This window comes from Schistocerca serialis, chromosome 4 (genome assembly GCF_023864345.2).
Source record: "Schistocerca serialis cubense isolate TAMUIC-IGC-003099 chromosome 4, iqSchSeri2.2, whole genome shotgun sequence".
Classification (NCBI taxonomy): Eukaryota; Metazoa; Arthropoda; class Insecta; order Orthoptera; family Acrididae; genus Schistocerca; species Schistocerca serialis.
This window is the reverse complement of record NC_064641.1, coordinates 633,572,674-633,861,031: the sequence shown is the minus strand read 5'-3', so window position 1 is coordinate 633,861,031 and position 288,358 is coordinate 633,572,674. Positions and strand designations below refer to the sequence as shown.

The following is a 288,358-nucleotide window of genomic DNA, read 5'->3' as shown; positions in this document are numbered from 1 at the left end:
TCACCTGACTGTCGACTTCTAATAGAAGACACTTGGATCACATGTAATAGACGCCGACCCACGTATCCGTCTACCATATCCTGGTGGATCCAGTGTGCAAAACCTGCTCTTCGAAAAACTTTGATCCGGTATGGCAAAGATGTTGTCGCCTGGAGGAAGAGCACTATGGACTTTTATTACAGGATCCTACGAGAATGCTCCACGATGCCAGCCTCCCCTGAGCGCCATACAAGGATGAACCATGCTAAGGCCCAAATCTCCAATCTCATGCGAAGGCATTTGGAAGGAGCGATAGTACGATCTCGTACTGCTGATCGCATGCCTCATGAACATCCGTTGATGTACCATATCATCCAAGAACGCCAAAATCGACGCCGAAATTTGATTCACGTCCTAACACATCAAGAAGGGCGTCGCTACGTAACCCAATCTGCAATAGGGACCGAGCGAGGGGGCGCAGTGGTTAGCACACTGGACTCGCATTCGGGAGGACGACGGTTCAATCCCGTCTCCGACCATCCTGATTTAGGTTTTCCGTGATTTCCCTAAATCGCTTTAGGCAAATGCCAAGATGGTTCCTTTGAAAGGGCACGGCCAATATCCTTCCCCATCCTTCCCTCACCTCGTTGTCGACGGGACGTTAAACACTAATATCCTCCTCCTCTGCAATAGGGAATGTGCTTCACGCCCACTACCAGCAGCTATACACCGCAATTCCACATTCCCCAGAGTTGATCGAGGAAGTCACACAGCTCAACTTCGGTGGTATCCCAGGAGATGCGGCAATTGACTTGATGTCAGAGGTGACTGATGAGGAAGTCCGCGATGTGATCCGGGTAGGAACCATCAATCGCTCCCCAGGACCCGACGGTCTTCCTCTCGAATTTTATCGCACCTTCCGTGATTTGTTAGAGTCCACCTTCACCTCCATCTGTCGCGAACTGATGTCCCCAGAAGTACCTGTGCCGGACGCTTTCATGGAAGGAATTATTATTCCTGTACATAAACCGCATGGTGGCAACAATATCAGTGATTATCGGCCCCTCACCCTCCTTAACAGTGATATGAAAATCTTCACTCGCCTTTTGGCGGCACGACTTAAAAACGTTGCCCGATATGTTGTGTCGCCAGACCAAGCAACTTTGAGAGGGGATAATAATATCTGCACGGCTTTATGCCGCTACAGGGATATGATCGCCGTTACCCAGGCACAACGCCTCTCTGGGGCACTTGCGTCTTTGGACTTTAGTCAAGCTTTTGATAGGGTTGACCATTCGTTCCTTACGGCCGTTCTCCACCATATGGGTTTCCCAGTCGCCGTTGTCACGGTAGTGATGCGCCTTCTGCAGGGTGCCTCGTCCAGGATTATGTACAATGGCAGACTCACTCCACCGATAAAAATAGGTCGATCCGTACGTCAAGGTTGCCCTCTACCAGCAATTTTGTACGCCTTTTCCTTGGAATCCTTGCTATGTGGACTAAGACAACGTTTGGTAGGGTTGTCCATAGATCGCTACCGATTCTGTTGCTTGGCCTATGCTGACGATGAAGTTATCTGTTTACGTAATGCCGACGAGGTTCGAGCTGTTTTGACGTGGGTAGCGACTTATGGTCAGGCGTCGGGTAGCTCTTTAAACGTACGTAAGTCACAAGTTATGTTCATTGGCACGGGACTTCCCGTGGAGTGCGTTACACCTCTCACCACCGTTGATACCATTCGCTGTTTGGGAATAGATTTGTCATCTGATCTCCGGCGTTCAGCCACCATCAACTGCCGACGCCTCCTTTTAATGATCAGAGCAGGTATTATGGACCATCGCCTTCGATCCCTAGATATTCTCCAACGAGCTCGATATGTCAATATATATATCGCCTCCCGAGTTCCCCATGTAGCACAAGTTCTACCTTTCCTGCTTACTGTGGCACGTCGCATGTTGGCAGTGATGGCATCTTTCGTCAGCTCTGGGCTGTTGTTCAAAGTTAACTATGCAACCCTTACTCTTCCCCGTGAACGAGGTGGGATAGGTCTGTTTCACGTGCCGGATAGAGCTCGCGCCCTATTTGTCAGCTCCCAGATGACGGTGTGGAGACGTTGCCCAACGAGCCTCGCTGGTCTCCTCCTGTCGGCATATTCGCCTGTCTCACTGTCAGCCCCAGTGATGATCTCGGATGTTCCGGCCCAGTTCCATTATATACGGTACTTCTTTCTTGAACTCAGTTATCTACGCCTCACCTTACCAAGACCGCTTTTACTCAAGACAAAGGAAGTATACAATGTCCTCCAATTAGGTCGTCCACCTAACCCGATTGAACAAAAGTTCCCCCAGGTTGACTGGCGTCATGTATGGCGCGCGGTGTTCGCCTGTTACCTTGACACGAGTGTTCAATCAGTCTGGTACCTAACTGTCAATGGTAAGCAAATCAACCAATTTCGCCTTCATCGTATCCGCCTCGCCCAATCACCTCTATGTTCCACGTGTGGAGTGCCAGACAACGATGAACATCGGTTTGTTCGCGGACCGGCGGCGGAGGTTTGGCACTTGGTTCGACGTATTGTGGCTTTTCTAACGCGGGACATTCCGGATTGGATTACTCCCCTTTCATTATTATTTCCGGAACGTGACTATTTTCCTCGGACAAAGACCAATGCTGTGAATTGGATTCGCAGACATGCAATTCACTACCTATTTGGACAAACTGTAGACTCTGTACTCGATTTTTGGACATACCTCAATGACCGTCATTATGTCGTTGTCCGTCACCCAAAATACAGACAATTTTCCTCGAACGTCCTTGGGAGTGCTTTCCACGAGCCGCCACGCAGCTGGAATGTGTTAAGCCAAGAGAGAAGAAGGTTTCCTGTTTTAACCAATGAACATTTCTGAACAATTCAATGGAACACATCAATTTCGAGAAGACGTGACTCAACATATTACCAGCGGGGCACAGAAGGCCTCTGATCAAATACGCAACAAAACTACGCAAAACAAAATAAAAAAAAATAATAAAAATAAAATTCAAAAAAAGGAAGATTTTGTTGTTTGTAAGGATAGCCCTAACCTTGATTTCCCATATTTCCCCTGGTATATAGGCAGCTCTCTGGAGTAGGTTTAGCCAGGAGGCAACGCCTGAAGTGAACCAGATTTTTTTGTTATAGGATGAAAAGTGGCGGTGGCACTTAGGTTTTTTTTACTTTTTTTTAAGTTCCATTTTATTAAGGGGCTTTCAAAAAAAAGTTGGTAGAAAAAAGAAACAAAACAATAAAAAAATTAAAAAATAAAAAAATAAATTAAAAACAAATGAAAAAGAAACAAAAAATAAAAAAAATAAAAAACAAAAAAATAAAAAAAGACGGTAGAGCACTTTCCAGTGGAAGACAAAGGTCCCGAGTTCGAGCCTCGGTCTGGCATACAATTTTAATCTGCCATTCTGTGCGGCAGAGCGAAAATTTCATTCTAGATTACAGAGGTTCGACTTTTTTTAAATGTGCAAATCTACATGTAATTGCACATGGTTGGCACCAAAATCGACACATCACCAAACTGATCTCCTTCCTACTTCAATTACACCGAAAAATATAAATCTTGTAATTATTAGTGACAAGTGGTAGCAACTACGCTCTTAAAGTGAAGTGTAGAGAAAGGTATGGATTTCAGTTATAATTATTCGGCTCTGGGTGCTTGCATGTTAAGCTGCTGTGAGTAAGAAGACTAACCAAGAAGAAGTGATGACAAGAGATATATGGCAAATCATGCCTCAATTATTTACAAAAGAATGCCGTATTTCTCATCAGCGATTTCTGTATAAGTATATGACAATATCTGTGTTTGACATTGAAGTAATTATTTACAGATGCTACCTACAATCCACTGAAGGTATATTGGAGAGTAACGTTACTGTTTCAAAATTTCTGCTTTGTTTTTATCTTTAGAGTTATTCAGAATTCTGGTAGGTCACAAGTTCTGTAAATATTACGTTTCCTTGCCGAATAGAGTACTTAATTTTGTAATCAAACTTTGTACTGCTGTGTAAAACATTCATAAAGGCCAGTCCACACTGGTGCTCACATCACGTCATGTCAAAGCATTCTACAGTGGATTTAAAATGGTGGCATTCACACAACTACACGTACATGGATACTCTGCAAGCCACCATACGGAGCGTGGCAGAGGGTATCCTGCACCACTACTATTCATTTCCTTTCTTGTTCCACTTGCAAATACAAAAAACCAACATGTGTGAACAGTCCTTGAAGGTCCAAGGTACTGATAGCGGGGCATGTAGTTAGCATACCACTCTCCTGGCCATTGTCAGATTTCGTGACTGTTGCCACAACTTCTCAGTCAAGAAGATCCTCAGCTGGCCTCACTAGTGCTCCACTCGAAAATGGAGCGAGGGAAAAACGACTATCTATATGCCTCTGTATGAGCTCTAATTTCTGTGATCTTATCTTAGCGGTCCTTACGCTCAATGTATGTTGATGGCAGTAGAATCGTTCGTCAGTCAGCTTCAGATGCCTTTTTTCTGAATTTTCTCCATTGTTTTTCTCGGAAAGAACGTCGCCTTCCTTCCAGATATTCCCATTTGAATTCTAGCAGCGCACCTCTGAATTCCTTCGATGTCTTCCTTCAAACTGACCTGGTATGGATCCCAAACACTAGAGCAGTACTGAAGAATAGGTCGCACCAGCCTTCTATATGCTGTCTCCTTTACAGGTGGCTCTTTCCTACAAATCTCACAATAAATCGAAGTAGACCATTCGCCTTCTCTACCACTGTTCTCACATGTTCGTTCCATTGCACATCACCTTAGAACGTTACACACAGGTATTAAAACAACTTGAATGTGTAAAGCAGGACACTAGTAATTCTGTAACCGAACATTCAGATTTGTTCTTCGTAGTCATCTGCATTAAGTTACATTTTTCCACATTTAGAGCTATCTGCCATTCACCACACCAACTGGAAATTTTGTCTAAGTCGTCTTGTAGATTCCTACAGTCACTCAACTTCGACACCCTACTGTACACCACAGTATTATCAGCAAAAAATCACAGATTGCTATCCACCAAATCATTTATGTCTCTAAGCAACAACAGCGGTCCTATCACATTGCCCTGGCGCGCTTCTGACGATACCTTTGTCTCTGATGATCGCACACTATCGAGAACAACATACTTGGTCCTATTACTTAACAAGTCTTCTAGCCACTTACATTCGGTGAACTCATTTCATATGCTCGTACGATCGTTAACAGCCTGAAGTGGGGCACTACCTCAAATGCTTTCCGGAAATCTAGAAATATGGGACTGCTTGTTGCCCTTCATCCATACTTCGCAATATATTACGTGAGATAGACCCTCAGCGGACCAGCACATCACGTCACGTCACATGAAGGTTCTCGGAAGGAAAGATTAGACGGTGTCGTCGCTTGCTAGAAATGGAAGTTAACATATTTTCGTCATGCACTCTAAGTTTATAGTTGTGGATGTCGTGTATTTGTTTCTTTGTAATCTTTATTTCATTATTGTACTTTGCTTTCGTGGTAAATCGCATATTTTCCTATGGCGACTTCATTTGGTTTATTTATTTATTTATTTATTTCCCCCTTGAGTGTTCTGCCACAAGCTAGGTCAGATATCTGAAAGCGAAAAATTATTTACATTTTGCGATAACAGAATGGAGTTGATAACCACATTGCATATAAATAAGAAAATAAGATGATGATGCAATCAGCTGCAATTATGAAGAAAAGTAGAGTTATTTATGGTGTTATTAGTTACGTAATGGAAAAAAACATAATGGATAAAATAAAGAGGCTCTATTTATTCTCATATAAATATTGTCTGAAATGTTTTCATGTATATATTTTCACTAGCAGATAATGTCGATGTTCGGAAATGATATTTAACTTCTCAACATTTTACCACATAAAATTCATCAAGAACATACGCTATGAAGCTTGCTTTGGCCATTAATTAACTTTATCATAGTTAGTTCCTCATTTACAATACCACACTCCAACTTTTTTATCCCAAATGGTTACTCATAACCTCACATTCACTGTTAGGTACTGGGCTAAGTGGATTGACGTGACGTGACATGATGGACAGCATGAATACACTATGAAGTGGTGGTGCCATGATGTGATGTGAAAACCAGTGTGAATTATCCTTTACTCAGTGATATCAGCAGTACCAACACTGATTTACTTATGTAGGGTTTTAATGAGGGTCAAGAATAGCTTTAAATTTCTAAAACCAGAAATAAGTTTCCATTTCACCATAACATTAACATTCAGTGACTTAAGCAAAAAATTATTATCACTATATTAAAAAAAGCTACCTGTACAATACCTACTGTTCTGCAGTACTGGTAATATGACCATCAGCAAGGATGCACTGTAAGTTGCAATACTTTTAGAATCCGTTTACTCACTTCAAGTGAGTCACTTTATCACATATGTCGGAAGTTCCATGCGGCTTTTCGCAGATGATGCTGTAGTATACAGAGAAGTTGCAGCATTAGAGAATTGTAGCGAAATGCAGGAAGATCTGGAGTGGATAGGCACTTGGTGCAGGGAGTGGCAACTGACCCTTAACATAGACAAATGTAATGTATTACGAATACAAAGAAAGAAGGATCCTTTATTGTATGATTATATGATAGTGGAACAAACACTGGTAGCAGTTACTTCTGTAAAATATCTGGGAGTATGCGTGCGGAACGATTTGAAGTGGAATGATCATATGAAATTAATTGTTGGTAAGGCGTGTACCAGGTTGAGATTCATTGGGAGAGTCCTTAGAAAATTTAGTCCATCAACAAAGGAGGTAGCTTACAAAACACTCGTTCGACCTATACTTGAGTATTGCTCATCAGTGTGGGATCCATACCAGATCGGGTTGACGGAGGAGATAGAGAAGATCCAAAGAAGAGTGGTGCATTTCGTCACAGGGTTATTTGGTAAGCGTGATAGCGTTACGGAGATGTTTAGCAAACTCAAGTGGCAGACTCTGCAAGAGAGGCGCTCTGCATCGCGGTGTAACTTGATGTCCAGGTTTCGAGAGGGTGCGTTTCTGGATGAGGTATCGAATATATTGCTTCCCCCTACTTATACCTCCCAAGGAGATCACGAATGTAAAATTAGACAGATTCGAGCCCGCACTGAGGCCTTCCGGCAGTCGTTCTTCCCGCGAATCATACGCTACTGGAACAGGAAAGGGAGGTAATGATAGTGGCACGTAAAGTGCCCTCCACCACACACCATTGGGTGGCTTGCGGAGTATAAATGTAATGTAGATGTAGATGCTGAAGAACTGCTGACTGCTTGTGTGAGATTCCTATCACTGGGTTTAAGAACATTTTGCCATTTTACAAACACAATACTATCGCCATCTGCACATGTAGGTATCACTGTCCGATTACTTTTTTCGTTTCAGTGTATTGTGAATGTTTATTAAAAATATTTCTGGTACTCAAATGTCTCCTCTTTTAGAGATGTGATGAGACTCCATTATAATCAGATACACTGCTAATAACGAAGTAAAGAGGGTCCATCTTCTAGCAGGAACACAATACGTGCTTATTGTTCACATATATATGTTCTTGAGATCTTCTTCCCTGTCCATGATAAAGCTCGTTCGGTTATTTATGTTCACTTATGCTTATAGTTATGTCTTCATTTGTACTCAGAAAGCCACTGTGATGTGCATGAAAAGGGGCACTTCCCATGGTACCAGTTATAAGGGCTTTTCCCATTCCATTCATATTTACACCCACATTCATACTCTGCAAACCACTGTGAAGTGCATGGCAGAGGATGCGTCCAGTTGTACAACTTATTATGGCTTTTTCCGTTTCTATTCACATATGGAATGAAGGAGGAATGAGTCCCTATGGTAGTGACGTATGCAGGGTTGTAGAATATTCCTAGAGTCATCGTTTGAAGCCAGTTCTTGTAACTTTGTAATTGGGTTTTCTCAGGATAGTTTGCATTTATCTTCAAGAGTTATAATAAATTAATAAAACAGTTTTAGATGTCCTTACAAGGAAAAATTTATGTGTAAATTGAAATTATTAATTGAAATTTTATTTTATATAATATTATGAGGCTATGGTGAGCCATCTATCTTGAGAAGCTTTCTATATTAGTTTATTGGTAAACTCACATAGTCCATTGTCTGTAAATATTTTAGACCTAGATTTTTTTACCTCTTAGTTTTTTGTTATCTGTGTGAGGTCTATTACTTTGCCACTCCTTTCAGTAGTTATTCCCATGTTAGCTGTAATGGAGACGAATCAGACGTTAATGTCGCTAAGTCTACTTGGTTCAGAACTGGCTTGGATCGAAATGTAAGACAGTTAAGTAACTCAAAAACACTTGTACATACATCAAAAAAAGTTTTGCATCACCTCAGTTCCCAGAACTTCTGAAGATATACGTTGACTGTGGGTATTGTATCACAGACACAGTCTCTTTGACTGTTCAGAGATGCCATTAAACCCGCCCAAAGATGTAAACAATCATGCATGAGCAGCGCCTATTAGACGGAGAGGGTCCGACAGCCGACCAGTTCCAGTCATTCCACCAGGAAGGAGGTACACAGTTAGTGTTGGCAGTAGTTCAACCATGCCTAGATGGTCAACACCGCGGTTCGATCGCGTCCGCATTGTTACTTTGTGCCAGGAAGGGCTCTCAATGAGGAATGTGCCCAGGCGTCTAGGAGTGAACCAAAGCGATGTTGTGCGGACATGGTGGAGATACAGAGAGACAGGAACTGTCGATGACATGCCTCGCTCAGGCCGCTCAAGGGCTGCTACTGCAGTGGATCACCGCCACCTACGGATTATGGCTGGGGGAACCCTGACAGCAACGCCACCATGTTGAATAATGCTTCTCGTGCAGCCACAGGACGTCGTGTTACGACTCAAACTGTGCGCAATAGGCTGCATGATGCGCATCTTCACTTACAACGTCAATGGTGAGGCCCATATTTGCGACCATGCAGCGTGGTACAGATGGGCCCAACAATATGCCGAATGGACCGTTCAGGATTGACATCCAATTCTCTTCACTGATGAGTGTCGCATATGCCTTCAACCAGACAATCGTTGGAGACATATTTAGAGGCAACCCAGTCAGGCTGAACGCCTTAAACACACTGTCCAGCGAGTGCATGAAGGTGGAGGTTCCCAGCTGTTTTGGGGTGGCATTTTGTGGGGCCAATGTACGCTGATGGTGGTCATGGAAGGCGCCATAACGGCTGTACGATACGCCAATGCCATCATCCGACCGATAGTGCAACCATATCGGCTGCATATTGGCGAGGCGTTCGTTTCATGGACAACAATTCGCGCCCCCATCGTGCAAATCTTGTGAATGACTTCCTTCAGGATAATGACATTGCTCGACTAGAGTGGCCAGTATGCTCTCCAGACAGGAACCCTATCGGACATGCCTGGGATAGATTGAAAAGGGCTGTTTATGGACGACGTGACCCACCAACCACTCTGAGGGATCTACATCGAATCGCCGTTGAAAAGTGGAACAATCTGGACCAACAGTGCCTTCATGAACTTGTGGATAGTATGCCACGACGAATACAGGCATGCATCAATGCAAGAGGACGTGCTGCTAGGTATTAGAGGTACCGTTGTGTACAGCAATCTGGACAACCACCTCTGAAGGGCTCGCTGTGGGGTTCTATTTACTCATACAAGTGAAGAGTATTATAAGGCTCACACCTGTTTCATCAGAACATGAGAAAAGACCATCTCGAAAAGGTAACATAAATGATCATATAGATTCAATTTTCCTTTTGATTTTATGACATTTTTCAGTGATTATACTTTGTTTGTTATATAAAATCGTTATTATGTTTTCTAATAAATACGAACTTCTTATTACAAATTTTTAGAATGACCTGTTTTCATAAGACCATAAGAAGAGACAATCTCGAAAAGGTAATAAAAATCGTATTGATTCACTGTTCCTTTTCCAGTAGTGATTCTCTGACACATTTCAGTGATTATACTGTGTTTGTTGTATAAAATGGTAGTTGAGTTTCTCTAATAAGTACATGCTTCTTCTTGCAAATTTTTAGGATAACCTTTCTTCACAGAATTATTATCACCTACTAAGTAATATCACAGAGTCTGTCCATTCAGCTCTTTCAACATCTCTGTGGCATTCTCTGAGAGGTCAAAGAACCTGTGACCGTTTGTGCTGCCCTTCTCTGCTTTGTCCAATGCCCCAGTGAGTCCCATCTGGAACATGTTTCACATGCTTGAGGAATCTTTTAGGATGGGTCGCATGAGTGATTTGTAACCAATCTTCTTTACAGACAGATTGTATTTCGCAAGTATTCTGCCAATAAACTGAAGGCTGCTACCAGTTTTACCAATGACTGAGCCTACATGATCGTTCCACTTCATGTCCTACACAGTGATACATTCAGGCATGAGAATTAAATCGGGGAAATACTCCTCGGTTTTCCTTTTTAAAGGAACATTTGAAAACAAAGTCAAGTATATTAGTTTTTGTCTTGTTAACCACAGTTTGAGTTCCTGTCTCATCTAGGTTTGTCTGGACACTAACTTCGGTGGCACTAACAGTCATTACATACAGCCAGAATTTCTTTGGTTTGTTAAGACAATTCGATAGTGTTTACAACTGTAGTCACTGAAGGTTTCAGGCATTGCTCTTTAGGCAGCCAAACACATTTCATTCAGCATCTTTCTATCGTCCTGTGCTTTGTTGTATAACTATTATGATGTAGCCTCTGCTTCTTTAGAAAATTCTTTACAAGTGCAGAGACATCATACAATGGAGGGCCTGAGGGGCAGCGGGTGGAATAATTGTTAATGTTCCTATTATTTATTTAATGCTGTTGTTTGCCATTCTCAACACTGGCTCTCTAACTACAATATTGGCAACCAGAAAGTGATTAGCAGAACATGAAGCCTGTAATTAGAATTCCTAGTGCCCACATCATCTGAGAAATACATTTATAGCTACAGCTTATAGCTCTGAGGAATTAGGAAATTGTCTGGGATTCATAATCAAAAACCATTCTCTCTAAAATGTTCACTATATTCTGAAAGTCACAGACGAAAAAGAATCCACACAATCCAACTACCAGAGCAGTTCAGAGTCTAATGCGCTGATGCAACTATAACTGTTCAAATTAAATGTTTAAGTCAATGCTCGCCATAATTTGATGATAATGTTCATCGAACGCCACGCTAATAATGGTAGAATGTCTGTCCTGCGGCGGCACGTGAAAATACGACATACGCAAACTAAAGATAGATCATTAACGTCATCCCAAAATTACACTTCACTCGAAAACGATTTCATGATTATGCGTATCCCGAGTAACTTATTACTGCATCCGAGGCTGTTTATATCAACGATACCGACGCAACGCGACTCCCGGCACAGGTGGTGCGCTAATCAGCGTCTGGAGAGAACTGGGGCCTTCCTTTACTCGCGCAGCGTTCTTACATATAAAGCCGCGGTGCGGACGGATAAGGGAACGCCTGATCAAATCTGCTGTCCCGACTAGCCGCTGGGCTAGTAATGTACCACTTTAAGTTATCAAATAAATCATTACTTCCTTTGCTGTTGGCCGATGAAGCTTTCAATTTAATTGTGCAATCAGCACACAAGTAAGTAATCATAATAAAAGTATGACGTGGCTAAGTCAAATATTTTGGCCGAGAGAATTAATTAAATTACACTACATGCAGTAGACGAGCTCTTTGGAGATACACTATAGCTATAGTTTTATAGTTATTCTGTTGAAACTTCTCACGTTTTTATGATTATAGCGGATCTCCCTTCTACTTAAATTTAAACATCCTAGCTTTATTTATTCGCCTACTTAATCTATCTTGCTTCCTTAATTTTTAAGACAAAAACCAGAAAATCATGAATTTCAACTAAAATTTAAATTTGTGAGATCCAGAATACTATTTCTACTAAATTATTACGCAAAAGGAATCTAAATATAAATTTTTAAGTTTCCAGCTCTTTTCTGTTGCGCCACTGATTTTTACAGAAAAATGTCCAAATTTCGAAAATGGTTAAAGTTATTGAACTGATATTCAACACATATTGATTTAGTATTACTCCTGACGTCCTAGAAATGTTTCAGGTTATTTTCTTGATTTTTAAAGTATTGTGCAACATTTATGACGTCAGAGCTAGTTACAGCGAACTGGCTGGCACACAATGGAAAGACTGTTGTGAATGTAGGCTGCTTCCCTACAGGCCCTCCCATCATGAACTGTTCTACTAGGTACATATCTATCCAGATCATGGACAACCATTTTTTTTAAGCTTAAGCCACAGATCTTCTACATGCTCCTTTCCTGAGCTAAAAGTTTCAAGTTCCTCGTTGAGATATGATGCTACTGCTCCTTTGTCTAGTCTATTGAATTTGCAGCTACTTTTACTTGTTTTAGCTGCTCTTTGTACTTTGGTGTCCATTATTGCTATAACTTTCTCTTGGTCACTGATACCAGTTTACATGTGGACCTCCTCAAAGAGGTCAAGAATTTTATTGCTGTTAGAAGTAGTATATTTCCATCTTCAGTAGGGTTCCAAAGTATTTGTTCTAAATAATTTTCAGAGAGGGTATTTAGTAATATTTCACAGGATACCTTGTTACACTCAACACTAACAAAAGTGTAATTTTCCCATTTGACTGCTAGATGATTAAAGTCTCCACAGAAGATTACAGTATGACTGGGGAACTGACATACAAATGAACTGAGGTTTTCTCTAAAGTTTTTTGTTACATCAGGAGATGAATCTGGTGATGATAGAAGGCTCCAATCGCCATTTTATGCCCATCCCTGATACTGAGTCTTGCCTAAACAATCTCAAATGCAGTTTCCATTTCTATCTCGGTGGATTTGAGTTTCTTGTCTATGTGACAAATATACCATCTTCGTTCCCCATTAGCCTATCCTTTCGATATACACTTAAATTTTTCCCAAAAATCTCTCTGCTATCAATTTGAGGTTTCAACCATCTTTCAGTGCCTTGTATTATGTGACCTTCACTGTCTTTCATGAGCACTTTGAACTCTGGTTCTTCATTGCAAATGCTTCGTCAGTTAAACGCTAAGATTTTGTACTGTCACCTGTGTAAGGCATTGTTTTTTCAATCTTAAACTGATATTGCTGTGTTTCATACAGCTACCGCTATCTAGAATGGATGCAGATCCGCCTAATCTAAAAAACCTGCGTAGCAGTGTCTGATATGTAGTGCACACCTGATCCATTTAGTGGCACCCTTCAATTCTCAACCCTATGGCGCAAGTCAAGAAAGTCACAGCCTGTCTTGTCACAGAACCCTCGAAGTCTCTGGTTCAAGTCCTCCACTCGACTCAGAACCAGCAGGCCCAAATCTGTTCTGGGGATGATGCTGCAGATTGTGAGCTTCAATGAAATTCCATGAGGACTGCTGGTATTCTGAACTTTCTATGCCAGTCACTAGAATAATTCGAGTATGATCTCATAGCTGTGACAACTGGCATTGTTTGTTACAGCATGCACCAGTGTCTGTAGTTGGTTGCATCTTGTTTCCCCAGTGGCTACTGGAATAACCTCTTCAACATGATGAACGAAACTTCTAGACACACACACTGAGTGCACTTGTTGTTTCTTCCTATTCCTTGCTACCATTTCCGTAATGGTACCACTACTCGCTGTATGTTTGAACTGCCTTTTGTTTTTACCTTCCCTTGAAATGGGACTCAGCATGTTTCCCAACAGGTGAAATTAGCCTCACTGGCTCTGTTTCGTTTTCTGTGGCACACAGCTCCTGGAACTTGTTGTTTAGTGTGATGGGTATAAGATTCTGATCTCCCTTTGGTCCCTGTCTCCCGTGTGCCGGACGTCTAGACATCCCACTGGCTTGCCACTCACAATCAAGTGGTCGAGTAGTGACAGATTCTGTATTTCCTGTAGAAGACACAGTATCCATGTGAGAAGAGAGTACTTAAGGTGCTTTTGGTAACTCTGGTGCCTGACTCTTGGTACCTTCCCAATATACTGATCCGCAGCAGATTCCAATTGCATCAGGGCGATTTCTGTCTACTTACCAACAGCAACTAGCTCATCCCGTGTCCGAGAAAAGCATACACAGTGCCTGATGCAATATTTTACAGGACAGTAAACTAATGACTTTAAACTAAGCTTAATGACACCCTTTTTTATTTAATTTATAGGAATATTATGCTACAAGTATTCTCAAAAAACTTTTAGAAGTGAAGCCAAAAGCAAGATACCTATTACAACGGAAAAACGTGGTAAGTACAAAATTTAATGTTTCTCTGAAACGTTTTTGACGTTATGGCCACTAAAAAATTAGACAACAGCGTTAATTTACAATAATAATAGGCACCATAAGAGAAAACTAATGTGACACGATATGTGCGTCATTTACAGTAACTGTAAATCACAGACGCAAATTTATGTGGCACAACACTAGTAACTTACGAAAATTCTCGAAATGTACGTTGGCAAGCTTAGGAAAATTCTCAAAGACATACGTTTTTTCACCTAAGTGTATAATGAAGTAGTAAAGGAGTCTTGCTATTTTGGGAGCAAAATAACTGATGATGGTCGAAGTAGAGAGGATATAAAATGTAGACTGGCAATGACAAGGAAAGCGTTTCTGAAGAAGAGAAATTTGTTAACATCGAGTATAGATTTAAGTGTCAGGAAGTCGTTTCTGAAAGCAATTGTATGGAGTGTAGCCATGTATGGAAGTGAAACGTGGACGATAAATAATTTGGACAAGAAGAGAATAGAAGCTTTCGAAATGTGGTGCTACAGAAGAATGCTGAAGATTAGATGTGTAGATCACATAACTAAAGAGGACGTATTGAAAAGAATTGGGGAGAAGAAGAGTTTGTGGCACAACTTGACAAGAAGAAGGTACCGGTTGGTAGGACATGTTCTGAGGCATCAGGGGATCACAAATTTACCGCTACGGTCGCAGGTTCGAATCCTGCCTCGGGCATGGATGAGTGTGATGTTCGTAGGTTAGTTAGGTTTAAGTAGTTCTAAGATCTAGGGGACTGGTGACCTTAGAAGTTAAGTCCCATAGTGCTCAGAGCCATTTGAACCATCTGATCACAAATTTAGCATTGGAGGGCAGCGTGGAGGGTAAAAACCGTAGAGGGAGACCAAGAGATGAATACACAAAGCAGATTCAGAAGGATGTAGGTTGCAGTAAGTACTGGGAGATGAAGAAGCTTGCACAGGATAGAGTAGCATGGAGAACTGCATCAAACCAGTCTCAGGACTGAAGACCACAACAACAACAAAACAACATATAATGAAATTAGAGAACGATTGGTCTTGAATAAGGATAGAGTAGACAAACCGTCTCAAATGCTTAAGTTCAGTTTACAATTGACTGTAAGATATGAGTTTTGTGTGGCACTCACAAATGTAGGAAAATACACAACATATCACAATACGCACAAGTATTGACATAATAAATGTAAAATTAGGTGAAAATAACATGAATGATAGACTGCTAGATTCTAGAATTTCGAATCAGACCTAATGCGCTCTCGTACAAAAGAAAATTCATAAATCGGCTTATGTGTGTCAATAATGGTGTGAACCACAGAGATTTTTTCACTTGGCTGAATATGTGACAACTTCTACCCTGGTATGCTAAAGATGAACACTGCAGCATCAATTTATTTCAGTCAAAACTAGGAAAACAATGATGGCAGCTAATCCTGTTAACTCAGTAGAGACAGCATTTCGGATTGGTAAAGGTGGAGTAATTTTAATTTCCTGGTATGCTATATGTATTAATGTATTACCCTCTCGTGAAAAATACAAGTTTTAGACCGCTAAGAAACGGCACTTATTCTGTTTTCCCTCAGTAAGTCGCTTGCAGTCCATTTTAAGCAAATAATTGACATTATCAGTTTTAAAGAGTGTTAAATTTCCTGCAAACTTCATACATAACATGTTGGGGAAATTTGTAACAGCTACCGAAGTACGAGGCTGTGAAAATCTGCAAAAAGTCAAGAAATCACACAACGTTAGAGATGTCTGTGGTTTCGCCTTAATAACTGTTTTAGTACACAATACCTAATAATCATTGTTACAGAGGATTTAATTTCCTTCGAGATTTACATAAAATATTTGTAATTACTCCTCATACACGCCTAAAAATGTACACTAACAAGTCTGTGAAAGTGGACTCGAAACTGAAAATATCATCTGCAGTCAAAACTAGCATTCCTGAATGAAGTATCATCTGTATATACATGAAATTCATGAGATTCATGTAATTTCTAGAAAATAAGCATCTTCGAAAAAGAAAAACAAGAATTTCATACACTTTTACATACTCTTATATTTCGAATTGTGAATTCGAATTTTTTAAAATTCTAATGGATCAGTTATATCTTCAAGGTCAGCATATCTTGCACATATAGATGAGCATATTTAGAGTAGTGGAAGCATGCACTAGGGTAAAAATATGGAATCATTTCTGAATAGCATAAAGATTAAGCTTAATGATGCTACTACATTCAGGAATACTATTTTTGACAGAGGATAGTATTTTCAGTTTTGAGTCAACTTTCACTATAATTGTTATTATAACATTTCTCGACGTGTATAGGGAGTAATTTCAAATATTTTATTTAAATCTTGAATGAAAGTAAATCCTTTACAACACTGGTTATTATGCATTGTACCTAAAACTGTGCTAAAAAGTTATTAAGGCGAAACTAGTGACACATCTAACGTTTTGTGATTTATTGATTTTTTGCAAATTTTCACGGCGTCAGTAGCCACTCCAATTTTTCCAACATGTTATATATGCAGCTTACAGGAAATTTAATGCTTTTTAACACTGATGACTGCATATTTTCGCCTAAAATGCACTGGAAGCGAGTTATCGAGGAAAAACTAAAAAGCGCCATTTCTTAGAGGTTTCTCAAGATGGCGGGTAACGCAAAAGGAGGAGAAGGTCAAAAACTTGGATTTTTCACGAGGTATTACATACTACATACCCAAAATTCAAAATTACTCCAGCTTCTGCAAGCCTTTCTCGGCGCTATCTCTACTGGTTTATGTGGGGTTAATGATTGGTTAAACATCTGTGAGTGTGCTGTTATTAATCTAATCTTGTCTTTGCGATCCCTTTGGGGGGGGGATATGTAGGGGGTTGTAGTATATTTCTAGATTACTTAGTGAAAGCTGGTTTTAGAAATTTTGTAAATAGTTTTCTTTTGTAATGAAACGTTTGCCAGTTCAATTCTTTCAGCATCTCCATGAAACTCTCCCATAGGCCAAAGAATTCCGTCACCCACAGTGCTAATCTTCTATATAAACGTCCAGTAAAGTATCTATTTCACTCATCTATCCAGTGGCATGGAAATGAAACTGAGGCAGTACTACTGAGTTTTCCTTTGTAAAGGAGCATTTGAAATCGGAGTTAAGCATTTCTGCTTTTGCTTTGCTGCCCTCAATTCCAGTTCCTGTCTCGATGACAAGTGTTTGTGCACTAACTTAAGTGGCATTAACAGCCTCTAAATAAGGCCAGATTTTTTCTCGTTTTATGATAGAGCTTGCGATAATATTCTGTTACAGTAGTTGTTGAAGTCATCATACATCGTTCTCTTGACAGCCAACCGTGTTTCTTTCGGCGTCTCTCTATCTATACATTTATTATGCGGTAATCCCTTCTTTTTAGTAGTTTCTTTATAGTGATTGTGTACCATGAAGGATCGCTCCCATCACAAACTGTTCTACTAGGTATATATCAATCCAGTGCATGGTCAACTATACTTTTAAACTTGAGTCATAATGCCTAAACACTCTCCTATCCTGAGCTAAAGGTTTCTAGTTCCTAATTGAGATATGACACTACTGCTTCCTTATGTAGTTTAGTGAACCCATTATTATTTATACTTGTTTTATTTCCCCTTTGTACTTTGGTAATCATTCTTGCTACAACTGCCTCGTGATCACTAATACTACTTTCAATACATACATCCTGAAGAGAGTTCAGATTTATTTGTTAAAATTAGATGCGATACATTTCCATGATGAAAGGGGTTCATATCTATTCGTCCTAGATAGTTTCAAGAGAAGGCATTTAGTTGTGTTTTACTGGATGTCTTGTCAAGCCGACTACTAACAAAACTATAACTAGCCCAACTGTTGGGTTGGGTTGTTTTGGGGGAAAAGACCAAACTACAAGGTCATCGGTGTCATCGTGTTAGGGAAGGACAGAGAAGGAATTCGGCCGTGTCCTTTCAAAGGAACGATCTCGACCTTTGCCTGGAGCGATTTAGGGAAATCATGGAAAACCTAAATCAGGATGGCTGGACGCGGGATTGAACCGTCGTCCACCCGAATACGAGTCCAGTGTGCTAACCACTGCTAGCCCAACTGTTGCTGGATAGTTAAATAACATCTGATGACTGCAGTATGACAGGGGAACTTAACAGGCGGTAGCAGTAGTGGTAGTTTCATTTGCCCATGGGATTATGTTCATCCCTTTATTTCGCAAAGATAAAATTCAGAAAGAGACATATGGTTGTTTATTATATAGACTTAGAATAATGGTAGTAAAGTCTTTAGATTTTAGCCTATATTTATTAATTAAATAATGAAAACAGAAAGTTGCTTAGGAGCAACACTTCCAAACAGCAACACTCATATACTGCAGTTTAGCAGGTAATCTGCTGTCTGGTTCGCTTTAATTCATGTATGATAAATTTTTTCACTTCTAACTTTAATTTTTCAGCTATAATGCGCTCGGTTTTGTGGTCGTTAATAATGTTTGTAGAGCACTGGATAATTTTTGTGACACATTAAATACCACTGAAGCTTTAATAACTTCATATATGAACAATGGATTGTTGGCAGTATCACCTGCATTTGGTCACTCACTTCTACCTCGCCACACACAAACGATTTACCGAGCAATTTGATCCAGTATTTCGAATTTCTCTCCCATGAAATTCTGATATGTAAAATTAAATGCTAAACTAGTACTAAAAACTGGAAACTGTACTTACTAAACTTGTTTTGAAAAGTTTTTCTTGAGGATTAAAGACTGTATTACAGATTACAATACATGTCCTTTGACATCAAGTGTGCTGTGTACAGTTTTCTGTTCGTATTTCGCGAACACTTCTTAAATTCATCAGCTCTTTTGCATGTGTTAGGTTCTAAGGTTAAATGTAATTATTTACAGAGTGTCTGTAATTAAAGTTCCTGTTTCAAAGTGCTGTAGAATGAGAACCACTGCTCAGGATATATCATTTCCATCTGCAAGTACATGACAGCACGCAGAATTACGTATCATGGGAACGGGAAATCTGCAGGCACATCAACCGATACCCTGATTCTCCAAAGTTAACTGTTTAGTACGGGTTGATGGCATTGTTTATAATAGGGTCGTATTTATTTAGGAGGTGAGTCCTGCAGGTCCAGTTACCCGCACCATCACTGTAAACATTATGACAGACTTCTGCACACCAATGTCATTCCAACCATTAAACAGTGTGGATCTGCAGTACTATCATTTTTATGCAAGATGGCGCTCTTCCACAGATTGCACTGCCAGTGAAGCAGCTGCTGCCGAGGCAACTCGGAAATGCTAGATTATCAGCTGTCGTTTCCCTAAAGCCTGGCCGTTTAGATCACCTGATCTTAATCCGTGTGACTTCTGGCTGTGGGGTTATCTGAAAGATGAGTTCAGTGCTCCAATTACGAATGGAGCTGAACTGAAGGCACGCAGTTCGAAACGCACTCTCAACATGACCCCCGTCACTCTCCGCTCTGTTGTGGAACATGCTGTTTCTCGATTTCAACTTGTGGCAGAAAACGGTGGTCAGCATACTGAACACGTCTTACGCCAGTCTCGTGACAGTTAGAAATCGACCGGTTTTTAGCGTCAAGACAATTAAAATACGATTTTTCCCATCCGATGTGATACGACTCGGCACTAGTCGACAGTGCCACAGCTGTTCACGGAAAACTTGATCGGTCGTGTACACTGAACAGTGCGGATGGTATAATGTGCAAATCAAACCTTAGCCGTCGTACTGCGAGTCATCTGTCAGCCCCAATTAGCCGGCCCCAATTACGCTAAGACGCTTACAGCATCATATATCGTTAAAATTATCCTTAAAGCTTTTTGTTACATGCTACAATAACAATAAATTTTCGTTAATTTTTGTTTTATTCCATGACGTTTTCCCCTTCATCAATAATATGCATTTCAAATATGACATCATTCTGAGCATTCTACAGTGTTTTGAAACTGGAACTTTAATCACTGATACATTGCACATAGTAGTGCCTGTGGAACTGCAATCAAATAGGGTATGGCTAATGTCCATAACTCATGTTGAAAATTTGCAAGGGAACACTACCCATATACGTTTGAATGTAATATCGCTGATGCTGACTACGTGCAATCATGAAGCTTATGGTACACTGTATCGCTAAATAATGTTTAATTTGAAATGTATTTGTGGTGGAAAGTTGTTTGACATTAATAAATAGTGTTCAGTGTCTATTAAGTGAAATATTTTCGTAACTGAAGGAAACTTATTCATCATAGTCAATGTTTATTAGTCAAGAAAGCTCATCAGTATATTCAGCAGGAGTATTGTCATGTCATCTTAGATGTAATGAAGGCCATAATGTATGCATGCGATTATTGGTGCTTGTGGTCATATTAGTTAGACATGTTGTGATGAGCAGCTCCAGGGCCTGAAACCAATGCCGTCTTTGAAGGCCTCTGAGAAAACAAGAACTGGGTGCAATGCTGCTTACGAGAGGATAGAACAGAAACTGTGAAATGAGTTTGTACTTTTTAATTTCGCAAAGGAGCTATTAAATTGCATATAGATTTCAGTTACTGTTATGAACATTATTAAAATGACTGACTCAGAGCAAATCAGTCTGACGATTGAGTTAATGTAGAACAGAATTTTGAAGTTCATAATTCTGTGAACTGTGTAAGACAGTGATGTTTGTTTTACAAAACAAACAATTCCATACAAAAGCACATCCCAAAAACTGAAATCAAACCCAGACAGATACCAACAATGTGGTATATATCAGCTCAGTTGCAGAGATTGTGAGAAGATATACATTCGAATGACTGGCAGGACATTTGACACAAGATATAAAAACACACCAGACCATTTAAATATGGTACAAATCATTCAACATTTGCAGATCATCTAAAAGAAGAACACCATAGACTGAGCAATATTGAAAACGATATGAATATCATAAAAATCAGTGAAGACAGACACCTCCTCCGTTTCACAGAAAATTTCCACATATAAAAAGCATTAACACAAAATAAACAGTTACTCAATGACCAGTTAAATAATGGAAACCATATCACTTCTCGCTTCTCACTTTCTCCTCTAACTCACACACCATCACAATGCTATATACTTATATCCATTCATCATGGTTTCACCCACCCCTTCAAAAAAAATCCCTCAATCGCTATTCCTTCTCTACTCTTACACAGTACATAAATTCACAGAAACATAAGTAATTAGAATTACACACATACAATAATCTAATTTTAAAAAAATGTTGTAGGTCAAAGACAAAGTAGTGGAGAGGTTATGTTGGCAACACTTCAAAACAACAACACATAATTGGAGTACAAAAACAGACAGAATACAATGCTGTGCATAAAAGAGTGTTGTGGAAAACATAACAACTGTGTAGTGCCGCAGAACATCTAAAAATTAGACCAAAGTTATCAGTGTCTAACACAGAAAAACAACGATGTGTTAGCAGACGGCATTTCCCGATCTAAGCGAGAAATCAGCCGAAAAATCACCGTAAGTACAAATCAACCTATTCTTAACGAACTGTTTTTTGCTCTAGAAGCTAATCAGAATGCAAATAACTTAATTACAGACCACTGATGATGCTTTACCTCAATAAAGCGAAACGCGTCTGGTGAAAAAAAAGTCACACATTTTTGTAGTTGCAACGACAGAACAAAAAAATTCTCAAGAGTGATGTTTGTTATTTAGGTTTGACAATGCCTAGTTCAACACCAGTAGCCACTTAGGAAAATGGGTATAGTTACCAATGATTTACTCTTGCAGATAATACAAAAAATGGAAAATTTGCATCAGGAAATGAGTCAATAAATTTTAAAAAATTGGAAAATGGCTCAAGTAATTAAACAGGAAATTACGAAATCTCAGCAGAAAATTGAAAAATTTCGTCGAGAAATAAAGATAGAAATGAAGGACGATTACAACAAATTGTGTGATGCACTTGATAATGCGTGAACTAAGCTTATGGATACATTCAATTAAAAACCTGATAAAATAAATCTCATGAAATATGACGATCTCAAAACTAACACTGAATATTGGAACACAGAGATTGCTCAACGAAATCAACAAAGCACTGTGACGAATGTAAAAAATGTTAAGACACCAAACGTAATTAATAGCAATGGAATGATTCCATGCAATAACTGTACAGAAACGGACATATTTCGCGATGCAGATGATATTGAATGCTAGAAATAGGATATTGGATATTAATGTGTACCTAGGCGCAGATATAGACCCAGATCACAACTAAGTACTCATGAAGCGTAGATGGACACCCAAGTGAATCGTCTGAAAGAATTAGTGTGGAAGGACACGGAATATGAAATACCGAGGAACGACGAGACGTACTTGAAGTTTGCTAAGGTTATTGGTACTGCGATAAGTAACACCAGAGTGGGCAGCTCAGTTGAAGAAGAGTGGACATCTATAAAAAGGCCACGCAAAGATGTTTTGCAGACAAACATAGGTGCAAGGAAGGTAACTTTGGGTGAACCTTGGCTAACATCTAAAATACTTCAATCGATCGACGAAAGAGAAAGTACAACAATGTTCATGGAAAGACAAGAAAACAGCAACGTAAATCCCTTAGGAATGAAATAAATAGCAAATTCAGAGCAGCCAAGGCGAAATAGCTGCAGGAAGAATCGAAAAAGAAATGAATGTCAGGACGACTGATTCAGATATAGAAAACTCAAAAAAAAAAAAAAAAAACAAAGCCCTCCAAGAATTGAGATCAAATAAGGCAGAAGGGATAGATAACATTCAATCGGAATTCCTAAAATCATTGGGAGAACGGCTGCCAAATGACCATTGAAGTGAGATTTTCAGAAAAGTATCTTTCACACAATTCCAAAGATAGCAAGGGCAGATAAGTGCGAAAAATATCGCATAGTCAGCATCATCTAATGTAAGCATCCAATGTAAGCTGCTGACAAGAATAATGTACAGAAGAACGGAAAAGAAACTAGAGGAAAAGTTAAATGACAATCAGTTTGTTTTTAGGAAAGGTAAAGTCACCAGAAAGGCTGTTCTCACTTTGCATTTTATAATGGAAGGAAGGCTGAAGAAAAGTCAGGATACCCTCATAGCAACGTCGACCTAGAAAAAACGTTCGAGAATGTAAAATGGTGTAACACGAAAAACAGGAGTAAGCATTAGGGAAAGATGGGTAATATACAATACATACAAGAACCAAGAGAGAACAATAAGATTGGAAGACCAAGAACAAAGTGCTCAGATTAAGAAGGGTGTAAGACAGGGATTCAGTCGTCCACCCCTGCTGCTCAGTCTACACACCGAAGAAGCAATAAAGGAAATAAAAGAAAGGTTCAAGAATGGTATTAAATTTCAGAGCGAAAGGATATCAATGATTAGATTCGCTGATTATATTGCTGTCCTCAATGAAAGTGAACAGGAAGTACAGGATGAGTTGGGTAGAAGGAATAGCCTAATGAGTATAGAACTTGGACGGAGACTAAACTGTAAAAAGACAAAGGCAATGAGATGTAGCAGCAATGAGAATAGCGAGAAACTCAGTATCAAAATTGAGGATCACGAAGTGAAGGAATTCTGCTACCGTGGAAGCAAAATTGCGAATGATTGACGCAGCAGTGAGGGACATCGAAAGCAGACTATCACAGGCAAAGCGAGCATTCCTGGTCAAGAGAAGTCTACTGGTATCAAACATTGGCCTTAATTTCAGGAAGAAATTTCTGAGAATGTACGTTTGGAGCACAGCATTGTATGGTAGTGAAATATGGACTGCAGAAAAACCGTGACAGAAGAGAACCGACGCTTGCGAGATGTGGCACTACAGAAGAATGTTGGAAATTATGGGAACTGGTAAGATAAGGAATGAGGAGATTCTCCGCAGTACCGGCGAAGGAAGGAACGTATGGAGGACACTGACAAGAAGGAGGAACAGAATTAATGTGACATGTGTTAAGGCAATAGGGAATAACTTCCATGGTACTAGAGAAAGCTGTAGAGGGTAAAAACTGTATGAGAAGACAGAGATTGGAATACATCCAACAAATAACGGAGGACATACTCTGAGATGAGGAGTTTACCACAGGAGAGTAAATTGTGGCGGGCCGCTTCAAACCAGTCAGGAAACTGATGACTGAAAAGAATGGTGGCACAGTTTAACATTAGCTCCAGACTACAGAGCAAAATCATCAGGTGAATTTATGTGAAGGGGGAGAAGTGTGCAATGAATATTTATTATTAAATATGTAACAGCCTCAATATTATCCACCCCTTTTCTGAGACTGAGGCAGGAAGGCTTTGACCCATGTGACTTTCTGCTAGTGCTGATGCTGCAGTGTCAGAGCCGACGGCGCTGCGCTTCCCAGATGACCAATGAGCTTTTCTCAATCAGATTGTGCGAGTTTTATCTAGAGCAGATCTGTGAGCCAGCTCACTCTCTGAGTTACCGGCCTTGGTACACGGAGACGATCCTGGAGAGATTGCAGTTTCCCATAATACCTCCCATAATATCCTCCCTGGCACAAAATTATAAAATAATCCCACTGTTGCAACCTGATGACCATTGACGATGATAAAAGCACAGCACTGAGACAGGTAACAGTGGAGTAGTCAAAGCATTCAACTTACCGAGATGAACAATAGTATTGATATCGCGCCTGGCATAAGCTTTATGCATTGACTGACGTCGTCTAAATCTGTGTAAGTTGTCAGAAACCAAAATATACTTTGCAACACCAAGCAAATGCATTTCCTATTCGACTTCAATTGCCGAGACATTATTGACTTAATAAGCACAAAAAGAAAGCTTAGTATTTCCTGTGGAGCCGACGTACACTGCATGCATGATCACTCCAGCCACTATCCACATTCTCCTAAGAATGGCGCTTCACTCCCCACTGCTGCCCGTCCCAGGTGATGTCATACCATCCACTTTGAGAAATGTTAAAGCTTTTAAGATCATTGCTCCATGGGATACCCCCGCAAAATGATAACAGAATTTCCCCTACTATATAATTACAACAATGAGTAACTTCACCCTGCCCTATTTTTCTTTTCTCTTTTTATGCCGCCTTGGAGTCTTCCACTTGGTCGTTCCAAAGGGGAGTCCGCTTCCGCAATCAATGCAGTATTTTTGCTTAGGGCACTGTCAGTATAACTTGGCCAGCATTTGAGCCTTCCTGACGGTGTGGGCTGCCCAAATGACTGCTCACTCAAGTTTTTGTGACCAACACTGCCTTGCTGCTCAACAATGGCGGGCACTGGTGGCCTTTGGCGGTCGTGAAGTTAGATTAATAAGCGGGATTAAAATTCAAATAAATCGTGATTCTCCACTAAGATAAAATGCTGTTTTAACCAAAAGTATTATACGAAAATTTTCTATACATCTAGATACGATTACAACTCAATATTTCTCTCCTTCATTGTTTTAATTTATTGATAAAATGGGCAGTAAGTGTGCACAGTACACAGATATACCACTGCCACGTCTCACCTCATCCCACTGTTTTTAAAACTTCCCTGAATTTTCAAGAACAATATGAGAAATTAAGTTTTTTGTTATTTCGCATTCATCCATAATCTTCCAACACCCAATATGTTAGTGTATTTTTCAAACCTTTTAGTCTGACATTTTCATTTCGTTTATAAGCACTACGAACTTCTGAGAAGTTCCCCCGATACTTAAAACTGTTGCTTTTAAGAAAACATCGAGTGATAGTTAATACTACCAATTTCCTTACCATCTTAACATAATTCTAATACGCCTTGAAACAGAAAAAAGACGCACCATAAAGAAATTATACGAATGGGATCGAGAGTTTCACAAACTGAGGAAGTAAATAACATACTGATCCATCTATGGCCTTTATGCAAGCAATTATTCGACTTGGCATTGATTGACAGGGTTGTTCAATGTCCTCCTGAAGGATATTGTGCCAAATTCTGTTTAATTGGCGCGTCAGATCGTCAAAATATTGAGCTGGTTGGAGAGCGTTGCCTATAATGCTCCAAAACGTTCTGAATTGGGAAAGGATCTGGCGACTTTGATGGCCAGGGTAGGGTTTGGGAAGCACGAGTACAAGCAGCAGAAACTCTGGCCATGTGCAAGTGGACATTATCTTGCTGAAATATAAGTCCAGCGTGTCTTGCAATCAACGGTAACCAAACTGGGCAAAGAATATCGACGACGTACCACTGCGCTGCAAGGGTGCCATGGATGACAACCAAAGGGGTGCTGCTATGAAATGAAATAGCACCCCAGACCATCAGTGCTGGTTTCAGGCCTTATGGCGGGCGACAGTCAGCATGATATCCCATCGCTGTCCTGGACGTCTCCAGATACATCTTCGTTGGTCATCAGGGCTCAGTTCGAAGTGGGACTCATCACTGAAGACAATACTATCCCAGTTAATGAGACTATAGGCCGAAGACTTGACTGGAGATACTACAGATAGCAGTGGGATACATTATTACATTACATTACATTTATCGTTTTCCATGGACCACTTGGAGAGGAGTCTCTGAGATGTAGAAGGAGTCAAAGTTTTTTTTATTTATTCAGATACATGGATATTTTACAACGCTAATGCAGGCAGAGTTATGAGCTATAATCCTTGTGAAGATATTCATCGATACAGTAGGAGGAGTTGGTCAACGGAAGGTTTCTAAAATTCACTCTGAACCCGAACTTTATCACTTACAAGACCTTTGATATGCTGTAGTAAGTTATTGAATATATGAATATCCATGTGTTTAACTCCTTTTTGTAGTAATGTTAAGCTTTTATACTCCTTGCACAGATTGTTTTTGGTTCTGGTATTATAACCATGTTTTGCACTATTTTGTATAAAAAGAGACATGTTGGAAATGACAAAGGACAGCAATGAGTATACGTACTGAGAAGTAGTAGCTAGAATACCAGGTTTCTTAAAGAGGTCTCTACATGATGATCTAGGACTGACAACAGATATAATTCTAAGGACTCGTTTCTGAATTTTGAAAATTTTCTCTTTGTGAGAGGAGTTTCCTCAAAAGATGATTCCATAACTCATTAGTGAATGGAAGTAGGCCGAATAAACTCACTTCTTCATTTTTAAATCACCTATTTCCGCTATCATGCGTACTGCAAATGTAGCTGAACTAAGGCATTCGATTAAGTCTAGGTTATGGTCAATTTCTAGCCCTAAAAATTTGAAAGTGTCTACAGCTTTAATTTCATTGTTTGAATACATTGTACTTATAGGGTCAGGTATTCTTTGTGAGGTACTGAACTGTATGTACTGGGTCTTGCAAAATTCAGTGACAATCCAATTGCTGTGAACCACCCACTCATACTTAGAAATATTTCATTAGCTGATTGCTCAGTGAGATCACGGGTTTTGTTTTTTATACCAATCATCTGCAAATAAGACAAAATTTGCATTTTGTCACTGTATATGGAAGGTCATTGATATATAATAGGAACAACAAGGGACCTAAAATATAACCCTGGGGCACCCCTTGTCTGATGGTTTCATATTTTGAATGACTATTGTTATGTGGTAAGCCTGAAACAGACACACACTGTTTTCTATTAAAAGGATAGGATGAGAACCATGAGCCTGCTACTCCCATAATATTTTAACTTTTCTATAACGATATCTGCTTAGCACAATCAAAAGCTTTAGCCAGATTACAGAATACTCCAAGTGGTAATAACTTTTGATTTATCGATTCTAGTATATGTTCTGTAACAGTGAATGAGAATGTTTTTCTGTACTAAATGTTTATAAAGTCTATTGTGCATAACCCTTTCAAACACCTTTGAAAATATTGCCAATAATGAAATGCGACAGAAGTTTTCCACCGATGATTTGTCTCCTTTTTTGTGTAATGGTTTGACAATAGCATATTTAAGCTTATCTGGAAAAGTAGCGCTGTGGAAGGTTTCATTACATAAGTAGCTCAGTATGTCACAAAGTTCTGAGGAACAACATTTAATTATGATAGTGCTGATTTCATCATAACCACTGGAACATTTGTTTTTAAGAGAGCTAATAATATTAGAAATCTCTTTGGTGATGTAGGAAATAATTGAATTTTGTGAAACTTCTGCAAAAATGCATTTTTAAAAATATTTTAAGCTGTCTTCTGAGGAACTGTGCAAACCTAAGTTGTCTGCTATTGAAGGGAAAAAGTTCTTGAAAGTGTCTGTAATTCTGGATGTATCTCTAATCAACTCATTATTTACATTTAACATAATTTCCTCATTTGCCTGATTAGTTTTTCCTGTTTTACTTTTTACTATGCTCCATATAGTTTTTATCCTGTTGTTAGAGGCATTTATTTTTTCTTGAAAATAAATACATTTTGAGGTTCTGATTACTTTGTTTGGAATTTTATAATATAATTTGTAATGTGATTTAGCTCTGTAGTCATCGTTTTCCCTTGACATTAAGTACAGTCTTCATTTTGTTTTGCAAGATACTTTCATTCCATTGTAATCGAAGGTTTTGAAAACTTTAATCTATTTGCTTTGATTACTTTCTTAGGGGAGCAGTTTTCAATGTGAACTATGACTGTATTAGAGAAACGGTTATATTTTTCATTTATTCTGGGTTAACTGCGTACATCTTTCCAGTCTGTATTCCTCAAACGGTTTTTTATACCTTAATTCCTGTTTCATTTATTATTCATACAGTTTCCCACTTCCTGTTATTAGTTGAATCAGACCCCACTATGTTAAATGTAAGCAACTGGCAATCATGACCTGAAGGGTCACTAAATATTGGATTTATACTATGATTTGCTAGTGTCGTAATATCTGTGAAAATGTTATCAATAGCAGTGCTGCTGGTACCCATGACCCTAGTTGGGAACTTTACCAATGGAATGAGATTATAAGAAGTGGTAAGAGACTCTAGTATGGATCTTGAGTAACTATCCTCTGGAAAATTTAAATTAAAATTTGCACTTAGTATGAGTTCATTATTTTTAGAAGTTAAGAAATTTAATACTGCATCAAGCTGTTTAGCGAATAGCTGGAAATTACCAGGTGGAGCCCTGTAGATTGTGAGTACAATTATTTTTCTTTTGTGTGTTTCTACTTGTGAGGCACGTGCTTCAAAATGCTGATCATTACGGTATTTAAGAATGTCAATATTTTTATAATTGTGACCCTTTCTGATGTAAGTGGCAAGTCGTCCTTTCTCCATCTCTTTTCTACAATACTTTGAAGTTAAGGTATACCCTTCCATATTAAGCATTTCAATTTCACTACCTAAATGATGTTCAGAAATACAAATAATATCAACAGGATTTGTAGATTGTAGCTTATCTAAACAGATTTGAAATTCATTAATTTTGTTTTTTAAACCTTTTTGTTTTTTAAACATGTGATATTTTGATGTAGTAAATTTCCTGTTGCTTTTTTTGTCTTCAAAAGTGTTAGCTTAACATTTTCAGATACATCTTGTTTCAACATTGAATGTGTAGATAATGAGCTTATCCTAAAAAAGAGCTACTTCCATGAGTTGCAGGTTCCCTCCTTAAAGAATTTGCTATCAACCTAGCCAGTATATTCTTCCCATTTCTATTGAGATGCAGGCCATGAGAAGTAAAGCCCCACCTACCAATAGTGTCAACAGGAACCAAACCAATACCTGACCCAGCACCAGGCCGAAGCAGTCAATCCAACTCCATAGTGGCCCTCTTCACAGAGCTGTTCAACTGGCGTCGATCGTACCCCTTGAAAACAGGAACAAACTCAACAACCAACAACCAACCTGACTTCGCCAGCCATACAGCCTGACGACCAGGAGTGATGATCTGGGGTGTCATTTCTTTTTATAGCAAGACCCCTTTTGGTTGTCATACACAAAACTCTCACAGCACAGCGATATCTCGATGATATTCTACTCCTCGTTTGTTGCCCTTTGTGCCAAGCAATCGTGGGCTTACATTTCAGCAGGCCAATGGCTGTCTGCACGCGGCGAGAGTTTCTACTGATTGTCTCTGTGCTTGCCAAACCCCACCTTGGCCAGCAAAGTTACCAGATCTCTCCCCAATCGAGAACATTTGGAGCATTATGGGCAGGGCCCTCCATCCACATCGGGATTTTGACGATGTAACACACCAATTGGACATAATTTGGCACAGTATCCCTCAGGACGACATACAACAACTCTATCAATCAATGCCAAGCCAAATAACTGATCGCATAAGGGCCAGAGGTGGGCCTATGCATTATTGACTTGTTCAATTCGTTGAGCACTCTCTCTTGAATAAATCATTTAATTTTTTTGAAACTGTAATCAATTGTTTGAGCATCGATTTGAGTTCCATTCGGATAATTCCTTCGTGGTGCATCCTTTAGAGGTGGCACTGGCCCTATACCATGAGGTCTAGCAACACACATGGAACAAAAGATAGTACTCCTGCAGGCCACATGTTTGATGACACTGCCTCCTTCCTCGTGGCTACCGTCGTCCATTCCAACCCGTACCTGTGCACTCTCTTTCTCAGCTAGGGTCTAAGTTCAAAAATCTTAGAATTTTGACCTCACAAAGGTCTCTGATGACCATCAACCTTTAATTTATCAGATAGTTTTAGAATGCCTTTACTCGTGGTGGAAAGCTACAATTGCTTTTCGTTACAGTATACCAATGGCCAACGACTACCACACATGACTCCATCGACTTTTCTCTTAATATCACATTTTATTGGTTGTTTTTGCTATGTTTACTTAATCCCTGGACTCTCATGTCTGTATACCACTTAATCCATATTTTCTGTTGCTTATTGCTGCTCAGTCTTTAATTCACTTTTGTGGTATTCTGGTCCTATGAGTTTGAAGGCTCACCAGAAAGTATGAAACTCGACGACTGCCACTGGACAGTGCTCTACATCTGTGGGCCCTAGTGTCGCTGCCGTGAGTGCCGCTGCAAGGGAATGCCCACTCTGCCAGCCTATCAGCGCCTGTGGTTGCCCTTTAGAGTCAGCAGTGCAGTAGTTCTGCAGTCAGTCGTGGTTTCTCTGCGCTGTTGTACTGATCTCACTGCACATCATTGTCTTGTTTCTGAGTTCGCTACATCTTAGGTTTTCAACCTTGGTTTACTTGCTGGGTTTGTTATTTTGCCGTATCATCTCCATTGTTTCCTTTCTTTTGGTTGTTGTACACCTGTTTACTCTCATGTGGTTTCCTGTGACGCCCTCTGCCGATCGATCTGTTCCATTGATTATCCAGCCGTTTCCAGTCTAGCCCCCTTCTGGTCACTATAATTGGCGACGAGGTAAAAGGTTAGCGGCGTCCGATAGACGCAAAGCTCATGCATCTCGCGAAACTGCAGCAGCAGATGTTGCTCCTGAAGCAGCAGTTGCAACAGCAGTTCCAACAGTAGTTACAAAAACAAATTCAATACAGCAACAGCAACAGCACAACATACGGAACTGTTCCATCGGGAAATTCAGCGTTTAAAGTATCAACTGCAGGTTCAGGGTACCCAACACCTCCAGGCTGCCGTCAGTTCCCAAGCAGAAAGCCCCCTACCCACGTTTATTCTGTTTAACGATTCCAAACAGGATTGGGACATGCACTTTCCGTGGTAAAAACAGTACTTCGCAGCTTTTCGGTTTCTGATGACGCGCTCCAACGGTCGTTTCCTTTCTTGGGCTTCAATAGAGACATTTTTTTCCAAAAGATTGGTTCCACTCTCGAATCCTGTCGCGCTCACGTTCCAGCAGTGTTCGTTGTTGTTGAATTATTATGTACAACGATTCCATGTGGTCTCATCGTGCCTGAAGTTCCATCACACGTGCCATCTGGTCAGTCAGATCACTCGTGGGTGATAAACATGCAAGGCCTGCGTCGACATTGCAGTTTCACTTCCACAAATGTGACTTCAAAACATATGCAGATTCTTTGATATGAAGTGGTTAAATTATCTCGCGATCGGGAAGAACACCCCTCAAACTGGACAACCATTCGTTGGACGAAATGTTGAAGACCGTGCACTTTTTCGAGAACATGCAGGCAGCAAATGAAAACCTTACAAATCGCTCACAGGTAGTTGTGGTCCAGGTGGCACCTCAGGGGACGGAATTCTCGTAAGTCTTTTTCCCGACGGCGGCGTCGTGATTCATCGATTTCGGACGCGTCAGTGGTCTCCGAAAATTCAGTCAACCCTCAGCATAAGCTACAGGGGCCTCCCATCATGTCCTGACTACTTCACAGCACACTCACGTGTGGGCTGTTTGGACCACTTGGCGCACTGCACCCATTGTGGGAAAGATGGGCACTTCCGAACTCTATCATAAACCGTCAGGACAGTCGGATCCCACACTCCACATGGACCAAGGGATGGTGCATGAACTTCAGGTGGTTATTCCCAATGGCACTCTCCTGCTACTAAGTTACTTATCAATCTCGTGACTGTGAACCAGGATGTCCATTTTCCAGGCGGACACAGGAGATTCTGTTTCCTTAATAAACCTGTAAACCTAATAAAATAAATGTATGTTCGTCTGTATTCCCCTGGTTTTGCCCCTGCCTCCTGTTAGTTGGTCGGATATAGTGACATCTTGATTCCTCTCTGTGGTAAATTCACAATCACCACAGCTTGCAAAGAGGTCACACACCTGATAACGCTCTTTGTGGTCAACTGTCACTCGGCTTGCAATATTTTCGGTCTGAATGCCTTCTCGCTGTTTGGATTTTCCATCACTGATGAAGTTCAGGTCGTGTTTGACACAGTTCCCTCCCAGGAAGTCGACGACCCTTATGCTGTGTTCGCAACTGTATTAGAACCTGGTCTGAGATGAGCCACAGATTTCAAGGCCTATGTCTTCTTATGTCCAAGTCTTTCTTGTGGATGACCGTTAAGCAAGAGCTAAGTCATCTTCACGGAGTTGGGGTCTTAAAACCAATGACTGAGCCTTGGTTGTGTTTAAGAAGCCCCAGTTGCTTCCTCCAGGTATGTGGAGATTTTAAATGGGCAATCAATGCCCAGTCACAAGTGGAAACTTATCCTTTACCAGGTCCAGAGGACCTCCTCAAGAAGCTTGTCAGAGGTGAATATTTTTCTTGGATAGCTCTTACTGATGTATATTTGCAGATCTGAATGGATGAGGAATGGTAAGGCATTATCGCCTTCAACACGGGTTTATATAAATACAAGTCCTCGCCCTTTGGGATCTCTTCCACTCCGGCAATCTTTCATAGATACCTTGAACAGTTAACAACTTCCATCCTTGCATGTACTAACTGCCTCATCGACTTACCTGGCACGGGCACTATGCGTCAAGACTACCTGCGTAACCTCTGCACTCTCTTTACTACATTGCGTGATGCAGGGCTCAGGTCTTGCTTTTAGAAATTCAGTTTTTTCTGGAGTGGAATATTTCGGACACTTGTTCAACAAAAAAGGAATCCAACCCACTGACTGCAACGTTTCTGCTACTGATTCTTTGCCACAACCACAAAACTTTCAGGAGCTGCCGGTGTTTTTGAGAAAGGTGAATTATTATTCCAAGCTCCTCCCAAAGCTGATCCACATTATGCATCTGCTCAACCAGTTGCGGAAGGATGATGTTCATTACTGACATGTGAGCATGCTTTCACACAGCTGAAGTGTGTGCTGCACTCAGTATCCTGCTGTAATACCTTTTCCCCATCACGTCTCCTGGTTTTGACCGCTGATGCTTCCCTTAATGACACTGGTACAGTGCTGATGGTTAGGAACGATGACAGGATGACAGTAGTGAGCAACCAATTGCCTTTGTATCAAAGATGCTGACAACCGCTCAAAAGAACTACCTGTAAATCGAAAAGCAAGGTTTTGGAATTATCTTTGCCATTAAGAACTTCCTTGTTTACCTATTTGGGACCAAGTTTACCCCCGTTACAGACCACAAACCACTGGTAGCACACTTTGGGCGACATTCCTGGCTTCTGGAGCGGATAGCATAATAGTTCCTGCACTGGCCACTTTTCCTCAACTCCTACAATTATGTGTAGGCGCACAGCACAACACGCAAATTCTGGTACTCTCTCTTGTCTGCCGTTAGGAGCTGATCTGGCATGTGACTGACAGAAAATCTCCTGTTTCCAGATCGACATGGAATGACAACACAAATTGGACAAGTTTCCCATTACAGCTAAACACATTTCTACCAACAAACGCCAGTGTCACTATGTGCTCCATGGTTGGCCCACTTATTTTTCCAAGTCCAGCAGTCCAGAACTCCCGGTCTAGGCTCGCCTTTCCAATTGTCTGTCAGTCATCTCTGATGTTCTCTTGCTTGACATGCAGGCAGATAATTGAAGTCTCGTCATCCTATCCACCCTGCACCCTCCTACTTTAAACTCCTCCACCATGAGCATTAGGGTATGCTATGGATGAAAGCCCTTGCAAGACGATATGTCTATCGGCCATGGCTAAACAAAGACATGGAGGCTTTGGTGCACAGCTGCTCTGCTTGGATCCAGCAGTAGACTGCTCCACCAGTTTTCGCGCTCTGGCCACCCTCAATCGCTCCTGTGATTGCATTCATCTGAATTTTGCTGGCCCTTTTCTGGACTGTATGTGACTCACTGCTGTGGACGCTTATTCTAACTACTCCTATGTGATTAGCGTCCACTCCACTGACGCTACTGTCAATGCACTTGTTCAGATTGTAGCCACCATAGGGTTTCCCTGTATCATTGTGTCAGACAATGGACCCCAATTCACGGCGATTGCTTTCTAGTAGATCTGCATGCCCAATGGCGTCAAACACCTGTTTCATCCATCGTCCAATGGTAAAGTGGAGTGTATGATGGAAACATTTAAAGAAAAATTGATAAAAGTGGCGACAGTCTTTGGCTTTCCAATTTGATTGCTCGTTTCTGTTCTCTTGCTTACATTTCGGAAGTACTTGTATCCTGAAGTTCTTTAATATGCTGTTTTGAGGCCCAAAGTTGCCACACTTGCCAGCTCAATGAATTGTTATACCTTACCGTTTCTGGTACAGTCGGTTCCTCCTTGTGCAATCCTGCACTTTTCCGCTGTGCCAGATTCGTCAAGAATCTCATGATGGTTTGAGCTACTGCTGTGAAGGTCACCCAGTACTGTAGACGAATCTCTCCAACGGCTACCAAACTTGTTAGAACACCCCCAGCCACTGGCTGGACGAGCGAGTCTGGACATCTGCTACCGCCACCGATTGCTTCTCCGTGCCACCTAGGTCACTGGAGACGTCCACTGTGGGCACTTCGTTAAAACATTATCTAACAGTTTTCGAATTAAAACCTGGGACATCAGATCTCATTGTCTCTGGCCGATTCTGAGCCGAACCACTGTCTAGGGGTCATGTGGAATATGCTCATTGTCATATTCCGCACTGTCGTTAAAAAAGCTGCTAGTGTGTCACCTGTTGTGCGTCAGAAGCGCGGCTCCAAATGCGCATAAGACACATCTACCCTACACCTTCCAGCGGCCTCGTTTGTTCATTCAGAAGTCCGCCATGATTACCATTTAAGCCTTCGATTCTTTCGAGGAAACTTACATAATTCTCGCAACTATCTCACAGCGCTGCAACCAATTCTAGTTGAATATTAAATGACAACATACGTTCAATATCCATGGAAAACAGTTCTATTGTCATGCCCACATCAGGAAACTTGATGCATTTTCACAGCAGTCACAGAATCCTTTCACTATTCCTCTATCTGGTTTGTACTTACTCCCACACCAGAAATCTATGAGCAATGCGCACTTAATCTATGCAACCCAATACACTTTTAAAATTTTTTCCCTGAACTTCTGTAAATCATTACAATCGTTAGCCATCTAATTCGCCGTTCTAACGACATAACCCCTGAAAATGTCCTGCTACAAAAGAAATTTGTTCGTGCAGAGACCAGTATCTCAGTAACATGTCCATAAATGCCTGTATGAATAGTTTGGGATGCACTTTTCCATACAGATCGAACTAATTAAATTTTAGACAATGAATAAAGGCAGCTTCCGTTGAAGTAGCGGGCGAATACTGTAATACAATTCGTAACAACTTTGAAATCTCATCGGTTTGGAGAAGTTTCTCTTCCAGCAATTTATTATGCACCAGCTGTGTGCCATTTCCCCAGTGACCAGCATGTGACCAGTTTCTATTGCATGCTCCCTAAAATTCTTCCGTAATTCTTGGACTACCGACCGTTCATGTTCTAAACACTGATGCAAGATTTTCTCATTAAAAGTGGAACAGACAGTTTCGTTAGCTCCCAACCTTATCACAATCTTCCCCTCAGAATCCTCAGCTCACGCACAGCAAGTTTTGTGGACCTCACTAAGATGTGAATTTACTTTTGAAACCATGGTTTTCAACTTAGCATCAGCTTGCTTCTCCTATTTTACTCGGTATTTGGCAAACTATTTTTCAATACAATGTTTTAAGTCTGCTTTTAACTTCGTCATTTCGGTTGACATATGAGAATTAATCTTGTGCATCTCTGCTTTTACACAGTGAAGGTTTCTTACATATATTCAAACTCCTGTTCGTAAGTTTCAAGTTGATATCTGAGAAATGTGTGAGATTTATTTTTGGTATAGCAGTATGCAAATCTCAGTGCATGGCAAGAGAACTATGTGAAAATATATTTTTGAACGGGCATATGTGGAGCTCATGCTACACGATACGAAATCCAAACTAGCTGGTACATGAAAGAATTGTCTGCGAGAAAACAATCCTTTTTCAATTAAATGTATATACGCCATTTGATTGCAAAACCAAATGACTCAGTTGGCCCTGAATATTCCTAATCTTTATCTTTAGTCTTGTAAACATTCACTTTGCCAGAGCATTTTCAAATGAACATAAAAATTTACACACCTGACTTTCTGATAAGCTACTTGAAAATTCACAGGATAGCACTTTACTGAAACCTTTTACTGGTATTAGACCTTTTAACTGATATTGATATTATTTTCACTAATACACTCCACCAATCATGGTGTCTTACAGTGAACATAACATTTATTGTAATTAAATGTATTGGTCTACCTCTGTGCACGGAACACTCATCTTCTCTGCAACTCATTGCTATTAGAAATTGTAATTCGTCTTCTCCGTTGTTTTTAATCTTTCTGATTATTGCGCCAGGTGGTGCAATAGTTTGGAAAATGGGTTTAATTATGAAGTCGCGTAATAATTCTCGCCATGAAGCAGCGTTGCGACAATAGCAGTATACACAAGTGGAAACTATGCCACCGAATATTAATAAAATATTAGTGATATTCAACACCAGAAAAGTTGCAACAACGAGAAAAGGCGTGTATATTCGTGAGTGAGTGGGCTGTCTAACGACAACTCCATCTGTAGAGGATGTTAAGAAATTGTAGTGGAAAGTGGCCCAAAACGACATACAAAAAAGTTAATTGCCTTTCACGACTCATATTTGCCAATTAAAATTAAATAAATGTAATTTTAAATTTCACTGGGATTTCTACAGTAGCATATGCATGAAGAATTCAGTATAAAATAATTAGTTTTGCTATGAACTCACAATTTCAAAAATAGTGCCAATGTGTCATTTTGGGCTACCTGGTGTGACAAAATGACACACCTTTTCTCTTTGCAGGATAATTCCTTTATTTTTACTAATAAATTGCTAGTATAAGCACAAATTATAGCATAAACATATATTGTAGATTAATTAAGTCTTAGAACTTTAATCCTACCAAATTAAGGATGTGCTTTAGTAAAATATACCAAAATGTATTGCAAATTATTTCCAGGAACTTAGAATCTTACAAATCACATTTAAAATTTGAACAGTATTCAATTGATGGATGATATTTTCAGTTAAATTAGTTAGAAAAAAATATGTTATTGGCACAAATCACATACAAACTTTTTTGTACGATTGGAAAGTCCAACACAGTGAGTATGGCTCCATTTTGAGCAGCTCATACACTTCAGCCACACTTCCCTTCTTTTGATCAGCTGTATTAATCACAACAGTAAATACAAGGAACCATGGTCAAATGTCGCTTTGCAGTAGCCCGGTTTGATTTTCTCAGCTCCTTTTCACTTTTCTGGAGCTCCTTTTCCTTTAGAACTTGCAGATTTGGTGTTGCAGTGAGCCCCTGGCAGCATTTAGCAGCTTTGCGTTTATCAGACATACCAGAACTGGAAGGAGTTGGAGAAATCTCCTAGAGGATTGTCTCTGCACTTTCTGTGGCTGGCTCATTGATGCCATGAGTGCAAGAAAGCTCAGATGTTGATAGGGTAGATTGATCTGTTATAGGAGATGGCTGATCTGTTGTTCTGCTATGTGCATACAAATGCTCTGAAAATATATTTGGGTTAAACGGAAATATTCCAGAAACTTGGAAGATGTCTGTGGCATTTTTTGGAGTTGCTGCTAACAAATAGGCTTCCCAGAAAAGCTTGGTAATTTGGTAAACTGAAACTACTCTTCCTGGGTTGTTCTTCATCCACTTCCTCACTTCCTGGTTATAGTATGTGTCAAATGGTCCAAAGAATGACAAGTCTAGAGGCTGAAACAGGTGGGTGCAATGTGGCGGAAGACACTACAAAACAGCCCCATTTTCTTTGGCCAGTTCAATGGCATGTATGCTCGTATGGCTACTATGGTTGGATTCAGCTTCTTTCGAGGAAATATTAATGCAGGTAGAAGTACTATCCACTGGAACTGCAACATGCTACGACAGTCACATGAATTCCAGGCTCAGAACTCGTTATAACACCAACCTGTTTTTTTCCTTTTTCAGCAAAAATTCTTGGAGTTTTCTGAACTGTTGTGAATAGTGATTCGTCCTTATTGTAAATATGTGTTGTAAAAATATTATAGTCCTTGACTACTCTTTGAAGCAGACAGAAACATTGCAAGACTTGTGGCTTATTAAAAGCCTGTGCGCGTGCTGCAGAGGTTTGTTCTGGCTGCCATAGACTTATCTCAGGGTTAAGCTCTTCAACACAAGCGTATGTTTGGCCATAACCTCGAAAATTAGCAAACACACCATCAAAATATCGCCACAGATTTAAAGACTTACCTTTATAAGATGTCCTCCTGACAGTAAATTTTCCACACAAATAATCAACACTGCACAAATTTGAAAGTTTGCTAATAGAAATGTTGGTTTCGTTGACTTCAAAAATGGCTTCCCGCGTTTCAAGTCACCAAACGGAAGCAGGCAAAGATTAATGGCTTGTGGCCAAAGTGTAGCCACCACAAGCTATCAAGCAAACTAAAAATTATGATCCTGTCAGCTGCCAAATTTAAAGAAAAGCCACTATGTCGTTTTGCCCTACTATGTCATTTTGGGCCACTTTCCCCTAATTGTTATAAAAGTCACTCACATATGACGAATATACAGAAGAGATAGACGCTCGTATTTTCTTAGATTTACCTTTCCTTGTGGCCTGGTTGCAAAGAATATCAGTTATGGTGGAAATAAGAATTATATAAAAATTATAACAAAAGGAATCGGATTTCGCTGGGAAAAGAGAATGATGAAGATTGCAAGCATTAGCGTCGTGACAAATGACCAAATTAAAAAAATGAAAATGGCGGCCACAAAGGAAGAAAAGGGCATGTTCACCTAACTCCATTTTCGTACTGTGCTGTCGTGATGATCACTGCTGCTATTTGCATCCATCTCGTATAAGTAATAACAATATTGTTCCAGAAGAATGTTTTATTAGGCTTCCATAAATAATGACAAATATGGAGATTTCGTTTTGACTTAAACAGGTGATTAGTCAATTAAACTTTCATAAATATAGTACCAGGTTTCACGAATACATCTACACTTTAGATGACCAGACAGACCAGAAGATTACTACTAAAGCTAATAATTGACGAGCGTAATTACGTCATTGTTCTCAGGGTCTATCAGTGCTTTTACTTATCTTTGATTGGACGATCGGTATCTGGCAATATTTTACTTTTTGGTTTATCAAGGAATATTAGAAAAGTATCTCCACATAACCCTCTTGGACGAATCGTGCGTGAAATTAGTTCATTTATGGCGAATGAGCCCGATCGCTTTGCCCAAAGAGGTAGTTCTATCACTTTGCTTTCACAAGTTCTGTTTACACTGCGCTTGTCTCTTTTACACTTTCCATTTCACATGTCACAAGGTGCAGTATCTTTGTCAATTCAGGGACTTCATAATACACTTATTTACATAATTCTGTTTAAATACAAGGTGTGCAACTTTGCTTCTGCCATTTGCCGATAGGTGGCGACAACGGTAACTAGTGGTCGAAAGAAACAGATCGCAGACATCAAGCAGTTAGCTTGGACCTCGGTCAACATAACCTCATTCAAACATTAGTCGATTTGTGTCTGCATCATAAAGTTGTTCTTGATTGAAAATGTCAGCTTACAAACCTAATTCTCGTCATTTGCGAGAGATGTTATGTTTTGTTTCAATAGGAAGAAAACAGAGGCTGAGTCTCATCGAATGTTCTCAAGGACGTATGGTAAGGACGCTGTTAGTGAAGGAACGTGTCGTGAGTGGTTTCAACGCTTCAAGAATGGTGGTTTTAACGACGTAGACCGGCACAGTGGTGGAAGAGAGAATGTTTTCGAAGATGCAGAATTGGAGACATTGCTGAGTGAAGACTCGCGTAAAACTCAAGAAGAATTGGCACAATTAGTGGGAATAACACAGCAAGCCATTTCAAAACGTCTCAAGGCTATGGGCATGATTCAGAAAGAAGGAACTTGAGTCCCATGTGAGCTGAAACCAAGAGACGTTGAAGAGTGTTTGCGTGTTCGTGAACAGTTGCTTCAGAGGCAAAAACGGAAGGGATTTCTGCATTGCATTGTGACCGGGGATGAAAAATGGGTTCATTACGATAACCCTAAACGCAAAATATCATGGGAATATCCCGGCCATGCTTCCACGACGACGGCCAAGCCGAATATTCACGACTCCAAGATCATGCTCTGCATTTGGCTTGACCCGCTCGGCTTCATGTACTGTGAGGTGTTAAAACCAAGTGAATCAATCACAAGTGTTCGTTATCGAACGCAATTAATGCGTTTGAGCAGAGCATTAAAAGACAAAGTCCAGCGATAGGCACGATAAAGTGAATTTGCAGCACGACAACGCTCGATCCCATGTTGCGAAAGATGTCAAAACGTACCTGGAAACGTTAAAATGGGAAGTCCTACCCCACCCGCCGTATTCTCCAGACATTGCTTCCTCTGACTATGATCTGTTTAGATCAATGGCGCATGGCCTGGCTAACCAATACTTCCGATCTCATGAAGATGTCACAAATTGGATTGATTTATGGATCGCTTCAAAAGATGAACAATTTTTTCGATGCAGGATTCGTACACTGCCAGAAAGATGGGAGAAAGTAGTGGCCAGCGATTGAAAATACTTTGAACGATACATGTGAAACCAATTTGTTTCATTAAAGCCTCAAATGCTGGGGAAAAAACGGCGGAAGCAAAGTTCTACACGTTGTGCATAAAAAAAATCTGTACATTTAATTCATATAGTAACACTCTACCTTACAAACCACTTACAATATAAATATTACTAGGTCATGGCATTCTCCCTCTTTCCTTTCTCTTTTACATGTTAGCCTTTCATTATTTTTCCATTTACTTTTCGTGGTTCATACAAATACATTTCTTACATCAGTTTTTGCCTAAACAAAATTACACATTACAATATTACATTTTACAGATACATATGTATCCAGGGTAACATAAAAATATAATTTGTCAAGGACGTCGCTTCTCTTTGTCTGGGAATTCCAAGTTATCTCTTTAATCTGGGAAGACACCTGGCTTGGCAGTAGTGGTACCTTCCTCCATCATGGTGCTGCCTTTTCCACGCATTCCTCCTTACTTCTTGGGTCTGTTCGCATATATCCCAGTATATTCCCCTCCATTTGGATTCTAGGTGTGTCATCAAGAACAAATGGTAAGTATTTAACGAAACAAAATTTACAAGGGTTAATACTTAGTGAAGCTTAATTCTACTACATAAAATAAACATAGGTGCTGTTTAGTTTTTTGTTCAGAGAACTCGGGTGTAGCTTTTTATTTGTTCATTGGGCCTGGATCATGAGCGACAGTGGTATGTCCTATTGTTGAACAGGTCGTGGCGTTTGTCGCTTTACATCTTGTCGCTGTGGTAAGCGTGCGTAAGAAGTTATGTTTTGCTGGCGATTCAAAGCGTCCACTAGTAGCACTCGATACTCCGATAATGCGTCGATTGTAGGTAAGCACACGCAACATTAAGTCTGGGCGCACGCTACGTGCCGTTACAGCGTCCAGTAGTCGCGCCGCACTAAGGCAGACGGGTCGCGCATGTAAACTGTGCTTGCGAGAGAAGTGCTTTGTGCAGTGTCTGCAGCATTTATGGATTAATTACACTGACTTCATCGATTACATTGGGCGTCGAGGAGGACCACAGTGCACCATCTACGTTCACTGCACCAAAGGTAAGAACCATAAATTGAATATTTAGCATGCCTACGGTCAAGGCCCGCTCTAGAGCCGGACATTCCAGACTTTTGCTCGGGACAGCAAGTTTGAGGGGCGGCATTTTTTACTAGTTCTATCAGACTGAATCGATACGCAAATTGATGTCAATTTTAGTTTTCAAGCGTAAGGTATCCATAGTAGAATGTCGTGATAAAACACAGAGGCGTTTTCTTAACATATGTAATCATTTAGCGAGTATCTTTCCCTTTGTTCGTATTTAACTGGAAGGCTACACCACAGAAAAAAATCAGTTAACTTGTTGGGCATTATATCCGGATTGAACGTCTGATTAAATATTCTATGCATAAACTGTAAGGAAACTACGAAATCACGATTATTAAGCCTTCACACTGGTCATCGTTGTGAGATAAACAATACTGGCGTTCTATAATAGTTCAGCTCACAGTACAGACCCCTAAAACTTAAATGGGTCACTTAGATAATTTGAATGTGATAAATTCTGTCTATATCCCTACATTAGCAATACCAAGCCAGAAAGATGTTTGTAACATCATAAGTGGGGAATAATGTTGAATCATTTCACCAAAAATGGTTCAAATGGCTCTGAGCACTATGGAACTTAACATTGGAGGTCATCAGTCTCCTAGAACCTAGACCTACTTAAACCTAACTAACCTAAGGACATCACACAGATCCACGCCTGAGGCAGGATTCGAACCTACGGCCGCAGCAGTCACGCGGTTCCGGACTGAAGCTCCTAGAACCGCTCGGCCACCACGGCCGGCTTTCACGAAAATATTCGATGTCTTTTATGCTAAGAGCAATGTAGACCAGCGTTCTTCAAACTTATTTCCATGTTTTGCAGAAACTAGGCCAAATTTTTAGAGGACTGGCTAAGACGAAAACAGAAGCGAAAGCGAATGCAGGTAGTACTTTATCTAGTGCATCCAGTGGTATAACTTTTTCGGGGCATATATTTGATATCATCATTACTTTTCTCCAGATTTCCTTCTGTACATAGAACTGTCGCACCGTTTTTTAACGGCTGTAACAATCACAACGATTTAAGTCTTCGTTCTTGACAGAAAACAACGCTACTGTCGTGATTTTGGTCGTACCAGCGACCAAAGAAAGATGTAAAGTGAACGTCGTGTCGTGCCGCGATCGGTCTCTGTTAAAGCTCTCATACTCTTTTTCATACCACTAAAAAGTTTGGTCATACAACTCCAGAATCGATGTACATAGTATCGGCAAAAAAGAGAAACACAATTTTAGAAAATAATGTAAGTGTAGTTGTAGTCACCAAGAGAAAAGTTCTTGGTGGACTGGCACGAATTTTTCGTGGATTGGAACCGGTCCGCAGATGACAGTTATAAGAATGTTGGTCTATTTTACACAATACATTTTCTTTTGTCCACCACTGCTGTTACTGAAGAGTGGATGGGTTTGGATACTTCTCAAATAATAAAAGAACCTCTCTGGTCCTTTTTAGTTGGCATTTCCTTAGTGGTAAATATGTAGAACAGCTTTATATTTCTTGCATCATCACGCAAAAAACAAGAAATATATATATATATATATATATATATATATATATATATATATATATACACTCCTGGAAATGGAAAAAAGAACACATTGACACCGGTGTGTCAGGCCCACCATACTTGCTCCGGACACTGCGAGAGGGCTGTACAAGCAATGATCACACGCATGGCACAGCGGACACACCAGGAACCGCGGTGTTGGCCGTCGAATGGCGCTAGCTGCGCAGCATTTGTGCACCGCCGCCGTCAGTGTCAGCCAGTTTGCTGTGGCATACGGAGCTCCATCGCAGTCTTCAACACTGGTAGCATGCCGCGACAGCGTGGACGTGAACCGTATGTGCAGTTGACGGACTTTGAGCGAGGGCGTATAGTGGGCATGCGGGAGGCCGGGTGGACGTACCGCCGAATTGCTCAACACGTGGGGCGTGAGGTCTCCACAGTACATCGATGTTGTCGCCAGTGGTCGGCGGAAGGTGCACGTGCCCGTCGACCTGGGACCGGACCGCAGCGACGCACGGATGCACGTCAAGACCGTAGGATCCTACGCAGTGCCGTAGGGGACCACACCGCCACTTCCCAGCAAATTAGGGACACTGTTGCTCCTGGGGTATCGGCGAGGACCATTCGCAACCGTCTCCATGAAGCTGGGCTACGGTCCCGCACACCGTTAGGCCGTCTTCCGCTCACGCCCCAACATCGTGCAGCCCGCCTCCAGTAGTGTCGCGACAGGCGTGAATGGAGGGACGAATGGAGACGTGTCGTCTTCAGCGATGAGAGTCGCTTCTGCCTTGGTGCCAATGATGGTCGTATGCGTGTTTGGCGCCGTGCAGGTGAGCGCCACAATCAGGACTGCATACGACCAAGGCACACAGGGCCAACACCCGGCATCATGGTGTGGGGAGCGATCTCCTACACTGGCCGTACACCACTGGTGATCGTCGAGGGGACACTGAATAGTGCACGGTACATCCAAACTGTCATCGAACCCATCGTTCTACCATTCCTAGACCGGCAAGGGAACTTGCTGTTCCAACAGGACAATGCACGTCCGCATGTATCCCGTGCCACCCAACGTGCTCTAGAAGGTGTAAGTCAACTACCCTGGCCAGCAAGATCTCCGGATCTGTCCCCCATTGAGCATGTTTGGGACTGGATGAAGCGTCGTCTCACGCGGTCTGCACGTCCAGCACGAACGCTGGTCCAACTGAGGCGCCAGGTGGAAATGGCATGGCAAGCCGTTCCACAGGACTACATCCAGCATCTCTACGATCGTCTCCATGGGAGAATAGCAGCCTGCATTGCTGCGAAAGGTGGATATACACTGTACTAGTGCCGACATTGTGCATGCTCTGTTGCCTGTGTCTATGTGCCTGTGGTTCTGTCAGTGTGATCATGTGATGTATCTGACCCCAGGAATGTGTCAATAAAGTTTCCCCTTCCTGGGACAATGAATTCACGGTGTTCTTATTTCAATTTCCAGGAGTGTATATATAGGTATATGTTAATCTACAATAACTTTTGACAGTGATATGTTAATAATGAAACTAAAAGGTAGCGAAAGCACATTACTACTTATAGTTTACACATACTGCACCAATAACTCCCTCTTCAACGCCTTTACATAAATATTTACTACTTTTTCAGATTTCCTGATTTCCAACTCTGCAACTGCGGGCCACTTTTCAGGATCTGTTACTTCAGGAGATTTCATTTGAAGCTGAACACAAACGCACACAAATTTCTTAGTGTATGAATAGTTGATTACAACGAATTTGGCAAAAATATCCCATTTACCCTTTTAACAAAAGCACATTCAGTTATTAGTTTATAGAATTACAAAGGTACGAAGTTATTTTTGTTTCCTCGTCTGTTACTTTATTAGTACACAATTTTACTAGGATATTATTATTTCAGAATGCCTGACGGGCGTAAAAGGCTGTCTGGCTGTCAGTACAAAAGGATAAGGATGGAAAAACAAGCCAATACAAAGAAACAAGCTGGAGCTTTAGCCAGAATTTTGCAAGGTGGCTCGGGGGACCGAAAACAACGAAGTGTGAAGCTCAAGCATCGAATCTGGATGGACAGAAAGGAAATGAAGGTATATTACTTTCTGATAGTGGTGGTGATCAACTAAAGAAGCGTATTTCCAAACCAACTGTCAGCACATTGTCACCGACTGAAAGCACTTTATAAAACAATCCTGTTGGTAGAACATCCACAACTGAGCATTATAGCAGAGGTTGAAAATACCACTTTAGTTGTAATTTACAACTGAAGCAGTATTTTAAATCTCTGCTGAAAGCTCTTTGCCATCCTTGAGCTCGGTTCCTGCACTGTGGCCTAGAATTTTAGGAGATGTAGACATGAGTTTTTTGGTGACACTTGGTCAACCTAAACCTTTCTATTATTAGAGATTTCAGTATGATGTCACTGGTCGTAAATTTAGCTCAAAGTATTATTTTCGTCTTTTAAGAAATGTAGAGCAAGTCATAAGAGGCGGTTAGTTTATTCTATTTCAAAATACTGCATATATTGTTTCTGTTGCTAACTTCTTGGCTGCATGTATAGTCCTCTTTCAAAAGAAGGTTTTATGAGTTTGAAGCACATCACTGAAATTTTGAAAGAACATGAAATTTCTAAAAATCATATTCAGGCTCTAAAATCTTGGTTGCAATTCAGTTAAAGGTTGAAAAACCAGTCAGACTACAGATTCAATTGCTCAAAGAATCACTAATGCAGAAATAAATCACTGGTACCAAGTGCTGCTACGCAAAGTATCAATCATTAAGATACTTGGTAAAAGTTGTTAAGCTATTCAAGGCACAAGCGACAAGCTCTTTGAGTACAATAATGGAAAATTTTAAAAAATTGTCAAGTAACTGTCTGAATTTGAGCCCATTATGGAGGAAGAGGTTCACAGAGTACTTACCAAGGAGAAAAACAAAGCTCATTATCTTGGAGAAAATATACAAAATGAAATAGATCTAGATATGCAGCTGGATATTTCATCTTCTGTTATTCATACTCATAAAAATTTCCTTTTATTTTTTCTCTGGCCAACGCTTTTAATTTATATGTGATTGGATTAGAATGAATAACATCATGAATTTCAGAAATTTCTGTTGACCTATTAGCTGTACATCCTTTTTAAAAAATTTGTTTAAGTTTACGAAGTCTAACTTTATTGACAGTTTCATATTTAGGTTTAGCATTAGCTACTAAGACAGGTGGATTATAATTTTTTTTTAACTTCTATTGGCTTCAGTTTTGTTGTTGAATGATTTGTATCATTGTATTCATCAACCAATTTTTCAACTTGTTCAGTGGCAGGCCTCGAACTGCATCCAATACATTTGTAATTAACTTCTTTTCTTGAGGTGTTCTATTAAATCGTCATACAACTGATGCCTTTAAATCTGTAAAAGTCGAATAATGATGGATATTATACTTTTTTGTAAGTTCTAGAAGATCTTTATCATACAATTCTTTACCATTATATGTTTGTACATTTCTTGGGGTTCTCTCTCTAAAGGTTTATTCCAAAGCATCAATTACATTTTTAATAGTTTTATCCTTAACTGGATTAGATCAAGCGTAATTTGAAAAAAACATGGATTACAGTTAATAATTATTTACATCCTTTATTTATTTTGAAATTCCTTTCAATTTACCAGAAACTATTTCAACTATGTCAGTGTTCCATACATCATCTATATCTAGAGAAATTAAATTTCTTCTTTCAAAATTTTTCTCACTGGTTTATGAATTTCATTAATAATTTCGTCACAAATGTTCAGACCATCACCAATAAAAAAATTTAACGAATTTACTTGTTTTAGTTTTACATATTGCACAAATTCCTTAAATTCTTTGTCTTCTATTTTTTGCTGTTGTTCTGTTTGGATGATGTATGTCAGTAAATTTTTTTACGTTTTAGGCATCAAATGTGTTTGTGTGGAAGGTTATTTACTTATGGAAGATTAAATTTACTAAAATTAAATTTTAATTCTTTGATTCTAAAGACTTCAGTAGTTCTAGATCTTTACGAATTCTTATGTCTGTATTTATGTTTTAATTTATTTATTTTACAGTTAATTAAATTTTGATTCAAAAGACTTCAGTAGTTATAGATCTTTACCACCTCTTACATCAAAATTCATATTAATTGACGAATATAATGATGTAAGTCAACTTTCTAATAAATATATCTTTTCTTAGTGGTGATGGAAGCTTTTTTTTATGTTATCTGTTTCTTTATTTTGATGTTCCATGAACCTATCATAAATCTCATTTCTTTGCTTAAAACCTATGAGAGTGCTGGTGTAACAAGATTAGTGAATTCTTTTTCTAAATAGTGTTTGGTAAATGCATCACGATCTTTTATCTCTACCAGTCTTCTACCTTTAATCTAAATACAACTTTTAGATGCTTTAAAATGATACCAAATTCATTTTGAAATTGCTAAATTACACTCTCTATTTTCCCATCTACTAATTATTTTAATCCTGCACAAGTATTATGAACATCACTTAGATTATTGTTGAAGTTTTTAATTAAATTTCTTGTTTCAAAATTTATTTCCATTTTAACATTTTATTGAAAATTTTCGGTTTCTGATTCAAATTCATGTTTGATTTTTTCTAAGTTTATTTGCTCATTGGTATTGCAGCTGTCCTTAGGCCATGCTTTAGTTCCAAAAATGTTTGTTTATTAGATTTAAAATATAATTATGCTAATAATTATCTGACAACAGTTTTAAAACAAATATACATAAATTGCCACAAATTATTTCTGTAAAATTTCGTAATCAAGATATTTAACCCCTTTTTCAGGAATATTTCTTCCAAACAAATTAAATACAATTTTTTTATCTTTATTTTCATGATAACAGATCTAGTGTGAGCCAGTATGATCATATGTATCTAAATTAACTATTCGAGTTTCATATTCTCTAGGATTATTAGCGACAGCTGAAGCAGTCTTAGGGCTCCATCTAGATGATTCAATAATCTTAAAAACAACATGAATGTATTTCATTTTTGATTGTTTAGCAAGTTTTAATATATCAAAATGGCTGAATGCATTTGTGAGCACATATTTTTTTTGTAATTCTTTTTATTCCAGCGCTAACTTTCTTCATCTTCACTAAATTATGTCTTATTTGTTCTTCTAATACTGCATTACCTTTTCTCTTGTCCATTACTGCTTTTGCAATACCAACTGGTCCACCAGTTAGTGAACCAATAGTTGCTAGATATGATAATGCTGCCAATAATAAAGGAAAAAATTCTGCTTCTTGTTTTGTTAATAATTTACCTCCTTTCTTTTTTGTTAGGTATCCGAGAATTTTTTCACAACAGGTATATTTAATGTTATGAGAAAATTACCGGCAGATTTATTATCACCCTGATAGGCTCTTGAAACTGTGTTTCTGTCTCTCGTACTTTGTTTTTCATCAGTTAAAAATTTTTAATAATACATAATTGATCATTATTGAGTTTAATTTTAACTGATTTTGTTTAATTTTGCCACAACATAGTAATGTACAAAGACGTTTTTCATTCACACAGATAAAAATTTTTTGCACTGGTATATAAAAACTCCATTCTCAGCTTTTGATAGGGATTCATTGTCTTTATGAAAAGTTTTAATGTCATGGCTGTGAACTGTATAGTTTACCTTTAATTCAGCCTTGTTGTGTACTAATATTCCATTATGACTGGGTATCCCAAAATGTGTTCTGCAGAACACTGCTGTTCTGCATGAAGTGAATAAGTCCTCTGTGAAAAAGTATTAATAACATAACGTTTTTCCGACATTTAGACGATATTAATTCAATGGATACAGATTTTATAAGCAACCATGGTTGGCACCACGAATCATGTGTGCATTTTTTCCAGTAATATTAGGCACCTCTTCCAGTTTACATTCTCTATAAAATAGCTTGCACTGTGATGTCAGCATTAACTTAGTCCAATCTTCGTATTAATAATGGCCAGCAGAATTCGTAATTGTTGGAGCAACTGGCTACCTTCGCAATCTAAGAGTGTGGTTACAAGCTAACTGCCTGCATGCACTTTAGACAGTTGTTGAAAATATCATCCCTCTTCTACCCCTAGAGTAATTTACGACAGCCTCTGTATTACTCATTTCATAAACATTACTACAAATAAACACCACATTTCAACAAGAAAGTCACTGTAACGCAGTTTCATACAACCCAACTGATCTGTATGACGAGATTTTGCTGTTGGTACAGAATAAAGATGACGGAAAGTCGTTCCAGCTCCAAACCACTCAACAATTGGGATCACTTTGTTTCTAATTCCTCTGTTGCTAGGATTCTATGCAACATAGGGCTAGTTATCGCTACAGCACAATACTGTTGGCAGTATTGCTGACACATTCATCATCAATCTGATCAAAATACATCAGTGAAATACTTGTTAAATATTCAGCTTGCAGACCTCTAAATTCTGGAGGAAACTAATCAGCAGGAATAATATGTAATTCACAAATAAATATATGTTGTTTTATTGATTAAAATTAATCAAATCTCTGTATTCATTTTCCTGAGTTGAACTTCGATGCCCAGCTTGTGATCAGTACACGTGAAAAGAGTGGGCTAATAAACTTATCAAAACTAAAATAAGTTAATGTTGGGTGGTAGTAATAATTTTCCTTTGATATTTTATTTCTCTTTTGTCCATGGAGTAGGATGAGCAGGAGACATGTATGTTCACTATATAAATTTTTGATTTAATTCATATGGGTCATTATTAGACCTCCGACTTTAGGTAGAAACCTATTCTGTTCCTCATAAAATACATGCAATAAAAGTTGTACCTACATGAATTACGCCAATTTACTATTGAAAACGTTAGTTTTATAGCACCTAAAATACTTAATTTCAGGTTGGTACCTGATTGTATGTAATTTTAAAAAGCCAACTAAATAAAATTTTTTGTCACTAACATTATTTCATGGTTTTCCCAGCTAAGAATTTCGCAAATTCTTTATATAAAATTGTAATTTTCCAGTACCTAAAATACCTTATCTCATGTTACAACCTTATTGTACCTTATTTTTAAAAATCCTAAGAATACCTAATTTCATGTTAAAACCTGACTATATTAATTTTTAAAAATTCAGTCAAATAAAATTTGTATGACTAATACTACTCTTTTGGTCTTCCCAGCTACTTAGAAAACAGTAAATGAGTCAGGTGATGACAGCATATGCTAGGCTGTTCAAGCCTGCCCTGTTCCACAGAGTGTTGTAGCTCGCTGTGAACAGTGAAATGGGCTGGCAGGGCACAGAGGAGCCTTGTGATCTGCCTCTGGTGCCTTCCTGCCCTGTCAGAACAGCCTGTTTGAAACACCTTCACTGTCTTCATTCAGTCGGTCAGTGTGTTGCTTGGATGTGGTGAAATGTTTCATAGTGTCAGTGTATTTGCAGAAAGTCAAGCACGTCGAAAGTAGCCAGCTCCAAATCATCTCTCTTTCGTCAGTGGTTACAAGAATTTCCTGATTTCTCTACAGACAGAAGAGTTATTCACTGAAACATGTGCAACAAAGATGTAAGTAAAATGTTAACCTTTTATCTGCTAGGCCACTTGGAGGACAGTCACGCCACTGTTTTTCTCAAGTTAACTTGGACCAGACACACGCGAATGCAAAAATATTGTTTCTAAACCCTTAATGTAGGTTAATTTTGCTAAACATCCTAGATCTCGTATGTAAATTCTGCCACAAAGAATTTTTCATTTCTTTTTGTTTTTAGGTACGTTCTGAACAGAGGTTGCATTTGAGTCAGCATGTTGCAGGGATTAAAGACCAGACAAATTTAAAAAAATAAATCAAACTTGAAACAAACGGTAGTAACTAAACCAAATGTAACAAACAAAAATGAGTTTCATCTTGACCTGTGTCGAGCCATTGTTGCAGCAAACATACCATTTAATGCAACTGAATACAGAGAGTTCATAAGGTTTCTACAGAAGTACTGTCACCGCAGCATTCCGTCAGAATCCACACTGAGAAAGAACTACTTACATACTTTATATGAAAATACATTGAGTGGGATAAGGGAAGATATAGGCGATTCATAAATGTGGATCTCTGTCGATGAGACAACTGACAGACAAGGTCGAAATGTGGCTAATTTGAAAGTTGGAAAGTTAGATCCTAACATTCACTCTGTACCTCATCTTACCTGCAGCAAGGAGATAAAAAAGACTCACCAGGAAACAACCGCTCACTTTGTTAATAAAGCACTCAAATTAATTTTCCTCAACAATCTAGATGAAAATAAAGTACTTGTGATACACACTGATGCAGTTGCATATGTGATTGATGCTGTTAAATTGTTGAAAGTATTTTACCCAGCCTGGCTCCATTTCACGTCTTGCCCATGCCATGAATAGTGTAGCTGAGACGATACGACTCAAATTTCCACATGTAAATAACCTAGTTTCAATCATCAAAAAGGTTTTTATTAAGGCACCTACAAGAATCCAGTTATTTCGAGAGGAGCTTCCAAACATACCACTTCCACCAGAACCCCTACTTACTCGCTGGAGAAAGTGTCTAGAGGCCATGGAATATTACAGCGAGCGTTTGGAAGACATTAAGAACATTGTTCTTAAATTACCGCAGTAAGCAGTGAACATTAATTCAGCTAAAGATCTTGTAAAGAACCAAACAATTTCCAACGACACTGCATAGATAAACTCTCATTATGCATTTTTGTTCCCTATTATTATGGATACCAGTCTACAATCAACTGCGATTGATAGAAGAGGTGACAGAAAAAATCAACTTAGTCCCAGGTTCTATTGGTATGAAAGTTATTGACAAACTAAAGACAGTGCTACACACAAAAAAAACCTGGACTGACCACCCTCTCCACAGTAGCACATCTGTTGATGTGGAACGCTCATTCTCGATATATAAGATGCTATTAACAGACAAGAGATGCAGTTTCTCAACAGAAAATCTAGAGTAAGTGTTAGTTATCTACTGTGACTGTAATTATGGAAATGGACAATAATATAGTGTGGATTTTTGTGCATTCTATTTGTCTGTCTAGACAATAAAATGTCAGATTTTGGTCACCTATTTTTGTAAGTGATAGAACCTATTTTAGGTACCTAATTTAAGATTTTTAGAACCTAAATGTATAAGGTCTACTCATTAGGAGCCATTCCCTATTCTTTAGTGATGTCTATTACAACAATGACATAAGACAGCGATTGAGTATAGAAGATGTATGTTCATTTGTTATAATTGGCAAACTATACAATTAAAATATGGCACTCCACAACTATATCACTGTGAATAAATACTATGAAATAATTATATTAACTGTTGGTAAGTCTGAAAGTGCAGAGAAACATATGTTCCATTTCCCAGTGCCAATTAAGCTCCCTATGCTTGTATCTGTATGCCATAAGTCAGCATAATATGTCTCAACATGCTACAACCAGAGTTTGCAACAGGTATTATACCCACTTAGGCTCAGATCTGATACAATATTCAGTACTTTAAGACAGCTTAGTGATCTACTTTAAATAATGTAATTGGGAATAAAATTGACACCCATAGGTCTAAACTCATGAGAAAACAGAAGTGAATTATAGATAACTAAAAGACAGAAAAATCAAGCACCAAATACTTTACAGAAATCTCATGCAAAACCTACTAAGCAATTTATTGTTTGGAGCAGGACATGGTAAATAACACATTTATATGCAACATTTTATGGCTGTCCATTGCTGAGCTTCTGATATGAACGTAGCCGAATATGCAGGGTGTATCAAAGAGAATCACACAATGAATTTCGTTTTTTGATGAACAAGAAAATCAAAAAGATTTTTTTCATAGCTTTTCAAAGGTATCCAATATGCCTCCCTTGAGATGCATGCACCCATCAGTGCTGTATTCAAACTGATCCAACACTGCAGCGAGCATGTCTTCAGTTACAGCTTCCACAGCTGCCGTTATGCGATGTTTCAGTTCATTCATTGTTGTTGATAATGGAGGCACATAAACAGAATCTTTTATAAACCCTCACAAGAAATAATTACACACAGTCAGGAGGCCAACAATGCAAGGCTGAATCATTTGGTCCAGTGTGAGCGATCCATCATTCAGGAATCCTTTGATTTAAAAATTCCTGAACTTCCAGATGCCAATGTGCCCCATCCTGTTGGTAAATGAAGTCGTTCGACTTAGTCTGCAACTGTGGGAAAAGAAAGTTCTCAAGCTATCGAAATAAGTGCTTCCTGTAACAGTGTTCTCGGGACAGAAAAATGGACTATACACCTTTTCCCGTGGAACTGCACAAACCACATTAAATTTTGGAGACTCCTTCTCACATTGTATTCCATAACTTATGTTCTCACATTATAACGGTTTACCTTTCCATGTAAATGGAATGCTGCCCCATCACTAAACACTAAGTGTGCAAGAAAACTGTCATCCTCTATCTTGCCAAGTACGAAATTACAGAACTCCACATGTTGCTGTTGATCACCTTCATGAAGAGCTTGCAGCAGCCGAATTTTGCATGCTTTCTTGTGTAAACGTCACCGTAACACACGCTAGATGGACGTTGGGGCCATGTCGAGCTGCACAATGAATGGATTTCTGTGAACTCCATGTCAGACTACGGCGGATGATTCGACGTCTGTGACAGATATTCGAGAATGGCCAGGCGATTTGCCTTTGCACAAACAACCTGTTCCCCAAAATTGTTCATGCCGCCATCTAAAGCTCTGTACTGTAGGAGGTTCTGCACAATACCTAGTGCAAAAGTCACGCTGAACAATTATTACTGACCTGCACTCCACAAAATGTAGAACACAAAACGCTTTCTGATGTACCACACTATTTTTACTAGAACTGAAGTGGGTGTACACTACTGCTACCTAGCGGATAGCATGTAAAACTCGAGAGTTTGCTCTTTCTAACAGTACATTGTTCACACATATATCTCAAATAACATAATTGTTACCATTTAAAAAAATCGGGTCATTCTTTTTGATACATCCTGTATTATTCAGGCTGAACCAAGTCAGTGGTGAGTGACAAAGTGGATTAGCTGATCCACATTTTGATTCTCCAGTGACAATTTTATATATATTTAATTAAAATGTAGCACCATGTTCAGTATTGTGTGATAGGATACAAAACCAGTGATTCAGTGTTGGAACAGTGCTGAGACCATCAGCATTCACTTTGTTCATAATCAACTAAGGGTATACAGAATGAGTTTTTCGATGAAAAAATCGATTTTTGGGTAAATGCATTTTCGAAAAATTTAGACTCTCCCGTTTAATACCATGTATAAAATATTTGGGTGACGTGAATAGAACTATTTTAAATAATTTTTTAAAATAATTTCGACACACGATGTTCCGCACCTTGTATATGAGACGCGAAATATACCTGACGTAGACATCCTTGCCAGAGATATAATTGAGCACAAGAGAGTTAGCTTTTCTGTTGGCTACACTGCTAGACAGTTGACAATAGATTCTGCACCATTTGTATTGTTTCTTTTGTGAGTACATCCATGCCATTGTTGTGAAAGTCGTATGTGGAGAAGTCATTGAGTTTTCTTTTCTTCAACATGCCAAGACCTAGACTGAAGGTATTTAGAAAGCTTGTACATTGGCGCAAGAAAGTAAAGTGTACTAAAAATTCGTCTGATTCATCTTCATCAGTATCTGATGTCCCAGTAGCGACTAACCTCAACACTGGTAGTGATACATTGAGTGATGCTGCTGCCACTATACTGGAAAGTGCTTCAAGAAGAAAACTAGCTGGAGTTGAAGAAGAATACAAGAAACTAAATGCTGGGACTACAAAATATGAGGTAATTAACGTCTCTTTATTATCAGACGTTTTGGAGAACAATGTGTGCTGCAAACAATGTGGAAAATGTGGTGTTTCATTGAAAACAAACTTACATGTAGGAATTGCTTGTGAATTAGAGTTGATGTGCAGTTATTGCAAACACAGTGTTACTTTCTTCAATTCCTCACATGTTACTGCAGATACAGGTAAACTATACGATATAAACATTAGACTGGTTTATGGATTATGGTGTATAGGAAAGGGCAGGGCTGCAGGTGCCATGTTGTGTGGTGTGATGAACCTCCCTCCTCCACCTTCAAAATTTAACAAACACATAGTTGCAATAGGCTCTGCTGTAGAAGATGTGGCACAGGAAAACATGAAAGATGCTGTTGAGGAAGCACTTGTTGAAAATAATAATAGCAGAGATTTGTCCACAGCTGTTGATGGTAGCTGGCAGAAGAGAGGCCACACATCGCTGAATGGTGTAGTAACAGGTACAAGTGTGGACACTGGTAAGGTAGTTGATGTGGCAATGCTTTCCAAGAATTGCAGATGCAAGGAGAAAATGAAAAATAAACATGAAGAGGAGTGCATGGCAAATTACTATGGGTCAAGTGGTGGTATGGAAGTTGCTGGTGTAAGAAGTATTTATCAACGCTCAGTAAAATGGTACAACGATAGATACATAAATTATCTTGGAGATGGTGACTCAAAGGCTTTCAAAGAAATTGAGGAACTGAGACCCTATGGTAACGATGTGAAAATTTCCAAACTGGAGTGTGTTGGCCATGTTCAGAAAAGAATGGGATCAAGACTTTGACAGCTCAAGGCTAGCATGAAAGGCAAGAAATTGAGCAATGGAAAAACTTTAGATGGGAAAAATAGACTGACAGATGCTACAATAGATCATATTCAGAAGTGCTATGGTCTAGCAATAAGACAGCAGATGCAGAATTAATGAGAAGAGCAGTCTGGGCTCTGTTTTTTCATAGAGCTTCAAACGATGAGAATCCCCAACATGGACTATGTCCAAAAGGAGACGATAGTTGGTGCAAGTACTACAGAGGCAAGGTAACTAAGAAACAATACAATCACCCTCATCACCTGCCACCTGCCATAATGGATGAAATAAAACCAATATTCCGAGACCTCGCAGATATTAGTCTACTAAAGAAATGTCTTCATGGCCGGACTCAAAATCCAAATGAGTGTGTGAACAATGTGATATGGAATAGACTACCTAAAACTGTGTTTGTGGGTATAAACACACTTCACTTTGGCGTTTATGATGCTGTTTTATCATTCAATCAGGGCAATATAACAAAGTGCAAAGTTCTGCAGAAGTTGGGGCTCTGTGTAGGACTACGAACTGCCACAGCTATGCTTTATTTGGACAAGGAACAGCTCAGGTCTTCAGATAATGCCATAAAAGTATATTCAAAGATGGCTAGACAGCATAGCAGAGCCATCAAGAGGAAGCTGTTGGATGATTCTAATGATACCTGTACAAGCTATGGAGCAGGCTTGTACTGAAGTAAAAACTTTGAAGCTAATTTCCCGTAACTTTAGTTTTTTTGTGTATAAGGTACATTTTCTCAGGGCCCATTTATAGTAGAAAGATGAAATTTTCTGTAGTTGTTTCTTAAGACCTTCTGATATATCTGAATTAAAAATATGTGGAATTATTTTGTATTAATGGATGTAAATTTTAAAATACTTGTTAAAATGTATAACTTTTTTAACATTTACAAAAAATAAAATATCTGAAAAACTATAAATTATTTTTTTCAAAATTAATAATTCAGCATAAAAGCAGAACATATCTCTGCGTTCTGTGAAAAAATCAAGACTATTGTCCAAATAACAAATGAGAAAATGTTCCTAACTTTTAGCTCAAATTAACATTGTAAGGATAGGGCGTTCCGTATACCCTTAATGAAGAAGAATATTAACCAGTTAAGGATAATAATTACAATAAAGGCAATAATTAGGAATTATGCTTGATGTGGCAGGAGCCCACATATTTCCAATCAGAATAGTGTTGTCACATAGATCTTGGTATTGTAACATCAATCTGCCAGTAAATACACATGTAAGTAAAAGTCACAGTCTACCCTGAAACAAGTGGGTATTAACAAGAGGAAACTACAAATTCTTGGCATGGCCAGACTGTGTAGCACACTTCATACAGAGTTAACAAGCCAACTGCACACCAACCACATTCCATCCTATGTGACTACAGCAATAGAACAATTATTGAACAGTTAAAGAACTACATCTTACCATCTAATAAACGCATTCACTTCAATATCTGAGTTGCTACCAGCGCTATAAACATTAACCAAAGCAAAACATACAAGCCACTCAACACTAACTATTGCCAAAAACCGTGTTTCGATATGCTTAACCATCACTAAATGAAAGGGGTGTTACGTCTTATGCCACTCACTCTGTATATATATCTTTGAACCAAGAGCTAACAAAAATTTCTAGTCTCATATTCTTGTTCTTCAACCTTAGTTTGGTGGATTTTTGTAAAGAATAGGGACAACTTTAATTTTTTTGTATACCTGTCTTGTCACTATGACAAGCTATCATGACCCACTTAAGATTTATATTAATGTGTTCAACTTATGACAGGTTTGAATAATAATGTGTTGTAATGACTTACTGCACTACCCTACCAAAGCAGAATTGCTTAAATTTATGTGCGGAGGGTGCTGACACAAATCCAGTAACTTGCTTGACATTGTGCAGTTGTGGGAATTGATCTGTGGCTTCTACTCTCTCTGAGTCAATACAGATTCCCTCCCCTGAAGCTATGTGTCCTAGAAACTTCATAGAAGAACGTGGAAACTCCACTTTCTGAGGATTGACTGTCAGCCCTGCTTTTGGTAACTGCCTGGACACCTCATGCAAGTGCTGTAAATGTTCATGAATTGAGCTACAGTAAATCACAAGATCATCTAGATAATGGAAAACTTAATTAAATTTTGTATCGGACAACACAATATCCATCACCTGCCATCTATGTAGCCAATCCAAAAGGTACAGGACTACCTTCGAATAAGTTCCAATCCATGATGTACATGGTAACTGTCTTTGAAGCCTCCTCCAAAGGTATTTGATTATAAGCCCTCACTCCCTTAAACTATTTAAAACATCAATGCAAATCTGCTAGCTGACTGATTTCAGTATCACCTTTCTGTTCAGTTTTCGTAGTCTGCTACAGAATGCTGCCCAGCATTAGATTTAGGAACCAAGAAAATGGAAGCACTATGGGGATTTAAATAGTTGAATTACAAATTTTCTTAGAATTTCTCATCTTCATCCTTGGTTGTGACAATCTCTAGGTTGGTTCCTTGACTGGAACGTGATGCATTAATTCGATCCAATATTCTAATAATCTGATAACCACCAATTAGTCAGTTAATACACTCGAAAATTCTCTACAGACTTCCTTGATTTTACCTTTCAGAAATTCATCTAAATGAGCTAACTGATCATCTAATGAATCTGACTTCCCCACATAACTCACACACATCTTAACTCTGGGTTCTTCATAAGCCACCACCATTGTACCTCTTTGCCTGTGCTGAAAAAACTGAAAAATTCTTTATAGCCTAAATTTAAAATGAAACTTCTGGCTCAACCAAATGGGAATCATGTCCATCTTTCCAATCAAGCCAGACCCAAAAATACAGTCGGTGGTTAAATTATCAATAACTTTCATCCTGGCCTTCCAAGAGAACTTTCCAAAAGTCATTTTGATTTATAAGTAACCTTAGATGATTATTTTCGACTTATTAGTTATCAAATATCGTCTGCTAGCAACATCCCCCACTTACAGATTCCCTTACGCTCCAAAACACTTTTTATAATTAACTCTCAAGGTCGTACTGCATACATCCAAAAGGCACACTATTCAGCACTGTGGATACAAATGGCAACGTGGAATCCCTTCATCCTGAGTCGCACTAATTAATTTGTCTTCCCTGAATTCACTTCTTTCATGTTTCCGCTTACCACAGATCCAACAAATTATCTTACGTGAGCTCCTAGCTATCTACTTTGTGAATCACAGATTCCGTGATGTGCCTTTCCATGGAAGCCTTACTCTTTCTGTTTCCCCTCTAACTCATTACTCCCCCAAGTTCGATCTTTTTCGTATTGGATACCTCTGTACAACTTCACAAATTCCGCTGGTTGCGTGTGACTCACACTTCACCTAACTGAGCCTGTTATGTGGGGATTTGATAAAATACCATGTGCTGTCTACTCCTGGGATTCAATCCTCCAAACATATGACTCATTATCTGCTCTTCACTATGAGTCAGTTCCAAGATTACCCACTTTTCTTTTAACTGTTTACATATACTTTATTACTGGCTTATGAGTCACCTGTTCACGCCCATACTGCCGATAGATCAACTCTTGCAAGGCTCTGTGCAGAATAAACTAGCAAATTCTAGTTCTAAACTGTTTCCATATACTACTTTCTTGTATTGTTTGCAGAACTTCATTATGCCAGTTATCCTTTACTTTATCAGCAATCAGTCTCAAGGCATCTAAATCACTCATTTCCATGGCTCTTGCTCTGTTTTGAAACTCCACCGTAAATTATAAAAATCAGCTGAATCCAATGAAACGTGAGACATGCATTTAGAATTTCCTCTAGTGGGTTATCCAGCACAAGCAATATCTCAAGCATTCTTTGCCTCACATCACTATTTCGATTTCACTAAAGAACCCACCGTCAAGGACACTTACTCTTGTATTACTGGTCTGGAACCATTCTTGAATAGTATAACTGTATCTTACTAAACCCTGTGCCTGTTCCTTGTCCACACCCACGAGTTCATTCTATCCAGATAATGGTTAAAATCTGCTTGCAACCGTTGTATTTGATTCAGAAAGCAACTATACTCACTTTTCAGTGCCTGTATTATTTCCTCAAATGCAGTACTAATTCTAGTAAGTTTTCCACACCATCACTATTTTGGCATACCTGTTCAACCAACTCTCACACAGGGCCTTTTGCCTCTAAATTTTGTTATTGTACTTCACACAGTAATTCTCTATGTCTTAAATACGCCTAATCATTTACATCACCAAGCATTCTTAAAATAACAAGGGCATATATAACAAGAAAATGTTCAAATGTGTGTGAATTCCTAAAGGACCAAACTGCTGAGGTCACTGGTCCCTAGAGTTACACACTACTTAAACTAACATAAAATAACTTATGCTAAGAACAACACACACACCGATGCCTGAGGGAGGACTCAAACCTCTGACAGGAGGGGCCACACAGTCTGTGGGATGGTGCCTCAAGCTGCGAAGCCACTCCATGCGGCAAAGTAACGAGAAAAACATAATCAATCAAGCTCGCTTTGCTACCAAATGTGGTGGTAGACTGACTCATAGGAAAAACAAAAGGGTGGAATCGATTGGTTGAGTTAACAGTAAAACGATATTCATTTATTGGTAACACATAAGCCTGATTTGTTTTACAGTGTATTACATTCCTTAATCTCATGAAAATATATCCCTACAAGAAAGAATGACAATGACAAAGACTAGTTAATTAAAAATGTGCAGTTAATTAAGAATATGTTCAATATTATAGCATTAAACAACAAGTTGCTGCAGGAGACTCAAAACAGCAGTTACATTCATACATAGCATTACTCCAAAATTAAAGATGTAACAAGACACTTGCTATGATGTTTCAAAATTTAGCATCATATTCAATATTATATCATAGGAGACAAACCAGTGCCTCAGTAGCAGAACAGGATAGAACTGACAGCATCAATTTTTGCTTTGTGCATAATCAAACAATGAAGAAAAATATTAACTGACTAAGGAGAATAATTACAATAAAGACAATAATTAGGAATTATGCTTGTCTCGACAGGAGCGCAGATGTTTCCCATCAGAAAAGAGTTTTCACGTAGGTCTTTGTACTGGAACGTCAGTCCACCAGTAAATACACATGTAAGAAATGGTCACAGGCTACCCTGAAACAGCTGCGGGTTAACAACAGGGCACTAGAAATTTTTGGCATGGCCAGACAGTATAGCACAGCTTGTACAAATTTAACAAGCTACTTGCACACTAACCACACTCTATCCTACGAGACCACAGTTACGGAACAAGTATCTAACATTTAAAGAACTACATCAAAATATCTGTCCGATTCATAGAAGGTAAAGGTAGCCATGCAACTATCCACCATGTGATGTCTGTTATTTTATAGTACCACAGGACAAAATGTGTAGTCAAATCCATGAACACTGTTTAAATCGCTCGTTCGGTGCAGAGTCTGTAAATGGTAACTAGAAAATCGCTATATGTCCATACCGAGACACAGTACCTGTTTCAATCAGAAGCAGATATGGATTAATTTCATGACTGAAACTTGAGTAGACACACTCTAGTTACTGGCACAAGTTCAGGGTGCACCGCTTCAAGACTTCACACTACTGCAGTTCCGAGATCGCTTAGTATCAGTGGCCAGTCTGTAGACAAACCTCATTGGTGGCTTGTGGAAGAGTTCTTCCTGAGTGAGCAAAACAACTGCCTTTCCTCTTGTGGCTCTGGTCAGTGACCAGCTGATCCCTTCTGTGTTTGGTCCAGTCCCAGATAAACACTCCCACCACCACAGAAGGAAGAGCACAAACCACTACTGAGCAAGGTGGCGCAGTGGTTAGCACACTGGACTCACATTCGGGAGGACGACGGTTAAATCCCGCGTCTGGCCATCCTGATTTAGGTTTTCTGCCATTTTCCTAAATCACTCCAGGCAAATGCCAGGATGGTTCCTTTGAAAGGCACCGTTGACTTCCTTCCCCGTCCTTCCCTAATCCGATGAGACCCGTAACCTTGCAGTTTGGTCTCTTCCCCCAAACAAACCAAGCCCAACAAACCACTAGGAAGTATAGACTATTTATAAATTAATTGTATAAAAGTAACCTTTAATTACCAAAAGGGTAAATAACGTACAGATATGTTTGATACAATACTAAATGTGTTATATCTTCAAGTCTTATTCCGCCTAACACTATTAGTTCCCGACGTCCCCAGTAGGTGGCATGCCTGTATGTGTAGTTCCAACAGTCATCATGGAATTGTGTAATGGAAAAGAGTGTATGCAGTGTTATTTATAATTTCATGAATCCAAATCCACAACTACAGGTCAGAGACAAAACATACCTAACTATCGCAAGCTACCACATCAAGAAAACTATTATCATTTGGTAGAATCGTTTCACCAAAATTGGCTGTGTATCACGTAGGAAGCCGGCTCAGGGTCGGCCAGCAGTTTCTCATTTAGCAGTTGAACAACCTTAGCAGTCTTACATTTGTAGTCTGGGTAAATTACGAGGTGTGCCAACTTCGAACTGAATATGCCTAGTATTGCAGTGTGGAAGGTATTACGAACTGCCTGTCATTCAAACCCTACAAACTGGAACAGTTACAAGTGTTAAGAGGAAGTGACAAAGAAAACGAGCTGAATTTTGTTTAACAAAATGGAGACTGAAGATGATTTTCTTAATTAAATTAGGGTCCAGTGACTAAACCACCTTCCATACCTGCGATAAAGTGAATCGGCATAGTGTTCGGATTTTAGACGACCAGAAACGACTTCACATCATCAAGCACATATGAGATTCACCGAAGGTAAATGTTTTTTGCACTGTAAGCTTTTACAAGATTTAAGGTCCTTCCTTTTTTGTCAGGTCAAATGTAACTTGTATATCGTACCTGGATGTGCTTGAACATTATGTAATGGTTCAGTTACAACAGAATATTGGCACAGAATTTATTTTGCAGCAAAATGCCGTGCCATTACACTATCATCGTGAAGCTGTTGGGTATCTCAGTAGGAACTTGGATTGGACATAGTGAACAAAATCCTGACCATTACAATCACCTGATTTAAACCGAAGGACATCTGTGCATTGAAGATATTCAAGACAGAGTGTTTATTCCTCCACATCCAAGAAACGTCGACAACATAAGCAGTTGCCACTATACACCAAGAGGTGCTTCATGGGATTTGGCAGGAAACTGATTACAGATGGAACATGTCCTGCGCTACAAGAGGTAGCTATATGTTCAATTTAGATACTAGAAGACGTTCTGGATTCAATGTTACGTCTGACTTTTCTGTAAGTTATTTACCTTTTTCATAATTAAAGGTTACATATGTATAACTAATTTATAAACACACTTTACAGCCAACAAATATTTGCTAATATCAAAATAGGCAGTTGTATCGCATACAGCACAATTTGTAATTTGTATTGTTGAGGTGCTCACTACTGAAAGTAAAACATAGCTATGGCTTCCTATCATATCCATTCACCACACGGTGGCCTTGTTTTTCCTCCACTTCTGACATGCTGAACCTCAGCTTAGCACTGAAAAGTAATAGGGCCTGTATACTTATTGAAATATATTATTCAAAGTGTACAGAAGGCATTTCAACGAAACTGTTTTTCTTTTTACAGAATTTATGTATCTCTAAAAAGTATCTGTGGACTCATGGTTAAAGAGAGGCACTTTTTGGGAAGGAAGTTACGGTAATTAAACTGGTACAAATACTGCTAAAGAAGAAATATATACACAAACCAGGATTTCTTCAAATAATAATATTAAAGAACATGTGTCCCGTACAAATAGACTTAAACTGAAGCAAGATGAAAGGTATTTAAAATTTGTATTCCCATGTATGGGCGAGTCAGATGGTTCTACTTCGGTGTGTCTTTTATGTCAAACGAAAACTCGCAAACAGTTCTTTGTCCTCAGCCAGACATCTTAGGCACTTAGAAAAAATGTGTCCTGATCACAAAGGAAAAAATATTGTCTTGTTTAAAAGACAGTGTGGCTCAATAGTAAAGTCTAAACATCAAATAATTACTTTTGCAAAAAGTGAAAAAGAAAATGTAACTGAAGCTATTACTGTGTAAGTTACCATATGGTAACTAACGGTGAAGCTCATGCAACTGGAGAAAAATTGATTGAGCCATGTGTAAATATTGTACATATTATAATGTCTTATTAACGAACTGGCTGCCAAAAGGTCTATGTGTTACAATTATCTAGTAATACATTCCAAGACATATCAAAATTATTTCTGCTTTAATTTATCAACTTATTGTTAATTTGCAACTCAGGCTTTGCAGTCAGTATGTAAATGTATGAAGCCACTGATGTCACAAGACTAGATGTACTACTAATATTTATTCGTTATACATTTGCTGGAACTACTGCAGAAGCTTTATTCATGAGAACATATATACACGAAAAAGAAGCCAGAGAAGACATATTTAATTGTATTAGCGATTACATTATGAAGCATGAGATCGCTTGGGAGAAGTGTATTGATATTTGCAGACATGGAGTGACATTTATGGTCGGAAAAACGAAGAGAACTCTATCATGTACACTGCGGGAAGCTACAAGGGCCACCAGCCGTCGCTGTATTTTGTATAGGCAAGCTCTAGCAACAAAGAAAATACCAAATGGTTTAAAGTGTGTTGTGGATGAAGTAGTAAAACTAGTGGACTATGTATAATCTCGAACACTGCAGTCCAAATTGTTTAAAATTTTGTGGACAAAGTAGATAGCTAACACAACACACTTTTATTGTATACAGAAGTGAGATCGCTATCCAGAAGCAAACTACTGTTGAAGCTTTATGAACTTTGTAGTAAGTTATTGGCATTATTTAATGTGCAAAATAATTTATTACAAAATTTTATTGAATTCTTTAACAATCTTTTATAGTTGATAAAACTTACATATCTGGCACACATTTTACAAAAAGCAACGAAATTAACTTTTCATTTCGAGAAAAGAGTGTCACAATTTCTAATACAAGAGATAAAATTGCGTCTTTTGATAAAAATTTGGAAGTTTGTATTTTTTCAGTTTAAGAAAACATTGTTGTTTTCCCACTTTACATAAATGGTCAACTAGAACAATTTTAAAGTGGATGAGGAAGATTCTAAGCTATTTATAGAGTGCTACATAACTGAAAACATCTGTTCAAAATATTTTCCAAAGATTAATCAGGATAATTCCTGGGTTCGAAACTCTTTTTTTGTAGCAGCTAAGCCAGCAAACTTAAATACAAAGGAATACGAAAAACTCTGATTTAAACCAAAAGCATGAAGATTAGGCATTATGTATTCTCAGGGCGAATTTATCCAAAGAATATGTGAGTGTATGCAAACAAACCATTATTTTTTATAATTATTTACCATTACATATTTAAGTGAATCAAGATTTTTGTATTATCCTGGAAAGAAGATAAAGTTCAGGAACAGGCTTGATTGTGCACCAGATATTAGAATTCAACTTCCTACCATTGTACCTGATAACAAGAAGATTTAAAATTTAAGAACAAAATCATTGAAGTCATGGAAAAGCTTATTCCACTTTGTTGTTATGTGTTAAGGACAAAAGAAACTAAATAGATTTGAAATAAATAATTAATTTTTCTTATTTTTTAAATTTCATTTTTATTCCTGCGTAATTTGTTATGATTTAAAATTGAAGAAATCATTGAATAAAACAAGTTTTTCTCATTTTTAGAATTTTACTCATTTTATTAATCTTCAAAATAAATAAGATTTTCCATCAATGTACCAGTATTCTTAGAGTGTTCCATCAGAGGAAAAGTTTGAAACCCCTGTCTTAGAGATTAAATGTATTGACATGCAAGTATAAATTTCTTTGAATCCCTGAAGTCAGAGCTGCAAGATGTTCCTTTACAACTTATCACAATATTTTCTCTATACTCACCTGTATAACAAAACTTTTAATTTTAATTTTATGAACATTGCAACAAAAAATTATAGCACAGGACAGCAGTAAGTGAAAGTATGCTGGCAGCTCTGTGTTCAGGAAACGAGGGAGATTTGCAGGTGAAAAGCAGGCAGACTAATAATTTTGGTTATGTCTGCAACGATTTTTTTTTTTGGAATTGCATTTTCCTTGTTTGCCACTGGGTCAACTGATACTTTTGTCTCTATTAAAGAATCATAAGCAGCTGTCTTCTGAGCTCAGTCACAGTAATTCTTGGTTATAACATTCTACAAACATACATGACTCCTGTACAAATTAATAAATTCTACAATGAAATCCATAAAGAACTGAAGCATACCAACTATTTTAGTAATCACTGTGTATGCAAAAACGAGACACACTATACGGGAAAAAAACAACTGGTTTAAACATGTTTTAGGGTGGGAGACTTGGGCCAATGTCTTGTTCATGCATTCTGATTTGATTGCACAGATTTGATTTGCACCCACAGATTTGAACAATTTTCCTCAAACCTTCAACTCACTATTTTGCACATATCTTAAAATTTCGAAAATCACCTGTCGACATGCTACAATATGTTTGCACAGATGAATGTGTGCAGACATTTGCACAGATGGATCATTGCGTGTGGATCATCTTTGAAGCCATCATCATATGGAACAATTTAGGTAGCATTGATGTGGCATTGTATGAGTTTTGCGATGTCACTGCTATTTCATGTTGAGGAGCCAGTTCGCCATGTGAAACACATAAAAGTTCTGTGATATTTCAAAAATGTACCATCTATAGTAGAAACAATAAGAAGCAAGAACGCTCTCCATGTCACAAACAGAAATTAAGACATGCCGTTTTGTACCTGATGTGTTCAACTGAAGCCCATGGTTGGTTTTATGTTTAACTTACATCCTATGGGTACAAATATACGATGTTTCTAACCACCAGCACATTGGATCTCTAGAGTATACGTCCTTACTGGCATGATTTGTTGAAATAAAATGACGAGAAACCTCATATTGGTGGTTAAAGAATTTTTGCATTAACTTATTTTCGTGTTATTGCTCGCAACTTATGGAAGAAAGCTGATTTAAGGCAATGGTACATTGAAAATTCACCAAAAATGTATTGTGCTTGGTTGGATTTGTTATAAAAAAAAGTCAGTTAATAACACATTGGCGATGAAAACCTTCAGAAGACACCAACCTAACATGCAAGGTTACTCATTGTAGAACTTCAGCGTTGCAGAGTTTTTTAGTGACACCACACTACAAAACTATGGGTAGCGGGTTTCTTTCAAACCACTCACGGCACTTCTGTTTCAGCTAATGAAAACTTAAATGGGTGGCTTATACATTGTTGTGATTGGTTGGAGTCATCCCTTGTTATTGCATCTGAGTGTCTTGATTTATGATAAACAGAGGATTTCAACTCATTTTCTGTCCTCAATTTTCATTTCACACTGTTTCTCTAAAGTGAACTTAATACTATGGTACAGCTGCTTAAAAATTATGACAGGACTTATTACAATAAATATATCGTTTACTTAGTGTTTTGTCGATAAAATAGTACCTTCTAATGTAGGTAATAGCTTGAGAATGACGAGAATGTTCGAAACTAGTCACTAATAAAAATATTTTATGCAACTCTGACAGAAACTTTAGTTAATAAATTACAAATAATTATTCAGTCACTGTGCCAAAATATCACAATTTCAATTTGGATCAAGAGTATCTTTATATTTCTAAAGGCAGAAATGAATTTTGTGTGTCTACTTTATTGTCACATTTACACTTGTGTGGGCATCCACTGCGATATACATCGCTGTTGTAATGTGAGTGCAATATCTGTGCCTTGAACAGCTAGATGATTTTTGTCTTCAGTGTTGCATATGATGTGTCTTTTACCTGTGTACACATTCTTCCAATGAACTGTATATTGTACTCACAGTATAATTGACTTCCACTCACTCAATGTCTAACGTAAACATTTATTTTAAGTATAATAAAATTAAAACACCTTCAATATACTGACTGTTCTGCAGTTATATGAACTTGAGCAAGTTCATATTCTCAGAAATCGATTTCATCACTTCGAAAGATGCTACACTACTTTGTAACAAATAAGTGATCATAAGAAATTACTGAAGGCTAGGATGAGGTTCCTATCACAAAATTTAAGAAAAGTTTTGCTAGTTTACAACATATTTATGACAGTAGCAATTCAAGTGCCTAAACAAACCTTTCAAGAATTTTTCTGTCACATGAACGACAGCAAGATGAAAGTAGATCAACCTAGCGGCAGTTGCAGAAGCTCTAGGACGGTGGTGAGGGAGATGCAGTTGGCCAGTACACTTTCGATCTTCAATTTTCTGACTGGCAGGCCAGCTGGCATGACAGTTAAGTCGGTAGGACTGTTCGCAGGGCACTTGACTATTCAATGCTATGGTGAGGGGATGCACGTACAAGTTTCCATTGCCTGTGGATACAGGGCTTAAACGCCAATTCATACTAGCCATCACGCCACATCACATTAATTCACTTAGCCCAGTGCTGAATGGCGAGAGTGAGATTGTGAGCTCCCATTTGTGATACAAAAAGTCAGAGTATAAGGAACTAACAATGACAGAGTTTATGAACAGCCAAAGTAAACTTCATAACGTTTGTTCTTGGTCATTTTTTGGGGTAAAGTCGAATATTCATGTCGAATTCATCCATGCATACAGGATCAGCACATGCAGAAAGGAGATTATGTCAAGAGGTAATTTCTGATGTTCAAATTCATAAACAGAGTATGATTCATCAATTGATAAATATCTTTCGTGAAACAGGAAGAGTTCTCTTGACAGGAAACATAGAAAACCCCATACAATACTCACAGAAGAAGCAGTGTATAACACTGGGCATCCTCTGGAAAGGTCTCCTAGAAAATCAGTTCGACTTCTTTCTCAGTAAACGGTAATTTTCTATAGCTGTGTCCAAACAGCTACAGAGTTGCTGAAGTTACAGTTCTATAAAGTAAATGCACTGCAAGAACTTAAACCAGGTGACCTTGCAAAAAGGTTGCAGTTTTATGAATGAATTTTGAGTAGGGTGCATAATGGAGAAATTGATCCTCACCTAACTTTCTTCTTGGATGAACCATACTTCCACTAAAGCATATATGTTAATTCACAAATTAACCGTTATTGGAATTCTGCAAAGCCTAATATAATACACAAGCACCCCTGCATGATCAAAAAATAGGAGCCTAGTGCACTATTAGCAATGAGGGAATTATAGGCCCAATTTTTTCGGCAAATAGTTAATTGTGATAAATGTGTGGAAAACATATTGTGGCCTGTTTCAGCCAATTAATGAAGAGAGAACGTTCTTTCCTGATCTTTCAGCAGAACTCTGTAGCAGCATATACAGCCAACTTCTCATTACAGGAAATTCCTTATGTGTTTCAATATTGAGTTTTCACTAACAACAATTGGCCTGCTCATTCCCACAATTTAACTCCCTGTGGTTTTCATCTCTGGCTAACATTAAAAGAGAATCTTTACAAATCACATCCACACACTTTAGATGAACTTAAAACTAATATTCGTCAATAAATTGCTTCCACTCCTCAGAGGGAACAGCAGAGTGTACTATGCAATTTCCTAAACAGGTGTTAGAAATTTTTGACCAACAAAGGGAGGCAGATCCAGCATCTTCTTGCTTAATATACATTAGTAATTTACTTTTACTTTTAGATCTTTGTGTTGTGTGTGTTAGGAATAACTTATACCACAAACTATACTATGCTGCTGACTTCCTGTCACCCACATCATGGGCAAAGCATGTAGTCTTGCCAGCTAGTTGCATGCTGTTCAAGTGGCAACATTAACAGTTGACCACTCTGCATTTATAAGGAAATAAATAGAGCCTTTATCTCATTCATTATAATTTTTTCTTAGGTAACTAATAACACTTCATGAAAAAAATATCCAAATCCTCATGGAACATTTGCAATTTGGCAGAAAAATAAAGCACAATAATAAAATAAAGATCAATACGACACAAAAGCTCAAACTCCACTACCACAAAATGTGTGAGCGTGGCGAAAATAGATTAACTTCCAATGTTAGCAGACGATGAGTCAACAAAACTTTCTTCCTGAGAAACCTTGACATGATTGTCAGCGCGAATGCCATCATTTGAAATGCACTGTGGAATGACATGTCGTGATGTGACATGTCATGATGTGATGGTATAAAACTCTATTACATAGGAGCTCTATGATGGCCATTGTGAACTAGTCTTATCAATGTGCCCGGACAAACCGTTGCATATGGACTAAGGAGATTTGGTATGTCTCTACCCTAATGTTGAGGAGTGTCTCATGCTAGTAAAACACCTGGCTGCATTGACGTTTTGGAAACGTCAGAAACTGGCATCACGTCACTAGCTATTGCACACTCCTGGCTGCAACGACAGATGAACAGTTAGTGCAGAACTCTATACTCGAGTGGAATCTGACTGTATATTCGTATCTATAAGATTCTTTCTCTTTTCCTCATTTTGATTCCGGAATTGTTAATGGACACTAAACAAATTAGTGAGCTACTGAAGAGAAAAGTATGGTGCTAATTACATCTCAGTTGTGCTTAAGAACTTTAGCCTGACAGAAAGAAAGCATATAATTGCTATATTTGTAACATATGAATGACTCTTTTGTGAAAGTACACTCAAGATGAAAAAGCAGTCAACGTTTGTCATAACATGCACGGTCAAGTTAATTATCATTGTACATTAAATACTGAGAAATGTGTTAGTACTGAAGCTTTTCTCACAAAATTAATACAACAAGATAATACTACCACATTGGGGATTACTTTAAGTACATTAATCAGATATTTTAAATGTAATTATTACTGTATGCCCAGAAATTACTTTAATGTTGTATAATTGTTTGTCTAAACCAAGTAGAAAAACCTTCAGATTTAACAAACTCTTCTGTGTTAGCACTTTGTTATGACACGAAACTTTCGTATTTTTTTAGGCATCTGTATCACTGGTAAAAGTTCATTGACATCATCTCAGCGATGTTAGAACTACCGTATTACGATTTATTCAATCTAAAAGCAAAATCTAGATTAATGCCATATAGTAGCTGCTATCAGTAGCTCTAATGGAATGTTGTCTATTCCTGGAGCCTTTTTTTTTGCTTAGGTCTTTCAGTGATCTGTCAAATTCTTCATACGGTATCATATCTCCCATCTCATCTTCATCTACGTCCTCTTCCATTTCCATGATATTACCTTCAAGTACATCGCCTTTGTATAGACCTTCTATATTCTCCATCTATCTTTCTGATTGGTTGGTTTGGGTAAGGAGACCAGACAGCGAGGTCATCGGTCTCATCGGATTAGGGAAGGACGGAGAAGGAAGTCGGCCGTGCCCTTTGAAAGGAACCATCCCGGCATTTGCCTGGAGCGATTTAGGGAAATCACGGAAAACCTAAATCAGGATGGCCGGACGCGGGGTCTATCTTTCTGATTTCCCGTCTTTGCTTAGGACTGGTTTTCCATCTGAGATTCTGATATTTATACAGGTGGGTCTGTTTTCTACAAAGGTATTTTTAATTTTTCTGTAGGCAGTATGTATCTCACTCCTAGTTATATACACCTCTACATCCTTACATTTGTCCTCTAGCCATCCTTGTGTAGCCATTCTGCACTTTCTGACAGTCTCATTTTTGAGTCATTTGTATTCCTTTTTGCCTGCTTCATTCACTGCATTTTTATATTTTCTTCTTTCATCAATTAAATTAAATATTTTTTTCTGTTACCCAAGGATTTCTACTAGGCCTCGGCTTTTTACCTACTTGATCATCTGCTGCCTTCACTATTGCATCCCTCTAAGCTACCCATTCTTCATCTACAATATTTCTTTCACCTGTTCTTGTCAATAATTCCCTAATGCTTTGTTTAAAACTCTCTACAATCTCTGGTTCTTTCAGTTTATCCAGGTTCCATACCCTTAAATGCCTACCTTTCTTCAATTTTTTCAGCTTCGATCTATAGTTCATAACCGATAATTGAGAGTCCACATCTGCCCCTGGAAATGTCTTACATTTTAAAACCTGGTCCCTAAATCTCTGTCTTACCATTATATAATCTATCTGAGACCTTCCAGTGTCTCCAGGTCTCTTCCACGTATACAGTCTTCTTTCATGATTCTTAAACCAAGTGTTACCAATTATTAAGTTATGCTCTGCGCGAAATTCTACCAGGTGGCTTCATCTTTCATTCCTTACCCCCATTCCATATTCACCTTCTCTCGTCTGTTGGCCGTCGTAATTCACTTTAAGGCACTGACAAATCTTTAACTCTGGTACACACACGAATAATAATCCCCTCCAAAAATTAACATATAAATGCACAAATAAACACAATTTAATTTGCACTTTACATACTATTTTTTCCCTGAAGGTATCTCAGGTGCATATGGGTTCGATATTCCACACAGAGCTACACAGGATGCTCGCACAATGGGCCTTACCTTTGTTATTTCTCTTTCACGTAATTCTTTTTCTTTTCTACACTTTTTCTTCTCTAGATCTCCTCAAGGTGTGGTTTTGTTGTTGTACATGTAAACGAATTCATATAGGCATTAATATTTTACAACAATTAGGCACATACATAATTACATTCACTACAGTAGAATGTATCGTATTGATCGGCCCCCAAAGTTGCGGTGCCAATCCCGCGTCCGTCGGCCGTCGTAATTTAATATATTATTTATTGGTAACGTTAATTGTTGCCGACTTACGTGGTGGGCCTTAATCGAAATATTTCATTTAATTTTGATGTACAAAATTAAATGCTATTTTGAAGTATTCCTTTTTAACAATATTAATCTTAAATTATTTTTTAAGTTAATGAATGTTGGACTTGCGGAATCTTAAAACATGAGCATATAATTTGAACAATGGAATAAACTTTTAATATTAATTTCCTCGGCTAGTTAGTTCACTTTAAAGCAAAAAATTTTTAGTTATTAATTACAATTGCGGCCCACACACCCGCGAGAGTATTTTTTCTTACCTCCATTAACCATTGCATTGTAGTCGGAGTCCTGGCTCTGGCTCTCGGATGTTGTACTGAAAATAAGAATCTTAAAGCTGCGTATTTTCTGCAGTGTCGGGCGGCTGTGGAGAAAAATGTGTATTATGTTAATAGCGGGCGAGTTTTTCGCTTCCGCTAAATTTTATAAGTTAATATCGCCACGTAATGGCGTCGTTGGCTGCATCGGCCGCTGCGATTGTTGAACTGTAAATTACTCGAATGCAGGTTAATTCAAAGGAAGGCGGACATGAAATCGGGATCACCTCTTAAAATTAAAAGTGAACAATGATATTAAATCAATATATTATCTGCTTAATTAGTACAAATATGCTTACATTTGCCAGCACTTGCAAGATGTCCATCTACACGCAACCAAGATAAGAGAAGAAGTGAAGACGACTAAAAAATTAACAAAAGAGCATATCTCGTCGTCTCTTTACATCATTTTGTTATATTTCTTTGCCCTCGAAACTTACACAGAGAAATTATTATAATACAGATATACGAGAAAAATGTATATTATTCAATTTTTAAATGTGTCTTCTTTATAAATACTGTTTTTTAAGTCTTTTCTTATTATTTCGCTGGGGACACTATATTGCCCCCCAAAATGTTTATGTAATAAAAAATGTTCGTGTTTTTTGACATAAATATTTCCTATTTCATGTCCACAGTGTCCACACGCAGAGTTTTTCCTTTACAGTCTACACATGTCACATCCTATGTTTTAGTCATTGTACTTAATGATGTTTGTTGCACACAAAGTAATACAGAGGAAGTTATTTACATAACAATATAATACACAATTGGTTACGAATATAGTCACGTACAAAAGAAAAGGACATATAATACAATTAGTTTGACAGTTACATTATGACCTGTTACATTGGTAAATTCATTTTGGTTGCTTCTTTTTTTTGGGTTGCAGCTTATGCAGTGTTCAAAAGTATACAATTACGAGTTAGTCTATAAATCTTGAAGTCCCAGGGGTGTCAACTGTTCGCTCCCCATTTGGCGCAGCCGTAGGGAAACTGTGGGGAAAACCTCGGCGGAGCGACAGACTAATTGCTTTGGTTACTTTCACTTAATTCTTTCTGGGATGACATTGGAGGAAAGGATGTGCATACATTACGAACAATTTTTCGTTGCACTATGCAAAGAAATGAGGTCATTATAACAATTAATATATAGTCGTTATTGATTGCAGTGTCGTTGACGATCGACGCCGCGGCGTTTAGCTCGCGACGGCGCCGATTGGTGTGTTCGGTGCTCGGCGTTCGCGGCTGCTGCGGAGAGGTCAACGCCCGCTCGATGCCAGCATGTCTCTCGCCGTCGCGGAACGTCGGAATCAGCTGATCGGCTGCACCGTTGGTGATGCGTTTCTGTTCGTGGACTCCATTTGAACTTTACATGTGATGTACAGGCTGTTTTTGGAGGTAGTACATGGCTTACTCTTGCTGTAGTATGGGGCAACCATGCAGACTATGGTGGCCTTGAAGCCTTTCCAGATGGAAATATTTTAACATGGAAGACATGGAGTATAGCAGAGACAACAGGACTTTTGGCTAAGCAGCCTTATGGTACAGTTGTTCCTAGTATGCCATTTACTTTGAGTAGCCGAAGGAAGAAGAAATTGAATGCCGATGAGTATATGGTTGTCATCTGTGAATCTGCCCTCACTACACAATCCTGCAGCCAACAACGGAGAGCATATTGTGGCTGTCTTTGGTTCAATGGATGGGCATTAGTGGGTTGACAGTGGTCTGTCACTTCCACTAATCTCACATTGTGGTTCTGGTTGTTGTTGTTGCTACTGTTGGGTTGGCCGTCCTGGTGTGGCGGAGTGGGATGATATCCGCCCCCCGCGCTTGTTGGCAGGAGTCAGCTCTGCTACGCATCTCCGATGTAGTACATGAAACATACAGGTAACCAACGTAATATTTCCCTCTCGCTGCAGATGGTTACGCTAGTGGGAAAGAAGCATTTATTAGTGCGGCAGTTGTTAAGTTTTCGCCAGTTTCCGAGTGTCAAGCCGGCATTGTCCTGCAGAATACATGACATGGATCTTTTCCCATGAATGCAGTTCTGATGCGATATTGTTACTATTACACGTCCGTTTTTTTATAAAATTGTTTGTTTTCGCCGCACTCGCAGGTACTTGTGAGTGTCCCAATACGAGCTTAGCTCAAACATTCGCCGTTTCTGCAGTCGCTGTTTTGCAACAGTCCATGCATCGCATCCAAATCTCGCATTATTGTACTCACTGAAATTACAGTCTGTCCCAAAAATATTGACTGTGGGTTCACTTCACGTTAACAGTTCACATTTATAAGCAAATTCACAGTTTTTCGTGCGTAATATTGGCGTTTGGCGTCTTCACCACTGTTGAACGTTCAATATTAGCACTTCACTGTCTGTATCACAGTTTCACCTTCACAGTTTTTCACGCTCCTTAAAGTAACTGTTTTGATTAGTTCACAAACATTAATGTATTTTAATCAGTGTGAACTGGATTTTGGCTCGTGCTGGATTTTACCAGTCTCTCGCACTAATTACCTTTTTCCATTTTCCACCAGAGTCGTACTTGCCTTCAGACTTTTGACTATACAGTTGTATTTCCGTCTCATCTGAGGTAAGTCCCCATGTCATATCTGCCCACTCATTGCGTATTTGCCCTCCAGAGCCAGGCTCGACTTTACAAAACTTTGCCGCTCGCATTATTTCACACATTTTGTAATCTAAGCCTAGCGTCAAGTTCCTAGATTAGTGTTAGATTTGAGACTTTTGTTTACACGATAAATTCGTGCAAATCTCTCCGTTACCAGATGGCAATATATTTTAAGAGTGCTTAGCATTAGTCACGTTTACCAATTTGCTTTGTACCAATCCTATAACACATGAGGTACCTTAGGTGATGTACACCCTGCACTCATGTTGTATAGTAAATTATGATTGAGCATATTTCAGGATCGGTATAGACATAAATACATGGAATAACATATACACTATAATATTGAATTTCATAAGTTTCATTACTACTACAGTTCAAAAATATTCATGACAGACTAATGAAAAATTCTTTCATTATTACATGCTGTTGAATTCTTTTTAAAAATATTTTTAAAGCATTTTTTAAAAATGAAATTTGTAAAATGTTCTTAAACCTACGTTCATTTTTCTTTCAAAATGCAATTGATCAAAAATAATGTTATTCCTTAACATCTACAAAATTGAATAGCACTAATCTTGTGTGCCTCATTGTCTTTACCTGTTACATTAAAATCTAAACATTTACACACAGAAAAAAATACGCTCTAAACTTAACATACTACTCACATATGTAGACGTTGCTCTACTGAGCGAACGCCTTTAAGTCTTCATAAGTATTTTTTCTTATTTGCTTCGTAACTGCCTCCTTCTTTGACCAGAGGATGGTGTAGTTTGCGTGACAGAAAGTATCGTGAGGTACCACTTCGATGTTATAGGTGTAGCCCTCGATAACACCGTTTTTTTTCCGAAAACACATTCTCTTAATCTGTAAGTAGCTGAGTCAATTCGTTTTGTTGTGCTTCAGTCAAATGTTCTGACTCTATGACTTTCATGGCTATCAGTTTCCTTTTTTCCTCTTTGTCTTGAGTAATAAGCTCTTTATAATATGCTTGTCTCGTACTTCAGTCAGAAAATAAATTCATTACCTGTATTCCTTCGAATCTAGACCGAAAGCTCCGGCAATATTTGCCGTACACTTCCCGTGTCCTCAACAATGGCACAATTACACGTCTACCCGCATTCATAAGGCTTACTTCCTCGCACAAGAGGTCAATCCCTTAACTACTAGGAACGAGCTTTTCATTGCTTCATTTCCTACCGTAAACTCGACTTGCACCTGGTGCTTTATGATATGAGATTGTGCACCTATTGCACCTGTTACACGACAATTCTTCACTGGCAATACTGGCATTCTATTATTTTGACTCAAGTACTTGTAAAAATTTGCACTCATGACATTGGTTGATGCACTGGTATTGACTATTATCTGTATTGGTGCTCTGTACATATCTGCTTGCAATATAGCCTGCACAACACTTTTGTCAGTTCAGTTACATTTCTGCGGTATGTCTACAAGTTGCTTTTCTATTTTTATTCCCTCATTGTATCTCAGCATACAGAGTTTATGGCTGTCATCTGTGAATCTGCCCTCACTACACAATCCTGCAGCCAACAACGGAGAGCATATTGTGGCTGTCTTTGGTTCAACGGATGGGCATTAGTGGGTTGACAGTGGTCTGTCACTTTCACTAATCTCACATTGTGGTTCTGGTTGTTGTTGTTGCTACTGTTGGGTTGGCCGTCCTGCTTTCCCCATGGTGTATTTTGATACTGAGTATGGCTCTGGTTTTGTGGTGGTCGGTTGTAACTTCCTGACATGTTCTGTGATGGACCTGGTTTGGCATTCCATTGTGATGCTGTGTTTTGTTGCCACTGTGGTGTCGATTCATTACAACCACGCCACTGGTTTCGGTTGTTCCGTCATTGCGGATTGCCATTACCATTATATCCATCAGTCATGCGTCCATCATGATGTCTCTTCCGATTTTGACGATTATAACCATTGCCGTTATAACCATTCCCATTGTTTGTGCCTCGATTCTGTTGCCAGTGCTCTTGCCTACTCCCGTTACCATTTGGTACTAAGTTACTACCGTTACTGTTGCTGCCATTGTATTCGGCTTTTTGTTGATTACAGCTTGCGAGGTTCCACTTGTTTTCGGTTTTCATGTCTTCGATCAATAAGTCAACAGAATCAACTATTTCCATGAATTATTCTATATCATATTCTGGCACATTGATGAAATATCTTTTAATTTCACTGGGCAACTTCATTTTTATTAATCTGATTATGTCACGATCGGACATGGGCTCATCCCAGTAGCTGGTTTTGTTTATATACTTTTCAAAATATTTGGGTAACGTTCCCACCTTAGGATTGTACATTTCTGGACTGTACAACACCTTGCGTAGTCTTTCATGGACGATATCGGACCAGAATTTTTGCAAGAAAGCACCTTCAAACTGTTGCATCGTTAGACATTTTTCGGACACGTCGGTGGCCCACAGTGCCGCATCACCTTGAATAAAGAAGACCATGAACTGTATTTTTTGTCTTTCCGTCCATGTCCTGGGAAACACATTCCTGAAGCTCTTAGTGAATACCACAGGGTGAACATTTTGGTTTTTGCTATTGAAGGCTTGGAATGTCCTGTGTTTTATCACATTGTCCTCCATTTTGCACATCTGATTGCTACCTTCTGTGGCATTCATTACTTCGTGATGTGCGCTGCATGGTATCACATATTGTCTGTGCCCGTAATTCACATTAGGTTGCAAATTGCGCACTCGCACCCTGCATACCGTCTGCGTTATTATAGTAATCAGTACGCGGAGTCGGATTCATTATCTGTCCGCCACTATTTACATTGCTTTCCAACACAGACAGTCTCCACACGACCTCCTGTTGCCAATTCGGCAACTCCACTGTCACACAGGATTTGATCTGTGTTAATTCGGCATGTAGTGCGGCAGCGCTAGCGTCAATATTTACACTCGCGGCCGCAGTCGCTTGTTCTACAGCTGTTTTTACATCACTTTCAATCTTTGCAGATATCTCGCGATCCTTTACTTCTATCCTTAAATTCTTTTTCGACTTTTTGAGCTTGCACCTCCAAATATGTATCAATACTTTTCCATGCATCTATCTCCACATTATCGACGATGTTGGTTATAGTCTGGACATTGTCTTCAAGCCTAGCGGCTAAGCTTTGCACAAGTTCGGGTATTTCTTTGCAAGCATCCTGCTCTCGGCAAGTTTGCTTTGGATACTGTCTAGTTTATCTTCACTTCGCTGCTCTTGCTCAATGAGCTTTTGCGTTAATTTTTTTTTCTGCTCATGTAGCATCTGAGCCAGGTTTTTGTCTCTTTCTTTTTTCCTCTGTTCTGACATTCTTTCTTTTTCCCTTTATTTCTGTTCTCTTTGTTGCTCTTCCTAATAGAGCATCTGAGCAAATTTCTGATCTCTCTCCCTATCTCTTTCTCCAACCTGAGCAGAAATTCTGCAAATGGGTCTACAATCGGTGAGCATATCGGTGAACGGCTTAATCTAGCACTCGATTGGCCCCCACTGCCCAGGCAGTGGAGTTGTTGTTATTCTATTCCGTTTTGCTGTGGAGCATCACTCATTGTCCACAGATCCTCGCCCCCCAGTCCGGAAATTATTTTATCCAAGGCAGTGGCTTGGGATTCGTTTACATATTGCAATTGATCGTCACTTTCCATGTTAACAGAAATCTGTTCATCTGGTACGGATGCTTTCGCTTGTCCTATCTTACCCATAATAAATTCATTTTAAGCCACTGACAAATCTTTAACACTGATACACACACGAATAATTATCCCCTCCAAAAATTAACTTATAAGTACACAAATAAACACAATTTAATTTGCATTTTACTCACTACTTTTTCACCGAAGGTATCTCATGTGCATATGGGTTCGATACTCTGCACAGAGCTACGCAGGATGCTTGCCTTACCTTTGTTATTTCTCTTTCACGTAATCCTTTTTCTTTTCTACACTTTTTCCTCTCCAGATCTCCTCAAGGTGTGGTTTTGTTGTACATGTAAAAGAATTCATATAGGCATTAATACTTTACAACAGTTAGGCACATACATAATTACATTCATTACAGTAGAAAGTATCATATTGATCGGCCCCCAAAGTTGCGGCACCAATCCCGCGTCCGTCGGCTATCGTAATTTAATATATTATTTATTGGTAATGTTAATTGTTGCCGACTTACGTGTTGGGCCTTAATCAAAATATTTCATTTAATTTTGATTTACAATTAAATGCTATTGTGAAGTTCTCCTTTTTAACAATATTAATCTTAAATTATTTGTTACGTTAATGAATGTTAGACTCGCTGAATCTTAAAACATGAGCAGATAAGTTGAACAATGGAATAAACTTTCCATATTAATTTCCTCGGCTAGTCAGTTCACTTTAAAGCAAAAAATTTTTAGTTATTAATTACAATTGCGGCCCACACACCCGCGAGAGTATTTTTTCTTACCTCCGTTAACCATTGCCTTGTAGTCGGAGTCCTGACTCTGGCTCTCGGATGTTGTACTGAAAATAAGAATCTTAAAGATGCGTATTTTCTGCAGCGTTGGGCGGCTGTGGAGAAAAATGTATATTATGTTAATAGCGGGCGAGTTTTTCGCTTCCACTAAATTTTATAAGTTAATATCGCCACGTAATGGCGTCGTTGGCTGCATCGGCCGCTGCGATTGTTGAACCGTAAATTACTCGAATGCAGGTTAATTCAAAGGAAGGCGGACATGAAATCGGGATCACCTCTTAAAATTAAAAGTGAACAATGATAATAAATCAATATATTATCTGCTTAATTAGTACAAATACTAATGAGGAAGTATTGAATAGGATTGGGGAGAAGAGAAGTTTGTGGCACAACTTGACCAGAAGAAGGGATCGGTTGGTAGGACATGTTCTGAGGCATCAAGGGATCACCAATTTAGTATTGGAGGGCAGCGTGGAGGGTAAAAATCGTAGAGAGAGACCAAGAGATGAATACACTAAGCAGATTCAGAAGGATGTGGGTTGCAGTAGGTACTGGGAGATGAAAAAGCTTGCACAGGATAGAGTAGCATGGAGAGCTGCATCAAACCAGTCTCAGGACTGAAGACCACAACAACAACAACATGCTTACATTTGCCAGAACTCGCAAGATGTCCGTCTACACGCAACGAAGATAAGAGAAGAAGAGAAGACGACTAAAAAATTAACAAAAGAGCGTATCTTGCCGTCTCTTTAGATCATTTTGTTATATTTCTTTGCCCTCGAAACTTACACACAGAGAGATTATTATAATACAGATACATGAGAAAAATGTATATTATTCAATTTTTAAATTTGTCTTCTTTATAAATACTGTTTTTTAAGTCTTTTCTTTTTATTTCGCTGGGGACTCTATAACCTACTACTTTTTCTTCCCTTTCTTTTCCTACTATCGGATTCCAGACCCCTATGACTATTAAATTTTCGTCTCCCTTCACTATCTGAATAATTTCTTTTATCTCATCATACATTTCCTCAAACTCTTCATCATCTGCGCACCTAGTTGGCATGTTAACTTCTGCTACCGTGTTAAGAGAGGGCTTCACGTCTATCCTGGCTACAATAATGCGTTCACTGTGCAGTTGGTAGTAGCTTACCCGCGCTTCTCGTAAACAATGTAAACCCAGAAACTCATGTAAGTCCCCAGTTAAGAGTTTAGGCATTCTACCTTTACCATGTGTTTACATTGTGGAGGTTCTCATTTTCTTTTTAAATTAACGCAATGAGCAAGGAAAAGCATTGTTTAAACAGTGACAGTCGTCACCACAACAATGTTGTTGAGCTACTTTCAGAATGACAGAACACGCGCAGTCAAGTGTTCTCTGCCGCCGGATGAGTATGTTCACGTGATGTCAATTTCCTGTCCGAAATGTCAGCTCAGCCAGGCGTTTCACTGGCGCGGAATACTCCCCTTAATGTTGGCAGTTCTGAAACTTTATTAATGTCGTTGACTTGTTTGAAGTTCTTGAACTAAAGGCGGGAAGTGTGTCTATGGAAGTCTTTGACGAACGTTGTTGTATGTAGAAAAATTGTATTTTCGTACTGTCATCTGTATACGTTTTGTTTACGATATGGGACCGAGGACTACTGTAGTGGACTTATCGGTCCGCGAAGTTTTCAATAATGCTCAGTTTAGCACGAGAAATCATCAAACTTTGGCGAAGACACTTATACAGAAGTACAATGATGTAAGTTTGCGTTTTCCGTCATCACTGTAGTTAAAATTCACACTTCTGAATACTAAAAGCTTGAACTTTCTGAAACAGGAAGGGGAGACCTTCTGTCAAGAATTTCTTCAGTGTCTGAAGATAATACTAGTCCAGGATGAGAAGTCACCAGTTGTTGAACGTTCAGTGGATTTCGTTGCAACGTTTTGTGCAGCAATGAATGATGATGGCGAAGAAGAAATGAACGATTTACTGAAAATTGTATTCAACTTCATGCTAGAGGTAAAAATAAATCCCTTAATATACAGTCGCATAGCTTGGTCCGAGGAGGAACTTAATCCTACTATGTCCTTGAACTTTTGTGAGCATTCACAAGGAATGATCAAAGAAACAACTGTAGATTTGCGAGTGTAGCCAGACTTGTATTCTCGCTCCATGACTTGAAAAAGAAATGTTTAAGCACGATATCACTTAGCTCACTGCTCTTGTTTCAGGAAAAGCGATGAGTGGTGTATCATGTGACAAGCAGTAGTCTAATTTCGAGGTCGTCATTTGTAATAGGTCTACGTGATTCAGAGATTTATTGCAAGTAAACCGACGATTATGCCTGAAGTGTTTTGCAGATGGTGTCAGCATAGGTGTTTCTCCCCGTGGTACATAGATTGGTGACACTGCTTTTCACATAGCCATGGCAAACTGGTAGTGAACTATGAAAAGAGACAGCCTATTATCTTGAATGAGAGGTGAAATTGAATCTTTTGAACTTCTTTGCTGATTAGTAATGGATCAGATGTAGTGAATATTGGATAGTTTGAATTTTGCTCATGAAAACACACAGTTGGGTAGTGCACTGGGACGACACTGAACTTGTATTTGATTGAGCAGTTCAAATTCTTGTCTTGCCATAAAGATTAAGTTTCCATAATTTTCTTAAATCACTCAAGGCGAAACCTTGGCTTTACAAATCGGATGACCTTCACCATCCTTTACTACATAATTGGATCTTTTACTGTTTCTGATGACCCTTTTGTCAACAAGGTGTTAAACCTTAGTCCAGCAGTACACCAGTGAGATAGTCTGTCACAGTAATCACATTCATGATTAAAAACACTACTTATTAGACCAGTAGAACTCGCATGCATGTGACAACTACGCCAAATCATCTAATGGAGCTGAAGTGTAGTAATAAAATACTTCTGTTAAGTGAAAGCCATAGGTGTGGCTGTGCACGAGTCATTAATGAGATTTTATACTTGGACTACAGAGCATCAGCAATAGTCTAAAAAATGCACATTTTGAAGATGTAGTGAAGGAAGCATAAGATCTCGTTGGTGACTTCGTAGTGAATGACTTACTGATAGTTGTTGCAGGTGCTAATGATATTAACTAACGAAGAAGAAATTTCAATGCTACAGTTATGGGTGATGAACCATACAGTGCTAATATTATGTACAATACCATATTGATATGACAAGCCAAGTTGTACCAAATCTGTATTTAATCTCGGTAACATTTTAATGGTTGGTATGAGTGATAAAGTCCATGTAATAAATACCAACCATCCACAACAAAGTTATCATTACAAAAAACTTGGGTTACATCTCAATGCAAGAGGAAAACGTAATCTGTGTAAAAGCCTTGCTAACTCAGTTAAATATACTTAAAAATAATTATATGTAATAAATGTTGTTGCAGTTCAGAAAAAGGCTTGAAATGAGGTCTAGCCATAGTGATCAGACCATGGAATGCACTGAGGCTGTTACCCATCCTCTAGCCCCTCACAAAATTCCTAGCAGAAAAGGAAGAATGCAGAAACTAACACATCAACTGAAAATGTAAACTGACACCTCTTTGGTTTTTGCTAAGATGATGCAAAAAACAAGCAGCCAGACCCTGTGTGTCAGCAAACAAGCTTCAGTTTGCGTGTCCTCGGGGGCAAGAAAACCGTCAAAATGGAGTAATGGTTTCTTACAGTTAGCCCCCAGGGAACTTCCTTTGTTACCAGCACCGTCAACAAGTTAGCAGTGTGTCTGAGAAAGCCAGCTTCAAGGAACTTCACAAGGGAAGTTCTCAAAATGATACACAACTGCTGAACAGTTCACTGCAACCATTATGTAACAATTAATCACTTTTATTCATGCGTATAAAAATCATGTCCTTAACAAATAAAATTGATGATCTAGGTATTCTTTTTGGAAAGAATGAAAACATCATATTATGTGTTAATGAACATTGTGTAGGCCTAAGTGAAGATCAGTCAGATTTGTATATATCACTTGGCTTTGATTTAGTCACTGGTTTCTGTAGAAGAACACAACAGCATAGTGGAGTTTTGATATATTGTAGTAATGACCTAGATGTGCAATATAGTGTCTTTAACAGTGCTGATTACTGTACAAAAATGTACCTGAAGCAGCTGCAGTGCTATCTCCCATGTGAAAACTCGTATCAGTGCAATGTACTTCAGATAGTGACAGTGAATTATTCATAGAGGTTCTAGAAAAAATGATCTTATACTTTGAAAAACTGTGCACGCGTATAATGTTAGTGTTTGGAGGCATAAACATTGATATAAGGCTAGAGACATGAAGCATCTTACCTATTGAATATGTTAAAAAGATCGCATGATCTATGTTGTTTTAACAACAATTCAACAAGGCTGACATCCTGTCTTGATGATCAGCAATTTTGAAAAACACCTATGTGACATTGGGTTGTTCAATACTTATTCTTTTAGACCATGAAGGTATATGGTTAAAACAAAAAATTAACATGCCTATATTTGACTGCATCAAAGAAAAGTATGTTGGGCCAATATGTGATCAAAATATTGACAGCTGCAGTGACACAGTTGTGGATGATTAGATGGAATGACGTTCTGCTTGAAAGTGAATGTTGGGGATGCATTTGCAGTTTTTATCAGTGTGCACCCAGATATTTTTAAGATCTGATGTCCAAAGGCTCTGAAAAGAAATAAGGCAGCAGCCCAAAAATATGGCTCTACTTCCATCTGTAAGTGGTTCACACTCACTCTCCCAAGGTAAAACATAAATTATGATTTATTATGATAAAGATAAAGAGTGTGCTGCATACAAAGCCACTTACATAAAGTTAAAGAGTAAATACAGAAAAGAAATCTGGTTTGCGAAGTGTAAGCTAATGATAGACTAATAAGTCCCACAACAAGTGTAAAGCTGCTTGGCATGTTGTAAAGACTGAATTGGGAGAAGCAAAGAAAATAAAAACGATGATTATAGTGTTAACATCACACGAAATGAATACAGTGCCTAGTTCATTAATTTTTCTGTCATCAGGTCCTCGACAGCAACTGAGTCGAACTACAAATATTAAAAGAATCCAAAGGAGGCTTTCTTTTTCCTACGTGAACACATTTCTTCTACATATGTGAATGGAGAGGGGACCAGTTAAATTATATCAAGCAATCAGTTGCAAAATTATGTGATCCACAGAACTACTGTCCAGTATCATTGACATAGATTTGTTGTAGAATCATAGAAAATATTCTGAGCTCTGACGTAATGAGGTATCTTGAACAGAATGACCTCCACAATGCCAACGAGCATAGATTCCGAAAACATTGATCCTGTGTAGTTCAACTCTTACTTCTCTCCCATCATTTACTGTAAGCTTTAAATCAAGAAAAGCAGTATTTCTTGATTACTAAAAAGCATTTGACTCAGTACCACACTTATACTTATTGTAAAAAATTTGATCTTATGGTATATAAAGTGAAATTTGTGTCTGAATTGAAGAGTTTTTGGTAGGGAGGTTGCAGCATGTTATCTTGGATGGAGAGTTGGCATCAGATGTAGAAGTAACTTCGGATGTGCTTCAGGGAAGTGTGTTGAGACCCTTGATGTTGATGTTGTATAATAATGACCTTGGGTCAATGTTAATAGTAACCTCGGGCTATTAAAGATGATGCAGTTATCAATTATGAAAGGAATCTGGAAGGGGCTGGAAGTATTCAGTGAGATCTTGATAAGATTTCAGTTTGAAGCAAATATTGGCAACTTGATTTAAATGTTCAGAAATGTAAAAGTGTGCTCTTCACAATAAAAAAACGTAGTATTCTTATGACTATGATATCGGTGAGCACTGTTGATACTGGCCAACTGTGTGTGTAACACTTTGTAGGGATTTGAAATGAAATAATCACATAGGATCAGTTGTGGGTAAAGCAGGTGGTGGACTTCAGTTTATTGGTAGAATACTGGGGAAGTGCAATCAGTCCACAATGGAGTTTGCTTACAAATCACTTGTGCAAACTGTTCTAGAATATTGCTCAAGTATGTGGAACTTGTACCAAATAAGATTAACATGGACTATTCAAAGTATACAGATGAAGGCGGCATGAACACTCACAGGTTCATTTGACCCACGAGAAAGTGTTAGAGATGCTAAAGAAACTGAACTGGTAGGCCCTTGAAGATAGATGTAAACTATCCCAAGAAGTCTACTAACAAAATTCAAGTACTGGCTTTAAATGACGATTCTATGAATATTCTGCAGCCCCCTACATATTGCTCACATAAGGACCGTGAGGACGAGGTTAGAATGATTACAGCACACACACACAGAGGCATTCAAACTGTCATTTTTCTGGTGCTTCACACATGAACAGAATGGGAAGAAGCCCTGATAACTGGTGCAGTGGAACATACCCTCTGCATGCACTTCACGGTGGTTTGCAGAGTGTGGATGAAAATGTAGACCTTTCTGCTAACAAGACTCTTAGTGATTCTCAATATGGTTTCGGACCTGGTTTATCAAATCTAAAAACAGCAGAAAATATCATTTCTTTCACTTTGTCTGCATTTGAAGCCAGACTTCTTGTAAATGCCACACTCATAGACCTTAGTAAAGCTTTATATTTTGTCAGCCACAGAATTATACTAAAAAAGCTTTACTTTTGTGGTTTTAAAGGCAAAGTACTACCTATAATTACAACTTACCTTAGTGAGAGAAAACACTGTATATTTTAACAAAAACAAATCACGCACACTTTGTGTCACATGAGGTGTCCCAGAACTTTCCGTGCTAGGACCTTTCTTTTCATAATTTTTGTAAATGATTTGCCCAGTATGATGCTATGTAAATCCGTATTATATGCAGATAACACCACCTCTGTTATAGCTGATAGGCTGTTGGATACACTTGAGCAGAAAGGTGTACAATAACTCTGAATATCCTATATACGATTCAGAGTAAATGATTTACAAATCAACCTTCCTAAAAGTGTAAATATTCCTTTTGCCCTTTGTAACAATTACAATGGTAAAACCACAGTTAAACTTCTTGGCATTCATCTTGGTTCAGAATTAACTTGGGAAGCTCACTATGTACGCACAAAGTAAGCCTGGGTCACCTATTGGCTAACTAAACTTAGGACTTGTATGACTGACAAGATACTGCTGAACTCTTTGTTACACATTGTTTCACAACCACCTCATGTAAGCAATGCTTTTATGGGGCAATTCATCTGGAGTGAAAAGAACTTTCATCTGATAGAAAAAGGCCAATAGGTGGATTGTTGAAGTAAGAAACACCGTATCATGTAGGAAATACTTTAAAAAAGCTCAAAATACAGACAATTGGATCCCTGTCCATGCTCTGCTGCTTTGTGCATATTAAGGAGAACCAAGACAGCCATGGACTGTGAGTGTCTGTACATAAGTATGATACACATTAAAGGCAGTTGATTGACATCCAGTTACTAGACCTAAAAAAAGAAAAGAAAAGTTATATATACATAAGGATACAATTATCTGATATGTTACCAAATAATATAAAGACTGTATCACTGAATGTCTTCAGAAATATTACAAGAAAGTGTTTTGAACAAAAAGCCTTCTATAGCATAGAAGCATTTAAAATTTGTGATAAAAATTATCCAATTTTCTGAAACTGCTGAATGTTCCGACCACTGTATTATTTGAGCTTTTCTTAAAATGTTTGTGTCTTACTCTTATGCTTTATTTTTGCAACGCATTGATACTTAATGATTCACGCATTCAAACACATCTGATGTATATTTGTTAAACTATTGTTCTCAGCATGTGTATGTGTTACATGTGCTGTTTCTCCTTTTCCCATTCTGGGTGATGAATTTGTATTTAATGATTATTACATGTGTCTAGTATCAACCACATGTATTCCGTTAACATGTTCAAAACATATGACTTATTCTACAGCTGTATTATGTGTGTAAAAAATACATCAGTTGCATGGAAAATGCTTGAAGATGGATCAATAAGTCAGTCTTGAATCCTGAAAAAGAATTGATTATTGTATGTATGTACAGTTTTTGTAATCTGGAAGTCACATGGAACAGAGCCGATAAGTGTATTGAGGCATAAAATTACTTTTGCTTTGTACTGGAAGTAACTTACAAATTTTTGAATTACAACAATGCAGCATAAGTTGAAAGTGAAAGAAGATTATTACTCTTTGCAGGTTTTTTTCATTTGGTGTTTATGAATTAATGTGTTATACTTCTTAATGCTTAATCTGCCAGGTACCTAAATCATTCAATATTGTGTAACTAATTGATAGAAATACTGCTTTTTGAAAAATTGATACTGATTGTGGTGCATCATAAAAATGTGCTGTGTAAAGGCAACTGACACATGATTGAGATATGAATGTGTAGTGTAGTTGGTATGAGTGCAAGGTTTCTTATCTTGGAATTAATGTGAGCTGGGCATGGGTGACAGTCAAGTCACCTTCATCCACATTTTCCAGGGCTTTGCTTTAATTATTGCAGAAAATACCAGTATTGTTTTATGGATGTTGAATGTTTTGCATTCTGTGATATTTGTTGTTTACATTGAAAAAAGTGCAGGATAATCTTTCCAATTTTTCTTTATTACACTGGTCTCAGAGAAAACAGTATACAATTTCAGTGGATCATAGAATAATTGTACACCAGAGGGGCTATTGATTTTGAGCTGCTGAAGATTGGCTTGTCACATAAAACCAGTTTAACATAGTTTGGAAAGTAGCTGTTGTAGGCTCTGCTTCAGTATTGGACCTTTTCTTGAACAGTAATGCTACAGATTCCCAATAAGGACAGTCATTGTTCACCTCTTATTGCATCATTGCGTAATGAGACCGTAAGTTAATTTTACATTAAGAGTAGGAGGGAGACAAGAAAAATTTACAATATTGGAGGAAGGGTGAGGAAAGCAACAAAGGAGAAATGAAATAATGTCAGCAGTCTTGCTGAAAGCTCATACATTAAGTGCCTTCCTATTTGTAGTGCATACCTCGCAAATGTACATTATGGTGCAGACATTACAAAATCCATGTGCTGTTGAGATTTGTAGTATGTAATATTAGGTGATGAACAAGTATTTTAATTGCATCTTCTGCACTAATTTATGCCACAGTTTTCACATCTCTGTGCTGTTACAGCATCATGAGGCAAAGAACCAAGCTGTACGTTACAGAATCTGTCAGATGATTGACAAGATTATGAATCGATTAGGCCAAGCTGAGCTGGATGTCAATATTTGTGAGAAAATAACGGAGTGCATGCTGCAGCGCTTACTGGTGAGTTTAACTGAAAGTTGTAACATCTCATCAAATTAAGCTAAGCTGTGCAAAATTTATGCTCGAGGTACAAAAAATTCAGTTTTTATTGGTGTTTTCAGTAGGGGACTGTAGAATGTCATGAGAATTGTACTGCAGTTATAATTAAATTTAAAATGAAACTAGCAGTGCCATCAGCTGAAGTAACATTGGTCCAGAGGGGGAAAAAATCTCATATAAACGTCAGTGAACATCCTTAGGTGGCAGCACTATCTACTTTACTTGTGCACTGTTCCTGTAGTTCATGCATCTGCCACTGCAGCAGCACTTGTCACATGAGAGGTGTTAATCAAAGGAGAATACTAGTGTTCGATCTTGCATCTGTTCATCTGTTACAGAAGTCATTTTAATGTTGATAATGAGATTCTTTTTTGGATTGAGGTGCAAAACAAGAAATTTCTAAGACTTGATTTCGGTACAAAATAGACTATATTTCACAGTGAGGTAATATTGGTCCATGTTTTGGGGTAACTTTGACTCAAAAAAATTTTAGTCTGAGTTTTTATTTATTTTGCTACTTACTATTAATTATATTAAAAAGTCTTGCTCTTTTAAATAGAATTCTATTCTGTCAAGGTAACAAGTATTTCCTGTACTAGTAAATGAACTGATAAAGGGTTTAAAATGGTCAGTGATCCAAAACTTGATCTTTGGGTTTGAAAAGTGTGGAATTGTCCCAGTAAACAGGTGAAAGCCAATGAACAAAAATGAAGTTGACATGGTAGGAGAAGTGTTCAGTTTGCCAGTACCCTGTTAAGTAGGCTCAGCTTAGTGGATAAAATGGGACAATGTCATGCCAGCTTGACAGTCATTCAAAGGAAATATTTGGTTCAAGTACACTTTTTGTGCTCGGCACACTTAAAATTTGAAGGCTGTGCAATTCCCCATTTTTGTACTATGTGAGTAGAAGGTTGAGGAACAAAAAGTCAGCCATGACAACTATTTGTCTGCAGTGTATATCTCCCTCCAGATGGTGCGGTACCCCTGAACGTATTGGCTGCACTGATTGATCAACTCCCTAAACCTTTCCTACTTTTGGGATATTTGACCACCCACAACCTTTTGTGGGGTAGCTTACTGGCCTTGGCAGAAATGTCGTAAATTTACTGTCCCAAGTCGACCTCTGCCTCTTAAATACTGGGGCTGCCACTCATTTCAGTGTGGCTCATGGTAGTTACTTGGCCATTGATTTATCAATTTGCAGCCCAGGACTCCTCCTATCTATCCACTGGTTAGCACATGACAACCTGTGTGGTAATGACCAGTTCCCCATCTTTCTGTCACTCCCCCGGAGTCATGCCCGTGGACATCTACACAGATAGGCTTTAAACAAGGCAGACTGGGAAACTTTCACCTCTGCTGTCACTGTTGAATCTCCTCCACACGGTAACATCGATGTGATGGTTGAGCAGGTGACTACGACAATTGTTTCTGCGGCAGAAAACGCGGTCCCTCATTCTTTAGGGTGCCCCCAGGATAAGGCAGTCCCTTGGTGGTCGCTGGAAGTTGCTGAAGCAATTAAAGAGTGTCGGTGAACTCTACAGCGGCATAAGTGGCATCCTTCCCTGGAGCACCTCATAGCCTTTAAACGGCTCCATGCCCGCGTTTGCCAACTTATCAAACGACAGAAGCAGGAGTGTTGGGAGAGATAAGTCTCAACTGTTGGGTGCCGTAAATCACCTTCCCAAGCCTAGGCAAAGATCAAACGTCTTTTCGGGTATCAGAGCCGGTATTGCCGTAAACGATGTGTTATCTACCAACGCAAACGCGATTGCCAAGCACATTCCTCGAGCCTCTGCGTCAGAGAATGACCCTCCAGCCTTTCACACACACAAATAGCGCCTGGAAGGGAAAGTCCTCTCTTTCACTTTATGCCCCAGTGAATCCTATAACACCCCGTTTACAGAGTGGGAGCTCCCCAGTGCCCTGGCACATTGCCCTGACACAGCTCCTGGACCTGATCAGATCCACAGCCAGATGATTAAACACGTCTCATCTGACTACAAGTGACATGTCCTTGTCATCTTCAACAGGAGCTGGTGCGATGGCATCTTTCCATTGCAATGGCGGGAGAGTACCATCATTCCGGTGCTCAAATCCGGTAAAAAACTGCTTGATGTGGATAGCTATCAGCCTCACCAATGTTCTTTGTAAGCTGCTGGAACATATGGTGTGTCAGCAGTTGGGTTAGGTTCTGGAGTCACGTAGCCTACTGGCTCCATGTCAGGGCAGCTTTCGTCAGGTTTGCTCTACCACTGATAACCTTGTGTCCCTCGAGTCTGCCATCTGAACAGCCTTTTCCAGACACCAACACGTGGTTGCTATCTTTTTTGACTTATGTAAAGCATAAGACATGACCTGGCAACATAATATCATTGCCACATTGTGTGAGTGGGGTCTTCGGGGCCCACTGCTTTTGATTTTTATCCAAAACTTCCTATTGCTCCGTACTTCCCGTGTCCAAGTCGGTGCCTCCCACAGCTCCCCCTGTATTCAGGAGAATGGCATTTCGCAGGGCTCTGTATTGTGTGTGTCACTATTTTTAGTAGCCATTAACGGTCCAGCAGCAGCTGTCAGGCCCTCCATCTCACCTTCTCTGTATGCAGACAAATTTTGCATTTCGTAGGGCTGCTCCAGTACTGGTGTTGCTGAGTGATGCCTACGGGGAGCTGTCCACAATTCTCTGTCATGGGTTCTAGCCCATGGCTTCCAGTTTTCCGCCATGAAGACGTGTGTCATGCATTTCTGTCGGCATCGTACCATTCATCCGGAACGAGCACTTTACCTTAATGACGATCCACTCACTGTAGTGGAGACATATTGATTCTTAGGACTGATTTTCGATGCTAGTTTGACTTGGCTTCTTCATCTTCGTCAGCTTAAATTGAAGTGTTGGCAGCATCTCAATTCCCTCTGCTGCCTGAGCAACACCAACTGGGGTGCATATTGCTCAATGCTGCTGCAGCTCTACAGAGCACTTGTCCAATCCCGCCTTGACTGTGAGAGTGTTACTTATGGTTCGGTGTCGCCTTCAGCTTTGCGTTTGCTCGACCCATTCCAACATTGAGGAGTTAGACTAGCGACAGGAGCTTTTAGGGTGAGTGACAAGCGTCCTGGTGGAGGCTGGAGTCCCTCCATTGAAGATCAGACGTGCACAACTGCTCGCCAGTTACGTTGCACACATTCACAGCTGTGGTTGCATACATAGCTGTCGTGAACATCCTAATTACTGTCGTCTTTTCCCAACCACGGCAGTTCTACTCCCCCATCGGCGGCCCAGGTCAGGGCTAACGATTGCAGTTCATGTGCGATCGCTTCTGTCTGAACTGGAGTCCTTGCCTGTACCACCTCTCCTCGAGGTCCATTCACATACACCTCCATGGTGTAGCTGTAGGCTGAAGCTTCGCTTGGACCTTTTGTGTGGCCCTAAGGACTTCGTTAACCCTACGGCTCTCCGCTGTTGCTTCCTCTCGATTCCTGAAGTGTTCCGTGGCTCTGAAGTGATTTACACTGACAGCTCGATGGCTGACAGTAGTGTTGGCTCGCCTTTGTCCACAGAGGCCTTATTGAACAGCATTCCTTGCCCGATGGCTGCAGTGTATTCAGTGTAGAGCTGATGGTCATATCTCGTGCACTTGAGTATGTCTGTTCATGCCCCGAGGAGTCGTTTCTTCTGTGTACTGACTCCTTGAGCAGCCTACAAGCTGTCGACCAGTGCTACCCTCGCCATCCTTGGTAGCGTCCATTCAGGAGTCCATCTATGCCCTGGACAGGTCTCGTCTTTCAGTGGTGTTTGTGTGGACCCCAGGACACATCGGATTCCCATTCAGCAAACTTGCTGACGGGTTGGCCAAACAGGCTACACGGAAACCACTGCAGGAGATGGGCATCTCTGAAACCGACCTGCGTTCTGTCTTATGCCACAAGGTTTTTCGGCTTTGGGAGACGAAGTTGCATAACAGTATGCACACCAAACTGCATGTCATTACGGAGACTGTGGGCTTCTCGCAGGATCAGTTGTCCTTTTTTGACTCTGCATTGGCCATATGTGGCCCACACGTGGTTACCTCCTCTGTTGCAAGGACCCACCTCAGTGTCACTGTGGCTCCCAAATGACAGTCGTCCACCTCTTGCTGGACTGCCCACTTTTAGTTGCTCTGCGGTGGACTTTTAACTTTCCCAGCACCCTACCTTCAGTGTTAGGTGACAATGTCTAAACAGCAGCTTTAGTTTTACGTTTTATTCATGAGGATCGGTTTTATCATTTGATCTGAGTTTTAGCGCATGTCCTTTGTCCCTCTGTGTCCTCCACCCTAAGGCTTTTAATGTGGATGTTTTAATGTGTTGCAGAGTGGCTGACTTTTGTTGTCCTGTTTTGTCCATTGTAGTGTTTGTTGTCCTTCTGTTGTTCTTCTGGTTCTTCCTTTTTCCTGTTATTGTTTTCTTCTTTCCATTGGGTAATTATTCTACTTGGAACAAGGGACCGATAACCTCGCAGTTTGGTCCCTCCCTCCCCCCCCCCCCCTCCCCCACTCCCTTTTTAAACCAACCACTCCCCAATTTCCGGCCTGACAGTTGCTAATGATGTCATCGTGAACCTTCTTGTTATTTCCAACACCTTGGGCCACCATTTCCGGAAGAGTCTTGAGCTCTTTCCACTATCACCTTGTCTTCCTCCATCAGAAAAGAGCGAAGGAGGCTCGGGCGATACCTTTCTCTTCTCTGAAACGTGAGTGCTACAATGCTGTGTTTACTATGAGGGAGCTAGATCATGCTCTCAGTTCATCCCGATCCTCCGCCCCAGGGCAGAGGGCACATTTCCTGGACACTGGCGTGAAACCACCATCATACCCATACCTAAGCCTGGTAAGGACAAAAACCTTCCTTCGAGCTACTGCCCCATTCTCTTACCAGCTGTGTTTGCAAGGTGATGGAACGTATGATTCATACCTGGCTGGTGTGGTTGCTCAAGTCTCGACATTTACTAACGAATGCACAGTGTGGATTTCGAGCCCAGCGTTCTGCAGTTCACCATCTCATTACTTTGTCTACCCATGTCGTGAATGGTTTTCTGTGGAAATCCCAGACTGTGGCCATGTTTTTCGATTAGGAGAGGATCCACGACACCCGCTGAAGAACTGGTACCCTCCGTACTCTTTAGACAAGGGGCTTCTGTGGGCGCCCGCCTTGTTTTCTTCGGGCATTTTTACAAGACCAAGTTTTCAAGAGTGCGTGTGGGTTCTGCCTTGTCAGACACCTTTATCAAGGAAAATGGTGTGCCTCAGGGTACCGTCCTGAACGTCATCCTCTTTGCTATCGCCATTAACCCTGTAATGGAGTGTCTCCCACTGGGCATTTCTGGCTCTCATTCTGTATATGATTTTGCCATCTATTGCAGTTCTCCATGGACCTGTCTCACTGAGTGGCGCCTTCAGTGCTGTCTTGATCAACTTTACTCCTGGAACATCGACAATGGCTTCTGCTTTTCCCCTGACAAAACTGTCGTTACGAATTTCTGGTGGTGCAAATGGTTTCTTCCACCATCTCTACATCTTGGGGCTGTTGCCCTTCCGTTTGTTGAAACTACGGAATTCTTGGGGTTAATGCTCGATAGGATACTATCTTGGTCCTCCCATGTGTCTTACCTGGCAGCCTGCTTTACGCGGCCCTCAATTTCCTACATGTCCTCAGTGGTACTTTCTGGGGTGCCTATCGAACCACCGTCCTCGATTTCTACCGGTCCTTTGTCCGTTCGAAACTCGACTATGGGTGCTTTGTTTATGCATCTACAATCCCATCCCTCTTACGCCGTCTCAACGATATGCACCATCATGGCATCCGTTTGGCCACTGGCGCCTTTTACACCAGACCAGTTTAGAGTCTGTATGCTGAAGTTGCTGAACTACTACTGTCCTACCGCCGTGACTGTCACCTCAGCAGATATGCATGCTGTTTGTCTGCCATGCATGGCCACCCCTCCTATGCCTCCTTCTTTGATGATTCCTTTGATCATCAGTATGGGGCTTGTCCCTCTTCTCTGTTACCTCTTGGAGTCTGCTTTCACTACTTGCTACGACGGCTTACCTTCACACTACCTGCAACTTTGTCAGTGGGTGTGAACCCTTCACCACCTTGGCTTCGCGAAGCAGCCCATGTTAACCTTGGCCTCCATTTGTTTCCTAAGGACACTGCTCCAGCCTTTGTCTATCGCCTCCAGTTTCACAACCTTCGCATGGAACTTGGCGATAGTATCTTTGTCTACACTGATGACTCTCGGGCTGACCATGGGGTCGGGTGTGCCTTTGTCATTGGCACCCGTGTCTTTCAATATCGACTTCCAGCACACTCCTCAGTATTTTCAACCGAGCTCTTCACTTTGTATCACGCCACAGAGTACATCCGGTGACACAGCCTTTCCAGTTGTGTGCTGTGCTCAGAATTTTAGTGCAGCAGGTCCAGGAAAATTGTCACTTGCTCACTCTTCATGGAGCCAGTGTCATGTTTCTGTGGGTCCCTGGTCATGTTGGTCTGCCAGGCAATGTGGCTGCTAACGCTGCTGCCAAGGCTGGAGTCCTCATAGCGCAGCCCACGAGTACCTATATTCCCTCCGATGATCTCTGCGTTGCCGTCTGTCAAGAGGTGGTGTCCCTTTGGCATCTCCATTGGTCATCCCTTCACAGGAATAAGCTTTGGCTTATTAAGCCTCTCCCAGCACTTTGGACGACCTCCTCTCGGTCCTCCCACTGGGAGGAGATTATTTTAACTCGGCTGCATGTAGGTCTCTGCCTTTTTAGCCATCGTCATTTGCTAAGTGGCACTACCCCAACACTTTGTACACACTGCACCTAAATTTTAGCTGTCCGCCACTTCCTGCTGGAATGCCCCTTTTTGTTTAACAATATATGCTCCAGCTTGGGTTTGCCATCTGATTTATCAGCCATTTTAGTGAATGATTCATGGGCTGTCGACCGCATTTTACTTTTTATCTGCCGAAGCAATATGGTGAAGGCCATTTAATTTTTAGTTTAGTTTTCAACCTCCATTTCTGTATGGTGTTTTTTAGCCCTTTTTCTGTTTGCCTGTGTCTCCTATTCTATCCATTGGGACTGACGTATAGTCATTTAACTCCTCTCTGTTTTTGTGTTCTGTAGTTTTGACTTGGGTGCGTATGACCCCAGTTGTTTTTTGTGCCCTAAAGTAAAACAAACAATAAAGGTAACAGCTTTCGATGTTCCAGAGCAACAGAAAAGTATTCAACAGGAATACTGTGACTTTGTGTCCATAAAGAGTAGAAATTGTCTGATGCAGTAATTGCCTCCCCTGTAAACTTGTCTGCAAATAGCAGTGCTGAGCACAAGTGCCTGCATTGCATGCGGCTGGAGAGTTAACGGAGTAAGGTTGAAAATGTTGGGGAGCTCTGACAGTTGTTCTTCAGAGCTAATCAATATGAGTGTATGTGCTCTAGACAGACAGATAGATAGACGAGAGAAGAAGGGGAGGGTTGAAGATTGGAGAGTAGCTGAAGGCTGGAAGGGAGAGGCAGTGAGGTAATGGGGTGTGGATATGTTACTGAAGAACTTGGCCTGGTCCATGCAGTAGGTTGGGAGGGGGAAGGGGCATAGATAGAAAAGTAGATAGAGGCTCTAGAGGGGAAAGTGTGAATATTACAGATGAAATTTAATTTCTGCAAGAACTCATATACATCTCCCTGAAAATAACTCTTCAAAACTTCTATCTGAAGTACACCTCTTCGACACAGGAGAGGGAGATTGGGTCAATAATTAAATTGCTGGAGACTAAGGACTCTTGTGGATATTATGAGGTACCTAGCAGGATATTAACATACTGTGCTGCATATGTTAGGCCAGTATTTAGCAACATTTGTAATTTTTCTGTTAGGAATGGTCAGTTTCCTGAATGACTAAAGTACTCAGTAGTGAAACCATTTTATAAAAAGAGGAGGGAGGGATAATGTAGGCAATTTTAGGCCTGTTTCTGTGCCACCAGAGTTTAAAAAAATTATTGGAGTTTAGGGGTAATGAATTGTCTCAGTTTGCATATTTGCTGTCAAATGTACAGTTTGGTTTCGAAAGAGGTTTAACGACCGGATACACTTGTAGCAGAATTGAAGCAGATAGTTCCTGTGAGTTAGTATGGGCAAGAGATCATTCTTGGCAGCTGGAGTAAAATAATAATTGGGTCTTTTTACCGACCTCCCAACTCAGATGATACAATTGCTGAAAGATTCAAAGAAAACTTGAGTTTAATTTCAAACACGTACCAGACTCATACAATTATAGTTGGCGGTGGCTGTAATTTACCCTTGAAATGTTGGTTAAAATACACATTTAAATCCGGAGGCACGCATAAAACATCATTCGAAATAGTGCGAAACGCATTCTCTGAAAATTATTTTGAGCAGTTAGTTCATGAGCCCACATAAATAGTAAATGGTTTTGAAAACACACTTGACTTCGTAGCAACAAATAATCATGAGGGAATAACGAGCATCAAACTGAATACAGAGATTAGTGAACACAGGGTTGTTGTAACAGGATTGAATATTGTAACCCCAAACCCTTAAAAAATAAACTAAAAGTATACCTATTCAAAAAAGCAGATTAAAATTAACTTGATGCCTACCTCAGAGACACTCCAGTCCTTCCAAATGAACAATTTAAGTATAGATCAGATGTGGCTTGAATTCAAAGAAATAGTATCAACATAAATTGAGACATTTCCACCAAATAAATTAACAAATGATGGAACTGATCCCCCTTAGTACACAAAACGGGTTAGAACACTACACCAACTTCCCCCTTGGAATGCAGAAACATTTTGTTGATGCTGACCTACCTAGAGAGAAACAATCTCAATAATGAAATAAGGGAAATTAGAGTTTAAATGAATGCAAAATCTCAAAGATTGGTGATCATTTACGGAAACTCAAAATTGAGTGTGGACTTCAATGTGAGGTGCTTATAACTGTTCCACAATGAAACCTTTTCTCAATACGTGGCTGAAAATGCAAAGAGATTGTGCTTGTATGTAAAGTATGCTAGCGGCAAGACACAGTCAGTGCCTTCTCTGCACAATAGCAATGGAAATACTATTGATGACAGTGCTGCGAAAGTAGGTTTACTTAACACAGCCTTTTGAAATTTCTTCACCAATGATGAAGAAGTAAATATTACAGAATTCTAATCTAGAACAGCTGCCAACATGAGTAACTTAGAAGTAGATATCCGTGGAGTACTGAAGCAACTTAAATCACTTAATAAATGCAAGTATTTTGGTCCAGACTGTATACCAATTGGTTACTTTCAGAGTATGCTGATGCAATAGCTCCATACTTAACAATCACATGCAACCCCTTGCTAGGTGAAAGATCTGTACCCAAAGACAGGAAAATTGCACAGGTCACATCAATATTCAAGAAAGTTATTAGGAGTAATCCATTAAACTGCTGGCCTGGATCATTAATGTCGAGATGCAGCAGGATTTTGGAACATATATTTTGTTTGAACATTATGAATTACCTTGAAGAGTACAGTCTGTTGACACACAGTCAACACAAATTTAGAAAACATCGTTCTTCTGAGACACAACTAGCTCTTTACACACATGAAGTGTTGAGTGCTACAGACAAGGGCTTTCAAATTGATTCCATATTTCTAGATTTCAAAAAGCTTTGGACACTGTTCTACAGAATTGGCTTGAAGTCAAATTGCGTGCTTATGGACTATCATCTCAGTTATGTGGCTGGATTCATGATTTCCTTCCAGAGAGGTCACAGTTTGTAGTAATTGATGGAAAGTCATTGAGTATAACAGAAGTGATTTCTGGCATTCACCAGGGTAGTGTAATAGGTACTCTGCTGTTCCTCGTCTATATAAATGATTTAGGAGACAATCTGACTATCTGTCTTCGGTTGTTTGCAGATGATGCTGTCATTTATCGTCTGGTAAAGTCATCAGAAGATCAAAACAAATTACAAAATGATTTGGGAAAGATATCTGAAGGGTGCAAAAATTGGCAATTGACCATAAATAATGAAAAGTGAGAGGTAATCCATATGAGAGCTAAAAGGAATCTGTTAAACTTAGATTACATGATTAATCAGTCATATCTAAAGGCCGTAAATTCTACTAAGTACCTAGGAATTACTATTACAAACAATTGAAACTGGAAAGAACACACAGAAAATGTTGTTGGGAAGGCAAACCAAAGACTGTGCTTTACTGGCAGAACAATTAGAAAATGTGACATATCTCCTAGAGAGATTGTCTACACCATGCTTGTTCATCCTGTTTTGGAGGACTGCTGCACAGTCTGGGATCTGTACTGGATAGGATTAACAGAGTACATCAAGAAAGTTCAAAGGAGAGCAGCAGGTTTTGTATTATCGCAAAATAGGTGAGAGAGTATCTCTGGCATGATACAGGATTTGGGATGGGCACCATTAAAACAAAGGCAATTTTTGTTGTGGTGGAATCTTCTCACGAAATTTCGGTCACCAACTTCCCCCTTGGAATACAGAAACATTTTGTTGATGCTGACCTACCTAGAGAGAAACAATCTCAATAATGAAATAAGGGAAATTAGAGTTTGCACGGAAAGATATAGGTGTTTTTTTCCGCACGGTGTTAGAGATTGGAATAATAGAGAATTTTTGCGAAGGTGGTTCGATGCACCCTCTGCCAGGTACTTTCGTGATTTGCAGAGTATCCATGTAAATGTAGATGTAGACACTAGGTACATCCTCTTTTCTTCATGAGGCACTGTACAGTTTAAAAAGAAAGTTGCAAACACTAGGTGTCTTCTTTGATTGGATCACAAAATATTACTGCAGAAGTTGGGATCTTGTGGAATAATAGTAGTAGTAGAAATTGGTCCCTCTCATACTTCAAGAATGGACATCAAAAGGTCATTCTCCACTGACTGGGGCATGATTAAGTGGGGGGTGCCTTTGGAGTCTGTGCTGGGACCTTCTAATATGACAGGTAATTCTAAAAATATGTTTTTTGATGACATTAGTTTGGTAGTGAAGCTGTTGAGTGCATCAAAGGCAATCTATGAAATAGTGCAGTTAAAGAGATAAATTCATGGTTTGAGGAAAATAAATTTCAACTAAAACTGTCATTTTGATTGTACAGAATGGGAATATGATTGGAGAGTCGTGAACAGTCAAAATCCATAGGTGCTCAGTTAGATGGTAAGCTGTCACAGAAAGCCCATGCTCAGGATTGACAGTTGAAACTTTTCCACTGTGATGATTGAGACTTCAGTTCTGACTCAAAATCTCGAATCCCATTTTCAGGAAATGCAAAAATACCTTTCAGAAACTGTTCTCCTTCTCTTAGATAATGCTGAAGGAATTCCTCTGTGAGACTTTTGTGACCTGCTTTGTGCTCTTCTCTCAGTTCATGTGAAAGCCATCTTCCAGCAACTTTTCCCATCTTTAATTTTTCAATTATGCTTCTGTAAACTGAAGTGACGGATATTCTGGCCTCCTATGCAATTTCTTCATGTGTTTTTCTTTGATAATCTCTGAAAATATCATTAACAGTAAAGTGAGAGGTGTACTCTGTTGCATTTGATGGTTTTCCATGTCTTTGGTTGTCCTCGGCACTTACTCGACTTTCATGGAAATGAGCAGACAACCTTGATACAGTGCTATGATCTACTACACTATTCTCACACACCTCTGTGTGTTATAAATTTCTGTTGGGTTGTTTCCACATAAGGATTAAATTTTGGTGTAGGAATGCTGGTCACTATATGTAATCCGACCTAACTCGGTTTCAGCATCCAGTTTAAAACTGAATTACTCATGACTCAGCCACACAAACCAGCAAACACACATATGATCATCATGTCTAATGTCTGACTCACAACTGACATGAATTTCATCTTAATAACACCACCGCAATGGCTCATTAGAATAGTATCTGCAGTAAGTGATGGTCCTACATGAAAATAAGTCTACTTTGCTTACTTTAATTTGCTTTTGAAATAGGGCTTTATATTCTGTGGTAGTTCTTTCCATTTACAAAAAGTATTTTTGGTTCAGAAATGGATTGTTCGAGCAATATGTGGTGCAAGTTTGTGAACATGTTGTCGATCCCTGTTCCAGAGTTTGGGAATTCTGACATTGGCTTCTCAGTATGTTGTTACCAATATGAGTGTATTCCCAAGAATTAGCAGCTTGCACTCAGTGAGTACTAGGCAGAAAACCAAATCACGCCTTCTTGACTCTTGTGCAACATCCATCTTCAGTAAGTAACCACAGACATTAAAAAATCTTAGGAGTGATCCTTGTTTGTCAACTCTAAACAGAAGAATTTCCTCATGGTCCACTTCCTCTGTTCTGCCAGAGTTCTTGGAAAAATTTAAACTAATCTCTTTTGTCGCTTGCAGGGGATTTGTGTAAATTTTATTTAGTCTGTTGTTAACTTTTTGGGTATTGATTTCATGTACTGGCTTATTCTATGACTGTGGAGATTTGGCCCTAAGTTCAGTTCTACAGAACTAGGCATGTAAAATTAAAAAAATGATAGTATGAAGTGAAAGTCAAGATATAGGAGGGGGTGTAGTTGTGGGAGTATGTGGCAATGACGAGTGTGGGCTCGAAAGATGTGTGTTTTAAGAACAATTTCCACCTACGTAAATCATAAATGTTGGTCTTAAGAGTAGGATCTAAATGGCATGAGTTGTAGCAATGTTTGAAGTTGAGACTGTTGTCCTCTGCAGCTTGTTCAGCTTCTGGATGGTCATCTGTGTTTTTGGTCAAAGTTTGCTGGTTGCCCTTTGTTTGGGTGAACAGCATGTTTGACATTGTGCCCACAGAAATGGTTGCGCAGAGGGCACGATTGCTCTTGCAAGTGCTCTTTCCTCTGATAGCATAGGATGTGTTTGTGACAGGACTGAAATATTATGGTACTGGGCAGGCTTTGGAATCTGGATTGCACCAAGAAGGTCGGTTACCTTTCAAACGAGCTGTCACCGTGTTACTACCCACGATACTTCTTATCTTAATTATTTTCTTGTACTGCCACCATACTTGAAGTTCCTGATGTAGTGGATCTGCTATGCAGTGCCACCAATTCTTGCCATTCGACTTTGTCAACTTTGCAGAGAGTTGAGGACTGGAAGAGAGTTTTGAACTATTCAAGCTACTAAATAACATAAACACTTTTCAATAACTCTTCTATGTCTCGTCTCCTATGTATATTAACATTTACAACAGTGGGTGTACAGATCTCTTGTGAATTCATGGACCAGTACGTCATCTCTAAGTTCACTCTTAGAACAGAACAGAACAGAACAGACATTTCTCTTAAGGAAACTTGCCAGTGAACGGCTGGAAAAACAGTAAGAATTTTCATGAAGTTTATGAGGGTCTAACTACATAATATGAACTCTGAATACAAAGAAATTTTAGGACAGTGAAAGTATTTTAAGGATGAAGATTTTGGCATAAGAATAATCAGCACATGCTTTTGATAGAGTGGTTCTTCCGTCAGAGATCAAAGCAGGCTATGAAGTTATCACAGTATAACCATACATTCCAAACCCGATGTGCTGCTACCAGTGTCATCTTAACAACCACACTAGTGTCCTTTCGACACCCGGCCAAATATGTAACCTGTGATAGGAATGTGCAGGAGGGCTATTGTCTGCCTCCTCCTCCCCCCTATATCAGTTGCAGTGGTGACCGTGCCACCTTCCTCCATGATTGTGCAGTGTTTCTCGATGAACGAGCTGTCCGGGAGATCTGGGTGAAGGAAAAAGTGCCTTACCTGTCACTTAAAAAGTTGTTGGCTTGTCAGAAACCCTGAGTTCTACCACCTGGCACCTACATTATTGTTCTCACTACACCTGGGACCTGAAGGACACGGTCACACAGACATGCGACCTCAAATTTAGCACCGCGGTTGTGAAATTGGCTAGCGTCGTGGTAGTGTCCCTGTCTCCTCCTCCAGCTGTGCAAAGAGTCATCAGACTTTTGCCTCATGGGGCGAAGTCACCTGCTACGCAACCGGCTGGCTGGAAAAGACAGAAGACTTCCAATGTCCCTCCAACCAACCAGCATCTGAGTCTTCCTCTGCCAAATGGAAAGGCTCCAAGAAGTCAAACAAACGGAAACGGTATTCTCCTTCGCCGACTTGGAGGTCCTCTTAGACAGTGTCGCTATGTGGCACCCTAGCCCGGGGTACCTCCGTGTTGTTGGCGGGCGACAGCAAACGTTTTTCTGCCCTGGACTCCATAGACTGACAGGAGGATGCTGATGTCTCTGTAGATCTCGTGGAGTGGAATCCTCCCGAGTCTATGCCCTGTAGCACCGAGTCTTCGAAGGCTGGCACTCAGCAGTTGCCGAAGTGACACATGTTCATTTTTTCCTCACCGTGACTCCTCCAATGAAGCATTCGTGGCCTACTCTGACTTGCAGCCTCCGCTTGTACTCTGCCTCCAGGAAACAAAATTGCCGCCTCACAACTGCATTGAACTCTCACATTTCTTCCTTGTCCGCATTGACCTTCCACCTGAGGATGGCATTCCATCTCGTGAGGGAGTTGTGCGGCTCATCTGGGATGATGATCATTGTCAACCCATCTCCCTGACTATCTGGCTCCAAGCTGTTGCAGTCCACGTTTTCCTTCCTCACTTGACCTTTTCCCATTCTACCATTTACATCCCTCTGTCATTTGGTGTCACCAGGACAGACTTCCTTCCTTATTGGGCAACTCCCTCACCCCTTTGGCTGCTCAGTGACTTTAATGTGCACCACCCTCTTGGATTCTACCAGAACCTGTCAGAGGTGTCCTCTTTGCTGACCTTCTCAATCACCTTAACCTCGTCTGTCTTAACACGGGAGCACTGCATTACTTTCAGAATCCACTCACTCCTATTTGCATTTGGACCTGTCCTTCTGCACTGCCCATCTTGCCCATCATCTCTAATGGTCTGTTCTCTTTGACAGGTACTCGAGTGACCATTCCCCGTGTGCTATCTGTTTGCTGACTCCTACTCCACCTACGTGCAAACACAAATGGCAGATTTCTAAGGCCGACTGGAGGCTTTACTTCTCCCTGCCGACCTACGATGAACATTATTTCCCCACGCTTTGTTTTTACCGTAATGCAGAGACGTGCTCTGCACATTTTTAACTGTCATTTGTGATGGCAAACTGCATTCATTACAAACGGTTGTGTGCACAGTGTCATTGCGTTCTTCAGGATAGCAAAACATTTAGTTGGATTTCATTTACTAGGTCTTTTAACAGTTCCACTCCCTCTTCTGTCATATTGGCCAAACTCCAACGGCTCTCTGGGACCGAGATCCATTCCCCAATTTCCGGCCTGATTGTCGCAGACGATGTAATAGTGTACCCTATTGCTATCTCCAACATCTTGGGCCACAGTTTTGTGGATGTTTGAAGCTCCTCCCACTATCACCCTGCCTTCCTCCATCAGAAATAAACGGAGGTGGCTCGGGCGATACCCTTCTCTTCTCACAATAGTGAGTGCTACAATGCCACTTTTACTATGAAGGAGCTAGATCATGCTCTCACTTCATCCCCATCATCCACCCAGGGCCAGACGATGTTAACATTCAGATGTTGCAGTACCTTTCTCTTGTGGGCAATCATTTTCTCCTTCGTATGTACAACTGCATCTGGGCAGAGGGCATATTTCCCAGACACTGGTGCAAAGCCACTGTCATACCCATACCTAAGCCCAGTAAGGACAACACCTTCCTTCTAGATACGGCCCCATTTCTCTCAGCAGCTGTGTTTGCAAGGTGATGGAATGTATAATACACGTCTGGCTGGTATGGTGGCTGGAGTCTCACAATTTACTGATCACCGTAAAGTGTGGATTTCGAGTGCGCCATTCTGCAGTTGATCATCTTGTCACTTTGTACACCCATGTCGTGAATGGTATTCTGCAGAAATCAAAGACTGTGGCCATGCTTTTTGATTTGGGGAAAGCCTATTGAAAGGTATCTTTACAATTATGGGGTATCTTTACAATTAATCTGAATACAGGGGTAAAGTGTGACCTCAATACAACTGTTGCGCAAATGGGATGCAGTAAAATGTGCCACATGTCCCAGCTGGATGAAGCATGGAGTGGAATTTTAGCAGTGAGAGTGTAAACAAAAATTTTGGCAAAAGAACATTCACTAGATCGGTAAATTGCACACATGAACGAGTAATGTGAGTAATATGATGGTTGCTGTTGCCTGCAATCTATTACGTCGCATATTAATTAACCTTAGAACTTTACTTCGGAGCCCCTTGCAAGGTCTATGATCTATGGAAGAGGAATGTTCGAAGGATGGTTTAATTATGAACACTTACATTCACAGTTACGAACACTTACATTCACACACACTTGAGAGACTAAAAGGAAGGAAAAGAACTGAAAACCTTCACCACAGTACACGTGGGTAGCAAGAGGGACTTTTCGCTTGATTTCAACATGTGGGGTACATGAATAAAATTTCTATTTGAAGTGAATTGCTATAAAAATGAAGCATAATTAAGAATCATAATTAATTCAAATACTCTCCAGCGGAAGATCACTATGGCCTTGGCACCATAAAATTTCTCATTAAATCATGACCACGTGGTCCTCACAAACAAGTGTGCACAAAGAAAGTTATCAAGTGAGATGAATTGCACAAAATTCAGTCATAAAATCATGGAAATCATATGCAATTTACCGATCACTTCACAGGGATACTAAACAAAAAGAACTGAATCACAGTAAACTCAACACAGGTCCACATGTTTAACAGTTGAACTGAATAATAGCCTACACCGTCCCTGGATTTTAACGCATTTAACACTCACAAATTAGCAAATAAAATTTGTCACATTTGATAATAAATTATGAACAATGAAAGGAAGCATCTACTTTGACTAGCTTTGAAAAACTTACATGAAACTCAACATTAGCTTCTCATCAAAAAGGCACACTTACCTCCAGTAGGTCTCACCCGTCTCGCATTTGCTCTTCAACCAAAGCCACTCCTTGTACCTACGGAAATGGCCAGAGGAACCCGTATTGTGGTACCAAACTATACAAAAGGTTCGTCCAAGGCAAACAGAAACCTCTTTGCTACCTGGTACGTGTTTCCTACAGTTGGCTGTTGTGACACAGTGGCAGACTACTATACTCCCATGAATCTACACACTGAAATTCTGACACACTGTTATTCGTACATTCAACTGATCAGACAAGAAGAGGAAAGAGTAGATACTTTGAAATATACCACTTAAATGTATCAAACGTGTGTGTGTGTGTGTGGGGGGGGGGGGGGGGGGTGCAGGCGGGGGGGGGGGGGGGGGGGGGGTGCTCCGACAAGTACAAATTACCTAATGAAATGTTAAAACGAAATATGGATAATATACTGTGGTCACCACAAACACCTCAGCTGCTCAGTCATTTCCCTTTCCTTCTTTACATTGAGGATAATAGACCATTTGCATCAACAATTGAGGTGCCAGAGGCAAACAAACGAAGATCTGTGGTATGTCAGAATCATGAAGAAGCTCAGGCAGAGACCCTTCACTATGACCCTGTAATGGTCTGTCTCCTGCTGAGCATCTCCAGTACCCTTTCTGTAGACAATTTTGCCATCTATTGCAGTACTGCACAGATGTGGGTATTTGAGCGGTGTCTTCAGCGATGTCTGGATCGTTTCTAATCCTGCAGCATTGACAATCACTTTCGTTTTTCCACCGACAAAACTGTTTGTATGAATTTCTGGCAGTTCAGTTGGTTTCTTCCACTGTCTTTACATCTTGGGCCTGTTGCTCTTCCATTTGTTGAAACTACAAAATTACTGAGGCTCTTGCTCAATAGGAACCTTTATTGGTCCTCCCATGTGTCTTACCCGGTGGGCAGCTGTATGTGGTTCCTCAGTATCCTACGTGTCCTCAGTGGTACTTCTTGGGGAGCAGATCAAACCACCCTCTCCGTTTGTACCCCCTTTCAGCACCAAACTAGGCTATAGATGTTTCGTCCATGCATTTGCACATCTGTGCCTTTTACACCGTCTCAGTACTATACACCTTCATGACACCCGTTTGCCCACTGGTGCCATTTACACTAGCCTGGTTGAGAGTCTGTACGCAGAAGATGGGAAATTACTCCTGTGCTACTGTTGTGACTTTCTCCTCAGCAGATATGCATGCCGTTTGTCTACCATGCGTGACCACCCATCCTACGCCTCCTTTTTTGATGATTCCTTTGGTCACCAGTATGGGGCACATATCTCTTCTGTCATCTCCTTGAGTTTGCTTTCGGCTCTTGCCACTATGTGTAACTTTCGCAGTGGGTGTAAACCCTTCCCCACCTTGGCTTCATTTGCTTCCTAAGGACTCTATACCAACCTTGCTCATTGCCTTCAGTTTCACAACCTTCACATGGAACTTCACAATAGTACTTTTGTGTACACTGATGGCTCTCGGACTGACCATAGTGTTGGGTGTGCCTTTGTGATTGGCACCGGTGTTTTTCAGTATTTGCTTCCGGAACCCTGCTCAGTATTTATAGCAGAGTTCTTTGCCCTGTATCAGGCCACACAGTAATCTGGCCAGTGTTCTAACAATAAAAACAAATTTTCCAAATGTTATTATGATTAAGTTGTCTGCGTATCCTTGGGAAAAATAGTATGTAGTATTTAATTCATCACCAGGTTCCGCAATAATGGGAACAAATCCCCACCTTGTGAACACCCTCTGGTAATCTTGATAACTATTTTCTGATTTATCATGGTGACTTTTACCTTTCTTCTGCTTAACAAGGCGTTAATCCATATACATATGGTGTCTCAGTATCACGCACTTCTGCAGCTCTGCGCCATTAAATATCAGGAATGCAGCCATGCAGAATCCATTTCTTTCTCTAATATTTCAGCCACATATCTCCTGGCCATCTTTGGAATGAGCCAAAAGACTGTTGACACAATGCAGAGACTGGCCATATATGTTCCACCACAGCGGCACTATGCATGAGTCAGTGCCACAAATACTGTAGGGCAGGAAAGATAGCCGTATTCGCAGATGCATGCTCACTGCAGTAGATGGGGAAAGCACTCATGTGATTGAGTCATCACATTTGATGATGGCTGTAATAGTCACATTTTTTGAGTATTACTTTAGAATTTAATAACTATACAGGTGTACTTCTTGACTTATACTTCAGACTACATTTCCTAATTAAACTTACTTAATGCCTTTATTCTGGAACCTCGTTCATTTACTTTATCTTCAATTGAAATCAAATTAAATATTTCTTTTTAATGGAAGGAAACATTCCACGTGGGAAAAATTATATATAAAATTATATATATAAATTATATATAAATAAATAAATTATATATAAATATTTCTTTTGATGTACAAATGATTACAAAGGCAAAATTGATAAATAACATTCACATAATCATCATTATTAGTATCAACAACAACAACAACAACATTAAACTTGGATGTGCTCTGCTATGTAGTGAGCTCTTGCATAACGATAGCTGAAAAATTGTTATGTTAAATTTGCTTTCCATCAGCCATTGTTAAATCATCACACTTGAAATCTTTTTTTGTTTAACCTCTGACTATATATGCCTATGACCGTTCAAAAATGTCATGGCTCTGGAGATGAAGACATGATTCACTTTTTTGTGTGTTGGAAACACTGTCTTGCACCCTTACCCAGCAACACAGTGGCAGCTTCTCTGCAGTTTAATTTTAGCAGGGGCCAGATTCCATGCTTTGTCTATATTAAAACAACTATCACAATTTATTTCATGTTTTGCTAATGAAATTTCCACAGCTTCCTTGAAGACTGCATCACAAAATGGAGCTAAGCAATCCATAATGAATGTGATTGACAGACCTGGCAGTTTTTAATTTTGACAAACTATGGAACTTGGTCTTTGCGAAAGTCCTAGAGAATTGAGTACAGTGTTCCTGCCACTGAATGTCTGTTGGTTAAAACTTAACTACATGAGGACTTTCAACATATGCTACATAGGATGAATGTCTGTCAGATGACGGAAGGTACTTGACCAAAATATTAATAGAAGAGATAAAATTGTGTGACTGGATACCTGAAATGTAATTATCTGTATATTACTACTCTGGCCGAGCAGCAGAACAATTCAGGTAGAATCAAAACTATGTTTAAAAAATGTGAGCTCAAAGCTCTGTCGTGATGTCACATTTCTCAGACCTGGAAAATTTTGTCGAATTTGGCATACTGCTGATTTAGCATTATCTGCATGTATTATTTTCACCACTAGACTTATTCTGATGTTTCTGAATGTATGGGCTCTTTGGAAACAGCTGCTGTAGCGATTGTAAATCTCTGTTGTCAGATGGTACTTGAACACAACAGCAGTTATAGTGCTCTTAGTGAACCACTTTATTTGTGGCAGTGTGTAATTAAGTGTGGATTATTCTTATGCTAAGCTCTCCTATTTTTCATGTAGACCTTGAGATAGAGAAGCCAATTACTTCAGCAGCATGAACAGTATGTTTTTATTGGTAAATGTTGTCCATATATTCCCTTTTTTTTAAAGACCCAGAGAGCTGGAAGTCTGAACATTCTGAGTCTAAACTGTGTTGTGGAGCAACCTAGTTTCATTAGGCAACATTTAGTGTGTTTTTTTATTACAACAAAAGGAAATTTTTTTCCTAGTTTCTAGCCAGCTTCTCGAATTTTCCTTCCTGTTTAGTCTTGTTATCAAACATCCTGAATTTATAATGTTTCAAAGATCTAAGACATTGAAGTAAACTGTTTGGCCTCACCCCATAGGTTTGTCCATCACTTTTCCTGTTGATTGATGTGTCTTGCACATTTTGTTTGGGAAATTTATATGTTAAACCTCAGTGGATTTTCATTTGGGTTGCAGCTACTGATGCAAACACAAGATTCATCCCAGATGACAATGTTGCTTAGGAAATAGTCACTTTCATTGTAGTGTTGGTCAGATAATCTATAATTGTTGATCAGTCTGCTGCTGTTTATGCACCTGCAGGACTCACCTTATACAAAATTTGTGATAATCCAGCATTCTGTCTATTCAATTGTCTTTGTGGATGAACCTTCATTGCAAGTTTAGTTTGGTTTGGTTTAGTTATGTCATGTTCCGTAGATCATTTTCACGATTATTTTATCGATATGATGTGGATTAAGTTAGATTACAAGACACACACACACACACACACACACACACACACACACACACACACACACACACGAATAGTGCTAATATTAATATTACTGAAATTTTTAGTTCTACACATCCAACTACATTTAGAAGTACAATTTTTTTCCAAGTTCTGAAACAGAAACTTGTCCATGGAATAGGAGGAGTTGTCCAAAAGAAATTATTTTAAGCTAGTTGATATGCTACCTGCCAGACAACGGCTGAAAGCAAGGGGAAACTACAGCCGTAATTTTTCTCGAGGGCATGCAGCTTTACTGTATAGTTAAATGATGATGGCGTCCTCTTGGGTAAAATATTCCGGAGGTAAAATAGTCCCCCATTCGCATCTCCAGGCGGGGACTACTCAGGAGGACGTTATCAGGAGAAAGAAAACTGGCGTTCTACGGATCGGAGCGTGGAATGTCAGATCCCTTAATCGAGCAGGTAGGTTAGAAAATTTAAAAAGGGAAATGGATAGGTTAAAGTTAGATATAGTGGGAATTAGTGAAGTTCGGTGGCAGGAGGAACAAGACTTCTGGTCAGGTGACTACAGAGTTATAAATACAAAATCAAATAGGGGTAATGCAGGAGTAATTTTAATGAATAAAAAAATAGGAGTGGGGATAAGCTACTACAAACAGCACAGTGAACGCATTATTGTGGCCAAGATAGATACGAAGTCCACACCTACTACAGTAGTACAAGTTTATATGCCAACTAGCTCTGCAGATGCCGAAGAAATTGAAGAAATGTATGATGAAATAAAAGAAATTATTCAGATAGTGAAGGGAGATGAAAATTTAATAGTCATGGGTGACTGGAATTCGGTAGTAGGAAATGGGAGAGAAGGAAATGTAGTAGTTGAATGTGGATTGGGGCTAAGAAATGAAAGAGGAAACCGCCTGATAGAATTTTGCACAGAGCACAACTTAATCATAGCTAACACTTGGTTCAAGATTCATAAAAGAAGGTTGTATAGATGGAAGAAGCCTGGAGATACTGACAGGTTTCAGATAGATTACATAATGGTAAGACAGAGATTTAGGAACCAGGTTTTAAATTGTAAGACATTTCTAGGGGCAGATGTGGACTCTGACCACAATCTATTGGTTATGAACTGCAGATTGAAACTGAAGAAACTGAAAAAAGATGGGAATTTAAGGAGATGGGACCTGGATAAACTGACTAAACCTGAGGTTGTACAGAGTTTCAGGGAGAGCATAAGTGAACAATTGACAGGAATGGGGGAAAGAAGTACAGTAGAAGAAGAATGGGTAGATTTGAGAGATGAAGTTGTGAAGGCAGCAGAGGACCTAGTAGGTAAAAAGACGAGGGCTAGTAGAAATCCTTGGGATACAGAAGAAATATTGAATGTAATTGACGAAAGGAGAAAATATAAAAATTCAGTAAATGAAGCAGGCAAAAAGGAATTCAAATGTCTGAAAAATGAGATCGACAGGAAGTGCAAAATGGCTAAGCAGGGATGGCTAGAGTACAAATGTAAGGATGTTGAGGCTTATCTCACTAGGGGTAAGATAGATACTGCCTACAGGAAAATTAAAGAGACCTATGGAGAAAAGAGAATCACTTGTATGAATATCAAGAGCTCAGATGGAAACACAGTTCTGAGCAAAGGAGGGAAAGCAGAAAGGTGGAAGTAGTATATAGAGGGTCTATACAAGGGTGATGTACTGGAGGACAATATTATGGAAATGGAAGAGGATGTATATGAAGATGAAATGGGAGATACGATACTGCGTGAAGAGTTTGACAGAGCACTGAAAGACCTGAGTCGAAACAAGGCCCTGGGAGTAGACAAGATTCCATTAGAACTACTGACGGCCTTGGGAGAGCCAGTCCTGACAAAACTCTACCATCTGGTGAGCAAGATGTATGAGACAGGCGAAACATCCTCAGACTTCAAGAAGAATATAATAATTCCAATCCCAAAGAAAGTAGGTGCTGACAGATGTGAAAATTACCGAACAATCAGTTTAATAGGTCACGGATGCAAAATACTAACTCGAGTTCTTTACAGACGAATGGAAAAACTGGTAGAAGCCGACCTCAGGGAAGATCAGTTTGGATTCCGTAGAAATATTGAAACACGCGGGGCAATACTGACCTTACGACTTATCTCAGAACCTAGATTAAGGAAAGGCAAACCTACGTTTCTAGCATTTGTAGACTTAGAAAAAGCTTTTGACAATGTTGACTGGAATACTGTCTTTCAAATTCTGAAGGTGGCAGGGGTAAAATACAGGGAGTGAAAGGCTATTTACAATTTGTACAGAAACCAGATGGCAGTTGTAAGAGGTGAGGGACATGAAAGGGATGCAGTGGTTGGGAAGGGAGTGAGACAGGGTTGTAGCCACTCCTCAACGTTATTCAATCTGTATATTGAGCAAGCAGTGAATGAAACAAAAGAAAAATTTGGAGTAGGTATTAAAATCCATGGAGAAGAAATAAAAACTTTGAGGTTCGCCAATGACATTGTAATTCTGTCAGAGACAGCAAAGGACTTGGAAGAGCAGTTGAACGGAATGGATAGTGTCTTGAAAAGAGGATATAAAATAAACATCAACAAAAGCAAAAAGAGGATAATGGAATGTAGTCGAATTAAGTCGGGTGTTGCTGAGGGAATTAGATTAGGAAATGAGACACTTAAAGTAGCAAAGGAGTTTTGCTATTTGGGGAGCAAAATAACTGATGATGGTCGAAGTAGAGAGGATATAAAATGTGGACTGGCAATGGCAAGGAAAGTGTTTCCGAAGAAGAGAAATTTGTTAACATCGAATATAGATTTAAGTGTCAGAAAGCCGTTTCTGAAACTATTTGTATGGAGTGTAGCCATGTATGGAAGTGAAACATGCTCGATAAATAGCTTGGACAAGAAGAGAATAGAAGCTTTCGAAATGTGGTGCTACAGAAGAATGCTGAAGATTAGATGGGTAGATCACATAACTAATGAGGAGGTATTGAATAGAATTTGGAAGAAGAGGAGTTTGTGTCACAACTTGACAAGAAGAAGGGACCGGTTGGTAGGACATGTTCTTAGGCATCAAGGGATCACATATTTAGCATTGGAGGGCAGCGTGGAGGGTAAAAATTGTAGAGGGAGACCAAGAGATGAATACACTATACAGATTCAGAAGGATGTAGGTTGGAGTAGATACTGGGAGATGATGAAGCTTGCACAGGATAGAGTAGCATGGAAAGCTGCATCAAACCAGTCTCAGGACTGAAGACCACAACAGCAACAACAACAACAACAACAACAACAACACCTGCCAGACACATTGTTGTTAGGCCAATGGTCAAAGTATTTTGTTGCTGACTAATGCACTCCTTTTTGAGCAACTGACATCTCCAATAACTTATAGGAAAGGTCATTTTTTCCTCTATTGTTGTACGTATGAACATCACTGTTCCTGAATTGAGATGGATTATTTATAATGAATTTCATTAGCGAATATATGTATTCTGATGGTGCAGTTAAAATACCTAACTCCTTGAATAGGTGCCTACATGATGTGCTTGGGTGAACACCACTAATTTTCTCACTGCTCTCTTTTGTGCAATCAATACTTTATGTCTAAGTGGTGAGTTACCCCAGAAAACTATTCCTTAAGACACTATTGAGTGGAAATATGCAAAGTACGTTAGGAGGCTGATCTGTTTATTACCAAGACGCGATTATACGAAGAGCGAAAGGAGCTGAACTTGATTGTTTGATAAGCTCAGTAATATGCTCCTTCCAGTTGTCATCAATATGAACATCCAGAAATTTGGAGAAATCTACCCTGTTAACTGAGCCTTGTTCATATGCTACATCAATTGTCAGTATGACTCTGTTCGATGTACAGAACTGGATATAGTGAGTTTCTTCAAACTTAAGGGAGAGTCTATTTTCTGAGAACCACTTAATAATTCTTTGAAAGACATCCTTAACAATATCTCACCTGCTTTTTCTGGAATGGGATTTATTATAACACTCGTCTCATCTGCAAAAAGTACTGGTTCTGCTTTCTGAACGTTAAGTGGGAGGTCAATCACATGAATAAGGAGCAGCAGAGGACCTAAAATTGAGCTCAGTGGGACTCCCTTTGTGACAACTCCCCATTCACTACAATTTACGACCCTCCCAACATTATTTGTGTTATTCAGCACTACTTTTTGCTTTCTGTTCGTTAAGTGTGATTCAAACCAGCTGTGTGTATAACCCTCAGTTCCATAAAACCTGAGTTTTTCTAAGAGTGTGACATCATCCTCACAGTCATATGCCTTGGAAAGATCACAAAAATACCAACTGGCGATTATTTGTTATTTAGGGTTTCTACTATTTGATGGGTAAATGTGTAGATAGCATTCTCAGTCAAGTAACCCTTCCGGAATCCAAACTGTGACATGCTGAGTAAATTATTTTCACTTCAGTGTGAGACTACTCTTGAATACATAACTTTTTTGAATATTTTAGAAAATGAAGTTAGCAATGAGATTGGTCTATAATTATTTAAGTCACTCGTGTCCCCTTTCTTATGAAGAGGTTTGACAATTGCGTATTTCAATCTGTCTGGAAAAATTCGCTATACTAGAGAAGCATTACATATATCGCTAAGGACTCCACTTATTAAATTAGAACAACACTTCAAAATTCTGTTAGAGACTCGATCAAAATCACATGAGCTCTTGTTTTTCAGTATATTTTTAATTCCCTTAATTTCAGTGGGGGATGTTGGTGCTATTTCCAAAGGCCTAAAGTTCTGGGGTATGACATTTTTAAAATATTTTTTTGCATCTTCAGCTGAACCCTTTAACCCTATTTTTGCTGCTACATTCAGAAAGTGATTGTTAAAAATACTTGCAACTTGTGAATTATCACTCACATCATCATTATTTAGCTTTATTGCTATGGTATGCTGTGCACTGTTAATCTGCCCCGTCTCTCGTTTGACAATATTCCATATAGTTTTAATCTTATTATCTGCATTATTAAGTTCCATCAGAACACACAAGCTTCTTGACTTCTTAATGACATTCCTTAAAATATTACAGTATCTTTTGTACTAAGCAAGTAATGCCGGATCCTGACTTATTCTGGCCTGTACATATATTTCCCTCTTCCTCTTTCACAATATCTTAATTCCTTTAGTAATCCATGACTTTTTTGGATAACCTTTCAGGAAAGCAACTCTCAAATATTGAGACAAATTTGCAGTGTAATAAATTGAATTTGGCATCAGCATAATTTTCTGTGTATAATTCATCCCATTCTGCCTCTTTTAGGCTGCTCTTAAAACTCTGTATCCTGTTCGCATTAGTAAGCCTCCCTGCCTAGTATGAACCTGCCTGGAGCCTGTAAGGTGCTGTGTGTGTTATTTTCATTAACTGTGCATCATGATCAGATAGCCCATTAACAACTGGATACACATTGTTTCTGCCTGAGCACTGTCTATGAAAATGAAAATGTTATTGATAAGTGACCTCCTATCCTGCTGCACACGAGTTGGAAAATTCACTACAGATACTAGATTGAAACAACCAAACAATGATTCTAGCTCTTTTTTTTCCTATCCATTTCTTGTAAAAAATCTACATTAAAATCTGACAGGTAGCTCAATAATGACATGTGAGAATGGACAGAATGTGGTTTCTTGTTCAAACCCTGTTTTTGAAATGCACTTTTCATCAGCTTAATGTACTTGCGTCCAATGTATGGTCTATTTCCATTTTTGTGAAATGACTGGATTATGAAGGGTGCAATTAACTGTGCAATGAGGAATCAGTGACATATTTGTTTTGGAGGTTACTGATAGTTTGTAACAGGTTTTGTTACTCTTTCACATTTTTTAAAATCAGATTTGGCAAATAAGAACAGCAGGCATAAATCAAAAGTGATGGAAGGGTTCCTCCCCTAGAGACAAGGGTTATCTTTCTCTGTAAAAATGTATTAATAAAGTAATGCAGTAAGAGCAAATCTACATTGTTCTATTTTATGATAATATGCGTTCACTTTATACACTGAAGTCCAGTATTTTTAAATTATGCATTAAAAAACTGACAGTTTTATTCATGTGTTAACAGTAATAATTTTTTCACTGTTTGGCTAGTTAAATTACATTCTTATGTTGCATTACTTCTTGCTTGATATTACACAGGATAAAGTATCATCAGTGAGAGCAGAAGCAGTTAAAGCACTTTATCGCCTGCAGGAACCTGAAGATCAAGACTGTCCAATAATAAGAGGTAAGTTCCATGTAAAGAAAAAAATAGAAATTTTAAAATGAGAAAAATGCGATGACATCCAAATCAAATTAAAGTTTATTCTCTAAGTATTGTTGCTGTTTAGGATATGTTTTTTCTGTAATGGCCAGTGGATGTTTTTATAGTGTTTGTGGACAAATTTTCCCTCTCATTTTTGATTATAAGATTGTAGGAAAAATATATATTTTAATGAAAATCTGCCAAAATTATTTTTGATAGTTGTGTAAAAAGTTTTGTTTTTATGTGGGAAAAGATTTGTCTTTTGAGCGGGTATTTTAATTTTTCGTGAAGGGGACAAGAACACACACAAAGTGGAAGCAACTGCATATATTTATTGGTTCCAGTTTTATGACAAGTTTAGTTCAAGCTAGTTTAGGTGGGTGTTAGATCAGTACAGGAGCCAGTGGTGACTCTACGGCTTATCCTGACAACATTGATCCATTGGTCATATCATGGTGATGAGTTAAGGCATTGTAAAACTATCTCATTATATCCCCAAGGTGAGCCAGAAGTTACACAATCTGAAATTCAAAAAAATTCCGATTTTTATTAATGTACTTGTAAAGTATACATTCACATTATACATTTTCTCATAGTAGATGCTGGGAATGTCCTCCATGTGCTGCAACATATGCTTAAACATGTTTCTCCGTGTTAGCTGGTACTTTTTGGTTGGGCAGTACACTTGTGTGGTATATTTCGTCTTCAGTGTTGCACTTCAGTTGGTTGATTGTGTAAGAATTATTCTTATAGGTATTGCCTATCAGATGTCTTAAAGGAAAAAGTTGCGGGAGAGGGTCTAGGTGGCCACAGGTCACATGAAATGATGTGTTCCCAAAAGAACTTGTGTAACATGTGCTATTCACTGTGTGTGCTATTGCACCATTGCGCTTCAGCAAGCAGTGTCTTTTATTAGTTTCTAACATTGCTACAACATAGTGGTGTCTTGGTGACGTTCAGTTGTTATTGTTTTTGAGAAAAAAATTGGGCCTGTTATTATGTTGCATGCAATTGTACACCAAATTCTAATTTTCTGTGACTATAATGGGGTCTTGTAGAAAACATTAGGATTTTCTAAGCTCCAGTATCTATTGTTTTGGCTGTTTACATAACCGCTTAAAAGGGAAGCTCTCCACTGCACCCCCCTCAGATTTAGTGGTAAGAGGGCCCAGTGGTCAGCCCATCTTAAACTGAATCAGATTAAGCTTGAAAACAGGAAGAAGGTGTACTGGACTGTAAGGCAAAATATAAACAGTGAATGGTCCAGGAACAAGAAGTGCAGTATAGAGAAGCTGGGAAGAGAAATGACACCATGGTAAAGTGGTTATGGTCTTGGACTGCCAAGCGGGCGAGCTATGTTCTAACCTCCCTCACGCCAATTTTTTTTTCTTTTATCTCCCCCCTCCTTCCCCCTCTTCCATCATTCGCTGATTGATTTATTCAAATTTATCTGTGTTGTGGTGTAAGGTCTGTTTGCGACAGCAAGGTGAAAGGTCGGGATCTTTGTCAGTTGATTTTGCACAATTACTCTTTTAGCAGCCAAAAGAAAATAGCTTTTGAATGGGAATTGCAAATGTTTGGTGGCAAGTGACCTGAATCCTCCGCTGGAAAACATGTCTGGTGTCATGCATGGCATTAGTAACAGTACGTGTGTCGTATCATAGGAATCTCTTATCAACACACCTATTTCGTACGACTGGAAAGTGAGCAAGATATGCATCCTTCCCCCCCCCCCCCCTCTCCACACACAAACACACACACACACACACACACACACACACACACACACACACACACACACAAAGCTAGCACACCTCATGCACGCAACTGCTACCACCAACAGCTCCATTCGGAAAGCAAGTGTCATGTGAATAAAAATCTGGACTGGGGTGACGAAGGGGAGGCATAGCAGGGCGTGGGTGGGAGAGACAAGAGAGCTGCCTGGCGTTACCGTAAGTTGAGGCTGGGATAGTTCCGGAAGTGGAGAATATATTGTGAGGATGCCTCCCACCTGCAGTGTTGTAAGGATAACTTCCATCTGCGCAGTTAAAAAAAAGCCAGTGGAGAAGGAGAGGATCCTGATAGCTTGGATAGTGAAGCAGCCACTGAAATCGAGCACGTTATTTCCAGCTGCTCACTGTACTGCAGAGTAGTCTATTTTGCCCTTGGCCAGTTTGGTGGTGGCCATTAATTCATTCTGGTGGACAGCTGGTTGATGGTCATACCAGTATAAAAAGCTATGTATTGATGGGGACAAAATAAATCTGCTAGGTGGACTGGATTGGGCAGGTCTTACACCTGGGCCCTATGGAAAGGGGGTGGGGGTTGGGAGTGGCATAGGTATAGAATGGGCTGTTTCGGGGGTTGGGTGAGCAATGAAACACCACGTCACGAGGGTTTCAGAGCATGATGATAGATAATCAAGGCCCCGACGAAGAATGTTGTCCAGTTTTCCCAGTCTGGGGTGGGTCTGTGTGATTTTTTGGGGGGGGGGGGGGGGGGGGGGGAGCACTCTCTTGTAGCGGGTTCTTGGAGCCCACCCCCACCCCTGTCACCCTGTTGGTCCACGGGTTTGAATAGGCCCGAGGTATTCCTGCCTGTTGTAAGAGGCGACTAAAAGGAGTCTCACATGTTTCGGCCTTTGTTATGGTCCCCTGTAGGGTTTGACCTCCATTTTTCAAAATTTTCCTGAAGAGCGGAAGGGTGCCTTACACGGTGCCCCATGTGCTGCGACCTCTTGCATCCTTCGTCGACATGGATCTGCACTTCCACTCATTCTCCAGCTGTTGGGTGTAGTCACCCTCCAGGGTGCGTTTTCCTCCATCCTATGTGCATTATCACTTTCTGCGCTGTCGACGAGAATGGACTTCTTAGGTCGTTTGTGCCTGATATCCAGCACGGTAGACAGTCCGTTGCGGTGGGGCTGCCATGTACCGTGTTGGTTGTAGCCCCCTGACCACACAGGGATCGCTCTGCTGATGCCTGCGCCATGACCTCCCCACATATGCCAAGGAGTAGATGTGTGTCACCCTGGGGCATCGGGACTTGCAGCAATGGCCATCCTGCCAGGTGGCCTTTGGCAATCGTGGGGAGGGCCCCTGGTCGGAGTAGGTGGCATCAGGGTGGATGACACGCCATGAAGCATAGTACGTAATCTCTTGCTGGTGGTCAACACCAGCAGTCTCTAAGTGATCGAGGTCTAACTTCAATGCTAAGAAATAGGACCCCAAATCGTCCCCCCACCCACCACCCCCGGCCACACCATGGGAGGAACACCAGGCTAAGGATGGCAGCAAAGCTTATTCACCTCGGTACCTCGTATGTATGAGAGTTGATGGGGAATATTTCTTGTCAGTGAAACCTCAGTTTTTTGTGGAGCATTTAGAGAACAAGTTTGTGGAGGTGGAGGGCTTGTCCAAAATGTGATCAGGGTCAGTCTTGATAAAAACAGCATCCTCTGCCCAGTCATGGGCACTAATCGCCTGTGACAAACTGGGGGATGTTTGTTTCCATCACACCCCATAAGAGCTTAAATATGATCCAGCATATCATATTTCACAGGGACCTTCTTTTGCAGTCTGGCGATGAGCTGCGTGCCAATTTAGAGCAACGAGTTGTCATTTTGTCCAGGGCATCCACCGGAGGGATAATCAGGTTGCCATCGGTGCCTTCATCTTGGCCTTCGAGGGTGACACATTACCCGATAAGGTCAAGGTGGTGGTCACTGCTGTGATGTAAAGCCTTATATCCCTCCCCCGATGCGGTGCTTTAAGTGCTGGAAGTTCAGCCATATTTCTTCCCGCTGTACTTCCAGCGTCACCTGTCGGGATTGTGGACGTCCTTCACATCCCAATATTCCATGTGTCACGCCTCCCATCTGCGTCAACTGTGGAGAGCACCATTGACCTTGCTCACCAGACTGCAGGATTCTCCAGAAACCACACGACGACCATGAGAACCACAGTCTGTGGGCCCCCAGGTTGCCCGCTCTCTTTCTGTTCCAGACCTTGCTTCAGCTGGCTCCTTTTTGCAGCACAGCCCTCTTCAATCTCAAACAGAAAAGAAGAAGAAACATAAGTCCTGGAACAAGGAGGTCCCGTCACCACCTGGATTCTGGGGTCACAGTTTGCAATCTGTATCTCCTTTCTGACAGGGCTCTTACACCTAATGCCTTAACTGCCCTTCTTCAGCAACTTCCTCCTCCCTTCCTCCTCCTCGGTGATTTTAATGCTCATCATCCCTTGTGGGACAGTGCATTTCCTTCTAGCCAGGGTCTTCTCATAGACCAGTTTCTTGCAGACCACGACTTGTGCCTTCTTAATGATGGCTCCCCTACCCATTTCAGTGCCGGTCATGGTACCTTTCCTGCCATTGATCTTTCTTTATCTTCTCCCTCCCTCCTCCCTTCATTCCACTGGTTGCCATATGACTACCTTTGCGATAGTGACCACTTCCCACTTCCCGTTGATTCTCTCGCTCCCTTCCTGATCCCCAATGGACAGGTTACCTCGTTGGTCTTTCCAACGCGCCGATTTGCCTCTATATACTGCACAGGTCGTTTTTTCTCCCTCTTTGTCGGGTTGTATTGATGACGTCATACGTGACATGTCTGATGCGATTGTCCGTGCTGCTAGCCTTGCTATCCCACGCTCATCTGGGCCATTTCGCCTCTGGAAACTCCTGTGGTGGAGTACAGCAATTGTCTTTGCCATCCATAATTGCCGTCGAGCTTTGCAACACCTTAAGAGGCACCCATCTGGTGCCGATCTTATTATCTCGAAACACCTTTGCGCCAAGGCCTATTACTTAATCAAATGGAGCAAACGGATGTGTTGGGAACACTTCATTTCTTCCCTCAGTTCTACTGTCCCTATGTCACAGGTATGGGCTACATTTCGCCCTCTCCGAGGTTGCCTTCAGCTGTCTACCCTCTCGGGCCTTGCCCTCCTGTATGGCCGTGGAACATCTTGTGACCCATTTTGCAACAGCATCAGCATCAACCTCTTATCCGGCTGCTTTCCTTCGCCAGAAACAGCAGGCCAAAGCTTCCGCCTTATGTTTTAACCCTTGTCAGTCAGAATCTTACAACGAGCCATTTACTGAATGAGAACTTCTTTCCGCACTTTATTCTTCTCATGATAAGGCACCTGGCTCAGATTCCATTCATAACCAGTTGCTTCAACTTCTCAGTGCTCCACGACGACATCATCTTCTCCGGGTGCTTAACCGTATTTGGCTCCAGGGTGACTTCCCTTCTCAATGGAGGGATAGGGATAGCATTGTGGTTCCCGTCGTTAAGCCTGGTAAGAACCCCCTATTTGTCGAAAGCTATCGGCCAGTTAGTCTGACAAACGTTGTTTGCAAGTTACTTGAACGGATGGTAGTCCATTGGCTCAATTGGGTCCTTGAATCTCAGGATCTATTATCCCCTTACCAGTGTGGGTTCAAAGAGGGACGGTCTCCGATCGGTCATTTACTTCACTTGGAATCCACAGTTCGGCAGGCTTTTTACCAGCGCCACCATTTGGTTGCAGTATTTTTCGACCTTAGCAAGGCCTATGACACAGCTTGGTGCCATCATATCTTTCTTACACTTCATGAGTGGGGTCTTCGGGGTGGTTGCCTATAAAAAATATTTTGTTGCTACACATTACGGGATAGCCAATTTCATGATAAACTTAAGACAGACTGTTTCGCCCTTGGTTGTGGGCTATCACATTCAGTTCACTTTGTTCACCCCGTTACACCAATATGATTCTGTATACATTCTTTAAGAGGGGATACCTAGCTGAGCGTCCAATGTCCTGCACAGTTTGTAACCCCACGGAGTTCGTCTTTGATCTTGTTGGTGTGAACCTTTGTGATCACTGTGGTGTGCCATTTTTCATTCAGTGTTCATGGTGCAAGTTAATGGTTTGTTTTGAACATTTCTTGAATGTTGACGATGTCCATTTTGTGAAGTGTGATACATGCATCTCAAAGAAGGTTGATACCTGCACCTACCAGACACTCATTTTCTATCGCCCTCCTGACCTATGTGGCAAACCATTAGCAACTAGTATCTTCATGTCATAATTGTTAACACAACACTTTCAAATGAAGCTCACTAAAGATTGAACTTGTGACCTCGCACTCAAGGAATTCCTTGTTAGTTGAAGTATTCAGACTGCTTTAAGTTTGGTCCTTTCTTTAAAAAAAAAAGCTGTACACAGATGTTCTTTCAGGTCATAGTGACCCGATTAGTATTAAGGACACAACGCTCGTAAATTATTAAAAGTGCCTAGAATTATAAATTTTAGTTCCACTTATTTATGTGTATTTGTGAGGATTATACGAGGGCAGTTCAATAAGTAATGCAACACATTTTTTTTCTCGGCCAATTTTGGTAGAAAAAACCGGAAATTTCTTGTGGAATATTTTCAAACATTCCCGCTTCGTCTTGTATAGTTTCGTTGACTTCCAACTGGTGGCAGCGCTGTACAGAGCTGTTAAAATGGCGTCTGTAACGGATGTGCGTTGCAAACAACGGGCAGTGATCGAGTTTCTTTTGGCGGAAAACCAGGGCATCTCAGATATTCATAGGCGCTTGCAGAATGTCTACGGTGATCTGGCAGTGGACAAAAACACGGTGAGTCGTTGGGCAAAGTGTGTGTCATCATCGCCGCAAGGTCAAGCAAGACTGTCTGATCTCCCGCGTGCGGGCCGGCCGTGCACAGCTGTGACTCCTGCAATGGCGGAATGTGCGAACACACTCGTTCGAGATGATCGATGTATACCATCAAACAACTCAGTGCTCAACTTGACATCTCTGTTGGTAGTGCTGTCACAATTGTTCACCAGTTGGGATATTCAAAGGTTTGTTCCCGCTGGGTCCCTCGTTGTCTAACCGAACACCATAAAGAGCAAAGGAGAACCATCTGTGCGGAATTGCTTGCTCGTCATGTGGCTGAGGGTGACAATTTCTTGTCAATGATTGTTACAGGCGATGAAACATGGGTTCATCACTTCGAACCTGAAACGAAACGGCAATCAATGGAGTGGCGCCACACCCACTCCCCTACCAAGAAAAAGTTTAAAGCCATACCCTCAGCCGGTAAAGTCATGGTTACAGTCTTCTGGGACGCTGAAGGGGTTATTCTGTTCGATGTCCTTCCCCATGGTCAAACGATCAACTCTGAAGTGTATTGTGCTACTCTTCAGAAATTGAAGAAACGACTTCAGCGTGTTCGTAGGCACAAAAATCTGAACGAACTTCTTCTTCATGACAACGCAAGACCTCACACAAGTCTTCGCACCCGAGAGGAGCTCACAAAACTTCAGTGGACTGTTCTTCCTCATGCACCCTACAGCCCCGATCTCGCACCGTCGGATTTCCATATGTTTGGCCCAATGAAGGACGCAATCCGTGGGAGGCACTACGCGGATGATGAAGAAATTATTGATGCAGTACGACGTTGGCTCCGACATCGACCAGTGGAATGGTACCGTGCAGGCATACAGCCCTCATTTCAAGGTGGCGTAAGGCCGTAGCATTGAATGGAGATTACATTGAAAAATAGTGTTGTGTAGCTAAAAGATTGGGGAATAACCTGGTGTATTTCAATGCTGAATAAAACAACCCCTGTGTCAGAAAAAAAATGTGTTACATTACTTATTGAACTGCCCTCGTACCATTGCGAAAGTGTTTGCACCACTATTCCCACAGAATTCCTGTACGTGCTAACTTATTTGCTCTTCTTTGCTTCTCGGTCAGACCTGCCATCAAAGGGTAACACTTGTGAGATATAAGAGAGTAGTTTGTTCCATTATAGCTGGAAATATGGCTACATGTTTCTGGATCCTCTGGGCTCTTTCTTGATTCATCATAAGATTTATTGTTACCAGCTAGTAATTATAGCAGTTTAAAATAGGCTCCATGTTTAATTTTATGTAATTTTTCCAACTCTCCCCATAAACTCCTTGATTCTCATTGGCAGTCATTTTCAGCACAATTCTTTGAATATTGGTGTTAAGAAGAGTTTGAACATATTTTATATCATTTACTCTGGATATAGCATATTTTGTTGGACTAGGAGTCAGATTTGTAATGTTTGAATTGGATGATCTTCCAGGTTGTGGAAAGATTCTAAGCTCCACATGATATTTTCGTCTTTTGACTGCACCACTTGCACTGCTTGCTTGTTGCCATGCTAGGTGTCAATGTCAGAAGTGTCCTCTGAATAAGTTGTAGGGTGAATGCTGTTATCAGTGGTGTGATTTTCCTGTTCAGAAATATTCTCCTCACTTTGAGAAGCATTTACTAATGCTTCCACTTGCTCATCAGAAAGAAATCATTTCATCATGGAAATTATGTAAGATATGTGAACAGCTTCCACACTAAACAGTTGGTGACACGTTACTGGTGGTTATATTGCTGTATGAACATAGTGACTTGCACTGCTGTAACTTCACTTACTTCAACAATAAGCAAAGACCTCCATTGTAATAAAAATCCATTAAGCATGTATTCCAGGTCTGTGAAAACAACCTTACTGCCGATTTTTTGTGCCTGTTGTGAATTTTTAAATACATAGATCATAAAGATCCCAGGGATACCAGTGAGGCAAGTAACAAATTAAGCTATGTAGAATGTACAGAAAAAATGTTTTTAAAGCACAAGCATTTAAATACCAAATGTACTGGAAGAACAAATTCAGTTCTGTTTCTCACTGACCAGAACAGAACAGCAGGGTGAATTGAACCCCTGGTAATGCACCATTCACTAAACACCTGATAGCCTTATTTTTTATAATGTCACACAAATTTGTATATATGACAATGTTTATATAGATTGCTACTTACTGTAAAGAAGACACGTCAAGTTGGAGACAGGTGCAATTAAGACACTTACATAAAGCCTTTGGCCACCACCTTCACCAGAAAAAAGGGGGGGGGGCAAGGACACCCCCCCCCCCCCACACTCGCACACGCACATACAAAACTGCGAACTCCAGCATCTCGGGCCAGAATGTGCATTGTGTGTGTGTGTGTGTGTGTGTGTGTGTGTGTGTGTGTGTGTGTGTGTGTGTGTGTGAGAGAGACTGATGAACGCTGTGCTGAAAGCTTTAGGTAAGTGTCTTTTAATTGATCTTTCCTGCTACTTGACGTATCTTCTCTATGGTAAGTAGCAATCTCTTCTCCTACATTGTTGATATTTCTACCAGGAGTTTTCCTTGTTAAATTTGTATATACTTTACTGCAACTTTCACAGTTCAGCTTATTCAAGTGGAGTCCATTCCGTGCCAGGAAATCATTGCTAATGAAGTTATTTAGGTCTAAAAATATTGGATTGTACTTCATAATCAGATGTTTTTAATAAATTTATTTTGTTACTTACAAGATGTGTATGAAAACCTTTGGTTTGTAGTTCTATTTACCTGTATATGGTAATTAGAATATTGGTGTTAAAACCTGAACCAGTATCATAATTTTTTTACAGCGTAGCAACAGAGCGCATACCTGTTCATAGAGTATCAAATGAAAGTAGAGTAAAAGATTTAATCAATTACTTTCGTCAGCAATAAAATGCCATTCTTTTGAAATGGCTGTATACTGTCTTGTAATGCTGCATTCTTTCTGTGTAATTTGGCTTAAGCCTTTCCCAGATGATTTCAATTTTTATTTTGTATTCATCTCAGGTTTCCATGGATGTTGCCTAAAAATGATAAAATGAAGTTCATCAAGCTGTTAGAATAGTGTTAGTCTTTCTGACACCCCACTGGTTATTCCTTTTACAGTTTGAGTCTGTAATGTTTAAAATTTGTCTGTATTGGAATGTCTCTGGGATTTACTTCCAACTGTTATTTCTTTAAGTATACCATTTTTTCCAGTCATGTAGATTAATAAAAATGTTAGTGTTTCAGTGGCATTCAAATTCTTGAAATTAATCTTTTTTATTTTTTCTAGCCTTCTTGTTCCACATGGGGAGGGATCCAAGTGCTGATGTACGGACAAATGTGGTTCGAATTATTGCACTGAACCAGGTCACAGTCCCTCACATTATTAAAAGAATACTTGATATACGTGAGACTGTGCGTTGTGCTGCTTATAAAACATTGTCTCGTATAAATCTTCGATCATTTAGTATTGGTCAGCGTGAACTACTGTTAAACCAAGGCCTTCGTGACCGTTTTGGTAAGTAAGGTGGAATTTTGTTTGTTCAATATTTAATTAGATTTGCCAAGTGAGGTGACCACTGGATTTGTACTTGTGAAGGATATTGATGTTCTGACACACTGAGTGAGAGGATCGATTTGAATTACTTTCGTTGGAGGTAAGACTTCCTGATTCCACATCGTTTTACATATTGTAATGATTACCTTGTAATAATGTTACTGTCTGTTTTAAAACTCTGTTATCGTAGTGGTGACTTGCCTGGAAAACCAGGAAAATTGGGAATTCCTCGAAAAATTGAATTTACTGTAAAAGCCAGGAAAGCCTACAGAATTCTAAGAGATTATAGGAGAAGTGGAACTGTTTGTTGACAGAGTGATATGGTGAGAATCGTGGAATTACAGAGATTTTGCTTGAGAAACAATCTGTTGTGGATTCACATAAGGAAAGACAAAAAAGTACACTGAATTGTTGTAATGTTTGTTGCTTGATCGTGGGTGCCATGGGCGTGCTTGCGAACCTTGGGAATGTCCATTGGTTCTTGGGTTCCAGTTCTGCTTCCCATTGCATGATTGAGTGTGCAGTGGAGTTTAATGTGTGAGTGAGAATTTATCATGTTAAAATGGCCCTACCTTCTTCTTTTCTTTGATCCCAATTACCATTACTGTCAGTTAAGACTGTTTATAAAAGTTGAAGGGCTTCCACAGTGGCCTACAAGTACACAGCTGATACTTTTCCCCACCTTGTCAGTTAGCTTCTAAAATCCGAAAGTGCCTTACTGCATGTAACACGTAAAAGTTCTGTAGAAAAATGTTCACCAAAACACCTTATAAACTGTTATTCACTATGCACCTGTTCATTTAATCCAATCCTAAGCAGACCGTTTCTATCCTGAACTAATATGTCTGGGATATTATCAGGTAGATGTTGTCTATCTGAAGACACGGATTTGAACCATCACCCTCCTGAATGCGAACTGCTGCACCAGCTCGCTCAGTGAAGACGGAGAAAAATTTGAACATGTAGTTGGCAGTAAGTTACTATATGGCACATTACAAGAAAGAAATGTTGAATGAATTAAATTCAAAGCAAGCATTGTTGGAACTCCAGTAGATGTTTATGGTAATACCAGCTGCAAAATAAAGATAAAAAGAAACCGTTACATGGAACGATAGGGTGGATTTGCTGTGAAAGAGGAAAGATTGAAGCCCAGAAAGCTAGAGATAAAGAAATGCAAACAGTTCCAGGGTAAATAAATTACAGCAGAAATACAAAGATCAGAAACCAAAAGTGGAAAGAATTGTGGTTGAAGAAAAATAGTAAGCTAGGACTGATTTCACACACAAACTAGAACATGACAGTAAAGTTACTCATATGCTACTGTACCAAGCATAATAAGATGCAATGAGTACTTAACAGCAACAGAAAAACCAGATGGCAAAATGGTTGGGGAAGAGACAGATATGAGCAAAATCATGAAATCCTATTTTGAAACCATGTACAGCAGAACAGGAAAATACCCCAATGACGTAACCACACAGGTTAGTTTCAGTTGTAATGACGAGCCTGCTCAAAAGGATCCAACAACATTAAAGGAAGTAGAAACCGCATTTAATAGAATAGTATTCTTGAAGAAAAGCAGAGAGACAGATTTTGATGAAGTCCATTCAGACACGATTGAAGCAGCTGAGCCACTAGGAATACAGTGGCTTCATAGAGTTATAGCTACAACATGGAAGGATGGGAAAATTGCAATTGATTAGTTCTCTCTCTCTCTCTCTCTCTCTCTCTCTCTCTCTCTCTCTCTCTCTCTCTCTCCCCCCCCCCCCCCCCCCCAAAAAAAAAAAATAAGGGGGGGGGCGGGCGGTGGGGAAGAGGAATTACCTTATTCTGTTTTGGTTTCTCAATACTTGAAAAAGTACTTGAGGGAAAGCTAAGGAAAATAATAGAACTGCAACCACAGGAAGTGCAGTATGGATTCCAAGAACACCGTATGACTATACGTCTCAAAATGCTGGCTAGAAGAGTACAGGAAGAAGGGCAAGACTTGACACTTACCTTTTTTAGATTGAAAAAACTGGATAATGTCATGAGGAGGAACATGTGTGAAAGCCCCAGAAAGAAAAAGGTACCTACTAGGCCTATTCAGCCCCCCTGCGGGTCCGGGGTAAGAATAGGCCCGAGGTATTCCTGCCTGTCGTAAGAGGCGACTAAAAGGAGTTTCAACCGTTTCAGCCTTCCATGTGATGGTCCCCCTTGGGGTTTGACCTTCATTTTTCAAAATTCTACAGAAGTACGAGCCTTTTGGGGAAGGACGCCTTATGTGGTGTATCACTGGTCCTCCGTGCACTAAGACCTTGGCACTCAGCATTGTAATGGCGTTGTAGCCATACCCACTATTCCTCAAATTGGGCCTAAACGCCTGATGGGTTGTACAAGTTACGCCCATAGTGCGCCCCCCATCTGCGTCTACGATCACGATGGACTTTCCATGGCACCCGAAATCCAGCACGGTAGCCAGCCCGTTGTGGTGGGGTCGTCATGTACCCTCTAGGTTGTAGCCCCCTGACAACACAGGGATCGTACTGCCGATACCTGAGCTGCACCCTCCCCACGTCGGCCAAGGAGTAGATGCCCGTCTCCTTGGGGCATCAGGACTCCTGGTAACGGTCATCCTGCCAGGTGGCCCTTGCTGAGGCTGGGTGGCGCCCGTGGGGAGAGCCCCTGGTCGGAATGGGTGGTATCGGGGCGGACGTTTCGCAGATGAAAAGTCAACATGTATCAGGTCGCTCTGCGGCAGTCTTTTAAAAAGAAAGGTACTGTCTCTGGTTCTGGTTCTCCTGCCCTTTCCCCCTTGGCCACTCCCTGGGAGGAAGGACAGGCCCGCCGGATTGGGGCGAAGTACTTCCCCCGCTATTTGGTCTGTTCTCAGACCGATGGGGGGACGTTCGCCACCTCCAAGCCCATGTTCTTTGTTCAGCACATCGAGGACATCTTCGGGGAAATCGAGGCTCTCAGTAAAATGCGTTCGGGGTCCATTCTTATAAAGACCACCTCCGCCACACAGTCAGCGGCGCTCCAGGCGTGCGACCGACTAGGGGACATCCCAGTGTCCATTGTCCCGCGTCTGGCACTGAATAGGACGCAGGGGGTTATTTTTCATCGGGACCTCCTGCTACAATCTGATGAGGAGCTCAGGGCCAACCTGGGGCGCCAAGGCGTGCATTTCGTCCGGCGAGTCCAGCGCGGCCCCAAAGACTGTCGCATCGACACCGGGGCCTTTATCCTTGCCTTCGAGGGGGACGTTCTCTCGGAGAAGGTAAAGGTGATGTGCTACCGGTGCGACGTGTGTCCTTACGTCCCGCCTCCTATGCGCTGCTTTCGGTGTTTGCGCTTTGGGCACATGTCATCACGGTGTGAGGCTGAGCCCCTTTGTGGCGATTGTGGACGTCCTCTTCGTGAGGAACAGACATGCACTCCTCCACCTCGGTGCATTAATTGTCCTGGCATCCACTCGCCTAGATCTTTAGACTGCCCTGCGTATCAGAAGGAGAAGAAGATTCAAGAACTCAAAACTTTGGATCGTCTCTCTTATTCTGAGGCCAGGAAGAAGTATGACCGCCTCCATCCCGTGACGTTGACAACTTCGTTTGCCTCAGTCGTGTCCACTCCTTCCACAGTATCCTCACCCCTATCCTGTCCCCCCTCCACCTCCTCTTCCCATTCGGGGTCTATGCCTCCGCCTCCCAAATCCCTCCCTTCCAAATCCTCCTCCCCCGTGGCCCCCGACCCCTCTGCCCCAGGGGCCACCATTCCCCCCCCCCCCCCCCCCCCCCATCCCCCGCCCCCTGAGAAGCGATCCTCTTCTCAGGCGTCCATCGGGGAAACGTTCCGGACCCCGGCTTCCGAGGTCCGGCGTTCCAAAATGGACCCCGCGCGTGAGGACCTTCTTCGGGTCCAGCCCACCATCCCTGTGCCTCCTCGGACTTCCAAGAAGGCCTCCAAGAAGAAGTCTCTATCCCCCTCTCCACCCCGGCGTGTTTCGTCTGACGCTCCATCCGTGAGTCACTGCTCCTGGCCGCCCTCAGTTTCGCCGGGACGCTCTGCTGCCAGGCGCTCAGCTGGCCTCTCGTCGGCAAATGATGCTGCCCCTCCTACGCAACCTGGGACAGCGGCCGCAGCTGGCGATGACTCGATGGAACAGGATCCGCCTCCCGCCGGTTGTAGCGTTGTTCCCTCGAAACCTGGCCCTCCGCGGCCGTCGAGGTGACCAGCTCTTCCCCCGTCTCGTTCCTCCCTTTTTTCTGACTAGCGATGGCCTTGTTACATTGGAACATAAGAGGTATTCGATCTAATCGGGAGGAATTACAACTGCTCCTCCGCCTGCACTGTCCGCTCGTCCTTGGTCTCCAGGAAACCAAGTTGCGCCCAACTGACCGTATTGCCTTTACCCACTATATCTTGAAGCGGTATGACCTCACACCTGTGGACGGTATTCCAGCTCATGGTGGGGTCATGTTGCTCGTTCGGGACGATGTCCATTACCATCCCATCCCATTGACCACCCCACTCCAAGCAATAGCTGTCCGTATTACTCTTTCTGCCTCTACTTTTTCAGTTAGTACCGTCTACACTCCATCGTCATCCGCAGTTAGTCGGGCTGACATGATGCACCTGATTGTTCAGCTTCCTCCGCCGTTTTTATTGTTTGGCGACTTCAATGCCCATCATCCCCTTTGGGGCTCTCCTGCATCCTGTCAAAGGGGCTCCCTCTTGGCGGATGTCTTCAACCATCTCAATCTTGTCTGCCTCAATACTGGCACGCCGACTTTCCTCTCGGACTCTACTCATACCTACTCCCACTTGGACCTTTTGATCTGTTCTACCACTCTTGCCCTTCGGTTCGAGTGGTATGTCCTTTCTGACACCTATTCGAGCGACCACTTCCCCTGTGTCGTTCGTCTCCTGCACCACACCCCATCCCCACGTCCTTCGAGCTGGAACATACCGAAAGCTGACTGGGGACTTTACTCCTCCCTGGCGACCTTTCCGGACCACGATTTTCTCAGTTGTGACAGTCAGGTCGAATACCTCACGGCTGTTATCATCAATGCTGCCGAACGTTCCATTCCTCATACTACCTCTACTTCACGTCGCGTTTCCGTCCCCTGGTGGAATGAGGCTTGTAGAGACGCTATCCGTGCTCGACGACGTGCTTTACGCACCTTTCGCCGCCATCCTACGTTGGCGAATTGTATTGGATACAAACGACTCCGAGCGCAATGCCGTAGAGTCATCAAAGACAGCAAAAAAACTTGTTGGGCCTCTTTCACCAACTCCTTTAACAGTTTTACTCCCTCTTCTGTCGTTTGGGGTGGCCTGCGCCGGCTGTCGGGCATTAAGGCCCACTCCTCTGTACCTGGCCTGACCTCAGGTAATGAGGTCCTTGTTGATCCTGTGGCTGTCTCCAACACCTTCAGCCGCTTTTTCGCGGAGGTTTCAAGCTCCGCCCATTACCACCCTGCCTTCCTTCCCAGGAAAGAGGCAGAAGAGGCTCGGCGACCTTCCTTCCACTCGCTGAATCTGGAAACTTATAATGCCCCCTTTACTATGCAGGAACTGGAACGTGCGCTTGCACTGTCCCGGTCCTCTGCTCCGGGGCCAGATGCCATTCACGTTCAGATGCTGGCACACCTTTCTCCGGCGGGCAAAAGCTTCCTTCTTCGTACCTACAATCGCGTCTGGACCGAAGGTCAGGTCCCCATGCGTTGGCGTGACGCCGTCGTTGTTCCTATACCCAAACCTGGGAAGGATAGACACCTTCCTTCTAGTTACCGCCCCATTTCTCTTACAAGCTGTGTCTGTAAGGTGATGGAGTGCATGGTTAACGCTCGGTTAGTCTGGATTCTTGAATCTCGACGGCTACTTACCAATGTTCAATGCGGCTTTTGTCGCCGCCGCTCCGCTGTTGACCACCTTGTGACCTTGTCGACATTCATCATGAACAACCCCCCCAGGGGGTCCACAACTCTTTTGTGGACACGTGCGTAGCGAGCACGGGACCCCGAGCTAATGTGGCCCTCCTTCCTTTCCGGGCTGCATACCTTCCCTTCCCTTTCCGCATCCCTCCCCGTCCCCCATCTTCGCCCCCCCCCCCCCCCCTCACCTCTGGCTCTTTCCTTCCCTTTCTCCCCCTCTGGGAGTATGGTTTGTGCTTACGTCCGGAGACGGACGCTCGAAACTGTTCCAAATTCCTTGCTTTTACACTTGCAAGTCCTCGTCCTTCCTCTGTCCTTCTCTTTTCCTTCCCTCTTCTCCTTGCCCTTTTCTCCGCTGCGGCGTTTGAGACCCCCTTTTCTTTCCTTTCCCTTTCTCTTTTTTCCTCCCTGTGCGTGTCTGAAGGTCGACCCACGCACTTCCATGCGTAGCCGGTGACGGGGTAATGCGTAATTCCCCGCCCCGGGTAGACAGGTAGGACACGTACGTACCCCCTGGTAACGGCCAGGCCCAGGGAGGGGTGATTACCCGAGCTGATACCTTCCGTAAGTGCCGATTGGTCCCTCCGTCCGTTTGTCGGGAGGTGTGACCTGAGGTGTGAACAATCACCTAAGGCGGGTGTGCCCTCAGTGAGGGCCCCCACAAGGGAGGAGCGCGCCATCGGAGACGCCGGTAATCATGGGGGATTCTTCCACAATGGTTTCCTCACCTTCCACTATGTCTGCTCACAAACGTAAGTTCACTGAGTCTCAGCCACAGACGGTTCTTCCATCGTTGCCACAGTTCCTTGTTGTTTCTCGGTCTGACGAAGGTCACGACTTTTCCACGGTCAACCCTTTCATTATTCAGAAAGGTGTCGACGCAATTGCGGGTCCTGTGAAGTCTTGTTCCAGATTACGGAATGGCACCCTGTTGTTAGAAACACACAGTGCCCTCCAGGCTCAAAAATTGCTGCGTACTTCTCTGCTCCACACCTTCCCTGTCCGGGTGGAACCGCACCTTACCTTAAATTCCTCGCGTGGAGTCGTTTATACACGCTCCCTCGATGGATTGTCTGACGAAGAAATTCAGCACTATCTGTCTGACCAGGGCGTCACGGCTGTTCATCGGGTTATGAAAAGGGTTGACTCGAACATCATTCCAACCCGCACTGTCTTCTTGACATTTGACAAAGTTCAACTCCCATCAAAAATCAAAGCAGGCTATGAGATAATTTCCGTTCGCCCTTATGTCCCAAACCCTACGCGTTGCTATCGATGTCAGCGGTTCAATCACACCAGCCAGTCCTGTTGCAATCCGGCCAAATGTGTTACGTGTGGCAAGGATGCCCATGAGGGTGCTTGTCCACCTCCATCCCCTCGCTGCATCAACTGTATGGGTGACCACGCTGCTTCCTCTCGAGATTGCCCCGTTTTTAAGGACGAAAAGCTGATCCAGGAAATAAGAGTGAAGGAAAAGGTGTCGACCTTTGCTGCTCGAAAATTATTCGCCAGTCGACAGCCCACCGTGCCTCAGAAAGGAAAATACAGCTCTGTCCTTGCTTCTCCTCGGCCAACAAAGGAGGCGGCCACGAAGACTTGCGACCTCACCTTTAGTACCACGGTCGTCAGATCGGCCAGCGCAAAGATCGCCCGTTCAACCTCACCACTTTCGCCTGCCCACTCAATGGCTCACCCTTCGTCGGGTTCTGCTAAATCTCGAGCCCAAAAGTCAGACGCCAAGTCTTCGAAAAAAGAGCATTCTCGTGAAGAGTTTTTACGTACCGCAACTTCACAACCATCGGTTCCTCCTTCATCTAAACATCATACTTCCAAGAAGGCTACGAAGAAACACAGTTCCTCTCCTTCTCCGCCAAGGCATGTCCCATCTACAGCACCACCTGGCGGCAATCGCCCTCGGCCGTCTTCTGTGTTGCCGAGGCGCACTGCTGGTGGCCAGTCAACTGGCCGATCGCTGGTGGCAGGAGCTGCTCCTGACCAACCTATGGATCAGGATCTTCTGCCTTCGACTGAATGCCATTCCATGCTGTCAGTCGCAAGCTCTGAGCAGTCGTTGAGTTGACAGCACCCTTGGTCACGTTCCTCCATTTCCTGTTCACCCTATGTCCATTATCCACTGGAATATCCGCGGCATTCGAACCAATCGGGATGAATTGTCGATCCTCTTACGATCCTACTCGCCGGTCATCTTCTGTCTTCAGGAAACAAAGCTGCGCCCCCATGACCGCTTTGTTCTCCCTCATTTTCAGTCCGTCCGATATGACCTCCCCTCTGTTGAAGGCACTCCAGCCCATGGAGGACTCATGATTCTGCTCCATGATACTCTCCATTATCACCCACTCCCCTTAAACAGTTCCTTCCAAGCTGTCGCCGTCCGTCTTTCCCTTTCTGGATACACGTTCTCTCTTTGTACGGTATACATTCCATCGTCCACACCAATGGCACGAGCTGATCTCCTTCATCTTCTTGATCAGCTTCCACCCCCCTATTTGCTGGTAGGGGACTTCAATGCCCACCACCCGCTTTGGGGATCTCCGCATCCTTGTCCACGTGGCTCACTATTGCTAGATGTCTTCCACCAAGCGGATCTAGTCTGCCTCAACACTGGGGTCCCCACATTTTTGTCTGCCTCCACGACAAATTTATCTCATTCGGACCTTGCGGTCGGTACTGTTCCGCTAGCTCGGCGCTTCGAATGGTTCGCCCTTGATGATACACACTCGAGTGACCACTTTCCAAGTGTTCTTCGACTGTAGCCTCAACTGCCATATATGCGCTCGCGACGCTGGAAGTTTGCCCAAGCCGATTGGACACTTTTTTCGTCTCTAGCGACATTCGATGACCGTCGCTTTCCCAGCGTCGACGATGAGGTCACACATATTACCGACGTTATTCTCACAGCTGCGGAACGTTCAATACCACGCACCTCCGAATTGCCCCGGCGCCCCCCAGTTCCTTGGTGGAACGAAGCATGCCGTGACGCAATACGTGAGCGGCGATGTGCTCTTCGCATTTTCCGTCACCATCCAACTTTGGCCAACTGTATCCGATATAAGCAGCTCCGTGCGCGATGCCGTCGCGTCATCCGCGATAGCAAGAAGGCAAGCTGGAAATTCTTTATTAGCTCATTTAACACCTTCACTCCGTCGTCGGAAGTTTGGAGTCGGCTTAGACGGTTCTCAGGCGCGCCTAGTTTCTCCCCGGTCTCTGGGCTCACTGTCGCGCATGATACCTTAGTGGACCCCGTCGCAATTTCTAACTCATTGGGTCAGCACTTTGCTGAGATTTTGAGTTCTTCAAATTACCCGCCAGCGTTTCTAGCGAAGAAACGTGCAGCGGAAGTGCGACATCTTTCTTTCACCTCTCAAAATCACGAAAGCTACAATACTGTTTTCTCCATGCGGGAACTCCAACATGCCCTCTCTTCTTCTCGCTCCTCCGCCCCAGGACCGGATGGTATCCATGTCCAAATGTTGCTGCATTTATCAACCCATAGTCTGCGTTACCTCCTTCGCCTTTATAATCGAATTTGGACTGACAGTACCTTTCCCAGGCGATGGCGGGAAGCTATTGTCGTTCCCGTTCCGAAACCTGGAAAGGACAAACATCTCCCCTCTAGTTATCGCCCCATTTCTCTCACGAGTAGTGTCTGTAAGGTTTTGGAGCGTATGGTGAATTACCGTTTAGCTTGGTGGCTGGAATCCCGCAGTCTTTTAACACCAGCCCAATGCGGATTCCGAAAGCATCGTTCTGCCGTTGACCATCTTGTTGCTCTCTCCACTTATATCATGAACAATTTTCTCCGGAAACGCCAAACGGTAGCAATATTTTTTGATCTGGAGAGAGCATACGATACCTGTTGGAGGACAGGCATCCTCCACACACTGTTCTCTTGGGGCTTTCGGGGCCGGCTGCCCCTTTTTCTTCGCGAATTTATGGCAGAGCGCACATTTAGGGAGCGGGTGAACACTACTCTCTCCCGTACTTTCTCCCAAGAAAATGGGGTACGCCAAGCTCCGTGCTGAGTGTTGTACTGTTTGCCATCGCCATTAATCCAATTATGGATTGTCTCCTTCCTGATGTCTTGGGCTCCCTCTTTGTGGACGATTTTGTGATCTACTACAGCTCTCAACGGACCAGCCTTCTTGAAAGACGTCTTCAAGGATGTCTCGATCGCCTCCACTCGTGGAGCATCGAAACCGGCTTCCGTTTCTCACCCAGTAAGACCGTTTGTGTTAATTTTTGGCGACTTAAGGAGTTTCTTCCGCCCTCCTTACATCTAGGTCCTGTCAACCTTCCGTTTTCCAACGTCGCTAAATTCTTGGGTCTTATGTTTGACAGAAAACTGTGCTGGTCCTGCCACGTTTCCTATCTTTCGGCTCGCTGTCTGCGTTCCCTTAACACCCTCCGTGTCCTGAATGGTACCTCTTGGGGAGCGGACCGAGTGGTCCTTCTCCGCCTCTATCGCGCCTTAGTGCGCTCGAAGTTGGATTATGGAAGCATAGTCTACTCCTCTGCTCGGCCGTCTATTCTTCGGCGTCTCGACTCTATCCACCACCGTGGATTACGTTTAGTGTCTGGAGCTTTCTACACCAGCCCTGTGGAAAGCCTTTATGCTGAGACTGCTGAACCTCCGCTGTCCAATCAGCGGGCAGTCCTTCTGAGTCATTATGCTAGCCATCTGTCTTCCATGCCTGCTAATCCAGCCCATGATCTTTTTTTCGACGCCTCCTTTGATGTCGGGTATGCAGGCCGCTCCTCCTCCCTACTACCCCCGGGAGTCCGCTTCCGTCAACTGCTCCATTCTCTTTCCTTCCGCTTTCCTAAAACCTTCTTGACAACTTGGGGTACAGCACCGCCTTGGCTCCGTCCCCGGATCGACTTGCTCCGAGACCTATGTCGATTTCCCAAGGATGGTACCCCTACACTTGTTTACTGTCGGGCATTTGCTGCTCTATGTGCACAAATGACGGACGCCACATTTATTTACACCGACGGCTCGAAAACATCGTTAGGTGTAGGGGAGTGCCTATATTGTTGGCGACACCCCAAATCACTTTCGGCTTCCCGACCAGTGTTCGGTTTATACTGCGGAGCTTTACGCTGTTCTCCAGGCTGTCCACTACATCCGCCGCCATCAGCGGATACAGTACGTAATCTGCTCAGATTCTCTCAGCTCTCTCCTAAGTCCCCAAGCTCTTTACCCTGTGCACCCTCTGGTCCACCGGATTCAGGACTGTCTGCGCTTGCTCCACCTGGGGGCGTCTCGGTGGCGTTCCTCTGGCTCCCGGGACACGCTGGTATCTGTGGGAATGAGGCGGCCGATATAGCGGCCAAGGCTGCAGTCTCTCTTCCTCGGCCAGCTATTCAGTCGCTTCCCATTACCGATCTACGGAGCAGTTTATGTCGCCAAGTTGCTCATTTATGGCATGCGCATTGGTCAATAATAAATTGCGGGAAGTGAAAGCCCTTCCTTGCGCTTGGACCTCTTCCTCCCGAACGCGTCGTCGGGAGGAGGTAATTTTAGCTAGACTCCGGGTAGGGCACTGTCTTTTTAGCCATCGACATCGTTTAAGCGGTGATCCTCCCCCACTCTGTCCCCACTGCTCTCAGCTGTGGACAGTCAGACACCTTTTAATTGAATGCCCCTATTTTAATCCGTTACGCTCCCGTCTACAGCTATCGCCTGATCTATCGTCGATTTTAGCAGATGACACGCGCTCAGCTGACTGCGTTCTCCAGTTTATTAGTGACAGTGAAATGACGTCAGTCATTTGAAGTTTTTTTTTTTTTGGGGGGGGGGGGGGGACAACCAACCCCTTTCTATAGTGGATTTTTAAGCATTCCTTCTGCCTTTAGTTTCTCAAATTTTATGACTTTGTTCCCATTGCTGCTGGTTTTAAATTTCGTTTTTTTCCTGTTTCCTACGTCACGGGCTGGGCGCTAATGACCATAGAAGTTTTGCGCCCTAAAACCACAAAAAAAAAAAATAAAATCGTGAACAACTTTTTGCGAAAGCGCCAAACGGTAGCCGTGTTCTTCGATTTGGAAAAGGCTTATGATACCTGTTGGAGAGGAGGTATCCTCCGCACTATGCACAGGTGGGGTCTACGCGGTCGCCTGCCCCTTTTTGTTGATACCTTTTTAACAGATCGAAAGTTTAGAGTACGTGTGGGTTCCGTATTGTCCGACGTCTTCCTCCAGGAGAACGGAGTGCCTCAGGGCTCCGTCTTGAGCGTAGCCCTTTTTGCCATCACGATCAATCCAATTATGGATTGCATTCCACCTAATGTCTCAGGCTCTCTCTTTGTCGGTGACTTCGCGATCTACTGCAGTGCCCAGAGAACATGCCTCCCTGGAGCGCTGCCTTCAGCGTTGTCTAGACAACCTATACTCATGGAGCGTGGCAAATGGCTTCCGGTTCTCTGAAGAGAAGACGGTTTGTATCAACTTTTGGCGATATAAAGCGTTCCTTCCGCCATTCTTACATCTCGGTCCCGTTGTTCTCCCATTCGTAGAAACAACTAAGTTTCTAGGGCTCACATTGGACAGGAAACTTTGTTGGTCTCCGCACGTCTCTTATTTGGCGGCCCGTTGTACATGTTCCCTTAATGTCCTCAGAGTTCTTAGTGGTTCATCTTGGGGAGTGGATCGCACTGTCCTGCTTCGCTTGTATCGGTCCATAGTCCGATCGAAGCTGGATTATGGGAGCTTCGTCTACTCGTCTGCTCGGCCATCCCTCTTACGCCGTCTCAACTCCATCCACCGTCGGGGGTTACGTCTTGCGACCGGAGCCTTCTACACTAGTCACGTTGAGAGTCTTTATGCTGAAGCTGCCGAATTACCATTGACCTACCGGCGTGACGTACTGCTGTGTCGGTATGCCTGCCGGCTGTTGTCAATGCCCGACCACCCCTCTTATCAGTCCTTCGCCGATTCTCTCGACCGTCAGTACGGGTTGTATGTATCTGCCCTGCTGCCCCCTGGAGTCCGCTTCTGTCGCCTGCTTCGACAATTGGATTTTGCCCTCCCTACCACCTTCAGAGAGGGCGAGAGCCCGACACCACCGTGGCTCCAGGCTCCGGTTCATATTTGAACTCAGCTCGCTCCCGAAGGAGGGTACTCCGGCTGCAGTGTATTGCTCACGGTTTGTCGAACTTCGTGCGCGACTTGCCAGTCACACCTTTATTTACACCGATGGCTCCAAAACTGACGATGGTGTTGGCTGTGCCTTTGTCGTCGGGGCCGTCACCTTTAAATACCGGCTCCTCGACCAATGTTCCAGCTTTACGGCCGAGCTTTTTGCTCTCCATCAGGCCGTTCAGTATGCCCGCCGCCACCGCCATTCATCGTATGTACTCTGCTCTGATTCACTCAGTGCTCTTCAGAGCCTTGGAGCTCCCTATCCGGTCCATCCCTTGGTGCAACGGATCCAGCAGTCCCTCCATTCTTTCGCTGATGATGGCTCTCCTGTCAGCTTTCTGTGGGTTCCCAGCCATGTGGGAGTGCCTGGGAATGAGGCTGCTGATGCTGCAGCCAAGGCTGCAGTCCTCCTGCCTCGGCCAGCCTCCCATTGTGTCTCGTCATCTGACGTTAGTGGGGTTGTTTGTAAGAGGCTTGTGTCCTTGTGGTGGGATACTTGGTCCTTACTTCAAGGAAACAAGCTCCGGGCAGTAAAACCGTTCCCAACTGCTTGGACAACCTTCTCCCGACCATCTCGGCGAGAAGAGGTCCTTCTGACCAGGTTGCGGATTGGGCATTGCCGGTTTAGCCACCGCTACCTGCTCTCCGGTGACCCAGCCCCGCAGTGCCTTTGTGGTCAAGCATTAACAGTGCGCCATGTTTTATTGTCATGTCCCCGCTTTAGTCAATCTCGTGTTGTCCTGTCCCTGCCATCTACTTTACCGGATAATTTAGCTGATGACGCTCGCGCAGCTGCTCGTGTTCTTCGTTTTATAACTTTGACTGGCTTGTCCAAAGACATCTAACTCTTTTACTTATTTTATCTGCATCCTTGTAAGGACTTTCTGGTGTCCCCCGCTCCCCTTGAGTTTTACTAGATTCTATGTGCTCTAACAATTGTGACTGGGCACTAATGACCTCAGTAGTTGAGCGCCCTTAAACCCCCCCCCCCCCCCCCCAAAAAAAAAAAAGGCCTATTCAGAAAGTGAAACAGTTGTGGGAAGGCAGGTTGCAGTTGCGAACAGGTAGGAAATTCTGATTGTTCCAGTCAGCCAAGAGTCACCTGGAATGAACATCTAAAAGCACATGAATTAACAATAAATAAATCAAAAACAGTTGCTAAATCAATAGACAGAACAAGAAAGGAAAAATAAGACTGGAAGGTACAAAGCTAGAAATAGTAGACAGTACAAATATCATGGGTGCATCATTTCAAGCAATAAGAGGATAAAGCATGAGATCAATAACTGGGCTGATTTTTGAAATCAGCCCAGGTCTATCATCAAGTTTAGAATCTGTTCTGGAATGAACTAGTCCCCTTAAGATATGACCAACAGACCTGCACAACAACCATACAGCTTGACAACAAACTGAAAGCTGCAGAAATGAAGTTCTTACAAAACCCAGAGGAATAGGAAAGATAGGATAAAAAATGAAAAAAGGAAATAAACTCGAAAGAAACTGACAAGAGCCTGTTTAAGATTGTTTGGACATATCAAACAAATCGGTGAGTGGAGGATAGCAAAACAATCATTATACACAAATGTGATTGGTAAAAGACCAGTAGAAAGAACAATGAAAAGATGGATGGGCCAAGTGAAGGAGGATATAGGAACAAAATGAGTCAGCTGGGATAAAGTCCTGAGGAGAGATTGGTGCAGGAACTGACGCAAGTGGAGAGCACATGTAAACAATACCCAGGCAACTGGAGTGAAAAATTAACAATAACAACAAATGTAGAATTATTGCTTTTTTTCCTTTTGAAACTGAAACCAATGATTTTTTTTTTTTTTTTTTTTTTTTTAGCTGAAATCGATGCTGGTTATTTCTTAAGTTCAGTGTTAGCGTATTGCTTATAGACGAATTATAAGTGTACTTACAGCTTCAAATGTTTTCTTTAGATTGAGTTTAAGTTGTTGTATATAAATTAAAAATTCTCAAAAAAGTAGGAATTGTGCAGATTTTGTGTGTTGTGTGATGGGTATATTACTAAACGAGCACTTGTTTCCTATCATTAAAGTATAATTTAAAACTGTTTTCAATCCTTTGTGTGTGTCGTGCACTTCTTAATCAGTTATGAATTTGTTTAAACATTAATGGGTTTTATTAATTTCTTTTTCAGATAAAGTGAAAGCTTGTGTGGTTAAAGAACTGCTGAATACTTGGTTTACAAGTACAAACAAAAATTTTATTGAATTTCTTACTGTACTTGATGTTGAGACCTCAACTGAAACATGTACCCTTGCACTTAATGTTCTTTTTGAGTAAGTACAGATTTCACTAGTTTAAACCTTTGTATTGTTCTCTGTATCTCTGAGGCTCCTGCTTCCTTTTAGTATTTTAACACTTCAAACATCAAACAGTTCTTCTACTCTAATTTCATATTAAAACTGCTGTACTTTCTCTACAATAACGTTTTACTTCAATTTGTGTTTCGAATTCACAGCTTCAGCTGTTATGCAAGTACCCTTGTTGTGATGTCAGTATGCTACACACACACACACACACACACACACACACACACACACACACACACACAAAAAAAAAAAAATCTGTGAGAGTATAGCGTATTATTAATCACAATTGAGAATTTGTGGTGGAATATATGCAGACTTCAGTACTCTATTAATTATTGTATCATTGCCATACTCAAAACAAGAAAAGCAGTTTTCCTATTATAAAAATACAGGCACAGGTGGCATTAAAAAGTTCTTGTTCTGACACAGAAAACACAATATTTAAAAGAAAATGTTTTATTATTTTTCAAAACCATTCCAACATCAGTGAGCTTGGTTGCCTTTATTTGGGTGTCATTGAATATAGCATTTCGAATTTTTTTCATTACTTTGTTAGTCATAGGTTTTCAGATCATCTTGACACTCATAAACTTAAACAGTTGCATGGCCATACTTATATTCACCAGTATATTCACCAGCCCACTTCCAGTTATTGCCACAAACAAGCAACTGTGTTTCTCTTCAAAATAATTATGAAAAGGATAGATTACTACTCACCGAAAAGATTACATTTGAGTAGTACACAGGTGCAACAAAAAGCGTGTTACACACTAAGCTTACGGCCAAAGCCTTTATCAAAAAAGAGAAAAAATACATGCACATTCACATAAGCAAGAACATCTCACACGCACATGATCGCTATCTCTGTCTGCTCCAACAAGAATGCAACTGAAACACACACAACAGGAGCAACAATATGGAGCGGGATGGAGGAGGAGGGGGGATAGCAGGGTAGAAGTGGGGAAGGGAGGGGGGGTGGGGAAGAGGAATCAGTGCTGTATGGCAGAGTGTGCAGGGACTAGAGATGTCTGCACAAGACTGCCAGGCACAGTGTTGGGAGGCTGGAGGCTGTAGGGGACAAATGGGGGATGAAAAAGGACAGCAGAAAGGAGAGGAGCAGGGAAGAGGAAGAGACTGGTGAGCGTATTGGAAAAGAGCAGTGTACAATGAGGGCAAGGGGACATGAATTGGAGGTGATAGGAGCGGGGGTAAGGGAGGGGGGGAGGGCAAAACAATTGGTTGGAGGATGTGGGGACACTAAGTTACCTTAAATTAAGGCCGAGATGTTCTGAGAGTAGAGAATATGTTTCAGGGATAACTCCTATCTGCACAGTTCAGAAAAGCAGATAGTGAAAGAGAGGATCGAGATGGCCCGAGTTGTGACGCAGCCATCAAAGTAAGCGTGTTATGTTCAGCTGCATGTTGTGCCACAGGGTGGTCTACTTTGCTCTTGTCCACAGTTTGGTGATGGCCATTCATTCTCATGATCAGCTGGTTGGTAGTCACACAAATATAAAAATCGGAGGAGTGATTGCAGCAGAGCTGGTGTATGACATGGCTGCTTTCACAGGTGTCCCAGCCTATGATGGGGTGGGTACCCCTGTGTAACTCATACTGTTTCTTCTCATCAACCCTCATAGGATACAGAATGTGCCTAGCTGATCTTTTCAACTTGCCACATCCCCCAAAACACACTATCAACTTTCCACCAACTCCACACCTGAAATGATCTGACTTCCTCTTGTTAATCTTTCGAACAAAATCCACAGCCCCACAGAAGTTCTTTTATATTCAAAGGCGTCACCCAAATCTAACATTGTTGGACTTGTCAAAGCCCTATTCTCTTTCTCCTGATCTCTGCAGTGAAAACATTCCTTTGCCACCAATATCACCAACCTATTCCCAACATCAAAACCCACCTCTCCCAGTGCATATTATCATCCATCTGTGGTCCTGCCCCCCCCCCCCCCCACTGACCTAACCACCCCCTGATCACCCTCCAGAAATTTCGTATTTCAAATTTGGCCTCACCATCCCCCCCGCCCCCCCCCCCCCCTCTTCCTGAGAACGCCAACCTTTCAGCAGGAGAAAGAACAACCATACACAACCGGAAAAAATATCATCACCTAGTCATCCTACCTGCAGACTAAAAGTTCCACCACTGTCATTATGGATCGCATGTGTTTATCAGATGTGTTTAGAATTTTGGCTCTTGGAGTTAGTACTAACAAACCATTTTGTCTCCATCTAATATCATAGTTTGCTTAAGAGAATTTTCTTGTGGGTAAATTTTGCTGCTGTATTTGCTGTATAATAAAATAAAATTCTTGAAAAATGTTCAGTATCCTGAAATGTCCACTGACCTGGTTTCAGCAAACATACTTTCATTGTGCAGAAGTCATGTTGCTTCCCATCCTAGCAGCAAAAACTGATCTACGAACTGCAGGTTTCACAATATAGTGAACTGAAACCAACAACTTAACTGAAATGTGAGATATAATGTCAGATGAGTGGAAGTTCACTTATAAATCGTAACATAGTGATGTATAAATCACAACCTTTACGAAACTGCTTACAGAGCAAATTGAGAAACATTCATTCGTGGTTTCAAAGTCTTGGAACTGTTGTGGTATTCAGAGTGAGAAACATAGTATACATACAGCACCTGCACTAGTTAACTTCTGATTAATTAGAGATTAGTCAGACATTCTCTGTGTTACTAGGAATATGTAGTGTAAGAATCCTGATGTATGCCATTCAACTCTTACACAGATATGATCCATTCTCTACAATACTATATGTTTTATAAGCATCTTTATATCTACTAATAAAACAAATGAACTTACTACTATAATAGCTGATGATTGTTGAGGATGAAAAATACTGTTCATTTAACTTTTTGTTATTGAAAAAGCATGTAATTTTCTGTTTTGTTACAGACATCAGCCACTGACAGATGTTATTAGTGGAGTGCCTGTGGACAGTGTTACCCACCTTATCCCACATGACAAACTAAACCCAACAGTTTCATTTTATTGGCGTAGTGTGGCAGTTCACTTGCACAATAATGCTGATGAAGACCTAGAGAAAATTGTTCCAGAACTGACTCATTATTGTTCATACATAGCAAGGTGAGAGATCAGTCAGTAATTTTCAGGAAACTGAATTTCCTGGAATAGTCTAAAATCTTTTGGAATTCTAGAAGACTCTGGGAGTTCTGAGAGAGACCGGGAGGAGGTGAAGTGTTCGTTGAAGGAAAGAAATATACTGAGCCATTTTGCTACAAACCACTCTTGAGGCCAGTTGACACATGACATGCCTGCACAAATGTCATATAATAAATCTTTGCATATCTCGTGTGTTTTCACGATATAGTTCCAATGTACTGCTGGCCTACCACCTAAAAAATTTTCAGTGGCAAGTGCCAACCCTCTCACAAAGGATATTTCAGTTCAGGGCACGAATAACGCAGAAAATTTTGCTGTGGTCTCTGTTCACAGATAGTCTCAAAAATGTTAGTAAAATGTCAGAGGCAGAAAGAACAATCTAACTGGTCAAGACAGCAGCTCCTAAAGCAGTGCAGTTTTCACATAATTTACTTTGCAAGTTAACACGATAAACCCAATGCAAATGCAAATGGAGACGTACAAGTATCTATTGATGCTTGTAATTCCTTGTGCAACAAAGTGAAATACTTCTGTGAGGAGAGTAGTTTCACCATACGAACAACTGATAGAGACATTACAATTCCTAGCAACAGGAAGAAGTTAACAGAGATTTAGAATTTTTGACAGCAGTGTCCAAACAAGCATTAAACAATATGAGGCACACATGCTGTGTGGCTGTCCTGAAGAAGGATTTCATGAAATTGTGTAGTACATTATTTATGACAAGTTACAGATCGTCTTTTTACATTTTTGGATGTGTTTTGAACTGCATAAATTCTAATAAATTATAGAAGAGGCCAATGAAGTATCTTTTACTTTGTTTATGAGTGCGGGAATTTTCAATTTTTTGTCTGAAGTCCACCAGCAACGTGTTATAAATAGAATATAAAACTCCATTCTGAACTATAGTGTGGATTCCACAGCATATATGAAGAGTTTTACTTGTAGCATTGTGGTAGTGAATTGTATAGTTTCCATTTAACTCACTCTTATTAGGAACCATATATTCCATTAGGAAGTAAACATATCGACACACAAGTATAAGAATCCTTCTGTCCCTAAAGAAAGTGCTGCAAGATACTTCTTTATCAGTTTAACACCATATTCCGACTGCATACTTTTGTAGAATAACTACTTGTAATTTATCTTTACTGCCAAAAAAGATTACGGCATAGGACAGAACTCCATGTAAGTATGCTTGCAATCCTTTATTCATGTCTGCGTAATGAGAGTTCTAAGCGGCTTTCTTAAATCGGTTGCTGTAATCCTAGGTCTTGACTTTACACAAGCACGTGAGAGACCTATCTATTTCAGTAAGTTCAATAAAGAACTCCCTAAAACATTGACGCATATCAACCATTTTAGGTTTCATTTTGTACGCATAGATGAGAGACAAGGAACACTACAGTGAAAACAACAGTTGGTTCAAACATGTTTCACACACCAAATTTGTGGTGATCTCCTGTCCACATGCTATGATCTGTCTGTGCAGAAGTGATGTATGCAGAGACTTGTGTAGACCGATCGTTTCTGTGTGGACTGACCTTTATGTTTGGCTTCATAAAAAACCCAATGAAATGCATTGATGTCTTGTTATCTTTGTTACTCAATCACAGACCTGCCCGGGTAGCCTCGTGTTAACATGACCACTTTAGAGTTGGAAAGATATGCCGGCCCTGGATCGAATCTGCCCAGTAGATTAATGACGAAGGGTCAGTGTGCTGGCCAGGCTGTATGTGGCTGTTAGGCAGTTTCCCACATCCCTTTAGGCAAATACTGTGCTGTGTCTCTTGTTCCACGTCAGACATATGATTAGATTAGATTAATACTTGTTCCATAGATCATGAATACGACACTTCGTAATGATGTGGAACGTGTCAGGTTAATAAAAGATGTTTGTACAAGATATTACATTACACAAAATATTGCATGACACTAATGTTTAAGTTGGTTTTTTTCCCCCCTCCCTTAATTTATATCTAAAAATTCAGCCAATGAGTAGAAGGAGTTGTCATTTAGAAATTCTTTTAATTTATTTTTAAATGTTGGTTGGCTATCTGTCAGGCTTTTTATGCTGTTTGGTAGGTGACCAAAGACTTTTGTGGCAGCATAATTTACCCCTTTCTGTGCCAAAGTCAGATTTAACCCTGCATAGTGAAGATCATCCTTTCTCCTGGTGTTATAGCTATGCACACTGCTATTACTTTTGAACTGGGTTGGATTATTAACAACAAATTTCATAAGTGAATATATATACTGTGAGGTTACTGTGAGGATCCCTAGATCCTTAAATAGATGTCTGGAGGATGACCGTGGGTGGGCACCAGCAACTATTCTGATTACACGTTTTTGAGCAATGAATACTTTTCTACTCAACGATGAATTACCCCAGAACATGATGCCATAAGAAAGCAGTGAATGAAAGTAGGCATAGTAATCCAATTTACTGAGATTCTTATCACTAAAATTTGCAGTAACCCTAATAGCATACGTAGCTGAACTCAGATGTTTCAGCAGACCATCAATGTGTTGCTTCCAGTTTAACCTCTCATCAATGGACACACCTAAAAATTTTGAAAGTTCTACCTTAGCTACAGACTTCTGTTCAAAGTCTATATTTATTACTGGAGTTGTGTCATTTACTGTACGGAACTGTATATACTGTGTTTTATCAAAATTTAAAGAGTCCGTTTGCTGAGAACCGCTTAATAATTTTGTGAAAACATCATTTACAGTCACATCACTTAGTTCTTGGTTTTTGGATGGTATTACTATACTTGTATCATCAGCAAAAAGAACTAACTTTGCATCTTCATCAATGTGGAATGGTTTTAATGTATATCAAGAACAGTAAAGGACCTAAGACTGGACCCTGTGAGACCCTGTACCTGATAGCCCCCCAGTTTGAGGAATCAGCTGTTGTTTTAACATTATGCTATGCAAGCTTTTTGAACACTTTCTCGCACTTGCACACAGGATTTACTCTTAATGCAAATAGATTGGGTACACTGCTTCTGTCCTGGGGGTGAATAGGAGGTTGATGAATTTCACAGTTTGTACTTTTTAAACACTTACTCAGCATCAGCAGTTTAATCATGTGCTCACTGACTGCTGGAATCTTTATTGGTGCCCATAGGCCTTATGGGCTCAAAGTCTGCTTCCAGGGCATGATTGTAAATGCAGTGATGTGTAACATCCACGTGAAAATTTATCAAGGAGCTGTGAATTTATCATTCACACAAAACTATGAGAAGCTTTTTTAATTAAAAAATGTAGTCAGGGATCCATATTTGGACACTCATTTTGTAGATCAACATAGAATATTCTAACTGGTTCCATTTAGTGCAAAGTAGTATTTTTCTCACTTTTTTGCAGTATCATGTTTAGAATTCACAATGACTAGAATGTGAAGAGCATTGGATGTGAAAGGTTGTAGTTTGTTCCTGCAACAGTTTCTCATAAACACTCAAAATTGTTGCCCAGTCTCGTGGCACAGCATGGAATGGTGATGGTAGAAAGTAACAGTGATATTCACAGTGAAGGCAAAAGCCTATACTACCTTCCACCGCTGTTTACAGAACTATAAGTAGTTTTTCTGTTTTGGTTTCTAGCTCAGCCACAAACGTCTCAGTCAGTACACTCAGAATATTTAAGCCATAGGGTTTTCTGTTCTGTTTCTGTAGTTCATTAATTTTGCCAGTTAGGTTGAAAGTGTGTTCTTCAACAGAGTTGGGAACAACCACTGCTTTATTTTGACAAATGTGTCTTGTGCACCTTTATTTGCCAGTGTTGCTGCATGCTTCCAAGTGCTTGCTCCTTTATTTTGGCTTTAGAATGTATTTCATATTGAAAATTTCTTGTCATATTTTATTCGTCAGTGTTAAAAAGAGGTGGAGTGTGAGGAGAGGCTGAAGGAGAAGAGCTTTGTTGTCAGAATGAATATTCATGTTATTTTCTTACATTGTAGAACAAGCAGTCATTCACTGGTTCATTTGTTGACAGCTTCAGCTTTCATTCATTTATCCTTGGATTGCTTCTGCTACTTCTTGCACAATGCCTAAACCTTTGATACCTTTGCCTACAGCTTTTTTCCGCTCTAATGACATCCAACTGTTTTTTCCATTCATTCTGTATTGCAGTAGCCAATATTTGACGAAAACACTTTGTATCTGGGATGTGGAAAGGATGTGCAGCTCTCATACTGAGTAGAAGAAATTTTGGGAGGATTACACTTCCTATCACACCCTGTTGTATGATTGGATCATAGACTTGACTATATGTGACACCTAATTCTTCTTTCATACTGTCTAACAGTATCTTTGCATTCACAGCAAAGCCTTGTTCTTCGATCACATTGTTGGGAGATGGACAGGCTATCATTTTAACTGCATAAAAGTAGTTCACAAATTTTCCATCCATAGGGTCTCTCTAGAAATGATCAAACTGCTTTACCCTATGACTGTATGGTAATTGCATCACACATTTGTAGGCAAATTCTGTTTGTGGGACCCATGCATTACTGTATAATGTGCAGACAGCAAAGTTTATGCTCTTCACAGTATGCTGCCGGATATGATCATCCTTCACTACATGATAATTCGGCGATCCATCTGGCCGCCATCTTCAGATACAATCACTGAGTGTAGTGAAGACGATCATATCTGGAAACATATCCGTGAAGAGCACAAACATGTAAGATGGTAGGAAAATCTATGGAATCACTACAGACAGCAAAGTTGATTTTTTTTTCCACAAATATTGAAAGGTGTTTATCCAGATGCTTGTGGCTCAAACTGGAGGTGGTACCAACCAGGTAACCGTGTATTCTTTAAAGAAATGAACTCCCATGTACAAAACAGCTTCGAACATCTGATTACTTTACAAATGACTTAATGTGTTAAATATAACAATATAATGAAAAGATAAAAAATCTACTCGCAAAGTGGCAGCAGGGAACACACACAAAAGGGTTTAACTTTTACAAGCTTTTAGAGCCCGTGGCTCCTTCTTCTGGCAGAAGAGTTGAAGTGGAAGGAAGAGGGTGAAGGAAAAGGACTGGAGAGGTTTAGGGGAAGGGGTATAGTTCATAAACACCACTCAGAACTTCCAGTCAGAGGAGACTTACCTCCTCTATTCCCACCAGTTGCCTCTCCAATAATGCCCTGCTGCTCGCAGTCTGGCTCCAGCTGCCAGAGGCTGTGATCGTGTGTGTGTGTGTGTGTGTGTGTGTGTGTGTGTGTGTGTGTGTGTGTGTGTGTGTCAGTCCTTTTGTTGTGCCTTTCTGCAATGCAACATCTCCTCTATATAGTGTGTAGCAACTATCCTTTTCATTACATTGTTAGAGTCCATATTGGATTTTACATTTTTTTAATGTGTTTAATATTTGACATTAAGCATTTAACTCAGAAGTGCCAGGCAAATGCCATAAGAAATTTACCCAAGAGGGGCATTAACAATAATTTACATTTTTAAAATTTAATCCACTTATAACATTGTAATTTGTTATTTTGATCTGTTTTATACAGTAGGTTTGTAAAAGTTCACCTTAACACCAACAAAATATATTAGCATTAATGTGGTCACCACAGCTGACCATCACCCCATTAAGTACAAGTTCGATAGTTGGTGATTCAACTTTCACATAACTTTCTTTTAGTTTTCATGCTATCTCTTGAAACAGTTCTTGCCTGCCCTCAAGCACAAAGGTACTTTGCACGCTGAACACATCCACACAGTTTGCACTGGTGTTTTTTTTTAACTGCAAACTGCACATCATCTGGATGAGTAGTGAATGGGCTGATATTTATTGCTTTCATGGCAATATTTTTGTATGTGTGTGGCTTGGGTGCCTTGATCTGAGATGATAAATTATTTTTGTTGCAGAGGATGAAGCAGCAGCCACTGAAAGTATTGTTGGAGCCGACAAATTTTGTTAAGAGTACAGCTCTCGACAAAAGTCTTTATTGGAGAACTGCTCCATTTCAGTCTTCTTGTGCATTATGAATCCATTTGTTACACTACAGTCTACAAAGTGAAATAACAGACTCATCCATCATTTCTTGCTTTTTCTGACTCTAGTGTAGTTTGACTTCAGTCAGTCAAAATTATCCACATAGCTTATACTGGAATTGTAATCTTTCAACACTGGAGGGCAAGTGATATTGGTTATTGCTCGGTCTTTCGACCTGTGACACTGTGGATGCATCTGATGGAGCACATCACATAGAAAACATGTTTACTGCCCTGTTGTCCTTCCCTCTATAGATAACTACTCCATCAGTGTTTATTCTGTAATCAGATACCCCTCTCTCAAGTTCATTTTCCTTCCTGAGTTTTGTCAGATTTTTCCTTCTGGGATTTATTTTTCCAGAAGTGTGAAGACCATTGTATTTTGTTCTTGAACTGAGAATATGATGTAAAATAATTGTCCATAAAAGTGATATGATTCTTCCCATGAACAGTCATTGGTTAAATTTAGAACCACCTTTGAGCCTAGCTCGACTACTGGAGACTACAAAACTTTTCCTGCAAAAATATCAATTATATGATGATTCATCACATAACATCCACACATTGTACCCTCTCTTTATAGGTTTGTCTCTGATGCACTGTTTGAGAGATGACCTGCCTTTGAAGTTAACCAATGTTTCATCAGTAGCAAGAAGCTGATGTCATGTGTAGCAATCTTGGAATTTCTTTTTCAAATGACCTAGCAACAAATGTAGTTTGTCATAATTCTGACTGTTTCTGTCAGTGGCCACAGAATTATCATTGAGGTGCAAGTTAACCCAGTAACCAATCACATCTTTTTACTAGTATTAACTTTGGTTTATAACTTTCACAGAGGTCTGGATCAGTACTCTAGTAATCTCTGTAGCTAGGTTTTTTAGTGATTGCCATCTAAAGATTTATTCCAGTCAAAGTTTATATTTTGTGTTGGTTAGTGCGGAAAAAAGATTTGCCCTTCTGTGTTGCATACTAATTGGTTTGAAACAATATGTTGTTTATAAGTGTTTCATCAAAAAACATGCAAAATATGTCAACTGTCTTTAGGTTTAATTTGTGCTTTGCTTGTGGAACCACACCGTCTTGTCCAGTAAATAATGGCACTTGGTCAACACTTGTATCTTGACTCCATTTTATCTTGACTGTTGGTGGTTCAGTGAATGGCACTGCATTGTTTTAACTTGTCTCATCGCATTCATTGTTATCCTCAGTCAATACTGCTCAACAAATGACAGTAAAAAAGACTAGGACTGGGTCATTGTCATCACTTTTGTCACTGTCAACACTGTTGTCACTAGAAGGAAATTCATCAAATAAAATTAGATAACATTCTTCCTCTGTTGTTCCTGTTTGGTGAGACATACTGGATGAAGGAGGGTGGTTGTTACTGCCACTAACCATACAAAATTCTGTCTGTGAAGTACAGAAAATTCTGTTGGAATAAAAATATTACATGTAGATTTATGGAAGGTCAACACACAAATATACGTGACTAGTTACCAACATTAGTTGTGTAAAGAAGAGCTACGGAGAGAAACGTACAACACTTCCACGAACAACACCAACAATGCATGGAATATCAACCTGTGTCATAAATATGTGGCAAAAGTACTATACTGTGATTCTCCTGCCATCAGGTCAAAATCTAGTCAACAAATTGTTGGTTAGTTGAGAGAGCTACAGCTGCTGAGCGGTAAACTGTGAAAAATACGTGGTCAGACACAGTGACCACTGCCTTTGCAAACTGTCTACATATGTATTAGGTTACAATGGTACCTGCCCTTGAAATACTTAGGTGAGAAAAAGTTAGCAAATGATAGAAATTATGATTAAAACTTATTTTTGGAAGTTACTAACTGCTCTCATTTCTAAATAATGGATGAATAAATTCTGGGTAATCGGCCTACTATGAATTACTCTGTTCCTAACTCTAATAATACTTGCCTTACTTTGCCAAATCTTCAACATAAGATTATACCTCTTGTCTTATGTCATATTGTATTGTATGGAACTGGGGACCGAGAAACAATGAAGAGGCTTAGTCCCTGCCTTAGCCCTCAGTGATTCACAACCCCACAACAGGCTACAGCAGTCCACTCACACCACTGCCGCCCCACACCAAACCCAGGGTTATTGTGTGGTTTGGTGCCCCCAGTGGAGCCAGCCCCCCCCCCCTCCCCTCCGGGAATGTAACACACCAGACCAGTATTACCCCAATGTTTGCGTGGTAGAGTAATTATGGTGTACGCATACATGGAGAAAGTGTTTGTGCAGCAGTCGACGACATAGTGTAACTGAGGCAAAATAAGGGGAACCAGCCCGCATTCGCCAAGGCAAATGGAAAACCATCTTAAAAACCATCCACAGATTGTCCGGCACACCGGACCTCGACACTAATCCGCCAGGCGGATTCGTGCCAGGGACCGGCATGTCTTGCCGCCCGGAAAGCAGTGCGTTAGACCACATTTCTATCCAGGCGGGCTTACACCTCTTAATTAGTAGATTACTACAGCATTTTAAATTTTCATAATTGAGTCAGTAATTGTATGTAATATTGAAAATCAAATTTTTGTTGTCCTTGGAAGGTGTTAGATAAGAAACTTGCACCATGTATCATAAACTGTGAACCAGGACGTCTATTTAGTAATACAGATGAAGCTAGAATGAAGACTGCTTGCGGGTGTTGCAAACATTTAATTCAGTGGACATCGGGGAGATATTTTACACAGGAATTTTTTCAAGTGAAACTTCACCTTATTTTCAAAATGGAAGCTGTTTGGTTGTCATGATGTTTTTACCATTTTCAGTTCCTGAGGAGTATTTAATCCCAAAAAAACAAGCTTTGCTATAATAAATTAGTCAATTTTGTCATATGATGACATGTTGGAGACCGTGGCTGTTTTTGAAGACAAATGTTGATCGTGCTAGGACAGCAACCAGCCACAAATTTACTTTGAGTTCCTTTATTCAAAGGAAACCGTTACCGGTTTCGAATCGTTGCGATTCATCATCAGATGGTTTACACGCTTTCTTTCTACATTTGGTGTGTTTTTTTACAGATTAATTGTCCTAAAATATAAATAAAACACAATTACAAACACGCCACACATAGATGGTTGTGTTGCAGATTTTCGTTGCATGTGACTTACGTGAAACGTCGGTTTCGAGTGATTGTTTCTATAACGTTCATCCAATCGATGTAAATGCATTCCCACTGCATCCTCGTTGTTGCACACGTAATAGTTGTCACTGTACACTTTAGATTTGTCGCTGAGTTCATTCCAACCACGCACAACATGTTTTGGTACATACAAAGAGCTTACAAACATATGGGTGTCACAGATGCTATAATATATCGTAACATTTGACGATGATGTCCTATGTTTGGAAAGGACCATATATTCTTTTACAAAACTGTAATGTCTTTTACATTAGTGTAGAGAGATTGAAATTTTTTTTCCCCACACTTGAACATGAAACTAATAAAAGCATTAACTTTCTTGACCTGAAAATTTGCAATAGTAACAATAAACATCAATTCAGTATTTACAGAAAACCTACCACCACAGATGTCAGTATTAGCAACTCATCTTGCCACCCCCACCAACAAAAAATGGCATATTTCAGAACGATGCTACACTGAATTAAAAAAGTGCCAATGAGCGACACAGACCAACAAAATGAAATCAACATAATTAAAACAGTTGCTCATAATAATGAATATAAACCCACAATAATAGAAAAACTCCACAACAAAATGCAGACAAAACCCACAGATCCACTTCACAGCAGTCACTTCAAGCCAAATCAGTGTGCCACTGAAGCCAAACCTAAATATGCTACTCTCCCATACATAGGCCCACTTTCATACCAAATAGCAAACTTATTTAAAAAGAAGAAAAATATCAGAATCAGCTTTTCCACAAAAAATAAATTACAACAAAAAGTGATACATGATGTAAACACCTCCAAGAGTCCCTACCGTAAATCAGGAATATACAAACTCAAGTGTGATACTGTAAAAAAAACACACCAAATGTAGAAAGAAAGCGTGTAAACCGTCTGATGATGAATCGCAACGATTCAAAACCGGTAACGGTTTCCTTTGAATAAAGGAACTCAAAGTAAATTTGTGGCTGGTTGCTGTCCTAACACGATCAATAAATTAGTCATTTTGAACATCCTGACGTTCCAACAGTGGAGCATTATTCAACTTTTCTGGATTCATAAATTTTTACATTATATTTTCAAAATTTGTGCAACATGTAGGAAACTGATCCATGACTGATTTTTCACTTTTTCCTCTGTCCTCAACTTCTTTTTTGCAGTTTCTTGCTATTCACAGGGAGATGGTCTGCCTTTCTATAATTTACATTAAACATATTTGGTATAGCGAATATGTACAACCATCATCTGTAGAATGGAATGATAACAATGAAAATTTTTGCTGGACCGGGACTCGAACCCGGGTTTCCCGCTTATCATGTGAGTGGTTGCCTTCCCATTTAACTATCCATGCAAGACTCATGGCCAGACCCAAACTTCCGTATGTCATCAACCATGTGACAATAACTTGTACTCATGCATCTATCAAGTGTATTCCCGTACAGGTGAGACATATTGCTTGGAAGTCACTTGCCCAGTGTCGACGGATAAATACGATATTGTACTGCCCGTGTTATTCTGAATTATGATGTAACGTTCCTTTGAACATGCATGCATGTCTGAAGGAACTTTGCACTGTAATTCATAACAACACTGGCACTCCAATATAGAATGCACTGGGGAAGCAGCTTTCAAGTAAAATCTCTCTCTCGTGTACAGGAATATACGTAATGGATGTACGAATGCAGGTTTTAGACACATGGTTGATGACATATGTACATTGGCATCTGGTTGAGTGTCAAACACCAATAGCCAAATGATAACATGACAGCTCGCGATAAGTGGGAAATTCAGGTTCGAGTCCCAGTCCCGCACAAATTTACGTTGTTGTCATTCCATTCTACAGCTGATGGTTGCCCATATTCCCAAGTACTTTACTATTTTTCATTCACACTTGTTTGAACAATCTCAAATCGTCTGCGCCACCTAACCATTGTCTCACTTATGTACCAACCCACCCCCTCAAACGCCCCCCCCCCCCCCCCCCACACACACACACACACAAACCTCGTGGTGTGCGAGAAATGTAAGCAAGGAAGGCCTGGAATTGGACCAGGATCAATGATGTCACGTTCTCTTCATCAGCAAGAACAAGATTTCTTACACCGTATGACTCATAGAAGTGGGTAGAGGAGACCAGATACTAAAGCATTTATCAGATGTGCTGTTCTGTGGATTTAGCAGAGAGGAGAGCCAGCCATGTTTTGAGCCAGTATCACATACAGATTTTGAATGCTGCTCATCACTATAAGAGTAATTTGAGGGCTGCACAGTTTCAGGGGAAAATCCTCCAACATGTTGGTTTCTGCAGTCGACATTTTGTCACTGAGTTTGTCTTTCAAGACAGTACTATATGAGCACATCACACTCATCACGTGAAAACCTTCCTTCAGGATCAGGAAAACCGATGGAATGGCCTGTGGCATCTGCTGACATGCTGTGAACCTGACAGAGCTGCTTGGTACCAGTTGAAACGTAAACAATGCATCATCATAGGACCTCGGGAAGGCTGTCCTAGAAGAGAGCATATGTTTGAGCATCATCATCTCAACCACCTTGTGTACTTAATGCCAAGGAGAATACAATCATGTTTCTATTTACAGGATGGAGACATTATTTTCTGTTTACTTGCATCCACAGTCATACAATATTTTAGAAATTACTACATTTTGCACCTGGACTGCTATAAAATATTTTTATCCACAATCAAGAATTTGGCTTATTATGCCATTCTCAAGCGACATTTGTAACAATATAAGATGCTTATAAATCAGTAGACCACTTCAACTTTAAGCATACTTTATGTTCTCAGCAAAATTATTGTTCTTAAGAATTATACCTCTTCCTTCATCACTGTAATGTGTCAATATACAGTTGTAAGCAGTTTTTTAAGCACACTGCTCTAGTGTTAAAATAGTCCACGTGCATAAGACAAGAGTCATCATCATTTATTCAAACACACATAGCACGTCATTTATTGAGAAGATTATTAAACCAGACGTATAAACATAATTCATACAAAGTGTTATAAACAGATTGATTATTTCAATAATATCTTTCAAATTCATGTCATCTGCACACCAGGTGTGACATTTGACTACTAAAATTATACAGACAGGTCACATTTGCAGAGTCATATATCTTTTTACATAATTTAAAGCAGCCGTGACTTATTAAACAGATAGTTCGGTAATTTTCACATCTGTCAACGCCTGCTTTCTTTGGGATTGGAATTATTATATTCTTCTTGAAGTCTGAGGGTATTTCGCCTGTCTCATACATTTTGCTCACCAGATGGTAGAGTTTTGTTTTTTTGTCGAGGGGCATGAAAGGGAAGCAGTGGTTGGGAAGGGAGTGAGACAGGGTTGTAGCCTCTCCCCGATGTTATTCAATCTGTATATTGAGCAAGCAGTAAAGGAAACAAAAGAAAAATTCGGAATAGGTATTAAATTCCATGGAGAAGAAATAAAAACTTTAAGGCTCGCCGATGACATTGTAATTCTGTCAGAGACAGCAAAGGACTTGGAAGAGCAGTTGAGCGGAATGGACAGTGTCTTAAAAGGAGGATATAAGATGAACATCAACAAAAGCAAAACGCGGATAATGGAATGTAGTCGAGTTAACTCGGGTGATGCTGAGGGAATTAGATTAGGAAATGAGACACTTAAAGTAGTAAAGGAGTTTTGCTATTTGGGGAGCAAAATAACTGATGATGGTCGAAGTAGAGAGGATATAAAATGTAGACTTGGCAATGGCCAGGAAAGCGTTTCTGAAGAAGAGAAATTTGTTAACATCGGGTATAGATTTAAGTGTCAGGAAGTCGTTTCTGAAAGTATATGTATGGAGTTTATCCATGTATGGAAGTGAAACATGGACCATAAATAGTTTGGACAAGAAGAGAATAGAAGCTTTCGAAATGTGGTGCTACAGAAGAATGCTGAAGATTAGATGGGTAGATCACATAACTAATGAGGAGGTACTGAATAGGATTGGGGAGAAGAGGAGTTTGTGGCAAAACTTGACTTTGAAGAAGGGATCGGTTGGTAGGACATGTTCTGAGACATCAAGGGATCACAAATCTAGTATTGGAGGGCAGCGTGGAGGGTAAAAATCGTAGAGGGAGACCAAGAGATGAATACACTAAGCAGATTCAGAAGGATGTAGGTTGCAGTAGGTACTGTGAGATGAAGAAGCTTGCACAGGATAGAGTAGCGTGGAGAGCTGCATCAAACCAGTCTCAGGACTGAAGACCGCAACAACAACAACATAATTTAAAGCACTGAAAATCCAGGATGAAATAAAAACTGAAATGTGTAGATTGGTACCCACCACATACCCGGAAGTGTTGAGCAGCAGACAGGCACATGGAAAGAAGACTGCTAGATATTATCATCAGCTATCAGACTGAGTCCACCGTCAGATGTAGGCAAAACATACACATCTTCACACATAACCGTAGGTACGACAATGAAAAATGCACCACATTGTAGAGCAGCTCAAAGGATTTATATTCCCACGTCAAAAGTGCCAAGTATTGGCGCCAGAGTGTAGCATGGTCGCAGGAAGTGGAAATGGCGACACCACAGTAGAACATGCAAGCAGTAGTGTGGTTTGCAGAAAGAAAATCGCAGATTACTGTGCAAAGAAATTATAGTCTTGTGTATGAATGTGATCCACCTGATGTGAAAACAATTAAGGAATGGTGTAGGAAGTTTCAGACAGCAGGAAGTGTTTCTGAAACATGCTGGCGGTGCTCGTCATGAAGTTTGAGAAGAGACAGTGGAGGACATGAGGCAAACATTTCTCAGAAGCCCACGTAAGTTAATTCATCAAGCATCTAGGCAACTTGATGTACCTCTATCAACATTGAATTGAGTAGTTCACCAGCATATTCGTCTGTGTGTTTACAAAGTGCAAATTCTGCAACATCTGACACAGAACGGCAAACCATGCAGACAACAATTTGCTGTGGATATGCTGCAGCATATTGATATGGATGCCAGCTTCATGGAAAGATGTTTATTCTCAGATGAGGCAGCCTTTCATCTATCAGGAAGGGTTAATAGGCATAATGTTTGGATTTGGGGTTTGAAAAATCTGCATGTTGTTGTTGAACATGTTCGTGATAGCCCTAAAATAAATGTCTGGTGCGGGCTAATGCACGACAAGATTGTTGGACCTTTGTTCTTTGTGGAACAAACAGTGAATGGGTCAGTGTATCTGGACATGTTGGAGCAGTTTGTGTACGCTCAGATAAAAGACTTGCAACCCAACATCATTTTTTAACAAGATGGAGCTCTGCCACATTGTTCAACGGCCGTTCGTAAGTTCCTGAATAGTAAATTTCCCAATCATTGGATTGGACACAGAGGACCTATTGCCTGGCCGCCGCATTCACCTGACATTACGCCGCTTGATTTCTTCATGTGGGGATTCGTGAAGGACCGTGTGTACGTGACCAAAGTGGAGGATATTCCTACGCTGCGACATCATATCACTGATGTGATTGTAAGAATTCCTCTGTAATTGTTGCAAAGAACTTGGCAAGAAATTGAATATAGACTCAAATTCTTTGTGCTACAAATGGTTCAGATGTAGAGGTGTATTGATGGTAAATAAATAAATTCTTTGAGATGCTCTACAATGTGGTGCATTTTTCATTGTCGTATCTACTGTGGTTGTTCCTCCCCCCCTCCCCCCCTTGGATCTTTGAAATCAGGGAGGTTTGAGTGGGCACACCCTGTATAGGCTGTCTTCTTTCAATGTGCCTGTCTGCCACTAAACCCCTGCTCTGTGTGCTGAGTAGCAACCTATCCATTTTACATAATTTCTTTGTAATGAGTTACATTACTTAATTTTAACTTAAAGTTGTCATATTTCTTTGTTTCATTTTTGACAAAGTTTTTGTTTCATAAAGCATATACGATTATTACCAGCACTTCTTGAATCTAAGCCCACACACATTCCCAGATACTGCAGCAATCATCGTATGTTGCAGTTATGCTGATAAATTATGACTGTATATTGATAATTGCATTGCACTTCATAAGAGCACAAGGATCTCCACAGATCTGTATGTATTCCTTTTCCATAAAATTATTCTAATATTATCCATCTTAACGATTACAGGTAGCACTTGTGAGTATAATTATTTTCTTTGTTGGGAACTTGACTCTAGAAATGCGGAGCTGTACACAACATTCCTCACATTTGTCTGTCAAATGTTAAATAAAAATAATGATATGAAATTAAGTATAACAGTATTGTTTTTCTTGTCATTTTAAATTATCTTCTCATTAGTTGCATATTTATCATACAATCAATGCAAAAAACAAACAAAAAACTGAAAAAGTAGGGGGAAAACCAGAAAATTGACAGATTAAATATTTACACTTTGCAAAATTATGTTATTAAGTCATCGGGACAAGAATTCATTGATAATAAAACCTCAGTAATTCTCTCTGAATATTTGTCATTTTTTTCCTTTGACTACATTGCCAGTAATTTCAAGCTCAGTGTCGCAAATCAGTAAATGCACTTAAAATTAAAAAATGCAATTCTGTTGTATTTAGTTCCATGAATTGTCTTTTATTGCAGTTAGCTGAAGGTAGGAGACATATATGGGGACACCCACCCCCTCCCCCACTTAATAATTCTTTAGGTTACCTTTTATTATAATCTTCCTAACAAAGCAGCAAGAGGTTCTTGACAAAGCAGATCCCAATTTCTTGCTGTCATTGGCTATCGGGTAAAACCCTCATGGTGACCAGCACTACAAAGCTCAGCATCTATTGAGGAGCTATACTACGTTATCACAGTATCATAGATTCTACTTCAAGCAGAAAGTGATAAATGGTTTGATTTATATTAAAATACAGTCAAAGCAAATACTACTGAAATAAACATTTATAAATGTTTGCCTGAAATTGCTCAGGCAGGCAAGATGTCAGTATTACAGTTGGTTTTTGTAACTCTGAAATATGCAGGGAATTCAGAACTTTTTTTAACTGTTTGTATTGCTCTGTGGGAAACGGAGAGATTCCAGTTTATAATTGTTTCAATAGAAATGAAAACACAAAGCCTGAAGGCAGTACTAAAGGAATGTGCAAAATTATTTACAGACTATCTGCAGTTGGACAGCTTCACAAAAATGGGTGATTGATGCAATTGCACCATAGGAAGTTCTGTGCTGAAATTATCTTAGAACATATGCACATAGCTAAAGACATGATTCATGGAGAAGTCTGGAGGAAGCTTTAACTAGCACTGATGTCATATGGGTGGCGACAGTGTAACGGAGCAAGGTGCAGACTATCTGTGGAATAAAATAACAGTTCTAAAATGTTTTATTTTAATAATGTTTACTTAGCTTGCTTCTTAACTTTGGACATTGGCACCAAATGTATTACCTATTTACGAGAATTGTAGTAAACTGCTGCTATTTTTCAGCCTGCAGACAGTTGCTCCTATGTTCACATATTTATTTCGGCTTTATAACTTCACCTCTTTGTAAAATGAAATATTACTACAGCATGCTAGTAATCAACTATAGTGATGTATCATAAGTAGCTCCATTTTATAACATAATTGTGTATTCAGAAGAATTTTTTGGAACTGATGTTGGTTGTGAAAGTATATGGCGATAAACGAGTTCATTATCTGCTCAGTCCTCCCTGAAACCATTCCAAATGTATATTGGTAAATCAGAAATACCCTGTATTAATACATGCCAATTTTCCGTATATTATATTTTGATTAAAATAACCTCACGATTGACATTTCAGCATCAGCAAGTCAACTGGTAGGAATCAGCTGCCATCCAATTGTCGTTTATCTTGACTGCCATGGAATTGTAGTGTTTCCTGGCTGGTAGTTATCTATAGCTACATCTATACTCTCCAAACAACTGTGAAGTGCATGTTAGAGGGTACATCCCATTGTCACAGTTGTTAGGATATTTTCCCATTCCATTAATGTATGGACCACAGGAAGAATGATTGCGTAAAAGTGTGCGTGCTGTAATTAGTCTAATCTTGTCCTTGCACTTCCTATGGGAGCAGTATGTCGGGGGTTGTGATACAGTCCTAGATTCAATACTTAAAGGTAGTTGTAAAAACATTCTGGGTAGGTTTTCTCGAGATAGGGTGGATGTGCAACTCTTTCAGCATCTTCTTGATTCTACCCCATGGCTCAAAAAGCCTATTACCACTCATGCTGCCCTTCTTCATATCCATTCAGTGTGCCCTATTATAGCCCATTTGGTTTGGGTCTGCCTTCACACTTAAGCAAAATTGTAGGATGTAGGATATATGCCGATCTTAGTCAAGTGTGGCTGACTTTCTAGTGGTAACCTTACCCCAACCCCCCTCTCCCCCACCTCAACACTGGATGGAATTTGGGAGGATAGAAATTGAAATTCTCTTCCAGCCATACAGCTCAGTGTTTCCTGCAATTTTCCTAAATTGCTTAAAGCAGGACACAACAGATTTCCTTGTTAGTCCTTTTCCAACTGGAGCTTGTGCTCTGTATCTAATAAGTTCGTTATGAGTGGAGCAATAAATCTTATTCTCCTCTCTTTCTTCATTTTCAGATACGTAAACTGTGGGAATACTTACCCTTTGATATGCCTTTTTTTCTCATAAAAGAACTGTAGAAGTGCCACTAAAGAATACAACCTGATCAGTTGTTATCAAAAGACCCCTCTACAGACTGAGCTCTTCACATGTGAAATGTTATTTGTCACTCAGTTACGTATTAGAAGACATTTTCATGCGGCTTTGCCTGCAGGTGTGCTGGGTGGAAGTAGATCATATTGATATGTGTGTTAGAGTGTAAGATTGCAACTGTCGCCAAAGGATGTGTTTTTCATACGGTTTGCAGAACATTGCACTGAGCAGATTGTAATAATCACCAGTTCATATCAGTTCATGCGAAACATAATGTTTTGTTTGTTGGTAGTTTTGATTACTTTCCTAATGAATTTAACTGTTAACAAATATTACAATTCAGTTTCTTAATAATTTATTTATTCTTTTTTTACATTTATTAGCCTTATGAAGAGCAAGGAAAGGGATCAGTGGGAAGATCACGAAAAAGAATTTATTTTGAAACAACTTCTGGAAATTATACCTATCTTTGATCTTTCAGATGAGGCAGGCAGGTACGTAATTTGGTTTATTTGTAAGCTACTTTGCTCTTCCATGACAAATTCATTTTAGTGAACTACATGTTTCATAAAAAGGAGTAAGAAACAATAATTCAATAATTGGTGCATAAGCCTCTGATTTGTTATTAGATTATTGTCCAGAAAACTAATCTTACATGATGTTTTGTAGGGCTAACCTCAGGCAGCTTTTGTTAGATCTGCTCCTCAATGACGACGTTCAGGTGCCACTTGTGCCAGTTATTGTATCACTACTGTGTAATGCAATCCCTGATACATTTATCAGACTTCAGACATTGGCTGAGATTGTCTCAGAAATGCATGAACCTCTTACAGTTGTTTGTTCAGAAATGTCAGTAGAAGAAAAACGGAAGATAGAAATAAAAGTAAGTAGGTCTTCTAACTCCTTCCTTTCTTTCCTCAGATGTTCTTTCTGATTATGTAGTAGTGATGCATACTAATAATATTCCACTGTCTGTTTTACCCATTGTATTCCTGTAAGTATGACTGTATAACAACTGCTGGATATGTATTTTAAATATAATGGTCCTGGCAATATAATAATAAACCTACAGTCTCTCATGAGAGTAATAGTTCAGTTATATTATGTCTTCTGGATTGGTTTGTCATGTCAAGGCCACAGCTGAATTAATCCTCCCCCATTCTCCCTCCATTTTCATACAATTAATTCCTAAAAATTGATGAAAGGGAGGGAGAGTCATAAATTACGTCTGTACTTGCCCCTTTTAAAAGTAACAGTGCAGAAGGCATTAGAAGATTTTAAATATGTATGTTTATGTTGTTTAACTATTTCACAACTTTAAAGAAGTTATTCATTAATTGCATCCACCTCTATAGCTAAGGGGCCGGCACTGATTGCCTTGTCGATGACCCATGTGTTCATTTCCTGACATTGCCAGTGAGTTTCCCTAGGTGGTAGAACTGAAATGGCATTCACTCACTCATGATGCTATTTGAGGAGCTACTTGAATGAGAAGCTGTGGCTCCAAGGTCGAAAAGCTGACTACAGCTGGAAGAGTAGTGTGCCAGCTCTATGCCCTTCCATACCACATCCAAATGACACCATATGGCAATGAATGACATAGCAGCCAGTTGGCATCTCACAGTCTACTGGACATGATGGTGGAGTTTCCATATTTTTTGTTTATTCATTGCAGTAGTGTTGCTGCATAGCATTTTAAGTATGAGATGTCTGTACAATAAGGTCTCCCGCCACCCCATGGAAAACACATTTATTTGCAATGAATCTTACATTGTTGGAAAGGCTGGACTTTCATCTATTTTAGCTATTTTTCTACATAGTCACTTTCACTGTTGATGGACATTTGCATGTGCTGTGCTATTTTTCATATGCCTTTGTCATAAAACTCTCCCGCTGTGTTGTGCAGATAGCGCTTGACCTCATTTTTCAATTCATCATTGGCCCAGAAATACATTCCATCCAGGTGTACTTGAACACAGGAAACAGATGAAAATCACTATTGGTAAGTCTGGGCTGTGTGTGTGGGGTGGGGGTGGGGGGGGGGGGGGGGGGGGGAGACATGGGGATGGGGATGGGTGAGGATGTCCCATCCGAATTGGCCCAAGAGGTCAGCTGTTGCATGGGCAGTTGAGATGAAAATGCGTACCCTACGTCAGCATTCCCCTCCTTCGGTTTTGAATGGCACGACACAGTTGTAACAAAGTCTCACAGTAGTGAGTGTTGTGCCAATAGACATAAATTGAGACAGCAAAACACCGTTTCTGTCCCAGAACACAGCGGCTACCACTTTGATGGCAGCAAATGTTTGTTTGTACTTTCAGAGCTTCAGAAAATTTGTATGCCGTCAATGACGAGACTTTCCTTAGTTTCAGGTGTTGTGTAGGATATCCAAGTTTCGTTACCAGTGAAAACTGAATCCAAAAATTAGTTGCGCTATATTGCTATTTATGTTCTTCAGTGAGCATTTTGGGGAGTCACCTCACTCTCACACCTAATAATGCAAATGTTTGGTACTCTGACTTCAGGGATCCATTTGCACAGCTTGTGAACTGTCTCACTCAGATATCTAAGCATTTGTTTCTCCTCTTTTACAACTGCTTTGCCTGAAACTGAAAGCTAGCCGGAATGCTGTTCATCGTAAACTCACTGACCCACTTCCGTGCATTTTTGACATCCATAGCCCCCCCCCCCCCCCCCCCCCCCCCCAAGAACCATGGACCTTGCCGTTGGTGGGGAGGCTTGTGTGCTTCAGCGATACAGATAGCAGCCTTTTCAGTAGTTGCAGAGGCAACAGTCTGGCTGATGATTGACTGATCTGGCCTTGTAACACTAACCAAAACGGCCTTGCTCTGCTGGTACTGCGAAAGGCTGAAAGCAAGGGGAATCTACAGCTGTAATCTTTCCCGAGGGCATGCAGCTTTACTGTATGGTTAAATGATGATGGCGGCCTCTTGGGTAAAATATTCCAGGTAAAATAGTCCCCCATTTGGATCTCCGGGCGGGGACTACTCAGGAGGACGTCGATATCAGGAGAAATAAAACTGGCGTTCTACGGATCGGAGCGTGGAATGTCAGATCCCTTAATCGGGCAGGTAGGTTAGAAAATTTAAAAAGGGAAATGGATAGGTTAAAGTTAGATATAGTGGGAATTAGTGAAGTTCGGTGGCAGGAGGAACAAGACTTCTGGTCAGGTGACTACAGGGTTATAAATACAAAATCAAATAGGGGTAATGCAGGAGTAGTTTTAATGAATAAAAAAATAGGAGTGGGGGTAAGCTACTACAAACAGCGCAGTGAACGCATTATTGTGGCCAAGATAGATACGAAGCGCACACCTACTACAGTAGTACAAGTTTATATGCCAACTAGCTCTGCAGATGCCGAAGAAATTGAAGAAATGTATGATGAAATAAAAGAAATTATTCAGATAGTGAAGGGAGATGAAAATTTAATAGTCATGGGTGACTGGAATTCGGTAGTAGGAAAAGGGAGAGAAGGAAACGTAGTAATTGAATATGGATTGGGGCTAAGAAATGAAAGAGGAAGCCGCCTCGTAGAATTTTGCACAGAGCACAACTTAATCAAAGCTAACACTTGGTTTAAGAATCATGATAGAAGGTTGTATACATGGAAGAACCCTGGAGATACTAAAAGGTATCAGATAGATTATATAATGGTAACACAGAGATTTAGGAACCAGGTTATAAATTATAAGACATTTCCAGGGGCAGATGTGGACTCTGACCACAATCTATTGGTTATGAACTATAGATTAAAACTGAAGAAACTGCAAAAAGGTGGGAATTTAAGGAGATGGGACCTGGATAAACTGATTAAACCAGAGGTTGTGGAGAGTTTGAGGGAGAGCATAAGGGAACAATTGACAGGAATGGGGGAAAGAAATACAGTTGAAGAAGAATGGGTAGCTGTGAGGCATGAAGTAGTGAAGGCAGCAGACGATAGATAAAGTGGGTAAAAAGACGAGGGCTAGTAGAAATCCTTGGGTAACAGAAGAAATAATCAATTTAATTGATGAAAGGAGAAAATTTTGAAATGCAATAAATGAAGCAGGCAAAAAGAATACAAATGTCTCAAAAATGAGATCGACAGGAAGTGCAAAGTGGCTAAGCAAGGATGGCTAGAGGACAAATGGAAGGATGTAGAGGCTCATCTCAAGAGGGGTAAGATAGATACTGCCTACAGGAAAATTAAAGAGACCTTTGAAGAAAAGAGTGCCACTTGTATGAATATCAAGAGCTTTGATGGAAACCCAGTTCTAAGCTAAGAAGGGAAAGCAGAAAGGTGCAAGGAGTATATAGAGGGTCTATACAAGGGCAGTGTACTTGGGGACAATATTATGGAAATGGAAGAGGATGTAGATGAAGATGAAACGGGAGGTACAATACTGCGTGAAGAGTTTGACGGAGCTCTGAAAGACCTGAGTCGTAACAAGGCCCCGGGAGTAGACAACATTCCATTAGAACTACTGACGGCCTTGATAGAGCCAGTCACGACAAAACTCTACCATCTGGTGAGCAAGATGTATGAGACAGGCGAAATACCCTCAGACTTCATGAAGAATATAATAATTCCAATCCCAAAGAAGGCTGGTGTTGACAGATGTGAACATTATCGAACTATCAGTTTAATAAGTCACAGCTGCTAAATACTAACGCGAATTCTTTACAGACGAATGGAATAACTGGCAGAAACCGACCTTGGGAAAGATCAGTTTGGATTGCGTAGAAATGTTGGAACACGTGAGCCAGTACTGACCTTACGCCTTATCTTAGAAGAAAGATTAAGGAAAGGCAAACATATGTTTCTAGCATTTGTAGACTTAGAGAAAGCTTTTGACAATGTTGACTGGAATACTCTCTTTCAAATGCTGAAGGTGGCAGGGGTAAAATACAGGGAGCGAAAGGCTATCTACAATTTGTACAGAAAGCAGATGGCAGTTAAGAGTCGATGGGTATGAAAGGGAAGCAGTGGTTGGGAAGGGAGTGAGACAAGGTTGTAGCCTCTCCCCGATGTTATTCAATCTGCATATTGAGCAAGCAGTAAAGGAAACAAAATACATTAGAAGAATGAAACCTGCACTTCCACTTTCCTTCCCATACCACCCCCAACTCTGTTATAATGAATTTCCCTTGAGGATCTGCAACTGCTTGTAGTGAGATTAAATGAAAATGTTTGAATATATAAAATATTGTACCTGAATTTTCTGGAGTTTGAGAAATGTGTTTTCTGTCAACATCTTTGACTGCATTTGGAAAGTTATGTATGTTATATAAACCATTTACAGTATTTAGAAAATCATCTTCAAAAAGGCTCTTGCATGTGGAGAGGCTGGAGGCAATCCCACATTTTCATAATTGTCTCCACAATTCCAAATGGTTTTGAATCCTATTGTGAACGTCAGGACTATGTCTCAAAAAATTCTTCTGGTTTCTACGAACCTGGAGGAATTTTCGTTTCACCAGCTGTCTACGATCCTTAAGAAATTACATTATTCCGTTGAAAAAAGTCTGTAGTTACTCGTATTTCATCGCTATAAACAAGGGAGTTATGCACAGTAACCACATGTATGCTATTATTTGCCAGTATTTTGTTTACATATCTCAAATCCTTAATGAGAAAAGGTGTTGTGAATATTTCAGTCTTGCGTTATAGTCTGGGCACATGAGCTGAATGGAGTGTGATATATACAGTCAATTTTCTACGGAGTGGAATGAGTTATGGATGCTATCCCAAGTTTAAAGAGTAGTTCAGTATGTTAACTATATTTGGTATGTGCCAAAATATGACTTTAACATGCATCAAATGGAAATTCATAGTGACCTCTATTCTTCTTTGCAAACTATTTGACTTTGTTGCATTAGTTTAATTTAGAAATATCACAATAATATGGCTATTAACGAAATGATAAGCAGTTCATTTTGAAGCTGACGAATAAAACTATGAGATGCATGACAATCAAATTTTTGTACCGAATAGACAAAGCAGCTCAGCGACAGCTCCACTCTGCTCTGTTGTGCTGCCCCACTAAAGTTCAGGATTTAAGCTGGATTCAGAGTGTGGGAGTTCATGGCTTCATGACTATACTAACATTGTCCTGCACGAATAACAGCTAAAGAAAATGGGTACAATAGCCAGGCGCACCACCCACAAAACAAAACCATTTACACAATCAGGAATGTAAAAAAATCAAATGTGTTGAATGTGAAAGTTTATATGTGCAGCAAACTGCTAGATGCTTTTCTGTCAGGTTCAGAGAGCACTCAAAAGTAAGCAAGAACTGTAAAGTCTCATTTAGTGCACACTACAAAACTACAATCATAACACCAGCAGCCTTGAGGAATTTATCAGGATACTATATAGGGGAGATTAATCGACGATGTAGACAAAATTGAGGTATTGGCATCTTCAAAGAATGACCACAGTGTCTCCTCAGTGAACTAACAGACATCAGAAATAAAAATTACCGGGATTGTCTGGAGTATCTACTCTAATGTGTTATAAGTCCACACTTTAGATGTGTAAACCTGTCATGATATACATAATCATCTCAAAAATACACTACATAAAACAGTGTCATTATTGATAATGCTCTACTGACTGTCTGTTCATTGATTAGTATACATTTCATGGTGTTGTCCCTACCCAGCATCAGCCTGCATGTCAAAAATCTTTTATGAATATGAGTGTTAAAAAATTGCAAAATTGATTGTATGTACTGTTAATCTCTTACTACATTGTTCTTGATACTTGTATTAAGACTCGTAAATGCATGAGAATGACCAAAATACTGAAATTTCAACAATAAAATAAAAATGGTAGTAGTCATTTAAAAGAGCTATTCAGCAGGATTTCTGACTGGTTGTGAATTACAGAGCTCAAGACTGGTTAAAATTATGGAGTTAGTAGATCCATTATATTTTAGTAGTTTGTAATTCAGTGTGTTTAAGCGCCAAAACATTGTAGATTAAAGACAATGAGTCAACAATCCCTCTCTCTTCGTTGTAATGATGTGACTGCTCATAATAATAATAATAATAATAATCATATATAGTAAAAGTAAGTGTGATGTGTCTGTGCGTGCTGCAAAACCTCATAAGCAAATTTTGCAGCCCCCTGGAGGTCACATGATGTAGTAACCTCCATCTCCCATCCGTGAAGGAGTTTTTGTTTTTGAACTGCACAGGTTGCTTATGAAGATATGGATGTCTAAAGAGGGCAGCTTCTTGTGACATTAGATTTGGTGACAGCTATGAATTCACCATAAAACTATTTGCATTGTTTGTGTAATATAAATATCACTGCTTGGTAATAGGTGTCCCACAGTTATGAAGAAAGGTGTTTGATGGTATTTAGAAAAACAAAAATTGCACCAGTTCCAGGTTTGATCTGTGCAGTGCAGATTTCTAGAATTGTAGTAGTAAGTACTAGAATTTCTAGAGTATTCTTACTCCGAAGTATAAATGTTAGACGTTGTGTGCCATGCAGCTCAATTCAAATTTCAAAGGTGAACCTGTAACAAGAAGTAGTATTACTTCGGCTGTCATAGCAATATTACAGTAATAATTAATAGTGCTATAGAGAGTGGTTACAGAATAGAGTAGGGATTTTAAATTTAACAGGATGCTGAAATATGAAAGAGGAAGAATCTTGCAAATCATGAAGTGAAAAGAAGGAAACAAAAAGAACAGCAATGAAACGAAACATATGAGGAGCGAGAAGCACATTCAGCTTCACAACCAAAGAGAATGAATAGATTGAGATAAAACTTAACAGACGAACCATGAGAAGAAACTAGAGAAGAGGCTCGAGTGAGACATTCAGCAAGCATTCATGGAGAATCTGCTAAAGAAACAAGATTACAAAATTAATTAAGTAGACTAACAATGAGTGAAATAGTGTTAGAATGAATGAAGTTTGAGAAAGACTACACTCACAAGTGTGTGAACAGAACAGTGTATGAGAAGTGCAAAGCAGAAAAAGCAATGCTTGAGGTTTTGCAGGTGCATCATTCTGTTACAATCCCACTGAAGATTACAACAAATACATACATGTTGTCATTGACAAACTTAATCAAAAGTATTGGTAAATACCTAAGTGTATTTAAGAGTACTTAGACTCTTTTTGAGGCTTAGAAAGTGTGTTTGTGCATGAAATACAACATCATTAAGAAGTTCATGTTTACGGTGTTCTTAAGTGTTGTAGAGTAACTGGGAATTTTATCAGAAAACAGATGAAAATAGAGATAAAGTGAAATGGGTCTTTTTTGGATAGTTAAAAAATAAATAAAAGAAGATCCAACATAAATAAAATGTCCACCTCAGTAGCTGAATGGTCAGCGTGGCTGACTACCATGCAGAGGACCTAGGTTTCATTCCCTGTGCTTTGGTGGCCGAACTGTTACGGGGTGCAGAAACCTATTATGTTTTAATTCTATGTTAATGCATGGGACATAAAAAGCCCAAGCAGCTGTTGAATCCAAACCCGAGTACTCTGATTTGTAACTTGAAATTTGAACAAGCAACTATTAGAAGGAAAACATTGCTCATTACAGATATGCTGCTAAGTTAATTACTTTGAAGAAATAGAAAGGAAAATTTTTAAATAGTGTAGTTATTTAGGTGATGGGGCTGCCAGAGATTGCTCTGGTTTGTGCAGCTGAGTGTAGAACAATTACTTCTAATTAAAAGAATGCACTATAGTTCAAAAGTAGAGACTTAAACAGACTTTTAAAAGGTAAGTAATTGAGGGGACAAACAGCTGAATGATAATTTTCTGTTAGAAAGAGATGGTAATTTATTAAAGTGTATGATTAGAAAATATGTACATACGATAATTCGAGAGATTAAAGAGATTGTTACCTTTGACACCTTGGCAAATTATAAGTGGATAACTAAGTGATAAAGCATTTTTCTTAATTCTTCTTCACTCATTTTTTATTTGTTAATTTATTATTAATAAAAAAGAAACTTCCCAGCTTTAAAAAAAATCACTTACCAAAATATATGTACTTGTGTTCTCTGTGTGGCACTGTATGGAATGTGGCAGAGGGTACTTGGTGAATTAGAAACATCATCCCCATGCCCCTCTTTCTATTCATGGTACACAGTATGTTGGAGGTGGCGGGGGGGGGGGGGGGGGGGGGGGGGAGGGAGGTGGAATTTTTGGCACCTCTCTGAATACATTTTACCTTGTATAATTATTGCCTCATGAGATTCAAGCTAAACAAAATAGCGCTTTGTGACTTACACTAGGTCTCCCATTGGAAGATGCTGATGACTTCTGTGCACTTTCACACTAAATTAACAAACTCATAATGAACTTTGTATCTGTTATTTAAGTAATCTACATAATTCATAAAATACTGCACATTTAGCAGATGACACTGAGGATCACCATATATATTCTGGCTTGTTGATTGTTAATATGGCTATTGTAGTTAAGTTTTCTGTACTTCTCTATTTTTGAGGTTTTCATGAATAATGTGTCGAAAGCATCATTATATAGTCCCTTAACAATATGCTGTCTTATGCTTACATGTTGAGTTTACTTTTAAAGTAGATGCTGAGAACTGATCAGAATTATCTGCTGAAATATTATAAGTTGCTTTGTCTGGAAGGAAGGCTGTGATCACAGATGAATAAAATGGTGGGACTTCCCATGACTTTGTAACAACAAAGTTTTCACACCATTTTTGTTTCATACTATGTTGTCGCTTATGTGAATGGGTACAAAATTCCAAACTTTTTGGAGCATCTTCCGTTGATTTCATCAGAAGATTGTAATAACATTATTACTGTAAATTTTACTGTCAAAATGTGAATACTGGTCAAGATAATTTTTCAACATTGAAGATTGCAGTAATAGTTTATTCTTAAATTTTCATTGATCATAGCTTTGTTGGAGTTGACAATTGGCTATAGATAGGCCAGTCTCTCTACTTAGTAATGCTTGAGTGACTAAAGTTAACTGTGTACGCAATTTCAAAATTGTTGTGACACAGTGACAGTTATGCAGTCCTCCTCCTTTTCTCTCTTCTCGTGTGTGTGTGCATGTGTGCGCGCTCGCAACAATGATACACCTGTGTTTGGATGTCATATTAATTACTTTAGTTTACTTTGCTTGTAATGAGTACTGTATTAATGTGTGTAATTTACTCTCTACTTTTAAACTAAATATTGGGAGTTTACTCAGATGGCTACTTATTGCAGTAATCATTTCACTGTTAATTGCTTGGTACTACTACTACTACTACTACTACTACTACTGATTATTTCCACAGAGAGCAGAACTGTGTGTTAAACTTTATGAGCAACGGGAAATTCAAGAAGAGGCAATCAAGAGACAGGATTTCATGGAAGCTGAAGCTATGAAACCAGAGATTCAGGCATTAGAGAAAAAAATAGCTGAACTTACATCACAACCTGATGTACTGACCCAAGAGGTGAGCACTACTGCATATGATGTAATGAAAAACACTAATTTATATTTCTACATTACTATGAGAGTTGCAGACAGTACTTTGCTTTTAGTTCATGAAAGTGCTAGAGTACCAAGTGTTTACACTATTCTCCACATGCGGATCAGGCAGTTGTAATTTATTTCAACATAATATTTTTATAAAAGAAAAACAGTCTTGGTTGCGAAATTATTTATTGTCAATGATGCATTTCACCCTTTTGAGGTGCAAAAGTAGCTGGATATGAAACCCACCTGTCATATAGCCATATAAAATGGAAAGTGGACGCAACAGTAACTGGATATATAATCCATCTGTCATGAAACACAAAAAATGTAAGCTGGACCTTGAACACACCAGTTGACATCGCCATAGTAGTACAAAATAGGACCACTCTTACAAAAATAAAGATGGTATGAGCCGCTTGCAGTACAGTGTTCGTTTGACATGCGTCTACATTTACGTAGATACTCCGCAAGCCACCGTATGGTGTGTAGCGGAGGGTACACTGTACCACTGCTTGTCATTGCCCCTCCTGTTCCACTTGCAAATAGAGTGAGGAACAAACAACTGTCTGTAGGCCTCCATATGAACCCTATTTTTTGTATCTCATAGTTGTGGTCCTTAAACGCAGTGTATGTTGGTGGCAGTAGAATTGTTTGACAGTTAGCTTCAAATACCGGTTCTCTAAATTTTCTCAGTAGTGTTACTCGAAAAGAATGTCACATGTCCTCCAGGGATTCCCATTTGAGTTCCTGAAGCATCTCTGTAACAATTGTGCTGCTTGTACCTACCAGTAACAAATTCAGCAGCCTGCCTCTGATTTGCTTCAATGTCTTCCTTCAGTCTGACCTGGTGCGGATCCCAAACACTTGAGCGGTACTCAAGAATAGGTCGCACCAGTGTCCTATATTTGGTCTCCTTTACAGGTGAACCACTCTTTCCTAAAATTCTCCCAATAAACCAGAGTCAGCCATTTGCCTTCCTTACCTCAGTTTTAACATGTTCGTTCCACCTCATATTGCTTTGCAATGTTGTGCCCAGATATTTCTGCTACGGTCGCAGGTTCGAATCCTGCCTTGGGCATGGATGTGTGTGATGTCCTTAGGTTAGTTAGGTTTAAGTAGTTCTAAGTTCTAGGGGACTGATGACCACAGATGTTAAGTCCCATAGTGCTCAGAGCCATTTGAACCATTTTTGAACCCAGATATTTAAATGACTTGACTGTGTCAAACAGGATGCTGGTAATACTGTATCCGAACATTACAGGTTTCTTCTTCCTACTCATTAGTATTTACTTAAATTTTTCCACATTTAGGGCTACCTGCCATTCATCAGACCAACTGGAAATTTTGTATAAGTCGCCTTGCATCTTCCGACCTACAGTCACTTTCACTCAACTTCGACACCTTACCATAGACTATGGCTTTATCAGCAAACAACCGCAGATTGCTGCCCATTCTGTCTGCCAAATAATGATAGCTGTGTCTCTGATGAACACTCGCTGTCGAGTACAACATAGTGGGTTCTATTATTGAAGTAGTCTTCGAGCCATTCACATATCTGTGAACTTACTCCTTATGCTCATACCTTTAACAGCCTGCTCTTTGCTAAGAGTGTGTGCACTTGGTGTACATCATGGCTTACTGAAAAACACCTGCAGCTTCTTTGCTCAGTAGCAAAAAGTATGTGAAACGACAACATTCTCTGAAGCAGTCAGGTAGCTGGTGTTGCACATGAAACTAATCCCCTTGCACAGATATTCTTGGAATTACTTGAGTGAATGTAAAGTATTGTGATTTCAACAGAGAGAGATCTTTTCTTTAAATAGCATAAATGAATTAAATTCCTCTCTGACCCGTGTCTTTCAGATAACAATAACCAGTGTTTGTCATGGTACAATGCATACGTGCTACAATGTTGAGTATAAATCCAAGTCACTGGTCATATACTCACCGGCCGCTGTGGCAGAGCAGTTCTATGTGCTTCAGTCCGGAACCGCGCTGCTGCTACAATCGTAGGTTCGAATCCTGCCTTGGGCATGGATGTGTATGATGTCCTTGGGTTAGTTAGGTTTCAGTAATTCTAAGTCTAGGGGACTGATGACCTCAGATGTTAAGTCCCATAGTGCTTAGAGCCATTTGAACCATTTGTCATATACTTACCCAGCAGATAGTTGTTACGAATGTCAATGTTTCTGACTTGCTATGAATTTTCACTTCCAAGCAACAACTTCATTCAAGCTATGGTAGATGTAAAAGTTGTTTGAACGGTTTTGTTCTTTCTGATTTGTCAGTTCTAAAACCAGTCCTATCATTGTTAACACAATGTTCTACATACAGTTCAGTTGCAATATTTATTCAGTTGCAGTATTTATTCAGTTATATAAATTGAAGGGGGAGGGTGACTGATCAGGACTTCTTGCGGAATTGGCGGCAGCAAGTGAAGATGTTTGCTGGACTGGTATTTAAACCTGGATCTCCTGCTGAGATAGTCAGTGCAGTTGTGATTAACACTGTATCCTGGTTGTGTAGTGGTTAATGGAAATAAACAAATAAATAAATTTGGCATGGACAAAATCTAAATGTGACAGGTGGCAAAAAGGGAAAAGTAAAAAACATTGAGTAGGTTAATCAATGCTTCATGCTGATGCATCTGTCACTGCATTGAGATGTATCAGACAATGATAAGAGATGCCCAGACATTCGATAATGCTGATGCCATGATGTAACGACCTCCCTTCCCCCTATCCCCCATTACTGCCTCTAAAATATAAGTTAGCAAAATTATATTGACCCAATCCCCAGTTCCCCTTCTGAATTTATGGCTATTACCACACAGTGGTGAGACTGGAAATTTGATACAGAAGTAATAGTATAGTAGAATACTGGATGTATGTCTCTGATAACAAAAATATGTGTTCTAGAACTCTAGTAATCATTAAAGAAAGAAAATACTTTGCACTGGTAAAATGTGGAGGTCTGTTTATTAATGATGAGTAAGGTACCATGTTATCTGAGATCTGTTCCCTATTTTTTAAGAATATCTACTAAATTTATAATTTTGATGCCGTGTAAAGCAATGAATATAGCTACTGTGAATATTACTGGTGAAACTCTTATTTAAATAAGTGTAGAGAGTAGAGTGTAGAGAGAGAGGGAGAGAGAGTTAGTGATGCTCAAATAAGTAAGTTAAACCTCAGTAAGTGCTGAGGAAACCTTGTGAGTAGTTTGGAACTAAATGCAACAGTACAAAGCAAATGGCATTTTATTTTAAAGTGAACTAGCTGTACTCAGCCACACTTTGCTGTGGTTGTCTGCTTAAATGGAAAGGAAAGAAAAAAGAAAGCACACATTTCTAATATGTGTAGAAATTGGATATGCGTTCTACTCTCCCGGTCTGTTCAATCTGATCCCCATTCTCTGTCCTCCACCACCACCACCACCACCACCATCACAGTCAGATCCTGTCTTCACGTACTCCTGCCCCTTCTCTCTGTCCATCTCTTCCTTTCCGTTTTCTATGTCCATTTCCTCCTACCCCTCTGCCCATTTCCTCTTTCCCCCTTTCTCTGATCTTGAGCGTTGTTTATTGTTATTGCAAATTCATAGATACAACTTTCCTGTTTGCTAACAATATTTTGCTATTGTATATTTTAAATATATATTTATATAAATATAATAGAGGGAAACATTCCACGTGGGAAAAAAATATCTAAAAACAAAGATGATGTGACTTACCAAACAAAAGCGCTGGCAGGTCGATAGACACACAAACAGAAACACACACACAAAATTCAAGCTTTCGCAACCAACGGTTGCTTCATCAGGAAAGAGGGAAGGATGTGGGTGTTAAGGGAGAGGGTAAGGAGTCATTCCAATCCCGGGAGCGGAAAGACTTACCTTAGGGGGGAAAAAAGGACAGGTATACACTCGCGCGCGCGATCGCGCGCACACACACATCCATCCGCACATACACAGACACAAGCAGACGTGTGTGTGTGTGTGTGTGTGTGTGTGTGGGGGGGGGGGGGGGGGCGCATACACACACATACACAGACACAAGCAGACATTTGTGTGTTTGTGTATGTGCGGATGGATGTGTGTGTGTGTGGGGGGGGGGGGGGGGCGTGCGCGTGTATACCTGTCCTTTTTTCCCCCTAAGGTAAGTCTTTCCGCTCCCGGGATTGGAATGACTCCTTACCCTCTCCCTTAAAACCCACATCCTTTCGTCTTTCCCTCTCCTTCCCTCTTTCCTGATGAAGCAACTGTTGGTTGCGAAAGCTTGAATTTTGTGTGTGTGTTTGTGTTTGTTTGTGTGTCTATCGACCTGCCAGCGCTTTTGTTTGATGAGTCACATCATCTTTGTTTTTAGATATATTTATATAAATACATATTAGAAATTTGTGCTTTCTCTTTTCTTTCTTTTCCATTTAAGCAGACTGAGCCACAGCAAAGCATGGCCGAGTAAAACTAGTACACAATAAAATACAATGACATTTGCTTAAAATTTTTGCAATTTAGTACCAATGTACTCACAAGGTTGTTGCCTCAGCACTTACTGAGACTCAGCTTAGTTATTCGAGCATATCTCTCTCTCTCTCTCTCTCTCTCTCTCTCTCTCTCTCTCTCTCTCTCTCTCTCTCATGTTTGAAAAATAGTTGACCAGGCACTGTTGTACCCAGTACAACAATTCATAATGGGGGGACCTTCCCTGGTATACAGTCACTGTAAAGAAACTGAAACTACCGCATAATAGCTGGAGATATGCTGAATGAAACACGTTTGGCTGTTGAGAGGGCAGTGCATGGAGCCTTCAGGGAGTACCGTAGCAAAATATTGTCAAATGATCTTTCACAAAACCCAAAGCAATTCTGGCTGCATGTAAATGCTGTTAGTGGCACCAAAGTTAATGTCCAGTCCCAAGCGAATGAGGCAGAAACTGAAACTGAGGATAGCAATGCTTAAGCTGAAATGCTTATCTCTGTTTCCAACCCCATTTTCATCCTTGTACCACTGAAAAAAATGAGAGAAATGAGTATTAATGACAATGGTGTTGAGAGGCAGTTGACATTGTTAACATTGACCAAATCTCCAGGGCCCAATGGAATCACTATCACTCTATATTGAATTTGCGACCGAGTTAGCCCATCTTCTAACTATAATCTGTCGTAGATCCCTCAAAAAAAGTGGCAGTAGTTGGAAGGAAGCACAGGTCACACCCATCTTCAAGGAGGGTAGTAGAAGTGATCCACAACACAACCAACCAGTAATTATGAGATCGATACGTTTTAGAACTTTAGAACATATCCTGAGCTCAAACATAATCAGTTTTTTTTTTAACAGAATGACCTCCATGCCAGCCAGTGTGGATTCCAAAAATATCGATCATGTGAAACAACACGCAGTTTTCCATCGTGACATACTGGAAGCTTTGGATCAAGACAATTTTCCTCTTCACATCTGGAATTATTGGGATTTTCTTTCTTTCTTTCCCCCGCTTCGGGACCTTTGCCTTTCGTGGGCAAGTGCTCTACCAACTGAGCTACCCAAGCATGACTCACGACCCGTCCTCACAGATTCAACTATGCCAGTACCTCATCTCCTAACTTCCAAACTTCACAGAAGCTCTTCTGCAAACCTTGCAGAACTAGCATTCCTGAAAGAAAGGATATTGAATCAGTGAGGATGGGTTGTGAGTCGTGCTTGGGGAGCTCAGTTAATAGAGCACTTGCCCACGAAAGGCAAAGGTCCCGAGTCAGAGTCTGTCTGGCACACAGTTTTAATCTGCCAGGAAGTTATCTTAAATAGTCTGCCAGTGAAGTTTCTTCAGCATTTTTGTGACACCCTCCCAAGGGTCAAACAAACCTATGGCCATTCATGCTGCCCTTCTCCATGTAAGTTCAGTTCCCCTATTAGTCCTACTTGGTATGGGTCCCTCACACTTGAACAATTCTAGGATGGGTAGTAATCTCCTTTGTGGACTGATCACATTACCACAGCATTCTACCAACAAAAGTGGTTTACCCACGCCTAAGCCTATATTATCATTTTGTTTCATATCCTTACAAAGGAAGCAACCATGTGTTTTTGGCCCAAGGACAAAACGGACAGAGGAAGAACTTCCTTTTCGTGGTTCTCATTGGTAACGGAGGCGGATGAGATCATGCCAGTCAGATTGGGTGTGGAGGCACAACTATATGGCATATAGAGTCTGTGACACTGTTGGAGTAACATTACTAGAACCAGCACGTTTATTTCATTTGAGCCAAAGAGTATAATTCTGTGATAATAGTATGTGGATCACTTACTTGCAAACTTACCTAAAACAAAATTCTGCCTGTGGCAATTTTTTCTCCTGTCACATCTTCAATTTGAGTCCAACAGTGATGGCTTAAGGATGCTGGAGGCAGATTTTCAGGTGAGACTGGAAACCTCTAATTTGAATTTGCATTTTGGCAGCAGATGTATGAAAATTGTCTTTCTGAGACCCTGTGAAGACTCAGGAATTCAGTGCTGCAACTGTGTTTGGGCAGGCCTGTTTAAGATCATCACTGCCTTCTCTAATTTAGGAAGGCCCTAGAAACTGTGGACTAACCATCGGTAGTTACACTGTCAACCAGCTGGGAAGCCACATCCAGTGGGCCACCCTTTGTGTTATCGAAAGATGAAGATTACCAGAACTCTGATAATAGGAACCTAGGGTGTTGAATCTTAATTGATTTGAAAAACACAAGCAGGCCAAAGAGAACAGTAGTGCTTATCACACATGACCTTAGCTGAATGAATATAGATATTGCTATCTTCTGGAAGGGGCCCCCCAAATCCCCCTCTCTGGAAGTGAATTTATAACACTCATTTTGTGTGCTCTGACCTTGGGGGGACTGTTACCACTTAATGATTTCAAGAGCAGAGTTGGTAAAGGATGAGAGTTACAGAGTAGAGTGATGGGGACACAAGGACTTGGCAGCTGCAGTGCCAATAGTGTTTTGCTCCTTGATCCATGTGCTGAACATGTACTCATTATTACTAACACCCAGTTCTGCATGCTTGAGTGTTAAAAGACCACTTGTATGCATCCCCACTTGAAGCACTGGCACATTCTTGACTATGTCACCACCACACAATGTAATAAAACAGTTTTCCTTGTCACAAGGACCACAAGAAATGTCAATGGCCACTGGACAGATCATAAGCTAACTTTTTTTACCAGTTGAGGATTTCAATTTGTTACAAACCAAGAAGGTCCATCCACAAGCTGCCCTGACAGGCATTCAGTACTTCTAAACTGCACATTAAATCCACTGCTACAGATTACAAAAATGCAATCTCAAATAAGCTGGCTGTTCATCTAGTGAACACTAATAGTGGAAGTCAGAATTGAGCCAGCTTCAGAAGGCAATCACTGATTCAGATGAGGAAACAGTTGGCATTGTGAAAGAAAAAAATACAGATGGTTTGATAAAAATAATGAAGATATTACGCTTCTGATCAGTGCCAAATGAGAAGTCCATCTATCCTTTCTTCAAGATCTGTCTTCTATTGTGAAAAAATCACATTACAAGGAAAATGTCAGACACAAATTAGAGAAATCAGGAATAGCTGACGCAATTCTAAATCGTGCCTCTAGTACTGCCGAGGACCTCGTTATGCCATTGCTCTCAGCAACCCCAACAATCATGGATGGCAGTTCCACCCACATGCAGAGACTTTACCAAACAACTCAATCAACTTAGAACAAGAAAGGCTCATGGTCTTGATAACAACCCTCTGGAGCTGATACAAAAGGGTAATATACACTTGAATACTAGGCTTTTTTTTTACACTCATCCTCTTCATTTGGGAAACTTAAGAAATATCTGATGCACATGAAGAATGCTACCATAACTTGAAGAATGATACCATCATCACTGTCTTCAAGAAAGGCAATTGTAGCGCATGTGTATTGCTATTGTCAATTGCAGGTAAAATTCTCACAAGAATTCTATTAAATTGGCTCCAAATTATATCAGAGATGTTTTTGGCTTGGATCTCAATGTGGTTTCCGAATCTCCAGAGGCACAACATATATGATCTATGCTAGACAACGCCAGGGGAAAAGCAATGAACAGCTGAAGCTTCTATATTTAGTTTTTTATGACCTGGAAAAAGCATTCAATTCACTAGCTAGATTTGCCACATGGGAGGTACTGAGACATGTCAGATGTCCTGAATGCAGTGTAGAATTGGCTCAAGATATTCATGTTGATATTTCTGGAGAAGTATGTATCAGTAACTCTGTATCGGTTTCATTCCCAATAACTTTGCATTGTATGTGGCTGCCAGGCTGTATAAATCGTCTGTGAACAACCAAGGTGTGGGACAGTTTCATTTTGATGGCAATCTCTTCAATCTGGCAAGAGTTCATTCACAAAGATGTACTCAGATTACCCTGGTAACAGAACTACACTATATCAAAAAAATCAATGGCGAGAAAAACCATGTTACTGCTGCAACCTGCCCCAGGATTAACACTTCTTGTGTTAAATATCTCCATCTTAGACACAACACTGGAATGGGTTGATCTCTTTTCATATCTCTTTAAAGCATCTTATCTAAATGGTATTCTTGCAAACAGGACGTTGATGGAATAATTAGGGCTGCCCACATGTTCTGACGATTACTGTACAGACTCTTCTACATCTACACCTGTACTTTGCAAACCATCGTGAGGTGCATGGGTGAGGGTATGTCCCCTTGTACCAGTTATTAGGGTTTCTTCCTGTTCCATTCACATATGGAGTGTGGGAAGAATGATTGTTCGAATGCCTCTGTGGGTGCAGTAATTAGTCTAATCTTATCCTCATGATCCCTGTGTGAGTGATACATAGGGAGTTGTAGTATGTCCCTAGAATAATCATTTAAAGCCAGTTCCTGAAACTTTGATAGACTTTCTCGGGATAGTTCATATCTATCTTCAAGAGTCCTCCAGTTTAGTTCCTTTAGTATCAGGGGATTAAACAAACCTCTGACTGTTTGTGCTACCCTTCTCTGTAAATGTTCAGTATGTCCTGTTAGTCCTATATAGTACAGGTCCCACACACATTCTAAAGCTGGCCGCATGAGTGACTTGTATACAGTCCCTTTTGTAGACTGATTGCACTTCCCCAGTACTCTACCAACAAACCGAAGGTTACTACATGCTTTACCCACATCTGAACATGTGAGATCATTCTGTTTTGTATTGTTACATTGTGTTTCAGCCAGGTATTGTTATGAGTTGACCAATTCAAACAGTGACTTATTGATATTATAGTCATAGGATACTACATTTTTTCGTTTTGTGAAGTGCAGAATTTTACATTTGTGAACATTTAGAGCGAGTTGCCAATCTCTGTGCCACATTGAAATCTTATCAAGATCCGACTGAATATTTACGCAGCTTCTCTCAGATAGTACTTCATTATAGATATAGTACTTCGTCATAGATAACTGTATCATCTGCAAAAAGCCTGATTTTACTACTAATATTGTCTGCAATGTCATTAATATAACATGAACAGGAAGAGTCTCAACACTCTTCCCTGGGGCACACTTGAACTTACTTCTACATCTGAGGATGACACTCCATCCAAGATAAAATGCTGTGTCCTCCCTACCAAAAAGTCCTGAATCCACTCACAAATTTCACTTGATACTCCATATGATCTTTCTTTTGACAGTAAGCATATGGGTGCGGTACTAAGTCAGATGCTTTTCAAAATGAAGAAACAAAGCATCCACCTGGTTGCCGTGATCCAAAGCTTTCAGTATGTCATGTGAGAAAAGTGCAAGTTATAAAGACCTAAAGCTGCATACCAAACTTGCAGTGTATGGAGCTGTCATGATTTCCACATCCTTTTATGTCTGTGGAACTTGGTCTCTCTGTCACAGTGATATTATAAAAATCAAATGTGTGCACCAACAGAAAATTTGACAAATCTTGAATATTAAGTGGGAGGACTACGTGACTGACACTTAAGTTATTGAGAAAGTGCATCTAAACAGCATGAAGCGACCATTGTTGCTCATCAACAGAGATGGTTAGGCAATGTTTACCATTTTTGAGTCCCAACCCCCCACCCCGACACACACACACACACACACACACACACACACACACACACACACACACACACACACACACACACGTACGTACGTTGGCGAGTTAGTGGTTGGCTACCACGAGGCTCCAGCCTTTGCAGCATTTTTTTCCATTCCATGATGCTTGTCTGTCCTCTTGCTATTCTTTTTCCCCTCCCTTGTGTAACATGTCTGGGGTATTATTGGGAATGTTCTGCATTCTGTCACTGACGTACGAACAATCTCACCTTCATTTTTTGCTCCCTTTTTGTTTCTTTGTTTCTCTCCTCCTCTCGTTCCTCCACTTTGACATTTGAGGTTCCTCTTTTTGTTCTTCCTCCCTGTGTGCTCTTGAAGGCCAGACCACGTGTCTGAGACCTAGCCCATCTGGTATCTGTATTTCCAGGGCACACCACCAACCGTTTTTCAGTGTTGGACTCCACAGACCAACCGCACAATCACACTAATGCTTCTGTGGACCCCATGGAGCAGGATCCTCCTACTTTGGTGCTCTGTAGTAGCGACTCTGCACCGGCTGTCAATCGGCGGCCGCTGAGTTCACACTCCCTACACCTCTTCCTCATCATGACTGTCCTCAAATGGAACGTTTGAGGCCTTTGGTCCCACAAAGAGGATTTACGGCTGCTTTTAGCATCGTAGCATCCTTATGTACTCTGCCTTCAGGAAATGAGATTGCGCCCTCATGACCACTTTGAGCTTTCACATTACTTCCCAATTTGTTTCAACCTTCCCCCTGAGGTTGGCATTCCATCTCATGGGGGCGTCATGCTGCTCATACAGGTGGACATTCTCCCTGACTACCCATCTTCAAGCTGTCGCAGTTCGCCTTTTCTTTCCCCACCTCCGTCATTTGATGTCACCAGGACAGAATTCCTTCTGCTTATTGGGCACCTATCTCCCCCAATTTTGCTGCTCTGTGACTTTAATGTGCATCATCCCCTTTGGGGTTCTCTCAGGACCTGTCGGAGAGGTGCCTTCTTGGCTGACCACCTTAGCCAGCTTAACCTCTTCTGCCTTAGCACACCTACTTTCCTTTCTTACTCCTTGCACACCTATTCCCATTTGGACCTATCCTTTTGCACTGCCCAGCTTGCCAATCATCTTGAGTGGTCCATTCCTTCTGGCACCTAATCGAGCAACCATTTCCCGTGTGCCCTCTATTTGCTGACTCCAACCCCATCCGCGTGCACATCCAAATAGCAACTTACTAAGGCTGACTGGCAGCTTTACTCCTCCTTGGCGACTTTCAAAGAACAAGATTTCCCCAGTTGTGATGATCAGGTGGACTCTCACACCAGCGTTATCCTTACTGCTGCAGAACATTCCATTCCTCACACTTCCTCTTTACCACAATTTGCGTACAGAGACGTCTCTTCGATTTTAACCTCCACGCTATGCTGGCAAACTGCATTCATTATAAACAGATGCATGCAAAGTGTCATCGTACTCTTCGGGATAGCAAACGAGCTAATTGCATTTCATTGACTAGTTCTTTTAACATTTCCACCACTTCCTCTGTCATGTGGGCCAACCTCTGATGGCTCTCTGGGACCAAGATCCATTCCCCCATTTCCAGCGTCACAGTAACAGACGATGTTATCATGGACCCTATTGCTATCTCTAACACCTTGGGCCGCCATTTTGCGGAAGTTTCGAGCTCTTCCCACTATCAACCTGCCTTCCTCCATCAGAAACGAGGAGAGGACGCTCGGGCGATACCCTTGTCTTGCCTTCCCTTCTCCGAATCATGATTGCTAGAATGCCGCCTTTACTATGAGGAACCTTGATTATGCTCTCAGTTCATCCCGATCCTCTGCCCCAGGGCCGGACGCCATCCACATTTAGCACCTTTCTCCTGCAGGCAAGCTCTTTCTGCTTAACATGTACAACCGCATCTGGGTAGAGGGCAAATTTCCTGGAGGCTGGTGTGAAGCCACAGTCATAGCCATACCTAAGCCCGATAAGGACAAAAACCTTCCTTCTAGCTACTGCCCCATCTCTCTTACCAGCTGCATTTGCAAGGTGATGGAACGCATGATTTGTGCCCGGCTGGTATGGTGGCTCGAGTCTCACAATTTACTGACCACTGCACAGTGTGGATTTCAAGCACAGCGTGCTGCAGTTGAACATCTCGTTACTTTGTCCACCCACGTCATGAATACTTTTCTGTGGAAATCCCAGACTGTGGCTGTGTTTTTCGATTTGGAGAAGGCCTATGACACCTGCTGGCGAACTGGTATCCTCTGTACTCTCCGCATTTGTAAAAGATTGAGTTTTCAGGGTGTGTAGGTTCTACCATGTTGGACACATTTATACAGGAAAACGGTGAGCCTCATGGTTCCTTCCTGAGTGTCGTCCTCTTTGCTATCGCCATTAACCCTATCATGCATGTCTCCCACTGAGCATCTCTGGCTCCCTTTTTGTTGACAATTTTGCCATCTATTGCAATTCTCCAAAGACCTGTCTCACTGAGCGGCTTCTTCAGCGGTGTGTTGTTCGTCTTTGCTCCTGGAGCATGACAATGGCTTTCACTTTTCCACTGACAAAAGCGTCTGTACGAATTTCTGGCGATGCAAGTGGTTTTTCCCACCATCTTTACATCTTGGACCAGTTGCCCTTCCACTCATTGAAACTATGAAATTTCTGAGGCTCATGCTCAATAAGAAACACTCTTAGTCCTCCCATTTGTCTTACCTGGCAGCCTGCACTCCCTTAGTCTCCTACGTGTCCTCAATGGTACTTCCTAGGGTGCCGATTGAACCACGCTCCTCGGTTTTTACTGGTCCCTTGTCCGTTCGAAACTTGACTGGGTGCTTTGTTTATGCGTCTGCACGTCCATCCCTCTTACGCTGTCTCAGCGCTATGCACCATCATGGCATCCATTTGGCCATGGGCACCTTTTACACCAGCCTGGTTGAGAGTTTGTATGCTGAAGCTGCTGAACTACCACTATCCTACCGCTGTGATTTCTCCTCAGCAGGTATGCATGCCGTTTGTCTGCCAAGCGTGGCCACCCCTCCTATGCCTCCTCCTCTGATGATTCATTTGATCATCAGTATGGGGCTCGTCCCTCTTCTCTGTTATCTCCTGGAGTCCACTTTTGCCACTTGCTACGGCGGCTTAACTTCACACCACCTGAAACTTACTTGGTGGGTGTGTACCCTTTACCATTTAGGCTTTGTGAAGCGGCCCACATTAACCTTGGCCTTCATTCACTTTCGAAGGACACTACTCCAGCCTCAGTCTATCACCGCCAGGTTCACGACCTTCACATGGAACTTCATGATAGTACCTTTGTCTATGCTGATGGCACTTGGGCAGATCATGGGGTCGGGTGTGCCTTTGTCATTGGCACCCGTGTCTTTAGATATCTGCTTCCAGCACACTCCTCAGTATTTACAGCTGAGCTCTTCGCCTTGTATCAGGCCACAGAGTACATTCGGCGACATAGTCTTTCCAATTATGTCCTCTCCTCAGACTCTCACAGTGCCCTCCAAAGTCTGTGTGTGCTGTACACTGCTGATCCCATAGTGCAGCAGGTCAAGGAGAACTGTCACTTCCTCACTCTTCGTGGAGCGAGTGTCATGTTTCTGTGGGTCTCTGGTCATGTTGGTCTGATATTCCCTCTGATGATCTCTGCATTGCTGTCTGTCAGGAAGTAGTGTCCCTTTGGCATCACCAATGGTCCTCCCTTCACAGGAATAAGCTTCGGATCTTTAAGCCTCTCCCAGCAACTTGGACAACCTCTCGGCCATCCCACTGGGAGGAGATCATTTTAATTTAGCTGCATATTGGGCACTGCCTTTTCAGCCATTGCATTTGCTAAGTGGCACTACTGCACCAATTTGTACACATTGCACTCAAATTTTAGCTGTCTGCCATTTCCTGCTGGAATGCCCTTTTTTTAACAATTTACAATTCAGCTTGGGTTTGCCATCTGATTTAGCAGCCATTTTAGCAAATGACGTGCGGACTGTCGACTGTGTTTTAGTTTCTAACTGCCGAAGCAATGTGATGAAGGCCATTTAGTTTTTAGTTTTGGACCTCCATTTCCACAATTTTTTTTACCCCTTTTCCCATGTGGCTGTTTTTAGCTTCACCTATTCTATCCATTGGGACTGACGTATAGTTGTTTAACTCCTCTCTGTGTTCATATTCTATAGTTTTGACTTGGGCACATATCACCCCAGTTGATTTTTGCACCCTGAAGCAAAACAAAATAAACAGTAGCCAGTCCGTTGTGGTGGGGCCGCCATTTACCCTGTTGGTTGTAGTCCCCGACCACACAGGAATCGCTCCGCTGATGCCTCCACTGTTAACTCCCCACGTATGCCAAGGAGTAGATGCCCATCCCCTGGGGCATCAGAACTCCCGGCAATGGCCATCCTGCCAGGTGGCCTTTGCTGAAGCTGGTTGGCACCCATAGATAGGGGCCCTGGTCGAAGTGGGTTGCATCAGGGCGGATGACATGCCATGAAGTGTATTAAGTCATCACTTGCTGGTGGCCAAACACCAGCAGTCTCTAAGCATTCACAGGCTCAATTCAGTGCACAGAATTATGACCCCAAGTCGTTCCCTTGCTGGCCACAGCATGGGAGGAACGCCAGGCTAAAAATGGCAGCGTGTCTTATTCGCCCCGGTACCTTGTATGACCGAGAGCTGATGGGGAATCTTTCATGACAATGAAGCTTCAGTTTTTTGTTGAGCAATTAGAGGGTAAGTTTGGGGAGATGGAGAGATTGTCCAAAATGTGATCTGGGTCGTCCTTGATCAAAACAGCATCATCTGCCCAGTCATGGGCTCTACTTGCCTATAACAAACTGTGGTGGGTGGGGGAGGGGGGGGTGGTGTTTCTGTTTCCATCATGCCCCATACGAGCTTAAACATGATGCAGGGCATCATATTTCATAGGGACCTTCTTTTGCAGCCTCACAATGAGCTGTGTGCCAATTTAGAGCGACTAGGTGTTCATTTCGTCCGGCGCGTGCACTGGGGTCCGAGGGGATAATCAGGTTGCCACCGGTGCCTTCATCTTGGCCTTCGAGGGTGACACATTACCCGAGAAGGCCAAGATAATGGTCTACTGCTGTGATATAAAGCCGTACATCCCTCCCCCGATGCAGTGCTTTAAGTGCTGGAAGTTCGGCTGTATGTCTTAACGCTGTACTTCCAGCATCACCTGTCTGGATTGCAGATGTCCTTCACATCCCAATACTCCCTGTGCCACACTTCCCATCTGTGTCAACTGCAGAGAGCACCATTCGTCTCACTCGCCTGACTGCAGGATTCTCCGGAAAGAAAGGAAAATAATGGAATACAAGACCCTTGACTGGCTGACTTACACTGAAGCTAAAAGGAAATTTGAGTGCCTACATCCTGTACATATGACATTCTTACACTGCTGCTACAACAGTTCTAGCCCCATCAGTTCCGACAACCCCAGTCACCTCTCACAGCCGGAAGACTACACTTGCCCCCTTGATGATGGGGGTGGGGGCACTTTCCTCTCTGTGGCTTCCGCACCACCTACCTCGGGAGCACTGACCCCCCCCCCCCCCCCCCCCCATCAAACCATCGTGGACACCAGTCCCCATTTCTCAGCCAGAGAAGCGTCAGTCTTCTTTTGCTCCTCTCACTAGAAAGGGGTCCCTTGGGTCACTCTCTTCCCAGGTTTTTACTAGTGGGAAAGATGACACCTGCCAGTGACTGAAGCGCCCAAAAGCAGCCGGTCGTAGGGCTTCACGATCACCCTCAGTGCCAGAGACTGAATCAGTGAAGCCCTCTCAGCCAGAGAAACCCAAGGAGCAGTGAGAGAAATCAAAAAAGAAGACCCCCAAGACCAAGGGAATTGCGGTGGCTCCTCCACCACTGCTACCTACAAGCTCTGTGTCTGAGGATGAGGTGGAGATTCTGGTGTCTGCTGAGGACCTAGATCTCACCAGATGCTCAGACACAATGGTTATAGACTGCTCAGGTAATAAATTAGTGGCAGCAGGAGACCCTGAGGCGTAAACTGCCTCTTTGAATGTTCCCTGCCTTCCCAGCCTCCTAATCATGTTATCCTTCAATGGAATTGCGGTGGTTTTTTCCACCACCTGGCTGAACTACAGCAATTGTTGAGCTTACACCTGCTTTCTGTGTTGCCCTCCAGAAAACGTGGTTCCTGGCAATGCGGACCTCTGCCCATCGCAGCTACAGGTGATATTACAAGAATCGTAGCGAATGTAATAGTGTCAGGTGGAGTTTGCATCTATGTCCTGAATTCAGTATGTAGTGAACCTGTGCCCCTTCAAACTCCTCTTGAAGCTGTGGCTGTCAGGATACAGACGACACAGGAAATAACTGTTTGCAACATATATCTCCTTCTAGATGGTCAGTACCCCTGAACATACTGGCTGCACTGATTGATCTACTACCTAAACCTTTCCTGCTTGTGGGCCATTTTAACTTTTATAACCTCTTGTGAGGTGGCACTGTGCTTACTGGCCGAGGTAGAGATGTCCTAAAGTAGAGATGTCGAAAATTTGCTGTCCCACCTCGGCCTCTGCCTCTGCCTCTTAAATATAGGTGCCCACACACATGTCAGTGTGGTACATGGGCAAATATTCGGCCATTGATCTCTCGGTCTGCAGTCCTGGCCTTCTCCCATCATGACGACCTGTGTGGTAGTGTCCACTTCCCCATCTTCCTGTCACTCCCCTCGCCATCATGCCCACGTACGCCTACCCAGATGGACTTTAAACAAGGCAGACTGTGTAGCCTTCACCTTTGCTGTCACCATTCAATCTTCCCCACGTGGTGCCATCGATGTTGTGATTGAGCAGGTCACTACAATGATCGTTTCTGCGGCGGGAAACGCAATCCCTTCTTTAGGGTGCCCACGGTGAAAGACAGTCTCTTGGTGGTTGCTGAGGTAATTAAAGTGCGTCAGCAAGATCTGCAGCGACATAACCGGCACCTTTCCCTGGAGCACCTAATAGCCTTTAAGTAGCTCCGTGCCCGCATTCGCCAGCTTATAAAACGATGGAAACAGGAGTCTTGGTAGAGGTACGTGTCGACCGTTGGTTGTCATACATCACCTTCCCAAGTCTGGATGAATATTAGATGTCTTTTTGGGTATCATACATCACCTTCCCAAGTCTGGATGAATATTAGATGTCTTTTTGGGTACCATACATCACCTTACCAAGTCTGGATGAATATTAGATGTCTTTTTGGGTACCATACATCACCTTACCAAGTCTGGATGAAGATCAGATGTCTCTTTGGGTACCAGACCCCAACACGTGCCCCTGGCGTTAACATCAATGGCTTGTTATCTACGGACGCAAACGCGATTGCCAAGCACTTTGCTGAGCACTGTGCTCGAGCTTCTGTGTTGGATAACTACCCCCAGCCTTCCGCACCTTCAAACGGCAGATGGAAAGGAAAGTCCTCTTGTTCACTGCAAGCCACAGTGAGCCCTATAACGCCACATTTACGGAATTGGAGCTCCTCAGCACCCATGCACATTGCCCCGACACAGCTCCTGGGCCGAATTGGATCCATAGTCAGATTGAACATCTCTCGTCTGACTACAGGCGTTAATCTCATCATCATCATCATCACCACCACCACCACCACCACCACCACCTTCTACCGGATCTAGTGCGATGGTGTCTATCCATCGCAGTGGAGGGAGAACACCATCATTCCTGTGCTCAAACCTGGTAAAAACCCGCTTGATGCGGATAGCTATCGGCCCATCAGCCTCACCAGCGTTCTTTGTAAGCTGCTGGAATGTATGATGTGTCGGCAATTGGGTTGGGTACTGGAGTCATGTGGCTTACTGGCTCCATGTCAGGGCGGCTTCCACCAGGGTCGCTCTACCACTGATAATCTTGTCCCTCGAGTCTGAACAGCATTTTCCAGATGCCAACATCTGGTCGCCATCTTTTATGACTTATGTGAAGCATATGACACGACCTGGCGATGTCGTGTCCTTGCTTGAGTGGGGTCTCTGGGGCCCCCTCCCCATTTTTATCCAAAACTTCCTGTCGCTCTGTACTTTCAGTGTCCAAGTTGGTGCCACCCGTTTTCAGGAGAATGGCGTTCTGCCGGACTCCTTATTGAGTGTGTCCCTATTTTTAGTGGCTATTATCAATCTAGCAGCAGCTGGAGGGCTGTCGGTCTCACCTTCTCTGTATGCGGATGACTTCAGCATGTTGTACAGCTCCTCCAGTACAGGTCATGCTGAATGGCACCTGCAGGGAGCCATTCACAAGGTGCAGTCATGGGCTGTAGCCGATGGCTTCCAGTTTTCAGCCACGAAGTCGGGTGTCTTGCACTTATGTCGGCATCACACCGTTGATCCTGAACTTCACCTTAATGACGATCCACTCACTGTAGTGGAAATATATCAATTCTTAGGACTGGTTTTAGACACCCGATTCACTTGACTACCTCATCTTCGTCAGCTTAAGCGGAATTGCTGGCAGCATCTCAATGCCCTCTTCTGCCTGCACATCACCAACAGGAATGCAGATCACTCTACGCTGTTGCAGCTCTACAGAGCCCTTGTTCAAACCCGTCTTGACTATGGGAGTCTGGTTTACGGTTTGGCAGTGCTCTCGGTGTTGTTTACTCAACCCGGTGCAGCACTGTGGTGTTAGCCTAGTGACGGGAGCTTTTAGAATGAGTCTGGTGACCAGTGTCCTGGTGGGTCCGGAGACCCTCCATTGCAGATCCGATGTTCAAAACTGCTCGCCAGTTATGTTGCACACATTCGTAGTTCTCTTGAGCATCCGAATTAACATCTCCTTTTCCCACCTGCAGCAGTTCATCTCCCGCAATGGTGGCCCAGTTTGGGCTAACAATTGCAGTTCGCGTTCTGTCTGAACTGGAGTCCTTCCCCTGACCACCTCTATTTGAGGTCCCTTCATGTGCACCTCCAGGGTGTACACCTCATCCAAAGCTTCATATGGACCCTTTGTATGGCCCTAAGGACTCCGTTAACCCCGCAACTGTCCGCTGTCATTTCCTCTCAATTCTTGATGTGTTCCGGGACTCTGAAGTTGTTTACACTGATGGCTCGATGGCTGATGGTAATGTTGGCTTCGCCTATGTCCACAGAGGCAATATTGAACAGCATTCCTTGCCCACTGGCTGGTGTGTATTCATTGCAGAGCTTGCAGGCTTCTCTTGTGCACTTCAGTACATCCGTTCCTGTCCTGGTGGGTCGTTTCTTCTCTGTTCTGACTCCCTGAGCAGCTTACAAGCTATCGACCAGTGCTACCTTCACCCTAATTTGGTAGCGACCATCCAGGATTCCATCTCTGCTCTGGAACGACCCAGTCGTTCAGTGGTGTTTGTGTGGACTCCAGGAGATTTCGGAATCCCAGGTAACAATCTTGCTGACAGGCTGGCCAAGCAAGCTAAGTGGAAACCACTTCTGGAGATGGACGTCTCTGAAACTGACCTGCGTTCTGTCTTACGCTGCAAAGTTTTTCGGCTTTGGGAGACAGAATGGAATAACAGTAAGCACAACAAAGTGCGTGTCATTAAGGAGACTGCGAATGTGTGGAAGTCTTCCCTGTGGGCTTCTTGCAGGGAATCGGTTGTCCTTTGTTGGCTCACAATGGCCATACATAGCTAATACATGGTTACCTCCTCTGAGGACCCACTTCAGTGTCGCTGTGGCTCACAACTGATGGTCATCCACCTCTTGCTGGACCACCCACTTTCCGCCGCTCTGCGGTGGACTTTTAACTTTCCCAGCACCTTACCTTCATTGTTGGGTGACAATGCCTCAACAGCAGCTTCTTTAGTCTTATGTTTTATTCATGTGGGTGGGTTTTATCATTTGATCTAAGTTTTAGCACGTGTTGTTTGTCCTTATTTTCAGTCAGCCATGGTAATATGCTTTCTTGTTTTAATCTCTTCTACCTCTTTCTTCCATCTCTCTGTGGTTTTCTTGTCTTCTTTTGTTCTTTATAGTGTTAGTTGCCTTTCTGTTGTTATTTTCATATTTCCTTCCTTTCGGTATTGTGCTCTACATCTCGTTTGTTTTCTTCTTTCCCCAGTATGATTATTTTAACAGGAACACGGGTCCAATGACCAGGCACTTTGGTCTCAATGTCCTACATGTCTTCAATGGTACTTCCTGGGGTGCCGATCGAACCACTGTCCTCCGTTTGTACCAGCGCCTTGTCTGTTCAAAACTCGACTATAGGTCCTTTGTTTATGTGTCTGCACGCCCACCCCTTTTACACTGTCTCAACACTATCCGGCACCGTGGCATCCATTTGGCCACGGGTGCATTTTACACCAGCCCAGTTGTGAGTCTGTATACTGAAGCTGCTGAATTACCACAGTCTTACCGTCGTGACTTTCTCCTCAGCATGTATGCAAGCCGTTTGTCTGCTGCGCTTGGCCACCCATCCTATTCCTCCTTCTTTGATGATTCCTTTGATCGTCAGTATGGGGCTGGTCCTTCTTATCTGTTACCTGCTGGAGTCTACTTTCGGCACTTGCTGCAGCGAATAAAGTTCGCACTACCTGCAACGTTCCCGGTGGGTGTGAACCCTTCGCCGCCTTGGGTTCATGAATCGGCCTGTGGTAACCTTGGCCATCATTTGCTTCCTAAGTACACTACTCCAGCCTCAGTCTGTTTCCTTCAGTTTCGCAACCTTCGCATGGAACTTCACAATAGTACCTTAGTGTACACTGATGGCTCTTGGATTGACTGTGGGGTCAGGTGTGCCTTTGTCATTGGCACCCATGTCTTTAGATATCGGCTTCCGGCACACTCCTCAGTATTTACAGCCGAGCTCTTCACCTCGTATCAGGCCACAGAGTACATCCGGCGACATTGCCTTTTTCAATTGTGTCCTCTGGTCAGTCTCACTCAGTGCCCTTCACTGTCTATGTTCACTGTACGCCGCCCATCTCTTAATGCAGCAGGTCCAGGAAAAATGTCAACTACTCACTCTTGGTGGAGCCAGGGTGATGTTTCTGTGGGTTCCTGGTTATGTCGGTCTGCCAGGAAATGAAGCTGCTGCCAAAGCTGCGGACCTGGTACCGCAGCCCGCGAGTACCTATATTCCCTCCAATGATCTCTTTGTTACTGTCTGTTAGGAGATGGTGTCCCTTTAGCATCGCCAATTGTTCTCCCTCCATGGGAATAAGCTCCAGCTGATTAAGCCTCTCCCAGCGGCTAAAACGACCTCCTGTCGGCCCTCCTGCCGGGAGGGGGTATTTTAACTTGGCTGCGTATTGGGCACTGCCTTTTTAGCCATCGTTATTTGCTAATTGGCGCTACCCACCACTTTGTACACATTGCGCCCAAGTTTTAACTGTCCGCTACTTACTGATGAACTGTCCATTTTTTGATGTTTTACGTTCCCGGTTGGGTATGGCGAAGGCCATTTAAGTTTTAGTTTTAGACCTCCATTTCAGTATGGTGTCTTTTTGAGCCCTTTTTCCACGTGCTTATTTTTAGCTGTCTTCTATTATGTCGGTGGTGTCTGACATGTAGTTGTTTTTCAACTCCTCTCTGTCTTCGAGTTCTATAGTTTTGACTTGGGCGCGCTGACCCCAGTTGTTTTTGCACCCTAAAACAAAGCAAACATGAGTGATACCAGGCTTCCCCAAATCCTTTTAAGTTCAACGAAAGGTTTGGGCTGTGTGAGAGAGAGAGGTAGAATGATGAACTAAGAGTCACTTTGATTGAAAGTAATTTTGATACAATGATATTTTTTCTTCCAGTTAGTATTCTTCTCTAAGACCTCGAGTACCAATCAGAGCTCAATTCAGCTTCATGTTGATATTAATAAATAAGCAGTGATCTTATTTGTAGAGTTTATCATTGAAATCCTTGGTACCTCAAAAGGGATATTTCATTTACGGGAAGTTTAAACTCAAGTAATGGAATGAGCTTCCAGAATGGAGGCATTAAGTGACTTTAATTTGGAAATGTAGTCTGAAATGTGAGTCAAGAAGTGAATCTCTCAAGTGAAGATTTCAGTTCTAAAGAAATATGCAGAACAGGACCCTCACACAGTTTGTTGCAAAATCTCTCAAGAATTTTGTAAACCATTGGAGTATGTGAAACCTATGGAGATGACTACTCAAATTGCTTTTGAAGGTATGACGACGTGGTATTTCATGTAAAACTGAACAGTAGCACTGTGAGAAGCAAGATTAAATTATATGATTACCAAATTGATTTCTAGCCTTTTCTTGTTTTACTCTAAGCTGGCCGGCTATGTTGCTTTTCGAAATAATATGTCAGTATGAATCATAGATAAAAGTTAATGAAAATTTGTGACAAAGCAAATGCAGTAATTTGAATGTAGCATACACCATTAGTATGAGAAACAGTGTCTCTCATGAACCATCTTCACATAATGACATAGAAACAGATCGAAAAACAGGGCAAAGGACAGTGGCCTTGGTGGGATTGCTGCATCATGTAACGCCGGAAATGCATATCCTCCTATTTCTATCTATTGTACTATTATTTTTTTTCCCTTGTTTTGTTACCTCAAGATATGACATTTCTGTCTATTTATATATTGTAATTGCTTTACTGTTTGGATATATATATATTTATGCACTTATGTCGATGTATAATTGGTTTGTTTCGTAAATAGTATTTGTATTTTTACGCTGGGTCTTGCCTAGGGAAAACTGCTATCGAACGATTACATCGATAGGTCGTGTGAAGACTCAAAGTGTGTAGGATCTTTGGTAGTGTTAACTCTGCCGCGTGGAGCGCGGGCAGAGCAGTCGGAGTCTGGGGAGTAGCGAGTGGAGCAGGTGTTGTGTGACGCTCCCGCGAGTTGCCGCGCTTTCGGGGTTTGGCAGCATGTAATTGCGCTCGACTCGCGATGATAGTTTCTGACATGGTGTCGCGGATGGGAAGCATTAGCTGGCGCACATCAAGAGCCCGTTTCGCCTGGTGACCGTGTCGAGAAGAAGGTGCGCCAACATCCAGCTTCTGCAACAGCGACGGCCGACAATGAGTGACTGTCGCCACCTCCTCGATCGACGGCTTCAAACCTTCAATCAACCAACAAGGAAGACTAAAAGCACGTAAAGTTTCAGAACTGTATGGCAGACCTCAGCTTTTCAAATTGTTCCATTTGTCTCGCAAAATTACAGCAACTTAGCATGAACCTTTGTTGTTCATTGTCCCAATTGCATTGCCAAGCAGGGTCCCTTCCTTTTCCGAAATGAACCCGAGTGTCGTTGAAATTCAAACGCCAGCATTAAAATGATATAATTAGATTTCACTGCTTTAATTTCAAAGTTCAGTAGCTGGCTACAATATTTAGGTTACACGAGCACAAATTTAGAGTGCGAGTTTTGTTAGCATATTTTAGCTTACCTGTGACTGCAGCTCAGCTTGGTACGTACTAAATTTTACTATTGTTAATAGTTCAGAATCATTTAATTCAAGTTCAAAGTTAAATCTCTCGTTTCTAAATTGCGTAGAGTCAAGTTGCTTTTGAAATGGTTGTTGAGGTAGACCAAGACTAACCGTATTTTACTGGATTTCGATGTGCTTCAGAAAGAAAGCTCACTATTAACTTCAGTCACTAAATTAACTTTCGATTTTCCGGCTTTATTAATTCTTTTGCTAAATTAAGTCAGAGTGTAGCGAAATTTATTACTTCTGACAAACTTTCAGTTTTCACACTACACGTGTCAGCCTTCAGTTGCCACGCTTCTAGTGTTAATTATATGTGTAATAACCTTTCTTTTTCAGTTACTATAGTAATTGTCCTTAGGACTGGCGACCGTGATTTCCCCCAAATCTCAAATATCTAATTACCGCTAGTAATTGTTAACGTAACGGCCGCACAATTACTTTCTTTATTAACTTTGCCCCTTTTCAAAATTAATTTCCACCAGTTTCATTTGCATTTTTCCTTTCATTTAGATGTAACCCTTTCCTCCCTCTTTACCGACAGATTAACTTCGGTGACGATTGCTTTTCCCAAATTTCCATTAGGTACACGCGGTTTCATTTTTCACTGTCATTAAGGTCGGTAAGTGAGGAGGAGGTTACAATCATATATTATAAGTAAAAAATATTATGAATAGCTTTTGGGGGAATATGTTCAAAGCAGTTGCTGATACCGTTTGATAAAATGCAAGTGTGTTGTTCTAGAAATTGTAAAATTTGTAGGCAGATGTTCTTTTAAAATGTGATTGACTGTTGTCATTCATGTAGTTTGGACGAAGATTTTCTGTTCAGCTAATAAGGTTGAATTATTGCACAAAAAAAAAAAAGGGTAACTTGAAATTGTATGAGACTTAACACCAGTGAATTTTATGCTCATGAAAAATTACTGTATAAAAATTCTGTATTGCAAGTAAGACCAAGAGGACTTTGCTTGGTTGATATGTAATGTAATACATGTTTTGACATTTAATAGATATTTCCAAAATTAAAATTGTCGTGTAGAAGGATCGCCAACAAACAATTATTTTTAGAGAATGAGAAAAGAAAACTAGATACTTCTTAAAAGAAATTATACTATCTTCAAAATTATCTTGGTTTTAACATTTAACTTGTGGTCACTGTGATTCAGACTGGATTTGTGTATAATGTTAATTGAACATCTATAACACAGATTTTTTTTCTTTTTTCCCCCTCCACTTGTCAATTTGTGGAAAATGGTTTTGTCATCATTTGTTTGAACATACAGTAATTTTAAATTCCTCATAAACTGCTGAAGATCAGCCAAAGAACATTTTTAATGTTTTCAGGTACGCCAAGTGAAAAATGATCCTTTGACACTCACAAAGTGTTTAACAATTGTGTCAGAAATGATGCAGTCTCCAGATGTAACTGGCCTGACACCACAGCTACGCAGTCTGCTGGACAATTTTGTTTTAAACAATTTAGAGGTATTGCATCACAATCATTTTTCATTCTGTATTTTGATTTTGTGACAGTAATTTATTTTTGGTAAGCGCTTAGAATTGAATAGATAAATGGAACAGAGAATAACTTGTTTCCCTAGTAAAGGAAATGGTGCATGATGATGAGAGTTTTCTTTATATGATCAGTAGTTTGATATCTTGTTAGTGTTGCTTAATTGATTAGACACCTCTGTTTAAATGCCTTAATGTTAGTTGTAGTTTACTGAGAGTAGCACAGGGCAGTACATAAATTTTGGGACTCAGTTATTTAAGGAGGTGATAAGCAAATAAAACACTCGCTGCATTACTTTCAGAGAGTGGAGTAAATTAAGAACAGATAACACTCTACAAGGTGGGTTCTGTGTGTTTGACCAAATATCATGTTACAGAGTAAGAGCTAGTCATCTAATTTTCCAACTGAGTTCCATTTCTTTACTGCAGTGTTTGAGTTGAGTGAGTAACACTGGTTAACTTTTTAATTTGTCTACAGAAGGATCCAGCCCCCCAGGGGGTCCACAACTCTTTTGTGGACATGTGCGTAGCGAGCACGGGACCCCGAGCTAATGTGGCCCTCTTTCCTTTCCGGGCTGCATACCTTCCCTTCCCTTTCCGCATCCCTCCCCGTCCCCCATCTTCGCCCCCCCCCCCCCCCCCCCCTCACCTCTGGCTCTTTCCTTCCCTTTCTCCCCCTCTGGGAGTATGGTTTGTGCCTACGTCCGGAGACGGACGCTCGAAACTGTTCCAAATTCCTTGCTTTTACACTTGCAAGTCCTCGTCCTTCCTCTGTCCTTCTCTTTTCCTTCCCTCTTCTCCTTGCCCTTTTCTCCGCTGCGGCGTTTGAGACCCCCTTTTCTTTCCTTTCCCTTTTTCTTTTTTCCTCCCTGTGCGTGTCTGAAGGCCGACCCACGCACTTCCATGCGTAGCCGGTGACGGGGTAATGCGTAATTCCCCGCCCCGGGTAGACAGGTAGGACACGTACGTACCCCCTGGTAACGGCCAGGCCCAGGGAGGGGTGATTACCCGAGCTGATACCTTCCGAAAGTGCCGATTGGTCCCTCCGTCCGTTTGTCGGGATGTGTGACCTGAGGTGTGAACAATCACCTAAGGCGGGTGTGCCCTCAGTGAGGGCCCCCACAAGGGAGGAGCGCGCCATCGGAGACGCCGGTAATCATGGGGGATTCTTCCACAATGGTTTCCTCACCTTCCACTATGTCTGCTCACAAACGTAAGTTCACTGAGTCTCAGCCACAGACGGTTCTTCCATCGTTGCCACAGTTCCTTGTTGTTTCTCGGTCTGACGAAGGTCACGACTTTTCCACGGTCAACCCTTTCATTATTCAGAAAGGTGTCGACGCAATTGCGGGTCCTGTGAAGTCTTGTTCCAGATTACGGAATGGCACCCTGTTGTTAGAAACACACAGTGCCCTCCAGGCTCAAAAATTGCTGCGTACTTCTCTGCTCCACACCTTCCCTGTCCGGGTGGAACCGCACCTTACCTTAAATTCCTCGCGTGGAGTCGTTTATACACGCTCCCTCGATGGATTGTCTGACGAAGAAATTCAGCACTATCTGTCTGACCAGGGCGTCACGGCTGTTCATCGGGTTATGAAAAGGGTTGACTCGAACATCATTCCAACCCGCACTGTCTTCTTGACATTTGACAAAGTTCAACTCCCATCAAAAATCAAAGCAGGCTATGAGATAATTTCCGTTCGCCCTTATGTCCCAAACCCTACGCGTTGCTATCGATGTCAGCGGTTCAATCACACCAGCCAGTCCTGTTCCAATCCGGCCAAATGTGTTACGTGTGGCAGGGATGCCCATGAGGGTGCTTGTCGACCTCCATCCCCTCGCTGCATCAACTGTATGGGTGACCATGCTGCTTCCTCTCGAGATTGCCCCGTTTTTAAGGACGAAAAGCTGATCCAGGAAATAAGAGTGAAGGAAAAGGTGTCGACCTTTGCTGCTCGAAAGTTACTCGCCAGTCGACAGCCCACCGTGCCTCAGAAAGGAAAATACAGCGCTGTCCTTGCCTCTCCTCGGCCAACAAAGGAGGCGGCCACGCAGACTTGCGACCTCACATTTAGTACCACGGTCGTCAGATCGGCCAGCGCAAAGATCGCCCGTTCAACCTCACCACTTTCGCCTGCCCACTCTATGGCTCACCCTTCGTCGGGTTCTGCTAAATCTCGAGCCCAAAAGTCAGACGCCAAGTATTCGAAAAAAGAGCATTCTCGAGAAGAGTTTTTACGTACTGCAACTTCACAACCATCGGTTCCTCCTTCATCTAAACATCATACCTCCAAGAAGGCTACGAAGAAACACAGTTCCTCTCCTTCTCCGCCAAGGCGTGTCCCATCTACAGCACCACCTGGCGGAAATCGCCCTCGGCCATCTTCTGTGTCGCCGAGGCGCACTGCTGGTGGCCGGTCAACTGGCCGATCGTTGGTGGCAGGAGCTGCTCCTGACCAACCTATGGATCAGGATCTTCTGCCTTCGACTGAATGCCATTCCATGCTGTCGGTCGCAAGCTCTGAGCAGTCGTTGAGTTGACAGCACCCTTGGTCACGTTCCTCCATTTTCTGTTCACCCTATGTCCATTATCCACTGGAATATCCGCGGCATTCGCGCCAATCGGGAGGAATTGTCGATCCTCTTAAGATCCTACTCGCCGGTCATCTTCTGTCTTCGGGAAACAAAGCTGCGTCCCCATGACCGCTTTGTTCTCCCTCATTTTCAGTCCGTCCGATATGACCTCCCCTCTGTTGAAGGCACTCCAGCCCATGGAGGACTCATGATTCTGCTCCATGATACTCTCCATTATCACCCAATCCCCTTAAACACTTCCTTCCAAGCTGTCGCCGTCCGTCTTTCCCTTTCTGGCTACACGTTCTCTCTTTGTACGGTATACATTCCATCGTCTACACCAATGGCACGAGCTGATCTCCTTCATCTTCTTGATCAGCTTCCACCCCCCTATTTGCTGGTTGGGGACTTCAATGCCCACCACCCGCTTTGGGGATCTCCGCATCCTTGTCCACGTGGCTCACTATTGCTAGATGTCTTCCACCAAGCGGATCTAGTCTGCCTCAACACTGGGGTCCCCACATTTTTGTCTGCCTCCACGGCAAATTTCTCCCATTTGGACCTTGCGGTCGGTACTGTTCCGCTAGCTCGGCGCTTCGAATGGTTCGCCCTTGATGATACACACTCGAGTGACCACTTTCCATGTGTTCTTCGACTGCAGCCTCAACTGCCATATATGCGCTCGCGACGCTGGAAGTTTGCCCAAGCCGATTGGACACTTTTTTCGTCTCTAGCGACATTCGATGACCGTCGCTTTCCCAGCGTCGACGATGAGGTCACTCATTTTACCGACGTTATTCTCACAGCTGCGGAACGTTCAATACCACGCACCTCCGAATTGCCCCGGCGCCCTCCAGTTCCATGGTGGAACGAGGCATGCCGTGACGCAATACGTGAGCGGCGATGTGCTCTTCGCATTTTCCGTCACCATCCAACTTTGGCCAACTGTATCCGATATAAGCAGCTCCGTGCGCGATGCCGTCGCGTCATCCGCGATAGCAAGAAGGCAAGCTGGAAATTCTTTATTAGCTCATTTAACACCTTCACTCCCTCCTCGGAAGTTTGGAGTTGGCTTCGACGGTTTTCAGGCGCGCCTAGTTTCTCCCCGGTCTCTGGGCTCACTGTCGCGCATGATACCTTAGTGGACCCCGTCGCAATTTCTAACTCATTGGGTCAGCACTTTGCTGAGATTTCGAGCTCTTCAAATTACCCGCCAGCGTTTCTCCCGAAGAAACGTGCAGCGGAAGTGCGACATCTTGCTTTCTCCTCTCAAAATCACGAAAGCTACAATATTATTTTCTCCATGCGCGAACTCCAACATGCACTCTCTTCTTCTCACTCCTCCGCCCCAGGACCGGATGGTATCCATGTCCAAATGTTGCTGCATTTATCAACCCATAGCCTGCGTAACCTCCTTCGCCTTTATAATCGAATTTGGACCGACAGTACCTTTCCCAGGCGATGGCGGGAAGCTATTGTCGTTCCCGTTCCGAAACCTGGAAAGGACAAACATCTCCCCTCTAGCTATCGCCCCATTTCTCTCACGAGTAGTGTCTGTAAGGTTTTGGAGCATATGGTGAATTACCGTTTAGCTTGGTGGCTGGAATCCCGCAGTCTTTTAACACCAGCCCAATGCGGATTCCGAAAGCATTGTTCTGCCGTTGACCATCTTGTTGCTCTCTCCACTTATATCATGAACAATTTTCTCCGGAAACGCCAAACGGTAGCAATATTTTTTGATCTGGAGAGAGCATACGATACCTGTTGGAGGACAGGCATCCTCCGCACACTGTTCTCTTGGGGCTTTAGAGGCCGGCTGCCCCTTTTTCTTCGCGAATTTATGGCAGAGCGCACATTTAGGGAGCGGGTGAACACTACTCTCTCCCGTACTTTCTCCCAAGAAAACGGGGTACCCCAGGGCTCCGTGCTGAGTGTTGTACTGTTTGCCATCGCCATTAATCCAATTATGGATTGTCTCCTTCCTGATGTCTTGGGCTCCCTCTTTGTGGACGATTTTGCGATCTACTGCAGCTCTCAACGGACCAGCCTTCTTGAAAGACGTCTTCAAGGATGTCTCGATCGCCTCCACTCGTGGAGCATCGAAACCGGCTTCCGTTTCTCACCCAGTAAGACCGTTTGTGTTAATTTTTGGCGACGTAAGGAGTTTCTTCCGCCCTCCTTACATCTAGGTCCTGTCAACCTTCCGTTTTCCGACGTCGCTAAATTCTTGGGTCTTATGTTTGACAGAAAACTGTGCTGGTCCTGCCACGTTTCCTATCTTTCGGCTCGCTGTCTGCGTTCCCTTAACACCCTCCGTGTCCTGAATGGTACCTCTTGGGGAGCGGACCGAGTGGTCCTTCTCCGCCTCTATCGCGCCTTAGTGCGCTCGAAGTTGGATTATGGAAGCATAGTCTACTCCTCTGCTCGGCCGTCTATTCTTCGGCGTCTCGACTCTATCCACCACCGTGGATTACGTTTAGTGTCTGGAGCTTTCTACACCAGCCCTGTGGAAAGCCTTTATGCTGAGACTGCTGAACCTCCGCTGTCCAATCAGCGGGCAGTCCTTCTGAGTCATTATGCTAGCCATCTGTCTTCCATGCCTGCTAATCCAGCCCATGATCTTTTTTTCGACGCCTCCTTTGATGTCGGGTATGCAGGCCGCTCCTCCTCCCTACTACCCCCGGGAGTCCGCTTCCGTCAACTGCTCCATTCTCTTTCCTTCCGCTTTCCTAAAACCTTCTTGACAACTTGGGGTACAGCACCGCCTTGGCTCCGTCCCCGGATCGACTTGCTCAGAGACCTATGTCAATTTCCCAAGGATGGTACCCCTACACTTGTTTACCGTCGGGCATTTGCTGCTCTATGTGCACAAATGACGGAAGCCACATTTATTTACACCGATGGCTCGAAAACATCGTTAGGTGTAGGGAGTGCCTATATTGTTGGCGACACCCCAAATCACTTTCGGCTTCCCGACCAGTGTTCGGTTTATACTGCGGAGCTTTACGCTGTTCTCCAGGCTGTCCACTACATCCACCGCCATCAGCGGATACAGTACGTAATCTGCTCAGATTCTCTCAGCTCTCTCCTAAGTCTCCAAGCTCTTTACCCTGTGCACCCTCTGGTCCACCGGATTCAGGACTGTCTGCGCTTGCTCCACCTGGGGGGCGTCTCAGTGGCGTTCCTCTGGCTCCCGGGACACGCTGGTATCTGTGGAAATGAGGCGGCCGATATAGCGGCCAAGGCTGCAGTCTCTCTTCCTCGGCCAGCTATTCAGTCTCTTCCGTTTACCGAGCTACGGAGCAGTTTATGTCGCCAAGTTGCTCATTTATGGCATGTGCATTGGTCAACAATTCCCCACAATAAATTGCGGGAAGTGAAAGCCCTTCCTTGCGCTTGGACCTCTTCCTCCCGAACGCGTCGTCGGGAGGAGGTAATTTTAGCTAGACTCCGGATAGGGCACTGTCTTTTTAGTCATCGACATCTTTTAAGCGGTGATCCTCCCCCACTCTGTCCCCACTGCTCTCAGCTGTGGACGGTCAGACACCTTTTATTTGAATGCCCCTATTTTAATCCGTTACGCTCCCGTCTACAGCTATCGACTGATCTATCGTCGATTTTAGCAGATGACACGCGCTCAGCTGACCGCGTTCTACAGTTTATTAGTGACAGTGAAATGACGTCAGTCATTTGAAGCCTTTTTTTGGGGGACAACCAACCCCTTTCTGTAGTGGATTTTTATGCATTCCTTCTGCCTTTAGTTTCTCAAATTTTATGACTTTGTTCCCATTGCTGCTGATTTTCAATTTCGTTTTTTTCCTGTTTTCTACGTCACGGGCTGGGCGCTAATGACCATAGAAGTTTTGCGCCCCAAAACCACAAACAAAAAAAAAAAAAAAAAAAAAAAAAAAAGAAGGATCCAGGTTCAAATCCTGAACAAACTGCTGTTTCTCTAAAATATAACTTGATGTCAGTATAGTGCAATTATTACCCCATTTATTGTTCCACTGATATCATTCTGTTTGGAAATAAATTCAAACAACAAGATAAAATGTAAAAAATTATTAATGAATTTTTGAGAGGCACATGGTATAAAATGACCCCAACAAATGTAGTGGAGAAGAGCAGTCTGTACTGATTTCGTGTTTTGAAGATTCCTGCCACTCTTTCACATGTCTTTTAGTATCAGTTGTCGCTCATATTTTGTTATGTATTCATTAACTATTACTTTGTAGGCTTACAAAGAAAATTTCAAACATTGTGTTTCTTTCTTTATTTCAGGTACCAGATGTGGAAGTCCTGAATGCAAGGATTCGTACTTTGGCTTTATATTCTCTATGGGATGTAGAACTTGCTAAAAAGTACATGAATCTCTTCATGTTTTATTTCAATGTACGTTAATTTTCCCAAATTGCTACACCTAATTTTTAAAATATTTTTGATTGAATTTAATATGATGGGTAAAAATCCTAACTGAAATATAGTGATATGAAGCAGATTTGAGCAGTGGATAGACCAGGTGTCGATAACCACAGAGCCTACAGGTCATGAGATGACTGCTGGTCATAAAAGTAATGAAAAGTTAATGAAATTGAATGGGTGGTCATGAATTTTGTTTTATTTGTAAAGCAGATGGGATTCTAGAATGGAGTAGCAAGTTAGCACTACCCCCAGAAGTGTTGTATCCATTTGTCTATTTAACAAAAAATTACAAGGGTTGGAACTTAAATAATGGCAACTATTTATTCACAACCGATACAAAGGAGTTACATGTTTGCACCAGTTATTGTCCTTCAAAGTAGTCACCAACGTTCTGTAGAACCTGTTGCCAGTGATGCGGAAGGCGTAGTATACCGTTAGCAGAGCCTGTTCTGTTGATGGTCCGAATGGAACAGTCTAAAGTTGTGGTGATTATTGTGTTCGACTGTGATGGTGTTATCCTAATGCATTACGTTCCTCCACGGCAGACTGTCAGTGCACAATATTACTGTTCGTTTTTGGAGCACCACCTGTGATCAGCTTAGCGAAAGAAGTCGCTTTCTGCGCAACCCACCAAACATTTTAAACGACAATGCGCGGGTGCATACAGCACAAGCTGTGGCTTTTCTGTTTGGCCAATGGGACTGGGAAGTACTGTACCATCCACCATACTCCCCAGACTTAAGTCCTTGTTACTTTGATTTGATTCCGAAGATGAAGGAACCACTTCGTGGCATTTGCTTTAGAACTGTTCCAGAGGTTCGACAAGCAGTAGACCGCTCCATTCGCACCATCAACAGAACAGGCTCTGCTAACAGTATACTACGCCTTCCACGTCAACAAAGTATTACAACCATGTATTTGTATGAGTTGGCCAATTACAGTAGTGATTCATTGATATTATAGTCATAGGATACAGCATTTTAGTTTTGTTTTAAGTGCACAATAAAACATTTCTGAACATTCAAAGCAAGTTGCCAATCTTTGCGCCACTTTTTAATCTTATCAAGAACTTACTGAACATTTATGCAGCTACTTTCAGACAGTACATCATTTTAGATAACTGCATCATCTGCAAAAAGCCTGAGGTTACAATTAATATTGTCTGCAAGGTCATTAATATACAATGTAAAAGGCAAGGGTCTCAACATGCCAACCTGGGGGACACCCGGAGTTACTTATACATCTGAGGATGACACTGTATCCAAGATAACATGCTGTGTCTTCCCTACCAAAAAGTCCTGAGTCCAGGTACAAATTTCACTTGGTACCCCCATATGACTGTACTGTCGACAATAAGCTTAAGTATGGTACTGAGCCAAATGCTTCTCGGAAATCAAGAAATACTGCATCTACCTCTTGCCTTGTATGTCATGTGAGAAAAGTGCAAGTTGGATTACATGATTGATGTTTTTGGAATTGTTACTGGTTGGCATAGAGGATGTCATTCTGTTCAAGATGCCCCGTTATGTTTGAGTTCAGAACATGTTCGAAGATTTTGCAACAAATCAGTGTCAAGGATACTGGATGGTAGTTTTGTGGAACTCTTCTACTAGTCTTGTTGTAGACAGGTGTGACCTGTGCTTTTTCCCAGGAACTGTGTGTTGCTTTTTGTTGGAGAGATCTATGATATATTGTAGTTAGAAGAGGGGGCTATCATTGTCTGTGTTCAAATTCCCCTGTTAATCCTGGTTGGTTATGGTCCCACACACTTGAACAGTATTCAAGGATAATTACAGAGTAAGTAATCTCATTTGCTGACTAATTACATATATCCAGTATCCCATTAAAGAACTTCTGCCACCTGGTAGATCAAAAACTGAGCCTATGTGATTAATAAATTTCTAATCCTTGCTAATTGTTACACCCTGGCATTTGTATGAGTTGACTCTTTGCAGCTGTGACTGATTTGTAGTCTGCTTGCTATCTGCATTGTGTGAAGTGCAGATTTCTAGGCTATTTAACGTTTAAACTGAGACACAAATTTGGAAACACCATTTTGAAATCTTAGAAACATTTAACCGGCCGTTAGTGCAGCTGTTTTCAGATAGTACATTACTACAAGTAACCGCATTGTCCGCTAAAAGTCTGACGGTATTGTTAATATTGTCCACCAGGTCGTGAATGTACAACATGAGCAGCAAAGGTTCCAACATACTTCTGGGGATGCACTGAAAATATTTCTACTTCTGTCAATGACTCTCCATCAGAAATAGTGTTGCTTCCTTTCTACCGAGAAATCCTCTATCCAGTCACAAATGATGTTTGATACATCGTATGATTATATATTAATCAATAAATGTTGAAGTAATGATTCAGATCCTTTTCAGTCAAGAAATACTACGCATACTTGATTATCATAATCTGTGGCTTTCATGGTATTGTGAAAGATAGGCTCAAGTTCGGTTTTGCATGCCCGATGATTCTGTATGGATGTCATTCTGTTCAAGATACATCATTGGATTTCAGCTCAGAATAGATTCTAATATTCTGGAAGGGTAAATATAATTGTTATTGGATGGTATGTTTGTGAATAACTCTGCTGTGCTTCTTGTATGCAGGTATGATGTGTGCTTTTTCCCAGTCACGAGCCACTTTCAGTTTTAGCAATTTCAGCTTTTTCTAAACATCACCAACATTAAAATCTGTGTTGCTCATTTCTGATATAGTATGAGTATTAATTTGAACTTTGGTTGCACTGACAATGTTCACTTATAAGCAGAAATTTTACAGGTATCGTGAAAGATCTTTCAGTAAGATAATTCAGCTGCATTAGTCACTGAATATGCCATACATTGCCTTTTTGCCAGCCAAATGATTTCCTTACAACCATCTCTTTGCCTATAGAACTGTCCTTCGTTTTACCCTTGTTGAGCATTAGTTGCTGTTCCTTTAGATGTTTCATTAACAGGAACTGTAAACTATGGAAGCTCTCTCCCATCACGAACTGTTGTGCTTGGTAAATCTCTTCACAGTGCATGTTCAAGTGTTATTCTTTCTTTAGCCACAGTTGCTCTATACACTCCTACCCAAAGCTAAAGGTTTGGATTTCTTTTGTAAGATACGACACTATTGCTTCTTTACCTAAGTTACTGACCATGCAAATATTTCTACTTGATTTATTATCCATTTGTACTTGTTTGAACTAAGTTATAATGTTGACAAACTTCTACAATAGAAAGTTACACATGAAAGAGAAAGAAGTCCCTGTTCATTGAGAGTTCTTCAAATTGTCAAATAACTGTGGGTAATATCATACTTCTATTTGTTGAGTTGCAGACAAGGACAAAGAAAAGACTGTTGCACACTAAGTTTTCGCCAAACCCTTCTTCAGAAAAGAAAGGAAAACACACACACATTCAGCAGCCGGAGATAGGGGTCATGTGTAAATGACGTGTGCCTGCTTGTTTGAATGTGCATGTGTGTTTTCCTTTTTTTTTCCTGATGAAAGCTTTGGCAGAAAGCATAGTGTGTAACAGTCCTTTCATTGTGCCTCTCTGCAACTCAGCATATGATCTTTACGGTGAGTACCAATGTATTCTTCTCATAATTGTTTACATTTCAACCTGGACCTTCCATTGTTTGTTATGCTTTTATTTGTAATTTTTTGTGTAGGTGATGTTGAAGAGCTTTTAGGAAGGTCAGAAATTACCTTATACCATGTGCTACCCAAAAGTTCCTGGAATGCATGTGTAGATGGTGAAGTCTAGCTAGTAGAGTGAAATGCTGCAATGTGGCACGTCATACATCCTTTGAGAGTTAGTGGCTCAGGCAGTGTTGTGCTAGGTGGTCACATTTAGATTTTTATGCTCATTTCCCCATTCTCATGTAATGTGTGTCTTGCAAATTGACAGCAGTAGGTACCTGGGAACTATGTACGGGCATAAACCTTTGTTTCAGACTCAGAAGAACTGCTGCTTAAACAAATGACATATTGAAGCAAGCAGTTAAAGAAGACACCTAAGTTCAGTCAAACTTAAGACTGTTTTATCTCTTGAAAATGTCACTGCTGTTTGAAATATGATGGCGGCAGACCAACCAGGACATACGAAATATTGTGGGGATGTTGTACGGGACATATCAGAGGATTTTGTCAGATTGAACTGATGTATGGGCAAATGGTTCCTCCGTCATGACAGTTCGAAGTCACACACGTTGATCACCCAGGAGTTTCTGGTGAAAAACAAAATTACAGTTCTACCTTATCCACGATATTCACCCAACCTGGCACTAAGTGACTTCTGTTTATAACCCCAGAATGCAACTTAAGTTAAAAATATGGAGATTTCACACAGTCGAAGAGTCGGACAGAATTGCAAGTGGTACTAAACAGTCTAAAGAGAAATGCATTCCAAGGAGCTTTCAGTTTGTAGAAAAACTCTTGAGAGTGGTGTGTATACTCACAAGGGGACTACTTTGAAGGTGGTGGTATATAAGATCCAGGTAAAGCATGATTTTATTTATTGGTGTATTCCCAGAACTTTTGGGTGGCACCTTGTACAATACACAGCCGTAAAATTATTTTTTATTGAAGACAATGGATTTCGGACATGTCCAAAAGAACAGATACCATCATCATAAACATAAGGCATACCGGCCAGTGATCTTCAGTGCGGACGCACTCACATTTCTCAAACTCTTATGGGAATCCGTAGATTGACTGCCACGAGTAGTGAGTATAGTGGGCCAAAAACAAGGCACTACAAATGTAGTGTGTGGACAGTAAGTTGGAAATGGGGGAGGGGGGAGGTCTCATGGAAAGCGTGCAAGACGTAAGTCCTTGCAGTCGCACTATCCTGTGTCCTCGATGGCTCAGTCGGATAGAGCATCTGCCAAGTAACCAGATCCTGGGTTCCAGTCCTGGTTGGGGTACATATTTTCAACTGTCCCCATTGATATTTATCAATGCCTGTAAGCAGCTAATGGTCTGGATTTTATTGAAATTTCAAAGACATTCTGGTCATATGTAAGTATGTCAGTGCTGCCAAAGTCAGTTTCCAGACTCTGATTGATGACAAGTAACTGAAATGAAGGGTATGAACTGCTTTTTCAAATATTCGTTTACATTGGAAAATACGAGAGCTCTGTTTCGGTTTAATTCTCGCACCCATGCAAAAAATGGTCAGTGGCACTGAGAAGCAATTGAAATGGTTAAAACTGAGCAATTGTCCAGTGCCTAACATTGTCCATATCAAATTCTGTACAGAATTTGAGGCTGATTTAGCGCCCTTTATAACCACAACATATTGTTGATTGCTTGAACATAAAACTGTCCCCAGTTATTGAGAGAAAGCACAGGTCACACCATCTACAGGAAACATAACAGAGGTGAGTCACAAAACTACTGTCCATACTCACTGATGTCCATCTATTGCATGGTATTAAAAAATATTCTGAGCTCATACGTAATGGAATATCTTGGACAGAATGAGCTTGCGATATTGGTAATCACTTATTTCGTTACTAGGAGCCAGTCATGAACACGTCATAATAATAATACTTTCATTATTTCACTTTTTTTGGGCATTATTGTTATTACAACTTTATAGACATTCACAAGTGATTCATTATTGTCTTTTTTGAAATTAATTACAGCTCAAGTTGTGTTAAATGCTAAGATCATCATACAGGAGATAGGCAAAATAATGTGAACACCTGTACTTACTTGGGAATGATTTATTAATTAATATTCTTCTTCGAATACTGACATATAGTAATTGTATAGCCTCCAGTGGAATGTTGTGCCCCTCTCCAATCAGAACCTCTTCTAGCTTCTGTAGTGACAAGGGTGGCAGAAATCTGCTCTGGAGTCTGCACTCCAATACCACCCACAAGGGTTCTATAATGTTTAAGTCCAGGGACTGTGCTGGCCAGGGAAGACACTATAGTTCAGTTGCATGCTCCTCACATGATTATATTGTCCTGGCTGTGTGAATGGGTGCATTATTGTCCTGAAATATGGCATCATTGTTGAGGTAAAACATTTGAATCATGGGGTGCACCTGATCACCAAATGTTCACATAATCAGTGGCTGTAACACGGCCTCTGAGAGTAATGATGGGACAAGCAGGATACCATGATGTGGCTGTCCACACATCCATCTCCATGCTTAACCATTGGAATTAATCAATCGGGATTGTAGGCTTCTTTTGGTGTTCTCCAGATGTAATCCCAGCACAGTATTGGAAATAACGGACTCATCGGTCCATATGACATGTTTCCACTGATCAGCTGTCCAGAATTTATGCTCCTGACACCGTGTTTTATGCTTCTTAGCACTGGTTGTCATCACTAATGGTTTCGGTATAGCAGCTTGTCCATGAATATTTGCTTTATGGGGTTCTTGGCAGAAAGTGTCGATATATACTGGTCTCGAAGATGAATATTGAGTGCTGCAGTCACTGTACCCTCTGTGGTTTATTTTGGACACAATTTGTGTTAGCATATAACAATGTCTGTCATTTAGTTTTGATTTAATTACGTTCACACGATGATGTCTTTCCATGTTTTGTGTAGGCTGTCATTACTTTTTGAAAGAGTTGCTCTTGAAACTTCCAATAAGTTGGCTGTCTTGATGCTCCAGCTAGTAGGGCCCCAACAGTTTGCTCTCTTGCGCATCGACCTTGGCCTCTGAATGCAAATACGAAGTATGCACTACTCATAAACAACCTGCACTAATGTCTTGTCTAGTCCGTACTGAACACACACAGTCCAGCGCGACACCTGCCTTACCAGTGTTATTGACTGTCCAACACAACCATCCCAGTGCTGCCACCGTTCACATTATTTTGCCTATCCCTTGTATTTATATATACTGATGCAGGGAATGCCAGGTCATTGGATACAAAATCTGAATTGCAATTGTATGTCCAGAAGGAAATAATAATCAGTCGAATGACAAAGGCATTAGCGCTCTTTCCGGGTTTTGATGAGATTTCAGAAGTGGTGCGAAGATTCTAAACTTTTTATAAATGTTTATAAGTGTAAAATTGTGTACTTCACGAAACACCAGTCTTAGTATCCTATGAGTATAACATCAGTGAATCACATTTTGAATCAGTCAACTCGGAAAAGTACGTACACGTAACAATTTGTAGGGATGTGAAATGGTCTGAGTAGATAAGTTAGCTGCACTTAAAGGAACTATAAAATGATGGCACAGGATTTTTGGCCAATACATATCTTCGGGAGAAACATTGGTAATGCCAATAGACACACATAAAAGAACACACACTGTCCTAGCTTTTGGAACTAATGGTGCCTTCCTCGGGGAGGAAAGAGAAAGAGAATGGAGAGAGTTCTCAACAGGATTCCTCTTGTCGTATTCCAAAAGCCAAGATGCTGTATATGCTTCCACATGTGTCTGTTGTCAGTGCTATGTCAGGACTGGTGTTCTATCAGTAAAGCGTGTGCCTGGAAACCAAGAGGTTGCGCCATCAAATCTGTGTCTCCAAGATTTGTCACCCTTCGTTTTAACTTAGCCTTGATCCAAGCCAAACGTATTCAGTGCTATTAATTTGCAATTGTTCTGTTTTGGTAGTAGTGGCAAATAAAAAAGTTATAACCAAAATTTCATTCGTACATAATTTGCAAGTTTAAATGGTCTTTAGTTCCCAACACTTGAACTAGCAATATCTCCCAGCATGTAGCTGTTAAAGATGTATTTCCTCAGCTAATGTGCCATGCCACAATATTGATAATATTTTAGATGTAAATTTTGTGTGTGCAAAACAGTGCTGTTTTAGATTTTTTCCACTTCCTTATATCTGTATTTGTGACTATTTTTCACATGTTCAAACATTGTTTATGTTACTGGATGTTTATCTTGTACCTCAGTCATTTAATGACATTGTGACCACTTCTACATCTGAAATGTTTTATTATTGAACTAATGTATTTCTACGTCTTGATACTTCCTGCATGAGAAATTATTATATTGCTTACTTGCATTCCACAAGAGCTCAGATCCATTTGTTGCCATACTGACGTGGTCTTTCTGTAATTTCCTTAAAGCATTCCATCTGAATACCCAGCTGGCTCTCTATCAGTCACTGAAAATTTCTACTTCATCTTTGTTTGTTTGATGTCACTGCTCCACTTATAATAATAATAATAATAATAATAATAATAATAATAATAATAATAATTTGAGCAATGTGGTAATATACACATAAAAGTTCAGTTAATGCCATTTTTAAATTATGTTTTTGAGATAAGTAAAAGACGATTGGCTTATATAAAATATTTAATTTGAATGGAAGGCTTTTAAATGCATCTTTTTAACAGTTGGAGGTTCAGGAAAATGAAGAAATCTACCTAACAGTCATCAAAGCCATTTTTGATTTGTTCGTTGTGCATGGAATAAATACTTTCCAAGTGGATACAGAGATAGGTAAGAAATTTATTATATTAAAAGTAGACTAATTTCCATTATAGTTAATGAAATTGAGAAATCTTTTGTTGGCTTTTATTACTTTCGATATGGCATATACTGAAATTATTATCTGTTGTAATTTGATCATTATCTTGAAAACTCTTATGGTTAAGTCTTTTTCTACTTGTTTCTCAAGTTTCTCAGAATTGGGTAGCTGCTATACAAGTCCTGCTTGCATACTCATAGTTGCTTGCTATAAGACATTAGGTTTATTTGACTCATTTGTAATGCAACTGATGTTAATTTTCAGTTGCATTACAGTTGAAAGCAAGTAAACCCAGTGAATTATTAGATTTACGAATCTGAAATGTGGCTTACAAATATGACGGGAAATCAGAAATTTTTGAAATTAAAGTGTAAACAAAAACTTGCTTTGTTACTCATTCATAATATATTTGCCTGAGAATATAGGTACTGGGCTACAGAAGGCACTCTAAGCCTCTGTTGTTCCAGTGCATATATAAGCATTTTCTGTAGGAGCTTCATAGTATAAAATAATCATTAATATTGTATTATAAATCTTGTTTTATTGCCTATATACCAAGGTTTTACTTCGTGACATCCACTTACGAATTAGAATCATTATTGGCGGTATTTGCAATGCTAAATTAAAAATGTTCATTTATGGAGGCCAACATTAATTACAAGTGATTTGTTTCGACTGAGGCCAGTGTGGCAGTCACAGGTTACCAGCAAAATCCCAGCACTGGCAGAAAATTTGATATTGTTAGTGGCTGGTTGTTTTGCTGCAGTATGAAAATTGTAATCTTTGACTACAAATGGAAGAAAAGTGAATAAACAGACTACATTTTGATATCCACTATCATTTAGTGTTTGCTTTTGGTTTGTGTATAGTTCATAAATACGAGGACTATTCAGAAAGAGGGAACGTTTTGGCATTTAAAATAATAATAATAAAATAAGTACAAGAAATGCATTTTATTATATACATTTGAAAAAGTGACTGACATACTACTTTTCCACGTAGTCACCGAACACATATCATATCGGTGGACAAGCTTCGAAAGACCTTCGTTGTAAAATTCTACTGCCTGAGACTTCAGCCAGTGAGTCACACCCGCCTGGAGTTCTGTGTTGTCATCAAAGTGCTGCGTTGCAAGCCAGTTCATCATCTTGGGGAACAAGTGGAAGTAGCTTGATGCAAGATTGGGGCTGTAGGGTGGATGAGGGGAAATATACGTGTTTGAATGAATTAAGGTGTTCTTTAGTGTGGTTTGCTGTGTGAGGTCGGACATTTTTGTGCAAAAACAAAATTTTGGACGTCGCCTTTTTCGGCGTTTGGTTTGAACTGCTCTTCTAAGGCTGTGCAAAGTTAGACAGTACCAGGCAGAATTTAGGGTTGCGCCACGTTCCAGAAAATCAATAAGAAGCACAACTTTCCTATCCAAAACACTGTCGCCATCAACTTCCTTGCTGACTACGTTTGCAAATATTTTCTTGGTTTTTGGGGGGACCTTGTGTGCCTTTACTCCATGGACTGTAATTTTGCCTCGCAATTGACATGTTTCACCCAAGTTTTGTCACTGGTTATGATGCAATCCAGTAATGAATCACCATGTTTGTGGTAGGCCTCCAGAAATGTCAACGTTGCCCCCATTCGCTATTCTTTATGATTTTCTGTAAGCATTTTGGGCACCCATCATGCACAAAATTTGTGGTAGCCTAGCTTTTGAGTGACAGTTTCAAACAACAAAGTCTGTGAAACATGTGGAAAAGAAAGCAAAAGCTCCATTATTGTGAAGCGACAGTTTTCACGAATTGTTTCATCACCTTTAGCAACAAAATCGTCAGTCGCAATGCTCGGATGTCCACTCTTCTATTCATCATGAATGTTGGTTCGGCTATTTTTAAACCGAATGCACCATTTCCCGGTGGAACATTCACTCATTGCATTGTTTCCGTACACTTCGCACAGTTCACGATAAATTTCTAAGGTTTTAGGTTTTTTTGCCAACAAAAATCATGTCACAGATCACACCTCACAATTTGTGGCATTTTCGATTGCAGTGCACATTTCAAATTCGAATATTGAAAAAACTAGACACACAGACGTTCCCGCTGTCACGGATGGATGCTGACTAAGCTGCCGAGCACGCACATACCAAAATATATGCAATTGGCACATGCCTAGCAGCATCAGATGGAAACGTTCCCTACTTTCTGAATAGCCCTCGTAGTCTAGACGTACAGAATATACCATTACCTTTTCTATTCACAACTATCTCTGCAGTCACAGGGTTGCATTTTTCTATATGCTTTTTTTTTTTTTCTAGTAATTTAATGACTGGTTTGTAATGTTTGGCACAGCAGTATATTGTCTGTTATAATTTTTAAATTGTAGTTAAAATTTAATTTTTAGCTGACGTCAGATTGAAGACAGTTAAAAGAGGAGCTTTCAAGACGAACACTTCAGTTTTAGACAGCACAAGTATTCTTGATACTACTGCAGCAGCTGTATCCAGTGGAGATTTTATAATTGGTAATGAATCCTGTCGCAGCTTGCTCTCAAAGTTATGCAGTTTGCTGAACAGCACCGTAAGTAACAAATAGTGTTGCAGTAAAATAACTGATGAAGATTGCTTCAAAACCTGGGATGAAATAAACTATATTTTTCACAAATAAATAGGCTTTGCAATAGCTGAGTAACACCAAATGCATTCTGAAGTTTCCAACAGGTACAACTGAAACTAGCACTTTATGTAAGAGGATAAAATAGTATAGAGAAAAGGCTTGATTGAACATGATAACAATGATCTAATATACTTTTTTAATGCTTGGCTGAAAGAAGCATGTTTCTGAAATGTTACCTTACAGGAAGCATGTAATGAGTACTGACTACTTGTTCCGAACTAATTGGGACCAAACACTGTTTAGTTTAGTGGGATTTCGGGATAGGCAGATTTTATGAATAATATCAACATATTGACTTGTTAATGTGTAAAATAAATGCAGGGTCACATGCTAGTGACCTTCAACAACTCGCACAACCTGTCACTCTCCCTCCTGCATTCCAAACACATTATTTTGAAGTCAACTGTTAAACATTAAACATGGCAAGTAAACGAAGTCATTTTTCGTGTACTTTAAAACAAAATCTTGAAGTGTTAAGAAGACTGGACAAGGGAGAAAATGCTACTAAATTATCACTCAAAAATGTTGTCAAAAAATCAGTGATTAGTGACTGGAAAAAATAGTTTAAATTTAGCAGTCTTGTTCTGCTTCAAGTGAAATAACTGTCGAAAAATGGCAAAAACAAGACTATCTTCATATGAAAACTTGACAATGCCTTATTCTTGTGGTTCACTCAAGACAGACAGAAGGGAAACGTCTCTGTCTGGACCTTTGGTGAAAGAAAAGGTACTTCAGCTGAACAAGCTTATGGCTGGTGACCCACCATTTTCAGCTAGATGTGGTTTTTTGGATGTTGAAAGAAAAGGCTCGGAACTAGACAGCTCAAGATCGCTGGGGAGAAGCTGTCAGTTGATAGCGAAGCAGCTGCCAATTACATAAAAGAATTTAAAGACCTTGTTTCTTCTCAAAACTGCTCACCTCAGCAAGTTCACAATATGGATGGAACTGGATTGAATTATAAAGTTTTGTGTACTGAAAGTCTTGCTTCACAAGAAGAGAATTCTGCCCCAGGGTTTAAAATGGACAATCAATGTCTGTCTTAGAATGCAGCAACACCTCAGCAACAAACTAACTTCCGCTGATGGTAAGAGCCAAATTGGCGAAACCACAAGTGTTCAAAAACATTATCACCATCTCACTTCCTTTGTATTATAATAATTTAAAAAATGCATGGATGAAGCGCAACTTGTTCAAGGAATGGTTAAAGTACCAATTTGTCCCTAAAATGACTGTGTTCAGTAGAGAAAATGGATTGCCTAATTGTGCTCTTCAGTTTATAGATAATGCTTCATCTCACCCAGAAGAAACGAAACTTTTTGTGGAGACATTAAAACATTTTTCTGCCACCGAATGTAACTTCAATTCTCCAGCCTTATGGACCATGGTGTGTTGCAGGCTGTTAGACATCTTACTTGAAGAAGAAGAAGAAGAAGAAGAAGAAGAAGAAAATGAAATCACAATCCTGTAAAATCTTAAGAAAATTACAATAAAAGATGTGATTTACTGATTGGCTGAAGCATGAGAAAACCACTAAAGGCACATTACAAAAATTATAGGAAAATCATTGGTCTATGTGGGAATTTGTTGAAACCATTTTTACATTAGTGAAAGGTTGTGACCTCCTTCCTTTAGTCAGGAAAATCCCTGGCTGTGCAGACAAAAGAAAGCTGCGTTGAGGAGTGGACTGCTGTTATTTTTTATGTTCAGCAGTGATTAAAAATGATTTGACAGAACTGTATAAATGGAGTTGACGTGGACTGTATGTACTGTGCTGTAAGTAACCAATATTGTTTCAGGAGTTTTCATCAAGGTTAGGCACAATGTAAGTCTCTCTTTAAGTTCTTTGTATAATAATAATAATAATAATAATAATAAATGTAAATTTTTTTCATGAATCTCTTTTTAATTTCTCCTGCTTTTAAGATTTAAAAGATCGGTATTTTTTGAACTTTGGATTAGGCAGATTTTCAGAATAGTGGGGCTCGTAACAGTGGGAATCTTCTTTACAGTGTTCAGCAGTTAAAAGGGTTCTAGTGTTAGGTATAGACAGTGTGCATCCAACAGTATTAAGACCAATCTGTTTTCAAAATTTCGGACTGGCAATGTGCCAGACCAGGATTAGGACCTGGGTATAGGAGCTTGGGTATTGTGGGCAGTGCTCTTACCACCAGAAGTGGTGACTCATAGCTTAAATTCTACCAGAGCCTCTCTTACTTTCCAGACTTGACATAAACTCTCTCTTGCATACCCTATTCGATTAACAACTCTGCAAGAAGTGATATTTCAGAGGGGTAATTCCTACAGTACAATATGGACAGTTGTGGAACATCCTGACAGGTTAAAACCATGCACCCTGTTATAGGTCCTTGTTAGTTTCTGTTTTAACATATGAAGTAGTTTCAAGGATATTCCATGTAAAGCTACCATAATAACCGTATGTCCAAAATTGGCTTATATGTACATGACATAATTCCTGAAGTCTGAGGTCTGGCATGTAAGTGTTGTAATATATTTGCCAGTGCTGCTTGTAGGTACTTCTAACACTTCTTTCTGCCACAGGGATCTACAGCTGTCATCGCCAGATGTCTTGATCTGGCAGTTCTTCCACATTCTCTTTCGTGTCTCCTCTTTCCATCTCTTCCTGTTCATCCCTTAGCCAACCTTTGTAAGGTCCTCCTCCTTCTTTTTCTTCCAGGAGGTTGCCATGAGAGTACTCCTTCAGTTATCTGCCTTCTTCCATTCTTTTGACATTTCCTAACCATCCAAGCTATCTTTTTTCTCTTCTCGCAGTCTTATAATGGGACTCTGCCCTTTCTCTTATTTCCGCGCATCTTATACGGTCAGGTTGGGAAATACTACATGCTGTACACAGGTGACAGGTGGTTAATTTCTGAAGCTGTAAGTCTATCTTTATTTCTTTCTGTGCATTCCACTTGCTCACATAAATGGTTAATAATTCTGTGAACGATTTGTATCATCACAGTTTAACCTTTAAAATCATTTTTAGGTCTAAATTACAGAAGTTAATAAATGGAGTTTCTGGAAAGTCTGTGTTACTTTTCTTCGTGGTAACATTAGTTTGACATCAACAATAAATACAATACATTAGCTGACGTATTGTTCTAGTGCAGACAATATATTGTAATCTCACACAGGCTTATTAAATGCCTTTATCATTCATAGTAGATAGGCTGACATATTATTCCTCACTTGTATGAATACGTGATGTCTGTTCTTTCGAACCTGTCGAAAAGAACAGATGCCAGGCATTCAGATAATTGATTCACCTCATTGAGCCATGAATCCACCTCCTTCAGTGCAGGTGCACAAATAGTTCCAACCCCCTGAGGGAATCTCTAAAGTTGCAAGCGTGGAGGACCAGGAGAGGGACTGTGGGTAGGTGGCACTCGGGAACGTGGGTAGGTGGCACTCGGGAACGTGGACCGGCCAGAGGTGTACCAAGATAGACTGCTCAGTTACAATAAACACCATGCCCAGATGGTGTACTGTTAAAAAAATTTCCCAGAAAACATGAGATCTCGGGTTGAAATCCTGGCCTTTTCCTTTCATTTTTACCCCTCCATCTTCAATTTACCTAATTTGTTACTTGATTTTGAAACGTAGATACCTCACCAGATTGTCAGACACCAGCCCTTAGGGGGAGAGCAGATTAATCCTTCTCAGATTTAGAAACTGTGTACCTAGCAACTTTATACTCTGCAACTCACTTTACAGTGTGTTGTGGAATGGTACTTTTGGTACAGCTACTATAGTCCCCCTTCCATGTTCATATCCTGAATGGTGCTTGGTTTTAATTTCTCTGATTTTGTCGGTCGTAGTTATTTCATGAGATGTATTCGGGAGGAATTAATACTTTGCCTGTCTTTTCTTGGAATGTGTGCTCTCAAAATTTAAACAGTAAACCTATCTAGGATGTATGGTAGCTCTCTTGTTGCATCTCCCTCCCATCCCCCCCTCCCCCCTCTCCCCCCTCTCCCCCCTCTCCCCCCTCTCCCCCTCTCCCCCCCTCTCTCCCCCCTCTCTCCCCCCTCTCTCCCCCCCACCTTTCTCTCCCCCCTCTCTCCCCCCCACCTTTCTCTCCCCCCTCTCTCCCCCCCCCCACCTTTCTCTCCCCCCTCTCCCCCCCACCTTTCTCTCCCCCCTCTCTCCCCCCCACCTTTCTCTCCCCCCTCTCTCCCCCCCACCTTTCTCTCCCCCCTCTCTCCCCCCCACCTTTCTCTCCCCCCTCTCTCCCCCCCACCTTTCTCTCCCCCCTCTCTCCCCCCCCCCCTCTCTCCTCCATCTATCTCCCCCCACCCTCCCTCCCCAGTTAGTCCAACCAATTGTCTCAGTCTGATGATCAGTATTCCAAAATCGGTTGAAAAAGTGTTTCATGAGCCATATGTTTCATTGGTGAATTATGTTTTCTTCACATTCTAAATCTGCTCTACCTGCAACTAATTTTATGTGATCATTCCACCGTAGGTTGTTGTGGAGATTTACTCCTAGGTCATTTTAGGTTGTTATGGTGTGCAATTTATTACCAATAATGTAATCAAACATTATAAAATTTCTTGACCTACACAAGTGAAAGATGTTAAACATGTTTACATTCAGAGGCTATTGACAGTCCGTATACGAGTCATTGATCCTCAGCAAACCTTCCTACATTTCACTATAGTCTTGTGGTATTAAGCCTTCCTATGGACAACAGCTCTTCCATGAACAGCCTCACAGAGCTGTCGACATTATTCACTGTGTGATTAATATACACGGTGATCCACTTCAGATGTTGGAAAAGTATAACATTATATTTATTAAGTTAATGTGTGTATCTCTGAGCAACTTTCTGTAATGTACTTGGAAATGATGGTAGTTAACAATGAGTGACCACACTATCTGAGGAAAGCCAGCTGTGCATAATTTACAGCACAAATACCAGATGTGAGAAACAGAAACATACTGTATGGGGGCAGCATGACTTGGCATGTTCAATGTGTCTCAATTGTTCAGTGAGAATGGTTGTTACACTAAAACTATGCATTCAGTGTGTCATATGGTTTGCAAAATATTTGCGTCTTCTAGAGAATGAGTGAGCTTTCAGGTGTCATTACAGCATTATCAGCCCTTTCTTTCTTGCAGAAAAGACCATTTGTGCTGTCTGTAACCTTGAAATGATTGAGCAGTATGTGGTCCCTCAATTACAGGAAGGTGGGATACTGGAAATCATTATCTATGAACAGGAGTGCTCTCCACCGCATTGGGCCCTCATATAGGGAGAACAATTAAACCAGATGTACTATGGTCACTGGTGCGGCTGTGGTGGACCTGTCTCATGGCCTCCTAATAGCTCCGACCTGACGCCTACAATTTTTGTGTGAGGCTGTGTCAAGTTAACAAAGACCACAAAATCTGGCCGATCAATGGAGGAACATATAGGGGCCTTTCAACAAATGACAACAGAAATGCTGCTTGCCACAAGGCGCTACTTGGATGGGAGGCATGACGGTGTGCCGGATTCACAGTAGTGGACGTGTTGCGTGCTAATCTGCTGTGAAACAAACTCCAGACTAACCTATACATGTATGTACTATTAACAGGCAATAAGTTTGGATAGTTTCTTTTATGTAGTCTTTCACCTTTCAGACATCTCAAATGGATCATCTTATATATTGTAAAAGCAAGGGCCCTACAGCACTAACTTGGGGTACTCCCAAAATTATATTCACTGTTAGGAAGCTCTGTATCCAGTTACAAAGCTCGTGCAATACTTTTTAAACTTTCATTTTGTTCAGTAAACTGCTGTTCTAGACTGTATAGAATGTCTTCCTGAAGTCAAGTAACATAGCAACAAGAGCACTGTTGTCTACTTTGCTTTGACTTTCATGGGTAAAACATAGTAAACTGGGTTTTGTTTTCTGTGTTTGGGGAACCATGTTGATTATTTATGGGAGATATTTTTCTTCTCCAAAACCAGCATTGAAATCAAGCATTGTATGTTCAACTGCATGTTGTGCCACAGGATGATCCACATTGCTCTTGGCAACAGTTTGGCAGCTGCCATCTGTCATGATGGGCCAGCTGGTTGATAGTCATCCAATGTAATAAACTGTGCAATGATTGCAGCAAAGCTGGTATATGACACGGCTGCTTTCACAGGTGGCCCAGCTTTTGACAGGGTAGAATAAACCTGTGACAGGACTGGAATAGCAAGTGCTGGGTGGGTGGATTGGCAGGTCTTCCACAGCGACATGATCCATGTGGCAAGGGGTTTTGCTTAGGCATAAATTAGTATGTTATGGTATGGATTAGGATGATGATGAGGTTGGGTGGACAATGGAACATAAGCTTTGGAGGGTGGGATGGATCTTGGGTAGGATGACCCTCATATCAGGACATGAAGATGTGTAATCAGACCTGATGGAGACTGTGATTAAGTTGTTCATGTTTGGTGTGTTATTGGGTGACAGTTGGGGTGCTTCTTTGTAACTAGTTTTTGGTGTTGGTGGGAGGATTGGGAGTGTGTGGGGGAAATGCTACAGGATTTCTGTTTGCAGACTAGTTTTGGGGATAGTGCCTATTTGTGAAGGTCTTTGTGAGACACTCAGAATATTTAGAAAGGAAGTACTTGTTACTACAGATACACTGTTCCTATTTGGCCAGGCTGTATGGAAGGGATTATTTTGTGCAGAAAGAATGAGAGCTGTCAAAATGTAGGTACTGTTGGTGGTTGATGGCTCCATCCATATCTGTGTCACATTAAACACACCAGGGAGGTAGTGATCAACACCCAGGAAGGTGGCATATTGGATAGATGAGGACCAGGTGTAACAGAAGGGAGAGAAGGTACTGAGATCATGAAGGAGAGAGGGTAGGCTGTCTTGGACCTAAGTCCAGATCAATTAGCAGACTAGGAAGGATTCCTCTAGTTGACCCATAAACAGATTGGCATAGGGAATTGCCCTGTGGATGCCCATGGCTGTGCCATGTATTTGTTTGTATGCCTATCCTTCAAAGGAAAAGTAGTTTTGAGTCAGGACATACCCAGTAAGGTCTTTAAGGAATGAGATGGTGAGTTTGAAGTCTGAAGGACATTGGTAGAGGTAGTGTTAGACAGTGGCAAGGCCAAGGGCATGAGGGATGTTGGTGTGTTGGTGAAGTGAGTGGTTAGTATCTTTAATGTGAGAAGTGAAAAGGATGGAAAAAGTTGTGCAGGGGGAGATAAGAGGCTTTTGTGGTCTGAGGATATTTGACCATGTGTAAGTTATTGTCACATGCAGGAGAAAGGAAAGATGTCAAATTCTGGCGGGAGCAAAATATGAGCAGAGAGTGGTGGGGATTCAATGGTTAAATGTAGTTGTTAGTTGTGGATGGGTGATACATAGAACAGCGTGTGTCACATTCATAACTGCCACGGCCTTTGCTGTAGGAAGTCACAGAAGTCTCACACAATCACACTGGTTGGCACCAGCGAAGCGTGTGTGTGTGTGTGTGCAACAAAGGCGCGTGGGAGAAGGTAGAAAAAGATGCAGACAGACAATACAGGATAGAGAAAGAGGATGTAGATCAAGGATAGTAGCAAAGGAGGGACAACATGAGGTTTACAAGGAAGAGAGCCACTAGGCGGTATAAATGTCGTAGGAAAGTTCTTGTAGAAAGTAAATACTTTGGAATTAAAGGAGACCACTCACTGAAAAGCAAAAGTGTCGAGTTGTCGATAGGCACACAAAAAAAGAAAAAAAAAACTTGCTAGCTTTCAGAGTTATCCTTTGACGAGCTAGAGTGAAATACATGCAGAAAACACAGACTTAGCTGCAATGCCTTGTTTCTTGGCAGGCATACTAGTTGCAGTGGTGGGGTAGTGTTGGATGAAATGGATAGAGGGAGGGGAGGTGGGAGGCAGGGAGATGGCCTGGGGATTGGTGGTTAGTGGCTTGGAAGGAAGCAGTTGGTTTGCCAGCAAGGAATGAGGGAGGTTGGGGTGGAAGCTGGTATGTGATGTATTGTAGGGGACAGTGGGCAGTGATGCACGCTGAAGGCCATGTGAGAACGTGAATTGAGAGGGTGTGACAGGATAAAGAAAGGAGAAACTATTGGATGAGGATTGCATAAACTGTGGATTACCTGAGATTGAGAGCAGGACGATTACTGGAGTACAGGATGCGTTGTAAGGATAATTCCCATCTGCATAATTCAGAGAAGCTGGTGGTGCAGGGAAGTATCCAGATGGCCTGGGATGAGAAGAGGCCATTGAAATTGAGCAAGTTTGCTCAGCTGCATGTTGTGCCACCTGGTGGTCAACTTTATTCTTGGCAACTGTTTTGACGATGGCCATTTATGCTGGTGTTGGTGTAACACTTACGTGATCCTTCCGTTCCCTCCATACCATTGGCACTGCAAACATTGTGCAGTTACCTTTCCACCAATTTATCATTTTAGCATAACAAGTCACGCAACAAATGTCCTCTTGATTTGGAAGTTCCATTACCAAATAATGTTTTTGGGCTTCCTTTACAATGAGCAAAATCTTCTTCCTATGCCTAGCAAACATGAACTCTCTGCAGATAAAGCAGAAACTATCAGGCTACAGGTTGTGTGAGGAGGAATTTTCTAGAAGAAAAATACGTTTTTGTGAAACTATTTCTATTAGCTGGATTGTGGAAACAAAGAAATAATTTTAAATGTAAACTAATATAAACTACTCGTGTCGTCCAATAAGAAAGTCAGGATAATCTTATCATTTCACATGCTCTGTGTATTAAAATCTGTCTAGTCTGCTTCTTTATCTGAAGATCTTCATTTCACAGAGAAATATACACAGTTGTACATTTTTATATACTTCAGCTATATATGTAATATAGTTTAAATATCAGTATTTACTCACAGAAGAAATGTTTCCATCAGTTAAATAATGACAGTTTAAGACTCAATTTTAAACAATAAACATTAGTGTAACAGTGACTTGCATACTGACATAATTCTATAGGCAGCAGGTATGGAAACATTTAAAAATTGAAAGTGAAATACCAAATTGATTATTGCCGACTGTTACAAAACAAATTTCACCTACCTTAGCATACCTAAAAAGTTTCAGTTAAATTGCCCATATATCCTCATATAACAAAAAAACGATGCCTGCTAGCGAATTTCTGATTTCAAATTTTTGTAAACACTCATTTCCATATGAGAAAAATGACAGTTGTAGAACAGTGTCATTGTCATGTCTATTGTTTGGATGTCAGCATTGAGTTTAACATTCTTTATAGAATTTTTACCATTGTCTTTAGCAGTTCTGAGAGTTCATCTTGTTTATTTTTTAATTGCTGTGTGTAGTATCAGATGACATTGGTATTAATAGATGTGACTGAAAATTTTTCAGGTTGGAGAAGTACGCAGAGTTACAGCGGAAGGTTTATGCAAGCTTCTGCTCATGGGCAGAATAGCATCTAGCAGGGTTCTAACACACCTTCTCTTGGTGTGGTTTAATCCTGTCACTGGTATGTTCCTATTTTAAGTCTGGTTGCTGTTTGTTCCTTTGCCCATTGTCCATATTAATTAATAAAAATTATGTCCGTGGTGAATTTGGTTTTATGGGAATTAGGGTTTGGTCTGAGGCATTAGTAGAGTCCAAAGCAGTTAAAAGGGCAGGTCAAGGTCAGATTTGCAGAAGCATGCAGAAGTGTGTCAGTTGTGCATCGATGACGTTCTGGTCTTTGTTCTGTGCAGTTCTTACTGTGATTGTAAAGTTTGCTATTTATTACAGTGCTGAGTGATTACTTTCTCATAGTGTTCATTATGAGTGATGGTAAGCAATAATGACAAGTGCAATACAAGCAAGCCAGAGGAATAGTGTTCTGTGTGTATTGGTACTTTAAAAGATAGTCTTCTGTTAAATCCAAGCTTGAAGAAGCAGCTTGTCATATTGGTTTGAAGACCATTCAGAGGATTTCAAGTGAAGTTGAGAATGTCTGTGCAAGACTGTGGCTCAGCTGTTTCCAAGTCATCAGACAAGCAATGCAACCACAAAAAAGAATTGCGCGACCTAGAAAATTTCACGAAAAACATTTTGTGCTACATAGTGCTCAGCATGTGTGCTAGATGCAAATATTCAACAGCAGAAAAATTAGTTTTTGTATGAAAGAAGCTGAAAATTTTAACAGAAGCAAATGGACCATGTTGAGGGCACTGAAACCCATACAGTTCAGGTATTATAAAGTGAATGATGAGGAGAAATTACTAATTGAATGTAGCAATGCTGTAGGTGCATGGACTGTGTTTTTGAGAACGATGCACAAGAGCGTAAAGTTGGCACATCTTGAATTCATTATGTAGGTGAAATTTTCATCATTGAAATCCACTCAGGGGCAATATGCAGGAAATTAAGAGGTGGGTGTAATGGATGCAAAGTTCCAGTTGGTAATAGTCCTGGAATTACAATGCCTCATGCTGGATCAGCAAAAACTGGCTTCATTCCCCAGAGTAAGCAGATTTTTAAGGTATCGGAGGCTAAGAATTCTGAAAATCACCTTTCTGAAATGATGTTCAGTGTCTTCTAATGGGGGTTTAAAAAACAGTTGTTGCTGTGCGTCCTATGTGTTTGGTTATTGTCATGGATAATGTGAGTGTCCACTCAGTGCAAGTGAACAAAGCTCCAACTAAGAATTTCAAAAAGTCTGATATTATTAGTGTTGTCCTCTAGTTAAATACCTCATACTTCATCATATATCTGAGCAGCATTGCAAGTTCTTGTCAGTGCCCACAACCTTAGATATAGAGTTGGAGATAAATGAAATTGCAAAGCAGCATGGACACTGTATTGTTAGATTAACTCCATACCATTGTCAGGCTGATATGGGCTTAGGTGAAACACATTTCAGAAAAGAACAATACATGTAAAATTGCAAATGTTGAATGTCTTACACATGAGGCAATAGACAACATCTCAACCTCTTCATGGGCAGCTTGTGTAAGACATGCAGAGAAAATGCAGGATGAAGATTACAATAGAGAAATTGGTAGGGACACAGTTATGGAGCTTTTCGTTATAAATCTGGTAGACTTAGTCATCTGCATCAATGAAGACAATAGTGTGATTTTCTTATTGTAAAATATGTACATATTCATTACTGGTATTTGTTTTGTTTGTATGATTGTGTCTGCAGCTGCATTAAAATTAATAGGTCAAGTATTTATCTCTGGCCTTGTAATAATGCAGTTTTCTCCACAAAACATATTTTGTTTGGTTAAATATGTGGATTGTAACACTGTAGTAGATTGCATAATGAAATTTAGCTTTTAGAAACCCATTAAAAGATCTGTTTCTGATATCCTTAAGGTCAAAAAAATTGTGTGTGTGTGTGTGTGTGTGTGTGTGTGTGTGTGTGTGTGTGCGCACGCACTAGGATGCCTTCAGCTGTCACGGGTATTTTCTCCTCCTCTTTGTGTAGAATAGGTCCTGCATCAGCCTCCATAGCTGCTCTGGGCTCATGTACTACTAGATTTAGTGCTAGCTCATAGTCCATTATAGAAGGGCTTACTCTAAGTTTCTTTTCCATTTACAACAAAGAACTGGATTTATTATAGTTTCATGTGTTCAATGATGAAATGTATGGGAACAGTGAACTGTGCCTTGGTAAATAAGGCAAATATGTCAGTGAGGCAACACAATAAAGAGAAATACGAGGCCTTTGCTTCTCCTGTGTGTTTTCTTACTTTCTACTGAGTGAAGTGGCCAGTGGTTAAGGCACTGGACTTGTGTTCTGCAGGAGTGGAGGTCAAATTCCCCCTCTGGGCATAAGTTTCCCTTTTTTTCCGAAAATTGCTTAAGGCAATGAGAAACTAGGCTGGCCCTTTGTTCTGTCTGAGCCTGGCCTCTAATAACTGTTCCACCAACAAGATGTTAAATCTTAATCTTCCTTTTATCATTGCTTTTGGTTCCTGTAAGAGGAAGGGGAAGGGGCAGACTTTTCTTTGACTCTCATCATTTCCTTATCCTTGCCAGCTCTTTTCTTTCATCCCTCTTCCATACCATTCAGTGCTTCTGCAAGGAGGAGCAGCCACTGGCTTCGAAAGCTTTTTGTGTTTTTTTTTTTTTTTTTTTTTTCTCCTGCTGCTTCTCAGTGAGTGCATAATAATAAGTTTTCATTGACCTTGTATTCTGATGTTAGAGATTCATTGAAACATATTTCCATATAATTTTTGCTTGTCAGTTCAGAATGTGTGCAACAAAGTTCAAGTACATTAAAAATTATGGTCTTGCTCCCTGCTTTTCTAATTAACTTAAAATAAGTATTTTAACAGTGTGTTTTTAAGCTAAGCTACTGCACAAGATTTATGGTAATTTCACTGTAGTATTCAACCATTAGATAAAAAAAAAGTTCTCTTTAGAAAGTTACTAAACGGGTGTTGTAAGCGTTGAGAGTCAGGGAAAAACTACAAACTTTTGTCCTGTGAGAAACAGGGGTGTGGTGGTTCTTAAGTTGTTGTCATGGGCAGTGGGATGAGAGGTTACTTTGAAATGGAAGTACTCATCTCCGGAATACAGGGAAACTAGTTCTGGGTTTGAGGAGACAAACAACCCATGCATCATAGTAGGGAGCAATTCTATGGAGTCATAATAGAGCAGAGCACTGGCAACTAGGCACTGAATGTCTCCAAGGTGGACAATTCTACTGTGTCCTTTTGTCATCCCAAGGAATGTTCCAACAAGTTAGTGCAGTAGGCCAAACCCTGTCAGAATAAGTTGAGGAACCAGTTTGCTACTACACTGGGTCCCTGCTCACTACAGTGAGTACTACTTAAATACACTGGTACTTTCTTGAAGAATTAAATTACACAGATTTCACCTTGATAATTTCTGTGGACTAGTGCAGCACCTGTCTTGTCATCTTCTTAATCTTTTCTTGTGTATTGGACCCCAGCAAAGCATTTCCTTTGTTCATTTACCATCCATTCACCTAGGGACATGCCCTGTATGCCTTTATTGTTGTTATTGTCGTTATTATTATTAGTCACAATTACCTCTCTTACCTCAGTCTGTTCCCTGATCCATTTGGATGTTTTCATGTCTCTGGTACTAATTCCTAACATAAATATCTTCTTTGCTCAATGGACAAACCTCAGCTTTTGAAAGGTTTTCATTTTAAAAGTCAGTGTCTTTCTGCCAGAATCCAGAACTGACAGTAAGTAGACATAGACTGTAAACTTTCAGTTTCAGCCACATTGTAAAGTTAGTTTTGGAAACCGATTTTGTCTCTTTATTTTCTTTCTTGTATGTACTTTAATCATGATGTGCCATTAATCGAGAGTGCAATTGCCTTCCTGGTGATTTCCAGAGGGACAGTGCTCTGATGTGGTGTTAGTGTAAGAGGTGTACAACTCCAAATAAGTGGAATCTATTGTTTGCATTGGAAATGGAGCTATAATGCTCTGAAACTGGTACGCAAAATAAAAAAAAAAAAATTGGTAGCTGTGATGTGGTAATTTTTTTCATACACACAAAGAAATCCTAAGGTCAGCAATCATTCTCCAGCATTCCGTGTAGACATAAGCATCAGTCAGTGTTCAGTCTGATTATCCCTTTCTCTTACTCTCTCACTTTTTGTTTGTTTGTCCTCATTCCTGTCTGCCAACCCCCCCCTCCCCCCTCCCCTACACACACACACACACACACACACACACACACACACACACACACACACACACACACAAACAGAGCAGCAGCCTTCACTCGCATCTTTCTGCTGTTACCCTATCCTGTGTCAGTTCCTGTATCCATCCCCCTATAAAACCTACCACTGTTTATTTCTACTAATTCCCCATTCATCCTATCTTCTTATCCTTTCAACTATACCACCAGTAACACCACAATGTCAGAAATGTTTGGGTAAAATTTAGCTGTTTAACAGAAGAAAGCTTGCTATTTCAGCAACACTACTTTCTTCTTTGCTCATTACATTTTATTTCAAAAAGCAGTGGTGTGTTTAGCCAGTCATAATTTACACCCCATTTAGTCTTTCAATTTTAGCTTAAAGGCATGTTGAACTCTCCAATATTCCACCCTTAAGCATTTTTGCCAATGCCCATTAACATCTTGTCTGGGAAATGGTCTGTTGAGATTGTGAAACAAGGAAAAAATAATATAGTAACGATTTTGGATTATTATTTTTTGATTTAATACTTTGGAGTGTGACAATGGAACTAGTCCAAGCTTAAGACTATTTTAAGTCTACATCATGTTTTCAACATTGCATTGATGTGCAGATACTTAGTTGCTTGTTTACGTACATGTCCAATACTACTCTTGTGTATTATATCACACCTTTTGTTAAATTTTCAGAACATGATCCAGCTGTACGCCAGATGTTGGGGTGCTTTCTAGAAATGTTTACCTCACATGTTCCTGAAGCAGCAGAATTGCTAGAGGAAGCATTTTTACCAGTTCTTAAAGTAATTCTAGATGCACCAGAGGATAGTCCCTTAGCTGAAGTAGATGAAAATGAGGTGGTGTCACTTCTTATAAACATTATGAAGTCTAAAGGACAGGTAAGAGATAATTACTTTCATGGATTGCAGATAACTCCTTACATGCAAGTATGACCAGTTTTGATTAATGATATTTGTTTTGTTTTTAACAGGCCAATGTACACAACAGCTTGGCGGTGAGACTGTGTACTGAAATCTTAAAACATCCTGAAAACTATTATAACAAAGTTTACCTTAAGACACTTGTCAACCTTTCATTGTCCTTGAATGATGTTCTTCGTGAAGATTTGAAGAACCTTGCTGAACAGATGCATAAGGTAAGATGATGATTAACTGTTACTGTCTGCTATTGCCAGAACGGCATTCAGAGTATTACTGATGTTGTAAGAACATGTAAAATAGAAAATCAAACCATGAAATTTAAAAGTACACCCACTAAAGATGCAATCTCAGCTGTAAGAACTTGTATATACAGTATTAATTTCATATTGTATGTTACTGATGACTGGACCTTGTCTCCAAAGCACTTGGAAAGCATATCCCACATTAGGAAGCCAACTGTTGTAAAAATAGCAAGGAAACTGAGTAGAAATTCAGTTATTTTGGGGAAATAAAATGAAATAAGAGAATAGTGTTGTTAGAAATTAATATACAGTTACATAATGAAATTTGCACTATGCAGCGGAGTGTGTGCGCTGATATGAAACTTCCTGGCAGATTAAAAGTGTTTGCTGGACCGAGACTCGAACTCGGTACCTTTGTCTTGTGCGGGCAAATGCTGTACCAACTGAGCTACCCAAGCATGACTCACGACCCATTCCCACAACTTTAATTTCACCAGTTACAATTACATAATTGGTTAGTTATATACATAATAGTGAAATTATAAAAATAGATGGAAGTTAAAGGTGACAGACATACTAAACTGCTAAGTCCAATTGCAAACACAAATTGGTGGAATTAAAGAACAGTACTCATAAGCCTAATTTTAAAAATTACTGACATTCCTGGCTGAAATGTATTTTGCTGACCACAAGACCACCGAGTGCTATAGAGAAGAAATAATGTCAATTATGTTTTTAGAAAGGTAATTTAATGCAGGTTTTAACCAAAATAAGAATGCTGAAAGGTAGATGGAAATAAAGTTGTCATGTGCATAGGAAAAAGAGAGATAAATATTAGGACAATGCAGGAGAGTTACAAGGCTTCATGTAGTCAGGCCAGGATGATGGTGCAGAAACACTACACTTGCGAGCAGCAGATAGCGTCTCTAACAGAGGTAGCATGTGCATTATTCAAACTGTGGGCACCTTGACAGCAGGTCCACTCATACATCACAGTGGTTAAATGAGATACTAATCACAACGAAACAAATAAGTGCTGAAGCCAGCATTGTTGACAAGTCAGTGTGTGGGAGGAGAGAGAGACAGAGCGAGGAAAGAAACCTGATGGTGACTGCCAAATCACTGTTGTTCAATGAAAGATCTGAAAAGTTGCCTTAGCACTTAAATAGCGTGCAGTAGAAAGAGTATCCTTCTCTCTCTCTCTCTCTCTCTCTCTCTCTCTCTCTCTTTCTCTCTCTGTCTCTCTCCCTCCCTCCCTCCCTCCCCCTTCTCCCCCCTCCCACCCCCCCTCCCACCCCCACCCCCCCCCTACAGAAGACAGTTTCTGAGAGGAGAACAGCATGCTCAGAACAGATAGTCTGTCAGAATTAGCAGGAAAACAAGAGTTTGAGTTTTCCGCTGGGTTGCCACCAGTAATGGACAGTACACAGCTGATAGGGCTTCGGAGAATTCAGTATATAGACCTCGTCTGTTGTTGAAACCTCCAATAGGTTTCATTGAGAGCAGATGGAATAGTGAGAGATGATCACTGTATATGTGTTAAGACTTGATCTTTCTCGTGGAGACACATCAGCCAGAAAAAACTGAAATATTACAGAAAACAGACCCAGTGCAATTCTTCTAATGGGTTTTATTCTTAAAGTCAAATCTATTCACATCAGGGATTTTACAACTAGCTGATAAAGTCTCCATCTTGCCACACTCATCTGGCTGATTCACTTATTATTTGACTGTGTCGACCACTCTGACACCACCCGCTTTTGGGACTTTCAATAGTGTCCTTTGATATAATGTTAGACATGACATTAGATTCCATTACATTTGTTTTCTTCCACGGATCCTGCTGAGAGAGGTCTCTCAAATGTGCAAAGATATCAGACGTGTACAATTTATTTAATTTAACCCTTTGAGTCCCAAAAATTTAAAAAAAAAAAAAATTATTTTACATGAAGTTTACCTTTATCATCATGGTTATAGGTGATACCCTTAGCCTTAGGGATTGTATCCATTTCTTTTTGAGTTTCATGTTCAGACATATAGGTGGCCTCCTATATTTCTCTTTTTCTTCCTTTCCTTTTTATTCAGTTGATTCCACTTGGTATAATTCTGCATAAGTGTATAGGACGTACATGTAGGGAGATAAACATTTTTTTATGTACAGAGATTGAGAATCTTCTTTGTAACCATGACTATATGAGGCAGCTACTGGCGTTGCATTAATCCACTCAGCACAATGTGGTGTTGTCGTACATAAGGGTCCTAATGAAGTGCCTAGGACGACCAGGTGTTTGATGATTTTACAGTACGACTGCATTGGTTTACTTCGTGAATGCAATTGAGCTTTAAGACAAACTCTTTTATGCTTTTTATCGTTAATATTGCGGCAGCTGTTTGTCGTACCACACATAATACTACCTAGACCACACATATGTAACTTATGTATTCTGCCGTGGTTGTCGTATTTTCTTGTATTTTAATTTATATTATTGTTATCTCTATTAGTTAAGTATTATTTTAAAAAAAGTTCTTCCTCTGTTCCCCTGGACATACAATAGTATGCAGTACATTTGATGTGTTGTATGGCCTACATCGTGCTATATTCGAGTAAAACAGTGAAAACTATTAACAACATCATGACATAGGCAGAGGCATATGTGCCCTAATGTTACATATAGTTTTAGTGATATACAATATGTTTTTTGAGCCACTTACATAGTTAACATGATACCTGTCAGTTGTTAACGTACGTTCTATTTTTTTTATAATAGTACATTTCTACATTTCTTCTATTCATTGTACAGGGCCCCCCTGCGGGTTTGGGGATTAGAATAGGCCCGCGGTATTCCTGCCTGTCGTAAGAGGCGACTAAAAGGAGTCTCACATGTTTCGGCCTTATGTGATGGTCCCCTCTCGGGTTTGACCTCCATCTTTCTAAATTTATCCGAAGAGCGAGCCAATTGGGGAAGGGCGCCTTACATGGTGCACTGTATCCGTCGTGCAATTAGACCTTTAGCCGGATTTCTCGTCGTTGCAATGGTGTTCCGCTCGTTTTCGATCTCTTGGGCGAGGATACGTCCCTGGGTGCGATTACCACGCTGCCCTCTGCAGTGTTTCTTTTCACTGCGACGACGACCTTGGACATTTTTGCACCTAAGATCCAGCACGGTAGCCAGCCCGTTGTGGTGGGGCCGCCATGTACACTCTTGGTTGTAGCCCCCTGACAACACAGGGATCGCTCTACTGATGCCTGCGCCGTTAACTCCCCACGTATGCCAAGGAGTAGATGCCTATCCTCCTGGGGTATCGGGACTCCCGGCAATGGCCATCCTGCCAGGTGGCCTTTGCTGTGGCTGGGTGGCGCCCGTGGGGAGGGCCCTTGGTCGGAGTAGGTGGCATCAGGGCGGATGACCCGCAATGAAGCGTGGTACATCATCTCTCGCTGGCGGCCAGCCGCCAGCAGTCTCTAAGCATTCTCGGGCTCAATTTAATGCTCAGAAGTACGATCCGAAAACGTTCCCCTCCCTGGCCACGCCGTGGGAAGAGCGTAAGTCTCAGGATGGAGGTAACAGTTATTCGCCCCGATTCTTAGTTTGTACGAGAGCTGATGGGGAGTCTTTTCTCTCCACAAAGCCTCAGTTCTTCGTCGAGCATTTAGAGGACAAGTTTGGGGAGGTGGAGGGCTTATCTAAAATGCGCTCTGGGTCAGTACTGATACAAACGGCATCCTCCGCCCAGTCACGCAGGTTACTTGCTTGTGACAAGTTGGGGGATGTTAACGTTACTATTACACCGCATAAGAGTTTAAATATGGTCCAGGGTGTTATTTTCCATAGGGACCTCCTTTTGCAGTCTGATGACGAGCTGCGCGCCAACTTAGAACATCGAGGTGTTCATTTCGTCCGGCGCGTTCATCGGGGTCCGAGGGACAATCAGGTTGCTACCGGTGCCTTCATCTTGGCCTTCGAGGGTGATACGTTACCGGAAAAGGTCAAGGTGATGGTCTACCGATGTGACGTCAAACCCTATATCCCTCCCCCGATGCGGTGCTTCAAGTGCTGGAAGTTCGGCCATATGTCTTCTCGTGCACTTCCAGCCTCACATGTCAAGATTGCGGACGCCCATCTCATCCCGATACTCCATGTGCCCCGCCTCCCATCTGCGTCAACTGCGGGGAGCACCATTCACCTTGCTCGCCAGACTGCAAAGTCTTTCAGAAAGAGCGCAAAATCATGGAATATAAGACCCTGGACCGGCTGACCTATACTGAGGCCAAGAGGAAATATGACAGACTCCATCCTGTGAGAATGACATCTTCTTATGCAGCTGCTACAACACCTGTGCTAGCCCCATCAGTTTCGAGACTTCCAGCCAGCTCGATAAGCAGTAAGACTCCTCCTGCCCCCTTGCCAGTGGGGGGCTCTACCCACCGGGTTGCTCCTGCGCCACCTACCTCAGGGGCAACACCATCCCCCCCATCAGGGACGTCCGTCCCTGCTTCTAAGCCGGAGAAGTGTCCAACTTCTTCGGCTTCTCACGCTCGCAAGGGGTCCCTCGGGTCCCTCCCTTCCCAGGTTTCCACCAGTGGGAAGGCTGACGACCGACAGTGGCGTAAGTGCCCGCAATCAGCTGGTCAATGGGCTTCACGATCCTCCTCAGTCCCGGAGACTGAATCGGTGAAGCCCTCCCAGCCAGTTAAACCCAAGGAGCAGCGTGAGAAATCAAAGAAGAAGAGCTCTAAGCCCAAGGAACTCGCGGTGGCAGCCACCCCACCGCCACCTTCCAGATCTGCGTCTGAGGACGAGGTGGAGATCCTGGCGTCCGCTGAGGACCTCGATCTCGCCGGTCCCTCAGACGCCATGGATAGCACTAGCACGGGTGCTCAATCTGAGGCAGCAGATGACCCAGCGGCGTAATCTGCCTTCCCAGTCCCGTCACGCCTTTGTCCGCCATGGACACTACCATCCTCCAGTGGAACTGCAGCGGTTTCTTCCACCATTTAGCTGAGCTCCGCCAACTTATCAGCCTTCGCCCTTTCTTCTGCATTGCTCTCCAGGAAACTTGGTTTCCAGCGATGCGAACCCCCGCCCTCCGTGGCTATCGGGGTTATTATAAGAACCGAGCAGCTTATGAAAGGGTGTCTGGTGGCGTCTGCATATATGTCCTTCACACTCTGCACAGCGAGTCCCTCTCCAGACGCCTTTAGAGGCTGTCGCTGTACGCATGTGGACGCCACAAGCTGTTACCGTCTGCAGTCTTTACATTCCACCGGATGGTGATGTCTCGCAGCATGTCCTGGCTGCACTGGTCGCCCAATTGCCGCCACCTTTCTTGCTATTGGGCGACTTCAACGCCCATAACCCTCTGTGGGGTGGGTCAGTGGCCACGGGTCAAGGCGCCATCGTTGAGCATTTATTGTCGCAGCTCGATCTCTCGCTGTTAAATGATGGTGCCTTCACACACTTCAGTGTGGCGCATGGCACCTACTCCGCCATTGACCTTTCCATCTGCAGCCCTAGCCTCTTACCGTCTGTCCAATGGAGTGTGCATGACGACCTGTGTGGTAGTGACCACTTTCCGATCTTTCTGTCACTACCACAGCGTCACTCTTCTCATAGCCCTAGCAGATGGGCTATGAATAAGGCTGACTGGGACTTGTTCTCCTCCACTGCCGCTCTTGAGCCTCTCTCTACTGACGTCATTGATGCGGTGGTTCAATCGGTCACCACCGGCATCGTTACTGCCGCCGAATCTGCCATTCCCCGTTCTTCTGGGTCCCCTCGGCGGAAGGCTGTGCCTTGGTGGTCACCTGAGATCGCTGAAGCGATTAAAGATCGCCGGCGGGCGCTCCAGCGTCACAAGCGACATCCCTCCTTAGCCCACCTTATTGCCTTCAAACGGCTGCGTGCGCGGGCCCGCCTTCTTATCCGCCAAGGCAAGAAGGAGTGCTGGGAGCGGTATGTGTCCACCATTGGCCTCCATGTCACTCCCTCGCAGGTCTGGGCCAAGATTCGACGCGTCTACGGCTATCGGACCCCTGCGAGCGTCCCTGCGCTCTCACTGAATGGAGCCGTTTGTACCGACTCCGACGTCATTGCAAATCGCTTAGCAGAGCATTTTGCTATGAGTTCTGCTTCTGCGAATTACCCCCAGGCCTTCCGCTCCATTAAAGAGCGGCTGGAACGTCGGAGCCTTTCGTTTCGCACCAACCACCCGGAATCTTACAATGCTCCATTCAGTGAGTGGGAATTTCGCAGTGCCCTAGCTGCTTGCCCTGATACCGCTCCTGGACCAGATGGCATCCACTGTCAGATGCTGAAACACCTTTCAGTGGACTGCCAGCGGCGCCTTCTCGATGTTTACAACCGTCTTTGGGTCGAGGGGGAGTTTCCGTCGCAGTGGCGGGAAGGCATTGTCATCCCCGTTTTGAAACCTGGAAAGACCCTTCTGGAGGTGGACAGCTACCATCCCATTAGCCTCACCAACGTTCTTTGCAAGTTGCTTGAACGGATGGTGAGCCGGCGCTTGCATTAGGTACTGGAGTCTCGGGGCCTTCTGGCTCCGTCTCAGGGTGGGTTCCGTAGAGGCCGCTCCGCCTCCGACAATCTGGTGAGCCTGGAGTCGGCCATCCGTACTGCTTTTGCCCGCCGTCAGCACCTGGTCGCTGTCTTTTTCGACATGCGGCAGGCGTACGATACGACTTGGCGTCATCACATTCTTTCTACGCTTCATGGATGGGGTCTTCGGGGTCCTCTGCCGATTTTTATCCACAATTTTCTGTCGTGTCGTACCTTCCGCGTGCAAGTCGCGGCCTCATATAGTTCCTCCCACGTCCAGGAGAACGATGTGCCACAGGGCTCTGTTTTAGGTGTCTGTCTGTTTTTAATAGCCATTAACGGGCTTGCTGCGGCCGTGGGAAATTCTGTCTCCGCTTCCCTGTATGCTGACGACTTCTGCCTTTACTACAGCTCTACTGGCATTGCAGCTGTTGAACGTCAGCTACAGGGCGCTATCCGTAAGGCGCAGTCTTGGGCTGTAGCGCATGGGTTTCAGTTTTCGGCAGCCAAGACCCGCGTTATGCATTTCTGCCGGCGCCGAACAGTCCATCCTGAGCCGCGGCTTTATCTTGCCGACGAACTCCTTGCTGTGGTGGAGACCCACCGGTTTTTGGGGGTGGTTTTCGATGCCCGGTTGACTTGGCTGTTTCATATCCGGCAGCTTAAACAGACGTGTTGGCGGCATCTAAACGCTCTGAGATGCTTGAGCCACACCCGCTGGGGCGCCGACCGCTCTACCCTGTTGCGGCTCTACCAGGCGTTAATCCAGTCCCGTCTGGATTATGGGAGCCTGGCTTATGGCTCAGCATCCCCATCTGCGTTACGGGTGCTGGACCCAATTCTCCACAGCGGGATACGCCTTGCCACTGGTGCTTTCCGCACCAGCCCTGTGGACAGCGTACTAGTGGAGGCAGGTGTACCTCCACTGCGGGTACGACGCCAACAATTACTGGCTGCTTATGCTGCCCATGTTTTTAGTTTGCCCGGGCATCCAAATTACCATGTCCTGTTCCCGCAGTCGGTCGTCCATCTGCCGGACCGTCGGCCCCGGTCGGGTTGTCCGATCGCCGTACGCGTCAAGGAGCTTCTCTGCGGACTTGGGTTTTTCCCTGTTCCGCCTCCTTTCCAGGCGCCTCTGCGTACACCCCCGTGGTGTGTTCCTCGCCCTTGCCTTCGGCTCGACTTGGCGCAGGGCTCGAAGGACTCGGTCCCTCCAGAGGCCTTCCGCCGCCGCTTTTATTCCATCCTTGCCACGTATCAGGGCTCTGGAATTGTTTACACCGACGGTTCGATGGTTGCTGGTCGTGTCGGGTATGCGCTAACTCTAGGGGACCATTCCGAACAATGGTCCTTGGCGGCTGGCTGCAGCGTTTACACTGCTGAGCTAGTCGCCATCTTTCGAGCCTTAGAGTATATCCGCTCCTGCTCAGGTGAGTCCTTCGTGATCTGTAGCGATTCTCTGAGCAGTTTACGAGCTCTCGACCAGTGTTTTCCTCGTTCTCGTCTGGTGATGGCTATCCATGAGTCCCTGCATACTCTTGCGCGTTGCGGCCGCTCTGTGGTCTTTGTGTGGACCCCCAGTCATGTCGGTATCCCGGGCAATGAACATGTTGACCGCCTGGCGAAAGAGGCCACGTGTAAACCATCTCTGGATGTTGGCCTCCCAGAGACTGATTTGCGGGCCGTCCTCCGCCGAAAAGTTTTTGCGCTTTGGGACGCTGAATGGCGCGATCGGAATACACCCAATAAACTCCGTGCCATTAAGGAGACGACGACTGTGTGGTGGTCATCCCTGCGAGCCAACCGCAGGGACTCCGTCGTCCTTTGTCGGCTCCGCATTGGCCACTCCCGGCTAACACACAGTTATTTACTGCGCCGGGAGGACCATCCCCTGTGTCGCTGTGGGGCAGCTTTGACAGTGGCACACATTCTGTTGGCCTGCCCCCTTTTAGCTGTGGTCAGGCAGACATTTGCGCTGCCTGATACGCTCCCTGCCCTTTTAACAGAAGACTCCACTATGGCTGACTTAGTTTTACGTTTTATTCGGGCAGGGGGAATTTATCATTTAATCTGAGTGTTTAATTTCTTTTATTGTTTTGTGTTGATTCTGGCCTTTGGCCTATGATTTTCAACTGATTTTTTTTTAATGTGTTTCTACGTGGTTGGCTTTTCCTTTTTTATTTCTATGGTCGGCCAACCACCGTCACACTCTGTGTGGTTTTAGTTCGTTTTGTCTTGTCCTTGTCTCAGCTTCTCTTGTTCTGTATCGTCTGTGATCTCTTCTATTCCTCGTTTTTATTCTCTGTGGGTGTTCTTTGTCTTTGGAAAAAGGGACCGATGACCATAGCAGTCTGGTCCCTTTACTCCCCCCAAACCAACCAACCAACCAACCATTGTACAGGGGCCTGAAGATGACATCAATATAGTGCCAAAACTGGTAGCACATAGAAGTTCATAAAATAAAATAAATTTCTACAATACATATGGCTGTTGATAAATTATTGCATCAAGGGGAGTGGGGGGAGGATTACCACTGTTGACAAATCATTAACTATAGGAATTAAACTAACACTTCGCAGTCTCAGTGTGAAAATGTTGTCAGTAGCAGAGCTGCTGTTTGCCATAACTCTAGGTGCAAATTGTATGAGGGGAGCTGGATTGTATGAAGTGGAGAACCCATTTAGCTACTTAATATTGCATCTTTCTGCTTGGAAGTTAAATAGTTAAGCAGCCCATCAAATTGTTCACAAATAATTCAAAATTAGCATATGGAGCCCTGTTTATTGAAACGATTGTCAAGTTTCCATGAAAATTTATGAGTATCGGTGTTTTTATCCTACTGAATGTAAGTGACAATTGAAGTAGCTTGTATTGTCTGTATTCCACAGACTGTCGTCAGGTTACTAATGTCTTCTATATTGGTTTCAGAGGCTACGAATGAGTTTCACTCCTATGAATTGTTTACGTAACATTTGCTATCTTGACACATGCAGTGTGCCTGGGTGTGTATTGTGGGTCTAATGCAAAGCAGATAATGTCACATCTGTAGAAGTGATACAGAGGGGAAAATAAAATATCTAAATTTTTAAGTTGAATAGAAGCCCTTTACTGAAAATATGATCTGAATTCAAAGATAGTAGAGGATTGGAATTCAGACATTGTAGATGATCTCTAAGTAAAAAAAAAATCTAGGTAGGGTATATATAGACAGTCTTTCAAAAGTCTTTCCCAAATTAACTTCAATGGATACATACTATAAAAACTGTTTCAGCATGTTTGGGATAGTGAGATTTACAGTCTGAGATGAAAGTAATTGAACAAATTTGTGGTCACTTACAGATCATAAATTCTTCTTGTTACTAATTAAGTAGAGTCATTTTTTCTTCCTCCCCCTCTTCCATCTTTTTGTTCTTGTCACAGCATTATTATTATTATTATTATTATTGTTATTATTATTAAAAATATTTGTTTGCTGTTGTGTTCAGTGTTTTCCTAATGCTGTTTACTTTAGTGCAGCAAATATATTTTCTTAAAAACTATTTGTTTCAGCTATAGTTTGGTGCAAATTGTAGATAGTTGCACATTTATGTGAACTATTTTCTGCTATTTATATTTTCAGGTTGTTCTTGAGAAGTCACTAATAAATTATGTGAAGAAGTTTGAGCAAATTTTGGAAAGAGGTCCTGACTCCCAATCAAAATTGACTGGTGGTGAAGTAAATGGAAACATGGAACACCCACAAGGCATTGATCTTCTCTCACTAAGTGGTGGCTCGGATGGTGAAATGAGTGAGGAAGAAGGAAAAACGCTGAAGAAGACAAGACGCACTGCAGATGCCACTACAAACAGAAAAAAGAAAACTAGGAAAACACAGAGTTCACCCCTAGAAATTGCAATAAGAGATGCAAGACGAGCCTTGAGTCTTGATAGTGAAGATGGAGACTTCATCGCTGTAAGTTCTTGAGCATAAGTGATATTTGGAATATTTTAAACTGAAACTACTGTACCAATAAGTGCCCAAATATCTGTGTGTTATCAATCAGACATGAAGAAACAGTTGCCAAAATGAGAACAAATGAATAATTATTTACTTTGGGTTATTGCCACCTTCCCCCACCCCCCTGTTGAGGCGTTCGGGATTTGTCAGTGAACACCGTGATAATGCACTTTTGATGAACTGCTGATGTAATTGAAAGTTGTGCTGTAGAGGGTTCCAAAACTTATCTGCCGGTTGGTTTCAGTAATGTCATTGTTAAACTTTTGTTGTGATTGTCCAAAATGTCACCAGTAATAGTAAGAAGTTTGAGCTAACTGTAGCATACCAGATTTGTTGATTCATTTTGTGTGTGAGATAAAAATATTGTAGTTAGTGATTTCTGTGTAGTGAAGAGTAGCAATTCTTTCAGTTTCTTTCTCTCAGTTTAGTTTGTCGCTACTGAAATCTGAAATAAAAGTGGGCCCATGGACTAATTCTTGAAATGACAAGATATGTATATCACATCTCTAATTTAGTATATAAGTTCTGTTTACCATTATCTTCATTTCTTTTATTACAGGAAAGGGAGATAGATAGTGAATGTAATCTGCCTGTTGTTCATGAGGAATTGTTGACAGAAAATCAAAACAACATTTCTCCAGAAGTAATTTCGCCACAAGTGAGTTAATATCCATCTATAATTTCTTCAGACTATGACTCAGATGTATTAAATGAAAATATCTTTAAATTTAAAGTGACTTACTTTTGTAAAATAATTTAAATTGTTCTAAGAGTAATTTAAGTGAATGCACAATATCTGTACTGCAAATACACATTCACACATGCATTTATATGAATAAGAATGACTGCTGTTTTACATAACCAGCTTCCTTTACTAAGTATATTGAAGACAGTTGGAACTAAGTAAAGGTATAATGTATTTCTCAATAAAGTATTTCTGTTGGTTTTCAGGTCGCAGAAGAAAATGTCGTAGCTGATCATCCTGAGGGTGGTAATGAAACTGAAGCTAGCAAGAAAAGCAAAACCCTAAGCAAAAAAAATGTTTCACAGCAAGTAAGTTTGATAAAATGTACTCACATTTGTTTACGATTCAGTACGCACACTGAAATTTGATGTTAGGTTTCCCAGCGTACAATGATCTTGAACTGCTCTTACATATGCAGCTTAGAACTCAATGGATTCCTTTCAAATACATTCACAGAGAGTGCTGGCCTGCTCTTACACTTTGTTCCTGTCATACTTCATACGGTGTCCTATAGAGAGGCAGTGCTCTGCAGCAGCTGGCAATTTTGGCTGGCACTTGTTTCTGTATTGCCTGTGTTCTGTGTACGTCTCCCGTATATTCCAGGTGGTCCGGCCTACATAAATTTTCTCACACGGAATACGGGAGACTACTTTCGTTCTGAATACCAGGTCGTACTTCAGAGACTTTAAAGCTTTGGTTGTGCATATTATGCACAATATTGTTTTTACAGAAAATTCTTCCAGTTTTAGCAAATGTGTTTCTCGTCAACATTAAATACACTATTAGTATAGGTGTTTTACTCCTGTTTTTCCAGCAGCATGAAGCATATTCTCCTTTGGTGTCAGATTTGGAGATTGTTACGTCCTTTCTCCCAGAAAACTGATTTTAGGTGTTTTAACTCTGTAACCAGTGTGGTTTGATGAGAGCTTTCATAATCCCGGTTCATTTAGAACACCTTCACACTGCAGTGGGTGAAGACAGTTGCAGTCATATGAATACAAATACGTATCTGCATATGGATTTGTTCATGGGTGTCTTCAACTGGAAAATTTTGCAGTTGTCCATCATAAGAACAGTGGAAGACCTAGCATGAAAACTGGTGGCAAATGGGGCACTGCATAAGTATGCTAGCAAAGCAGTAACATTAGGAATATGGTGCGGTTTTTTTATCTGGCCATAATTGGAAAGCTTATAGTCCTAAAAAGTTTTTACTCAATCTGCAACTGCACAGTTACCAGTGCGTCCCAAAGACCTGTGTTAAGACTGAGCTTTTTTTCAATAAATGAGGTGTGGCTATAAAATAACGTGACCGATGTCACGCATATGCCAGAGATGAAAGACCAATAGCTGTGAATCCTCCTCCATCCAATGTGGCATCTGTGTTGTCCGTAGACAAATCATTGTAACAGTGACTTTCATTTGTGGAAGAGCTGCTATTTTGTTTCGCCAGAAAAAAGTTATAAGTGCAAAAATAGAACAACAAATTGTCGTCAGCTTTACATGAAAATTGGAAAAACTGTTGCTGAAACCTGCCTTTAATAAAAGAAGTCCATGGTGAAGACTGTTTACTATGTACGTGGGCTTTTGAGTGGTCCAAGCATTTCCATGATGTCCAAGATTATGATGAAGATGACTCGTGCTCAGGATGCCTTTCAACATCAAAAACAGATGAAAAAATCGAAAAAGTAGATAATTTGATTCGATCTGACTGTCGGTTAAGTACCTCATCAATTGCTAAAATTTTAGGAATTGGCAAAGAATGTGTTAGGCAGATTTTACGTAGTCAATTTAACATAAGGAAAGTGTGTGCGAAACTGGTGTCAAAAATTCTCACAATTAAACAAAAAGCAGCTCATGAAATTATTTGTATTGATACTTTGAATATCATTGAAAATTATCGTAGTTTCTGGGAGAGAGTGATGATATTGGACTAACTTTGGGTTTTCACTGATGATGCAGAAACTAAATGCCAATCCATGCATTGGAAGGGCCCAATTCAATGAAGAAACCTCGAATGGCGAATAAAGATTCACAGCAATGATGGTAGTTATTTTCAATATGAATGATATTGTGTAGCTCACCGAGTCCCTGAAGGTCAAACTAATAAACAGTATTACTACCTTGAGGTTCTTGCTCAACTCTGTGAGAGAGGGGGGAAAGAAAATCCAAAATGTGGAAGAATGAGTCATGGGTTGTGCATCAAGGCAACACACTGGCTCATGCTAAAAAGTCTGTTAAGAGATTTCTAGTGACATACAGTATCACTGTGTTAGACCACCCATCTTATTTGTGTGACCTAGTGCCATGTGACTTCTATGTATTCACCAAGGCCAAATTTGCATTAAAACGAATAAGATTTCAGTCCACTGAAGCAGCGAAAGAAAAAGCTATGCATGTCATCGAGGAGCCCACAAAGAAGGACCTGCAGCATGGTTTCCATGAACGGAAAATTTGTGTGAAGTTATTTTATAGCCACACCTTGTATTGGGTGCTTAACTAAAAGTAGAAACTCTGCGGGGCAGTTTGCCGCACAAAGTGACCTCTATTTTAACTTGTAAGCATCTTACCACTCTTGATAATAAATACCTTTAAATGGTTTCAGCTGATGGCCTGCGTGAGGTGAAATTCTGTGAGTGATACTGACTTCAGTTAAGACCTGAATCCAGCAGTTAGTTGTAGAGTACTCTCCTTCAGCATTGCAGAAGGCAGTTTGTTCTGTATGAGGAGATAGTTGTTTGGTCACCTGTGGATTAGTAACACTAGCTTGATGGTCAGATTGACAATATGCGATTAGTTCATAACATGGAGAATAGTAAATAATTAAAAAACCAGTGATTACCTCTTTCAACAGTTACCATAAAGCAATCGTGCAGACACATACGTGACTATGTGACAGACAATTAAGTACCTTCTCTGTTGTGTCAAAAACTGATTATTGATCATATTGCACCAGAGTTACATTGTGTGAGCATTAATAGGTCTGACATCTTAAAAAGCAGTAACGTAGTCATTCACAGGAAAAACGTCATTGGATAACTATAGAGAAGTTAAGAATGATTTATACAAAACATCTAGTTACAGGGCATGAGAATTGTCATCAGTCTGGTTAATGAAATGTACTTCGTGATGTTGTAGTTGTGGTCTTCAGTCCTGAGACTGGTTTGATGCAGCTCTCCATGCTATTCTATCCTGTGCAAGCTTCTTCATCTCCTGGTACCTACTGCAGCCTACATCCTTCTGAATCTGCTTAGTGTATTCATCTCTTGGTCTCCCTCTACGATTTTTACCCTCCACGCTGCTCTCCAATACTAAATTGGTGATCCCTCGATGTCTCAGAACACGTCCTACCAACCGATCCCTTCTTCTAGTCAAGTTGTGCCACAACCTCCTCTTCTCCCCAATTTTATTCAATACCTCCTCATTAGTTATGTGACTACCCATCTAATCTTCAGCATTCTTCTGTAGTACCACATTTCAAAAGCTTCTGGTCTCTTCTTGTCTAAACTATTTATTGTCCACGTTTTGCTTCCATACATGGCTACACTCCATACAAATACTTTCAGAAATGACTTCCTGACATTTAAATCTATACTCGATGTTAACAAATTTCTCTTCTTCAGAAACGCTTTCCTTGCCATTACCAGTCTACATTTTATATTCTCTCTACTTCAACCATCATCAGTTATTGTGCTCCCCAAATAGGAAAACTCCTTTACTACTTTAAAGTGTCTCATTTCCTAAACTAATTGCCTCAGCATCACCAGAGTTAACTCGACTACGTTCCATTGTCCTCGTTTTGCTTTTGTTGATGTTCATCTTATATCCTCCTCTCAAGACACTGTCCATTCCATTCAACTGCTCTTCCAAGTCCTTTGCTGTCTCTGACAGAATTACAATGTCATCTGCGAACCTCAAAGTTTTTATTTCTTCTCCATGGATTTTAATACCTACTCCGAACTTTTCTTTTGTTTCCTTTATTGCTTGCTCAATATACAGATTGTATAAGATCGGGGATGGGCTACAACCCTGTCTCACTCCCTTCCCAACCACTGCTTCCCTTTCATGCCCCTCGACTCTTATAACTGCCATTTGGTTTCTGTACAAATTGTAAATAGCCTTTCGCTCCCTGTATTTTACCCCTGCCACCTTCAGAATTTGAGAGAGAGTATTCCAGTCAACATTGTCAAAAGCTTTCTCTAAGTCTACAAATGCTAGAAATGTAGGTTTGCCTTTCCTTAATCTTTCCTTAGGGTCAGTATTGCCTCACATATTCCAACATTTCTACGCAATCCAAACTGATCTTCCCCGAGGTCGGCTTCTGCCAGTTATTCCATTCGTCTGTAAATTCGTGTTAGTATTTTGCAGTCGTGGCTTATTAAACTGATAGTTCGGTAATTTTCACATCTGTCAGCACCTGCTTTCTTTGGGATTGGTATTATTATATTCTTCTTGCAGTCTGAAGGTATTTCACCTGTCTCATACATCTTGCTCACCAGATGGTAGAGTTTTGTTAGGACTGGCTCTCCCAAGGCTGTCAGTAGTTCTAATGGAATGTTGTCTACTCTGGGGGCCTTGTTTCGACTCAGGTCTTTCAGTGCTCTGTCAAACTCTTCATGCAGTATCATATCTCCCATTCCATCTTCATCTACGACCTCTTCCATTTCCGACCGAGTGAGGTGGCGCTGTGGTTAGACACTGGACTCGCATTCGGGAGGACGACGGTTCAATCCCGCGTCCGGCCCTCCTGATTTAGGTTTTCCGTGATTTCCCTAAATCACTCCAGGCAAATGCCAGGATGGTTCCTCTGAAAGGGCACGGCCGACTTCCTTCCCCATCCTTCCCCAATCCGATGAGACCGATGACCATGCTGTCTGGTCTCCTTCCCCAAACAACCAACCAACCATTTCCATAATATTGCCCTCAAGTACATCGCCCTTGTATAGACCCTCTATATACTCCTTCCACCTTTCTGCTTTCCGTTCATTGCTTAAAACTGGGTTTCCATCTGAGCTCTTGATATTAATAGAAGTGGTTCTCTTTTCTCCAAAGGTCCCTTTAATTTTCCTGTAGGCAGTATATATCTTACCCCTAGTGATACATGCCTCTACATTCTTACATTTGTCCTCTAGCCATCCCTGCTTAGCCATTTTGCACTTCCTGTCGATCTCATATTTGAGATGATTGTATTCCTTTTTGCCTGCTTCATTTACTGCATTTTTGTATTTTCTCCTTTCATCAATTAAATTCAATATCTCTTCTGTTACCCAAGGATTTCTTTTAGCCCTCGACTTGTTACCTGCTTGATCCTCTTCTGCTTTCACTATTTCATCTCTCAAAGCTGCCCATTCTTCTTCTACTGTATTCTGTCCCCCATTCTTGTCAATTGTTCCCTAATGCTCTCCCTGAAACACTGTACAACCTCTGGTTCTTTCAGTTTATCCAGGTCCGATCTCCTTAAATTCCCATCTTTTTGCAGTTTCTTCAGTTTTAATCTACAGTTCATAACCAATAGATTGTGGTCAGAGTCCACATCTGCCCCTGGAAATGTCTTACAATTTAAAACCTGGTTCCTAAATCTCTGTGTTACCATTATATAATCTATCTGATACCTTTTAGTATCTCCAGGGATCTTCCATGTATACAACCTTCTTTTATGATTCTTGAACCAAGTGTTAGCTATGATTAAGTTATGGTCTGCACAAAATTCTACCAGGCGGCTTCCTCTTTCATTTCGTAGCTCCAATCCATATTCACCTACTACGTTTCCTTCTGTCCCTTTTCCTACTCCTGAATTCCAGTCACCCATGACTATTAAATTTTCGTCTCCCTTCACTATCTGAATAATTTCTTTTATCTCATCATACATTTCATCAATTTCTTCATCATCTGCAGAGCTAGTTGGCATATAAACTTGTACTACTGTAGCAGGCATGGGTTTCGCGTCTATCTTGGCCACAATAATGCGTTCACTATGTTGTTTGTAATAGCTTACCCACACTCCTGTTTTTTTATTCATTATTAAACCTACTCCTGCATTACCCCTGTTTGATTTTGTATTTATAACCCTGTATTCACATTACCAGTAGAATAAAGTAACTGGATGCAGGTGTATAAGGTCACTAGGTTTATTTTTAAATAAGACCACATAGAAAGTTACTTCATTCAGTATGGCACATATGTAAAAAACAATAGCATGAAAAAGAAAGTTGCTACTCATCATAAAGTGGAGATGCTGAGTTTCAAATAGCCACAACAAAAGACTGTCACAAATAAAGCTTTTGGCGAGTAAGGATTTCGTCAAAAATAGACCACACACACACACGCGCACACACACACACACACACACACACACACACACACACACACACACACACACACATGTGCAAATACAACTCACACACGACTGCAGTCTCAGGCAACTGAAGCCACTCTGCAAGCATCAGCACCAGTGCATGATGGGAATGGTGACTGGGTGGGGGTAAGGACGTGGCTGGTGCGGGTAGGCGGAGGGTTAATAGAGCAGGGGTGGCAGAGAATGAAGTGCTGGGGAGTGCACAGGGACGAGGTGGAGAGAGGGTAGGGCACCTACGTGCTGTCGGGAGGTTAGACGGAGGTTGGGGACGGGATGGGGCTTAGCGGACAAGGAGGAAGTAAAAAGACTGGGTGGAATGAGGGCTGTGTAGTGCTGGAATGGGAACAGGAAAGGGGCTGGATGGGTGAGGACAATGTCTAACGAAGGTCGAGGAGGCAAGGATTGTTACAGGGAAAGTTCCCACTTGCGCAATTCAGAAAAGGTGGTGTTGACGAGAAGGATCCATATGGCACAGGCTATGAAGCAGTCATTGAAACAAAGGATGTAATGACTATAAATAATGCTTACAAATTAATAAGGGGACAGATGTTTTGTTTCACAAGGTAGTATAAGATTCATCTGGGGTGGTAGTCAGAAAAAACACTAATGCATTTGAAGTGAGATAAATTGTCATCAACAGCATCATAGTGGATGGTGAACTCTGCATAGGGGTAGACAATGTGTTTGAAGAACTCGAAGAACCCCACAATGATAAGGACAAACCTAATGTGTCCTCCTTGGCTTCATCCAGCTGCTCTTTCAGAAGTAACAGGAATTTAGCTTTCAGTTCTTTTATATGTCGTAAAGTTTCCTGAAATCAGAGAGCATAGGCTAAAGTCACCCATTCAGCATCATCAATGAGGGACTGCTAGTATATTTTCACGTTTTTTTCAGTCAGTTGGCAAATACTTTGTTGACATCTTTCCTATTGTCTTCTGCCTCCGAGGGAAGTTTAATTTTACCATGTCATATTCAACCACATCACATATTTCTTCCAATGTATCACAACGTGCCAATTTGAGTTTCTGTGGTAGTCAGTTGTTCACTAGAGGCTCCCATACTGTCCATATTTTACTTGTGTGGTACATTTCCAGAAGAGGAAGGCCCCTTCGTGTTAAAGTGAAAGAACGATAGGTTGGGGTAGAGGGGTGACAAATAATGGGTTTCTTCAGTTTTTCCTAGACAGATTTCTGAGGCTTCAACAACCTTCCAAAAGAAATGCTGATGTTTTCCTTTCTTTGTGACAAATCTGTTTTGAAATTAATGCAAACTGAAGCAAATACAAAGAAGATATGTCCTTAAAAATGACTTAAGTTTATATCTGTTTCTGTACTTGCAAAACATGACATGTTTGTGGTCATATAAGTTAGCGGGGTTGTAACATGTAGATGTTCTGCAAATTTTCCAGTAATTTGTATTACTATATTAATTTCTAGTACAACCTCTCACAAATACTCATTAACTATCATTGCAGGTATTTGGCTTCAGCAGGCAGCTTTCAAGACCTAGCTCTTCAGTTTTACAGAGAAAAAGGTGCCATCAATAACATTGTTTGATCAACATCTGAAGATTTTCCAGAAATCTTCAGATGTTGATCAAACAATGTTATTGATGGCACCTTTTTCTCTGTAAAACTGAAGAGCTAGGTCTTGAAAGCTGCATTCATTATTTATGCCTGTTCAGGATCAATGTATGTGGAAAGTTTTTGCAGATCAGTATGACGAATTGTGGAATTGCCAGACTATCAAATAATCTCGAGCCATAAGTTACAAAGGTTATTTTTCAATTGTGGTGATGGCTGTCGCTGATGCTTATGGCATGTTTATGCTGACCGATGGCGGGAATCATGGAAAGAACAACAACAAAGTGGTATTTTACCACTCTTCATTTGGTTGATAGCTCAAAGAACATAAACTGGATTTTCCATATCGTACTTCGCCAGGAAATTTGAATGATGAGCTATTTCTCTACTACCTCATTGTGGAAGATACTTTCTCCTTTACTATCATACTTAACGCAGCCATTTCCGAAAATTGTTGAATTATGCAATATCTAGTTTTCAAATATGTACAGATAAGAAGTGTCAAATGCACTGTCAGGATGTTAACATCCAAATTTAGTGTGTTTGAGGGGTCAGCCGCATAAAACAAGGATTGTATTGTAACAATAGTAAAATAATGGCTTGTGTGTGCAGCATAACTTTATTTGCTTTCGTGAAGATAAGTTCAGCATCCATTAATTTTTATCAGCATGCTGCTGTGCCAGCAACGCCTAATGGGAGTACCTTGGAGGAGCCATCATCACAGTCGCAGTCTGTTGATTTATAAATCAAGTTGGTTGCTTGCTGCTATGCTTTTTACGGGTCTGTTCAAAATGGTAGACTTAGGGGGTGCAGGGCAGCAGTGTTGACGTTTTGTATGCAATATGCTGAAATTTCCAGGTTGGCAATGTCGTTAGTGCATGTATAGAGACAGTAAATGTGCAGATGCATGTGCTCCAACAAAGAGTGCCAATTGAAAGACTTCTTGTGGCTGCCTGTTTTCATTAAATTGCAAGGCTCAAAATAATTTTAAAGGCACTGTATCTGTGTCTACACATCAGTAATAAAGAAGAGGAAAATATCCACATTAATTTAATATTCTTTCCTCACATCACAAAAATTGTTTTTGTGGTAGAACAAAGGAATAAAGGCCTCTAGGTTTACATCCATCTCCTTTGCCCAGCATGAACAGCAGTAGAGTAAAGACTGTTTCACAGATGATTGTCACGTGGTGCAGTGCAGATTTATCAGACCAGCTACTCATTACAGTGCAGAAAAAAAGAGGGGAGGGTGGATTGATTTATTGTATTTATCACTCTCAGATTAATTTTCACACACTCTGAATGTATATACTGCTGCAAACTACACCATGATACTTTTTTATTTTTTTGTGTTGATGAGGTTGTTCATTGAAAGGGAAAAAATAAAATTATCCAAACAATTCTAAGATTGTCCAGTGCATGTGCATACCACCTTTGATAGTTATAAAGCTGTGTGAACTTCTGAATCCCATTTTCTTGAGTTCTGCTACACAACATTTTCAGAATTTTTGCACCATCATGGCAGTCAATGTTTAAACTTGAATTATAGTCCCATCTGTTCTTCTGTGCAGCTCTTGGAAAATTACTTTCTAATACGCATGTTTCAGTGTACTGCAACAAGGGCTTGCTCAGCTTGTATACTTGCAATTAATTTTCCCAGCTTCTTGCAAAGGACAATTCAGTTTCGAATGAATGAGTTTGAGCATATGATCAGTATTTTACAATCACAGACCAAAAACTTACATTTTTTATGTGACTTAGCAAACTGAAACAATGAAGATAGGGAATTAAAAACAAAATAAAGATTCTACAGTAAATTCGTATCCTTTTTCCCTCATTGTGACCTTCCTCTACATCAGGCTGATCACACTTGCCATTGCATATAGTTTTATTATGTAATTACATGCACAAGGGCTTTTCTAAACAAAATGGATGAAGACTACCATCTTTGAACAGTCTTCCAGAGTTCACTACCAGGTGTATTGCACTAACTTTGCCTGGAGTGATCAACACTACATGTCAGCAGACAATAGTGTTTTAACAGTTCCAAAAGTTTTGCTGTCTACAGCTGAGTGTGTGTTTCCTACACACTTGTTTTGCCAGAGAATACATTGTGAATGCTTCACTGACATTTTGATATAATGGGCACTCTTGTCTTTGCCATTTGCAGATGTGTGAATGCTGAACACTATTGGAATGCCTGGAAGAGAGTTTAGTGTCACATCGGATTTCTCAGAATTTTATGTCCCCTAAAAAATACATCTTATTCTTAAACAGCTGCAAAGAGTATGTGATTTCTCATCCAAAACCCTCATTTTAGTATGAATAAAAATCAGTTTTTAAGGTGGTTATTTTAACAACAATGTAAACAAATTGTGGCAGATGTTAGTTGCTGTTCGTCAGAGTGTTATTAGCTAAAAACGCAGAGAAAATAAACATTAACACAACTTCTGGGTTAAGTAAATATAGTTAGTGTAATTGCTGTTGCTCTTTATGTTTATCATCTTGTCCAGTAACCTCAACAGATACAACAAACAGGAGAGCTAGTTGATAAGCTTAAATTTTGGTTGGCTTCTGTAAAACTCCCATTCATGAAATTACATTCTTTTTGCAATGTGATGTCTCTACTGTCGGCTCCTGCAATTCAAGAGCTGAAGAGCCTATTTCCAGCCTTATCAGCTCAAATACATGAGATTTCATGAGCATTGAATGTTATATTAAGATCAGAAGTAACTGGGGAAAGCATAACGGCATTTGTGTGCTGCTGGGTGGGTTTATAATGATGTGGATAACATTTTTGACATGTACACTGTGAGTTGCTGGCTGTCATGGTGCATTTGCACCAGCACTACACCAATGGGATACTGGGAGATGTTGGCAGCCAGTACTAAAGATGAATGACTTGGGTGGCTCGTAGAATGAACTTGGCACAGCAGTTTACATTTATCTGATAGTTCAAATTCATTTGTTTTGCAGGACTCAGTTTTTCTCTCTCTTGTCTCCTCATGGTTTGTTGTGGGTAGAACACCATCTTTTTCAGTGTTTATTCTTGATACTTTATATGATAAAAAAGAAATTATCCAATTTGAAATGTAAACTTGAATTCTTCAAAACATTGAATAATGTAGATTTTGTAAATGTTTCTAAGGAGACTCCTGTTGCTACTTGATCATCAATGTGATTTGCATGTAGAACAATTTGTTCTGTTATTTGTTGTAAGAATCTCCAGAATAATACGGGAACGCTGGCTATACCCAAAGGGAATATCTATTATTGGTACCTACCAGGAGGAGTATTATTTATTACTATTGATTATTGTGAGGATTTTTAAAATGATAACGGAATGTATCACCTACACCAACGTTGAAAAAGTACTCACTGCCCAGTAATTCTGTTAGAATTTACACCATGTTTAAAGTCATAAATTTGTCGATGTGTGACTGGTGTTCATTATTGCTTTAAAGATGCTGCGTAAATAGAGCACACTATTTAGCTTCTTTACAATTACTAGTTATGAGGGCTAGTTGCTGGACATTAGAAAATCACACCACCCTGACTTGGTACTTAACGTTGGCTTATCATAAAAACAAAATGGTGCTACACAGAACAAACTTAGTTTGCATTCTTTAAGCATTACATGAACTTTCTGTACAGATCCTAGTGTAGACAAGAATGTAAGTGTCATTGTGGATACAATCAGTTTACTGGAAAGAAATGACACTGGAAGCCATATTTACTTTGTCTGGAAGAAAAGCTGAAGAGGGGATACGTTTTCTGCTGCCAGCCTATTTACAACAATGAGGGGCACTGTATGGAGAACCTGTTTGTATTATACTTTCCCTGGAATAGATCATTTATAAAATCTGTTGGTTATCATACATGACTAATTGTCATAGAGCTGGGAACAGTGGTGGTGAACTTGGGCAAAAATATGTATCCAAATTTATATGAGTGATGAACGCTTCTATGCTGACATGAAATCTAGCTTCTTGCTGTTGAATCTATAGCATTATGAGTAGCTTGTTGTTGAGTAGGCTTTGTTCAGGTTACAGTGCTGTAATTTGGAACATGCCAAATAATGAGGCAGGCACTTCGCTTGTTCTGGCAAATCACAGAGATGTGACCTCTCTTATTGCATGCTGTGCGACAAGCCCCAACAGTGCAAACCATCAGACCTACTACTAGCTTTGGGGGAAAAAAAGGATGGTAATGCCCACCTGAGCTGCCTTGTCAAAATGACTTACAGGAAAGCCGAATCTCCTGTTTAATGGTTGCATCCGTACAAAAGCCAAATCTCTTGCTTCAAGCAGAACACATGCAGAATGAGATTTTCGCTCTACCACGAAGTTTCATTTCAGCGCACGAAGTTTCATATCAGTGCACGCTCTGCTGCAGAGTGAAAATCTCATTCTGGAAACATTGCCCAGGCTGTGACTAAGCCATGTCTTCTAATATCCTTTCTTCCAGGAGTGCTTTTGCAAGGTTCGCAGAAGAGCTTCTGTGAAGTTTGGAAGGTAGTGGCAAAATTGAAGCTGTGAGGATGGATCGTGAACCATGCTTGGGTAGCCCAGATGCTAGAGCAGTTGCCCGCACAAGGCAAAGTTCCCCGTGTTCGAGTCTCGGTCTGGCACACATTTTTAATCTGCCAGGAAGTTTCAGAACAAGCATGATTTCGTAATATGATATTACACATAATCTGTAAACTTATAGACACAAAATAAACCAACCTTTGTGGTTATAATTTTATTCCCATTTGCTGTTTTATAGGAAAATTAGTTAAATTAATATTTTCTACCTTACACTTATTAGCGCTACAGAGGCAGAAGTTCATATCCATTCATAACTTACCCTTTTCTTGTGCCACATAAATTTTCTGTGACTGGAGACATCTGTAGATCCTATCTTGTGACACAACCTTAACTGTTCACCACACGTACCTACATGCCCTCTGTACTGTTAATACAAAGTTTTTTGTTTTGTCATAGCAACAGAAGAAAACCTTGGAATCTAATCTTTCTGATGTCAATGGACAGAAAGTCACTGGAAGAGAAACCAGAGCTAGCAAACTAAAATCATTGGAGACTGTAAGTTAACAACAAATCAACACTTTGCAATATGCCTCTTATATATTAAAATCAGGTACTGTCTTTCTTCAAACCATAAAAAATACTTAGATTTATAATGTGTCCTGCTTTCAGTTGTATTAAAATTGACATTCCAGTCTGAATTGAGATATTATGTACAGTAAAGTTAGAGTTCATTGAAGAGCTTACATGGAAATGACAGGTTCAAAATCTTCTACCAAGTCCAAAATTATGTATCAGGATGTCACTTCTTTTAATTGTCAGATTTGAAGAGGTGTATATTTCTCTTCTCATGCCCTGTTCCATGGCATGCTATACTTAAGTCTCATTTCTTGCTGAAACAAAGGAGTCAGTATGTTAGGTGAGTCCATGTATAAGATTGCATAGAGCATTTTCCTTGGGTTTGCAATAGAATCAGCCTCATTATACTTTCAAGGGCACAACCTGGTATCTATGAAAATGACAGTAGTAGTTTGCTTCAGAATATCCCATAACCATTCATTGCCTTTACTTTATTTTCCAGGAAACAAATGCTATGAGTAGTCAACTTCAGAATAATATTATGAAAAGGATAGTCGCTGCTCACCATATAGTGGAGATACTGGGTCACAAATAGGCGTAACAGAAAGAATATCAGAAAGTGCGCTTTTGGCCAAAAAGGCCTTCATCAGAAAGACCCCCCCCCCCCACACACACACACACACACACACACACACACACACACACACACACACACACACACACACAGACAGAGAGAGAGAGAGAGAGAGAGAGAGAGAGAGAGAGAGAGAGAGAGAGAGAGAGAGAGAGAGACTCACGCAAACGCGGCTCTCATCACATGCTTGATCACAGTGTTGGGCTGCTGAGGCCAGACTGCGAGCAGCAGCACTTTATGGGAGAGGCAACCGGTTGGTGGGGGTTAGGAGGCGGCTGGAGTGGAGTGGAATAGCAGAGTAGGCATGGGGGACAGTAAAGTGCTGCTTGTGGGAGCATGCAGGGGCGAGGTGAAGAGCGATTAGGGCAGCTAGGTGCAGTCAGGAGGTTAGACAGTGGGCAGCGAGGGGAGGGGGGTGTAGCAGAAAAGGTTAGAAGTAAAAACACTGAGTGCGTTGGTGGAATAGAGGGCTGTGTAATATTGGATTGGGAACAGGGAAGGGGCTAGATGGATAAAGACAATGACTAACGAATGGACACACACGTATCATCATCCTGAGCCAACCTATTCATGGCCCATCTAGAGGAAGCCTTGCTAAACAGCCAGAATCAAAAGCCCTTATCTGGTTCAGATTCATTGATGACATCTTTGTGATCTGGATTGAGGATGAGGACACATCCGCTTCACCTGGTCCTACTCAACCCAACAAACCATCTACCTTTATTGAGAAATGGTCCATCTCTAAATATACCGAGGGTTTCACTGAGACCTTCACAGTCTGTAATTACCCTCCAAACCTTGTACAAAAACAGATCTCCCATTCCTTATCTCTCCAGTCACCCAGCACCTCCCAAAATCCCACTATCTGACCACAGAGGAGCATTCCCTTTGTGTCTCAGTACCACACAGGACTGGAGCACCTGAATCACATTCTCTGCAAGAGTTTAGACTACCTCTCATTTCCCCTGAAAATAGGAATGTGCTATCCACTATCCCTCCCACCCCTCCCACAGTGGTATTCTGCCACCCACCAAAACTACACAATATTGTTGCCCATCCCTACACAAACCCTGCTGCCAACACCTGGCCTCATGGCTCATATACTTATAATAGGTCTAGATGCGAGACTTGTCCCATATATCCTCCCACCACCATCACCTACTCCATTCCAGTCGCAAGCATCACCTGTCCCATCAAAGGCAACGCTACCTGTGAAACCAGTCATATGATCTACAAGCTAAGCTGCAACCACTGTGCCGCATTCTACATGGGCATGACAGCCACCTAGCTGTCGGTTTGCATGAATAGTCACTGACAAAAAGGTGGCCAAGAAACAGCTGGACCACTCCATTGCTGAACATGCTGCCCAACATGATGTTCTTCATTCAGTGACTGCTTGTCTGCTTGTGGCATCGAGGTCCCTTCCACCAACACCAGTTTTTCTTATTGCACAGGTGGGAACTCTCCCTGCAATGTATCTACGTTCTTGTAACTCTCCTGGCCCTAACCTTCGTTGTTCTTACCCATCTAACTCCTTTCCTGTTCCCATTCCAATAATACACAGCCCTCTATTCAGCCAACATATCCACAGTCTTTTTACTTCTCTTCTTCTCTGCTCCCCTTTCCCCTCCACCCTCCATCTAAACTCCTGACAGCACATAGCTGTCGTACCCTCTCTCCACCTCGTCCCTGAATGCTGCCATTATCAGCAATTTACCGTCCTCCACCCCACCCCTACCCTGCTTACACCTACCACCCAGTTACCTCTCCCATCATGCGCTGCTGCTCACAGTCTGGCCTCAGCAGCCAGAGACTGTGGTGTGTGTGTGTGTGTGTGTGTGTGTGTGTGTGTGTGTGTGTGTGTTCCTGATGGAGGCTGTGTTGGCCTAAAGCTCACTTTGACAGTCTGTTTTTTGTGCCTATCTGTGCTTCAGCATCTCCGCTATATGGTGAGTAATAACTATCCTTTTCATTATATTGTTCCACTTTTTCTTTTTTTATTAGAAAGTGTAGCATCCTTCAGTCTTTTCTTTGGAAGAGTACTGACAATTAGTTGTTGGGTGGTTCTTTTTTTAAACAATGTGATTTGTGAATTCATTTCTTACATTAGCTGTTGTGAAAATTACCATGAGCACTAGTGTCCTCTTGATTCCCATTGATTTTGTGACTTGTTTGCTGTGACCACTTGTTTATTAGTCGGCCTAAGGTTAGGCAAGTGGAGCAACCAGTAGCAACAGCGCCAGCATCTAGTCTTAGCACACAGTGTTTAGTTTAGCTCAATGCCTTTGTTCTAAACAAGCTTCTGACAAGGAGTGAATATTATTTGTATTTTTTCTGATTGATTAGTGTTTATTTACATGTAGAGCCTGCATATTTACTTCCTGCAGTAGCTTTTGTGAAAGCCAGATCTCTAGTGGCAAGTAACTATTTACACATCTGTTGCCAGCAGAGAAATTTAAGTCTGTTTTAAGAACTTATGGATATTTGCAATGTTGCGCCATAATGGAAACTCTACACAGCAGATTTCAGTGTATGTTTATTCTTCTCTTTTTAAGTCTTGCGTCCACCCCATCTTCAGTAGCACCAGTCAGGTAATTTTCTCATTTGCGGGATCTGTTTGTTCTTTCTCAGTTAGTCTTTCTCAGTTAGTCAAGATTGTTTTGTTTGTATTTTTTGAAATTTCACACAGTGATTTTACACGTAACAATATGTCTTGTTGTGTGCGGATGCAAAGGTAATTGGCCACTGCCCATAAACAGATGGAAGCTGTGTTGGCCACAGTCAACAGGCTTTTGGCCTCTGTTCAAAGTTGCAACATCAGGACACCAGAGACGAGACTTGTGATTCCTTTGATGCTGTTGGAATTCCCTGGTGACCCATTCATCACTTTGATTTCAGATACGAATTTCTAACCAGTCTGTCTTCAGTCAAGAATGAGTGGCAGACTTAGTGGGTTCGCATCTCTCTGGGTGGAACGGTGAAAGTGGGAACTGGCTGCACGGCTGACCCCTTACACCTTAGCAACAGGTACGAGGTTCTACCCAGTGTTGTTAACAGTTCTGAGCCAGTGTGAGATGCCTCTTCTTTTGGTCCAGTGGTCTATTTATCTTATCCAATTTGTAAAAGTGCTGAAGGCGAGCTTGCTGATCATTGGGAACCCCAACATTAGGTGTGTAATGGAGCGCCTCATGGAAATAGCAGGCAGATCAGGAAAGAATGCCAGTGTGCACTCAGTATGTTTGCTGGGGGTATTGTCCTAGATGTGGAGGAGGCTCTGCTGGTGGCAGTCAAGTGCACTGGGTGCAACTGGCTGCAAATCATGGCTCATGTCAGCACAAATGATGCCTACTGCTTGGATTGTGGGGCCGTCCTCAGTTCCTACAGATGGATGGCTTATTTGGTGAAGACAGCAAGCAGAGCACGTGGGTGTAGGCTAAGCTCACTATTTGTAGCATAATACCCAGGGCCGATCTTGGTCCTCTCGTTTGGAGCAGAGTAGAAGAACTAAGTCAGAGGCTCAGACAATTTGGTGAATGTATTGCATGAGAATTTCTCAACCTCCGTTATCAGGTGAAGAGTTGTAGTGCTCCCCGTAATAGGTCAGGCATGCACTACATGCAGGAAGAGGCTACTGGTGTAGCAGAGTGTGTGTGGCATGCACATTCTGGTTTCTTAGGTTAGAAGAATCCCCCCTCGAGATAACAGATGAGTTGCCCGCTAAAATCGAATATACCTCTGCCGAATTATTCCCAGAGAATGCTCATCCCCATAGATCAGAAATAGAAAAGAGTGATATGATATTAGCAACCTGCAGGAGCATCCATGGTAAGGTCCCAGAATTTGTATCTTTCATTGAATGGTATATTGCCCAGATAGTATCAGTAGCAGAAAGTTGGTTGAAACCAGAAGTGAATAGCAACAAAATCGTAAATCCAAAATGGAAATTTATTATAAGTGTAGGTTAATCACCATTGGTGATGACACATTTATTGCAGTAAAGAATTTGATTATTATCGTGAGGTTGATTGATTTTGTCGGGGAAATAAGCCCACTGCTGCCCGCACCGAAACAGGTTTTATTTTGCGGTATCATTCCCTGTGTCTCTGGTAAAGCCAACCAAGCCCTTCAACAGTGCAAGGAGATCCTTAACCAGTGCTTTGCTAAACACAATTTCTTCAGGTCTGGTTGATCTGAGTATTGTGTGTCATTTAATCTCCAATACCACACATTCAAAGGTCAAATGTAATGCGGTTTCCTCGCCCACAACACACATCCAACATTTGGGGTCTTCTTCTATTATCCCCATTGTATGTTGGTGCTTTTTGAAATTCCCATGGCCTGTCAGTAGTCCAGCTAAGAGTTTCATTTCTCTCCTGTTCAAGCCCAGGATTGAGAAACTTCTCTTAGAACATGGCTTTGGCATCAATACCTTGCCATGTTTTTGCTTTTGAACCTTATCCCAGTATTCTACACGCTGTGTCCTTGTCTAGCCTCATAGTTTTATTTTGATCATCGTCTTGGTGATTGTCGGACACAGGTTCTGGTCCAATAAATGGTGTCACCCCTAACTTGGCCAACCTATCAGCTTGCGCATTGCCACTAATTCCTGAGTGACCAGGGACCCACAATAGGTTTACCCTAATGCTTTCCCCTAGCTCAACAAGGACTTTGTGGCATTCTGCCACAATCTTTGATCTTGTTGCAGAGGCTGCTTGACTGAATATATGAAAATGCCATGACCTCTGTAGCATCTCCGCAAATTCTCCTCCACACACACCCTGATAGCAGATATTTCTGCTTGAAACACAGTGGCCATCTTTCCTAGAGAGACTGCACTCTCCAGCCTTGGCTGCAACCCGTATACACCGGCCCCGAAACCTTGATCCATTTTCGAACCGTCAGTGAACCAGACTATGTCCCCAGTACGGTGTCGAAATTCATTCTTGCGGAGCTCTCTACTTCCAATTGCTACATTCAAAGACTTGTTGTTATATGCGGCCGGCATTTCCCCAACCAAACCTATGTCTACCTCACTCAGTATTTTAGTGGCTTACTAGCCATGTTACAAACCCACTACATAAACAGAGCTTCATCATAGATTCAAGAGAAATTGAAACCTAGCTGATAGAAAAAAGCTGAATGAAAGGAAAATGAGTATAAAGAGAGCAATGAGATAAACGTTCAATGACTTTGAAAGTAAAATTTTGTCAACCTTTCTGACTACAAACCTTAAGTAACACGTTTTGGTCTCAGTAAAATCAGTGTGCGCTTCAAAATCGTCTATTCAGTCAGTTAATGACATTCAAGCAGAAAATTATAGAGAGAAAGTGGAACACTAAATTTGGTCTTCTGAAATTGTTTCAGTGTGAAAATCGTTGTATGGTCTCTCCTTCCAGTCATCACACATACTTTGAAATGGCAGATATTCAGATAAACAATCATGGAATAGAAAAACCACTACAATCACTTTGTAGTGGGAAGTCGTCAGGACCCAGATGAGATACCCTTAAGATTCTACAGAGATTATGCAAAAGAACTTGCTACCCTTCTAGCAGCAGTTTATCGTATATCTTTGGAGGAGCAAAGGGTACCTAGTGCCTGAAAAAAGCTCAGGTTGTACCAGTTTTCCAGTTTTCAAGGAGGATTGTAGGACAGATCTATATAATTATAGGCCTTATATCATTGACATTAATCTGCTATAGAATTATGGAATGCATTTTACGTTCATTTATTATGACGTTTTTGGAGAACAAAAATCTCCTGCATAAAAATAAACAAGGACTCCATAAACATAGATCTTACAAAACTCAGCTCACTCTGTTCCTCTGTGGGATCCTGAGTGCCATAGACATCTGTGCTGAGATTGATGCCATGTTCCTCAACTTCAGGAAGGCGTTTGATACTATTTCGCTCTGCTGTTTAGTGAAAAGAATATGAGCCTATCGAGTATTGGACCTCATTTGCCACTGGATTCTAGACTTCATTGTAGACGGGGCTCAATACTTTTAATGGACCAAAATCAACTGATGTCAAGGTAATTTCAGGTGTACCCTTAGGAAGTTTGTAAGGAGCATTACTGTAAAGAATGTGCATAAATAATCAATTAGAAAGTGTCAGAAGCTCTTAAAGACTGTTCACAGATGGTGCCTGTCTACAAGAAGGTAACAATGCCAGAAGACAGTAACGATTTGCAGATGGACTTACAAGAGTATAGATGAATGGTGCAGAAACTGGCAGTTGGCCATGCACTTAAAGAAATGCAACACATTGCATGCACATAGGAAAAGAAATCCACTACAGTACAACTACACTATTGATGACAAATTGTTGGAAACAGTAACCACCGTAAAGTAACCGGGAGAGTGTATGCGGAGCACCTTAAGTGGAATGACCACATAAAAGAAATAATAGCAAAAGATGATGCCAGGCTGAGATTCGTAGGAAGGACCTTAAGGAAAAGTAATTCATCCACTAAAGAAGTGGCTTTACACGACACTTGTTTGAGTAATTCATGAGTATTGTTCTTCAGTCTGGGACCTTTACCACGTAGGAGTGATAGAAAAGAGCAAAGATGCAATGACAGGTGGCACATTTTGTCATTGGAACATTTGAATGCTGGAGAACATAACATAGATGCTCAGCAAACTCCAGTGGCAGGATGCTGCAAGAGAGGCATTGTGCATTATGGAGGCTTACCATGAACCATGGACCTTGCAGTTGGTGAGGTGGTTTGCGTGCCTCAGTGATACAGATGGCCGTACCGTAGGTGAAACCACAACGGAGGGGTATCTGTTGAGTGGCTAGACAAACATGTGACGAGGGGCAGCAGCCTTTTCAGTAGTTGCAGGGGCAATAGTCTGGATGATTGACTGATCTGGCCTTGTACAATTAACCAAAACTGCCTTGCTGTGCTGGTACTGCGAACGGCTGAAAGCAATGGGGAAACTACAGCTGTAATTTTTCCTGAGGGCATGCATCTTTACTGTATGGTTAAATGATGGTGGCTTCCTCTTAGGTTAAATATTCCGAAGGTGAAATAGTCCCCCATTCAGATTTCCAGGCAGGGTTACTCAGGAGGACATCGTAATCGGGAGAAAGAAAATTGGCCTTCTACAGATCGGTGCATGGAATGTCAGATGCCTTAATTGAGCAAGTAGGTTAGAAAATTTAAAAAGGGAAATGGATAGGCTAAAGTTATAGTGGGAATTAATGAAGTTCGGTGGCAGGAGGAACCTGACTTCTGATCATGTGAATAAAGGTTATAAATACAAAATCAAATAGGGGTAATGCATGAGTAGGTTTAATAATGAATTTTAAAAAAAGTAGGAATGCGGCTAAGCTACTACAAACTGCATAGTGAACGAATTATTGTGGCCAAGATAGATACAAAGCCCACGCCTACTACAGTAGTACAAGTTTATATGCCAACTAGCTCCGCAGATGATGAAATGTATGATGAGATAAAAGAAATTATTCAGATAGTGAAGGGAGACAAAAATTTAATATTCATGGGTGACTGGAATTCGATAGTAGGAAAAGGAGGAGAAGGCAACATAATAGGTGAATATGGAATGGGGTTAAGGAATGAAAGAGGAAGCTGTCTGGTAGAATTTTGCACAGAGCATAACTTAATCATAGCTAACACTTTGTTCAAGAATCATAAAAGAATGTTGTATACATGGAAGAAGCCTGGAGATACTGGAAGGTGTCAGATAGATTATATAATGGTAAGGCAGAGATTTAGGAACCAGGTTTTAAATTGTAAGACATTTCCAGGGGCAGATGTGGACTCTGACCACAATCTATTGGTTATGAACTGTAGATTGAAACTGAAGAAACTGCAAAAAGGTTGAAATTTAAGGAGGGTGGGACCTGAAGAACCAGAGGTTGTAGAGTGTTTCAGAGAGAGCTTTAGCAAATGATTGACAAATACAGGGGACAGAAATACAGCAGAAGAAGAATGGGTAGCTGTGGGAGATGAAATTGTGAAGGCCTCAGAGGATCAAGTAGGTTAAAAGATGAGGGCTAGTAGAGATCCTTGGGTAACAGAAGAGATATTGAATTTAATTGATGAAAGGAGAAAATACAAAAATGCAGTAAATGAAGCAGGCAAAAAGGAATACAATCATCTCAAATATGAGATCGACAGGAAGTGCAAAATGGCTAAGCAAGGATGGCTAGAGGACAAATGCAAGGATGTAGATGCATATATCACTAGGGGTAAGAAACATACTACCTACAGACAAATCAGAGAGACCTTTGGAGAAAAGGGACCCACCTGCGTGGATATCAAAAGGTCAGATGGAAAACCAGAAAGATGGAAGGAGAATATATAGGGTCTATGTAAGTGCGATCTACTTGAAGGCAATATTATGGAAATGGAATAGAACATAGATGAAGGTGAGATGGAAGATATTATACTGCGTGAAGAATTTGACAGAGCACTGAAAGACCTAAGTCAAAAAAAGGCCCAATGAATAGACAACACTTTATTAGAGCTACTGATAGCTTTAGGAGAGCGAGCCAAGACAAAACTCTACCATCTGGTGAGCAAGATGTATGAGACAGGTGAAATACCCTCAGAACTTCAAGAAGAACATAACAATTCCAAACTCGAAGAAAGTGGGTGTCAATAGGTGCAAAAATTACGGAACTATCAATTTAATAAGTCATGGCTGCACAATACTAACACGAATTTTTTACAGATGAATGTAAAAACTGGTAGAAGCTGAACTTGGGAACGATCAGTTTTGATTCTGTTGAAATGTTGGAACACACAAGGCAGTACTGACCCTACGACTATTTGAAAAGATAGATTAAGGAAAGGCAAACCTACATTTCTAGCACTTGTAGATGTGGAGAAAGCTTTTGACAATGTTTACAATGTTTACTGGAATACTCTCTTCGAAATTCTGAAGGTGGCAGGGCTAAAATACAGGGAGCGAAAGGCTGTTTACAATTTGTACAGAAACCAGATGGCAGTTATAAGAATTGAGGGGCACGAAAAGGAAGCAGTGGTTCAGAATGGAGTGAGACAGGGTTGTAGCCTCTCCCCGATGTTATTCAGTCTGTATATTGAGCAAACAGTAAAGGGAACATAAGAAAAATTCGGAGTAGGAATAAAAATCCGTGGATAAGAAATAAAAATGTTCAGGTTTGTCGGTGGTATTGTAATTCTGTCAGAGACAGCAAAGGACCTAGAAGAGCAGTTGAATGAAATGGAAAGTGTCTTGAAAGGAGGATATAAGATGAACATCAACAAAAGCAAAACAAGGATAATGGAATGTAGTCGAATTAAATCGGGTGATGCTGAGGGAATTAGATTAGGAAATGAGACACTTAAAAGTAGTAGATGAATTTTGCTATTTGGGGAGCAAAATAACTGATGATGGTCGAAGTAGAGAGGATATAAAATATAGACTGGCAATGGCAGGGAAAGCGTTTCTGAAGAAGAGAAATTTGTTAACATCAGATATAAATTTAAGTGTCAGCAGCTGGTCACTGTGGCCAAGCGGTTCTAGGCGCTTCTGTCTGGAACCACGCTGCTGTTTCAGTCGCAGGTTCGAATCCTGCCTCGGGCATGGATGTGTGTGATGTCCTTAGGTTAGTTAGGTTTAAGTAGTTCTAAGTTCTAGGGAACTGATGACCACAGCTGTTAAGTCCCATAGTGCTTAGAGCCATTTGAACTGTTTTAAGTGTCAGGAAGTCTTTTCTGAAAGTATTTGTGTGGAGTGTAGCCATGTATGGATGTGAAACATGGACAATAAATAGTTTAGACAAGAAGAGAATAGGAGCTTTCAAAATGTGGTGCTACAGAAGAATGCTGAAGGTTAGATAGGTAGATCACGTAACTAATGAGGATGTACTGAATAGAATTTGGGAGAAAAGGAAATTGGGACACAACCTGACTAAAAGAAGGGACAGGTTGGTAGGACACATTATGAGGCACTAAGGGATCACCAATTTAGTATTGAAGGGAGTCGTGGAGGGTAAAAATCATACAGGTAGACCAAGAGATGAATACACTATGGAGATTCAGAAGGATGTAGGTTGCAGTAGTTACTTGGAGATGAAGAAACTTGCACAGGATAGAGTATCGTGGAGAGCTGCCTCAAACCAGGCTCAGGACTGAAGAAAACTATTACTACTGATATTTTGAAAGATTACTTTGTGGGAAGAGTCGAACAATGTATTATTTCCTACTACCATAATGAGAAATTAGCGTTAATACAGAGGCTTACAACCAACCATTCCACAAATGGAATAAGCAAGGGGGTTCAGTTAGTGGTCTAAAAGTACTCTCACCACACACCATTTGGTTGGTTTTGGAGTATCGAAGTTGATGTTAAGTAAAAATTCTTAGTGTGTCTGGATGACTTCAGAAGGTGCTAACTCAGAATTTACATCCCTAGGTAGCACCTTCACCTGTACAGAATGCTGTTTACATACCAGATTAATTTGAATCCGCATAATGTACATCATGTTTAAGGTGAGAATGTTTTGTCCAAAGACAGGCTTGGTCCCAAAACTAATTGCAGGCAAATAAAACATTCATGGGGTTATATTGTGAAATTATTTTCTTGGTGTTCTAATCAAACAGTTACATAGTTCTCATTCATCATGACTGAACTAATTTACTGGATACATCTAAGACCTAAGAATAGAATCAATCATCATTTTATGGCTTCATACACCGCATGACTGTCCACCTCAATTGCTGAGTGGTCATTGTGGCTGACTGCCACACTGAGAAACTGGGTTCAGTTACCCATACTGCCAGGAATTTTTCCATGGTGGGAGGACAAAAATTAGTTCCACTTAGCCTCCTGACACCAAATGTAGAGCTACTTCAATGAGAAGTAGCGGCTAAGAGGTCTGTAACATCCAGGAGAATGATGTGTTGACCCCACACTGCATCGAAATTAATGAAGTCAGTGGCTGAGTATCACACAGCAGTCGGTTGGTCCCAATAGGCACACCTGAAGCCAGAACGGTGGATCTTAAACTTCTCCTTGTACCTTTGTCCCAATTACAGTCTATGTATCCCATGTGAAAAGTATGGTGTCTTACAGTGTCACTTTATATTCACTTTTTTAAAAAAATAATACAAATACTCTTACTATTGTTCTTGAAGGTATTTTATACTCATACATTTCCTTTTTAACTAGCCAACAGCACCTGTCACTAAACCACAAAGGGGAAGAGGTCGAAAAGCTGCAGCTAATTCAAGATCAGTAGCTATGATGTCTGTACCCAGGAAAGTACGTACAAAGAATACTGTGTGTGAGCAGACACCTCAGCAGGAGCCCCCTTCACCAAACCCAGATGAAAGCATAGCCAAGAGCAGACCGAGAAGAAATGTCAAGGTGAGAACCATTGAAGCCATAGTGTAGTAAGTAATTGGTGCATAAGACAAGCCCATTACATAATTTATGCTGCTCCTGTTGCCTGATATACAGTTTAACTTAATATTCTTATGTAAATAGAGTAATAATATCCATTTATCATGTTTTAATGTGCTTCATGTCTCAGTGTGATGAATATTTGGGAAATTTTGGCATTTGCATGAAATGTCCATTAAGCATCACTTGGAATCACTTTGCATACTAGCCCTGCTATTAATTTCTACACATCCATTCAAGATGTATACTGAAAGAGAGTTAAATTATAGTGATATTTAGATGTTAAATACATTGAACCTGTTATATTCAGAGACCTACAGTGATTGGATATTACTTAGAATGCTTGTGAAGTTTCGATACTTCATAACAAAATAGTTTCCAATAGCTGCTTCACAATGTGTGTCAACTAAATACACTGCTAAATTTTGTCCGATAGTATTTTTCTCCCTTTCCTGTTTTGATGACACACTTCAAAATTTACAATGTTAATTTGTTATTGGTATTCTGGGTTTGGTAAATCATTTGCCAGAAACAGATTTATATTTTTAAGAGCTTTGTTGCTTGCAGGTATCTGTACTTCAGACCTTCGATGACTCTACTGATGAATCACTAGCTACTCCAGATTCAGACAAGAAGAACATAGTTATCTCAGAGACATCTGATTCGGAATTCTCCTGCAGGTGAGATGAATATTGCACATTTGCGTTCATAAGCTGAGGAATGGAGATCCACGGAACATCATAAGGAAAGGAAGTGCCGAGGCATCATTACATGTGATCCAGTAATAGAGGGTATGCAGGAAAACCATTCATGGAGAATGGGTGGCTCTTATTGTGTGTACGTCCTTCCACAGTGGCATACAGAGCATCAATATAAGATGCAAAGCTCTCAGCCCTCACATGGAAGTGTAAGATGTACAGATTCTCTACTTATTGTAGGTCAGACTATCCAGTGTGGTTTTCGGTTATGCCTCCCATTGATGAACGTGCATCCTCTGGAGGTCAGCAATAGTCCATGGTGGCTGTGTCACAGATGTAGACCTACAACATAAGAGTATACCATGCACTTTCAGTTCGATACAAATCCAGAAAGACTGTCTACTATATGCGTATTTTGCAAGTAGCCATCTGTCTGACCAGATGTGTATCCCTGTTCCATATGCATTATGAAAAAGGTATAAACATTCTTCTGTTGCACAGTTGTCATCCCTATAGACTACAGCTGTCAAGAGTATGCTCTGGAAACTTGTGCAACAGTTCAATGTAAAATAAAAAATTCACGTCAAACACTTAGTACGGAACATCACTTAACAAGAAATAATACTATGGTCCCAACAAAATACTTCATATAATTTTTTTTCTTTTAACATGAAATAAAAATTATCACGAAAAGATTTCACCTCTGATATAAACAAATATACCTGCGTTCTCAAATCTGTGACCATTTCTTTTTTATTTCTGCCTCCCCCACCCCACTCACCAAACAAAGTAAACACTGGTTTCTACTTCTCCTATGTTATTGCTTGTCCATGGATACTGCCATTATCAACACACTTAAGTCAGTTTACAAATTATATGGGAGAGTTGAACTTTGCAAATGTGTGTCTGAATTAGTGAATTTTGTGTCATAATCATTTTGTGGCTTTTTGTTTTTAAATGTAGGTATTCTTAATTTATTTTATTATACACAATGGCTGAGAAATTGGGAAGCGACCAACCCGCTATTTCACTTAGAATTTAGATGGCGCTTCTTAAGGCAGCTGATGAAAAATGGAGGTCTAAAACAGAAATCTTAATTAGAGTGTCGTTACTAAATCTGTACTATCAATGGCAATTAAAAATAAATTTCAAATTAGAACAATATTTGAGAGCAGTATGTTTCGAACCAGAGAGAGAACATATGGTAACAGTTACACAAAGAATAGACTCGGTTGTTTATTTGGTCCAGGCCTGCTAGGGTTCCCTTACAAGACCTTAATTAATGTAAACAATGGTATCAATAAAAGGAATGGCATTGTTGAATGTTGCTTACGATGGAGCTAACAAAGCTACAAAGAAAAGTCTTATTTCATGTTTCAGTCTTCAGATCATCTTCAAGTATTTTACAGTTATTTACAACAGCTTCTATGTGATAGATGGTAACGTGATGTAAAATGAAACATAAAAGCCATCCTGTGCCACCTATTATTCGTCAGCTGCTGTTTTTGTCTGATTCCACATTTTTATCTGCAGACGTTCTACATATTGGATTAGTTTACCACTGCCTGCCCTTAAATCTCTAAGGAAAAGGTAGTGTTAGTAGGATGTAATGTCGATAAGCCCTCTATTGTTGTAGGGACCAGTTTAAAACCGTGGAGTTTTAAAATGAAAGAAAATCACTGTACTGGTCAATTGTACAGTGAACAAAAAAATGTAGATGGTGACTACTGTGTTCACCAATTCGACACACTTGTTGAATAAGTAATATTTGTGAGAGAAATGTAAAGATGCAATTATTGTTGATAGTTATCAGTCACACAATCTGTTGGTTATGAACTGTAAATTAAAACTGAAGAAACTGCAAAAAAGTGGGAATTTTAGGAGATGGGACCTGGATAAACTGAAAGAACCAGAGGTTGTACAGAGTTTCAGGGAGAGCATAAGGGAACAACTGACAGGAATGGGGGAAAGAAATGCAGTAGAAGAAGAATGGGTAGCTCTGAGGGATGAAGTAGTGAAGGCAGCAGAGGATCAAGTAGGTAAAAAGACAAGGGCTAGTAGAAATCCTTAGCTAACAGGAGAAATATTGAATTTAATTGACGAAAGGAGAAAATATAAAAATGCAGTAAATGAAGCAGGCAAAAAGGAATACAAACGTCTCAAATATTAGATCCACAGGAAGTGCAAAATGGCTAAGTAGGGATGGCTAGAGGACAAATATAAGGATATAGAGGCTTATCTCACTAGGGGTAAGATAGATACTGCCTACAGGAAAATTAGAGAGACCTTTGGAGAAAAGAGAGCCACTTGTAGGAAAATCAAGAGCTCAGATGGAGACCCAGTTCTAAGCAAAGAAGGGAAAGCAGAAAGGTGCATGGAGTATATAGAGGGTCTATACAAGGGCGATGTACTGGAGGACAATATTATGGAAATGGAAGAGGATGTAGATGCAGATGGGAGATACGATACTGCGTGAAGAGTTTGACAGAGCACTGAAAGACCTGAGTCGACACAAGGCCATGGGAGTAGACAACATTCCATTAGAACTACTTACGGCCTTGGGAGAGCCAGTCCTGACAAAACTTTACCATCTGGTGAGCAAGATGTGTGAGACAGGCGAAATACCCTCAGACTTCAAGAAGAATATAATAATTCCAATCCCAAAGAAAGCAGGTGTTGACAGATGTGAAAATTACCGAACTATCAGTTTAATAAGTCCCAGCTGCAAAATACTAACGCGTATTCTTTACAGACGAATGGAAAAACTGGTAGAACCTTGGGGAAGATCAGTTTGGCTTCCGTAGAAATGTTGGAACACTTGAGGCAATACTGACCTTACGACTTATCTTAGAAGAAAGATTAAGGAAAAGCAAACCTACGTTTCTAGCATTTGTAGACTTAAAGAAAGCTTTTGACAATGTTGATTGGAATACTCTCTTTCAAATTCTAAAGGTGGCAGGGGTAAAATACAGGGAACGAAAGGCTATTTACAATTTGTACAGAAACCAGATGGCAGTTGTAAGAGGTGAGGGACATGAAAGGGAAGCAGTGGTTGGGAAGGGAGTGAGACAGGGTTGTAGCCTCTCCCCGATGTTATTCAATATGTATATTGAGCAAGCAGTAAAGGAAACAAAAGAAAAATTCAGAGTAGGTATTAAAATCCATGGAGATGAAATAAAAACTTTGAGGTTCGCCGATGAGATTGTAATTCTGTCAGAGACAGCAAAGGACTTGGAAGAACAGTTGAATGGAATGGACAGTGTCTTGAAAGGAGGATATAAGATGAACATTAACAAAAGCAAAACGAGGATAATGGAATGTAGTCGAATTAAGTCAGGTGTTGCTGAGGGAATTAGATTAGGAAATGAGACACTTAAAGTAGTAAAGGAGTTTTGCTATTTGGGGAGTGAAATAACTGATGATGGTCGAAGTAGAGAGGATATAAAATATAGACTGGCAATGGCTAGGAAAGCGTTTCTGAAGAAGAGAAATTTGTTAACATCGAATATAGATTTAAGTGTCAGGAAGCCGTTTCTGAAACTATTTGTATGGAGTGTAGCCATGTATGGAAGTGAAACATGGTCGATAAATAGTTTGGACAAGAAGAGAATAGAAGCTTTCGAAATGTGGTGCTACATAAGTATGCTGAAGATTAGATGGGTAGATCACATAACTAATGAGGAGGTATTGAATAGAATTGGGAAGAAGAGGAGTTTGTGGCACAACTTGACAAGAAGGGACCGGTTCGTAGGACATGTTCTTAGGCATCAGGGGATCACAAATTTAGCATTGGAGGGCAGTGTGGAGGGTAAAAGTTGTAGAGGAAGACCAAGAGATGAATACGCTAAGCAGATTCAGAAGGATGTAGGTTGCAGTAAGTACCGGGAGATGAAGAAGCTCGCACAGGATAGAGTAGCATGGAGAGCTGCTTCAAACCACTCTCAGGACTGAAGACTACAACAACAACCCATCAGCCGCACATTGGTATTAATAGCAAAAAGCTTATATTTTGTCTCCAAACACAAGTGCTCTGTAAACATGTAATCAGTTTATTAGATGCTTTACATTTTTTGCATTCTCTGTGGAATATTGTCATGTCAAAGACAATTGAAAATTGTTTTCACCATGCAGGATTCTCCAAAGAATCGGATTATTTGGTGCTGCAAGAATTGGTGGATAGTGAAACTGAGCTGACGCTGGTGAAACGTGTATAACTGTCCCATGTTACCAATGATAAATTTGGTGCAGTCACTGATGGTGTGGTTACAGTTACAGTTAAAACTGTTGAAGACACTGGGGATGATACTGAGTCAAAAATTCATGTTGCTGTAGATGATGGTAGTGATTGTGTTGAATATGACAATAAAGTCAATATTGCAGTTCCTATCCCTGCCAAGCAGCTATTTATGTGTGCACTTGAATGGCGAAAAAACTAAACTGTGGTCACTGTGCTCATTCCCGGTCAACTGTTTCCAGGCAGACATGTAAGCTGGAATGCCTGTTCTGTACATAAGAAGTTGTCAGGATGCCCAATGGATATTATGTCTTCAATTACCAGTTGCAGTTCAATAAAACATTAAATTAATACTCTGGTCAAGCAACTAACGTATGGCATATAATGATATATTTATTTCAATGTCTAAAAACCAACATAAATAAGAATGAAAAAGTGATGTTCAATTCTGCACTGAAAGAATTTTTTAACGTATCCGATAGTATTCCACTAGCTGAGCTCAGGTGGCTTAAGTGGCCAAAAAAAGTCCTGCATGCACAGTATTCGTACAGTTGGGCGGATTGGAACAGTCTGGTGTAAAAAGATAATTGGTTTTATTAAGCTTTCACAGACAGCTGCAATAAAGTACATAATTCTGATTTAATTTGCTCATTATCACCACTTGTAACATTATTCGTAGACATATGCTTGCTGATGCAGCAAGAAATGAACACCTTTCAGACGGCTTTACATTATGTAACAAAGCACTAATACATTCTCAAAAAACAGTTTCGTTAAGACATATTTATAATGCAAATAAAAGATTAATAGTAGCTTCTTATTCCATTTGTGTGTGTGTGTGTGTGTGTGTGTGTGTGTTATGACAGCATAATTCACATTAATTGCAGAGCTGTGGGGGGGGGGGGGGGGGGGTCATATATAGATTTTGGCTGCGTCCTGATGTAAATTTGAGCTTTATTTATTTGTGTGTGTGTGTGTGTGTGTGTATATCATACATTTGTTTCCACTTTATCCATTCTAGTTTGCAACTGAAGTTGTAAAAATTTGTTCTTTATGCACAAGAGTCTGTTAAGTAGATTAAAAAAGTATTTACTGCTATGTTACAGTGATGGTGATGATGACGCAAGTGATTCAGACGAGTTCACGATGCAGAAAACAACAAGATCAAAGAAACAGTCTAAAGTGGACCGGGAAGTTCAGAAAGTGCAAGAAAAATTCAAGAAATTGGGGAAGTGACTTGATGACGAGCTAATTAAGAAGCATATCCCATTTTATTACAGATTTTTCATTAAAAATATTTAATGAATCGACATTATTTTAAGGAGCCAATGATTTGCAGCTTTTATATTTGACTGGAACTTGTAGTTTAAACAAACTGATGTACAGCTATTGTGGCACATCATGATTGTTCAAAAGTGTTTGATTAATGTTTTCTATTTGCAGCATTTTCTAAATGTAAAATGGTTTTCAAAGTAAATATTTTTGCTGGATGCAGAGTCGTTATTGTATTCCATGTATGTGTTAGATACGGACTGTTTGGTGTTGTAAATACATGCTTCCCAAGGAAAGAAGTCCTTTGGAATTAAGGTATTTAAATGGGAAATTGCCACAAGTATTGTCAAAGAAGAAGGTGAAGATGAAGAAGAAGAAGAAGAAGAAAAACGATGATGATGACGATAATGATTGGGGGGAAAAGGAAAAAAGTGCAATTTGTAGACCACAGGGGACAGTCAGCTGTTATTCTGCTTGAGTCCTTATTGTAAGATCCAGAGAGTAACAATATTGTGCTAGGGAAATAATGAGCAGCTAACTTTGTGTGATCTCCAAGAGAGAGAGATACTTTCTGGAAGTATGTAGCCTCAAGGCCTGATAACAAGCAGTCTGGTCACAACAACATGAAGGCTATACACATTTCAAATGTGCTTGACAGATAGGCAGCTGGTTATTTTGTGAGACTCTTGTAAATATAATAGTAAGATTGAAAAAAAAAATAGTTGTTCCTCATTTGAGGCTGAAAAGACTACAGTGGAACTTCGGTTTTACTTTCTTCCATTATATGTTTTTCGTAATTCTGCACCATAAATTCATAGCCCCTGTAAAAAACCCGTAAGATCAATGCTAAAAATTTCGTGCTTTTATGTTTCTTCCTAACAAGATTTACTCAATTCTAAGAGTTGTGTCACAAAAGATACAGTTCTCACTGTGGGCGAGGGCAAAGTTAAGGGAATATTTTAGGCCACTGTGGAGAGGGGAGATGAGAGAGGCAACGCTGAAATAATCCACTATTGGTGTTGCCAAGACAACTTGCAACATTGAGTTTCACAGTGCTGTGATGATGGGTTGAGTATGTTTCACACTCCTTTTTCCATAAACTGACGTTATTGCTGCTCGTTTCACTCGCTGAAATGGAAGCTGTCCTCTTAGGTTTATGTGTACCACACTCTCGGGAATCGTCACACATTCAGAAATAAACAGGCAAATATTTATTTCATCCTTTGTTCTCTAGCCAGACAAAAATGTTTAACAACATCGAATATTTCAGAACATATTGTATTACAATCATAACGAACGTGATAACAACACTAAGTTGAAAGAAATACTGGCATGCATTGAACTTACAACCTGTAAGCCAGTACACAGTTCACACGTGTTGTTCACGAGTGCTCACAAATGTCAGAAATTGAAAGGCCACTAGTGATGTCACAACTGCAAAGAATAGTGTGAAGTTGCGTCCACACTGCAACTGGAAACATTTCCTGTAGTGTGTCAAAGCTATTTCTCACTTTGTTCCTTGTTTCTGTCCACACTGGAAGTAAACATTTCTCTGTGTATTTGCATTGTCTGCAATGCTATTTGTTGCATTGTTTTCTTATTGTTTGCCATGCCATGTCTAGAGATGAGGAAACGGTGATAAGTACTGCTGCATTATTAATACTCAAAGTTGAAGGAAATACAGTGAAAGATGTGTTCGTCATTCAGTGTTTCTGTATTTATTTATCGTGACTTGTGACCTAAAAGTCATAAGTATTTATCAGTGTTTCGTGATTTTACAGAATAAGGTTGCATTTATGAAAGAATTTCGTGATTGGTATTAAAACTACGATGATATTTGATGGAGAGTTGTATAGTAGTTGGTAATGGTTGATAAAATTGGATTAGTTATTGTAAGAAATAGATTTATTGGTTTGGATACGGTCGTCATCTTTGGTGTGCAAAAACATTCTATAGAACTACTGGTGGGGGGAAAAACTCACAACTTATGCGAACTAAATGTGGAAGACAGCTCTAGATTCTGTAATTTCACTTTGATATCATCTAACGATTTTGAATTTCTGCAAGTGTGGTATCACCATTTCTTAAAACAAGATAGAAATTTCAGGAAAGCAATTAGTTTTTTATCAACGGGAGATTCATTCCAGAGCCTTGAGGTTTTATTTTACATTTCGAAGCAAGCTACGACAAACGACATTATTTTGCTTTCTACACAGTCCTTCTCAGTATTCTACCAAATGTAGAAGCAGTTTTCTGTAGAGCATCTATTTTTTTTTTTTTTTCCAGAAAAACTTACTACAGCAAGAGAAAACAAAACACCTAACAACTCTATACAGTGGATGACACAATGCGACATATAAACATACGATAGTGCCTTGCTGTGGTGACATGCAGTAGCTGGCCAGAAACATTGTTTCCTTTGATCTGTACTGACACTGCTATGGATATAATAGAGGTTTTCGTCTTTTGAAAGATGTTTCCAAACAGTGGCCACATCAAGTAGCCAGAACCATGTTTCAAGCTTAGTGTGTATGTGGCTTGAAGTCTACTTGATCCAATTAAACAGCCATTGGCTACAGAAGGAAAACACACCACCACATGTTAAATTCTAATGCCTTTCACCATACTTCAGTTTTTGGTTTAAATCACCATGTTCATCTAATTTTTATTTTTCTGGGTCACCTGAAAGGAAATAGTCTCAAAAATGTGGGTTTTGACACTGATTACCAAAAATTACTGTGTAAAAATCGTATTGTATATTTAATTTTCATTATTTATACAGATTTTATACATTTGGTGAGTATTATGATTTTTAATCATATGTGCCAATTACCTATGCTTTTGCTCGTATTTTGGGTGTTTTAATGTATTTCTCAGTTCTGTATTTTCCTCAGTTTCATGGTTTTTAAGTCTGGACCCCTCAAAAATGTAAAATAGGGGTTCCATTGTGTATAATCCCTGTTTGTTGCTCTAGTTGGGCTATGAACGTTACAATAGTTTCAAAATATAATAGTGCTGAAGGTATACTGAGCTCACTCAAGATGGCTATATGCTGCTGAAGTTGAAACTTTCTGATTTATAAAGTAGTATGTAGTAGAATAATTATATAAATTTAATGATTGTGGAAGATCAGTTCATCTTTCTCAGTTAGCCATCGGCAGCAGTCAGTTTATTAGCAAATATTTTGATTAAAAATCAAGAAATTATCTGAATATTGCCATACTTCCACAGATGACATAGTAACGGTTGTGGAAAAAACCGATGAGTAGTTAATGTTATACAGTGTAAAATGTTTAATAAGAAAATGCTTCATGCAACAAAATTTATCACAAATTACTGTGTCATTTCAAACACTTTTCCCTCTTAACACAGAACAAAAATTATAACAATGAAAACTATCAGTTATTGACAAAATTATTTAATTGGATAGGTAAAAAATCTACTCACCAAGCGATGGCAGAGCACACACATAAGACGGTTGTAATTGGCAAGCTTTTGGAGCCAGTGGCTCCTTCTTCAGGCAGAAAGGTTGAAGGGGAAGGAAGAAGGGTGAAGAAAAAGGACTGCAGAGACCTAGGAAAAGGGGTAGATTTCGGGAAAGTCACTCAGAACCGTGGGTCAGAGGAGACTTACCATACAGGATGAGAAGGAAAGACTGATTGTTGTGGACTGCAGCGGATGACATTTGAAAACCTGAAAGCCTTTCAAATCTCGCCCAATGCAGCCCCCAACAATCAATCTTTCCTTCTCATCCTGTACGGTAAGTCTCCCCTGACCTACGGTTGTGAGAGACTTTCCCGAAATCTACCCCTTTTCCTAGACCTCTCCAGTCCTTTTCCTTCACCCTTCTTCCTTCCCCTTAAACCTTCCTGCCTGAAGGAGGAGCCACTGGCTTTGAAAGCTTACCAATTATAACCGTCTTTTATGTGTGTGCTCTGCCACTGCTTGGTGAGTAGATTTTTTTATGTATACAATAGAACAAAAGTTATTTATCATATAAAGGCTTTATTTCTTGGATACATACATTCAGGTGTCAGTATGACCCAAATGTAGTGACATGATCCAGCTGTATTGGCTTCTCCCCCTCCCCACCCCTTGATCTCTCCAGCAGACCAAACAAAGTTTCTATGCAGCCACTTGTCTTTGCTTATAATTTATTGAGGTTTCCATCACAGTTGCGTATAATTGTTTTTGTTGGTGTCCAGGCTCAAATGCTTGTGTTAATTTTCAAACCAGTACCTGCATCTCTAATGCTTGACTGCACGTAATCTGAATGGCATATTCAAAACATTTGTTTGTGCAGCAGATCAATGTAACAAATTTGATTAGATTGTAATATAATTCCAATTGTACGTTCAAAACTGGACAGGAATCTTTAGTTATTTAATCAGTCAGAATTTGGCAGGCACCTTCAGTTGTTTGTTCAGAACTAGTCACCAATAGAAACATTTATAAGCAATTTTGGTGGAAACCCTAATAAATGACGAATAAATAGTTACTGGCTCTTATACCAACACAGTCTTGGAATTGCATGAATTTGTCTTTGTGTGCTTGCACTGTCAAAACACTTTAGTTAGTTTCTGTACGGCACTAGGTGTGTCAAAGTTGATAACTTTGTGTAAAAATCAATGTGTATCTTGTCAAAATTGTTTTATGTCCTGCTATTTTGCTCAAAAAGGAGGAGGAACTGCTTATAGCAGGTGATGAACAAATATCAAAAATGACCTTCTGTAAAGAGTTTGGCATTGTTAACTCTCCACTGTTGACAATAATTAAAAACTGAGTTCAAATTACTGCAGTGCTTGAATGCAATGTGATAGAGCCTGAGAGAAAACATGAGTGACTTACAAATGGGTACAGAGACTGCATTGTATGTTTGGTTCAAATAAGCTAGGTTTTAAAATGCTCCATTATCAAGACCTTCATTACTAGGAAGAGCTGATGAAATTATGCAAGAAATGGGTGTTCAATTTCCTGCATGCTAAGCATGTTGGAGTATTTCAAGATAAGGAATGGTTTACTGATAAAAAAAATTGTTCCAGGTAAGCTGACCAAGTGGCTGCACTTTGTATAGCCTTAAGTGCTTATACAATATATGTAAGGTTTCTTCAGTGCCAATAAAACTGGTTTATTTTATCCCTGCTTACACAATAAAATTTCTTTGAAAGGGCTGACATATCCAGGAAAGAAAATCTCTAGGGAAGAAATTACAATATTAATAGTATGCAATTCGGATTGATCTAAGAAACTACTTTGTCATTGAGAAAATGTTAAAATCATGGTGTTTTAAAAATGAGAGAACATTACCACACCAGTTAGAAGATACTGTACCAGACAAATGTACAACATTAAAATAGAATGAATTGTAGCAGTTGTGTTCACTGAATGCATTTTCATTTCGGATGAGTGATTTTTGTGAGGAAAGTGTTATGTCGCAGTTACTGTTGACAACTGCCTGGCACATCTTTACCTCTAATAACTGTGACATGTTAACACAATTTGATACATGTTCAATAAGTGGCCAAAACACAATATTTTCATTTTAGTGACAGGAATATATTACGAGGATTACATTCTCAGCTCTACCGACTGTTGCCACTGAAATGGGTGTTGAGTGATGATATTGACACATGCTGAATTAAGACCTATCTTCAGTCATCGCAGACCAGAGATGCAATAGACAATGCATGATGTAATTATATTGAAACCAACATCTTGATCAGCTGGAGGATAGATAGCAGTCGAGGGCAGCCTGTGTTGTAAATGATAATTTTTCTTTATTTTAATGTTTTCATTAAAGATTTTTTTCAGTCTATTGTTGAAGTCATTGATCTGATTACATGAAAAATATCTGAGAGGAAATAATATTTTGTTACACAATAAAGATTTTTTTATTCCTTCAATTACCAACATTGTGCTAGTGTGTGTTACAAGATCCATGTATGTAATAGCTTGAAGCTAAAGGGTGTTTGTATGACAGGTATGGATAGTCTTCTATTAGAATATGTATTTACATATGATTGTTACAAATTTATTGAGAAAGGTCTTAAAATACAGGTATCACAAAGGTGTGTGTGGCAAATTAATAAATATTCATTACATTGACTTGCAGCCACAGAAACTCCGCCTCTTCTACTGATAATTCAGCTATATATCTTTTGGCAATCTTAAAAGTGAGCAGACTGACTTTAGCTCCCTGGTTTAAAAGAACAGGAGCGAGTGCTGTATCTTTGCTCTGTCGACTTACTTGGAAGCTGACCTAAAAAGTGCACAGGCGGACAATCAGTTGAAGAAATGGAGTTTCTGATGCTGCATTAGTTCCTTTGGTAATTATTGGGTAAGTATACTATATTAATACATACAAAATACAGTAGAAACCCGCTCTTACGTTCCAGGAATTCACATTTTTTCTACTGTTAACATTTTTTATTGCACTTGTCAGATTTCCTATGTTTACAATGTTAATTCACACACATTTTGCATTAACATATTTACAATATTTCCACAATTTACACTTATGAAACAATGTTTGTGGAGAACAGCTGCGTTAAATGACGTTGGTCTTATAGTAGTGTTCCCAAATGTTACACAGTTTACTTTCTTGAGCCCATGGTGCCCTACTCAGTAGATATGAATTGGCAGGTCAGAACAGTCCACTCCACTAGTACTTCGTCTCCTGCCACTGCCAAGCTCTACTTGACTTGGTGGCAGACAGGAGTTATTCTTTCGATACAAGTCAGAAAATGATTTCAGACCAATGGAGTTAGAATTTATTATCAGCTCCTCCTGCCAGACAAACATTGACTTGTTTCATGCCACTACAAGCCTTTGCTTTCAATGCTGTGTACCATACAAATGATAGTATAGTAATGATAATGTAGCTGTATTGTTTCATTGTTATCTTTGCCCCGTGATTTTAATCATATGCTCAGGATGAGAAGTCAGTCATCTTTCTCAACTTTAGACTTTTTTTTATGATTACACTGTTTTAAATTTTTTTCACATTTTTTTTTTTTTGCTTTGATATGAAGGAAAGAAGTTATGTACCTTTGTTTCCAAGTTTCTGTGTTCATGTTCATTCATTTACCTTTTTGGGGAGCTCCAATGATGAAAAATATAAAAGCTAACCTGAGGGGATTCTTTCTGATTTTTTGAGTGTTTTTTGTATTTTTTGTGTAACTGTTGATTAGTGTCAAATACTCCTCTATTACAACAGCTTCTTTTTTTTGTTCCAGTTTACAGTTTTGCCGCAGTAACGAAACTGCTTCTGAGATACTTTGTTCAGTTTTGAAAATAAACTTTTCTAGATGAGAAAATGCAAGTTCTTGAAAAGACATTGAGTTTGAAAAGTATTCTCTCTGCCTAGGGGAAAATTTAGTGAAAACTAAGCACTTTGCTGTGTATGTTCTTGCTGTGTTAATTTTGGGACAAGATTTTAAGGCAGTTTATAACCTTACACTTTCAACAAAATGTATGTGTTACTTGGAAATTAAATGTGGACCACATTAGTTACATTTAGAATTTCAGCTTGGACACAATCTGCAAGTATTGTATGTGTGCCAACAATACAGACATTAAGAACCAAAGACAGTTCCACCACTGCTGAATTGATCTGAGCAATGACGTCAGTGACTTCCAATTGCTCTGTGGTTCAAATGGCTCTGAGCACTATGGGACGTAACATCTGAGGTCATCAGTCCCCAAGAACTTAGAACTACTTAAACCTAACTAACCTAAGGACATCACACACATCCATGCTTTGAACCTGCGACTGTAGTGCCTAGAACCGCTCGGCCACCAATTGCTCTGTGAAATCATGAAATGAATGTGTCCCCTGATGGTGTTCCTGAATATTTTTCAATTTTGTCTAGGAGGATCAGATATGCAATAATTGATGCACTGGCACCATATTTCTGGGAACATATCTTAAAAGAAGCATTTCCATCATATTACACATTGAGCTTTAATGAAACTTTGTGTTAAAGAGCAAAAAGAATTGCAAACACCCTTTACATTTTGGTCAGGGTAAGTGTTGCACAAAATGTGTCACCTAAGAACTTTATCAGCAAAGCAGATGGTGAAACATTTCATCAGAAATTACTTGAGGCACTTCCTGAAGCCAATTTGCCCCTAAATAAATGCCTTATTCTGGGATCAGACAGACTCAATGTCAATAAATAAAATGCTTAGGTTTTCAAATAGTGGTGCCCAGAAGACAAGAGACAGACAACTTGTGAACATCAGAAACCTGCAACACTCATACAATACTTATATAAAGGCTTTGAAGTGTTTAGGTGAGGAAGCATCCAAATTTCTGGATAATATTTACTGTTACTTTGATGGGTGGCCTGTTTGCTGGGAAGAATTTGGAGGGATTAGTCTAAGTTTAAATTCCATATCACAAGGTTTCGAGGCATACAGCCACAAGATGGCTTACTTTAGAACCTTCAGCCAATAAAATTTGAAACAGAAGGTATTCAATATTGATTTCTTATTAAGTACGCCTCTAAAAAGAACTCTGCTACTGTTGAGTCCGAATCTGACAATTCCACAGTGAATGCCTTTCAAAAATCTTGAATGAAAGCAGAACTTCATAGCTAATTTAATCTGTAGAACTGCTCAGTTTTCAAAGTCACACACATTGATTCATAAATTGCGTACATAAACACAAAAGATACTTCAAACCTTTTTGGCTCGTAGTTTGAAGATTTCTGCTTTGGGAAAAATGGAACTAATTCTGAAGTTTTTCATAATGAACTTTTTCTAGTGGATTACTGCTTCGTATTGAACAACTAGTTGTTAGTGGGCATGTTACTGAACAGCGTCGTAAAATGGAAGAACACGATGAGTTGTGGTTTACAAAGAATGCCCAAAAATATTACATTGCAGCTTGCAAACATGATGGAAAAAGTCATGCTTATCAAGTGCACCACTGAAAAGTTTTAGGTTATCAGACCCCCAAAGGAAGAACAAAGAACAGAAGCTGCAGTGAGATGTTAAAGTTGCAAAAATGATGCTGTTGGATATCTGGCAAGATAAGTTAGATGACTGGAAGTTTCTGCAATTTGAACAAGTACCCCCAGCCTTAGACAACAAAGGTATTGAGAATTATTGGCAGCAGTATTTGTCTAAAAGAGACTCATCATGTTTCAAAACTTATTAAGGCTTCTCTTACTTTCTCACATGGAAATGTGGGTGTAGAGTGATGACAGTGCATTTCAAATCATGTATTAGCAGAAAACAAGGCAGTGATGACCAAAAGATTTTCAGATTGTGAGGGATGCATTGAGACAATGCCGTCATTTACTCACAGCTCGTCAGATATGGACAGCAAGCATATGCAAATTGTACTGTTTATAAAGAAGTATGTGAAAGGAAGAGAAAACTTGAAAAAGCAGGCAAGCAAAAAGATGAACAAAACCAGACCATCTTGAAGAGGAGATAAAGATGAATAACATGAAGAAATCAGCTGACAGAGACAGAGCTGCTCTAAATAGAAAAGAAAAAAAGAATGCCAACTATCTAAGGAGGAATGAGAAGAATTTTCTCAAGCTTCAGCTGAACTAAACAAAGCAGGCAAAAGAAGTTTAAAGGCAGTAAATATGCCCCAAGGTATGCTTGATGCTTCACAATTCCTAAAAGTAGAAGATAGAGTGAAAGAAAGTGAAGTGTAGAATGTCATTGTGATCTAGGTTTTGTTTGCAAATTAACATTGCCAATACTGAATTAACAATGTAGCTGTGTATATTAAGTTTTATACAAAGGGAAAAAATGGCAGTAACGTGTTCAGCATCATAATACAGAAATTTATCATGATCTTAACTGGCCTTTTTGGTAGAGGACTATCAAAAATGAAAACAAGTAATTTTTGCCATATATGTGTATTGAAATAACTTTTCACCTTTTAATCACAGTTTCCAAATATTTTGTTAGCTTTTTCAATTTCCACTGTGGTTCCTTGTCCTGTATGCAGAGAAATCCCTACTCAGTATTTTTAACTAACAATATAGTTCCATTTATGATTTGTGTACACACTGAACACATTATCATCTGCTTGCTAAGGTCTTGGAAATCTTAGTTGTGTTAACGGGAGTTGGCAAAGCCAACAAATGTGAAATAAAGGCTATGGTGACAGTGATCTGTAGCATAGCACAGTCTCTATGTTTGTGCTCTACATTTAATGCACATTTCGGTATAAAATCTAGGACAGGTGAGTTTGAGGTACTAGGTTCAGTTGCCGATGTTATTTTTTGCAACACTTTAGCTTGACAAATAGCACTATGAAAGACATGTTTATGAGAGATCTTTAATGCAGTGTAACAGTTAAAATGAATATTTTGTAGGAGTTTGCAAATATAAAGACCATAAACATTCCCACCTACAGAATAGGATGGGGGAGAACATGGTTGGCCAGGGGCATCAGGGAGGCAGAGTGTGTCCCACATTAGACTGACCAGTGCCTGTGAAGTACAGGCAAATTGGTGGCCCCCCTAAAGATAGGGGGAAATAGTGCACTGCCAAAATCCTTAAAGACCCATTGTTTTGTGTACTCAGGGGATTTCTCAGTCAGACTGTTGGGATGCCAGCTCTGTCTTACTTGTCACCAGCCTCTGGTAACTTCCGATAAGGCCATTTCTCTCACTTTATGATGCTGATATTGATATCTTCTTCTGTTAGCTCTCATCCAATGAATTGAGATTTTGCCTTCTGTTGTGCAACCGGTTGCACCCTTTGCTTTTTCTATGTTAGGAATTAGCCTTTGTGTGGTAGTCTGATTGCAAATAAATAGTGTTATTTAGACCCCCAAGTTCCTCAAGTTCCCTGCTACACGTAGCCAACTGAGAGTCCTAAAACTCACGCCTCTCGTAGGTGCTGTGTGACAGTATTTTTTGCTAATACAAGCAATCAACCTGCTATCACTGGAAGTTGTTTTTCTGCAATCACTCGTAAACAGTGAGGAAGCGCTGACTAACCTATAATCTCTTCATCCCTCTACCCTGTTAGGACATAACATAAGCAGCATTTTCTGATGCCAGGTGTGGGGTTTCCTTCATGATTTTTGAAATGGATAGGTGCTCCATATTCAGCCTGATGTCATGACTGGACTGACAGCATTGAGGCTCTTAAGAGAAACAGCTCTTGCTCTCCACTGATAGCAGGTGGAACGATAGAGCAGAAAAAAGAACCATATGTGTGGAGATCAACATGACGAGGGAACACACGGCCAGGACAGCGTGTGGAATGATAGAGCAGAAAAAAGAACCAGATGTGTGGAGGTCAACACGACGAGAGAACACGCGGCCAGGGCAGCCTGTTTTCATAACTACACATCACCACAGAAACAGCTGAGTGACTGAGATGGAGTGACAGGTGCTGTCCTTAGAGGACTGCCAGGAAAAGACATGCTATAGCATTGTGGTCCAGACTAAGCCAGTGAAGTAAATTCACTTGAACATCAGTTTCATGAGGCTGTCCATGGTGCAGTGGCAGCATCAGAACTGGTGGATCTTTGTCCTTGGTAGGAAAATTAAGCAAAGCATTCAGGGGCTCTATGATGAGTGCATACAGACAGTTGTGTGTGCAAGGGGTGAAAACATTCCCCTAACTGAGGCCGTTGGGGCAACTTTCACGGAAGAATCTGCAATTACGTCTATGAAAGAAAAAGGATTTGTTAGGTAGTTCCTGTGGTGTCACCGCCAGACACCACACTTGCTAGGTGGTAGCCTTTAAATCGGCCGTGGTCCGTAGTATACGTCGGACCGGCGTGTCGCCACTATCAGTGATTGCAGACCGAGCGCCGCCACACGGCAGGTCTGGAGAGACTTCCTAGCACTCGCCCCAGTTGTACAACCGACTTTGCTAGCAATGGTTGACTGACAAAATACGTTCTCATTTGCCGAGATGATAGTTAGCATAGCCTTCAGCTACGTCATTTGCTACGACCTAGCAAGGCGCCATTACCAGTTACTATTGATGCTGTAAAACATGTACTGTCGAGCGATGTTCACCATTTATGAATTAAAGTTAAGTATTCCACAGCTACGTCCTTTTTTGCTAGTCTAATTTCCTTGACGTGTTCCAGACCTCACGCCAGCCTGCGTGAGCTAAAACGCGTGCCTTTCAGCTTCCTCTCAAAAACGGGTTGGCTCTCTTGTGAATCCCCAACAGTTCCCATGGAAGAGGTGTTGGCCAACTATTGCAGGATGAACTAGGATCAGAATACCAGGTCACCAATTTTTTTAAACCTAGTGCTGGTCTGGAGCAGGTGACAGAGGATTTAGGATCACTTTGCAAAGATTTCACTAAGGAAGACACCGTGGTTATAGTGGGTGGGGCAGGTAACAGTATTGACAGAGATCCTGGGTACAGTATAGTGTGTGACCTGGCGAAGATTGCATCAGCATCGAAGCATACTAGTGTTGAGTTTGTATCTGTTCTTGGGCGCCATGACCGACCTCATTTGAACTCTTCTGTCAAGAGAGTTAATTTGGAGCTGGAACGGCTGCTTATGTC

The 288,358-nt window shown here is 40.9% G+C and overlaps 1 protein-coding gene across 2 annotated transcripts; it reads left to right on the top strand.

Moving 5' to 3' along the window:
* The first annotated feature begins 82,861 nt into the window (after nt 1-82,861).
* LOC126475468 (condensin complex subunit 3) lies at nt 82,862-276,063 on the top strand. 2 transcript variants are annotated; one of them, XM_050103352.1, is made up of 24 exons: nt 82,862-83,067; nt 83,146-83,328; nt 90,484-90,621; nt 118,044-118,131; nt 128,095-128,322; nt 143,602-143,743; nt 146,716-146,907; nt 165,164-165,274; nt 165,450-165,663; nt 175,081-175,242; nt 200,136-200,276; nt 207,159-207,269; nt 215,644-215,749; nt 218,172-218,347; nt 227,823-227,940; nt 232,782-232,987; nt 233,080-233,244; nt 243,445-243,777; nt 244,382-244,480; nt 244,774-244,875; nt 257,486-257,584; nt 269,408-269,605; nt 270,209-270,321; nt 275,680-276,063. In XM_050103352.1, the coding sequence occupies exons 1-24, from the start codon at nt 82,951-82,953 to the stop codon at nt 275,807-275,809; spliced, it is 3,672 nt and encodes a 1,223-aa protein (XP_049959309.1). In that variant the 5' UTR covers nt 82,862-82,950; the 3' UTR covers nt 275,810-276,063. The 2 variants fall into 2 exon arrangements, with proteins under 2 accessions (XP_049959309.1, XP_049959310.1); XM_050103353.1 differs by lacking the exon at nt 257,486-257,584.
* Nucleotides 276,064-288,358: the final 12,295 nt, after the last annotated feature.

Coding starts and splice junctions, on each gene's coding strand:
- LOC126475468 (XM_050103352.1), top strand. CDS start 82,951: ATGGGACCGAGGACTACTGTAGTGGACTTATCGGTCCGCGAAGTTTTC. Junction 128,323..143,601: donor AGGCCTTCGTGACCGTTTTG/GTAAGTAAGGTG, acceptor TTTCTTTTTCAG/ATAAAGTGAAAGCTTGTGTG. Junction 207,270..215,643: donor TCTTCATGTTTTATTTCAAT/GTACGTTAATTT, acceptor TCTTTTTAACAG/TTGGAGGTTCAGGAAAATGA.